This window comes from Mustela nivalis (genome assembly GCF_964662115.1).
Source record: "Mustela nivalis genome assembly, chromosome: 2".
In the NCBI taxonomy this organism is placed as follows: Eukaryota; Metazoa; Chordata; class Mammalia; order Carnivora; family Mustelidae; genus Mustela; species Mustela nivalis.
The window spans coordinates 110,896,111-111,130,807 of NC_139021.1; the positions used below are offsets into that span (position 1 = coordinate 110,896,111).

Genomic DNA, 234,697 nt, shown 5'->3' on the forward strand with positions numbered 1-234,697 from the left:
GCACGGGGCTCCCTGCTGAGCAGAGAGCCTGCTTCTCGCTCTCCCTCTGCCAGCTGTTCTGCCTACTTGTGCTCTCTATCAAATAAATAAATAAATAAAATCTTTTTAAAAAATCCCAGGGGCACCTGGGTGGCTCAGTGGGTTAAAGCCTCTGTCTTCAGCTCAGGTCCTGGGATTGAGCCCTGCATCGGGCTCTCTGCACAGCGGGAAGCCTGCTTCCTCCTCCTCTCTCTGCCTGCCTCTCTACCTACTTGTGATCTCTGTCTGTCAAATAAATAATATATATATATATATATATATATATATATATATATTTTAAATCCCAAAGTTTCTTCCAGGCCAAAAAGACTTCATTTAGAATTTGATTTGGGGAGGTTTATAAAGAATATCAGAAGCTTTGGACACATGGCTAAATAGGATCACAGAAAATTATGAGATGATACTTACTAATTCAACCAAAGTGACAAAAGGATTTCACGGACAATCTTGAAGAAGAAGAAGGAGCAGGGAGGAGGAGGGGGTGTGGGGAGAAGAAAAGGAGGAAGGAGGAGGAGGAGGAAGAGGCGGAGGAGGAGGAAGAGGAGGAGGAGGAGATATAGTTACAAAAGCCTTACTTCTTTTTGAGGAGAGAAGACTTAAGTTTTTCTAAGTAATCAATGAGGTAATAAAGATGAAACCCAGAATCACTGCTTCCCAGGCAGATTATATTAGGGATAAAGAAACCTTTCTTACTAAGAACAGACCTACAGGGGGCGCTTGGGTGGCTCAGTTGGTTAAGTGTCCAATTTTTTATTTCAGCTCAGGTCATGATCTCAGGGTCTGAGATCAAGCCCCACACTGGTTGCTTGTGCTCAGCATGGAATCTGCTAGAGTCTCTCCTTCTTCCTCTCCCCCTCCCACCACTCATGTGTGTATGCATCCTCTCTCTCTCTCAAATAAACAAAGTCTTAAAAAAAAAAAAAAAAGAACAGACCTATAATCTAAGAAAATGTCATTCTTGGTAGTTTTATTTTTACATATATTAATTAGAATTTTTAACTCTTAGAATTCTTATTTCCTAGTGAAAACTAAGAAAGAATAATTCTGGCCTGGAAAATTTATAAACACATTTCATAACTTCTAGAAGTATAGTCCTCCTCATAAAACCTATTTATTGGGGCGCCTGTGGCTCAGGGGGTTAAAGCCTCTGCCTTCGGCTTAGGTCATGATCCCAGGTTCCTGGGGATCGAGCCCCGCATTGGGCTCTCTGCTCAGTGGAGATCCTGCTTCCTCTTTCCCTCTGCCTGCCTCTCTGCCTGCTTGTGATCTCTGTCTGCCAAATAAAAAAAAAAAAAACCCTATTTATTAATAGGCCTAAATATATATAAAGTCTACACACACACACACACACACACACACACACACACACAATCTCTCTGTAAAAATTAAAAACCAAAAGAAAATAAACTTACATAGAGAGATTATATATAAAGCAAAAATTAAAAAGCCAAAAGCAAATACATTTATGCTCAATGTCTTAATGTATTATCCTATTAAGAAATGACTTATGGGCTCTCTGCTCAGCAGGGAACCTCCTCCCCCCCCTTCTCTCTCTGCCTGCCTCTCTGCCTACTGTGATCTCTGTCTGTCAAATCAATAAACAAAATCTTAAAAAAAAAAAAAGAAATGACTTATATATTTAAAGATTACATCACCTAATTTAACTCAGCAAAACTCTAAGGTTTTAAGTTACCAAAAAAGACTTGGGGACACTATTTCTGAAGACATTACTATTGTTGGGAGATTAATTTATAAACTTTATCTTACATCTATTTAATTCACTTGTTCTTAATAATTATGTTTAGATGAGTCATGAACATTTCACAAGACATTAAACAGCTGTTATCTCCAACATATCTTTCTTGCTGACAAATTCTGTAACATAGGTAATATGACCTTGTATGATTAGTAAATCCAGGTAGAAGTTGTTGTTTATCTGTATTACATCTAATGCTGGTAACTCTGAAAACATGCCTCTTTTAATTAAATTCAGTTAGTTTTTATTCATTAAAGATTTACCATAGGGAGACCTGGGCGGCTCAGCCGTTTAAGTGTCTGACTTTGGCCTGGGTTCCCCCATTCTGTGCTCTCTCTCTCTCTTAAAGAAATAAAATCTTAAAAAAAAAAAAAAGATGAACCTTAGGGCACATGAACTTGAGAATTATTTGGATTAATTGCTATTATATTTTTGAGAGTTGTTACGAATACTAAATCTATATAAGCACTTGATATTCTTTTTTTAAAGATTTTATTTTTATTTATTTGACAAACAGAGATCACAAGTAGGCAGAGAGGCAGGCAGCGGGCGGGGGGGTGGGGGGAAGGCTCCCTGCTGAGCAGAGACACCGCCCCCCCCCAATGCAGGGCTCAATTCCAGGACCATGAGATCATGACCTGAACCGAAGGAAGAGGCTTAACTTACTGAGCCACCAAGGCTCCCCTTAAAATTCTTTTTTAAAAAGATTTATTCATTTGTTTGTTTTAGAGAATGAGAGAGCAGGAGCAGGAGGGGCAGAGGAAGGAAAGAGAATCTCAAGCCGACTTGAGATTCGATGCCCATGGAGCCGGATGTGGGGCTCGATCTCATCACTCTGAGATCACAACCTGAGCCCAAACCAAGAGCTGTATGCTTACCCAACTGCACCACCAGGTGTCCTAGCATCTTTTATTGTATAAGCCAATTAATCAGAGCCACAGGCACCTAGAGAACTTGACAGAACTGGACAGGGCTCCTGCCAGCTCTGAGAGTCAGGTCTGAGAAAAAGAACACTTTAGACCACCAACCTGGAGAGCATTAAGGTCTAGTGTGTTCTGTTTGAAGTCTCAAGATGCTAGCACAGACATTCTCCCTGTTCCAATGAACAAGGACACAGGCCCTTACTGTCCCTGGCCATTCTTTGGAAGGGTATGCAAGACAAACGCAGAGTAGAATTAGTGAAACAAAACCTCTTGGATAAGTGCAGCAAGTCTGGGGTGAGACTCCAGTTTGGAGATATATACACAGAATTTTATACTATGAAAGGGACACTTTCTTTCCAGATGAGCCACCAGAGGCACAGATCTGGGGCATGAGAACTTGGCAAGTTTGCAGAAGCTGATGTGCACAGGCATCCCCGGCTCTGGGCTCCGTGGACTCTACATGCCTGACATCACCCCCTGCCCACTCCCCACAAGGCCATGTGGAGCCTGAAAGAGGAATTGGGCTTATCAGTGAAACTGCTTTCACCAGCCTCTTCTCAATCCGGTTTTTCAAACAGAACAAAGAAAGCAATCCTTGTTTCATTTTCCCCAAGCAGGAACTCTGCTAACTAGTTTCAGTTTCCACTTTCGGTTCTTATCTTGGTTTCCAGTTTAATTTGGTAACAACACGCCCACAGGTGACACCATTAACTGTCTATCTGATAGAACCCTGTGTTGGGACTGAGTGCAGAACATCCTCAAGACTCGCCGGAATCTCAGAAGAGCCCATCAGCTCAGCAGAACACTGCAGAACCGTTGTCTGATTCATCACAGCCATGAGGTAAGGATTTCTCTGCTTCCCCACCTTTCAGTCTAAAGTTTTAGAAAAAATTTCATCAAAACCATCTCAAAAGACTTTGTTTCAGTAATGTTAAGTTTCCCCGGTCTTCTATCTGAGCATCTGCTTGTGGACTGAGTGTTCACTAATTCAGGCGAACTCTTTTTTCCTTTGTTCCTTTGTGTTAGCATCAAGCTTACCTCATAATAAAGCCCAAAGAAGCAGAGGGATGCAGGAAAAGAGTTTCTTAGGAAGGGAGAAAATGACCCCCAATCTCCGAAATTCTTTTCCCTAAACTCAGTACCATCTGACCGAGGGAAGGAAAGGACATTTGGTCTGGAAAAAGACAGTGCTTTCTGCTGGCTCATCACTGTGGGGGAAGAGTGGGACCCACACAGCTCTATGAGCCACAGTCCTGGGTTCTCTCAGATTCTTGAGGAAAATGCTGTGGGCATGGGGTCGCAGAAGCTCACAGCCTAGAGAAAAAGATCTTTCTCACTGTACTGCTGGGTTCCCATAGCAGGTCTTCTCATTCTGACTGGATTTAAGATGAGCAGATTACGTCTCCCCTAGGGAAGCCAGTGCTCCTCAGAGCCCTGATATCCTCCGGGCCATGGGGCTTGACCAGAGTTGCATGTTTGGGAACATCCACATCTCCCGTAGCTAAAGGCCCTCATGTGGGAATTGCTATGTTGTCCAAACTGAATCTTGATTTAAATCATCTTTAATATTAACAGACTAAAGAATTTTAAATAATATCGACTTGCAAATTTCCCCTCAGTGCTCTCCGGTGGACAAAATTTGAAGTGACGGAAGTTCCACAAAGTGCATAATTACAAGCCTATGATCAACCCTCCTCCCTGGTCCATAGACGGATAGAGGGGGTTATCACTGATAAAGGAAATAATAATAATGATGATAATATAGAAGTAGCTATCACTTCCTTGATGCTTATTACGTACCAGCCTGGCTTCTGAAAGTATTATGCAAACTATTATATTTAATCCTCAACAGACAGCCATGAGGCAGGTGCTCAGATCATACTGATTTTGCAATAATGAATCTCAGACTTAGAAACATTAAAGATCACACAGATAACAAATGATAGAGCTGAGACAGGAACCAGAATTTCTAGTCAGTGATACCTTATTTAACCTTTAAACCAATGTTTCTTTTTTTTTTTAGATTTGTTTATTTATTTTAGAGAAGTGGGGGAGGGGCAGAGGCAAAGAGAGAATCTCAAGCAGACTCCATGCTGAGTGCAGTGCCCAGCCCGGAGCTCCATCCCAGGACCCTGAGATCATGACCTGAGCTGAAGATGCAGATGCTTAACTAACTGAGCCACGCAGGTGCCCCTAAACCAGTATTTCTTTAAGTGTACCAGTGGGGGAGGTGCATGAGATCATTTCAGACTGCACACTTATCAGTTTTTATGTTTTAGTGCTTTTGTGTTTATTTCAACACATACTAGAGAAAAATATGTATATATCACTTGTAGAATTTCTCTTGGGTGAGTAGCATGATTTTTTTATTGTGATAACATATATGTATGGTAAAATTAGCCACTGTCACTGATTTTCAAGTGTATGATTTTGTGGCATTTAGTACCTTCACGACATTGTCCAACCATCACCAGTATCGCCTTCAAGAATATTTTCATGGCTCTGAGGAGAAACTCCACACCACTTAAGGAGTCGATTTCCACTCATCCTTCGCTCCAGGCTCTTGCAACCATTAATCTGCTTTCACTCTTTGGATTTGTCTACTGTGGATATGTCATATCAATGGACGCATGCAAGAAGTGGCTTTCTGAGGCTGCCTTATTTCACTCAGCATAATGTCTTCAAGGTTCACCCATGTTGTAGCAGGTGTGAGAATGACCTTTTCCATGTTCAGGATGAACAATATTCCACTGTATATAGACTCCATTCATTCCTTGATGGCATTTAGGTTGCTCCCACGTTTTGACTGTTGTGAACAATGCTGCTATGAATGTAAGCATGCCAATACCTGTTCAAGTCTCTGTTTTCACTTGTTTTGGGTATACCCCAAAGTGGCACTGCTGACTCATATGACAAATCTAATTTTTTGAAGAATCATCACCATTTTCCACAGCAACTGCCCCATTTTATATTCCCAGAATTAATGCACAACAGTTCTAATTTTTCCACATCCTCATCAACACTCACTTTTTTCTCTTTTGCTGATAGTAGTCATCCTAATGGATGTGAAGTGGTATCTCATTTTACTTTTTTTTTAAAAAAAGATTTATTTTTTAAAAAGATTTTATTTATTTATTTGATGGCTAGAGATCACAAGTAGGCAGAGAAGCAGGCAGAGAGAGAGGAAGAAGCAGGCTCCCTGCTGATCAGAGAGCCTGATGCGGGGCTCCATCCTAGGACCCTGAGATCATGACCTGAGCAGCAAAGGCTTAACCCACGGAGCCACCCAGGCGCCCCCTCATTTTACTTTTGATTTGCATTTCTTTCATGTGTTTAAGGCAACCTGTTTATCTTCTTTGGAGAAATCTTCATTCCTTTGCCCATTTTTTAGTCAGTTGTTGTTTATTCTTGTTAGAGATTTATTTGAGAGAGAGAGAAAAAGCATGATTAGGGGGAGGGGTAGAAAGAGAGGAAGAGAGAGAATCTCAAGCAGACTCCCCAAAGAGCGGGGAGTCCAATGGGGGATTCAATCCCAGTACCCTGAGATCATGACCTGAGCCAAAATCAGGAGTCAGATGCTTAACCAACTAGGCAACTCAGGCACCCCTGTTGGTTGGTTTTTTTGTCGTTGAGTTACAAGAGTTGTTTATGTAGTCTGGATATTAATCTCTTATCAGATATATGATTTGCAAATAATCTCTCCCATTTTGTGGGTTGTCTTTTCATTCTGTCAGTAGTTCCCTTTGATATACAAACATTTCTAATTTTTTTTATAAAGATTTTTATTTATTTATTTGACAGAGAGAGAAATCACAAGTAGATGGAGAGGCAGGCAGAGAGAGAGAGGGAAGCAGGCTCCCTGCTGAGCAGAGAGCCCGATGCGGGACTCGATCCCAGGACCCTGAGATCACGACCTGAGCCGAAGGCAGCGGCTTAACCCACTGAGCCACCCAGGCGCCCTCTAATTTTTATGAAATCCAATTTATCTCTGTTTCCTTGTGTTGCCTCTGCTTTTGCTGTCCTAACCAAGACAGCCAAATCCAACGTCATGAGGTTTTTTTCCTATTTTCTTCTAAGATTTTTGTAGTTTGGTCCATTTTGAGCTTAATGTTTTGTTTTGTTTTAGTATCTAGTATAAGGGTCCAACTTCATTCTTTTGAATGTGGCTATCCAGGTTTCCTGGCACTATTTGTTTTTTTTGGGGGGGGGTTGTTATTTTTTTTAAGATTTTATTTATTTGAGAGAGCAAACAAGCACAAGTCAGGGGAGGGGCAGGGAAAGGAGGGGAGGAAGAAGACTTCCTGCTGAGCAGGGAGCCGGATGGACCTAGGACCCTGAGATCATGACTTCAGCCAAAGGTAGATGCTTAACTGACTGACCCGCCCAAGTGCCCCCTGCAACCATTCGTTAAAACATCTTTCTCCATTAAATGGTCCTGGCACATGTATTAAAAACCATTTGGCCATTGTTATGGAATGAATTGTGTCCCTCTGGTCATATGTTGAAGGGTGGTTGTCATACGGGTGACCATCATATAGGTGGTCTCACGCCTACTGTGACTGTATTTAGAGATGGGGCCTGTGAGGAAGTACTAAGGGTAAACTGAGGTCATAAGGGCCCACCCTTATGGAAGAAGAGGAAGTGCACTCTCTCTCAATCCATGCACCACAGAGGAAAAGTCATGTGGACACCAGTAAGAGCCCTTATCAGGAAACAAATCAGTAGGCACCTTGATTGGGGCCTCCCAGCCTCCAGAACTATAAGAAAATAAATATCTGTTGTTTAAGCCAGTCAGTCCGTGGTACTTCATTATGGTAGCCCTAGAAGACAAATGCAACCTTATACCCGAGTGTTTATTTCTGGGCTCTCTATCCTGTTTCACTGATCAATATGTCATTCTTTATGCCCATATCCCCGTTTTGATTATTGTAGCTTTGTTGTAAGTTTTGTATGAGACCTCCAACTTTGTTCTTTTTCAAGATCATTTTGGTTCTTTGTGATCCCTTGAGATTCCATCAGAATTTTCAGATGGATTTTTCCATTTCTGCAAAAAACAAAGACAAAAAACCAAAAACAACAAAAAAACCAACACAAAACATTATTAGGATTTTGACGTGGATTGCACTGAGTCTGTGGATTGCTTTGGGTGGTATTGACATCTGAACAGTATTAAAGCTTCCCGGCCATGGACACAGGATGCTTCTTACTTTATTTGTGTCTTCCTTACCTTCTTTCAGCAGTGTTCTGTAGTTTCCAGTGTACAAAACTTCCACCTCTTTGGTTGACTTTATGCCTAAGTATTTAATTCGTTTTGATGTTATTGTAAAAAAAATTGTTTTCTTACTTTGCTTCCTGGCTTGTTTATTGTTAACTCACAGAAACACAACTGATTTTTACATGTTGATCTTGCATGCTGCATTTCTGCCGAAATCATTTCTTAGTTCTAACAGGGTTTGTGTGAAATCATTAGGACGTTCTATGTACAAAATCATGTTATTTGTAAACAGAGATCATTTTACTTCTTCTTTTCCAACTCAGAATGTATTTTATTTCTTCTCTTGATTGACTGCTCTGGCAAGGACTTCCAGAACTACGTTGAAGAGAAGTGGCAAAAGTGAGCACCCTTGCCTTGTTCCTAATCTTAACAGAGAAGCTTTCAGTCTCTCACCATTGAGGGTGATGTTAGCTATGGAATTTCCTTTTTATGTTGAGGAAGTTTCCTTCTATTCTAGTTTGTTGAGTGTTTTTATCATTAAAGGGTGTTGTGATCCTGTTAAATGCCTTTTCTACATCAATTAGATGACCATATGGGTTTTTTTCCTTCATTTTGTTAATGTGGCATATTAAAATGAGTGATTTTCCTACATTGAATTATTCTTGAATTCCAGGAATAAATCCTACTTGGTCATGGTGTATAATCCTTTTCATATCCTGTTAAGTTCTGTATGCTAGTATTTTGTTGAGGGTTTGGCATTAATATTCACAAAGAAAATTGGTCTGTAGTTTAGTTTTGTGTTTTTGTCTTATTTGACCTTGGTATCTCTGTCATATTGGCTTCATAGAATTTATGAATTTGAAAGTGCAGTGTTTTTCCTCTTTCACTTTTTTGGGAGCATTTTAGAAGAATTGGTGTTAGTCTTTTTTTTTTTTTTTTAAAGATTTTATTTATTTATTTGACAGACAGAGATCACAAGTAGGCAGAGAGGCAGGCAGAGAGAGAGAGAGAGAAGGAAGCAGACTCCCTGCTGAGCAGAGAGCCTGATTCGGGGCTCGATTCCAGGACCCTGGGATCATGACCTGAGCGGAAGGCAGAGGCTTTAACCCACTGAGCCACCCAGGAGCCCCGGTGTTAGTCTTTTTTTATGAGTCTTCCAACTCCTGGTTAAATCTCCATATGTGTCCTGCTGGACAAAGGCTTCCCCTGACAGGCCTCGTGAGAGATGGCTGCCTCCCTCACCCCAGACATTGCACAGCCAGTGAAGTGCAGTCTCTGAAGGGAGCTGCAGTCCAAAACGCACGCAGGACCTCTCTGGCTCATCATATCTTCACGTGTTTGCAGTTCCTAAGCTAGGACCCCTCATTCCGTAGTCTCTTTCTCTGAGGCCTTGGGTGGAGGTCCTCCTCCCATACCTCTGCTGAGACAACGTGACAGGAGGGTGGAGAGGGAAAACGGGAAGACACGTGTCCCCACTCTGACTCAGTACCCAAAACATGAGATGATGATCAGATGACAATAGGTATGTGCCTCCATAAAATGTAAAAACTCTGCCAACAAAGAAAAATTCAGGACCAGATGGCTTCACTGGTGAATTCTACCATACTTTTGAAGTGTCAGGAGCAAGGTGGAGATACCAGATGTCAAGGGAGCTAACACGGATGGGCCCACATTTTTACCAAGTAAAAGGCCACTGTTTCGGACTTGAACTTGTTGAGCATCTTCTTCTCAATTCTCTTTCCCTGATGCTGAAGGCTGTTGGGCAGGGCTTGCCTGTGCAAGATGCTCTTGGCTGTCTTGTCCAAACACCAGCAGGATCAGTTCTGTTTCGCGAGTCAGATCAATGCATCCCCACATCCCCCAATCCAACTCTACCATTTGAAACCTTGGTTGGACCTCTCTATTCGGGAAGTCCATGTGTATCCTACAGAGAAAGAGTAAGAGGACGTGTCCTTTCCCTCACCTAACAAAAGAAATTGCCTTACCTACCGACCAAACAGAGAACACAGGGAAAGAACTCATGAACTTGAAGATAGAATGATAGAAATTATTCAATCTCATACTAGCTTTAAGTAGCTGTGCAAACACCAAAAAGGATGAACCAAAAGAAATCCAAGACATAATGCAGTGAAAATTTTGAAAACTAAAGACAAAATAATGGACAGAAATGATACCTTACCTTTGCGGGGGCGGAAATCCATAATTCTCATGCCAGCTAATTTCTCATTAGAAACCATGGAGTCTAGAAAAAAGAGGCACACCATTTTTCCAGTGCTGAAGGAAAGAAACTTCCAGCCCAGACTCCTATATCCAACAAAAATATCCTTCTAGAATGAAGATGAAATCAAGACATTCTCTGATGAGGGGCACCTGGTTGCCTTAGTCAGTGGAATGTGCAACTCTTGATCTCAGGGCTGTGAGTTCGAATCCCACAAATCTCTGTCAGGTGCAGAGATTACTTAAAAATAAAATCTTTAAAAACAAAAAACATTCTCAGATGAAGGAAAACTAAAGGATGTCACCATAAGATTTACCCTAAAGGGATACGTAAAGGAAGTTCTTCTCCAATAAGCAAAAAAGAGGAAGTAAAAGGCATATAGCTCAGAAAGGAAAAATAAAACTGTCACTGTTTACAGATGCCATTATGGTCTACCTAGAAAATCCCATCTATAAAACAACTCCTAGAACTAATGACTGAGCCCATCAGGGTAGCAGAATGTAAGACTGATGTACAAAACCCAATTGTATTTAGGTGTACCAGCAATGAACATGTGGAAATTGAAGTTAAAATAGAACAGAATTTTAGGTTGCTTAAAATAAATATTTAATTATAAATATAACATAAAATATATAGGATTTGAATGCCTAAAACTACAAAATACTTATGAAAGGAATCAAAGAAGGTCTAAATAAACAGAAATACAGCATATAGATGGATTAGAAGACTCAACATACCAAAACTGTCAATTCTCCCTTAATTGATATAAAATTCCTATCAAAATTCCAACAATGGGTTGCCTGGGTATCTCAGTCAGTTAAGTGTCTGCCTTCAGCTCAGGTCATGATCCTGGGGTCCTGGGATCAAGCTGCAGTCAGGCTCCCTGCTCAGCGGGGAATCTGCTTGTCCCTCTCCCTCTGCCCCCGCAGATGTTCTGTTGCGCACACACACACACACACACACACACACAATTTCTCTCTCTTCCCACCAAATAAATAAAGTCTTTTTAAAAAGAAATATTAAAAAATCTCTAGCAAGGTATTTTATAAATATAGACAATATAAATCTAAAATTTATATGGAAAGGCAAAGGAACATGAATAATAGTTTTTAAGAAGAATAAAGTGAGAGAAATCACCCTACACAATTTTAAGACTACAGTAAGTGAAATTATATGGTATTGGTGTAGGGATAAAAACATAGCTCAGGGAAACAGAATAAGGAACCCAGAAATAATCCCACATAATTTTTGCCAACTGACTTTTCACAAAGGTATAAAAGCAATTCAATGAAGAAAGAAGTCTTTTCAACAAATTGTGATTGGAACAACCAGATACCCATAGGCAGAAAATGAGCCATCAAATTAATCTTCATACATTATGCAAAAGTTAACTCAAAATGAATCATAGATACAATGTAAAAAGTGAACCTATAAAATGTGTAGAAGAAATCACAGGCAGGGCACCTGAGTGGCTCAGTCAGTTACATGTCTATCTTCGGCTCTGGTCATGATCTCAGGGTGTTGGGATGGAACCTCCTGTTGGGCTCCCTGCTCAGTGGGGAGTTGGCTGCTCCCACTACCTCTGCCACTCCCCCAACTCATGCTTGCTCATTCTCTCTTGCTACGAAATAAATAAAAATATTTAAAATTTAAAAATTAATAAATTTAAGGGACGCCTAAGTGGCTCCATTAGTAAGCATCTGCCTTCAGCTCTGGTCATGATCCCAGGGCCCTAGGATTCAGTCCTATATAGGGCTCCTTGCTCAGCTGGGAGTCTGCTTCTCCCTCTTCTCTGCCACCCGCCCCTGCTTGTGCTCTCCCCTCTCTGACAAATAAATAAATAATATATTTTTAGAATTAATTTATTAAAAGAATAAGAAATCATAGGAGAGAATCTTCAGGACCCAGTGCTTGCTACAGAACTCCTGGACATGATACCAAGAGCATGATCCATGAGAGACCAAAAAAAAAAAAAAAATCAATAAACTATAATTCATCAAAAGTAAAAACTTGGGTGCCTGGGTGGCTCAGTCATTAAGTGTCTGCCTTTAGCTCAGGTCATGATCCTGGGGTCCTGGGATCGAGCCCTGCATTGGGCTCCCTACTCAGTGGAAAGCCTGCTTCTCCCTCTCCCCCACTGCTTGTGTTCCCTGTCTCACTGTATCTCTGTCGAAAAAATAAAATCTTAAGGAAAAAAAGTAAAAACTATTGCTCTTCAAAAGACCTTATTAAAGGATAAAAAGACAAGCTACACCCCGAGAGAAAATATTTGAAAACCACACACCTCACAAAGGACTCATTCTAGAATCTATAAAGAATTCTTGAAACCTGACAATGAAAAAACAAACAATCCAAATAGAAAACAGGAAGAAGATATGAAGAGATATTTTGCCAAGGAGGATTTGTGGGTGATGAAGGAGCTCAGGAAGAGATTTTCAACAGCATTAGCCCTTAGGGAAGGGAAATTAAGCCCACAATGAGATATCCTATTAAGAGAGCTAAGAAGAAAACATTTTTAAATGAAATTCCAAATGCTGTTAAGAATGCAGAGAACTGGATCCTTCATACATTCTAGTCAGAATGGAAAATGATATGGTCACTGTGGGAAATAGTTGGGCAGTTAAAAACATAAGCACATACTAACCATATAACCTATATGCCACTCCTGGGCATCTATCCCATGGAAATGAAAATGAATGTCCACACAAAAGTCTGTGCACAGCTCTTCACAGCACCTTGATCTGTAATAGGTCCCAAACCGAAAATTCTAGGAATAGATGCATAGGTAAACCAACTGTGGCATGCTCATGCCACGGGATATCATTCCCCAATAAAAAGGAATGAACCATAGATAAGCTGAACAATGGATGGATGTCAGGGCATTATGATGAATGAAAAAAAAAAAAGGCAATCTCAAAATGTCACCTACTGTATCATTCCATGATATGACATTCTTGAAGTGACCAAATCATAAAGAAGAAAACAAGTGACCAGAGGCTAGGGATGTTTGGTGAGGAGAAGGGAGGGGAACAGGTGTGATTCTGAATAGTATAAGGGCAGCATTTGTGATGATAAAGTATTCTGCATCTTGACTGAGGTCGTGGTTCCATGGATTTACTCATGCGGTGAAATGATGCAGAACTGACAGATACTGTCTCACTGTCAGTCATCTTTGCTCTGGTACGATCATTCAGTAAGGTGCAATCTCCGGAAGAAACTGGGGGAAAGGCACGCCCGGACCTCTGTACTCTCTTTGCAAATATCAGCCAATCTATAATTATTTCCAAGTAATAAGTGCAGAGAAAGAGTTGGTTGAACAAATATCATCCCTCCTAGGTGGTCTTCATTTGTTGCAAAATCTACAGACTAAAGTCCTGAAGTGAATAACAGATATTGGGAAGGAAAGAACAGTGGGGGTGGTATTTGACCAAAGTGATGGCTTCGTTTCCATTACACTGAGCGCTCCTAAAGTTGCAAATAATTGTCCTCTATGTTTTCAGTGACAAATCCGAAGGGAATCTCCTTGAAGAGAGCCTGGTTCAGCTGAGATGTCACTTCACGTGGGAGTTGCTAGTGGAAGCCACCGAGCTGCCCGATTTAGAAAACAGGATCTTGGATGAGATTGATTTCCTGGACACCAGATACAACGCGGGGATCCACAACCTGCTGGCCTACGTGAAACACCTCAAGGGCCAGAACCAGGAAGCCCTGGGGAGCCTGCGGGAAGCCGAAGCCTTGATCCAGCAGGAACAGGCTGCCCAGTCAGAGGTGAGAAGCCTGGTCACGTGGGGCAACTACGCCTGGCTGCATCACCACATGGGCAGGCCGCAGGAAGCCCAGGCTTACCTGGACAAGGTGGAGGATGTCTGCAAGAAGCTCGGGGCTTCCTCCCGCTACAGAGTGCAGTGTCCCCAGATGGACTGCGAGGAGGGGTGGGCCTTGCTGAAATGCGGAGGGAAGAAGAATTATGAACGGGCCAATGCCTGCTTTGAGAAGGCTCTGGCAGTGGACCCAGAGAACCCTGAATTCAGCACTGGGTATGCGATCTCCATCTACCGCCTAGACAGCTTTAACAAAGCAACACAGGTTAGCGAGGCATTTTGTCTGCAGCCCCTGAGAGAGGCCATCAGGCTAAACCCAGAAGATGCGTATGTTAAGGCTCTCCTTGCCCTGAAGCTCCAGGACGTAGGCCAAGAAGCCGAAGGAGAAAAGTACATAGAAGAAGCACTTGGCAACACGTCCTCGCAGACCTACGTCTTCCGGTATGCGGCCAAGTTTTACCGAAGAAAAGGCTGTCTGGATAAAGCTCTCCGGCTCTTAAAAATGGCTCTGCGGGCCACCCCGTCCTCTGCCTTCCTGCATCACCAGGTAGGGCTTTGCTACAGGGCACAGATGATCGCAATCAAGAGAGCTGCCAACTGGCAGCCCAGGGGACAGGACAGAGAAAATGTTGACAGAATGGCAAGATTAGCCATATCTCATTTTCAGTTTGCTCTGGAACAAAAGCCCACGTTTGAAATTGCTTACATACACCTGGCGGGCATGTACATAGAAGTTGGCGACTACGGGAGAGCGGAAGACACGTACCAAAAAGTGCTCTGCTTGAAATCACTCGAAGAAGAAAAACTGCAAGAGATCCATTTCCACTATGGTCAGTTTCAGGAATTTCAAAAGAAATGTGAGATCAATGCAATTATCCATTATCTGAAAGCAATAAAAATAGAGAAGGCATCACTGTTGAGGGATAAAAGTATCAATTCTTTGGAGAAATTGGCTTTAAGGAAACTTCGTAGAAATGCATCAGATGTAGAAAGCTTGAGCATTCTCGGGTTCATCTATAAAGTCAAAGGAGAGATAAATAAGGCCCTGGAGTACTATGAGCGCGCCCTGCGGCTGGCGGCTGACTTTGGGAACTCTGAGACAGAACCCCTAGCCGTGGAAATGTGAACCTCGTTCACATTCTGTTTGACTTTTAGGTAACTCTAAACTCAAACTCTAAACTGTAGTCATTTTTTTCTGCTTGCTACTTTCAGAAACATATTAAGTAATTAAGTCATCTGCTATAGTGATAGAAGTTTTTAACATTTATACTCAAACCTTATAAAATATTGTTAGTAGTCAGTAGTGAGGAGTGAAACAGATATACACACATTTCTGTATGTGAGAGTGAGAGGAACCATTTCTCTGTTAATGTTATCTAGCAGAAAAGCAATTTTTTGAGTAGATTTGTAGCAAATATAGCAGTGGATTTATGTAAAATAAAATGTTTAATTCATTCATTTTTATCAACAAATCATTGTCAGTGTTAGATACCAAATATGGTGATGTGGGGAAGGAAAAAAATCTTTTTACTCTACCTATCTTAGGTTCACTGGCCAGGACCCCACAGTGAGACTGGTAAGGACAGATGAACAAGAGAAAAACAGATTTATCAACACATGCATCTCACATATACATGGGAGCACCCAGCAATGAGTAACTCAAAGGGTGGTTTAAACCTGGACTTCCGGGGCACCTGGGTGGCTCAGTGGGTTCAGCCTCTGCCTTTGGCTCTGGTTATGATCTCAGGGTCCTAGGATCCAGCCCCGCATCGGGCTCTCTTCTCAGCAGGGAGCCTGCTTCCCCCGACCCACGCCCCCACCTCTCTGCCTGCTTGTGATCTCTCTCTCTGTTAAATAAATAAAATCTTAAAAACAAAACAAAACAAAAACCTGGACTTCCAGAGCATTCTAAGAAATGAACATTACATTTAGAGAAGGGATAAGGAAAAGAACCTTGAGTTTCTAGTGTGGCAAACTATAGAAAGGTAAATATATGGGGGAAGTTAATGGAAAATAAGAGTTAGTTAATAAGGTCTGTTGTGTAGATTTATCCAGTAGTGACTCTGCACTGATAAAGGCCTAGAGTTGTCTCAGGCAATCAACTTCTCTCTCCAGGTGGAGGGGTCGAGAAGGTAAGAGGACACCTTCACAAAGGCATGTACTGCTTTTAGGCAGATAGGGGATGGCAGAAAGTTTTCCTTACATCTGCTTCTTCTCAGTTGCCTTCAGTTGAAAATAATCCACATACCAAGTGCCTCAGTGGCTTAGTCCCTTAAGCATTTGCCTTGCCTCAGGTCATGGCCTCAGGTCCTGGGATTGGACCCACATCAGGCTCCCTGCTCAGCGGGGAGCCTGCTTCCCCCTCTCCCTCTGCCTCTCCTCCTGCTCATGTGCGTGCGCATTCCCTCTCTCTCTCTCTCAAATAAATAAAGAAAATCTTTAAAAATAGAAACAATAATCCATATGCCGACGGGGCCTATTTTAGGATGGCATATGCTGCTGTCCTTCAGTGAAGAAAGCAGACATTTTCCCAAACCTCCTGGAGTTCACAATCCAGACAGAGAAACAGTAAAACAAGTGCACAGTCAAGTCAAGGTCAATTTTCTCCATGAAGTTAATTTATTGCCAAATTGTTCCAAGCAGCTTCTCTTGTTTTATGCTTTTGTTTTTTTTAAAGATTTTATTTATTTATTTGACAGAGAGAAATCACAAGTAGACTGAGAGGCAGGCAGAGAGAGAGAGAGAGAGAGAGAGAGGGAAGCAGGCTCCCTGCTGAGCAGAGAGCCTGATCCCAAGACCATGATATCATGACCTGAGCTGAAGGCAGCGGCTTAACCCACTGAGCCACTCAGGCGCCCCTGTTTTATGCATTTTGAAGCACTATTTATTCAGTCATTTTCTGGTCTTGATCAAGAAATTGGAAAAGGATACTAAATGATTTGAGAGACCATCAGTAACAATCACCTTTGAGTACGACATTTAATGAAAGCGGTTGCACACCGAGCAGTATTTTTAAGAAGAAAAAAATAAAGAAACCACGTGATTTTTTTCATTCTTGTATTTATTTTGGAGGATATATTAATTTCACACTGCGGCTGTAACAAGTAAATAAAACTTGATGGCTTAAAATGACAGAAATGTATTGTCTTACAGTCCTGGAGGTCAGAAATTTGAAATGGGTTTTGTTGGACTGAAATCAAAAGTGTTGGCATGGCCACGCTGCCTCCTGAGGTTCTCAGGGACAAGTCCTCTTGTACCTTTTCCAACTATGAGAGTCTGCCTGCATTTCTTGCTGGGGACCCTGATCCACAGGAATACAAGTCCTCAAGGAATTCACAAACAGACTGCACAGGCCTTTGGATTTCTACCAGAATTCTATAGGAATTGAAGGGACAGAATTTTTATCATCGAAGGGCAGGCATCAGAGTTACAGAGGTGCAATATTCTCCACTCACTTGTAAGTAAAACCAGAGATTTAGAAGAGCGAAAAAATGGCATCTTGTAGTGCCTATATATTTGGGGTAGGAGCCAGGTGGTGCTAAAAATGAGTTTGACCACTGCCAACTCTCCCAGACTGAGAAATACTCAGTGTAAAGAACTGTTGGATAATTGGCTGATTCTCGACTAGGCAACCCTTCCCAGGTATTGCTATCCATTGTTTGCTGCCCGAAAACAGAGCTCATTCATGCAAAATAAGTGTTTGGATTATGTGATGTGTTTATGTGAAGTGTGCTTGACAGTCTGCAGAGACCACAGTTATTAGAGTGTCTTTTAACCGAATACTATCTCTCTAACCCCTCCCTCCTTACTCTGGAGGAGGTCTCTGAACCCTCAGGGCTCCGTAGCTCTAACACGTGGAAGAGCCTGGATGCTTGTGGAGAAAAACAACAAGCAGCAAATCCAGAAAAACAGATGCTTTTTGGTATTGAAAACGCTATTGCCCAAATTACACATGACCATCTCCAGGCATTACCAAGAAGTCTCTAAATTGACAGCTGACTTCTAGGAGCTGGCTACTCCCACGGAAATGACTGGCAGAACCTCAGCTGCTGTGCTCATTTAGAGTTTCCAAAATTTCTCCAAGTGCCTAGGGAGTATCTTTCACATCCCCTAAATCACACCAAGCCACAGCTCCTGCCATTCACTACTGTGAAGGTGCCCTAGGCCAGATCTTTGCTACTGCTGTCTACACACCACGGCAAGCTTCAGTTCCTTGGGGACCCTCCCAGCCACCGATGTCTCCATTCTCCTGCTGCTGCTCGTGAGGGAACTGCATTGGGAATGGGGACCCCCACCCCGTAGCCTGCCCCAGCTTGAATGTCCCACCCTCACTCTGCATCCACACCTCTGTGGCTTATCCTCAGCCACACCAAATGTGCTAATAGTCACCTTTACTCTGGAGTCCCAACAGGCCTTCTCTGACATTCCCTGGATGTCCACGCTTTCACCCAGGCCTCTTCTTGAACTCCATCCCCAGCGGCTCTTCATCTGTGGTGAGCTCTTCCTCTCCTACCTGAAATCCAGCTCTCTCTCTCTCTCTCAGGCTGTGTTGCGAGGATGAACTCAAATGAAGTCAAACAAACACATGAGGGTGTTATTTATGGGATTGATTCTCAAGGAGGGAGGTGTGAGGGGAGAAGAGAAAGCTGCCTTGGGGGCGGGGCGGGGCCGTTGCTTTTGGCAACTTACGATTTTGACTGTTGCACCTGCAGGGTGCTACTAGCATCTAGTGGGCACCTGGAAGGATGCTGCTTCCGTAGCTCCACGATGCTGGGCAGCTTCCCACAACACAGAATTACCCAGCCCAAGTGGCAGTAGCTCCAACATTGAGAAACCCTCTCCTACCACCTATTTCTTAGAAGAGTTACTACTTAAGTTTCGTTTCCCAAGGAGATTTTAGATCAACTGCCATGCTTCACTTTCTATTTCCCTTTATCACTAGCTATTGTGTTTTACATGTTGATCAGAATGAATTCAAAGACAGGGCACTACTGATTTTCCCAAGAACACACCCAATCCAACAGTCTGTGAAAAAAGATCTATATTCAAATTCCATCTAGTAATTTTGATATGTTCAACATGCGCGGAACAGCCAGGCATGTTTTTTCTGTATCCTGAAAATGTACCTTCCTTTGAAATTTTTACAGATGGCTTTTGTGTTTCTGAATTTGAATTCCTAAACAATATAACTAGAAAAGCAGGATTTTTTTTTTCTGTTCATGTTTACCTCTGATTACTTAGTTGCTCTCCATCTAAATCGTAATAAGCAAAGACAATCTCTCAGCTCAGATACGGTTAAAAGAAAAGAAGGGAAAGAAGTAGGAATGAGCCAGAAAACAATCAATGCACTGAAAAAATTTTCAAGCACAGGAGTGCTATTAAATTTTTCTACATCCTTGGTAAACAGGAAAATATGGGTTTATTTTTCGCCCACAACAAGCTGTTCAGTACCTTTTCTAAAATGTGGCTTCCTGGGTCACCTGGGTGGCTCAAGCATCTGCTTGAGTGGCTTAAGTTGGTTAAACATCTGTTCAGGTCATGATCCCAGGATCCTGGGATCCCAAGATGGAGCCCTGTGTCAGGCTCCCTGTTAAGTGTGCAGTCTTCTTCCTCTCTCTCCCCCGTTCCTGCTCTCTCTTTCTCACTCACTAAAATCTTTACAAAAATTAAATAAATAAATAAATAAATAATAAATAAAACATGACTTCCTGCTTCAGTGAAACAGGCCCATGCCAGTACCTCTCTGACCTCATTTCTTATGACTTTTCCCCTGCTCTTGCTACTCCGACCACACCATCCATGGATGGCAAGTATGCTCCCACCTCCCAGGGTTTGAACTTTCTTCCCTGCCCCAAAACCACAGCACTTTAAACTTTCCCTGCCTGAACCTCCTTCTCTGGCCCCATAACCACAGTGCTCACTCCTGCACCTGCTTCAGCTCTTTACTCAAACGTCACTCAGTGAAACCTCACCTCCCGCACATATTTATAATGGAAATACCCTGCACTGTAACCCTCTCTGTAGTACCATCTGACACACGCTGCTTTTTTGTGCATTATCTACTCCCTCCAGAAATTAACTCCATGAAGGTAGGTCCCTTGTCTGTTTTCTTTGCTTTATTGACCTTGTCTGGCACAATGTCTGGCTCTTAGAAGTTCAATATAATTTGTTGAGTCAATGAACAAATGATTGAAGTCCAAAGGGACAAAAATTTTGTGTATGTATATTTGGCACTTTCTTTTTAGATTCCCAATACCACCCCTATCTTTATTAGAAGTCTACTAAGCAAGCACAGTTTCCAAGGGCACATAAGACAAGCACTGTCACAACTCTGGATAGGGGTGTGGGAATCTCTCGGGAAAGCCATTCGGCAACAGTTACCAAATTTTTTAAATATATATTCATTTTGATTCCAAAGTTTCTCTTAACTTTACCCAATGGGAATAATGGCACAGGTGCGCAGCCGCGCACCTCTATTGTCTGTTGAATCAAGACAGGAAGCAGGGATGTCTCTCCCCTTAGGATGCAGAGACACAGAGCATCACGGCCACCCTCACAACAAAATAACAGGAAACAATCTCCTGTTGTGTGCTTTTAAAAGATTTTATTTATTTATTTATTTATTTGAGAGCGCGCCCGCGCGGAGCGAGGGGGAGGGGCAGAGGGAGAACCAGACTCCCCGCTGAGCAGGGTGCCCAGGGTGGGGCTCCATCCAAGGAGCCCGAGCCAAAGGCAGATGCTCCACCGACTGAGCCACCCAGGCGCCTCTCTCCTGTCATTTTATTTAAAAAAAAAAAAAAAAAAAAGTTACTGGAGTGCACGCAGACTCAGCGAGGCAGGTGAGACCCCAGACCAAGGTCCAGAGGCCCCGCCGCAATTCCCAACTCCGAACCACCCCCAGCTCCTCAAACCTCTTCCCCAGGATCTTGCAGAACCTTGTTTCCTGGATCTGGCCTCCGCCCAACCCGGGAGCAGGGTGACTCCAGGGTTTCATTTTCCCGCGCGGGTGCGGCTTTTATAAAGGCCAAGGCCGGGAACACAGACTCACGCAGCAGACACCTGCGGAAGCGCACTTCCGGCCCCGCCCCCCAACCCTTCTTTGGGGGGCCCCCGCCCGCGCCCCACTAGTACCCCTCGCTCAGCAGCCCGGGCTCCCCATCCTGAGCAGAAAGCCCGAGCAGACGGCCGCCTCCCAGGACCGCGCGCCACCACCATGAAGTGAGGATTTTCTCCGCGGCTGCTCCCAAACTCCGCGTAGGCCTCGGACTCCGTGGCCCGCGCTGCGCGGTGCCCCTTCCAGAGGCTGAGCCCTGGGCGCCCCGCAGAAGGCGTCGGGTTGGGGCGCCCCCGCGAACCCGGGCTCTGCCGGCGCTGGCCTCCCGCTTCCTCCCGGGACTGTCGCTGTGGACTTGTCACGTGGACCTGCTTCTACTGCCTGGTGCCTTTCTGACTTCGGGGTCTCAGCTCATCCCCTGCTGGGAGCTACAGATTCTTGCTGATTCGCCTCGATTTTGTCTCCTTTACGAGCTTAAAGTGTAGGGCTGCTTTTCTCACCCGGTTTGTATGCCCAGGAGCTAGGGCCCTACCCTGCACCTGATTAGTGAACCGTCCGCGTTAAAGAGCTGAGCGATTAGAGGCCAAATTCTTGTTCCGAGTCCTAACTCTGAACACCTACTGGTTGGATAACCTAAAGCAACATTTCTTAAACTCTGCGAATCCGTTTCTTATTCGTAAAAACGAATGGCATCCAGATTTTAGGGCTGTGGAGTTAATCGACTGCTTAGCACGTTAATATTTGCAAATGTTGATTCTATTATGTGAAGTAAAAAATGAAATTAATACGTGCCCCACCTCTAACATCTGTAGGAAGGGAAGGAGGTTTCAGGAAGGAGGAGGACAAAGGGGTGCACTGTATGTGTAAGCAGGGTGGCCTGAAAGCCAGTGGACCCCACTGTGGACTGTCCCCCAAGAACAATGAATGACTGCACCTTCCTGGTCAAAAATCAAAATTGCCTAAAGATGAATGTTGCCTCTTTCAGACACAAGAGCCTCTCTGTGCCAGCTTCCAAGAGACAAACTTTAAAAATTAAGTGGACAAAGTTTAAAAGTAAAACTTACCATGGCATCCAGTTGTGTAAAATTCCAGAGTCTGGGCAAAGCACTTCAGTGGCCAACTGAATGTCCCTTTGAGACTTCACGGCCACATTCATATTCCCTGGGACAGCCCTTCTCTACCTCCTTGGGCTGGGCTGGGGTAGACCTTCAGAACAGAAGCAGAAGGTCACTGTACTGTGTGGATGGGCAGGGGGCTGGGCAGGCTGTTAAGGGGTTGTCTTGCCATGATTCTGGTGCGCTTGCACCAGAGAAAGAAACCACTAACCACCAAGGGACAATCATACCAGGTTTCCCAGTCAGGACCATAGAAGACAATCCAAAACCTATTTTCAGAATCCAAACATAGGGCCAGACAGAGAACATGCCAAAGACATAAAGCCAAGTGGAAAAGGGAAGACTGAAGTGGGAAAAAATTTGGAGCCATCGGCAGGAAGGGAAGAATTAGCAGGAATTCCTCATCTAGAATCCAGGTGCTTTTTATGCTAAGCCTAACCCCAGGGCTAGACGTGCCAGAAGCTGCCAGTATATATCCACATTTTCATTCATTCAACAAATATTTATTTACTGAGCTTCCACTATTTGTCTAGAATAGTAGATGCTATGGACACAGAGGTGAAAAAAAAGAAAATCACGGTAAGGTCTCTATACTCATGGGGCTTATATTTAAATGGGAGGAATAAACAAGGTGTATGAGTAAATAATCAGCATAATTCAGAAAGTGGTAAGGGCTTAAAAGAAAATAAAATAGTGTAATGGGCTAAGAGAGTGATCTAGAATAGAGTGGGCCATTTTAGATAGTTCTGCCCCAGCAGCCTCTTGGGTAGGGTGTGCTTAAGCTGAGTTACAGGAAAGAGCTAGTCGTGCAAACATTTAGAAGCAGAGCATCCCAAGTAGAGTAAAAACAACAGGTATAAAAGTCCATAAACTTGATGTGTTTTAGAGAGGAAGAAAAGTCAGTATATGTCAAATACCATGAATGAGGAGAGTAGGAGGAAAACGGTTTGATGGGTAGGAAAGGCCGGGTCCTTTAGGGACTTGTGGGACGTGGCAAGGGCTAGACTACTATCTAAGGGTGTTGGGTAGCCATTGGGAGATTGTAAGCAGGAGACTGACATGGTCTGGCTTACAGGTTCAAAAGTTTACTAGGAGTGTATGGGGAATTAAGACAGGAAGCAGGGAGACCAGATTTTTGCCCCAGCCCCAAGGAAAGGTGATTGTGGTTCAGACTAGAAAAACAGCAGTGGAAATGCAGAAAAGTGAATGGATTTGAGATATGGTAGAATTAACACTTTGTACTGGATTGGATGAGGGGTTAAGACGAGAGGAATGGAGGGATCAAAGATGACTCCTAGGCTATTTTCCAATCAAGATGGGGAAGACAGGAGGAAAAGGATCAAGGAGTCCGGGTGTCCGTACTGGGTATGTTTATTTCAGATGCCGACTGAACTTCTAATTGAAGATGTGAATGAGAAATTCCTGGAGTCTGGAATTCAGGGGAGAGATCAGAAGTTGAGGAAGTATGTTGGAAGGTCATCAGGGTATATGAGCAAGTCTCTATTGGACTGTAGGAGTAAAGTATTTTAATTCATTTCCTTTAATGATAATTATATCTTTGATAATTAAGATCATTGCCCTTCCTTCAGATCACTTTTTAATAAATATTTTATTTATTTGACAGAGAGAAAGTACAGCAGGGGAGTGGCAGGCAGAGGGAGAAGGAGAAGCAGGCTCCCCCCTGAGTAGGGAGCCCAATGAGGGGCTCAATCCCAGGACCCTGGGACCATGACCTGAGCCGAAAACAGACACTTAACGGACTGAGCCACTCAGGCGCCCCCAGATCACTTTTAATACATATTCACCTAGCTCTTTAATTGTTTGAGAAACCCCAATAATGCTTAAAGAAATAAACACCTCTGCCACTTCTTATCTGAAGCACGTACAGCAAGTCCTGGTGAGAAGTGGCTGCATCTCAAGCAAGCGCAACAATGTAGAATGTTGGGACTTTGCACTGAGGGCTCGTATTTGAAACCATTACTTTTTTTTTTTTTAAGATTTTTTTTTTAAATTTATTTATTTGACAGACACAGATCCCAAGTAGGCAGAGAGGCAGGCAGAGAGAAAGGAGGAAGCAGGCTCCCTGCTGAGCAGAGAGCCCGATGTGGGGCTCGATCCCAGGACCCTGAGATCATGACCTGAGCCGAAGGCAGAGGCTTTAACCCACTGAGCCACCCAGGCACCCCTTACTTTCTTAACCTGAGACCTTTAAGTACCTGGCTTGTCCTTCCCCCCTGGGCAGCCACATAGGAACTGCAACACCAGAAACAGAATTTTCATCCTTAAGAGAACCCTAGGGATGCTGGATCTCTCTCCAGAGTTCCAGAATGGAGACAGTCCCAGAAAGGGATAGAACCTGGCTTGTCCTTCCCCCTTGGGCAGCCACACAGACCTCTTAGTTGTTCTTTCGGCTGCTCTAAAATCCCTTCCAATTGTCTTTTTAGGTCCTCCCCAGGCAAAATGAATTTTCAATATGTTACATATATCCTATATTTTAAAATAAGCTACTCAAAAACCAACTTCCAATTTTTATGTTAAAGAGGTAGTATAACATTATGGTTGGAAGACATTAGCTTAAAAAAAAAAAAAAAAAAGGAAAGAAAGAAAGACATTAGCTTTAAACACCGAGTCAGGCAGAACGAGGTCTGAATCTGTGCTCGGCCACTTTATAGCTGAGTAAACTTGGACGTGCAATTTAAACTCTGTCCCCCAGTCCTCATCCATACAACTGTGAAAATAATAAAATGTTATAAAAATTAAATGTCATTTGGAAGTGCTTGGCACACTGCGTGGCAAGCATTTGAACTAGCAAGGAAAGGCAGCTTCTGGTTTTATTGGGGTTCCTTTTGTTTTGTTTTGCTTTTAGAGTACTCATCTGCTTAATTCTGGATAGAATATTATAAATGGTGCAGCATTTACATTATTGAACCAACTCTGCAGTGAACCCAGGTCATATGTACAAAGTTTTTTAAGAAAAATCTAATCTTGATTTGCCATTTAATTTAGCTCTTCACCTTGAATAAAATAGCAAACAATTTTAAGTTAAAGGAGAGCTCTAACCTGTTATGCTGGAGACCTTTTATTCTATGAAGCCGGACAGGCCCAGTGTCTCCAGTGTCCTGTCTCATACAGGAGCCACAAGTCATATGTGGTTATTTAAATTAATTAAAAGTATGGGCACCTGGATGGCTCAGTGGGTTAAGCCACTGCCTTCGGCTCAGGTCATGATCTCAGGGTCCTAGAATCGAGTCCTGCATCAGGCTCTCTGCTCAGCAGGGAGCCTGCTTCCCTCTCTCTCCCTCTGCCTGCCACTCTGTCTACTTGTGATCTCTCTCTGTCAAATAAATAAATAAAATCTTTAAAAAAATTAATTAAAAGTAAATAAAATTTAAAATTCAGCTCTTCAGCCATCGTACCCAAATTTCTAGCTATAAGTGTTCACTTGTGGCTAGTATCCTTTGTATTGGACAGCACAGATAACATTTCCATCATGACAGGAAGTTTCTGTTGGCAAGACTGGCCTAGAACCTACAGTCACTAAAAGGTGGCACTTGTAGATAAGTGCATATGTATATACACATAGAGAATGAAAATATGAAAATTATAAATTGACATTAATTTACAAATTAACTTAAATGTGTACTAAAGATTAATACTGTCATTAAGGTTGAAATTTAGTTTTTATAGAAGTTGGAAGGCAATTTATGGAGTAATAGATTAGATTATAAGTATGAAGTGGTTTTATTTGTCCAGTTACTACTACTAGTTGTGCAACTAATCCAGTTCTCTAACTCTTGTCACTTTTCGCTATTAAGACAGCCTTTTCTCTGTCCTAAAGACTCAGTCCCAACCAGTTTAAAACCTCAGTCTCACATGTTATTCAAAGCACTCTTCTCCTTCCCAGCTTCCAGCAAAGATTGATGAGTGCTTATGCAGGACAAGAAAATGAGATATACTAGATTTTAGGATGACTGGCAAGGTGGGGGTGAAGCATTAGCTAGAGAGGTCAGGGGTACCCCTCTTTGAAGAGCTGATATTTGAGCCAAGACCAGAATTACAAGAGTAAGTAATCCCTAGAATTCTCATAGGAAGGATACACAGAGTAAGGGTGTGAAAAGCAGGTGCAAATGCCCTGAGGTAGATAGATTTGGTAGAGGAAAAAAACTTTTTTTTTTTTTTTTAAGGCCAGTATGACTGGAGCACAATGAATGAGTGCAGATTGTACAAAATGAGGCTAGAGAAATAGACATGGGCCAGAGATGGAGGGCATGGCAATCACGGTTTGGAATTTGAGGCTGGAATTAAAAGATTTGAATATTTGCAATTTATAGCTTCACTTCTGCTTCAAGTTCCACCTTCCTTGCTGTTATCCTCACCTCTCTCCCATAGACATCACTTCTTCCTTTGATATCGGATCATTCCCACTGGCATATCATTAAGTCATTAAAAATTTAATGATTAAAACTGTTTTTGACAGTTCCCCCGGCCTCCTTCCAGATGGAGCTCTGTCTATTCCCTTAATAGTAAAATTCCTTGAAACCCTCCTACACTGTTGGTGGAAATGCAACTGGTGCACCCACTCTAAAAACAGGATGGAGGTTCCTCAAAAAGTTGAAAATAGAGCTATGACCCAGCAATCGTATTACTGGGTATTTACCCCAAAGATACAAATGTAGTGATCCAAAGGAGCACATGCACCTTAATGTTTATAGCAGCAATGTCCACAATAGCCAAACTATGGAAAGAGCCTAGATGTCCATCAACAGACAAATGAATAAATAAGATGTGGTGTGTGTACACACACACACACACACACACACACACACACACACAATGGAATACTATGCAGCCATCAAAAGAAATGAAATCTTGCCATTTGCAATGATGTGGATGGAACTAGAGGGTATTATGCTGAGCGAAATAAGTCAATTATCATATGATCTCCCTGATATGAGGAATTTGGGAGGGGAAGGAAAGTAGGGAAGGAAAAAATGAAACAAGATAGGATCGGGAGGGAGACAAACCATAGGAGACTCTTAATCTCACAAAACAAACTGTAGGTTGCCAGGGATAGGGAGGGTGGAGAGGGTGGTTGCATTATGGACATTGAAAGGGTATGTGATATGGTGAATGCTGTGAAGTGTGTAAGCCTGATGATTCACTGACCTGTACCACTGGGGCAAATAACACATTATATGTTAATAAAAATAATAATAATAAATTGCAAAAAAAAATAGTAAAGTTCCTTGAAAAGAGTGGCCTGATTTCCCCATATCCACTTTTTTACCTCCCATTGTCCCTCCAGCCAGAATGTTTTCATCCCTCCCTGCCTTTCTAGTAAAACACTCATCAAGGTCCCCCACAGCTTTGCTCCAGCACAAGCGTCAATCTCTTCTCTGTCCTCAATCACTCGACCTCTTAAAGTCATTGTACATATTGATATCCATCTGTCTTTCCTGAAATAAATACTTCTTCCTTAGGCTTTCCTGACATCATGGATTTTTCTTCTTCTTCTTTGTTAATCTACTCCACCCAGTCCCTCATCCACCTCCCCTCTGGCAACCACCAGTTTGTTCTCTGTATTTAAGAGTCTGGGGGTTTTGTTTGTCTCTTTTTCTTTATTCATTTGTTTTGTTTCTTGAATTTCTCCTATGAGTGAAATAATATGGTATTTGTGTTTCTCAAAAGTATTTTACTTAGCATTATAGTCTCTAGCTCCATCCATGTTGCTGCAAATGGCAAGACTGCATTCTTTTTTATGGCTGAGTAATACTCCATTGTGTATCTTGACATCTTCCTGATCCATTCATCTATCGATGCATTCCTGGGCTGCTTCCATAATTTGGCTATTGTAAATGATGTTGTGATAAACATAGGGATGTGTCTATCCCTTTAAATTAGTGTTGTGGGGCACCTGGGTGGCTTAGACAAGTGTCTGCCTTTGGCTCAGGTCATGATCCCAGGGTTCTGGGATCAAGCCCCACGTCAGGCTCTCTGCTCAGCAGAGATCCTGCTCTCCTTCTCCCTCTGCCTACCGCTCCCCTTGCTTGTGCTCTCTGTCAAATAAATAAATAAAATCTTTAAAAATAAGTAAGTGTTCTTATATTTTCTGGGTAAATACCCTGTAGTGGATCATATGTTAATTCTATTTTAAATTTTGTCAGGAAACTCTGCTCTTCTCATTTCCCTGATTAGTGTTATTAAGCATTTTTTCATGTGTCTCCCGATCAACTGTATGCCCTCTTCAGAAAAATGTCTTTATTAGGTCCTCTGCTCATTTTTAATCAGATTATTTGGGTTTTTTGGTATTGAGCTCTATAAGTTCTTTATATATTTTGGATATTAACCCCTTATCAGATATATCATTTGCAAATATCTCTTCCCATTCAGTAGACTGCCTTGTCATTTTGTTGATGGTCTCTTTTGCTGTGCAAAATTTTTTATTTTGGTGTATTTTGCTTTTGTTTCCCTTGCCTGAGGGGACATGTCTAGAAAAATGTTTCTATGGCTGATGAAAATATAGGCAAATATAGAAAATATAGGCAGTAATTTCTATATTTCCTTCTACATGTTTCATGGCTTCAGGTGTTACATTTAGGTTTTTAATCCATTTTGAGTTTATTTTTTAAATTGTTAAAGAGATTTTATTTATTTTTATTTTTTATATTTTATTTATTTTTTAATTTATTTTGATACTGGAGCATTCCCACTGTCATATCCTTAAGTCATTAAAAATTTCATGATTAAAACTTTTAATTTTTATTTATTTAATTCTATTTATTTATTTATATTATTATTTTATTATTTTATATATTTTAAATTTATTTTGATTTATTTCTTTAGAAAGAGAGAGAGCACCCAAGTGTGTGAGAGAGGAGAGGTGCAGAGGGAGAGAGAGAGACTCTCCAGCAGACTCCCTGCTGGGTGCAGAGCCAGACATGGGGCTGGATCCCACGACCCTGAGGTCATGACCTGAGCCAAAACTAAGAGTCAGTCATTCAACGACTGAGCCACCCAGGCACCCCTATTTTGAGTTTTTGTGTATAGTATAAGAAAGTGATCCGGTTTCATTCTTTTCCAAGTAGCTGTCCAGCTTCCCCAGCACCATTTGTTGAAGAGACTGTCTTTCGCCATTTGTATATTCTTGCCTCTTTCATTGAAGATTAATTAACCACGTAAGCACGGGTTTATTTCTGAGCTCTCTAGCCTGCTCCACTGATCTCTGGGTCTGCTTTGTGCCAGTGCCAGACTGTTTTATGACTATGGCTTTGTAGTAAACCTTGAGATCTGGTTTTGTGGATAGCCAAGGTTATTGCTTTGGCTACTCAGGGTCTTTTTTGGTTCCATACAAATTTTATTATTATTTGTTCTAGTTCTGTGAGAACTGTTGGTATTTGGGTAGCGAATGCATTAAATCTGAAGATTGTTTTGGGAAGTGTGGACATTTTAACAATATTGGCTTTTCTCAAGATACCAGTGCTTTCCAGCTCCCACACTCATTGCTCCTGCTTGGCCTCTTTTCCTGCTCTTACTCTGCTTGACCTGGAGTGTAGTACGGTTTCGTTTTGACCTTCCTTCTCTGCCTAGGTGCTCACTCCCAGGGTTATTTCATTCTAGAACTCACGGTTTTAAAGTTGATGTGCACGCCGGCGACTCCCCATTTTATATCCATAATTCTAACTCCCCTCTCTTCATCCCTATTATTTTCTTAATTAATATCCAAGTTCATACATGACCTCTTCCCTTCAAGGTCTAACTGACATGTCAGAATTACCATTTCCAAATAGCCCTCTCCAGTTACCCACTCAGTTTCTAAAGTCAAAGTGTTAAGAGTTACCCTGGATTCCCTCTTCTCCTTCTGTTTTATCCCCCACCCAACCCGTGAGAAAGACCTGTCAGCTCTGTCTCACACACAACCACCCAGACCTCACTAACCCCTCACTGCAGCCCCAGCACTGGCTGGCTTGCTCTCCCCTCGGATCCCCCTCAATAGCTGCTCTCAGGCTTTTCAGGAAGATTGCTCTGGCCATGCTATTTAAATTTTAATGACCTATCTGATCCCCTGCCAGCCTCCCATTTCTCCTTTCCTGCTTTATTTTTCTCCCTTATTACTTCTTACCCATCTCACATACTCTATATTTTCAATTATTTGGGGGTCTTCTTATGGCACACCCTCCGCACCCCTGGCCCCTCATTAGAATGTAAGATATATGAAGTCCGGCCTTTTTTCCCTGTTCTGTTCACCGCTGTATCTCAACTTAGAACAGTGCCCAAATGGGGTGCCTGAGTGGCTCAGTGGGTTAAGCCTCTGCCTTCAGCTCAGGTCATGATATCAGGGTCCTGGGATCGAGCCCTATGTCGGGCTCCCTGCTCAGCGGGGAGCTGGCTTCCCCCTCTCTCTAACTGCCGCTCTGCCTATTTGTGATCTCTGTCAAATAAGTAAATAAAATCTTAAAAAAAGAAAAGAACAGTGCCCTGAATAAATGCTCTGGATAAGTATTTGTTGAATACCTACTTCTCGGTCAGATTCCCAACTTCCTTTCTTGAGCCCCCCCTATGGTCCATTCTCCACAGAGCAACCAAAGGGATTTTTTTAAAGACTGTATCAAACATTCTCGTTTCTCTAGTGGTTTTCCTTTATAGTGAGAGTAAAATTAATATCCCTTATCACGGACTACAAGCCCTGCACCTCTGTCCCCGCTGCCACCGTGCCTCATCTTCCACTCTTCCCCTTCACTGTGCATGCCATGCACTTGCCTTCCTTCGGTCCCCTGAACACACAGCGGCTGTTCCCACCTCAGGGCCCCTGCACCCGCTGGTCCCTCAGCCCAAACCAGGGTTTCTCAACCTCAGTATGACTGATATTTTGGGCTCGATAACTCATGGCGGTTGGGGCCTCCCTGTGTGTGAATAAATTATTTAGTAGCATCCCTGGCCTTGACCCAGTGGGTGTCAGTAATGTTCCTCCAGTGTGATGACCACAGTTGTCTCCAGGCATCAGCAGATGTCTTCAAGCGGGCTAAAGCACCCTGGCTGAGAAAAGTGGCTTAGACCATCCTGCCCTCAGGCTTTAGGACTGAATCTTAAATCTAGTACCTCCCCACTCCCACCATGTTATACCATTACTCTGATTTTTTTTTCTTTTTAACACTCCTCACTATTACACTGTCCATTTGTTTCCATATTGATTTGTTTCCATATTTCTTTTCTTTCAATTCCTTTTGTTTCCTCCTCTCCCAGAATGAAATTACCATCAAGAAAGGGCATTTTTCGAACTTAATTGCTCACTACTTTATCCACTTTAACTAGAACATTGCCTGGCGTGGATGACATGACATGGTCGATAAATGTTTGATGGAAGCAATACTACAGTTCCCATAAGCACTCACATGAATACGTGTCAGTGTGGGGGCTCTGTGTGCAGTGGAAAGGGAAACATGCATGCACATTCTCACACACAGTATATCCTGTTCATCATATAAGCAGGGCACTTCTCTGTTTGAAAGAAGCCTTAAGGGATTTTTTTCCTATATATTTCTTAATTGTGACCAGTGGGAGATTGAGAAAGTCTGCCTCGCCACCACCATCAACAAAACAAACAAGTAAAAGGAGGAGTATTAATCTGGGCTTTGTCCATTGCAGATAATAGACACTTAATTCAAACTAGCTTAAACAAAGAAAGAGCGAGTTATTTCTTCAGGTGAAGCGAAGTTCAGGAGTAGACAGGGTGATCCAGGCAAGGCTGTTAGGTCACTATCTTGGGCATCCTGACCTTCCGCCTGTCGAAGCTCCACTTTCCACTCTGTCAGATTCCTTCTTAGGCAGGCTGTCCTCAAGTTTGGGAAGATGCCCACCAGCAAATCCAAACTGATATTCTACCAGCTTAAAAGTTTTAGAAGGAAGAGACATAGTTCTAGCAAGTCCCATTTCAGCAAAATGATATTTTAATGGAATTATCTCTGAGTAAATCACTGGGACCAGGGAATGGCAGGAAAACCTGGTACCTTCCCAGACTGGAGTGAATGGTAGACAGTCCATCTCAAATCATATGCACTGAGAGTAGAGGGAGAGGATGTTCCAGAAACGAAATTCAAGAGAAGGGATCCTCACCAAATCAAAGCCATTGATGTCCATAGCCCTGGACTATGTACACTTTCTGGGTCACTTCCATGGACCTTGGTTGAAATGCTGAGTTGTCAGTGACTATGTATGTATAAGCTCTGTACAAGCAGGGCTTTGTCTCATTCACGATTCCATCCCCAGTGTTATTTAGAAGACCTTGCACATAGAAGGCCATCCGTAATAAATATTTCCTTTCGCTTCCTTTCCCCTTCATCTTCCTAGCTTCAGAGATCTGGTTTCCAGTAGGCTCTGCAGAAATTATACTGGGTCTCGCACAAAGGGAGCTTGGCAAATATATGTGAAGTGAATATTAAGGGCACTGATAAGATTGTAATAGGTCTTAGCCTTTACTCCTGACCACAACCCCAGAGGACAGAAGGACACGGCACTTATAGCAAAGCCTACAGAGCTGGTGTGCCTGGGTGGCTCAGATGGTTAAGCGTCTGCGTTTGGCCTCAGTTATCGTCTCAGGTTCCTGGGACCATCGACTCCTGGCTCAGTGGGGATCTGCTTCTTCCTCTCCCTCTGGCCCTGCTTGTACTCTATCTCTCTCTCTCAGATGAATAAATAAAATCTTAAAAAAAAAAAAAACCAACCCTACTGAGCTTATTACTCAGCCTCCTTTTGCCTTTTCCTTATCTTCTTTGAAATCTGTTACTCTCCTTTTTATCTACCTCCAACTTCTGCTTTCCCCATCTCTTGGTAAACCTGTTCCTGTTTCTGTGCCTTTTCTCTCTGTGGGGATTCCTTCCTCCCTCAGCAAAAATGATATATTGGTGCAGCTTCCGTATCTCCGTCAGTGTGTTCTTTTTCTTATTTTTCACTGTTCTTCTTTCCCTTCCTACTCAAAATACAGAAATGGAACTTTTATGTTTGTTATTGACTTTTATGTTTGTTTATAGATCTATGATTCTTAATTTTCAAGGCTATTAAACAAAACATTTAAATTTCTTTCCATAAAAATAGGTGGTATTTGGCAGTTAGTGACTGCCAAAAGGAAACTGATACCCTGCCATCTTTCTGGAACTGGCTTTGCAATAAATAATGAGAATTTAATGAAATACTTCTAGGATATAGGTGTACACAGAGGAAACTAATATAAAGTTAGAGGGGCCTACTGCTTCAACTGTAAATTCCAATCGAAAATCAGTTTGGTTGCTGAACAGAGAACAATTGTTTAAGGTTTAAAAATGGACTTGTTTCTTCAAAACTTTAAAAAGGATTTTATCTTCAACAGTGAAATTCCCAAGGATCCCTTGAAGGCCATTCTGTTGGACTTGGAATGTTACTTTACGTGGAATTTACTTAAGACATTCTGTTTGATGTGGATGATACAATTGAGCAGCAGCTTGAATTCGTCACCAGAGAATCCAGACTTATTCTTTATAACCTACTGGCCTACGTGAAACACCTAAAAGGCCAAAATGAAGATGCCCTAGAATGCTTGGAACGAGCAGAAGACATAATGCAGCGAGAGCACTCAGACAGAGAAGTGCGATGGCTGGTCACTTGGGGAAACTATGCCTGGGTGTATTATCACATGGATCAGCTTAAGGAAGCTCGGAAGCATTTAGACAAGCTAGGGACTGTCTGTAGGAAACTGTCCAGTCCTTCTGACTACAAGTTGGAAATGCCTGAGACTGACTGTGAGAAAGGGTGGGTACTCTTGAAATTTGGAGGAAAGTATTACCACAGGGCAAAAGCGGCTTTTGAGAAGGCTCTGGAAGCAGAACCTGACAATCCAGAATTTAACATTGGCTATGCCATCACAGCGTACCGGCTGGACGATACTGACCGACCCGGGTGTATAAAGAGCTTTTCTCTGGGCCCACTGAGGAAGGTTGTCACCCTGAATCCAGGTAATGCCTACATTAAGGTTTTTACTGGCGCTGAAGCTTCAAGATGTACAAGCAGAAGATGAAGGGGAAAAGTATATTGAAGAAATTCTGGACCAGGTATTTTCCCAACCTCAGTCCTTCGTTACACAGCCAAATCTACAGGAGAAAAAATTCCTGGGACAAAGCTCTTGAAGTTTTGAAAAAGGCCTTGAAGGTGACACCAATGTCTTTGTTCCTGCATCTCCAGATGGGACTTTGCTATAGGGCGCAAATGACTGAAATCAAGAAGGCTACAGACAACAGACCTACAGGGGAGGATAAACTGAGAATGGACAGGCTTATTACAACGGCTATATCTCATTTTGAAGTAGCTGTGCAACGAGACTCCAAGTTCCCATTTGTCTACACGGACCTGGCCAGCATGTATGTCGAGGCAGGCCAGTGTAGCAAAGCTGAAGAGGTATTCCAGAAACCCCTTCATCAGAACAGAACAAACATCAGATCCACTATTACTATGGCCGCTTTCAGGAATTTCACTATAAATCAGAAAGTACTGCCATGTGCCATTATTTAGAGGCCTTGAAGATCAGCGACTAGGAGGCTCCTGGGTGGCTCAGTGGGTTAAAGCTTCTGCCTTCGGCTTGGGTCATGATCCCAGGGTCCTGTGATCGAGCCCCACATCGGGCTCTCTGCTTAGCCGGAGGCCTGCTTCCCTTCCTCTCTCTCTGCCTGCCTCTCTGCCTACTTGTGATCTCTGTCTGTCAAATAAATAAATAAATAAATAAATAAAATCTTAAAAAAAAAAAAATCAGGGGCACCTGGGTGGCTCAGTGGGTTAAGCCGCTGCCTTCGGCTCAGGTCATGATCTCAGCGTCCTGGGATCGAGTCCCGCATCAGGCTCTCTGCTCAGCAGGGAGCCTGCTTCCCTCTCTCTCTCTCTGCCTGCCTCTCCATCTACTTGTGATTTCTCTCTGTCAAATAAATAAATAAAATCTTAAAAAAAAATCAGCGACCAGTCATCCCTCCATCCCAAACTGATAAATGTTCTGAAGAAACTGGCTGTAAAGAGACTTGGTCATGATGCTTCAGATGTGCAGAGTTTACGTACACTGGGGTTTGTTTACAAGCTTGAGGGAGCCCCAAGGCAAGCTGTTGAGTACTATGAGTAGGCCCAGAGGCTAGATCCAGAAAATGCAGAGTCCCCTGCTGCTCTCTCTGAGGTTCGACTTTCTACTTAAGTACATGCTCTAGGAAATTGCTTTTAAGCATTTCTTCCCACTTTGGGCTCATATATTTTCATTGTTAATTATGGAGGCAATTTTTGCTGAATGTTTACTGTAGACCAGGCATCATCCCAAATGGGATGAACCTTTGGATTTTTTTAAATTAAAATACTGTAATCCATTTGGAAACAAAAATATACCAGATGTTGTGTCTTTCAAAAATGGTATGGCCATTAGGACTATATCCCCTTTATCTCTGTTATTTATAGTAATTTTCTGATTAGGGGCACTTGGGTGGGTCAGTCAATTAAGTGTTTGGCTCTTGATTTCAGCTCAGGTCAGGATCTCAGGGTTACAGGACTGAGTCCATGTCTGGCTCTGAGTTCAGCTCAGACAGAGTCTGCTTGTCCCTCTCCCTCTCCTCCTGCCCATTCTCTCCACCCCCATAAATAAATAAAATCTTTAAATAATAATAATTTTCTGATTATATTTTGTCAAATTTCCCATATTGCTCACTTGGGCAGTAAGCATAATTTTGCATAAGCCTTTGATCCCTAGGTCAAGAACCCTCTTTCAGGAATGCAAAATTATATTAGTAAAGCTCTTAACTATGTAGCTTGCAAAAGATGGATCCTATGGGTTCCGACTCTGATAAGGATATTTAAGCATTAGCCTGATAGTCACTTAAAGATTCCCTTTTGTTGAAAGAAAAAGTTTGTAACAGTAAAGAATCTGCCATCTATGATGACTTCAATAAATAAATATAGGACTTTAGGGCCCCATGAGAAATCAGAGATGTTATCTCCTCAAAATGTTCACTGCATAACTAGAAGCAGTTTTGAAAAAAAATGAACAATGGAAAATCATTAGTCTCAAGATTTTCTGGTCTTTTAACTAGAAGAATAAATCTAACCTAAATGGAATTCATTTTACTCCAACTAAAATTGCAGAATTTTTAGGTTAAAATTAAGACAGAAAGCAGATTGAGAAATTGCAAAAAATGATTTAAAAAAGTGAGTAAAGTAGATGTCCCCATTCTACATCCATAGATTACCAAGGTTTCAGTGATTTGGTTTTGGGTCTGGGCTGGGTGGTTCTTGTACCCCTAATTTCTGGCCTTTAGTTAACTCCTATAGTATCCCAAACTTACTTCTGTGTAGCTTTTTCTTTTGCCTGAAGGTTTCAGATGAACAAGTTTTCCTGTAGATCTTCCAGGAACAGTTAAGCCCTGCTTTTGGTTTGAATATCCACCTTGGAGGGTCTACTGCTTAAGAGCGCTTATACCTGGGGGGCTTTTTAAATTGAGATCTTACTGAAAGTGGCTTCTCTGCCGTTGTTTCTTTGATCATCATCTACAATTATATTTACCACCACAGTATTAGTGGAAAAGTGTGCCATGTGACTTGATTCTCCACACTGCCACTGCCTTGATGCTATTATGTATGTATACTTTTTACTTATTGTTACTACTTCTATTTTTAAATTTCTATGGTTATATTACAAAAGTGATGAATTCTCATTGTAAAATTTTAAACAAACAGAAGCATATGGATTTAAAAATAAGAGCACTTCTCCTCACCCTAATCCAATTCCACACCCTCATGGCAACCTGTTAACAGTTTAATAGGAATCCCTCCAGGTATGTTTTCTATGCATATTCAAACATACATCCATACTGCAATGTATTTCATGAATTAAAGTTTTTAAATGTTTGATTTACTTAAGTCTCTGCTGTTTTGGTTTATTTTACTAATTTTATTTGTTCATTCAAGAGGGAAGAACAGGAAAGGGAATGGTCTTTACTCAAGTATTTCCGGAATTCAGGACTGAAGTCCTAACCTGTCAGAAGAAGCATCTGTGGGGCACCTGGGTGGCTCAGTGGGTTAAAGCCTCTGCCTTCAGCTCAGGTCATGATCCCAGGATCCTGGGATCAAGCCCTGCATCAGGTTCTCTGCACGCCAGGGAGCCTGCTTCCTCCTCTCTCTCTGCCTGCCTCTCTGCCTGACTGTAATCTCTGTCAAATAAATAAATAAAATCTAAAAAAAAAAAAAAAAAGAAGAAGCAGCATCTGTCACATTTTGCAGCACATATATTATTTTGCAGCAAGTCATTTTCTCCTATTGGGAATAATGTAATTAAGGTTATGTTCCCAAGTAGGGACTTTACACATAATAAAATACAATTATGATATCAAAACAATAATATAGTTATAAGCCTCTATATTTTTAAAGATATTATTTATTTGTCGGGGGCGGGCACAAGCAGGGGAAGCTTCAAGCAGAGGAAGAAGCAGGCTCTCCACTGAGAAAGGAGCCTGATGTGGGACTTGATTCCAAGACCCCAGGATCATTACCTGAGGCAAAGGCAGATGCTGGACTGAGCCATCCAGGCATCCAAGCCTCTATATTTAAATATTAGACTTTATAGTCTATTAAACAACTTTAAAATTCACTAGATATTAAAACACTGAAGAACTGCCTCACACGATATGGAAGCTGAGGCTCATAACTACGGTCCACGGGCCACAAGCTACAGACCCGGGAGAGAGCAGGAGCATGATTCCAGTCAGAGTCCAAAGGCCTGAGGCCTGGAGGGATAAAGCCAGAGGCTCCGGTCCGAGTCTGAACACCTGAGAACCAGGAATACCGATGACATAAGCTCCAGTCCAGGGAGAGGAGAAGGCCAGTGTCCAGCTCACACAAACAGACAGACAGACAGACAGACAGACAGAATTCACACTTCCTCTGCCTCTGGGTTCGACTGGGGCCCTCAGCAGACGCGGGAGGCCCGTCCACACCGGGGGAGGGCGGTCTGCTTTCCCTGCCCACCCAGTCAGCGGCTCATCTCTCCTGGGGACACCGTCACACACACCCAGACCTATTGTTTAACGAGAGCTCGGGCACCTCACAGCCTGGCAAGCTGACACAAGCTGTCACCGCGTTCCAGGTGCCGTGCCTCGCAGGTGCGTGTCCCAGTGACCGTGTTTATTTTCTCCACAGTGAGGTCAATAAGGATTCTCTGGAGAAAACCTTTGCACAGCTGAAATGCCATTTCACGTGGAACTTACCTAAGGAAGATGGTGTGTTAGGCGATCTAGAAGATAGAGTGTGTCACCAGATCGAATCGGTAAACGCTGAGTGCAAAGCTACCATGTACAACTTCTTGGCCTACATAAAACACCTGCGTGGTCACCACGAGGCGGCGCTGGAGAGCCTGCGGCGGGCGGAGGAGCTGATCGGGCGCGAGCACCGGGAGCAAGTGGACACCCGAAGTCTGGTCACCTGGGGCAACTTCGCCTGGGTCCCTACCGCCTGGGCAGACACGCAGACGCGCAGATGTATGTGGACAAAATAGGACAAGTGTGCAAGACGTTTCCACATCACAACTGTACCGAGTGCCCACTGGTTTCTTCTGTGACCAGAGCTGCCTGGGGCCTCTGCAGGGCAGGTCCCTGGGAACTATGGTCGTATTCCTGCTCGTCCTTGTTCCTAGCCATCCGTACATACTTTAGCTTTGCCAGTGTCTGGGTGGAGCAAAACCGAAGGAAGTCCTTTGCCTAGGGACCTGGAAGGCTCAGAAAGCTGGGTGCTCACCTGGCTCTTCCTTTTCCAGAGAGAACCCTTTCTGGCTGGGAGTTCCCTATGGGCACTGAGCAGCACCAGCCAGGGCAGGTGGGATCAGGGGGCAAAATGAAGCTGTCCTCCTCTTTTTGAAAAGTTATTCTCAGGGTTTTTTGGTTTTTGCTTTTGTTTTTTTCCCCCACTGTTGCTGAATTTTGGTAAGTGGACACCTGAGCTTTGCTAGAGCTATTTTTATTCATGAATAAGGTGCCTAACTGTGGATCTCACCTGGGGTAGGTGGGCTCCCCTACTTCACCATCTTGGTCACATCACTCTCCAACAGAATTTTGTGTTTCATTTTCAAATAACTCCTAATCAACTGCAAAACTGTCTGATTCACATCTATTGATTGATAAATGAACTTACGTATTTTATTTTTAAATCTTACAACCACCCCATCAAGTAGTTAGCGCTGTCATTCACTTTTTAGTGAGGGAGAAACCGAGGATTTCGGTGGTTAAGTCACCTGTGTAGACCCACAAATGTGCTGAGTGGTAGAGTCTGGACCTGTATGCAGACCAGACTGACCGAAGTGCACGCTCCTTGACGGTGTCTCACTGTCAAGACCCTGCAGCCCCAGCTCCTATTGGACAGCCTTTAACAGCTCTCCTCAGTCACAGTCACGGGCCTCACTCCCTGGCAGATGCAGCTGAAGAAGAGACCTTCTGAGATGGAGGCCCATACCAGGGAGCTCTCCTCAAAGAAAGTGACAGAGGCAATCACAGCTCATCTCCTGCTGGGTGCCAGTCCTCATCCTCTCCCATGCACCTTTCCCTCCACCTTGAAACAGCAGATGCATGGCACAGCCTATCCTCAACAGCCTTTCTCTGAGGGTAAGTCCTAGGCAGGCTCAAAACTACACATACTCATATGCCTAATTGAGAAGCATTTGGAGATTGTGAACATGGCCCACTGCAATCCAATTACAACTCTTTTTCTTTCTTTCTTTCTTTCTGACTACCAAATTCCATAGAAGCCAAAAGAACACAAACTTTCTAGTTCTCTGTCCAGAACCAGGTGTCCAAATGATAAAGGCCAGAGCCTCTCAGCTTAGGAGGCTGGAGACAACATGGAACCGAACATGTACAGAGCAAAGAGCTGTGCCTTACCTTCCTGGTGTCATCAGAGGTCCCATTCTTTACAGTTCTAGATTCAGTGCCCATTAGCCTCAATGGTCCCTCCTTCTGAGCTGCCCAAAACAATCTCTTCTCCCTGGAGGTGTTGTTTTTACAATCCCTAAGGACAGGGTTTAAAAGTGGGCTTTAATCATAGCCTGTGTCTGTACTGACATAAAACTACCACAAACAAATGTATATCACAGATACATCATTTATGAACATAGGTAAAACATTTAAGAAAAGCTAAAAACAGAGGCTAACAATTTAAAAATGTCATATCCATGATCATCAAGATTTCTCTTGGGCTGCAAAATACGTTTGCTTGGGAAAATTATATAAACATTAAAAATGGAAAAACTCTAAAAATATAATCCAAAAGAAGGCTACCTCCTCTTGGAATTAACTTTAAGTGCAAACTCTGGCATTTTTATAAAGAGCATGATGTTTTGTGACTATCTCTTTACTGAATAGTACATAATGAAAAACTTTATTGGTAAATATATTTTAACAATCTCTAAAATTTCTCCCATATGTTCACGATGATAATATAGTCCGGAGGTTTATGTGTTCAGAGAAAAAAAAAACTAGACATAAACAAGAAATGTATAGTCTGTATGAAGGAAACTTTTGAACTTCGGTGAATAATAATTTAAAAGCTTCAAGTAATAAAGAGGAACAAATCATTTTCCTAAATAAAAAGATGAAGTATATTATGACACAATATTCCAAAGAAAACCTCCATAGACTTTTGTTTTTTCACATTTTTTTTTGTTCTGTTGCTAGGAAAAAAATGTAAATTTTATGTAGAATAATAAGAGGCAAACATTTTGTGAAAGGCAGACTGAAGCTGAACCAAAGTGTCTTTAATAGCTATAATAATCTAAATATTTTAGTTCTGAGTTGTGAAAAAGAAAACATGTAAAGTCCTAATATCATGTAAGAATTTAGTGTATGATAATGGTACAATCTGCAAAAGGTAGAAAGAAATGGGCCTCCAAGGGTAACTGATGGTGTGTCTAGATGGTTAGTAAGGATAGATGTTTACTTCCTATACTGCAATGAATACATAACTGTGTGTAAGTATTCCTAACTGAAATATAAAATTTGAACTATCAAAGTTCAAAAATCATGAGTTTCAAAATTTTAATGCTGAGATGACAGGACACCAACAGCAGACAAAGCTTATTTAAAAGTCTGAATTTATGAAATCTTGACTTCAAAAAGAACCCTTCCATAGACAAATTTGAGGGTGCTTCAAAATAATGAGAAAGGGAATCATATTAATGTGGAATAATACGTTATAAAGTAAAAAAAAAAAACATTGTTTAGTTCTCATTGTTGCTATAAACAGAGATAAACTATATATAGATTCTTATTACCAAGAATACATAAATCAAGAAAATATTGTGTATTTCTATGACCAACTATTATAAAATGAGCACCTCAAATAAAATGAGGCCAAGGAACCAAAGGCACTGCAGTCCTACCACTGCATACACCAGAGCTCTGACACCTGCAACCAGCCTCTCGGGAAGCGGGCGGCGGCAGGCACAGCAAAGGGCCAAGTCATTCTTCCTCTCTTGCTCTCCCTGGGGGGCCTGCCCATGTTGCTAAGAGATCTGGATGAGGCCTTTGCGCTCTGCTCCAGAGGAACCCTGTGCCCTGGTGTCCAAGAGCCCAAGACCATCTGCAGCTTATCTTTTTACAAACCCAGCCTGATGTTAAACAATCAAACTAGACACTTACAAAGTCAATAAATTATAAATAAAAATAAAACGAAGCTGAGGACATGAGCTAACACTAAGCAAGAAACTGAAGATGAGCAGTCAATAGTGTAGAACTGCTCAACATCTCTAGAAAACCAATTCAAGGACTATTAGATAAGGTTGGAAAAGCCTGTAAAAGAATAGGACTCATTATGGAAATATGTTTGGAAAACTTACATTTCCAAACTTTGGATGGATCTGAAATTCACATAGCCTTTCTGGAGTTAATTTCATAAGAAGCAAAAATGAACTTACTTTTTAATCCAGAAATTACAGTTTTAGAAAGAAATCCAAAGAAGAAAACTTGAAGGAGTGCAGAAAGGTATATGCCCAAAGGCACTCCTCCACAATGTTAATTTGTAATAATAAAAATACTGGAAGTCACCTGAGTATCAATAGGTTATAGATAAAATGGTTTTGATCCATAAGAGAGAATCCTAGGCAGTCATTAAAAAATGAGCATATAAGGGCAGAAAAACCAACACAGATTAACAGAAAAAATGTTAATCACATATTGTGAAGCGAAAAGTGGGAGTTTACAGTATATAGTTATCCTAATACTGTGTGCACAGTTGTGTATATCCAAAAAGAACACGGAAACAGAAGAAGCCAAACCAAATGCCGGAGACAAAGCTATAACCCACCTACGGAGAACAACAGGGAGCAGTATTATTATTTCATTAATTTTCCCATAGAAGTAAAATTGAAAAACACATTTCAGAGAATATAAGTCTATGACTCCTGTATAATATTAAAGTCATTTTATTTATATTTTCTACATTATTATTTTCTCATCCTTACCTACCAAATTAACAGCATGCTGTTTCATAGGTAAAAGCTTTTTACAACCTTCAACAGTATCTACTCCTCTAAAGTTACTAAGGTTCAGGTGTGTTTTTCATCACAACCACTAATATTAGCAGTTTTAAAACTTTGGGACACATTTTATATGAATTTTTCAATGTTTCAAACTATAGTAAGGTAGAATATCTACACAAATCACTAAATCATCTGGAAAGAGAAAACTCCAAGAAGCATTAACAATAATAGTTGTTCATCCATAGGCTATTAAAAATTACATGGTTTATTTCTCTTTAGTAGCAATGACAAATACAGCTTGCAAAGCACTGGGCACAATCGCTTTAAAGTTGTCTAATTCCAGGCAACAACATATTATTTGGAAATGGCATGGATACTTTTGATTGCAATATAGAATTTTAATATTCTTTTTTTAGGATTTTATTTATTTGAGAGACAGAGATCACAAGTAGGCAGAGAGGCAGGCAGAGAGAGAGAGAGGAGGAAGCAGGCTCCCTGCAGAGCAGAGAGCCCGACGTGGGGCTCAATCCCAGGACCCTGGGATCATGACCTGAGCCGAAGGCAGGGGCCTCAACGCACTGAGCCACCCAGGCGCCCCAGAATTTTAATATTCTGACAGTATTTCTTATTTGCTAAAGTCAAATGCCCTTAAGCATCCGGTCTATTAAAACTTTTCTGTAGGTGAACAAATATGGATTAAAATGCATGGAAAAAGGCCTAGGATACATGCTGAAGTAAAAACCAACAGTTATTTTAGGAGAGGCAACTGAGAGACAGGGGAGAAGACAATTCCTGTTACATTCTGAAGAATATTTATGCCCTCTCCCCCCAACCTTCACAGCTGGTATGGACCAACAGCACAGGAGCACCCAATCCTAGGAAGGCTAAGGAAGTCCCACTAGCTCCTGGGCACTAGTCACAGTTGCCATGCTTCTCCAAGTTCCTTTTCTAATTTAAAGAATGTGGTTGGACACCCCACAGAGCAGGACTTCACTACTCCCCTGCCTGCTGTCCTCTCAGGATGTGAATGAACTTCTTTGGTGGGGGTGCAGAGGAGGATGGTGGTGGTTAGACAAGAATTTTTGGTCTGTGTGTCACAGCAAGAAAGCTAAAACTAAGGCCTGCTCTTTCAGAGGGGGATAACTATTCCCACTTTGTATATAAGGTAAAGGAACCAGGGAGATCAACCATCCCAAACTATGAATTCCAGATACGGTGGAGCAAGCAAGATAGGAAGCATCACTTTTCCAACTCGCTAAGTATCTGACTGGACCTTGCTCTTGAAAAGTGATGTCTAAGAGCAGATATCAGTTCCTCATTGTCTGAAAGAGAAGCCTGGGGATGTGCAGAGTCTGAAAGGAGGGGCGGGTGGGAAAGAGAAAGGAGATGGAGATTACGTAGTGTCCCATTGCTCGGTGGCCCATGAAGGTTCCATGGAAATAACAGGAATCAGAACAGGCTAAGCCACCCACAGAAACACGGAGGTCAAAGGGGTAGGGCAAGGGCAGCTACAACTGCAGTTCCCTACTGGGGACAACAAGTAGGTTGGTTGAGGACATCCAGGATACCCATGGGTTGAACCTTTCCAGAGGCTATGGCTCTACCTTTCCTTGCCAAGTACAGGCGGGATGTGAAGTGACAGAGCACACCAGGCTAGGCGAGGACACATTACACACAGAAAATGTGGAAAAGACAGGTTCTAGGGGGTTACCAGGAAACACTATCTAGGCACTGGGAATGTACATCACTTAGTCATTTCAGAAAACTATACCTATGACCCAGCCATTCCTTTTCTGATTTTGCACTTGAGCACTGTTGTTTAAGTTCTGGGAGATGACCCATTCATGGGCTGTGCAATCAGTTTAGTGAATGGTAACAAGCATTTCTTTGAACATAATGTGGTACAATACAAAATAAAATATCAAAGTATTTTACAGGTAATTAGGGTGTTGTTTCAGGAAACAAAATCATAGGTATGTAAAATTGTTGGTTATATATATACATGTATTACACACGCGTGTGCACGTGCGTTCATGCACACTCTCCAGATAACCAAATGGCTCACTCCCTCCACTGTAGCCTTCCCAGTAAGGTGGTTCCATCTCCATGCTATGTAGAAGCAAACTTCTGACAACTTTTCCTATTTTCGTTTTACTTTACAGCACTTATCCCTATCATCTTCTCCCTTGCAGACATATTTTCTTGATAGGACTTCTCACAGCAACAAGGACACAAACTATCTGGTCATGGTGACTTGTGAAAAATATTCTAGGGTAAGTTCTCATTGGCCTATTTTGTAACAAATAGCCATCAATACAAATGCAGGTCCAGGAAGAGATGGTATCATCTGGGATAAATGTCAACTCTTATGTTCACAAGGATGGGCTATATCTTACAGGAAGAATGTAGAAAAGTTTCCTCGAGCAGATGAAAAGCAACAGCCACTACTCATAATATTTAAGTACCTGCTAAAAATGCCCTATCAGGTGGACAAGGAAAAGGGTAAATTAATCAAACGATGCAGGGACAACTGGCTATTTATTTGGAAAAATACAGACCCGCTTATCTCACAACACGTGTAACAGGAAACACCAGAGGGATATCTGAATAATGTCACTTAACATAATGTCTGCTTCACGCATGTCAACAAAGACATACCTGGCACAGTGCTCAGTTCCAAAAGGAATTTACTTACGACGCAAAAGCACAATGAAGTAGAAATACTTAACTTCCAACTAGTAGAATGTTTATTTCTAATACTGGGACTTTACATAGGAATTTACAAAAATAAAAAAAAAAAACACTGTGCTGCTTATTATCCATTGGCTCCACCCAGTCCTCCTCTCCACTTTCTCTGCGCCCACCTGGGCTAACCTGCAGATCGTATCTGGTGGCGTTCTCTAAAGGGAGGCACAAGCAATTCGGTGCCACGATTCTTGTAGGGACAATATCTTCCAGGAGGTGGTCTCTCCTCCATGAGAGCAGCTCTTATTGGGCTCTGGTGACACTAGTTTCTATCTTTGCCCCTTTACGACCTAGAATGCTCACAGTTTCTGGGTGATGCTAGTCTCTAGGTGCTTCAGGATCCCTTGTTTCTGACCCACACCACTGTAATACATCTACCATCACAATCCTCTTGGTTGGGGTAGATTTCTGTTTTTCATTAGAAGCGGGGCTGATACAAATAGCTATTCTTATGTTAACTTGTCAAAAGAAATCATTCTTCCCCGAAATCACTATATAGAACATGAACATTTAGAATGAAGTACTTGTCTGTACCAGCTGGAGTGCCTTCAGCTGAAATAACAGACAGCCCTAAGGATAAATAAGCAATCATTATTACCATGGTAATAGAAAGTCCTAGCCGAGTACAGGTCCAGATGGAGTTGTGCAGCTCAACGACGGGTCCCCTCTGAGCCAGGCTTTTTCCATTTTGTCTGGTGGTATCTTCAGACTATTGCCCTTCAGGGCCACAAGCTATAATTTGGTATGATATGCAAACATGAAAAAGTCCAGTGTAAGAGAGACAATCTCTCCTTTTGTCTTCTCGTGTCACAATAGTTTATCACAGAGATCTCTCCCAGAAGTACCACAGAATATTTTCCAAACATCTCAACAAAATCATTAGAACAGCATTTCCATGATTAACTCAGGTTAATCTGGATTTACTCCTAAATCATGTGGGGTAAGAATGGAAAGAGAAACAAAACAGAGCCCAGCAAATAAGCAGCAGGCTGGTGGGTGGGCAGTGTCTCTTGGAACTGATCAGTGTGTTCCAAGGAGGTGTGGGAAAACAGGACAAAGGAGGCAGGGACAGAGCATGGCACCCTATTATTTTAAATACAAATACATAGTTCCTGGGTCACATACAAGAGATCATGCCTAAATAGATACAGTAATGAAACACCAAGAGTAGGAAAGTGGCATTCGAGTACATATTTTTACTTGTGGAGTGAACTGAGTGTTCCTGTTCATAAATGATGTTAACCTTTGCAAAATTCATGTAAATCCCACTGTTACTAACAGTACTTACAACATCATAGACTGACCCAGAGGCAACTGAAAAACCTCAGAAAAATATTATTTGGCTTCTTTGGGAAGTAATATAGTAGTAGATCAGTAACGATGGCCATATACTAACTCTTATTTGCCGGCAACGTCAGATGGATGGTTGGTGATGTTGTAAAATAACATATACTGGCCAAACTATAAAGAGACTTAGGTAGTATTTACAATTAAGACTGATGCAGAGGTAGTTTAAAAACTTCACAAAAACAAATTTGGGGTTCTTTACTGAAGAGGCAGTTCAACAATAATGGCCATAGCCATTTATTTATGTCAGGATATGAGAGAGGGTGTACGTGGTCTGTACTTCAAATTGTTCAGATGTATTTTCATATATACACAGTGGTGTGCTGGTAAATATTTGACAACAGGTTCTCTGAGAAAATAAGAACCCCAGTTTGTACAGTTTGCCAATTTCCAGGGTGTAAACACTCCCACTACAGCAAGCTACCCACAGGACGACACTGAGTGCAGAGGTGGGAAGAGATGGGCAATAGCACATTAGATGGTATTTTTACCATATGACTCAGTAATAAAAGTGACCTAAAGAACAAAGAACAAAATGTTACAAAATGTAACAAAATTAGGAATTGATGAGTGCTGAGAATTTATTACCTTTGTTTTTAATATAATTTAATTTTTAAATAATGACTGTTTAAGTACTGGCTCACAAAATTCCTGAAAATTTAACCATTGGCAGTTTCAAGCCAGTGTGAGCTTACTCTTAACACACCACTACATACGTGTTGAGTATGCGTGTATAAATATATTTACATATACATTATATATACATATATAATTATGGCAACTTATAAAGACACTGGTGGTATTTAGTGTGGAAGATACTAATATAGACTATAATAGTTCTTTAATTAAAAGATATTTTCTCTTCATAAGTATGTTGGACTCCAATATGCAAATCAAGCATACATCTAATTTCTGCTATATTACTATACCCACATCAGGTCTGCAAACATCAGGGACTCTTCATAATTGTTTAATGTTGCTGTGATTCAACTTTTTTTAAACTTCAAATTCCACTTGAATATGGGTATGAATGAATACCATCCACTATATTTACAATAAAATTTGGTATCACATTTGGAACATGACACAACATAAATTCTAGACAGAGTTCTACCACATTTCTTAAGTGAAGAAATTTCCTATCAATATAAATTTTCTGATTAAAAGTTTCAGTTTTTCTTCAGAGCTTTCACATATTCAAAATTTCAGTATGGTTTTATGCTAGTATTATTTGAAGTATGATAAGACATTGCTTTCTAGTAATGTGAGGCATTCTTTGGGCTTCATCTCATTTTTTAAAAATGGTATAATAACTTGAAAGAGCAGGTGAAGGCTTCTGGACATCAGGATGTTGAAAGAGCTTTCACCCTTGTGTGAATTCTCTGATGTTTTGTGAGTACTGACCTCTGACTGAAGGTTTTCCCACATCCATCACACTCATAGGGCTTCTCCCCTGTGTGAGTTCTCTGATGTTTAGTGAGAGCTGATTTTTCACAGAAGGTTTTCCCACACTCATTACATTTATAGGGTTTCTCCCCTGTGTGAGTTCTTTGATGTACAATGAGGTTTGATTTCACACAGAAGGACTTCCCACATTCACTACACATGAAGGGTTTCTCTCCTGTGTGTGTTCTCTGATGGACAGTTAGGGCTGACCTGTGGCAGAAGGATTTCCCACATGTATTACATTCATATGGTTTCTCCCCTGTGTGTGTTCTCTGATGTTCTGTGAGGTTTGACTTCACACAGAATGTTTTTCCACATTGCTTACATTCATAGGGTTTTTCTCCTGTATGTGTTCGCTGATGGTTGGTAAGGTGTGGTTTCTGACAAAAGGATTTCCCACACTCGGTACATTCATAGGGCTTCTCTCCTGTGTGTGTTCTTTGATGTTGAGTGAGGTTTGACTTCTCCCAGAATGTCTTCCCACATTCACCACATTCAAAGGTTTTTTCTCCTGAATGACCTCTTCGAAGTTGGGTGAGATGTGATTTCTTGTTGAAGTTATTTCCATTTTCATTGTGCTCATAAGGTTTTTTGCCCATGTGTACTATTTGATGTTTAAAGAGGGTTGACTTTTCCCAGGTTTTAGGACCTACTTTATATTCATGGGGAATCTTTCTTGCATAGGCTCCCTGATGGATAATGAAAGTTGAGTTATCACAGAAGGTTTGCCCATATTCATTGTATTCATAAGGAGCCTGTCCTGTAAGAGTTCTCTGATGTCCCAGTCTTAAATCTGTATAGAAGGACTTCCCACAAATACTGCATTCATATGGCTCCATCTCCAAATGAGTTCTCTGAGATAAACTGAGCTCTAAACTGTGGATGAAGGTTCTTCCACATGCATTATATTTACAGAGTGTCTCTCCTATCTGTATTTTCTTGTTTGTGAAAAAGGCTGCTTCTTCATGGAAGGCTTGTCCATTTTCATTATACTCAGAAGGCTCGTCAAAAATTGGCTGATTGAGATTGTGGCTATGATTGAGCACATTCCTTTTTTGATTATATCTGTAAGACTTCCCTCCAGGAGGAGTTTTCTCATGCTTAATATCAAGGAGCAATTTCTCATATACATTAAGCTCATCAGGCTTCTTTCCAGAATAGCTCTTTCTACTAATAATTAAGCCTGAAATATTTTTCAAACTCATTTCACATGAGTCACATATCTTATATGGAAAATTTCTTGAAGGAATAGAATCTGTGCCCAGATTGAAAGCTTTTCTTACTCTATCACAACTATCTATATTTAATGTTTTGTTGGTAGTGAAAGCCAGTTGCCAAAAATGATCATCTTCATTGTCCTGGCTGCTCTCTATCAGGTCATCAACTTTCCAGTCTTCTAGAAATGAGAAAAATAACCACATCTTATGAATCGTAGTACACTTCTAATGAGACTGAACTCCCACAAACACCCTTTCATATAGTCGATTCCTTTGTTTTAGGCTCAGTTTCCTGGCATGAACTAAATCCAAGCATGCATTTCCTTTATCCTGCTAGTCTCCGTGGAAAGTAAATACAAGCTGCTGTGGAAACAGGGAATGGAAACTGGCAAGGGCACTTAACATTTTAAATATAAAACTTTCAAAACTGGACAAAAAAGGGTGAAAATTCAAAGCACAGGTTGCTGGGAGTAGCTGATTCAGGGACTCAGAGAATGGGGTGAGCCAGACAGAGACATTGAACACTGAATAAAGTGATGGTAGAGACCGGTGGAATGGCTTTCAGAAGATGAACTATGTTTGGAGGAGAGAGACAGTTCCATCCTAATCCCCTCATGTACAGATTCTTGGGGTAGGATTCCTGCTGGAGCACATGCTTCTACTCTGAGCAACACCAAACATTCTTGGGTTCAACCATGAAGTTCTATAGCCCAGCATATAGTTTTTCTTTTAACTTATTATATAAGAAATAATTATTTTTTTAAAAAGCTGTAAAAAGAGGGCTAGAGAAAGTGAAATAAAATCAAGATGTAGTAAACAAGGATTGGGTATTTTCTGAGAGGTATCCGCTTAGGAAGCAGGAAACTCACAGAGTTGGAAAGTTCAACAAGGGTTTTTTTCCAATAAAAAATAAACTACAAATAGACTGTTTGAGAAACACAGTAGAGGAAGAATTTAGAGATAGCTCACAGTTCCCATCCTTATCCTCTCACATCTTGACCACTATGGTAGATTCTCACTAGTATGCATGTTGCCAGTCCCTTTTTCCCCTTCATTTGATATATCAGCATTAACAAAAATTTCTCAAAGCACCTACTTCCTCATTTTTTAAGGATCACTGCTTTACCCCAGACTCTATCTAGCTGTGATTCACAACAGCACAAATATCAAAAAGGAAATACAAAAATAGATGTGGGGCAGGCTATCTCTGCCAAAGGACAACGTTCACTTTGTTTTCTCATAGCTGCTTATGAATCTCACCATCATGTCATATGCTGATTTACTTCAATCTGCTGGCTTACTTCCCCCAGAACCATTTCATGCCTGAGACAATGTTGATCTTTAAGTCTGCTTTTATACTTAAGTTTATCTTTTATATCAAGGTTTTCTGCTTTTCTCTCTAGCCTCATCTGTATCTTTTACCTACTTGTGAGACCTGTAAGGATCATGTTTCTCTATATGATTCTAAGACCTTTGGTAAACTTTATCATAAAAATTCTTGGCTGTGTTGCCACACAATGCAATAATGTTAATCACTTGTGAAAAAACTTCTATGGCAGTCCAGAGTCCACTGCTCCAAGGGCCAGATAGTAATAATTATTACCCCCCCAAAACAAATCAAAATAAAACAAACTTTCCACCAACTGGATTCACAGTAGGTGAATCCTACAGCTGGGCCACTCCCTGAGACACAATACAAGTTGCACTCCAGCCCTTGTTCTTTCTGGAACCTGGATATCTTTCAGGAAATGCTGCTTTCTTTCGCTGACAACAAACCACAAAAATAATAATAAAAGGGGGCGCCTGGGTGGCTCAGTGGGTTAAGCCGCTGCCTTTGGCTCAGGTCATGATCCCAGGGTCCTGGGATCGAGCCCTGCATGGGCTCTCTGCTCAGCAGGGAGCCTGCTTCCTCCTCTCTCTCTGCCTGCCTCTCTGCCTGCCTGCTTGTCATCTCTCTCTGTCAAATAAATAAATAAATAAATAATCTTAAAAAAATAATAATAAAAGAATGACTGCCAACATCACTGCAACATCCCTCCCACTTTCAGCCTTCACTCACTATCTTTAAAAGAAGTTTACTGCCTGTAAAATTCACCATAATATAAGATTAAGTTCCTTGCTCAATGCTATACCCTTTGTCAAGACCACGGTCTAGCTCTTGGCAGATGTTACTAAAATCCTGCTTCCTCTGACCTCACGAAAGAGACACAACATAAATGATTCATAAACGCAATGTGCGTATGAATTATTTCCAACCTGTACATGATGAGCGGTAATACACAAGGACAAAATGGGAATGCGGATTTTGGAAAAGTACTTCAGAATGCTTTATGAATGGGTGAGAAAAAATGATCTCTTCCAAACTTAGTTGCACAATTCATCAAAAAAGAAATTAGTAAATTATCAGAATTGGGAAAAGGAAGGGCCTTCTTTGTGGGAAAACAAAATCTCATTAAAGAAAGAAACCTTAAGCAGGAGTGATATGATTAGTTCTCAGTTTTGAAGATGTAGCCACTAGTGGGTTAGGGTCACAAAATATGGGTTATTTAAGTTACAGGGGAAACAAAGTGAGCTCTAACTTAAAATAGGTGAAATAAGCCATTACTATGTACCATGTAATGTTTAAACACTTTACACATACAATATTAAGTATCTGAAAAGCAAAGTAAACACGAATGAAAGTTGTAGTAGAAGAGAAAGTATTTATATGTGAAATTTAGGATCTAAGACAGTATGGTGTTTAGTGCAAATTCTAGAGAGCAGCTAGAAAGAGACAGGAAGAATAGGAAGACCACATTATAATAGTCAATGAAAGGAGACTTTAATTTTAATTTCATTTCTTAATAAGTAGCAACTTTGCCAGGCTAGTGAAAGATAAAGCAGATGCTTCAGGTAAGAAAATAAAAATCATTTAGGGATTAGATCCAGCCAGGAATGAGAAAACACAGAGTTCTGCTTCTGAGTGAGATCAGTGAAAAATCAGAAAACAAAGGGACGCAGGGGCTGGTTTTGAAAGGCAAACAACCCCAGGAATATGAGGACACTAGTAATAGGGGATAATGGGTTTAATGCGCTGACCCCGGAGCTGTCATTTAAGATAGTAATAGGACAGTAGCGTGTTCCTTATCGGATTCCCAGGAAACCAGGCTCTCAAGTTTTCCCCCTGGCTCGGACTGTTCCTCCTTAAGCTCCTCTCATGATGAGATTTTATGGATTTTCACACCCTGCAGGAGTGGAATTATTCCAGAACCACTGCTCTCACATGCAAAAACACTCTCTAGAAAAGGAGCCTGCAAACAATAACTACTGAGCAAGGGTCCTTAAGCCGCGAATGTTTTTTTTTTTTACATTTTTAGAGGGAAACGGAAGAAGAGGCAGTAGGGAGGAGTGAGGAGGAAGAGGAAGGAAAAGGAGAACCAGGAAGGGGGGCAGGGGAGCAGCAACAGCAGCAGCCAGCCAGGCCACATGTGACTCACCAAACCCAAAACATGTCCTGCTGTCTTTACATAAAAGCCCACCAACCTCTGATCTAGAAGTTCTCACCCAGCCTCAGGCCTTTACCACCACCCACCGCTGACGCCTCTCACAGGGCACTTCCAGCTCTGGCCTCTGCCATGTGTACCACATTCACACAGAACCAACATCTTATTCAACACAGAGACTGGGTTCTAGCAGTTCTCTCCCAGTGTCTTGTGTCCATGTTTGGGTATGTCTTAACTCCCCTATAATCTAATTTCCTCCCAATAAATGGCACCCAGTTTTTATCCAGTTGCTTGAGACTGATCAGTTGAGTCATGTTGGACTCCTGTCTCTCTTCCACACTATCAATTCAACAGCAAATCTTGTTGGCTTCATCCTCAAGATATATGTACAAACCTTCCACTCCTCAGGACTTCCAACATCACCTAAGTCATTATCCTCTCTCCTCTGGCATATGTAATAGTTTCAATGGTATTCCTTCCTCACTTGTGCCGAAGCACCACCTAACCACCAGACTGTATTTACTGCATAAACTGCTAAGTCAGATCTGATGATTTAATCTGATTTACATTTACTAAAAAAAAAAAAAAAAAAATACAAGTCTTTGTCATATCACCCAAAATAAAATCCATGATCCATGCTACTTCTTATGACATCACCTCCTAACACATACTCACCTCCAGCCGTGATGCCCCCAGCCGTGATGCCCCCTCGCCATTCTTCAAACATTCTAAGAACACAGCTGAGAAGTTTGGCACCTGCCTGTAACAGCTCCCAGTTTCACTGTACTAGGGTCTCAACCCTCCTGCGGACTTCATGAAACAGGTTTTCTCTGACTTCCTTACCCATTAGCACACGTCGCCATTCTCCACCCCCTCTCCACTGCTTTAACTCTCTCCATGGTGTTTACCACCACAAATACTGTATGAACACATTCACATGCATACACATCACACACACAAACACGCTTCTTGTCCCTTACTAGAATACATACTCCACGATAAAAGGGATGTTAATCTTTTAATTACCTAAAAACACAACTGGATCCCAGTGAGTGCCCAACACGTATTTGTTAAATGAGTAGTATCTCAAGTACAGCACGAAAACAAAAGGTGTCCAAAGAGAATAGAGGGAAAGTTAACAATTCTCAAAAATAAACTAACCTAGAAAAATTACTGAAGATAAAGCCAACTGAGTTTGCTTTACAGGTATTAGTAAATCACTCTAAAATATCAAAGAACAAAGGAAAGCATTTATGAGGGAAAGTGACATGTGGAGGAATGTGATTAAGGTAATGGAGGGATGTGGGCCAACTGTCCTTTGTCACTTCCAAAAGTCTAAAATTTAAAAAAGAAATTTCTGAAGAATATTGTACAAGTGATAAACCCTAAACTGATAGCCTAAGATCTCATTCCCTTGTCTTCCATCTACCTGCGAACTCACTAACTCACCTTGGTGGCAGTGGCTTGGGAATCCTGCCTCTAATATCCAGGGCTCTTCTCCTTGCTCTATCTTGAAGACCACTTCTGGCTTAGTAATGCAATATCCTGTGAAGAAAAAAATAATACAAGATGGTGGCTAAATAGCCTGGCTTCAGGGACTCTGAAAAAATGATGGGGAAGAAAGGTACAGCCTCAGGAGCTGCCCAAGGGAGATGCCCAAATGAAGCAAGCCCTGAGGAGGTTACGGACACAGCATTCTTTATGAAGGCCAGAGAGACTGTTCATCTCAGCGCCCTGAATCTCAAGTGTCAAACAAAATTCTAGAAGCAGTACATATGTTTCAACAACCAGAAATGCATGCTACCAATAGTCACAAGGAAAAAAAAAATCTTACCAAAGGAAAAAAAAATCTTACCAACTGAGACAAAATGGCTGTAATTTTCTAGAATCACATCTCTGTATAGTATCTTCTGAGCAGGATCCAGCAGATACCACTCTTCCTGAGTGAAGTCCACACATACATCTTTGAATGACACTTGTTCCTGTAATAGTATATGCCTTTTCTGCATGAAGCCATCAGAACTATATGACATGGAAGAAATTTAAAAAAGCTAACCTCTTTAAAAGTTTGCTAAAAATTGACACATAGGATGCCTTCTTTTGTGTTATTTACTATGTAGGATAAAAGAAATATCTCATACAAACTGAGTTTCCACTAACCCCCTAGAACTGCCCCCCCCGCTGCAAATACTACTGATGAAAACAAACACTGTTCCTGTTCTCAAAGTGATTATGATCTGATGAGATATATACATTAACATTTATTAAATTATACACTGCAGGAGCTAGCAGCATTCACACAGTAGCCTGGAAACGAAACCAGACCAAGAAAGTTAGATCTTTAATATTGTCATTTTTATGATAGAAAAAAAATGGACAATAAAACAGACAAAGCAGACCAAAAGGGGACCCAAATACTAGAAATAATAAACAAGAACTTCAAAATGGATTATGATTAATATATTCAATAAAACAGAGGAATATATGAACAAAATAAGTGGGAGAAGTTCAATGGATGTATGGTAATGTATACTGGTTAGAAAAGAATTACTAGAGCAGGTCTGAGACTGCCATCCTTTCAAAGGTCTGTTGCTATGAGGGTGTCCCTTGGCTGGCTTCTGGGAACTTCAATTCCCTAATAAGAATGGTTCATTGTGCCTAAACTATTTGTGTAAACAATATGGGTTATGCCTCACACATGCATTCCTTCTAAGTCCAGAAGTTTCTGTTTCAAGCAGAGAGTACCAAGGTGATCATCTCCTAACAAAAACCCTGAGCATTGAGTGTCTAGTGAGCTTCCCTGGCAGACATTTCACATTTGTTGTTAATCTCATCGCTAGATTTGGAAGAAGACTCAGGTTTGCTCCTGGCTTCCTCTCAACTATGCTCCATGTACCTTTTCCCTTTGTTGATTCTGCTTTATATCCTTGCACTTTAATAAGTCATAGCCATAAGAAGAACCATCTGCTGAGTCACCCCAATAAGTTACTGAGCCTGGGGATGGTCTTGGGGATCTCTGATAAATGTGTATACAGACACATATATATACATGTAAGTACATAGATAAAATGGGGATTCTAGAGCTGAGAAATACAATGCTGAAATTAAGAACTCATTAAATGAGGATGCCTAGGTGGCTCAGTCAGTTAAGAGTCTGCCTTCAGCTTAGGTTATGATCCCAGGGTCCTGGGATGGAGTGCCACATGGAGCTCCCTGTCAGTGGGGAGTCTGCTTCTCCCTTTCCCTCTGCTTGCTGCTCTACCTACTTGTGTACTCTCTCTGTCAAATAAATAAATTTTAAAGATTTTATTTATTTATTTGACAGACAGAGATCACAAGTAGGCAGAGAGGCAGGCAGAGAGAGAGAGAGAGAGGAGGAAGCAGGCTTCCTGCAGAGCAGAGAGCCCGATGTGGGGCTCGATCCCAGGACCCTGGGATCACGACCTGAGCTGAAGGCAGAGGCTTTAACCACTGAGCCACCCAGGAGCCCCTCAAATAATTTTTTAAAAAAGAACTCATTAGGGACGCCTGGGTGGCTCAGTTGGTTAAGCAGCTGCCTTTGGCTCAGGTCATGATCCCAGAGTCCTGGGATTGAGTCCCACATCAGGCTCCTAGCTCAGCGGGGAGCCTGCTTCTCCCTCTGCCTCTGCCTGCCATTCTGTTTTCCTGTGCTCGCTCTCTCCCCCCCTCTCTCTCTGATAAAAAAAAAAAAAAAGAACTCATTAAATGGGTTCAAAATCCTGTTTGAGAAAACATATAAATCTAACAAAAGTATCAAAATATGTACACATCTAACTAAAGAGTACCAAAATACAAACCCCCAAACTAAGAGAACTTAAAGAAGAAATACATGAATTTATAATCATAGTTGGGAGACTTCAACATCCCTTTGTCGATACTGAGAGATCAAGAAGGAAGAAAATCAGTAAGTATACAGATGTCCTGAAGCACACTATCCATTAACATGCTCTAATCGACTGTTATAAAATACGCCATCCAAAGCAATAAAACATACATTTTACCATACTACTCTAGCTCATATGTAACATTCACCATGATAAACCATAGTCTTGGCCACAAAACACACCTTAACAAATTTAAAACAACAGCTATCATACAAAATACATTCTCTGACTACAATGGAATTAAATAGAAATCAATAAACAAGAGCTAGCTGCAAAATCCCTCAAACACTTGAAAATCAAACAACACACTTATAAATAACCTGTAGTTCAAAATAAAAATACCATTTATCAAAATTTGTGGGATGAATTGAAAGCAGTACATAAAGGGAAATCCATAGCAAGTGTATATATATTAGAAAAGAAAAACTTTTTAAATCATTAACCTATTCCATCTTAGAACACTACAGAAAAAAAGCAAAAAAAGCCAAAAGCAAGCAAATATAAAGGAAATACTAGAATATATCAATGAAATTGAAAACATGGGGGAAAAAAATCAATGAAACTGAGATGCCCGGGTGGCTCAGTGGGTTGAGCCTCTGCCTTTGGCTCAGGTCATGATCCCAGCGTCCTGGGATTGAGTCCGCATCGGGCTCCCTTCTCCCACTCCCACTGCTTGTATTCCCTCTCTTGCTGTGTCTCTCTCGGTGAAATAAATAAATAAAATCTTTAAAAAAATCAGTGAAACCAATAGCTGCTTCTTTGAAAAGATCAATAAATTAATAAGCTTCCAGAAAACCTACCCAAGGGGGAAAAAAAAAAAACAAATTGTGAATCTCAGAAATGATAGGTCAATACCACTGATCCTAAGGATATTAATAATAAAAGAATACTATGAATAATTCTATTCCTGAAAAATTAACTTAGATGAAATGGACAAATTCCTCAAAAGATACAGCTAATAATTCATACAAGGAGAAAGAGATACCTGGAACAGATCTATATCTGTTAAAAAAAAAAAACTGAATTACTAATCAAATCACTCACAAAATAGAAAGTACCAAGCTCAAATGGTGTCACTGGTGAATTCTACTAAACATTTAAGGAAAAAATACCAACTCTCCACAATCTCCTCTAGTAAATAACACTTACAAACTGGTATTATAAGGACAACATTATTACCCTGATACCAAAACTAGGTAAAGACATGAGAAACTAAAGACCAATATAACCCATTAGCATAGACACAAAAATCCTCAAGTATTGGCAAATCAAATCTGACAACATATAAAATGAATTACAAACAGTAACCAAGTGGAATTTACTCCAGGAATGGAAGGCTGGATCAATGTTTAAAAAAAAAAAAAAGAATAAATCAATACAATCCAGAACATCAATTAGCCAAAGAAGAAAAATTACATGATCAAATCAATTGATAAAGAAAAAGCATCTGACAAAATCTACTAGCCATTCATGATCAAAGTTCTCAACAAACTAGAAATAGGGTGAACTTTCTCAGCTTGATAAAGACCATCTACAAAAAACTTACAGCTAACATCATATTTAATGTTAAGACACTGGACACATTTCCCCTAAGGGCAGGGGTAGGACAAGGATGTCTTATCTTATTACTCCTATTCAACTCTGTATGAGAAGTCCAAGCTACTGCAGTATGACCAAAACCAATCCAAACCAAACCAACCCAAAACCAGAAATAAAACATACGTGACTGGCTTTTTATCCTGTTTCATTGGTCTTTGTGTCTATTTTTGTGCCAGTACCATACAGTTTGATTCCTATAGCTTTGTAGTGTATCTTGAAATCTGGGATTGTGATCAATTTGTGAAACAAATTGAGCATTATTCTTCTTTCTTAAGATTGCTCTATCTATTCAAATAGAACAGAACAGAGAGACCAGAAACAAACCCATAATTTGGTCAGCTAATCTTCAACAAAGGAGGCAAGAATATCCAACGGGAAAAAGACAGTCTCTTCAACAAATGGCATTTGGAAAACTGGACAGTTACATGGAAAAGAATGAAACTGGACCACTTTCTTACACCATATGCAAAAAATAAACTCAAAATGGATTAAAGACCTAAATCTGAGACCTGAAACCATAAAAATCCTAGAAAAGAACACAGGTAGTAACTACCTTTACATCAGCCATAGCAACGTATTTCTATATATGTCTCCAAAGACAAGGGAAACAAAAAATCAAACTATAGGGACTAAACCAAAACAAGAAGCTTCTACACAGCAAAGGTAACGATCGAAAACCAAAAAGACAACCTACTAAAGGGAGAAAATATTTCCAAATGATATATAAGTTAAGGATTTGATATCCAAAATATAAAATTTATGCAACTCAACAGCAAAAAACAAAAACAAAAACAAAAAAACAACCCAAATAAGCTGATTAAAAACTGGGCAAAGGACCTGAATAAAGATTTTTCCAAATAAGACATACAGATGACCAAGAAACCCATGAAGAGTTGCTCAACATCACTAATATCAGGGAAACTCAAATCAAAACCACAATGAGGTATCACCTCACACCTGTCAGAATGGTTAGAATTAAAAAAAGAAAGAACAAGAGTTGGTGATAATGTGAAGAAAAAGGAACCTTGTGTACTGATGGTGGGGATGAAAACTGTTTCTTTCAGCCATTATGGAAAACAATGTGGAGGTTCCTCAAAAAATTAAAAATAGAACTGTCATATGTTCCAGTAATTCCATTACTGGGTATTTACCCAAAGAAAATGAAAACATTTGAAAAGATATGTTTATATTGCAGCACTATTTACAGCAGGCAAGATATGGAAGAGACCGTCAATAGATGAATGGATAAAAAAGACATGGAATATATATCTATATATAGATATATAGATATATATATTTATATATCTATATATCTCTAAATAGATTTATCTATCTATATATATCTATATAGAGAGAGATATAGATTTATTTCTATAGATATATAGATTTATAGAGATTTCATTCTTTTCTCTGGCCAAGTACTATTCTATTAGAGATATAGAGATATATCTATATAGAGTACTTGGCCAGAGAAAAGAATGAAATCTTAACATTTGCAACAACGTGGATAAATCTAGAGGGTATAATACTAAATGAAATAAGTGAAAGAAAGACAAATATCCTATGATTTCAATCATGTGAAATTTAAGAAACAAAACAAAGCATAAAAGAGACAAAAAAAGAGACTCACGAATATACAGAACAAACTGGTGATTACTAGAGGGAAGGTGGGTGGAAAGAGGGCATGAGACAACGAGGGTGTATCACTGAAAAGGAAAAACAAAACTCGATCTGAAGTCATTATTATTGTCTATGTAAAAATCTCAAGTAACTTATGAAAAGAAAAAAAAACTATTGGAAGTAATGAGGAAATACCAAAACACCATAGGATACAAGGTCAATATAAAAAAGTCAACTATTTTCCTATATCTGAATAAAGAATTGAATTCCATATTTTCAAATGAAAAAAATACCATTTACAACACACCCCTAGAAAGGGGTACTCAAGTGTAAAATCTAACACAATACATATATACAGGAAGACAAAACTGATGGAAGAAATCAAAGATCTAAATAAATGGAGAGAGAGTTCGTCTTCATCAGTAGCAAGACTCAATATGGCTAAGACATCAATTCTTTCCAACTTAATCTATAAATTCAATGAAATCCAAATAAAACATCCCAGTTATTCTGCAGATATTGACAAGAAGATTCTGAAGTTTACATAGAAAGGCAAAAGATCTAGAAGAGCCAACACACTGGACACCTGGGTGGCTTGGGTAGTTGAGCATTTGCCTTCAGCTCAGGTCATGATCCCAGAGTCCTGGGAAGAAGTCCTGAGTCAGGCTCCTTGCTCAGAGGGGAGCCTGCTTCTCCCTCTGCCCTTTCTGCCTCTGACATCCCGTTTGTGCTCTCTCTCTGACAAATAAATAACATCTTTTAAAAAAGTTTAAAAAAAAATAGAACAGCCAACACAATGTGGAAGAAAAATGAGAATTCACATCACCTGGTCTTGAGAATTACTATAAAGCTACTAGTAACCAAGACAGTGTGTTAGTGCTGAGAGAGACACACAGATCAACAGAACAGATTAGAAGGACCAGGAATAGATCTACCAAAATAAAGTCAAACATTTTTTTGACAAAGGCACAAAGGGAATAAAAGGAGAAAAGATAGTCTTTCAAACAAATGGTGCTTGAACAACTGAACACTCAAGCAAAAGAAATGAAACTAGACACTGACCTCACACAAGTATTAACTAAAAATGAATCAGAGATCTAAATGTAAAAATGCAAGAATAAAGAATACAGGAGAGGGGCGCCTGGGTGGCTCAGTGGGTTAAGCCGCTGCCTTCGGCTCGGGTCATGATCCCAGGGTCCTGGGATCGAGCCCCGCATCAGGCTCTCTGCTCAGCAGGGAGTCTGCTTCCTTCTCTCTCTCTCTGCCTGCCTCTCTGCCTGCTTGTGATCTCTCTCTGTCAAATAAATAAATAAAATCTTAAAAAAAAAAAAGAATACAGGAGAAAAATCTCTATGACACTGGATTTGGTGATGAGTTTTTAGATACAACAGAAAAAGCATACTCCATGGGGAAAAACATGCGTTGGATATTATTAAAAATAAAGTCTTCTGCTCTGTGAAAGACTTTTAAGAAAATGAAAGGATAAGGCACAGACAGGGAGAAAATATTTGGAACACAGATATCTAATAAAGGCTTTGTGTCCAACATCACAAAAGAGGTCTTAAAGCTTTAATAATAAGCAAACAAATGACCAAATGAAAAATATGCAAAATATTTGAACAAGGGAGGACTGGGTGGCTCAGTGCCTTTGGCTCAGGTCACCATCCCAGGGTCTTGGGATTGAGCCCCGCATCAGACTCTCTGCTCAGCAGGGAGCCTGCTTCCTCCTCTCTCTCTCTCTGCCTGCCTCTATACCTCCTTGTGATTTCTGTCTGTCAAATAAATAAATAAAACTTAAAAAAAGAAAAAGATTTGAACAAACATTTAACCAAAGATAAAAGGATAGCAAATAAATACATGAACAGATAGATGCTCAACATCACCTCAGTGGGGATATGCAGACAACATGACAGTTATTGGAATGGTTACATCAAAAATAATGACAGTACCAATTTCAGGTCCAGAATCAGAACAACAAGATTCTGATTCATAGTTGGTAGGAACAAAAACTGATACAGCAACTTTGTAAATATAGTTTGGCAATTTCTTGTGAAGCTACACATACATACATACATACATACATAACCAACACAGCAATTTCACACCCTATGTTTTTGAAAACTTATGTTTTAAAACCTACATGGGAATACTTCTAGCATCTTAATACAAATGGTCTCAAACTGGGAGAATCAAGCATCCATGGTTAATAACTCTGAAATCATGTATATAACTCTGAAATCATTTATGCATATTCTGGAATTGAACTATCAAATAAATGAAATTCAGATATTAGCTAGATTCTCACTGTTAATGCAGGAGATTACAGACAAGCAAGGAGAGAAGGTTAGAATGTTCCATCTGGTAATGATTACAACAGGAGACAACAGTGTGAATACTTAGCTTACTATAGATACAGATGGTTACATACTTAACTATTTATAGACACGTGTATATACATGAGTGAGTATATACAGATTCCCTGTCAGTTAGCTGAGAGGATCTTTGAGCAATGACTTCACAGTCACAACAGACACACCTAGTCCCCCAATCTTGGTTTCTCATACTATGCTCCAATGAAAAGAACCAGAACTAATTAGGGGAAAAAATGGCTAATTCTAGGGCAGGAAAGACAGAAGATGAATCTGGGAAATCTACTGCCACAGAGCAAGGAAGAAATATTGAAACAATAACAGGGAATGAAAATAGACACAGGAACCAACAGAAGGTGCTTTTTAAAAAAATTATTGGTTTTTGAGAAAGTAGGAAAAGGAGAGAAAGCATAAGCAGCAGGAAAGAGCACAGGGAGAGAGAGAGAGAATTTCTATTTATTTATTTATTTACTTACTTATTTATTTATTTGACAGACAGAGATCACAAGTAGGCAGAGAGGCAGGCAGAGAGAGAGGGGGAAGCAGGTTCCCTGCTGAGCAGAGAGGCCAATGTGGGGCTCGATCCCAGGACCCTGGGATCACGACCTGAGCTGAAGGCAGAGGTTTTAACCCACTGAGCCACCCAGGCACCCCGAGAGAGAAAATTTCAAGCAGGCCCCACACTCAGCAAAGAGCCCAACGTGGGGCTGGATCCCAGGACCCTGAGATCATGACCTGAGCCGAAATCAAGAGTCGGACACTCAACCAACTCAGCCACCCAGGCACCCCTAAAAGATGCTTTTACTAACCAACCTGGAACAACTTGAGCAACAAAAGGAACAAGGTATCATTGTACTATAACCAAAATATAAAATAACTAGCCATGAATTCATGCTGATATAAATGGATTAGTAAATTGGAGAGAACAGAAAAATCTCCTATGCAGAATTCCTGATAATTTATGTGCATAATTATGTAGATACTCCAACAGGAAGGAGGTATAGTGTAAGTGGTATAGTGTAATTGCCCACTTCCTTCCAAGGAGTCCAGTATGAGGACAGAGAAAACAAAGTAATAAGTCATGTCCAGAGCACTAACCCTTGATATCATAAGACCAAATCACATTTTATCTCTGTGGTCTTCCTCCAAGAAACCCATAACCTCAGTCTAATCATGAAAACAACAGCAGACAATTCCCAATTGAGGGACATTCTACAAAACACCTAACTGTACTCCTCAAAACTGCCCAGGTTATCAAAAACAAGGGAAGTCTGAAAAATTGTCACAGCCAAGGGGAGCCTAAAGAAACGACTAAGTGAAATGTGGCATTCTGAAACAGAATACCTGCATGGGGAGAAAACACCAGGGTCAACTATCGAAAGACAAATCACATCCCATAAAATAAGAATTTGCAACCCATAAAATGGACAAGCACTAGTATCCCTAATATATAAAGAGCTAGACACTGAAGAAGAAGAAAAACAAAAAAAGCCACAAACCTAAGAGGAAAATGGGCAAAAGATATGAACAGAGGGTTCACAGAAACATAAATACCTCTTTCAGATACATGAAAAAATACTTAACCTCACTCATAGTTAAGAAACTTGCAGATATAAACATCATAAAATACCATGTTTATCTTTCCACTGCCAAAATTCCAGAAGTTGAACCACATGATCTATGGGAGAAGCTGTGGACAAACAAGCATGGATGCGGTGTTGATGGGAGTGACACAAAATGATACCACAATCCCGAATGATCGAGTTATCAATTCTATGCACCCGTTGACCTGGCAGTGCACTTCTAGGAATTTATTGGATAGAAAAAAACCTATATGTACAAGGTCATTCATTAGAACATGGTTTGTAATAGCAAAAGGTTTGAAATAGTGCATAACTAACAATAACCAGTTAACGAACTATGGAATGTCCATGCTTGAATTACTGTGCAGTTACAACAAAGAAACAATCTAAACAATCTGTTAGATACAGATGTCTGGGACAGGCTTTTAAGAAGTGACAAAAAATCAAAGGAAGAACAGAAAATCACATATAGACTCGTTACTCAAAGTGTGGCTCCCTGAGCAGCAGAGTCAGCTTCACCTGGGAGCTTTTTAGAAATGCAAAACCCAGCACCCTCACCAGATCCACTAAATGAACATCTGCATATTAACAGGATGCCAGTGGTGTACAGCTGCATCTAAGTTCGGGAAGCCCTAAAGATGATGGATTCCCTTCTAAATAAAAGTAGGGGGCATACAAGAGTATCTTTTAACTGAAAAAAGCAGCACTGCTAGGACAAACAAGACAGACAGGTATCTACAGCAGGAAGACCATAACTCCAGTTTGTCTGGGACTGTCCCAATATAGCCAGATATCCCATCCTAACTTTACGGAACCTCTTTCATTCTCAGTGGAAGTGTCTCAGTTGAGATGAAAAATGTCACCCTTCCTTAGAGGGAACATCACTTAACCTTTTAACCATGTTATTACTAATTCAAAAGTATTTTATTAAAAAAAGAGAGAGAGAGAGAGAAGACCAGTCAGAAAAAAACACAGACTGAAAAAAAGCAGTGAGCCAAGGATGGTTGAGCAACAAACCCAAGGAGAGGCAATGTCTGGGGCTAAAGGGAAAGACAACTTTGTGAGGAACAGTAAGGGGATGTATCAGAGTTAAGAAAGGAAAGTTAGCAGGCAGGTGTCAGAGACAACAGAGACTGAGGATTATGCTGCAGGATGGTCAAGTAAGACAAAGCCAAAAACTGGATTTGACTACAATTTGGTAGCCCTTTCCTGAGCTGACTCAGGTGAATGTCAAAGAAGCAAGAATGCATTCATGAAGTTGAAATATGAATGAGAAATGCAGAAACCAAAGCCAGAACAGCTAGCTATTCAAGCTAGAGATGTGAACAAGCTTACACAAACCCTTAGGGAGAGTCATCTGGAGGACGCGTGGTCCCTCCATTCCACCAGATCTTCAAAGTCCTATTCCTGCATCAAGCAGGACCATGAGAGAGCTGTCCACTCAGACCTCATAGTTCGGTCCCCTGAAAAGCATCCGAACACTTCTAGCACAATGCTGTGTCTATCAGAAATGATTATAGGCAATTTCAGTGTTGTTATTAGAAAAACCAAAGGAAAATTTTACAACTTGCACAACTCTGTGAAATTAAGAGTCCTGCTTCTCACTCTACTAACTGTTCTTTGAATTTGCTTGATATACTTGATATACTTCCCTTCAAGTAATTCTTGCCTATTTCTATCTTGTTGGTTTTATGTTTAAAATTTCATTTATTCATTTGACAGTCAGAGATCACAAGTAGGCAGAGAGGCAGGCACAGAGAGAGAGGGAAGCAGGCTTCCTGCTGAGCAGAGAGCCCAATGTGGGGCTCGATCCGAGGACCCTGGGATCATGACCTGAGCCAAAGGCAGGGTCATGAGCCACCCACTGAGCCACCCAGGAGCCCCTCTATTTTTTTTTTTTGTTTGTTTTAAAAATATGAAGCCTTTCAAATTTTAGAAAACTCATTTTCAGACAAAGTGGAAATAAACAAACAAAAAGCTCACCTGGGATCTGTTCATTTTCTGCTCTTAGTGGAGGAGAGAGAGCTGAGGAAGAAGGAAGGAAGAAGGAAGTTAGAAGAGACTTGGCCTGCCTTGCAGTTCCTGGATTTACCTGCCTACACAGCTCCACATACAAGATACTTACGTGTCCATGTGTGGCTCCGATATATGTTGAGCTTAGACATGATACTTTTCACTGAGTGAATGTAAACATTTGTTTCTTATTGATTTATTACCAATTTAGGTTCTGTGACACAGAAAAATTAAAAACATGAGAAGATGAGTTTAACATTTAACAGTAACCTAAAGGAGGAAACACTATGGCTTTTTCAGAACTGATGTGGGAAAAATTAAAAATTAAAAATCTCAAGCCACGCTGTTCATCTGTTTTCCTGTGAACACTATTAATCCCCTGAGGTCAGAAAATCCAAGAAGCCTCTGGAAAAAAGAGATCGGGGTATTTAAGGCAAGATAAAAAATAAATGTTTAATGTTTGTTTCTTACAACTTTCAAAAGGTCTTTTAATGAGAAACTATCTTTGACGTAATTAACATGACAAAATGAGCCGTGGCCTGGGAATTTGCAGACCTGACTTTTAACCATGGTTCTGCCACCAACAAACTGCATGATCTTGGTCAGTCACCTTCTCAGGCTCAAGTTTTTTGTATTTCATTTCTCAAATAAGGCCAAAACAGATAACCTCGTGCCTGCACTACCATCCTGTACGTCTATAAGGCCAGGAGAGCAGGAACCTCTGCATCTTTCTAGATGCCATCAACAATGGCAAATGGGGAATGGAAATTGAGGGGAGGAGCGGGTGTTCAGGGAGAGGTGATGACAGAATTTCCTTCGCTATGGCTGCTGAGCCTTTCATCCCGACCATGCCCTCACAAACTCTCCAAAGGGGTGACATTTCCTGTGTAGCCTGCATGCCCACCCTCTCAGCTCCAGCTCACCTCGCTCTTCTTAAATTTGTCCCAGACCTTCCACCGTCACACAGCCTTCGATGCTTTCAGGATACTGTCATGCTTATACGTAACAAATAACAAATGAATACATAATAAATAATAACTGGGGGCCTGGGGAATGTTAGAGCGGGGAAAGGGCCTTGGTGGCTAGCTAGTACAGCCTCTCCCCTCCTCCATTGCACAAGTTAACCGAGCAATGAAAGCCCTAGAGAATTGTCAAAGCATCAGCCGCACGTTATTACATACACAACAAATACAAGAGCAGCTAACAAAATGTGAGTGCTCAGAATAATCACGGCGACTATTTGGCCAGAGCAACTCATTCACATCAGACACCCTGCCTGGTTCTCCTACAACCGCGCCCCTCCTAGAAAGCCCGGCGCACTTAGGACACGCACACACACACACGTCACAACGCCAAGCGTGCACGCAGGTCGCACAAGCACACTCACCCCCACCCACAACCCCACCTCCTCCCAGTGGGCCCAGCGCACTCGTCACGCATGCGCACTCCCCATCGGGGCCCGCACAACGGCGCAGGCAGCTTACCACTGCAGCTGGACACCTGCAGGCCTTGCCAACCCGAGAGCCCACGTTCCCATTCCGGACCCTAGTCCCTCAGGCAGAGACGCCCCCCGCTTGCCATCCCTTCAACTCTGCAGGCGGCACAGACGCCTGGGGTCCCTCCGGTGCCCGCGGGGCTCCGACCCACATCCGGGCACCCCTGCCCTCGCCAGACCCCCCTGGCCGCACAGGGCCCGCTCGGCCCTTGCCCCCATCACCCGGGGCTCACCCTCAGCTCCCTCGCCGCGTGGACCCGGAAGCCAGGGAAGGTTTCCCACGAGGGGCTGGAGGCCAGGGAAGGACGAGCTGGGAGGAGAAGGCGGGGATGCACATGCGCAGAGGGAGGGAGCGGCGCGGTGAGGCAGCAGCGAAGAGCTGGAACTCAGCTCCTGGCAGCTAGTGCTGGGAAAGTGCCACTACCCTTAAGAGGGCTATCTCACCCCTCTAAGTCTTAAAAAGTAACTCATCCTACCAAGCCAGCAGGGGTTTAGTGAAGATTAGAGGCGTTTACCATGTATATCTGGCACATAAATGATTCAGTACCTCTCAAGATTCTCTTCCCCGGTGTACCCCATGCGTATTTCTTGAGAAACCAGCTGGAGAGTTTCTGCCCAGTCGGCTGAGCTGAGAGACTGCTGTCGGGAGCCAGGCTTTTTGTCCTTGTCCTTCGACCAAATTTTAGACGCAAGCCAAGAGAAGGGAAGCTGTGTTTGGATTTCATCTCTGTACCCGCTATCTGTGACCAGCATGGTTATTCTCGAATGAGAAAAGCAGCAAGCTAGCAATTCGGTATTAATACTAAAAACCGTTCATGTGTAAAAAACTGTCCTATACCAAACCTGAAGAAAGCACGCTCTCATCTCCTGCAACCTCCCATATACACTTCACGCAACTTCCCCCAATGTTAACATTTTACAGAGCCATGGTACCGTTATCAAAACTGAGGAAGCAACTCGGGCGCAATTGTATTAATGAAATTACAGAGTTTGTTCAGATTCTGTCAGTTTTTCCACGAATGCCCTTTTACTGATCCAGGATTCTGTCCAGATACCATGATACATTTAATCATTATGTCTGCTCCAACCTGTAAGTTTTTTGGTCGTTCCTTGTCTTTCATGGCATTCACATGATTGAAGAATAGTGGTCAGGTATTGTGAAAAGTGCCTCTGAATTGACGTTTGTCTAATGTTTTCTCCTTATTGGACTGAGGTATATATTTTTAGGAAGAATACCCTTGGAAGGATGTGCCCTACCTGTCTATCAGGTGACACGTGATATCAACATGATTCGTCATACTAACCTTTAGTACTTGGTTAAGGTGGTATCAGCGGGGTTTCTGCACTATATATTTAGGATTTTTCCATATCCAGTCTACACTTAAGAGTGGATTGGCTAAGTCCAGTGCACACCCAGGGACAGAGGAAATTCGCTTAGCTCCTTTTCGAATTTATGGTCATATTTTAAAACCACCAGGCGTATTAGTAAATTTGAGGAGAAACTCTCTGAGGCTACCCAAGTATCCTGTTTATATTTATAGTTTTGGCCACTAATTTTCACTTTCATTGTTGGGTCTTGCCTGCAACCACTTTTACTGTGGTGTTCTAAAAGGAGATTTTTCTGTTTTACTTATATGTTTATTGGGATTCTTCTGTAAAAGAAAGATTTTCATTTTCCTCATTTATTTCATCATTTGTTTATGTCAGTACGGGCTCATGAATAATCTAATTCATTCCCCTGGTCATTACTCAACCCTGCCTTTTTCACCCAACCCTTTGATCTGTTTTATGTTTTACAATTTTACCCTTTTCTGAATGTCAATGGAATTATATAATATGTATCTCCTGAGTTTGGTTTATTTCACTTAGCAAAATTCATTTAAGACTCATTTGTGTTAAAAAAAAAAAAAAAGACTTGGGGCGACTGGGTGGCTCAGTGGGTTAAAGCCTCTGCCTTGGGCTCAGGTCATGATCCCAGGGTCCTGGGATCAAGCCCCGTATTGGGCTCTCTGCTCAGTGGGGAGCCTGCTTCCTCCTCTCTCTCTCTGCCTGCTTCTCTGCCTACTTGTGATCTATCTGTCAAATAAATAAATAAAAATCTTAAAAAAAAAGACTCATTCATGTTCTTGGTCCTTTTCTCAGATCAGCTCCTTTCTCTCCACTCTTTTCATTTCACCCATGCTATTATTATGTACCCTATGTCACAACACTAGCAGATAAACAATCTGAATGATTGAATCTTAACCATGTAGTAGCTCTGTTTATGGGATTTATAATTGTATCCAAGTTAGGTTTGTAACAGTTTTCAGCAATCTTGATTTGAATTTATGGAAGGTCTGACCTGAGAGTCTATGGAATAACAAATACATTGGCACTGTGGGCCTGGGTGACAATTCCAGGTAAAATGAATTTTCCCCTCAGGTGTCTTTCTCATCTATGTTAGAAAAGCACATCTTGTGAAGTAAGAAGGAGGAGTCTCTAAGTATATGCTAGTTGGAGAGAACCCTACAACTATTTGAGGTTCTTTCTTTTTTCTTTTTCTTTCTCTTTTATTTTTTTTTTTTTTAAGTAGGCTCACTGCAGGGCTGAGCTTATGACCCTGAGATCAAGACCTGAGCTGAGATCGAGTCCTTTGCTTAGCCAAACAAACCACCCAGGCACCTCTGGAGTGAGTTTTGAGAAGAGTGTAGTTCCCAGAGAGGAGCAGATCCTAGGTTTTCACAGGAGTGTTCAGAACAAGTGAGATTTGAGAATATTGCCCTATTCAGAAGCTCCCAGGCTGCCTAATGGAGAGAAGCCTGGACCAGGGCAGCTGGGCTGGAAGGAGTAAAGGATGGTTAGATGACCTGGGAAATAGAGCTGCGCTGGAGGCATTCCAGGGATTTGCGGGAAAGGGCCTTAAAACTAGATGTGAGTCTGTTTTGTCTCACCAATCCCAGTTCAACCCCTACTCTTTGTTTTGTGCTCCCTCTTCCCAGATTCTGAGCTCTGCTCACACAATGAATCTGGCATTTAAAGATGTGCTGTTGAGTTCTTTACAAGACAGCAGTACAAGGAGAGTTACCTATTTTTCTTCTTGAAGGTTGAGAAGAAATTGGTGCTGAGAATGTAAGTGAATTTCCCTGTCTTTGTGTTGGGGCAGAACCCAGAGGAGATGCTGAGTTTTCCTACCCCAGTCCTGTACTGACCACATCACCACTGGTTTAAAAAAAGATAGCCATTTGAGAAACTGCAATGCTTTAGAAAAACAAAAGGTACACTCACTTGAAAGTGCCTCCATCTTTTTTTTCTTAGCTTTGGTTGCCTTCTCTAACTTGAGTAAACAAGGAAATACAGATGTAACAACTTTTGTTGTACAACCTTTGCTGAAGGTTTCGTGTTCCTTCATTTAGCGTATTATAATTTGCTTAACCAATTTTTCTCATTTTTAAAATTTCTTTGAAACAGAACAGAGGGGTACAGACATTGTTTTAAAAAAGCTTTGCGCAGTGGCAGTATCGTAGCCAATGAGGTTTATCCGAGGCGCGATTATTGCTAATTGAAAAATAGTGGTGATGCAACATGGAGGCTTAAGTGGGTAGGAGAAGAATCAATGAAACAAGATGGGATTGGGAGGGAGACAAACCATAAGTGACTCTTAATCTCACAAAACAAACTGAGGGTTGCTGGGGGGAGGGGGTTTGGGAGAAGAGGGTGGGATTATGGACATTGGGGAGGCTATGTGCTTTGGTGAGTGCTGTGAAGTGTGTAAACCTGGTGATTCACAGACCTGTACCCCTGGGGATAAAAATATATGGTTATAAAAAATAAAAATTAAAAAAAAATGTCCTAGACAATAGTGTTTTTAAACCATAGAATGGGGCCCGAGAATTTTCGTTTTGAACAAGGTTGCAGGTGATCTTGAGGTCTGTAGACCAGTAGCATCGGATCAGCAGATCAATAGGGCAAAGTTGGCGTGAGCGCACACACACACATCATATAAAGTTAGATAGTTATCAAACTTGCAAATATTTCGGACTTTTAACCATGACTCCACCCACACTCCCTCCCCACCCCCCACCCCCACCCCCAAAAAACATGCATAGAGTATCCCTATTCCTTCCAGAGCCTAAAGACTTTCTGGCATCAAGAGATGAATAAAAAACTTCTGTTTCTCTTTATATAGATGATGAACAACCTTCTTGTGGCAAACCACAAACTAAATGCCTATAATTATTCTTCAGTGGGAGCAAAAGACAGATTACCAAGCAGAACCCAGTTAATGAGGTTTTTTGGGAGAAGGTATTACTAAAGCCCATGTAGAGAGCTTTCCCCTGGTCTTGGTTTGTTTTTGTTTTCCCTTTACAAAGCCTCGAATTTTTATAGAATAAATTGACTGCATGTCCTTAAAATAACTCCAAAATTGTCAGACCCTGGCAACCACTAATCTACATTCTGTCAGTATGGACTTGGATCTTCTGGATCTTTTGTAGGAGTATAGTCATACAAAATGTATATTTTATTTGTGTGTTTCCTTCACCTAGTGTAATGTTTTTAAACTTCATCATATTGGAGCATGTTACAGACTTCATTGTTTTTCTTTTCTGGCTTTATTAAGGTATATTTGACAAAATTAGAAGGTATGTAGTGAACATTGTGATGATTTTGATATTCATATACATTGTGAGAGGATTCCTCCCATCTAATCTAACACATCCATCACCTCACATATTTCTTTCTTTCTTTGTTTTTGGGTTTGGTTTTCTTTTATTTTTGGTGAGAGTATTTAAGCTCTGCAGTCAACAGATTTTAATTGTGATATCAGCTGTAGTCAGTCACCGTGTTATACATGAGATCCTCAGACCTTCGTTTTATAGCTAAGTGTGCCTTTTTACCAAGCCTTCATTTCTTTTTATCATTGAAGAATATTCCACTGTGTAGATGGATCTGAGTTCTGTTCATCCACTTACTGGTTAACGGACATCTGGCTTATTTCTGCTTTACTGTTTTTGTGAATAATGAGCTCTGAACATTCATGTGCAAATTTTGGTAGAATACATGTCTTTGGTTCTTCTGGGTATTTACTGAGAAGTGAAAATGCTGGATCATGCATTAGTTGTAGTTTTAAATTACCGCAGGACCGCCTGTTTTTCACCATGTGCACAATTTTATATTTCCACCAGCAATGCATGAGAGTTCGTTTCCTCTCTTTATTGACAGCACTTGTTGTCTTATTATAGCCATCATAGTGGATATGAAGTAGCATGTCATTGTGGTTTTGATTTGCTTTTCCTTAATGTCTAATGAGTACCTTTTCGTGTGCTTGTTGAATATTTGTATATCTGCTTCGCAGGCATGTCCATTCAAATACTTGGCCTGTTTTTAATTGGATTTATTGAAGAGTATTTTGGGGAATAGATTTTTATCACATATGTGATTTTCAAATATTTCTTCCTGTTCTGTGAGTTGTCTCTTCATTCTCTTGAAAGTATGTCCTTTGATTCACAAAAGGTTTTAATTTGGTAAAGTGTTTTTTATCTCTTTTCCTTTGTTGTTTTTGCCTTTGAGGTCGTATCTAAGAATCTGTTGTCATTCTAAGATCATGAAGATTCACTCCTGTATTTTTCCTTAGAGTGTTATTGTTTCTAGCTCTCACATTTAGGTCTTTGATCTATTTTGAGTTAATTTTTGTATATGATATGAGGAAGGGGTCCATTTTCATTCATTTGCATGTGGATATTCAGTTCCAATACCATTTGTTGAAGAGACTCTTTTTTTCTCCCATTGAATGATCTCGGCACCCTTGTTGAGGGTCAGTTGACCATAGGTGTATGGGTTTGTTTCTGGACTCCCACTTCTGTTCATTTGTGGAAATGATAATATCCTTATATGTATATTATCATGCTTTTCCTTGTGTTTGATACTGTAGCTTTATAGCAAGTTTTTTTTAAGATTTTATTTATTTATTTGACAGAGGGAGAGAGATCACAAGTAGGCAGAGAGGCAGGCATAGAGAGAGGAGGAAGCAGGCTCCCCGCCGAGCAGAGAGCCCGATGTGGGGCTCGATCCCAGGACCCTGGGATCATGACCTGAGCTGAAGGCAGAGGCCTAACCCACTGAGCCACCCAGGTGCCCCTTATAGCAAGTTTGAAGTCAGGAATGTAAGTTCTTCAGTTTGTTCTACTAACAAATATTCTTGACAAACTTGTCAGGATTGTTTTGTCTGCCTTTTTTTTTTTTTTAAGATTTATTTATTTATTTGAGAAAGAGCGAGAGCGAGAGAGAGCACACACAAGCAGGAGGGGCACGGAAAAGAAGAATTTCTAGCAGATCTCTTGCTGACCCCGACATGGGGCTCGATCTGACGACCCCGAAATCGCGACCTGAGCTGAAATCGAGTGCTGAATGCTTAAGCAACTGAGCCACGCAGGTGGCCCTATGTTTAGAATTTAATATTGTGTTTAAGATCTATCCAAATTGGTTACTTCATTCCTTTTAATATTCTGCTATGACAGCATACATTTTAGTTGTCTGTTTCTTAATCATTATTATGAATTATTGTGCAGTGACCATCTTTTACTTTTTCTGTCCCTGTAGAAGAGCAAGCATTTCAAGTATTCTGTAGTGTACACGCATGATACATATTGTTGGGTCAGAGAGACTAAGCATTTCCAGTGTCACTTTATGCTGCCAAATTGGTCTAAGTGACCATACGACTCCCACCAGCTGTTAGGTGACAGGACAGCTTTCTTTGTCTCCTTGTTCACAGTTGATACTGTTATTTCAAAATTATGGCCAGTCTGATGAATGATGAAAAACTTATTGTTTTGATTTGTATTTCTCTGATTTTGGATAAGATTGGGCCTTTCACTTTTCTTCTGTGAAATGTTGATTTACATGTTTTGTATAGTTTTACATACTTTTCTGATAATTTTGTTCTGTATTTCTTACTGATTGATAAATATCCTTTATGAGTGTTGTATAGTAATCTTTGTTCTATTCATTGTAAATATGTTCTCCAGAGTTTGTCTTATTTTTTCACTTTGTGGTATTATTGGTAATATGAAAGTTTTACATGTTGATGTGGTCAGATTTGTGAATCTTTTTTCCACAGTTTTGTTTTGTTTTTTGGTGGTTTTTTTGTTTCATTTTGTTTTGTTTGTTTCAGTTCTCTTATCCTTCAGTGTATTCCCATTGTGGCACATAGTCACATTCCTGTGTCTTAAACTTAGCAGGTATTTCCTCTCTGAGGTATACCATCAAATTGAGACACAATTTGATTGGTTTCTTTCATTTGCTTTTTGTTTTTAGGGTTTTGTTTTCATTTTTATTATTATTTTTGTACAAGCATTAAAAATATTTAAATTTTTCTACAGATGGATTGTGAATATAAATTTAGCAAAGCATCTTCAGAGATCAGTCTGGCTTCTCTCTGTCCCCTTATCTTACTCCTGCCCTTACCCAATGTGGGTAGCCATTTTTAAAAGTTTTTATTTTTTATTTTACTCATTTATTCTTTTAAAATATTTTTATTTATTTATTTGACAGACAGAGATCACAAGTAGGCAGAGAGGCAGACAGAGGGGGGTGGGGGATGCAGGCCCCCTGCTGAGTAGAGAGCCTGATGTGGGGCTCCATCTCGTGACCCCGAGATCATGACCTGAGCTGAAGGCCGAGGCTCAACCCACTGAACCACCTGGCACCCGTAAGTTTTTATTTTAATTCCAGTGAAATCAACATACAATTTCATATTAATTTTAGATATGCAATATAGTGATTCTCATTTTGTTATTTTTAATATAAGAAGGCCCATATGTAGATCTTTGTCATATTGTACTTGATTTTAACTTAAACTTTGTGGGTTTTCTTTTTTTAAAGAGTCTATTTATCTGACAGACAGTGAGAGAGGGAACACAAGTAGGGAGAGTGCAGGAGGGAGAAGCAGGTTTCCTGCAGAGCGGGGAGGGATGCTGGTATGATCCCAGGACCAGGACCCAAGCTAAAGGCAGACATTTAATGACTGAGCCATCTAGGCACCCAGTTCTTTTTTTTATTGTTTTTTTGTGGGTTTTTTTTTTTTGCTGTTTTTGTTTTTTAAGATTTTATTTATTCATTTGAGACAGAGAATACAGAGAGAGAGCCTGAGCAGTTGGGGAGGCACAGGGAGAGGGAGAAGCAGGTGTGCTGGCAGCCAGATGCTGACTCTGGCTGGATCCCAGGACCTGAAGGCAGATGCTTAAGCATTTGAGGCACTAAGGTGCTCCTAACTTAAACTTTGCTTTGTCACTTAATAATGTACTATGGAATTCACTCCATAGTGCCACAAAGAGATATTCCTCAGTTCCTTTTCCAGTTGCTTAGCACTTCATGGTGTGAGTATAACATAACACATTCAACGAGTCCATTAGTAATCAATATCGGGGGTGTTTTTAGTCTTTTGCAAATATAAATAGTGATATACCCTCTTCTTTGATCAGTGTGCCCTTGTCGTTGGTCCCCAGAAGTGGGATTTCTGAGTTAAATGGTAAATTCATGTATAATTTAGCTAACTATTGCCATATTTCACTTAATGGTGGTTAATCTTTTTTGTATTTTGAACAGGATATGAGGATGCTTTTATGCATATAACAAATTAAGTATGTGTGGTTATTCTTTTGGATTTCTGCCAGTCCAATAGGAGGGAAATAGTTCAGTATACGTTTTATTTATATTTTTCTTTTTAAAGGGTAAGCTTGATCTTCTAAGTTTAGTACCATTTGCATTTCTCTTCCTGTGAGTTTTCTCTTCACAGTTCTTGCCCATATTTAGAGGGTTATTGTTTTTTTTTCTTTTTTAGAAATTCTTTATATAGGGACCCTAACCCTTTCTTTGTCATGTAAGTTGCAGACACTTAATTCTGGGTTGTCATTTTTCTTTTGATTTTGGTTTTTCTTTTATTTTGTAGAGGACTAAATTGGTTGGTTTATAATTTTATGTGGTCAGGTCTGTCAGTATTTTATTTTATTGCATCTGGATTTTTACAAGTCTGATGCTCTAGTGACTGAACTATGTGAGCTCTGCATCTGAATTTTTAGTCATGGTTAGGAAAGTTTTATTCTTTCTTAAGTTATGGGGGAACTCACCCATGTTTTCTTCTAGTACTTACATAGCTCTTACTTTTTATTATTATTATTTTTTTACATTTAAACTTGACCAGTCTATTTGCAGTTGTCCTGATGTATAGACGAGAATGAGTTAGGAGTAGGTTAGCTAAGTTTCTTAGGCATTAATGCTGCAATCAAGGTGTTGCTTGGGACTCCTTATCTAAGGCTTGGTTGGGTTCCCATCTGTACATATGTGGCAGAATTTCTTTCTGGACAGCCGTAGGATTCACAGTAGCTTGTTTCTTCTTTGAGGTCAGAAGAAGGGTCTCTGGTATTTTACGTTCTTTAAAAGACTCACATGAGGGATGCCTGGGTGGCTCAGTTGGTTAAGGGTCTGCCTTCGGCTCAGTCCTAATCCCGGGGTCCTGAGATCAAGTCCCATGTCCCATAATCCCGGGGTCCTGAGATCAAGTCCCTTGCACGGCAGGGAGCCTGCTTCTCCCTCTGCCCTCACATGAGCTTGTGTGCTCATGCGCTCTCACTCTCTCTCTCAAATAAATAAATAAAATATTAAAGATAAATAAATAAAAGACTCACATGATTAGGTCAGGCCCACCCAAGTAAATCTTCCCTTTAGGCCAAAGTATACTGATTAAAGGATCTCATTTATACTTGCAAAATCTGTTTTGCCATAGAATGTATCACAATCACAGGGACTTAAGTCTCTTCCATTTAAGAGGAGTTTATGTCACGTTGTTGGATCCATTGGAGGTCGTCATCTTAGATTCTGCCTACCATAATTAGTGTGAGTTTATCCATCCTGTTTCCAAGGTAGCTTTGGTTATTCTTGGCCATTCAAGTTTCTATGTAAGTCTGAGAGTAAGCTTAATCAGTTTCCACAAAAAGATTATCTGCTAAGATTTTAATTCTGATTGTCTTCAATTTATAGGCCAATTTGTGGAGAAATAAGATATTTTTGTAATATTAAATTGTCCAAGCCATGGATATAGTGTATTCATTTACTTAGATATTCTTTGTTTTTGTTTTTTGTTTTTTTTTTCTCAATAATACCTTATACATTTCTGGAAAATAGTCTTGTTTTTCCTATTAACCAATTTTTACTGTTTGACATGAACATTGATTAACTGTTTTGATAACCTGGGAATGATATGCTCTGTTTCTTCATGCTATATTTTTCGCAGTGGTCATTTCATAAATGGGTGGTATAAAACCTATGAACTGTATAAGACAGTCAATTCAGTCATGGGAAGAAAATATTTGAGTATCTCCCTATATTTATTGTAATCCATAAAAAAAAGAATGAAGAAATCCAGTATGCAGTGAAATGGATATACACATTAATGTACTGTAATTATGTAATGTGATAAATACAGCTACATTGGCATCATTACAGTATATAAGCCTATCAGAGTTATACAATGTTACATGCCAAATATATTCATTTGAAAAAATAAAAGTGACTTAGGAAAAATAACAATAATGGAATTTAATAAATATATAAATTGACATTGTAAGTTTACTGTTTATAAAAAAGGGTTTCCTAAAAATAAAAAAGAAAGAAAGAAAGAAAAAGGTTTTCTACATGGAACAGTAACCAAACATTTTGGACACCCCGTCCTACAGGAGTTATGTTCAGAATTATTAAATAGCATTTTCCCTGAAGATGACTGTAGCTCTTTATGTAAACATAGTCCCAGCAGTCCTTTCCTGTGTGTTCACTGACTCCTTTAACTACATTTTTTAAAAAGATTTTTATTCCTTTGACAGAGAGAGAGAACACACACACACAGGAAGAGAGCGAGAAGCAGACACCCCACGGAGCAGGGTGCCTGACATGGGGCTTGATCCCAGGATCCTGAAATCATGACCGGAGCCAAAGGCAAACATTAATCCAACTGGTGCCCCTTAACTCCATATTTTAGAAGTGTACATGGTTATGCTCTTGGCCCAGGTTCATGTTATGTTATCAGTGAAACCCACCCTAATAGCAGGAATAGAACTTTTCTCCCCTCTGTAATCTCACTCTACTTTGCACCTGTTTTACTGTAGTAGGGTTTTATGCTACATGGTAGTTGGATGCTTCATGCTTGTGTTTGTCAGATTATATGCTCCTTGAGAACAGTGACATGGTTTTATTGGTTTTCAGATTCTCAAGGTAGGAGAGTTCTTTATGGCATGTAGGCACATGATGGGAGGCCGGTAACTTATCACACTGGTGAGGAATGTCTGCCATGCTTTCTCCTCCAACCAAGTTCAAAGGTAGGCATGCCAGAACACATTTTCTAATTGTGAATAGTGAACTCCGTTAACAGTTCTTCGACAGCTTTTCCATGTCTTCCCATTGTGATTACTTACATTTGAACACAAATGTGCTGTTTCAGGCATCCTTATCATTTGCGGATGTGACTATGGGCTTTACCCAGGAGGAGTGGCAGCACCTGGACCCTGCTCAGAGGACCCTGTAACAGGGAGGTGATGCTGGAGAACTATAGCCACCTTGTCTCAGTGGGTAAGAATTGTTTCCCGTGTAGACTCCTAGTATGCACTTTCATTCTTGGGCCCAGTTCGGCCTCTGGGCTTGTTTCTGTGAAATGAGCGCAACACTCGGTTTTCCTCAATTTGGAGCTGCAGCAATGCCAGCCCCAGTGAGCTGGCTCTGTGATGACCAAGAGAGCATGCTGTTCTGAAGGCTACTCCAATGAGGAAGGAAGGCACATCCTCTTTGATCTGTAAACCGAGACCAACACATGTGCAGAGCACTTGTTCATAATGAATTACCCCTCTAGCCTAAGGGATGACTCTGTTCCGTCTCCCAAGTAAACCTTTTGCAGTGTGGTCTTCCTTGAAAAGCTCACATCCTTTTAGCCCAAGTAATGGAAAAGGAACCAGCACAAATGCATGCAAAATGATTATAAGAAAAAAGGGGTGAAAAGTATTGGGAAGAAAGGTAGTTGGTGATGGAATTGTCATCTGATCAAATTGGTCATAAAGTAGGTAAATTATGTGACCAAATATTAAATCGTGAGTTTCCAAAGGGTGAACTAATTGAATTAATTATCTCTGTGATACAAGTATTTAAGAAAGATATTAATAAGGGAATAGCAAACACATGGCAGGGTGTCAAACTGAGAAAAGAGAACAGAAAATAAAATTACAGTAAAGAAAGCAAATCGAGGGTGCCTGGGTGGCTCAGTGGGTTAAAGCCTCTGCCTTCGGCTCAGGTCATGATCTCAGCATCCTGGGATAGAGCCCCACATCGGGCTCTCTGCTCAGCAGGGAGCCTGCTTCCTCCTCTCTCTCTGCCTGCCTCTCTGCTTACTTGTGATCTCTGTCAAATAAATAAAATAAACAAAACCTTTAAAAAAAAAAGTATAAACTTCCCAGATGCCTATTTTAGGAAGGCCCTGTGTATGTGTATCTTGCCTCTTCTGATGCTCACAAATATTGTGACAAAGGTCTTATTATCCAAATTTACAATGAGGAAACAAAGGCTCATAGAGATTAAGTGACTCGTCTAAGCCACCCAGGTGCCCCAGTTACCTTTAAATATGGCTGCGTTTCATCTGTATGGCACAGAACTGGTGCTAATCCTTCTTTTTAGGATTACTCACAGATGTGCTTTCCTGCCATATAAGTCTACATTTTATTCCTAACGTACTTGGGGATTTTTGTGAGTTAATACATGAAAAGTACATGGAACAGTGCTTGGACCATGGCAATGGTTAGTTTTCCTGTTAACTTTTCTTGTTGTTAATATCATTATCATTGGTTTTAAGCACATTTTCAAATTTAAGCTCAGCTTTCCACAGCTTTTAAAATGTTTCTTCATTCCTTTAATTTACGTTATCTACTATAGAATCTGATTCCTGGTAGTGTATGCATGTTGAATGAAGAAGCTATTCTCTGAGTTCTAATTTCTTCAAACAGAGCATATCTTACTTTGTTATATAACATATAGTGGCTATCGGATCATTACTTAATTCATTAACTGTGCTTCTTGATGAGTGAGAGAACCTTTATATTCAGAAAATACTATAAGGAATTAATTTCTAAATGGACATGTTGGGTTATAAACCTGTAGGTTCTTGTTCAAAATTACAGATTTGTAGAAAACTTGAACTTTATTTTGAAAAAGCACCCCACTTGTTAAGGACCATTACTTTCATAATCACTCAGGTGTATTCAGAGGAAATCAGATATAAATACTTGCCACACATCATAGATTGTAATTGGAAAAAGAAAAAAGATTACTGAGTATTTCAAATTTTGGCAGTTATCAGGGTATGTTTATGTTTCAAAGGAGTATTAGCCAACATTCTTATAGAATGAGATGTATAGAATGTGATTAGTTTTGAAAATTGATGCATAAGTAGGACTTGAAATGGTGGAGATGTTTGTGAATACTTATTATGAGACAATGTCATTTTCCTAAAGAGCGAAGTTCTGAGCAAGTCCAAAATGGGAATGTAAGCCAGCTGAGTTGAAAAGTCTTGCTTGAAATTGAATGATTTTTGACAAATTAATAGTCTGGCATTTCTGCAAAGAAGATATTTATTATGGACTAGTGAAGCAATCACTTGAATACCCAATATGTATGTAGTTGAGGACAAGTTCCCCCTCCACCCTAGCATTATAACTGCAATATGTTTCCTTTAATGGTGCTTGGAGACAATGGGATTTGAAGAGGTTTTTAAACAGGGTCATCATTGTTACGCTGTATGTACTGAGCAAGAAGGTAATGTGAAGTATAGCTGAGAATTCCTAGGGTGAATAGATAGATCATTGAGTGTTTGGGGTCAGGTCTTCCATGGTTATACATACACATAAAACCAAGAAATGTAGAAATCTGGGTGTAAAAGAAAAATTCTTACTAATAATATGTCAGAGCAAGTTTATAGTGGGGAGAAATTAGCATTTGGTGGTAGGATATCTGACCAAATAAGCTTGAATATACCACAACTAAAAACAACGGAAGGATTTGATTGTCTTTCCATCTTCTTCCTCATCTTTTTAATTTTAATTTTCCTGGTAGACATTTGTATTTCTCTCTCTCTCTCTCTCTCTCTCTCTCTCTTTTTTAAAGATTGTATTTATTTATTTGACAGGCAGAGATCACAAGTAGGCAGGGAGGCAGGCAGAGAGAGAGAGGAGGAAGCAGGCTCCCTGCTTAGCAGAGAGCCCGATACAGGGCTCGATCCGAGGACCGTGGGATCATGACCTGAGCCGAAGGCAGAGGCTTTAAACCACTGAGACACCCAGGCGCCCCGACATTTGTATTTTTTATAAGTAACATGAATAGAAGGTAAATTAGAAACTATATTACAGGACTCTCTTCCTAGGCACAAAGAAATCAGTGCTTTCAGAAATTTAATGTGGTATTAACAGTATACTAAGATAATGTATATATAACAAAACAGAAGTAGTTTTAAAGGGGGGGAGAATGAAACTGGAAACATGTAAAGTTTAGAGAGAATTTAGGTGCACTAATGTAAGTTTGAGAGGAAAATTATGTAAAGTCTGATCCTTCTAAACGATACCAAATCATTCCTCTATTTCTTTAGGGCACTCTTATCTACTAAGTGTCATGGCCTCTCTGGTCTCTGCATTTCCCCTTCCTAGATGAGCCTTTTTTTTTTTTTTAAAGTCTTTTCTTCACCATGCTTTATATTTATATGTAATGTACATATTAAGTCTTGAAGTAAAGACTTAATTGTAAATTGCCAAATGTAGATGTGTGTGTTCTAAGTTTTTAATCCCCTTTTCTACCCTTTCAGGTTTTGTTTTTCTAATCCAAATGGATGGGACAATATGACTGTTTCGACCACTCATTTCACAAAACTAAGTCAGTGCTGTAGAGGAGCATTTGTTTTAAGTGTAATTTCATCATAATTAAGATACATTTCATGGCTTATGGTTTGTTGGTCTTTGTCATCTTTAGAAGTCTACAAAGTTGATAGCCAAGCAGAAGAGACTCAAGAAACCCAGGACAGATGTTTCTGGCAAGCTCCATTTATCAACAACAAAACACTGACTGTGCACAGAGGTAATGTATTAGGAAAGATTTTTAATTTCAGCATAGACACAGTTCCTTCCATAAAAATACCGTGTTGGGGTGCCTGGGTGGCTCAGTGGGTTAAAGCCTCTGCCTTCGGCTCAGGTCATGATCTCAGGGTCCTGAGATTGAGCCCCACATCAGGCTCTCTGCTCGGCAGGGAGCCTGCTTCCTCCTCTCTCTCTCTGCCTACTTGTCATCTCTGTCTGTCAAATAAATAAATAAAATCTTTATTTATTTATTTTTATTTTTTTTTAAATTTTATTTATTTATTTGTCAGAGAGAGAGAGCGAGTGGGAGCGAGCACAGGCAGATAGAGTGGAAGGCAGAGTCAGAAAGAGAAGCAGGCTCCCTGCGGAGCAAGGAGCCCGATGTGGGACTTGATCCCAGGACGCTGGGATCATGACCTGAGCCGAAGGCAGCTGCTTAACCAACTGAGCCACCCAGGCGTCCCAATAAATAAAATCTTTAAAAAAAAAATACTTTGTAGGTGTGACTCCTGTGGTATGAATTTGAAATGTATTTCAGAATTAATTATTAATAAGATAACCTATTTAAGTAAGAAGGCTGTTGGCCTCAATACAATAAGGAACAATTGTTCCTGCAGATTAACCATGAACAAACTCAAATGGGAAAGAAACCTTGTGAATTCATTCAAAATGGAAAACACCTCAGTCATAATGAAGATTTAATCCCGTATCAGAGAACTAAAAATATAGAGCAATGCTTTGTTCAAAGCAATAAGGAATACAAGGAATGTGGGAAAGCTTTCCATGAGACGGCAGTTGTCATCCCATATAACCAAGCTTACATAGGACAGAGTCCTTGTGAACATAATGAATCTGATAAAACATTCTGTAGTAATTCAACCCTCATGGTCAGTAGGATGGCACAAAGAACAGAAAATATGAGTTTAAAGAATATGCTACAACTTTTGAGAAATCATCTCTCTTGGAACAAAGAGTTCATTTAGAGGTGAAAGGTTATGAGTATATTGGAAGAGTGGATAATTTCATGGGAGATCAGGCTTTCTTGGCACAGGAGAGAGAATATTTGAATATAACAACTTGGGAGAACCCTTTTGGGAGAAGTCAGTTCTTAATATAACTCAGAGAACATACTTAGGAGACAAAGTCTATGAATGTAATGAATGTAATGAATGTAATAAATGTGGAAAAACATTCTGCAAAGAGTCAAAACTCACCAAACATCAGAAAACACATACAAGAGAGAAACCCTATGAATGTAAGGAATGTGGGAAATGCTTCTCTCGCAAATCTCTCCTCACTATACATCAGCGAGGCCACACAGAAGAGAAACCTTATGAATGTAAGGAGTGTGGGAAATGCTTCTCTAGAAATTCACACCTCATAATTCATCAGAGAACTCACACAGGAGAGAAACCGTATGAATGTAAGGAATGTAGAAGAAGCTTTTACCATAAGTTATATCTCACAGTACACCAGAGAATTCACACAGGGAAGAAGCCATATGAATGTAATCAATGTGGAAAAACCTTCGTAAGTAACTCAGTCCTCACAGTACATCAGAAAACACACAGACGAGAAACCCTATGAGTGTAATCAGTGTGGGAAATTCTTCTCTAGAAACTCCTACCTCAGAGTACATCTGAGAACTCACACAGGGGAGAAGCCCTATGAATGTAAAGAATGTGGGAAGTTCTTCTCTAGGAATTCATACCTGACAGTACACCAGAGAACTCACACAGGAGACAAACCTTATGTGTGTAAAAAATGTGGGAAGACCTTTTGCCATAAGTCAGACTTTACAATACATAAATTATCACACAGGGGGGAGAAATCATACTACTGTACTCAGTGTGGGAAAGCCTTCACTTGCAGCTCAGTCCTCAGATCACATCAGAGAACTCACACAGGTGAGAAGCCCGATGGATGTAATCAGTGTGGGAAGTCATTTTCTGAGAAATCAGTTCTCACAGTACATCAGAGAATACACACAGGGGAGAAACCTTGTAAGTGTAGTGCATTTGGGAAGTCCTTCTATCATAAGTCAGATCTCACTAAGCATCAGAGAACACATACAAGAGAGAAACCCTGTGAATGTAATCATTGTGGGAAAACCTTTAGTTGCAACTCGAGCCTCAAAGTAAATCAGAGAAGACACAGAGAAACCCTGTATTGAGAGTGAGAAAACCAAGAAATCAGTTATCACAGGACATACAAGGTTACACACAGGGGAAGAAAATTTATAAATACAGCAGTGAGAGAAATATTTCTCTTGTGATCCATACCTCTAAATACCACAGAAAATCCACAAAGGACGTGACCCCTATGAATGTAAAGAATGGCAAATTTTTACCCTAAGTCATCTTCCAAAGTAAACAAGAGAATACTCATAGTGGGAAATCACAATTAGATGGAGAGGCAGGCAGAGAGAGAGAGAGAGGGAAGCACGCTCCTCGCTGAGCAGAGAGCTTGATGCGGGACTCGATCCCAGGACCCTGAGATCGTGACCCGAGCTGAAGGCAGCGGCTTAACCCACTGAGCCACCCAGGCGCCCCATATATTTCTTTTTTAATTTAAAGTGAATTTTTTTTATAGGATAGTGTTACTCTTGCTTTCTTATCCTTTCTGATAATCGCTAGCTTCTATTTTAATGCTTTTATTTGGAGCAACTTCTTAGGTGAACTACCATCTTGCTATTTTTTTTAAATTGAAATACTTCTTTTTATGAGATGACTACAGATTCCAGTGCACTTTTAAGAAACGAAATATGCAAGTCCTGGGAACAGTTCACCCAGTTTTCACTAATGGTAACATTTTGCAAAACTGTTGTATAAATATCATATCCAGAAAAAATATATCATATCCAGGAGATTGACATTGATAAAATTTTGAGGCCTAAGAAAGATCTCTCCAGTTTTTCTTCTCTTCATTTGTTTGTATACATTTAGTACAGTACAACTTTGTCACTTGTGTAGGTTTTGTGTATCTGCCCCTATAGTCAAAATACTCTATAGTTCCATTATCATAAGGACCTCTACTGTTGGCCCTTTTATAACCACAGCCTCTTCACTCCTGTGCGCTCTGCCACTGTCAGTTCAAATGTTACATAGATTTGTATGTATGTCACTTTGGGATTAGTTTCTTTCCCTAGACATAACACCTTGAATATTCATCTAAGTTATTGTATCAATGGTTCATTCCTTTTAGTAGCCCAGTAGTGTTCCATTTTATTTATTTATTTATTTATTTATTTATTTATTTATTTATTACAGTTTGTTTAATCATTTATTGATAGATCTTGGGTTTTGCAGTTTGGGGCTATTACAAATAAGCTGCTATGAATGCACTGTTTTGTCTTCCCAATAATAAATATAAATTCCTTCCCCAAAATAAATATAAATAATAAAAATCATCTAGTTTCTCTGCATCTTCTCCATAATTTGTATTAGGACTATTTTTTTGTTTTAACAGTTCTGATAGGGGTGGCTTAGCTTGTTGAGGGTCTCTCTTCAGCTCAGGTCATGATCCTGGGGTCCTGGAATTGAGCCCCTGAATCGGGTTCCTTGTTCAGTGGGGAGCCTGCTTCTCCCTCTCCCTTTGCCTTTCTACCTGCTTCTTGTGTGTGTGCACATGCTCATTCTTGCTCTCTCTCCCTGTCTGTGTCAAATAAATAAAATCTTGAAAAACCTCTGATAAGTATGTAGTGATAGTTTGTTGTCATTTTATCTTTTTTTTATTATTTTTTAAAGATTTTTATTGTCAGAGAGCACATTAGGGGGAGTGGCAGGCTCCCCGCTGAACAGAAAGCCCAAGGCAGGACTCCATCCCAGAAACCTGGGATCATGACCTGAGCCAAAGGCAGATGGCTTAACCCACTGAGCCGCCCAGGTGTCCTGCTTGCATTCCCTAATGGTGTTTCAGATGTTTTCATTTGTTTATTTGCTGTCTTGTGTTGCTCTTTGTTGAAATACTTCTTCTTGACTTTTGCCCATTTTCTAACTGGCTTGTGGTTTTGCTGATGAGTTTTGAGGTCCTTTGTACATTGTGGATTATAGTTCTTTGTCGGACACACGCATACCTCAGAGATATTGCAGGTTCAGTTCCAGATCATGACAATAAAGTGAATGTCACCGTTAAGCAAGTCAAATGCATTTTTTGTTTCCCAGTATTCATCAAAGTTATGTTTATATCATACCATAGTCTACTAAAGTGCTCAGTAGCATTATATCTAAAGAAAAAAATAGTACACACCTTGATTTTAAAATATTTCATTCCCCAAATATGCTACCCACTGTCCTTCAGTTCTCAGGGAATCATACTCTTTTTGCTGGTTTGGGTCCTCAGTGTTGTTGGCTGCGGACTGGTCGGGGTGGTGGTTGCCAAAGGCTGGGTGGCCGTGGCTGACTCTAATGGCAACAAGGCACACTTTGCTGTATCAGCTGATGCTTCCTTTCACAAATAGTAGCATGTGGTGCTGCTTGATAGCATTTTACCCACAGAACTTCTTTCAAAACTGGAGTCTGTCCTTTCAAACTCACTGCTGCTTAATCAGCCACATTCTGTGATAGTCTAGGTCTGTTCTTGACATTTCAGCCATCTCCACAGCATCTTCAGAAGTAGATTCCCTTTTATCCATAAGAAGCAACTTCTTGTCTGTTCAGGTTTTATCATGAGATTATAGCAGTTCAGTCACATCCTCAGGCTCCACTTCGAATTCTGGTTCTTGTGCTGTTCCCACCACAGCTGCAGTTACTTCCTTCCCTGCGGTCTTGAACCCCTCAGAGTCCTCCCTGAGGCTTGGAATCCGTTTCTTCCAAACCCCTGTTACTGTGGATACATTGACCTCTTGGCGTGAACCACATGGGAATCTGGAATAGGGAATCCTTTTCAGAAGACTTTCAATTATTTTTCCCAGGTCTGTCAGGGAAATCACTTATGGCAGTTATAGCCTTTTATTTTTTTTGAAGATTTTATTTACTTATTTGACAGATAGAGATCACAAGTAGGTAGAGAGGCAGGCAGAGAGATGAGGAAGAAGTAGGTTCCCTGATGAGCAGAGAGCCCGATGTGGGGCTTGATCGCAGGACCCTGGGATCATGACCCAAGCTGAAGGCAGAGGCTTTAACCCACTGAGCCACCCAGATGCCCAGTTATAGCCTTTTAAAATCTATTTCTTTTTTTTTTTCTTTTTTGAGAGACAGAGAGAGAGCGCAAGCAGGGGAAGGCACAGCGGGAGGGGGAGAAAGAGAATCTTTAGCAAGCTCATTCCCAGCTGAGAGCTGATGGGGAGCTTGATCTCATGACCCATGAGATCACGATCTGAGTCAGAATCAAGAGTTGGGTGCTTAACCGACTGAGCCACCCAGACACCCCCAAAATGTATTTCTTAAAGAGTTAGACTTGAAAATCAACATTATTCCTTGATCCTTGGGCTGCAGAATGGATGTTGTGTTAGCGGACATGAAAACAAGATTAATCTCATTGTCCGTCTTCATCAGAGCTCTTGGGTGACTGGACGAATGAGCAGGAATCTTTTTATCTGGGTGATACATGTCAATAATTAATGGACTTAAAATATTCCATATACTGTGATGTCAACAGATGTGCTGTTATGCAGACTTCATTGTCCCATTGATAGGATACAGGCAGAGTAGATTGAGCAGATTTATTAAGGACCCCAAAATTTTTGGAATCATAGAAGAATATTGGTTTCAATTTAAAGTCATCAGCTGCATTAGCCCCTGCTGAGAGTCAGCCCATCTTTAAAAGCTTTGAAGTCAGGCATTGACTTCTCTCCAGCTATGAAAGTCCTAGATGGCATCCCCTTCTAATAGAAGGATGCTTTGTCTACTTGAAAATCTGCTGGTCAGTGTAGCGCCTTCTTGAATGATCTCAGCTCCATCTCCTGGAGAGCTTGCTGCCGCTTCTCCATCAGCACCTGCTGCCTCACCTGGCACTTTGATACTTCGGAGATGGCTCCTTTTCTTAACTGTCATGAACCAACCTCTCTAAGCTTCTAACTTTTTTTTTTTTTTTCAGCTCACTGACCTTTCTCAACCTTCACAAAATTGAAGAGAGGTAGGACCTTGCTCTGGAGTAGTCTTTGGCTTAAGGGAATGTGGCTGGTTTGACCTTCTATCCAGATCACACAGACTTTCTCTGGATCAGCAATAGGGCTGTTTTGCTTGCTTAACATCTGTGTGTCCACTGAAGTAGTACTTCTGATTTCATTCCAGAACTTTCCTTTTGCATTCATGACTTGGCTGAGTGTCAGAGGAGGCCTAACTTTTGGCCTGTTTTGGCCTCTGATGTGCCCTTTTCACTCAATGAATCATTTATAGCTTTTGATTTAATTTAAGAGACATGTTGACTTTTTGTTTAATACCTAGAGGACATTGTAGGGTACAAACTGGCCTAGTTCCAGCATTGTTGTGTCTCAAGGAATAGAGAGGCTCTTGGAGAGAGAGAGATGGGGGAATGGCTGTTTGGTAGAACAGTCATCACACACATTTATGATTAAGGTGATCGTCTTGGCTGGGCACAGTTATGGTGCCCCCAAATAATTAAAATGCTAACATCAGGATGACTGATTACATTGCCATAACAAAAATAATAACAGTGAAAAAGCTTGAAATGTTGTGAGACTTACCAAAGGGTGACAAAGAGATATGAAGTGAACAGATGCTTTGGGAAAAATGGTGCCAACAGATTGGCTGGAACCGAGCATCACCACAAAATTTTAATCTGTAACAAATGCATTATCTGTGAAGTGCAGTAAAACAAAGCACAATAAAAATATGCATGTATTTGAAAATCTTTCAAATTTGGCAGAAAACATAAATACACAGATTGAAGAAGAAAGGTAAACCACCAGAGGATAAATTAAAACAAGTCCATGCAGAGACACATTATAATCAGCCTAAAAACTAATAACAGAAAAAAACCTTGAAAGAAGTGCAAGAAAAATTATTAACTTTTAGGGAGCACCGAAACAAATGGCAAGAGATTTCTCATCTGAAACCTTGGAGGCCAGAAGTATATGGCATAAAATTGTCTAAACCATTAAATAATTGTCTACTGTGTATCTGTATTAAAAATAGCTTTTGGAAATAAAAGTAAAATATTTTCTCAGATAAAGGAATACAGTTTGTTGCTTGGTGACCTATCTTCAAACAGTGGCTAAAGGAGGTTTTTTTTTTTTTTTTTTTTTCTCAAGAAAATGATAACAGAAGGAGTCTGGAAATTCAGAAGAAAAAGAAGGGAATGGGTAAAAATATTGGTAAGTATAAAACTATTTTCATAGGTTTCTTAAATTATTTCATACTGGAAGCATTTGACATGGTACTCGGTATATATAGAGAGAAAATACTAAGGAAAATTATATTTTGAAGTAGGACCTGTAAAGAACATGGGTAGTAATTTTCCATATTTCATGGAGTGATAAAACATCAGTATTAGTGGACTGTGAGCAAACAGTAAAAAAATGGTTCCTCCCCCTCAAAAAATACACTGAATGTTAACTTTCTCCCGGTCATCCCTGAACAGAATCTGTACTGAGGTGTGTCCTTTAGTTTCATTCACATTCCACAGTCACATTAGCCATTGTCCTCTCCAGTAGCACTTTATTACTGTCCCTCCTTAACTGTTCAACTCTGTCCCTCCCCTCTCCGTTTCCCGAGGTGACCTCCAAAATAAACTATCTGTGCCTAATTCTGTCTCTGCTTTGGTGAAAACCCAGTGTAGTTCTAATGGTGCCCACAGTGGTCCCTTCAATGAGAACTTGACTTGGAATTTAAAGCTCCATCGCTTAGTAGTCACATTTCGCTGAAGGGCACCTCGCTGATAGTCTGAGGCTAGCCCTTGTCATCCTGCACGGAGGAGGGTGAGGACGGGTACATTTGTCCTGTGTAGTTGTGGTGGCACGTGGAACAGGATTGGGCAATGACAGGTTTATGAGTGGCGGAGTTCCTGACTTTCTGCCGTAGAGGCCTCGAAGATACAGGTTCAAGTTAGCTGTCAACTCCGGGCACACAGTCAAGGATAGTAGACCTCCATAAAAGCATTCAGAAGACTCTTCTGTCCTGAGAAGTGAGGTTGTGTCCTGTTAAGCCCTGCCCAAGGTTTAACTTCAGGATAGCAGGAGACTGCAGCGGGGCAGGCATTACAGACTTCTTGTGTGAAATTCAGGCATCTCCTAAAGAACGAGTGGAAAATTGGGATCTCAAATGGGGAAATTTGCAGCTGTTTACCCAAGACTCTTGATCCCAGAGGTTCTGTTTAACTCTCCAGGCTGCCAGAAGCAGCGGTTTCTGTTTAATGGAGAGAGTACCCTGCCACTTGCTGGAGACCGTACAGATGCCTGCAAGGAGGCCAGAGCCTTTCAAGACCATACTTGGCCTTCTCGAAAACTCCCATCCCTCTCCTCATTTCCTTCCTTCATATTTAATGTAGCTGTTGATGGATTTAGTTCTGTACTTCCATTATTTATGTTTGATCCCTCTTTTTCTGTTGACTGATCTCTTGCCCTTTTGCTGTTGAATTTGAATATTTTTTGAATCCCACTTTAATTGATCTGTTGGCATTTTAGCAATATCTCTTTGCCTTATATGTGTAGCCGCTGCTAGGGCAACTACTTCAGTATACATCTTCAACTTTTCACCTTCTAGTTGGAGGTAACCAGGTACCATTTCACATAAAATGTCAAAAACCTTGCTCCCATAACTGGTATGCTCCCTCCCACTTTAGTGGCCTCTGGGCCCTACAGAGTTAGCATGGTCACTTTTCAGAGGACCAGCCCTGTGACCCTGCAATCCCATTCCTCTTTGTTAACTCCTGGAGCTTTGGTTTTAAAATTGTAGGATGACATCTGTTAGTAGGCTGTTCTTTCAGTGGATGTGTTCATGGGTTCATATGCAAGCTAAAATAGAAATAAAATAGTGCATTATAAATAGTGAGGGTATCTTTTCAGCGATTTGTTTAGGATATACTTCAATTGTATTTGTATATACTACAAATATTTTTTGTCTTTCTGCCTTAAATGCTTTTACTGTATATAGTGACATGGCTCATCTGATTATATCCTCAGTGTTTTCTCATGTGTAATGTCCTTTGAGGACTTCCTTGACAACCCACACCCCCATCAGTTCTCCAGCTTTCTTTCTTAGGTTTTCATAACAAGTATCTTACTACCTACCCTGCCTTCCCCAGCTAGAAGTAAACCTCGGTGAACACATGGAGTTTTCTTTTGTTCACTGCTGTAAACCCCATGCCAAGAATAGTGCCTGGTACATAATAGGTGTTTAAGCATTGTTGAGTTCTTATTGCTCCTGGAGAATACTGCATTGCTTAAAGAGAACTGAAGTTTAAAAAAAGAAAGAAAGAAAGAAAGAAAGAAAGAAAGAAAGAAAGAAAGAAAGAACTTACTTAGAGAAACTTATTTAGAGTAAGTTTTCTTACTTACTTACTTACTGAGAGTAAGTTTCTTAGAGATACTTTGTAACCTTTTATTTATTAACAGGGGGGTAGGTATTATTCTTTTATTATTCTCCATTCTTTTCTGTTTTATAAAGTATTTTATTTTTAAAATGACCAGGCTTCCAGTACCTTGAAAAGATTATCTGTAGTACAAAACCTTGCACCTCTCCTGGCCCTAGTGCTTCTCTGGGAATTGGACTCATGACATTGAGGGCACATGTCCTGGAGGTTTCCAGAAATGGCAGTTCTTTAGTTTTATGGTATGAACATTTTGCCGCTAGAAGAGGTAGGGGGATGGTCTGAGATACTGAAATCACCCACCACCTCTGCTCTCAGTCTCTTCAGGGGAAGATTTGGTCAATCTTAAAGCTCCCTTAAGGGGGATTCTGGGATGAAATGGATTGGCAGGCACCATGGGGAAAGTTGAGGCCAGTCTTGTCACAGACATGTGAGATGGGATGGTCACAGTCTTGCAAGGACTCCCCCCAGGGTGTGACAAGAGTTTGAGGGGAAAGACAATTTCAAGCCAAGGGAATGATGAGATGAGATAGTGTGAGATGTTGCTCATGCTGTTGGAGCCTCTGAACGGTTATCTGTAATTAGGGAGTCCATATTCCATCAAAACGCTAATTAAGAGATATCCTTTACACAAATTTACTCATACAATAGAGCAATGCTAAAATGCAGGATTCATTTATGAGGATAAATGGGAAATCATGGCTACAATGAGAACAGTGAATCTTAACTATTCTGTTTTTGTAGGTAAACTTAGTATTTTGGCAGCTAACAGAAGCCAGTCTTGGAAGTCTCCCTTTAAGTAGCCTACCCACGACATCCAAGAATATATTAATTTTTATGGATTCTCTGAAAAAAAATTGAGAGTTAAACGGTTAAGTATTACTCAGAGGCTGTCTCTTATAATGTCAGTGTTCTTCTCTTAGCTTCTCCACATTAGTTAGATCTGTATTCTTTTCCTCATTAGAATTTCTCAGTTTCCCTCATTTGGTCAAAACGTTTTTGACCATTGAAGCTTTTAGTCTCTTCAGTGCAGAATCACCATTTATTGTTGGCTGACCGTACTGGTGGCGCGGCAACAGTTAAGCATCTGGGGATCAGACATGGATAAAGATTCTTTCTGTGCAGTGGTCAACGTAAGTGTTATTTCTAGGTATTACTCCAATGAATGGATGTATTAGCCTGTGGGGCCTTTACAACGTAAGCTGTTTTGTCCATTTGTTCCAAAGGTAGAAATAAATAGATCAAATATTCTGGTAATTTGTATCGGTGGTTTTATTCTTGTAGCATTTATTATTAAGTGTATAAATACAGGAGATGATCATTTTCAATATGATTTTAAGACTGACATTGATTGGTACCTCTTTTAACATAAACTCGTTAGAGAACATGTAGAGGTATTTCTGGTGACTTCACTTTTGGAAATGCAGTTCTTACCTTTCAGGCATACATTTTACATGACATTAGATATTTGATAATCCCAGTTTATGAGGGGGAAAATTCAAGTTGTTCCTCAGGTCATTTAGTAACAATTTCATGAGGGTTTATAAGCATTTTAGAAGTATAGATCACATTATCATTATCATGAGGAATAGTCTCTTACCTGAAAGCATTATGTATTGTCATGTTTTTTCTGTATTTTATGTTGCGCAACTTTAAAAAGCTTGCTGGCCAGGGACAGTCTGCCTCTCTTAGAGATGGCCCAGGGCTGGTCCTGGGGTACATCTTTCAAATGCAAACCAACTAGTCCCAGCCCCAACCTCCTCCTCTTAACTCTCTCAGGGCAGCCCAGTACTTGGCTCTGACCTGTATCAACCAGACAACCCAAAATACCCCTTTGGCCCAGAGCTATAATGCGCCATGAGGGAGGGTCCCAAGCCATGTCTGAACTTCAGAGATAAAGCAAGATCTGGTCACCTGTTGAATCTCTTAAATAGAACCCTTACGGTAAAAAACTATCTGAACAATTTCCCTGTCATTGGAGTTTAGTCTTTTTAATTTCCAGCATACAGTTGTAGTTGAGCTGGGATTGCTTCTTTGTCATGGGGGTAGATTGTTGTATGTGGGTAAATCGTTTTTAGACATCAGATTAAACAGTGGTCATTGTAGTGTTATTAATGTGGCAAAACTTCTCAGGGCTTCACATGTTGCATAGCTTTTTGAGATAGAAGAGATTAGCCAGTATCTACACCAAGCTCGATTTATGGCTCTCTTTCTGTTTCAGCTATCTATTACTGCGTAACAAAAACACCCAAAACTTCCTGGCTTAAAATGATTGTTTCTTGTAGGCAGAGTGAGTGGATTCTCTGCTTCCCTTTGGCATTAGCTAAAAAGTCTTGTTTGGCCGGCTAAATTCAGCCAGTGATGGGATAGGCCAGAAGGTCTAAGGAAACTTTGCTCACGTGTCTGGAATTAAATGGGGCTTTCTCCTCATGGCTTGAGTTTCCTCCCAGCTTTGTAATTTCAGATTATTTGAACTTTCTGCGTGATGATTAGCTTCAAGAAGGAAAGTGGAAACTGCCATATTTCCTAAAGGTCTGGGACTTCTGCCATATGCTACTGAGTCAAAGCAAGTCAAGAGGCCAGCGAAGATAGAAGGGGATGAGGAAAAAAAGAAGGAAAGAAAGAAAGAAAGAAAGAAAGAAAGAAAGAAAGAAAGAAAGAAATATAGCTTTTTAGAATGGAATAAGAGAAGGAATTGATATTGTCTGATATTGTCTTTCTTTGACCACCATACTAACCGAAGATGGGCTATACTTCTAAATCAGCACAGGAATGTAAGAAGTGATAGAAGACTTGGGAGATGGATTCAGGGATTGGTGGGCTTTCAAAAAAAGGAATGTTGAAGGACTGACTGGCTGGCTTTCAGTTGTAAAAGTTTGGTCACTGAAGTGAGGATGTAGCTGACTTTCTGACTGTACAGAACATAGTCATAGTGAATGCTACTGCCGATTGCCCTTCAGAATTGTGGAGCTTTTGGGCTGGATGGCCCTCGTAAGCACGTGTGCTGATGAAAAACCCATCAGTTGATCTGGTGATCCATTGTCCCTGATCCACTGACTCTTGTGTTTACTAATTCATGGATTAAAACTGTGGCCAAGAGGTTGGCAGTCTCTCTCCACCCTTCTAGATTTTGAAGGCCAGGAATATTTTATTCTCATCAGAGTATCTTTAAAGTCTTTTCATTAGTACAGATTTTATTTTTTTAATTATTTTTATTAACATAATGTATTATTTGCCCCATGGGTACAGGTCAATAAAGACTTTATTCTTAATGACAAGTTTGACAGAGTTATTAGATTTTCCTCAAAAAGCAGTGATTTTTTAATTAACATATAATGTATTATTTGTTTCAGGGCAAAAAGCAATACTTCTTCATTTTTGATTGAAAAGCCAGGGGAAATTAGGAAACATATTTGCTCTCACAGCAGGTTGAAATAAAGAACTTCTCCAAAGGCATAGCTATAAGCAAGATGGCATGCTCATGTCAGTATTGGGTAGAGTATTGGTAACAGTATTTACTCTACTCTCTTTGAGTATTCAGAAGTTACATAGACGACAAAGCAATTACTGAGTATCACAAGCAGGTGTTCATTAGTGGTCAACAGCAGACAAATCAAGCCATGTTTATGAAGTTGAGCTTCAAGAAAGTCCTCATTTGGAAAGGGCAGAAAAGTGGCAGGATTCAGATCGGAGTGGCATTTAGCAATCAGGTAGTTTAGGCAATAAAATAATTCTGCTAGTACTCTAGTAATACTCGTAATGTATGTTACTAGTAATGGAGCTGGTGGAGTTGGGTACTATAAGGTTTTTGTTACTAGATTATGCTAGTTAAGTATGACAAAGATGCTCATGGGATAGTGAGAAAATTATAAAATGATATAGGGAACACTGGCCGTTGACTTGGAAGAAAATAAGGGAGTGTTTTTTAAGTAAGGACCAATTAACAGTTTGATTTAATTTAGACAATGTTTATTTTATACATGTACTGCTACATTCCATCAGAAAATGTTTCAATTTTATAAGAGTTCAACAAATAAAACACACTTATTTGAAAAAATTCAAATGCTTAGGCGTTTAAAATATAAATACAACGTACAAAATAAATACACTGCACAAAACCACCCAACCACAAATTGCTGTCTGCATCATTTCTGAAACATAACATACAGAAAAGTACATCATATACATTGATTGTGGTGTTTTCAGCTCTAAGTAACAGAAAAACTTAATTTTGTAAAGTGCCAGACAGTAGCTGGGTAGGCTCTGTGAGCCATATGGTCTCTGTCAGAACTACTCAACTCTTCTCTTGTAGTGCTGAAGGCAGCCTCAGGCAAAAGAGACAAATGAGGGGGCACCTGGATGGCTCAGTGGGTTAAGTCACTGCCTTTGGCTCTGGTCGTGATCTCAGGGTCCTGGGATCGAGTCCTGCATCAGGCTCTCTGCTCAGCAGGGAGCATGCTTCCTCCCCTTTCTCTCTCTCTGCCTGCCTCTCTCTCTCTCTGCCTGCCCCTGTGCCTACTTGTGATCTCTCTCTGTCAAATAAATAAATACAATCTTTAAAAAAAAAGAGACAAATGATATTTATTAGTGTTCTAATAGTGTTCTAAAACTTTATTTATGGACACTGAAATTTGAATATAATTTCACATGTCACAAAATATTCTTTATTTGCTTCCACCCACTTAGAAATGCAAAATCACTCTTGGCTTGTAGGCTACAGAAACAGGCTTTGGGTCCCATCTGAATATCTGAGTCACTTGTGGGAAAAGGCACAACCAAGCCAAACCAAGGCACTACAGCAATAATGTGAGTGGTGAATGCTGGTAGCAAACTTTTTTTTCTCCAACATTATTGAAGAAATACAAATTATAATGATAATAGTATCTAACATGTGCTTTTCTTGTGTCTCAGACACTATTCTAAGTGCTCTAAAAATATTAACTCATTTATACCTCAAAGCAATCCTATCATTATCACTTCTCTTTTATAGAAAAGGAAACAGAGGCACAGAGAGGTTACGTGGCATGCCCCATGCTGGAATTTGAGCTGTGGCCAAAAGAGTTTGGAGTTCCCACTCTTAACCACTACAATGTTGCTTCTACTCTGAAGAAAAAGGCAGTGAAGAACATTCTCAAAACATACAAAATTCTAATGCAGATAGCTCTGCACCCCGCTAAAATATCAACAGTAAGATAGATACTACTACTTTACATAGCATTGTTTTTAGCTGTTTTTAAAAATAATTTGTCTTTTATTATAAATAAATGTGCCCCTAATGTAAAATTCACTGACCTTTCTTAACAATTGGTTCAGTAACATCTATATTCATTAAAAAATACAAAAAAAAAGGAGAAAAAGAAACGTTACAATTTTAAAAGAACATTACACTTAAAATACACATTAGAGCAACAGCAGGAGTCACTGCCCAGACATAATGTGAAGTATGTTCACATTCGTGAAAACTATTGAACCAAAGCTACATATTTCCTTATGTACAAATACGGATGGATCCACGTGCACATAAACATCCACAGCCTGTCTTGCAGTGTGCTGACTCACATTAGTTCTACATACTAAAGGATTCTTCACATGTGTGCAAGGATGTCACCTGGTTTTTTCAATGTGTTTGTCCTTTTTAAAAAGCTTAAAATGGGGATGCCTGGGTGGCTCAGTGGGTTAAAGCCTCTGCCTTCGGTTCAGGTCATGGTCCCAGGGTCCTGGGATCGAGCCATACATGGGGCTCTCTGCTCAGTGGGCAACCTGCTTCCTCCTCTCTGTCTGCCTTTCCGCCTACTTGTGATCTCTGTCTGTTAAATAAATAAAATCTTAAAAAAAAAAAGCTTAAAATGTCTGGACATTGGTAGGTTTCTTTAAAAAAAAAACAAAGAAAACTCAAAAAGCAAAGAAAACCCCTCAGAATCTAATTGCTGCAACATGACTTCTGGCGTATCTGTTAACCCCACTCAGTACAGATTCTCCTTGAATTTTTGTCAAGAAACTTGCACATATTTGGAATGCTTGCAAAGGTTCTAGCCTGGCATCATGGATCTGCAGTTCACGGAAGCAGCACTTCTCGATACAGGCGGTCTATGCAGTTACACCTCTGAGTGCTCCAAGTGCACTTGGTGTCAGCGATTTTGGAATGCTCAGGAAGGGGACTGATAGGAGCGTCTCAGGTGAGCTTTGGCATCTACCGATGGCTGCCCTGTCAGAAAACTTCCTGATACTCATTTGTTTTTATAGGATTTCTCTCATGTGATTTCTGTGTTGTGCAATCTACTAGGACTTCTGAATGAATGGTCTCCCTCAGATTTTATAATTTGTCGGTTGTCTGGTACTTAGTTAAGTCTGACATGTTGTCTCATGTATGATAAAATGTGACTTCTGAGAGAAGGATTTCCCACATTCCTTACATTCATAGGGTTTCTCTCCTGTGTGCATCCTTTGATGTAATCTGAGGACTGAATTCACGGAGAAAGATTTACCACATTCATGACATTCGTAGGGCTTCTCCCCTGTGTGTTTTCTCTGATGTTTCGTGAGGTCTGATTTATAGTAACAGCTTTTTCCACATTTATTACATTCAAAGGGTTTCTCCCCTGTGTGAGTTCGCTGATGTACTGAGAGGGCTGACTTCTGGTAGAAGCATTTCCCACATTCCTTACATCCATAGGGTTTCTCTCCTGTGTGAGTTCTCTGATGAGTTTTGAGGTGTGAATTTCTAGAAAAGAATTTCCCAGATTCCTTACATTTGTAAGGTTTCTCCCCCGTATGTGTTCTCTGATGTATTGTGACATGTGATTTCTGGGAAAAGGATTTCCTACATTCCTTACATTCATACGGTTTCTCCCCTGTGTGTGTTTTCTGATGTACCATGAGGTATGCCTTAACATAGAAGAACTTCCCACATTCATTACACTCCAAGGGTTTCTCTCCTGTGTGTGTTTTCTGATGTTCTACAAGGTGTGGCTTCTGGCAGAAGGATTTCTCACACTGATTACATTCGTAGGGTTTCTCCCCTGCATGAGTCCTCAAATGTCTACTAAGAGATGACAGGTGATAGAAAGTTTTTTTACACTCTTTACATTCATAGGTTTCCTCTCTGGTGGGAGTTTTCTGTTGTACTGTGCGGTCTCCATTTCTAGAGCCAGATTCCCCGCATTCCCTGGTTTGTCCTTTGAATGAATATGCTGATGTATTATAAGGATAGACTTCTGGCAGAAGGACTTTCCACATTCATTGCATTTATGGATTTTCTCTCTGGCTTGAGTTTGCTGGTGTTTTGTGAGTTCTCTATTCCTGGGGAGAAATTTCCAAATTCAGTAATGTCTAAGGCACACTCACTGAGAACCAATTTCTAGAGACTTTTATGTCTATAGATACAGAATCTATAAAGTAGATTCACAGTTTCTCCACTATGAATGTTCTCTGACACCCACTGTGGTTTACCATTTGGTAGAAGGAACCTTCCCTTGCATTGTATGCACAGAGTCTCTCAAATGCCTGAGACCTATCTACAATGCCTCCCTTACTGTGTACCTCAGAAGAATTAAAAGGCAACTTCAAAGCTGGAATATCTTGGTCCTACATAAGATCTCCATTATGGAAGAGAACTTTCTCATTTGGGCTATATGCTTCGGAATGCACTCCAGTGTTAGTTTTCTCACATTTAGTGTGAACTAGTGTGGTCCCACTTCCAGTACTCGCGTTCTTATTCCAAGACTTCTAATCTTAAAATCAAAATCTTGGACTTGCCTTGAATTTTCAGCTCGGATTTCCTGGCATTTCACTCCTCTGTCATGAATTTTCCAGAGATCTTCTATAAGGAAATCCAAAATTTAGTACTATATAAATCTCAATGTTATTAGTATGGTTGTAGCGTTAATTCTTAGGCTTCAGGTAAATCTCCCCAAATAAAGGAACTCTCAAATGCAAATTTCTTCTAACCCACTGGTTTAGAAAAAACACATAAACATTAAAAACTATGGTACCAGACCCAGGAAGAAACGTAGTTATAAACCTAAGTACTTCTAGCACTTTACAAAAAATATGACTTTAAAAACTTGGGAGGAAAAAGTTAAGGGGTTGGGGAGAATAGGGAGCAGAGAAGAAAAGATCTTTAGAGTGCTGCTGAAGACGACTTTGGGACTCAGAATGTTGTAAGCCCATGACAGACAAGAAAGAGGAAGTCGGATGAAAAGAAAAATTAGTAGACAGCTATGTCTACTGGAATATCAGGGGAAAGATGAAACTGGATGGAAAGCTAACAGGTCTTTGTCGCTCAAAATTAATTTGCTTTGTTATTTTAGCAGACTGTAAACTTCTGCTTGCTTCCCTCTGTACCCGCACACAACAATCCGGATGCCAACGCTAACGGGATTTTCTGGGCACACCAGTTTCCCCTTGTGTGGAGGAACAGTTTCACACTTAGAGCTCTCACTCTCAGGCTTGGTCTCCTGTTTTCATAGTTTAGTTCCCACCTCTCTGTTTCAATTTACTACATGATCTCTAAAGAATTACTCAACATCATCCTGGAACCCTTACTGACCTTCATATTTATTCATCTTTAAATGCTTGACAGAAACTGAAAGATTATGAGCAGAGGCTTGGGACTGGAATTTTGTAGCATTTGTGAGGAAGACAGAAGATGCTACTTGATGAGAACTGGACAAGGCTAACTGGGACACTCAGGAACCAAGATCCTGTGTGTCTCTGGTCTTAGGAAAGGGGGAACCCTTGCAGGAGTTACTGTGAAGGGCACAGAGAAGACAGTGCCTGCCTCTTACTAAAATTCACATTCAGTCTCTCAAAAGATACCTAGTGAACAACTACTAGAAACCAGACATTGTTCCTGTTCCCGGCAACAGCTAAGTACACAGGTCAGGAGTATAAAAAAAGCATTTACAGAAGCAGAGTGAGATCATCTTAGTAGTCTTTTGGCTTGTTTTTAGCTTTTTAATCTTCGTGTTACAATACTCCCAAGTAAGGTGTGGTAGATTTTAGAAGGGATAATAATTAATACTTTGTGTGAAAGACAAACCACATGTAAAAGGAGGCATCGGCTCTGAAATAATGTAGTTGAGGAAAGGCATAAAGGTTTATAATTTGATATTTCAGAGTTTAAAGAGAAAAAAGGAAGTTAATAAAACTGGTGTTGAAAATAACTGAGGCATCTCATTGTTAGTAAAGGGAGGGAAGGACATTTGGAGAAAAATTTATCATCAGATTTGAGATCACAGTGTTCTAGAATTCCAGAACTGGGAATTCTAGAAAAAAGATAAAAATCTAAGATGGGGTTGGGCAGCAATTCAATTTCATATATAGGAAAGAGAAGTCTATTTTTAAAAGTGTGGCAAAGGAGGAATTTATGTGGAAAAAACGAAAACTGGAGGTGTGATTTATGGTACTTGCATATGCAGATACAAGAATCCTTGGGAGAGAGGAGGAAGCAGGCTCACCTCTGAGCAGAGAGCCCCATGCAGGGCTCGATTCCAGGACCCTGGGATCATGACCTGAGCTGAAGGCAGAGGCTTTAACCCACTTAGCCACCCAGGCACCCCACTATAGGGCATTTTAAAAGATGCCTAAAAATATTTCATAATGCAAAAGGCACCAACCACCTCATTAGCAACAGGTGCCACAGGTCCTCACTCACCTGGGTAATTCCGGTATGGAAATTCCACTTCCAATATCCACGGTTTCTTTTCCTTGTTTCAGCTTGAAGACTGCATTCGACTTATTCACATGGTAACCTATTAATGGGAAATTGTGTAATACAGATTACTTGAAATTTAAGGGATTCTGAAGGATGAGGAAATGCAGCTTTAGCAGAACAATTGAAGGTCCCACTTAAGCTTGGCAGATGTTCATCTAGTTCTGAGTAGCAATGTTAACAGAGATAAGCGTATACTGAGCAATCCTTTATATTATTATCTCCTTAATAACAGGCAATAATTTTACTTAAGACAATTTTTTTTAAAGAGATAGAGCACAAGTGAACGGTGATGGGGGAGAGGTGGGAAGGGCAGAGGGAGAGAGAGAATATTTTTTTTTTTGTTTTAAGATTTTATTTATTTACCTGACAGGGAAACAGGTCACAAGCAGGCAGAGAGGCAGGGAGAGAGAGAGGGAAGCGGGTCCCCCGCTGAGCAGAAAGACCAATGTGGGGCTCAATCCCAGGACTCTGAGATCATGACCCGAGCTGAAGACAGAGGCTCAACGCACTGAGCCACCCAGGCACCCCCAGAAAGGGAGAATCTTAAGCAGCCTCCATGCTCAGCGATGACAGGGCTTGATTTCATGACCCTGAGATCAAGACCTGCGCTGAGATTAAAAGTTGGATACTTAACTGACTGAGCCACTCAGAAAGCCCCAGGATATTTTGTTTTAGGTACTGTTTTAAGGACTTTAAAATCACTAATTCATGTTCTCTTTTGTAACAACTTTATAAGGTAGAAATTATTTTTATCCCCATTTTACAGATGAGAATACTGAGGCCTAAACCCAGGCAGTCTGGCTCCATGGTCTCTGCTTTCAGCCACTCTACTATGCTATTATAGAGGGAAGAGGAGTAATCTCCACAGAGGCCAATCATCACCTAGTGCCTTTTTCAACAGAGAAGACAATGCAAACAAAATGAATGGGCAAACAAATAAACAAGCACACAAATTAAACAAGCACACACAGTTTTGTGTAAAACTGATCAGACTTCTGGAACTACAACATGCATACAACATGTATGCTAAGACATGAGGTCTACAAATACCTCTGCAAGTTAAAAAAGCCTCTTAGGGTTGAGAAGCTACAACAGGCACCCTCCCTAGCTCAATCTTTCCTACAAATTTCCCTTCTTACACACTCACATCTACTGAACGAAAAACTCCCCACCCCCTTCTGCGCTCACTAACAGCAGCAGCATTAAACCTCAGGCCGCTTCTCCTCAAATTCTGCTCTGGGATAATCCAGTTCTCCGTTCCATTTTCCATGGATAACACTCCAAGTGTTGCAATATGCTGCACGTTAATTCGTCCCATAACATGATCTAGTCCACGATTTGTCGTTTACAACAGCCCATTACAACACCCCATGCTTTCTTCCACCTGGAACCAGAACACAGAAATCTTGAGCAAACATGCTCCAGGTATTGCCATGGTTACACAGGCGGCGGGGGGTGGGGTGGTGGTGGTGGTGGTGGTAAGGGGAACGACTGCAGCGGGGACTCTGTGCAGACATCTGCGAAGTTCTAGATACGAGCTAAAATCGAATTGAATTTTCTGTTTAAGAAGAGTTGGGACACTTCTTCGTTCATATTATGAAAGATAATATGTGTTTTTAAGCCTTTTTTTCATAGCAGAATCCTTTTGCATAAGGTTTGAAAGTTGCAAAAATCCATCCCATCTAGGTAGAAATCTTAATTGGTTTCATAGATCGTCCTTCATCTTCTAGAAAGCTGACTGTCTTACACAGTAAAAGGGTACCTGGAGTTTTCCAAATAAGTACTTCTCAGAGACTGATATTTAATTGTGCAAGGCTGAGGTTCAAATATGCTTGGAGAAGTATGTAGGAAAAATTTCAAGCTTGAAACTCCTTCTTGAATAATAAATATAAAAGTGTTACTGGATTATTAATGTGGATGTCAAAGATAAATTTACTGTTTGATATTTTAGCAATTTGCAAAACTGATGTAAATTCTTTTTTAAACTCACCTAGGGATGCTCCCAAATTGGAACACACAAAGGAGGCTGTCAGATAAGGAAGAAATACCAAATAGTAATCATTGCCAAGTTTCAATTCAGTAAAGCTCCAAAAGTACAGAATTCATATGAAGAATACAGGTGAGGTTTTTGGCTTTTACTTTCAGTTGCCCCTCTCCCTTTTTTCTGGCCCCATGAAGCTTGATTCTCTCTCCAATGACAGGAAGGAATCCAGAACTATTGCACACTCAGGTTTAAGGAATACATTTCCCCTTCCCCAAATCCCCCCGTCTCTCCACCCCCGAGCAGCTATCAGGAAATGCCTGAGTGGTAACGCTTTCCTTTTTTTTCTGTGAAGGGAAAGCCTTCCTGATCCTTTTTATCAGTAGGAATATCTGACAAGGCAGGGATCAGATAATTCCCATTTCTAAATCGGCTAAAATTAACAAGTCAGGAAATGATAGATGCTGGTGAGGATCCGGAGAAAGGGGAACCCTCCTACACTGTTGGTGGGAATGCAAGCTAGTGCAACCACTCTGGAAAACAGCATGGAGGTTCCTCAACAAGTTGAAAATAGAACTACCCTATGACCCAGCAATTGCACTTCTGGGTATATACCCTAAAGATACAAACGTAGTGATCCGAAGGGGCATGTGCACCCAAATGTTTATAGCAGCAATGTCTACAATAGCCAAACTATGGAAAGAACTTAGATGTCCATCACAGATGAAAAAATAAAGAAGTTGTGGTGGGGCACCTGGGTGGCTCAGTGGGTTAAAGCCTCTGCCTTCGGCTCAGGTCATGATCCCAACTTCCTGGAATCGAGCCCCGCATCGGACTCGATGCTCAGTGGGGAGCCTGCTTCCTCCTCTCTCTCTATGCCTGCCTCTCTGCCTACTTGTGATCTGTCAAATAAATAAATAAAAATCTTAAAAAAAAAGATGTGGCATATATGTATACAATGGAATACTATGCAGCCATCAAAAGAAATGAAATTTTGCCATTTGTGACGACGTGGATGGAACTAGAGGGTATCATGCTTAGTGAAATAAGTCATTTGGAGAAAGACAACTATCATATGATCTCCCTGATATGAGGAAGTAGAGATGCAACGTGGGGAGCTAGGGGGGGTAGGAGAAGAATAAATGAAACGAGATGGGATTGGGAGGGAGACAAACCCATAAGTGACTCTTAATCTCACAAAACAAACTGAGGGTTGCTGGGGGGAGGGGGGTTGGGAGAAGGGGGGTGGGGTTATGGATATTGGGGAGGGTATGTGCTATGATGAGTGCTGTGAAGTGTGTAAACCTGGCGACTCACAGACCTGTAGCCCTGGGGATAAAAATACATTATATGTTTATTAAAAAAAAAGATGGAAAAAAAAAGTAAGGGAAAGAGTGCTAGTCAAGACTTCTCTTTCAGAATTTGAAGACCAAGAACAGAGGACTTTTGCTCCTATTCTTTCATTTCTGCCTCAAATATGGACGTGATTCTCGGTGGTGCTGAGCAAGCCCACAACGATGAAGCAACAAGAATGGGATGGAAGCCAATGTGCTAAGAAATAGTACATGTAAAGATGAGGGGCGCCTGGGTAGCTGTCGTTAAGTGTCTGCCTTTGGCTCAGGTCATGATCCCAGCGTCCTGGGAATGTGCTCTCCATCGGGCTCTCTGCTCAGTGGGAAGCCTGCTTCTCCCTCTCCTACTCCCCCTGCTTGTGTTCCCCTCTCGCTGTGTCTCTGTCAAATAGATAAATATTTTTTAAAAAGTTTAAAGATGAAAAAGGACATTTGCCCCTGATGCCAGCGTTGAGCTGGTCATTAAAAATTCACACCTGGAGGGGAGGAGTCAAGAAAGCGGAGAAGTAGCAAGCTGAGACTGCTTCAGCTAGCTGGAGATCAGCTAGATAGCTTATCTAAAGATTGCAAACACCTGAAAATCCATCGGCAGATTGAAGAGAAGAAGAACAGCAATTCTGGAAACAGAAAAACAACCACTTTCTGAAAGGTAGGACCGGCGGAGAAGTGAATCCAAAGCAACGAGAAGATAGACCCCGGGGGGAGGGGCCGGCTCCCGGCAAGCAGCGGAGAAACCGCGCACAAAATCAGGACTTTTAAAAGTTTGTTCCGCTGAGGGACATCGCTCCAGAGGCTAAACCGGGGCGAAGCCCACGCGGGGTCAGCGTGGCCTCAGGTCCCGCAGGGTCACAGAAGGATCGGGGGTGTCTGAGTGTCGCAGAGCTTGCGGGTATTGGAACGGGAAAGCCGGCTACAGAGACAGAGCTGACAGTAAGCTCACAGCTCGGGGTTACCTTGAACCGGTCGCAGGCTCGGTGAGCTCGGAGCGCGGCCGGAGGTCAGGCAGATGGGAGTAACTGGGCGCTGTTCTCTGAGGGCGCACTGAGGAGTGGGGCCCTGGGCTCTCGGCTCCTCCGGGCCCCTCCGGGCCGGAGACCAGGAGGCCGCCATTTGTATTCCCGTCCTCCGGAACTCTACGGAAAGCGCTCAGGGAACAAAAGCTCCTGAAAGCAAACCCAAACGGATTACTCACCCCGGCCCCGGGTAAGGGCAGTGTAATTCCGCCTAGGGCAAAGACACTTGAGAATCACTACAACAGGCCCCTCCCACAGAAGATCAACAAGAAATCCAGCTGAGACCAAGTTCACCTACCAAGGAGTGCGGTTTCAATACCAAGGAGAGCAGCAGAATTCCAGAGGAGGAGAAAGCCAAGCACGGAACTCATGGCTTTTTTCCTGTGATTTTTTTTAGTCTTGCAGTTAATTTAATTTTTTCTTTTTCATTTTTTTTTTTTCTTCTCGCCTTCGGGTAAAATTTTTTTTTTAACTGTTACCTTTTTCTTTTTTAACGATTTTTTACTAGTTTATCTAATATATATATTTTTTCTTTTTTACAGTTTTCTCAGGTGTTTTCTTTTTTTAAAAATTTTTTTTTCTTTTCTTTTTTTTTTTCTTTTCTTTTTCTTTCTTTCTTTTAGAACCTCTTTTTATCCCCTTTCTCCCCACTCACGATTTTGGATCTCTTCTAATTTGGTTAAAGCATATTTTCCTGGGGTTGTTGCCACCCTTTTAGTATTTTACTTGCCCCTTCATTTACTCTTATCTGGCCAAAATGACAAGACGTAAAAATTCAACACAAAAAAAAGAACAAGAGGCAGTACCGAAGGCTAGGGACCTAATCAATACAGACATCGATAATATGTCATATCTAGAGTTCAGAATGACAATTCTCAAGGTTCTAGCCGGGCTCGAAAAAGGCATGGAAGATATTAGACAAACCCTCTCGAGAGATATAAAAGCCCTTTCTGGAGAAATAAAAGAACTAAAATCTAACCAAGTTGAAATCAAAAAAGCTATTAATGAGGTGCAATCAAAAATGGAGGCTCTCACTGCTAGGATAAATGAGGCAGAAGAAAGAATTAGCGATATAGAAGACCAAATGACAGAGAATAAAGAAGCTGAGCAAAAGAGGGACAAACAGCTACTGGACCACGAGGGGAGAATTCGAGAGATAAGTGACACCATAAGACAAAACAACATTAGAATAATTGGGATTCCAGAAGAAGAAGAAAGAGAGAGGGGAGCAGAAGGTATACTGGAGAGAATTATTGGGGAGAATTTCCCCAATATGGCAAAGGGAACGAGCATCAAAATTCAGGAGGTTCAGAGAACGCCCCTCAAAATCAATAAGAATAGGCCCACACCCCGTCACCTAATAGTAAAATTTACAAGTCTCAGTGACAAAGAGAAAATCCTGAAAGCAGCCCGGGAAAAGAAGTCTGTAACATACAATGGTAAAAATATTAGATTGGCAGCTGACTTATCCACAGAGACCTGGCAGGCCAGAAAGAGCTGGCATGATATTTTTAGAGCACTAAACGAGAAAAACATGCAGCCCAGAATACTATATCCAGCTAGGCTATCATTGAAAATAGAAGGAGAGATTAAAAGCTTCCAGGACAAACAACAACTGAAAGAATTTGCAAATACCAAACCAGCTCTACAGGAAATATTGAAAGGGGTCCTCTAAGCAAAGAGAGAGCCTACAAGTGGTAGATCAGAAAGGAACAGAGACCATATACAATAACAGTCACCTTACAGGCAATACAATGGCACTAAATTCATATCTCTCAATAGTTACCCTGAATGTGAATGGGCTAAATGCCCCTGTGAAAAGACACAGGGTATCAGAATGGATAAAAAAACAAAACCCATCTATATGTTGCCTCCAAGAAACTCATTTTAAGCCCGAAGACACCTCCAGATTTAAAGTGAGGGGGTGGAAAAGAATTTACCATGCTAATGGACATCAGAAGAAAGCAGGAGTGGCAATCCTTATATCAGATCAATTAGATTTTAAGCCAAAGACTATAATAAGAGATGAGGAAGGACACTATATCATACTCAAAGGTTCTGTCCAACAAGAAGATTTAACAATTTTAAATATCTATGCCCCCAACGTGGGAGCAGCCAACTATATAAACCAATTAATAACAAAATCAAAGAAACACATCAACAACAATACAATAATAGTAGGGGACTTTAACACTCCCCTCACTGAAATGGACAGGTCATCCAAGCAAAAGATCAGCAAGGAGATAAAGGCCTTAAACGACACACTGGACCAGATGGACATCACAGATATATTCAGAACATTTCATCCCAAAGCAACAGAATACACATTCTTCTCTAGTGCACATGGAACATTCTCCAGAATAGATCACATCCTCGGTCCTAAATCAGGACTCAACCGGTATCAAAAGATTGGGATCATTCCCTGCATATTTTCAGACCACAATGCTCTAAAGCTAGAACTCAACCACAAAAGGAAGTTTGGAAAGAACCCAAATACATGGAGACTAAACAGTATCCTTCTAAAGAATGAATGGGTCAACCGGGAAATTAAAGAAGAATTGAAAAAAATCATGGAAACAAATGATAATGAAAATACAACGGTTCAAAATCTGTGGGACACAACAAAGGCAGTCCTGAGAGGAAAATATATAGCGGTACAAGCCTTTCTCAAGAAACAAGAAAGGTCTCAGGTACACAACCTAACCCTACACCTAAAGGAGCTGGAGAAAGAACAAGAAAGAAACCCTAAGCCCAGCAGGAGAAGAGAAATCATAAAGATCAGAGCAGAAATCAATGAAATAGAAACCAAAAAAACAATAGAACAAATCAACGAAACTAGGAGCTGGTTCTTTGAAAGAATTAATAAAATTGATAAACCCCTGGCCCGACTTATCAAAAAGAAAAGAGAAAGGACCCAAATAAATAAAATGATGAATGAAAGAGGAGAGATCACAACTAACACCAAAGAAATACAAACTATTTTAAGAACATACTATGAGCAACTCTACGGCAATAAATTTGACAATCTGGAAGAAATGGATGCATTCCTAGAAACATATAAACTACCACAACTGAACCAGGAAGAAATAGAAAGCCTGAACAGACCCATAACCAGTAAGGAGATTGAAACAGTCATTAAAAATCTCCAAACAAACAAAAGCCCAGGGCCAGATGGCTTCCCCGGGGAATTCTACCAAACATTTAAAGAAGAACTAATTCCTATTCTCCTGAAACTGTTCCAAAAAATAGAAATGGAAGGAAAACTTCCAAACTAATTTTATGAGGCCAGCATCACCTTGATCCCCAAACCAGACAAGGATCCCACCAAAAAAGAGAGCTATAGACCGATATCCTTGATGAACACAGATGCGAAAATACTCAACAAAATACTAGCCAATAGGATTCAACAGTACATTAAAAAGATTATTCACCACGACCAAGTGGGATTTATTCCAGGGCTGCAAGGTTGGTTCAACATCCGCAAATCAGTCAATGTGATACAACACATCAATAAAGAAAGAACAAGAACCATATGATACTTTCAATAGATGCTGAAAAAGCATTTGACAAAGTACAGCATCCCTTCCTGATCAAAACTCTTCAAAGTGTAGGGATAGAGGGCACATACCTCAATATCATCAAAGCCATCTATGAAAAACCCACCGCAAATATCATTCTCAATGGAGAAAAACTGAAAGCTTTTCCACTAAGGTCAGGAACACGGCAGGGATGTCCATTATCACCACTGCTATTCAACATAGTACTAGAGGTCCTAGCCTCAGCAATCAGACAACAAAAGGAAATTAAAGGCATCCAAATCAGCAAAGAAGAAGTCAAATTATCACTCTTCGCAGATGATATGATACTATATGTGGAAAACCCAAAAGACTCCACTCCAAAACTGCTAGAACTTATACAGGAATTCAGTAAAGTGTCAGGATATAAAATCAATGCACAGAAATCAGTTGCACTTCTCTACACCAACAGCAAGACAGAAGAAAGAGATATTAAGGAGTCAATCCCATTTACAATTGCATCCAAAACCATAAGATATCTAGGAATAAACCTAACCAAAGAGACACAGAATCTATACTCATAAAACTATAAAGTACTCATGAAAGAAATTGAGGAAGACACAAAGAAATGGAAAAATGTTCCATGCTCCTGGATTGGAAGAATAAATATTGTGAAAATGTCTATGCTACCTAAAGCAATCTACACATTTAATGCAATTCCTATCAAAGTACCATCCATCTTTTTCAAAGAAATGGAACAAATAATGCTAAAATTTATATGGAACCAGAAAAGACCTCGAATAGCCAAAGGGATATTGAAAAAGAAAGCCAACGTTGGTGGCATCACAATTCCGGACTTCAAGCTCTATTACAAAACTGTCATCATCAAGACAGCATGATACTGGCACAAAAACAGACACATAGATCAATGGAACAGAATAGAGAGCCCAGAAATAGACCCTCAAATCTATGGTCAACTCATCTTCGACAAAGCAGGAAAGAATGTCCAATGGAAAAAAGTCAGCCTCTTCAATAAATGGTGCTGGGAAAATTCGACAGCCACATGCAGAAAAATGAATTTGGACCATTTCCTTACACCACACACAAAAATAGACTCAAAATGGATGAAGGACCTCAATGTGCGAAAGGAATCCATCAAAATCCTTGAGGAGAACACAGGCAGCAACCTCTTCGACCTCTGCCGCATCAACATCTTCCTAGGAACAACGCAAAAGGCAAGGGAAGCAAGGGAAAAAATGAACTATTGGGATTTCATCAAGATCAAAAGCTTTTGCACAGCAAAAGAAACAGTTAACAAAACCAAAAGACAACTGACAGAATGGGAGTGGATATTTGCAAACGACATATCAGATAAAGGACTAGTGTCCAGAATCTATAAAGAACTTAGCAAACTCAACACCCAAAGAACAAATAATCCAATCAAGAAATGGGCAGAGGACATGAACAGACATTTCTGCAAAGAAGACATCCAGATGGCCAACAGACACATGAAAAAGTGCTCCATATCACTCGGCATCAGGGAAATACAAATCAAAACCACAATGAGATATCACCTCACACCAGTCAGAATGGCTAAAATCAACAAGTCAGGAAATGACAGATGCTGGCGAGGATGTGGAGAAAGGGGAACCCTCCTACACTGTTGGGAATGCAAGCTGGTGCAGCCACTCTGGAAAACAGCATGGAGGTTCCTCAGAATGTTGAAAATAGAACTGCCCTATGACCCAGCAATTGCACTATTGGGTATTTACCCTAAAGATACAAATGTAGTGATCCAAAGGGGCACATGCACCCGAATGTTTATAGCAGCAATGTCCACAATAGCCAAACTATGGAAAGAACCTAGATGTCCATCGACAGATGAATGGATCAAGAAGATGTGGTATATATACACAATGGAATACTATGCAGCCATCAAAAGAAATGAAATCTTGCCATTTGCGACAACATGGATGGAACTAGAGCATATCATGCTTAGCGAAATAAGTCAAGCAGAGAAAGACAACTATCATATGATCTCCCTGATATGAGGAAGTGGTGATGCAACATGGAGGCTTAAGTGGGTAGGAGAAGAATAAATGAAACAAGATGGGATTGGGAGGGAGACAAACCATAAGTGACTCTTAATCTCACAAAACAAACTGAGGGTTGCTGGGGGGAGAGGGTTTGGGAGAAGGGGTTGGATTATGGACATTGGGGAGGGTATGTGCTTTGGTGAGTGCTGTGAAGTGTGTAAACCTGGTGATTCACAGACCTGTACCCCTGGGGATAAAAATATATGTTTATAAAAAATAAAAAATTAAAAAAAATCCACACCTGCTTTCCTATAGACTTCATATTTGAGACAAGTAAGCACTCATTATCTAGCCCATTAACAGGGTATTCTATTACTATAGCTGAATACATTCACTGTGAATATAGCTATAAATCAACATCTCAGACTGGGCTATTTGACTTACAATGTTTGTGTTGGCTACTTAGATGATGCTGAAAACACCCAAGTCCACAAACAAGAAAGCATACCCACATGTGCACGCTTCTCCTACAGATCGTTAATGAATCATATGAACAATATGAATAATATGGGGATATTTAAAACATTTTTCCATACGAGTCTCTGTTGTAGACTTCACTGAACATTTTAAAATTTCAGTGTAAAAATCTCCCCATTGTAACCTTAAGATTCTTAAACTATTTCCTTAAATAGAAGTCTCCATGTGTGTAGGTTTAATGAGTCTTTACTTTGTGCTAGGCTCTGTGCTGAGTATGGAGAATCAGAAATGACAAGACAGTAGGCCACCTGATGAAACCCAGGCTAACCAGGGATATGAAAATGGAAAGAATCACATATTAAAATGTTGGGGGCAACTTTTGCCTGTAGGAGACAGGAAAGATGCGAGAGAGGAGAAAAGAAAGGGACGGCTAGCTGGGGTGGTGATGGATAGGAAGAAGAGCACTCACCTGTCTTGTACTAAAAACTGCCCTCCCCTGCCCTCTGAGCAGGAAAGGGGGAGCAGGAGAAGCTAAGAAGGAGCCGACTAGAGAGAAAAGGAAGCATCGTGTGTGCAGAGAGGGAGTCACCAAAAAACGGCCCAGTGTGCTGTGGGGAGTAAGGGGGCTTGCAGAGCAGGCAGGATGATTTGAGAGGAGACCAGAGCAGGTGCCAGGGCAGATCATGGTAAATTGCTTACAGTTTATCTTATAGACAATGCAAAACAACAGGTCTTTTACCAGTGGAGAGAGAGGCTCAGATTTCAGATAACTCATCATTTCAGTATTTTTCTGTAATGTAAATATAATACATAGCCAAGTGGATGTTTAAACAATACACAAGTATATGAAAATGGAGGATTTCCTTGCTTTCCTACCTATCCTCTCTCAGAAGAGCTCCTAGTACTATTTGGTGTATATTCTTCTGGACTTTTTCTTTTTTGTGCATACTGTATCATCTATTTTATCTATTTATTCCTTTGCTTGCATCTGTCTCTGTCTCCCTGTATCTGTTTGTATATGTGTATATATATCTCTCTATATAAATATAGAGAGATATGGATATAGGTATATAGATAAATATACAAAGATAAATATAGACATTTATCTTTTTAACAAAGATAGAAACACCAAGAAAGATAAAATGACAAACATAGGATATACTATTTTGCCCAAGAGTATATTGTTGATATCCTTCCCTGCCAGCACATGCAGATTTATCTCATCAATTTCTTTTTAAAGATTTTATTTATTTATTTGAGAGAGACAGAGAGAGTGTGAGAGAGAGCATGAGATGGGAGAAGGTCAGAGGGAGAAGGGGAGAAGGTCAGAGGGAGAAGCAGACTCCCCATGGAGCTGTGAGCCTGATGTGGGACTCAATCCCAGGACTCCAGGATCATGACATGAGCCAAAGGAAGTTGCTTAACCAACTGGGCCACCCAGGTGCCCCATCTTATTATCCTTAATATACATACTGTAATCTATGCCAGGGATTGGCAACCTTCAGGCCCAGGGGCCAAATCAGCATGTCTCTGTTTTTGCAAATAAAGTGGTTTTTTTATTATTTTTTTATTTTATTTTATTTTATTTTTTTGCAAATAAAGTTTTATTGGAACACAGTCATGCTCATTATTTTATGGATCATCTTTTTGGCCACTTTTTTGTTTTTTTCATTAAGATTTGATTTATTTATTTGTTTTAGAGAAAGAGAGAGAGAGAGAGAGAGAGAATGCATGAGTCCACACAAGGGAGGGGCAGAGTGAGAGAGAGAATCCTAAGCAGACTCCATGCTAATCACAGACCCCGATGTGGGGCTAGATCCCACCATCCCAAGATCATGACCTGAGTTGAAACCAAGAGTCAGAGGCTTAACCAACTGAGCTACCCAAAGGCGCCCATCATTGTGGCTGCTTTCCTGATGTAAGAACAGAGTCAAGTAATCATGGCAGAGATCATATAGCATGAAACCCCTAAAATATGACTATTTAGCTCTTTACAGAAAAAGTTTGCTGATTTCTTGTATATTAGGTAGGCATTAGAAAAAATGTCATTTTTTCCATATGATAGACACTTAAGTCACCCAATTGTTTTGTCACAAATAAAATGGGAACAAATGTTTGGATACATACATCCATACCCTTATGTGTGAGGAGAATCTTCTAGAAGTGGATTTGCTGTATGAAGAGATTATCGTTAAGGTTTGTTTTGTTTTGTTTTGTTTTTGGGAAAGAATCCTGGTAGCAGTGTGTAGGGGAGTCTGAGTAAGGAATCTTAGGACAAATGGATCAATTAGGAGGCTGTTCTTATCATCCAGGCCAGGGATGAGGAAAGCCCGAAGGTGAGAATGGGCAGAAGTGTTAGAACTGAAGCAAGAAATACCAAGAAGGCCACACTGGATAAAGTCAAGGTCGAAGGGGTGTTGTAAGTGTTTCTGGGTTTAAAATGCTCCTGAAATCACAAGGTGCATAACTCACCCCCCAGAAGAAGAATAAACAACAAGAGAAATGTGAATTTAAGGCAACATATTTCCCTGAACATCACTTTTATGACACAGCCATGTGAAACTCACACATGCACTTTCATTTTGTGACAAGCAAGATCGTGAACTAAGATTTCTGATTCTTTGTATTACCAAAGTCAGCTATTTAAACCCAACAGTTCCTTGTGTGGCCATCTAAAGCCTGCAGGATTGCGATCCCTGCAAGTTAACTATTTATCATTTTATGGCGATCAGGGGTGCCTGATGAATGCTACACATATGGAGGGGAGCAGGTGAAGAGGGGGTGCAAGGCGCCAGCTTTTACTTTGTCCTCAGCCAGCCTCCTGCTCCCTCATCAATAGTCACAAAAGCTCTGTATTAAAACATGTTGAACATGCTTGGAGGGTACAGCTTCCTGCCCATTGTGAGCCTTCCCTCAGGTCCCCTAGGCAGCCATCTTCATTACAATGCTTTCCCTCATGCACGGAAAGGTGGGTAACACACTCCTGAGGCTAACATCCCTGAGCCCCTCAAATTGAGATTACTGAGATGTTTATTCAGGTGCCTTTTTCTGCATCACATTTTCATAGGAAATCACGTGTTTCCTGTGTATATCCTCATACCACAAGTTAAACATATTTTCGTATTTTGTTAAAATTATTTCTTTCACTTGATGGCCATTTTTCACAAAGAATTAAATTTTCTATGTCATAGGCATTACTGATTACACTCAGATCACCAGAGGACTACAAAGTCATATGGATACAGAGAGACACTGGTACTGTCTAGGTTCACCCACGGCCTTTGGAACCATTCGGATCTAGGTGCCATGAACTTTCATTGAATCTGAGAGGAACCACATGTGGCCAAAATAAAAATGACTAAATCCGAAAATGCCATGGGGGTCAGCTGTACCCTCCAAGCATGTTCAACATGTTTTAATACAGAGCTTTTGTGACTATTGATGAGGGAGCAGGAGGCTGGCTGAGGACAAAGTAAAAGCTGGCGCCTTGCACCCCCTTTTCACCTGCTCCCCTCCATATGTGTAGCATTCCTCAGGCACCCCTGATCGCCATAAAATGATAAATAGTTAACTTGCAGGGATCGTAATCCTGCAGAACAGGAATCTCCCTTGCTCTACAGATGTCCTAGAGACCTAAACAGGGAGGTTACCTTATCAATAGCACAAATTTCCAGAGGCAAATAACTCTCGGTTACTGAAGCCCTAATGTCTTCCTCCCACCATAAACTGGAGGAGGCTGAGGTAGAAGGGAATGTAAATGATAGCCGGATCATAATACCCCACCAAGAATCTCCCAACTATCTTGACGTTAATGCCTGACCTAAAGACGACACTGATCAAGCCATAAGGGCAAGGACTCCCCCCCGGCACCTTGTAGGCCCTCCCTAACATGTGAGAACTCTGTTGAAGCCTCCCATCCTTTCACCACCTCCCCCCAACTGCAAGGTATATAACATGCCTACCCTCACAACCCGGGCAGCAGCTCTTCCTGCCCACGGGTCCTGTCCCCGTGCTTTAATAAACCACCATTTTGCACCAACGACATCTTAAGAATTCTTTCTTTAGTCGTCGGCTCCGAACCTCCTCACCCCACCGAATCTGACTTAGGTTCAAGAACTTCATCAACTATTAAACCAGAATGCTCTAAAATCCAAAAACCACTTTATTATTTTTTTTTAATTTTTTAATCAAAAAACACTTTAAAAATGAGTTGATACTGGGACGCCTAGGTAGCTCAGTCATTTAGCATATGTCTTTGGCTCAGGTCATGATCCCAGGAACCTGGGATCCAGCCCTGCCTTGGGCTCCCTGCTCGGTGGGAAGCCTGCTTCTCCCTCTACCACTCCCCCTGCTTGTGTTCCCTCTCTCGCTGTGTCTCTCTGTCAAATAAATGAATAAAATCTTAAAAAAAAATGAGGCGATAGATACCACATTTGTGGTTTGTTTGCTGTTTATCATGGCAATTTTTAAGAGAAAAGGACGTGCCATAAGAGACAGAATCTGATCAAAAGAAAGCTAAATGTCCAAAAGAATAGGTAAACTGAAAACAAATGATTCTAGACCCTGAGGAGGAAAAAGTGATCGAATGACAGAGTGATCTAGAAAGAGAAGAGCTACAGCAGCAAAGCTGACAGCAAAATTTCATGATTCCTCTTGGAACATGGGGTTTATACAACTGTTCTACATACTGAATAGGTCAGCAATCATACAACCAGACTTTCCATTTGAAAGCAAAGATCCTGTGGCTGTCTCTGTCTGGAAGAACCAGAGTTCTTAGCTCTGGCTGACAAAAGAGCGACATAGATGCATTTACTTGAGACTTCTGAGATCAGATCCAGGGGAATTAGGGGCTAGGACAAACAAAGCCCCCCCACCCTTTTTAAAAGATTTTATTTATTTATTTGTCAGAGATCACAAGCAGGCAGAGAGGCAGGCAGAGAGAGAGGAGCAGAGAGCCCGATGCGGGGCTCGATCCCAAGGACCCGAAGGCAGAGGCTTTAACCCACTGAGCCACCCAGGTGCCCCAACAAAGCCCTTTCTAATGGCCACCCAAGGGTGCCACATGCAGGTGGTAATGCAGAGTGCCCTTTGCTACCGACTGCCCCAGATCTCCCCCTCTGGAATGATCCAAGTCCTCACCACTCCCCGCCCCCCCCCCCCCCATAAAATAGCTGAATTGAAGAAGAAATTCAGAACACTGATGTGTAAAATCATGCAGGACACGTTCTGGGGAGAAAAAAAAAAATCACTGATGTTCTGGCCTGGCCCCCATGGAGAAGTCGGGAAAGGGCAGAGTTCTAATGCAGGAAAATGTTCAATCTGGAAAATGTTCTGACCCTAAACAAGCAATTTCCACAAGATCTAAGGATTTCACTAAAGGAAGCATCAGCTACAGGAAAAAAACAAGAATTCAATACTACTAACAAAAGCTTAGAACAAACAGTTACCTTCTCTATTTCTCGCTGCATGTTTTTTAATTTTTATTTTATTTATTTTTTCAGATTTTATTTATTTATTTGACAGACAGAGATCACAAGCAGGCAGAGAGGCAGGCGGAGAGAATGAGGAGGAAGCAGGCTTCTTGCTGGGCAGAGAGCCCGATGCGGGGCTCGATCCCAGGTCCCTGAGATCATGACCTGAGCCGAAGGCAGAGGCTTTAACCCACTAAGCCACCCAGTCGCCCCCGTTTTTTTATTTTTAAACTTACATTTAGAATTCATTTCATTTCATCCTGCCCTACAGTGGATTTTTTACGTGTATTTTCACCAGGCTGAGCTCTCCTTGAAGGCACAAGTCCCACTTTATTCATCCTTGTCTCCCCATCATGCCCCTCCATCCTTTCCCAACTCCAGTAACCATGAGGCATCGTAATGGTCATATAATTTTACCCCCTTCTGACTGCTGCCAAGTCTTTGTTTCAGTATTTTCCAGAAAAGGCATTCCCTTGAAACAACCTGATGGAAAGCAATACTTTGAAAGTAAACGCTGAACCTGAGGTATGCTTTATGAGAAAAAAATTTCTGCAGCCAAACAGATTTGAAAGATGGGATATATGCTCTTTTCCTCTCAGTTCCCAATGTACATGAGCAAGTTCAAGGCTCCAAGAAGACCTGTAAGAAGATCAGTTCAGTCCTGCTTAGCCCCGTCTTCCCTGTTTTGCTAAGAGTATGTTTTTTGTTTTAATCATATCTATAGAAATACTCTGGAAATACTGCACTCTAGAACTTTGCTACTTGTGGTGAGTGTGCTAAGTGTGGTCCCCATGGTCACCAGCACGGACATCACCACAGAGCCTGTCAGAAACACCCCCAGTGATTCACACACATTAGTGTTTGTAAACACTACGGAACACACCTAAGGAAGCTCTGGTGTCTTGGAAAGGGCGTTAGCCTGGGAACCAGATAGATCCATCTGATTCCATCAATTACAAATCACATGCTCTCCTCCAAAAAAATACACATCTTGTGTGGTCATGGCAAACGTAATACATAAATCACCTAGCCCATGATAATCAATAAATAATAGGAATTAATAGTATTCCTGCTCAACAAATGTCAAGCAAAACCACAAATAACATTAAGCGTTTACTGTAGCCTAAAGTTGAAGAGGGTAATGTTTGAAACTCCTCTCTTTGCAGTATTGGTAGTCTACATTGACTTATGATGCAGCATTGGTAGTCTACATTGACCTTGGTTATTCATCGTGGGTTTCAGTAACCCTTGGTGAGACCGTGTGCTGTGACACATGTACTTTTTTCCCTCTTGTTTTCTCTGCATTTTATTTTCTCTGTAGGACAACATGACTATTTGGTGATAAGCTCTCAGAATTCCAGTTATTTATACAAGCCTTTTCTTCTTACTTCCTCTCTCCCATTTCTGGCATCGCTTTTTGTTAAGAAAATACTCACTTTATTCAGTTTATTGCATCACTAGTTTGATTCGACCCCTTCCAATTTGACCATATAAATGCATGGCTATACTCCCTGCTTGAGGGTCATTCTACCACGTTTCATATGGCCTTATACCAAATAAAGTGGGTGAAAGTCAGAAGCTGGGCTCTTCCCCACAAAGCCACTTTTGGTAAGAAACCTTCAATTTTTATGACCACCTTGACACCCGTGACACCAAGATTAAACTGCTGGTCTTTTATCCTCAAAATGTGTCTTCCGTTTATTCCTGTCAAATGCCAGATTGTCAAAATAAAGTCTGCATAGGCTTCTACTGTCTGTTGCTATAAACAATTAGCATCACAAACATTATAACTAGAAAATAATAAAGCATTAACCGCACCTGACCCTGAACAGGACCTATTGCCATAGGGATGCCCACTTAAACAAACAGCCAGTGAGGCCCAGGGGCCAGTGGCAAAGGGACCTTTGGGTTTCCTGGGAGGCAATGGAGAGCAATGAGGAGGACAGAGATGGATTCCCAGGCTTCGTGAATAGAGAGAGACCTATAAAGAGGTTTGCTGGCTTCCACTGTGAAAGACCAACATCTCTCCAGAGAAGCCAGGACAGAACAGTGGCGACACTAGTACCTTCCAGAACATTCCGAGTGAGGCACCCTGTGTGTGATACAGTACCCTCATCTCTAGAATGAGGGAATAAAATGATCTCCGTATCTCTTTCATTTCCAGACTGTTATAAGTTTATGTTTCCAGACAGACCTAGGAATTCCCCCCCGCCAACCCCGGAATTTCCCGAGCTGCAGAGCATGGTAAAATGACAGAAAAGGCTTTCTAGGGTCATATAATTTCACACCAGTGGTGGTCAGTCAACTGAATGACCAAATTCCTTCACATGATCGCACTTGTTATCCTACAAAAGGCAATTTTAGGCTCACGGGACAAGACTTTTGAATAGTAACTATGTGGAGTATGTCTTTACCTGTTTGGGATTTGTCAAGCCAGGAGATAAATATGAGAAGTGGCTACAGAACAGCCTCTCTTTGCCAAAAATATTCTATTGAGTTAACGAAGCCTAATTTATCAACCTATTATGCTGTTGTCAGACACTCCCAAGCCAGCAAAATTCTCTTTGGTGAAGAAAAACTGCAGGCACACACAGAAAGGACAGGAAAGGACTCTGAGAAGTGGGGTTCCCACAGCAGCTGCACGAAACCCCTCAGATCCAGAACATATTCCACTGCCCCATCTGTCCCAGACCCAAGTCTCATGTCCGATCCACACCTCGGAGCAGCTGATCTGCTCCGGGGACTCCCAGAGAAAGCATCCACCTTGGGTGGACACTCACTCGCAGTCCATCTACCAAACAGCCTCTGTGCTAATTCCCTCCTCTTTCCCTTCTGTTCTCACGGACAGTCTGCTTACAAAGCATAATTCTTCCAAGTCTACATCAATTTCATTATCCTTTTTTGGGTCCAAATCTTCAACATGAAATTCAAGGGACCTTGTCATTAACTTAACATTCTTTTTGTTTGTTTTGGTTTGTTTGTTTGTTTTTCAAGATTTATTGATTTATTATTTGAGAGAGCATGAGCACATGTGGTGTGGGGAGGAGCAAAGGGTGAGGGAGAGAGAGAATCTCAAAGCAGACTCTGTGCTGAGCGTGGAGCCGACTGTGGGACTTGATCTCACGACCTGAATCGTGACCTGAGCTGAAATCAAGTCAGATGTTTAACGGACTGAGCCACCTGCGTACTCCAACTTATCATTTCTAAAGAGGAATATAAAACAACCTAAAAATAAATAAGTGATTGGAGGTGCACAGTCACTTAAATCACTGACCCATGCACAATAGGGAAGGAGTTGGCAGCACTGTAAGCTTATAATATTAATGCTCAACTTACCCCCAAGAAGAAAACTCATGGAAGACAAACGTTTTGGGTTTCTTAGTGTCACAATCTGGAAAATAACTAATACATTTTCTTTTCCCCTGAATACTGAAGGAATTCATGGGAATTCCTAAGAGTACTTTTTCAGGAGGGTCCAATCTCCAGGCCACAGAAAATAATATTTACCATCTTCCATTTCATAGCACATTGGTGCTTTCAAAATATTACACCATATTTATTTGGGATTACTGTTCATTTGACACAGTATTGTACAGATTACTATTTCTGTCTAGACTATGCTGCTTAGCCACCTGACTTAAAATGGGGTTCATGTCTTCAAAATCACTCAATTTTAGGGAGGCTTGGGTGGCTCAGTCAGTTGAGCATCTGATTCTTGATTTCAGCTCAGGTCATGATCTCAGGGTTGTGAGATCGAGCCCCGCATTGGACTCTACACTCAGTAAGGAGTCTTCTTGAGATTCTTTCCCTCTGCCCTACCCCCAACACTCTCTCTTTCAGATAACTAAATAAATCCTTATAAAAAGTTTTTTAAAAACTACTCAATTTTGTCATCTGTACAATGGAAATAATATTTTACAAATTCACTGTGAGGTTTAGATATTATATTTATGATATACTGAAAAGTTTAAAAAGCTATTTGAATGCTAGACACTCTTTTGCATGCCTGGAAGAGGTCAGTGCAGCCCCCATTTAAATGCTAGTCAATGTTCATAATAGTGTGTCATGTTTCTCACTTACTGTCTCCCAACACTAAGGCTAGTGCTTTGGTTTCAGTTATAGGCAGTGGTTGTTCCTTTTTGTTTGCATGTTTTCTTTGTTACAGGAAGCTAATTTTCTGTACATGCACCTTGTTCTTGCAGAAAAATAAAAGAGCAAAAGGGAAAAAGGGAATAAGTTCTCTTCATGGGTTCCATTTGCAACAATTTAATAGCTTTCATCTTAAAACCCTTTATTTGCTAATGCTATCAAAAACAGACCTCAAAAACTGCCACAGGATTTTATAAGGGTTGTACAATTATGACTGTAAAAGGATAATTATCTTTGCCACTTTTACAAAACATCTTATAACAACAGGAAATTTCATTTTTGACACATTTTCAGCTTGTGATTCACTATAGTTTCTACAATCTTACATGGTTCCAACCATCTCTATCATGGCAGGTGGCTTAATTTCTTTCTAAAATTTAATACCTTGTAGTTTCACTTAATTTTACTTACTTTGTGATTGCTCATCCTACTTGCCAAGGATAGAATTAACCCTAATCTTATATTTTGAGATTACAATTCACTTTGGATTTGGAATCCTCTACAAATTTAATGAATGTGCTTATTATGCCCTCCTTCCTGTCACTCGTGAAATTATGCAGAAAGACTGAGGGGGAGAAAGCTGAGCAAAGGCAACTATTGGAAAATGTATTTCATTTTCCTGCAATGTTAGACAGAGGCCCAAATTCTCCCACATTAATTAATGAGGACATATGACAAATGCCTTTATTCATTCATTCCATTGACCTTTATGATGCACCGTGTGCGCACTACACATTTTGTGATGTGCAGTGGGGACTTTGAAAAGGGTGTGTCATGGATTCTGCTCTCAAGGGGCTTGCAATTTATTGAGAGGTAACTTGTAAGCCTCAAGGAATAATACAAAATAAAACAGAGACATGCCATAATGCTAGGTAAAGTGAAAAGCTGAAAAACTGGAGATGAAGTCATAAACACTTCTCTTGGGGAGAAAAGAAATCCACAGACTCTCATTTGGGATGTGATGGCTGAACTAGTATTTGAGGAGCTGCAAAGAGAGGGAGAGTTCTGGAGTTCTGTTGGGTGTGACTGCCCACTGCGTGGGCAGAAGGAAACGATCCGAGGTTGGGAGATGGACCCGAAGAAAGGAGTATCAAAGCAATCTTCAGAATACACAGGCTGGAGAGAATTTGTATTTCACCCATCTGGAGTGGAAAGGTCTCCTGACACGTGGGACATCTGGCAAAGCACTCCGAAGGCACCACTGCAGGAGTAAGGCCAGAGTAACTTTAGACCAGAGACTTTCTGGGAGTCTCCTAAAAACGTTAAACAGAAGTATCAAAGAGCTTGAAGTGTTTCCAACTTAAATGCATCCCAGAACAAAGATAATACATTTTAGAGGGATACAAAGTAACAGTAACCCATAGAATAAAATTTACAATGTCTGGCATCAAATCTAAAAGTCCTGAGACATGCAAACAAACAGAAATGTGTGATCTCTAATGAAGAGAGAATCAATAGAAATGAGCCTGGATGTGAAACTGATGGCATCATTAGTAGATAAGGACATTGAAGGAGCTTAAACACACACACACAGTGTTGAGAAAGTAAAGTAGGAGGATGGTAACAGGATCATACAAGACGTAAGAAGAACCAAATCAGAGATGCCTGGGTGGTTCATGGACTTGGATCACGATTCCAAAGTCTTGATATCGAATCCTGCATCGGTTTCCTTGGTCCACAGGTGGCCTGCTTCTCCCTCTGTCTGCTGCACTTTCTCTCTCTCAAATGGATAAATAAAATCTTAAAAAAAAAAAAAAAGAATCAAGGGGCATCTGGGTGGCTCAGGGGGTTAAAGCCTCTGCCTTTGGCTCAGGTCATGATCCCAGGGTCTGGGGATCAAGCCCCATGTTAGGATCTCTGCTCAGCAGGGAGCCTGCTTCCTCCCCTCTCTCTCTGCCTGCCTCTGCTTGTGATTTCTGTCAAATAAGTAAGTAAAATCTTAAAAAAAAAAAGTCTATTTTGACAGAATGCCAGAAATCAATCCAATTTTCTCCATTGTCATCTCTAAGATACTTGAAATAGCTAGACTTGTCTTCACACCACCACCACCAAGGAAACCCTCGCCAAGTTGTAAACTCCAATTAATTGTTATCCGACATTTGCCAGAAGGACAGAGGTGACTGGGTATTATTCAAAACTTAACTTCTTAAAAGTACGTATTTTCAGAACACCATTAAGAGAGGTTTCAAAAACTGTGCCAGAAAAATGATCTATTTAGATATCAATTGGGCCAAAGGGTAGAATTGTGTTACCTGAAGCAGCATGACGACTGTATTGTCGTGTGTAAATACATGCTGTTGCTAGTTTGGTTTTATTCCCCTTCCCATCGTATGACGTTGCAGAACTCATAAAATATCTTCATTTACGTATCATTTCTATTAACTTGATTTATATTGTAACGATGTTACTCACTTCTTTGGCAGAGAGAGAGAAAACGCTCCCAAGTAGGCCGAGCAACAGGCCGAGGCAGAGGGAGAAGCAGGTGCCCCTTCCCTGAGCAGGGAGCTTGACTCGGGCTGGATCCCAGGGCCTGGACCTGAGGCGAAGGCAACTTCTTAAGCGACTGAGAAACCCAGGTGCCCCAGGTAGAAACTGTTGTAAAGAAATCACATTATATTTGCTGCCTGTAAATGCCTACTATCCCCTGGGTTGTTGCCAAGGAGGTCTTGATGGTCACTTTCCAAGAGACCACATGGCAGTGGCCAGGCCCGCAGGGACTTAAGATGGATATGGCCCCCTGCATGCCAAGTTCCCAGGAGTGCATGCACAAGGGGTGAAACCAGAAGAGAGGTTTTGGGTTCAAACACTCCAGAGTGCACAGACTGACCTTGGCAGCAGGGTCCTACACAGCTGTCAGCTGCCTCATCCTCTGTGTCCATGCAGGGACACCACATGTGCGTGCCATGTATGCAGGCCCCAGAGGTGCCATCCGGTGCTGGAGATGACCCACTGTTCACAAAGGACGACCATCCCTGCAGACCAGAAATGGAGGATGGGGGGCAGGCAAGAGGGAGGTCCGTGCACTAAGGGCCTATGAAATCGGATGCGCACAGAGAATTCAGGGTTTTCAAAGGTATCTCTCTGTCCCCTGCAGAAAGGGCACCTTGTGATCCACATTAATGCAGCTCACTGAAAAATGACAGACGTATGTTTGCATCCTTGGCTCGTGGCTCAGGCAGTCCGCCCCACAGACAATACTAGGAACCCTTGGCTCCAAGGGGCTCCTGGAAGGCACACAGGGCCTTCCTAGGGAGGGGAGCCCTGCAGGAAGCCCTTTACATATTTTCCTACTTTTTAAATTACTTAGCTATTTTCTATCTTTTCGGCGAAACAGTATTCATTGTTTTTGCACCACACCTGATGCTTGATGCAATACGTGCCCTCCTTAATACCCACCACCTGGCTCCCCCAATCTCCCACCCCCCGCCCCTTCAAAACCCTCAGGTTGTTTTTCAGAGTCCATAGTCTCTCATGGTTCACCTCCCCTTCCAATGTCCCTCAACTCCCTTCTCCTCTCCATCTCCCCATGTCCTCTATGTTATTTGTTATGCTCCACAAAGAAGTGAAACCCTATGGTAATTGACTCTCTCTGCTTGACTTATTTCACTCAGCATAATCTCTTTCAGGACGGTCCATGTTGCTACAGAAGTTGGGTATTCATCCTTTGTGATGGAGGCATCCTACTCCATAGCGTATATGGACCACATCTTCCTTATCCATTCGTCTGTTGAAGGGGGGCATCCTGGTTCTTTCCACAGTTTGGCAACCGTGGCCACTGCTGCTATAAACACTGGGGTAGAGATGGGCCTTCTTTTCACTCCATCTGTATCTGTGGGGTAAATACCCAGTAGTGTAATTGCAGGGTCCTTTATCGACAGAGCAGGCAGGACATGGGGGAGGGGCAGAGGGAGCAGCACTCCCCTGAGCAGGGAGCCTGATGCTAAGATTGATCCCAGACTCCAAGAGCAGGACCTGAGCCAATGGCCAATACTTAAGTCACTGAGCCACCCAAGAACTCTTGGAGAGACTTTGTGAAACAATCTCGTAAAAATAGGAGTTTTCCAGAGTAGCAGATAGGAAAATGAACATTTCAGTCTCCTAGGTGCCCTCAGGAGTCTCCTTTTTTTAATGTCCAAAAATGCAGGTAGTTAACATACAGCGCAGTATTGCACTCTGCAGTACAACTCAGGGACTCATCACTTCTCTGCACTACTCAGAGCTGACCACAACGAGTGCCTTAATTGCCCATCATCCATCGACCCCTCCCCCACCCCCTTCCCTCCATGACCCCGCAGTGTGCAGGGATGCCTTCACCCTCAGAGTTCTGTCATGAGCCATCGCCACGGTGACCTGATGACATGCATCGAACGTTCCATTTCAACTGTCACTCTGTGAGCCGAGCCCCTGGCGGTTGGGTGAACAGGACTAAAGGTCCCCACGATATAGAATCTTAACTGCTGTTGTACAGGTATGTACCTATCGATTTTCTCAATTCTCTTCTCTGGAGCTGGCTGCCTCCCTTTCACAGAGATCGGCTTCTTCTCTTTGGCTTTTCCTCTCCACCCTCTGATTGCCCCTTCCGGTTGGATGCCTGTGTTTGTTCGTTTGTCTGGGTGATTTCATTGGGATTTTGTGGGGAATCTGCCTTCCTTAAAGCGCTCCGACGTTCAAAAAACCATACTCTTTCTGAATGCCCATTTTAGACACAGTCCTACAGGGACAACACACAGGACACACGCCACACTGCTGTCCCTGGATCAGGAGAATCTTGGTGCGACCCAGGCACCACATTTGAGGGGAACGAATTGCCGGTCTCCTCTCCCCAATGGACATGACAAAATCGGAGAGGAAAGGTCAGAGGTCGAAATGCAGCTGTTTTTAGAAGGAGAGACACTGGAGGATAGCGGGGTGGTCTCATGGGTTGATGTGCAGGGTTTCACGGGCCGTCTGCTTGATGCCTGGGAGTGCACGGGAACGGGCTGTGCCACCGGGTGGGTGGACAGAACACACTGCAGCTGCACAGTGGACTGTCTGCTGCTCTCAAAGGTACTGCTGGACTGGGTTCTCCAGGCCCGGCCTAGAGAGGGAGACAGGAGACTGTCCACTAAACCTACAGTCTCCAGAGGGGATCAAGAGACCTGAGGGTAGACAGGGGATGCTGGCGAAGAATGAAAGAGCAGGGAGGGACTCACGCCAGCCAGGGTAGCCTCACTTCCATCCAGCCTCCTCAGAGGAGTCCGCACGGCAAGAGCAGGAAACTCAGCATCATCCGTCACCTTCTTGAAACCAACCACTCCCAGCCCACATGGCCACAAACATGTCCGTATATACCATTGACTGCTCCTCGGGACTGGCGAGCTCAAGGCAAGCGAGTTTACGGCCAGGTCCTATGCGACTGTTGGGAGTTTGAATCAGCTTGAGAGCCAAGCAGAAACCAGGAGCCTGGGATTCAACTGGCCTTCAGGACGGCCTTGGGTGACTGGGCTGACCTTGCAGAGAGGTGAGGGAACATGGCTCATGCTACCCGTTCCTGGTCCTTCACTAGGGCCCCGCTGGGCAGAAACCACCACCTAGTTGATGTCAGGACCACAAACACAGAGGTGAGTGAGGACTGAGGCTGGTCTCGTGGCCCTCGCTCTCCCCTACAGACACAGTGGCACAGAGGGATTGGAGACTGTGAGGGCAGCTCTTGGTTCAGGGATTCAGGACATTTTCTCAGGGGCGGTGGGTTGGTGTCAGGGGCTGGGGGATCTCCGGCCACAGGGAAACGACGACGTTCCTGTCCCAGATCCATCCTTCATCAGGGTGGCAACTCTGGACGGTCCCTTCTGTACCCTACATTTCAGGGCCACTGTCCTGCACTGTGGCTTCACCCACAGCTAGCCATCTAGCTGAGTCCCTAGGCGGTCCGTTCCTCAACACCTGCCGAGCGGCTGGGAAGCATCCAGTCCTCCCATAGGAACCAGGCACTCCTTGGACTCAACCACTTGGAACACTGTGGCGGCACACTAAAGTCCGGAGGATCAGAGGCCAGGGAAACAGGGCACAGAGGGTAGGTGTGGCTGCTCAATGGAAGTGACCGAGGCCATCACGTGGACTCACAGCACTCTGTTGCGTTTCTGTCCTGTCTCTGCTCCATATAAGCTGTTGACCACGGAACCTGTGGGTGTGGGAGGGGGCAGAATTCAGAGCACAGCACACGGTGACCTCTTCCTAAGTCCCACCTGGAGGGAGGAATGCCTTCTGGGTAGCAGGCGAGTAAGGGCAGGAGACGGATGGACTAGAAGGAAAGGACTTCCAATCCCCCATGGGCTCCTGATGACAAGGTACCGACACTGCTCTCTATTTCTGTGCGTCTCCCAGAAATCTGTGGGGAGTGACTCCTCGAGGATGTGGAGACTCACCCACCCACGCCGCCCGTGCCACGAGGACCCAAGAAGAGAGTTCGGTTCTCTTTCCACGATGAGGTCTACACCATGAGGACCTCGAGGAAGGTACCTTGGGGATTGACACATTAGGTTGATTGGAGACGCATTCTTTCCTTCAGTAGTACAGACATAACCGAAGCTTTTAAAACTGCTGAAACATATTGTCCTCTGATTTCACTGGTAGCCATTTCCCTCTATGCCGTCCGTCCATCCCCTTTTAAGTCCAGAACTCACGATGAGATCCTTATTCAAACTGGATCCAAGGGGCACAGGAAAAAAGTGTCTACTAGCTGAAGGGATGGATCTTAGGTCTTTGTGGAACACACGGGTCCCTCCAGGTCTCCCCAGGAAACATGGTTCTTATGTGTAGTAAGGAAGAGACTATGATTTCTGCCAGGAACGCTGAACAGAAAAATGTTGGGAGTTTGAATCAGCTTGGGAGCCAAGCAAAACTCCAGGAGCCTGAGCTGCAACTGGCCTTCAGGACGGCCTTGGGAAATGGCTACCAGTGAAATCAGAGGACAATGGGTCCTTGTGCTGACCTTGCAGAGAGGGGAAAGAACGTAGCTCATGCTACCCATTCCTGGTCCTTCACTAGGGTCCCACTGGGCAGAAACCACCCCCTAGTTGATGTCAGGGCCCCAAATACAGAGATGAGTGAGGACTGATGCTGGTCTCGTGGCCCTCGCTCTCCCCTACAGACACAGTGGCACAGAGGGATTGGAGACTGTGAGGGCAGCTCTTGGTTCAGGGCTTCAGGACCTTTTCTCAGGGGCTGTGGTTTGGTGTCAGGGGCTGGGGGATCTCCGGCCACAGGGAAACAGCGACATTCCTGTCCCAGATCCATCCTTCATCAGGGTGGCAATTCTGGACCCCACATTTCAGGGCCCTCCACTGTCCTGCACTGTGGCTTCACCCACAGCTAGCTGTATAGGTGAGTCCCTAGGCGGTCCATTCCTCAACACCTGCCGAGTGGCTGGGAAGCATCCAGTCCTCCCCTAGGTACCAGGCCCTCCTTGGACTCAACCACTTGGAACACTTTGGCGGCAAACTAATGTCCGAGGGCCGAAGGGCAGGGAAACAGGGCACAGAGGGCAGGTGTGGCTGCACAATGGATGTGACTGAGGCCATCAAGCTTGCTCACAGCACTCTGTTGGGTGTCTGGCCTGTCTCTGCTCCATACAAGCCATTGCCCACGGAACCTGTGGGTGTGGGAGGGGGCGGAATTCAGAGCACAGCACACGGTGACCTCTTCCTAAGTCCCACCTGAAGGGAGGAATGCCTGATGGGCAGCAGGTGAGTAGGGACAGGAGACGGATGGACTAGAAGGAAAGAACTTCCAATCCCCCATGGGCTCCTGATGACAAGGTGCCGAAACTGTTCTCTATTTCTGTGTGTCTCCTTGAAATCTGTGGGGAGTGTCTACTCGAGGATGTGGAGACTCCCCCACCCATGCTGCACGATCCACGAGGACCCAAGAAGAGAGTCCGGATCTCTTTCCACGATGACGTATACACCATCAAGGACCCCGAGGAAGGTACCTTGGGGATTGACTCATTACGGAGATTGGAGACGCATTCTTTCCTTCAGTAGTACAGATATAACCGAAGCTTTTAAAACTGCTGAGACACATTGTCCTCAGATTTCACTGGTAGCTATTTCCCTCTATGCGGTCAGTCCATCCCCTTTTAAGTCCAGAAGTCACGATTGGATCCTCATTCAACTGGAACCAAGGGGCACAGGAAAAAGTGTCTACGGCTGAAGGGATGGATCTTATGTTTTTCTGGAACATACGGGGCCCTACAGGTCTCCCCAGGAAACATGGCCCTGAAATGGGTAGGAACGAAGAGACTATGTTTTCCACCAGGAACGATGAACAGAAAAATGTTGGGAGTTTGAATCAGCTTGGGAGCCAAGCGGAACCCCAGGAGCCTGGGCTGCAACTGGCCTTCAGGACGGCCTTGGGAAATGGCTACCAGTGAAATCAGAGGACAATGGGTCCTTGTGCTGACCTTGCAGAGAGGTGAGGGAACGTGGCTCATGCTACCCGTTCCTGGTCCTTCACTAGGGCCCCACTGGGCAGAAACGACCACCTAGTTGATGTCAGGGCCCCAAACACAGAGGTGAGTGAGGACTGAGGCTGGTCTCGTGGCCCTTGCTCTCCCCTACAGAGACAGTGGCACAGAGGGATTGGAGACTGTGAGGGCAGCTCTTGGTTCAGAGCTTCAGAACTTTTTCTCAGGGGCTGTGGTCAGTGTCAGGGGCTGGGGGATCTCCGGCCACAGGGAAACGACGACGTTCCTGTCCCAGATCCATCCTTCATTAGGGTGGCAACTTGGACGGTCCCTTCTGCACCCTACATTTCAGGGCCCTCCACTGTACTGCACTGTGGCTGCACCCACAGATAGCCATCTAGCTGAGTCCCTAGGCGGTCCGTTCCTCAACACCTGCCGAGCGGCTGGCAGGCATCCAGTCCTCCCCTAGGTACCAGGCCCTCCTTAGACTCAACCACTTGGAACACTTTGGCGGCACACTAACGTATGGAGCCCGGAGGGCAGGGAAACAGGGCACAGAGGGTAGGTGTGGCTGCTCAATGGATGTGACCGAGGCCATCACGCGTGCTCACGGCACTCTGTTGCGTGTCTGTCCTGTGTCTGCTCCATATAAGCTGTTGCCCACGGAACCTATGGGTGTGGGAGGGCCGGAATTCAGTGCACAGCACACGGTGACCCTTTCCTAAGTCCCACCTGGAGGGAGGAATGCCTGCTGGGCAGCAGGCGAGTAGGGGCAGGAGACGGATGGACTAGAAGGAAAGGACTACCAATCCCCCATGGGCTCCTGACGACAAGGTACCGACACTGCTCTCTATTTCTGTGCGTCTCCCAGAAATCCGTGGGGAGTGTCTCCTCGAGGATGTGGAGACTCACCCACCCACGCCGCCCGCTCCACGACCACGACGACGCCACCGCAAGAAGAGAGTCCGATTCTTCCTCTACAATGAGGTCTACACCATTGAGGACACCGAAGAAGGTATCTTGGGGATTGGCTCATTACGGCGATTGGAGACACATTCTGTCGTTCACTAGCACAGACATAACCGAAGCTTTTAAAACTGCTGAGACACATTGTCCTCATTTCACTGGTAGCCATTTCCCTCTATGCGGTCCGTCCATCCCCTTTTAAGTCCACAAGTCACGATGAGATCCTCATTCAAACTGGAACCAAGGGGCACAGTAATAAAGTGTCTACTAGCAGAAGGGATAGATCTTAGGTCTTTCTGGAACACACGGGTCCCTAAGGGTCTCCCCAGGAAACATGGTTCTGAAATGGGTAGGAAGGAAGAGACTATGTATTCTGCCAGGAACGCTAAACAGAAAAATGTTGGGAGTTTGAATCAGCTTGGGAGCCAAGCAGAACCCCAGGAGCCTGGGCTGCAACTGGCCTTCAGGACGGCCTTGGGAAATGGCTACAGTGAAATCAGAGGACAATGGGTCCTTATGCTGACCTTGAAGAGAGGTGAGGGAACGTGGCTCATGCTACCCGTTTTGGTCCTTCACTAGGGCCCCACTGGCAAAAACCACAACCTAGTTGATGCCAGGGCCCCAAACACAGAGGTGAGTGAGGGCTGAGCCTGGTCTCGTTGCTCTCGCTCTCCCCTACAGACACAGTGGCACAGAGGGATTGGAGACTGTGAGGGCAGCTCTTGTTCAGAACTTCAGGACCTTTTCTCAGGGGCCGTGGGTTGGTGTCAGGGGCTGGGGGATATCCGGCCACAGGGAAACGAAGCCTTTCCTGTCCCTGATGCATCCGTCATCAGGGTGGCGACTCTGGACGGTGCCTTCGGCACCCTATATTCAGGGCCCTCCACTGTCCTCCACTATGGCTTCACTGACAGCCAGCTGTCTAGCTGAGTTCCTAGGCAGTCCCTTCCCTAAAACCTGCCGAGCAGCTTGGAAGCATCCAGTCCTCCCCTAGTTACCAGGCACCCTTGGACTCAATCACTTGGGACACCGTGTTGGCACACTAACGTCTAGGCCGGAGGGCAGGGAAAAAGGGCACAGAGGGTTCTGGGGAACACTCTCGGGTAGGTGTGGCTGCTCAATGAATGAGACCGAGGCTATCACTCGTGCTCTCGTCGCTAGGTTGCGTTTCTGTGCTATCTCTGCTCCATACAGGAACCTGTGGGTGTGGGAGGGGGCTGAATTCAGAGCACAGCACATGGTGACACCTTCCTAAGTCCCATGGAGAGAGGAATGTCTGCTGGGCAGCTGGTGAGTAGGGGCAGGAGACGGATGGACTGGAGGAATGCACTTCCAATCCCCCTATGGGCTCCTAACGACAAGGTGCCGACACTGTTCTCTATTTCTGTGCGTCTCCCAGAAATCTGTGGGGAGTGTCTCCTCGAGGATGTGGAGATCCCCCACCCATGGCGCCAGCTCCACGACCACGATGACGCCACCGCAAGAAGAGAGTCCGGTTCTCCCTCAACAATGAGGTCTACACCATTGAGGACACGGAGGAAGGTACCTTGGGGATTGACTCATTACGGCGATTGGAGACGTATTTTGTCGTTCACTAGCACAGACATAACCGAAGCTTTTAAAACTGCTGAGACACATTGTCCTCTGATTTCACTGGTAGCCATTTCCCTATATGTCGTCCGTCGGTCCCCTTTGAAGTCCAGAAGTCACCTTGAGGTCCTCATTCAAACTGGAACCCAGGGGCACAGGAAAAAAGTGTCTACTAGCTGAAGGGATGGATCTTAGGTCTTACTGGAACACACGGGACCCTCCAGGTCTCCCCAGGAAACATGGCTCTGAGATGGGTAGGAAGAAAGAGACTATGTTTTCTACCAGGAACGCTGAACAGAAAAATGTTGGGAGTTTGAATCAGTTTGGGAGCCAAGCGGAACCCCAGAAGCCTGGGCTGCAACTGGCCTTCAGGACGGCCTTGGGAAATGGCTACCAGTGAAATCAGAGGACAATGGGTCCTTGTGCTGACCTTGCAGAGAGGTGAGGGAACGTGGCTCATGCTACCCGTTCCTGGTCCTTCACTAGGGCCCCACTGGGCAGAAACCACCACCTAGTTGATGCCAGGGCCCCAAACACAGAGGTGAGTGAGGACTGAGGCTGGTCTCGTGGCCCTCGCTCTCCCCTACAGAGACAGTGGCACAGAGGGATTGGAGACTGTGAGGGCATCTCTTGGTTCGGAGCTTCAGGACCTTTTCTCAGGGCCTGTGGTCGGTGTCAGGGGTTGGGGGATTTCCAGCCACAGGGAAACGACGACGTTCCTGTCCCAGATCCATCCATTATCAGGGTGGCAATGCTGGACGGTCCCTTCTGCACCCTACATTTCAGGGACCTCCACTGTCCTGCACTGTGGCTGCACCCACAGCTAGCCGTCTAGCTGAGTCCCTAGGCGGTCTGTTCATCAACACCTGCCGAGCGGCTGGCAGGCATCCAGTCCTCCCCTAGGTACCAGGCCTTCCTTGGACTCAACCACTTGGAACACTTTGGCGGCAAACTAATGTCCGAGGGCCGAAGGGCAGGGAAACAGGGCACAGAGGGCAGGTGTGGCTGCACAATGGATGTGACTGAGGCCATCAAGCTTGCTCACAGCACTCTGTTGGGTGTCTGGCCTGTCTCTGCTCCATACAAGCCATTGCCCACGGAACCTGTGGGTGTGGGAGGGGGCGGAATTCAGAGCACAGCACACGGTGACCTCTTCCTAAGTCCCACCTGAAGGGAGGAATGCCTGATGGGCAGCAGGTGAGTAGGGACAGGAGACGGATGGACTAGAAGGAAAGAACTTCCAATCCCCCATGGGCTCCTGATGACAAGGTGCCGAAACTGTTCTCTATTTCTGTGTGTCTCCTTGAAATCTGTGGGGAGTGTCTACTCGAGGATGTGGAGACTCCCCCACCCATGCTGCACGATCCACGAGGACCCAAGAAGAGAGTCCGGATCTCTTTCCACGATGACGTATACACCATCAAGGACCCCGAGGAAGGTACCTTGGGGATTGACTCATTACGGAGATTGGAGACGCATTCTTTCCTTCAGTAGTACAGATATAACCGAAGCTTTTAAAACTGCTGAGACACATTGTCCTCAGATTTCACTGGTAGCTATTTCCCTCTATGCGGTCAGTCCATCCCCTTTTAAGTCCAGAAGTCACGATTGGATCCTCATTCAACTGGAACCAAGGGGCACAGGAAAAAGTGTCTACGGCTGAAGGGATGGATCTTATGTTTTTCTGGAACATACGGGGCCCTACAGGTCTCCCCAGGAAACATGGCCCTGAAATGGGTAGGAACGAAGAGACTATGTTTTCCACCAGGAACGATGAACAGAAAAATGTTGGGAGTTTGAATCAGCTTGGGAGCCAAGCGGAACCCCAGGAGCCTGGGCTGCAACTGGCCTTCAGGACGGCCTTGGGAAATGGCTACCAGTGAAATCAGAGGACAATGGGTCCTTGTGCTGACCTTGCAGAGAGGTGAGGGAACGTGGCTCATGCTACCCGTTCCTGGTCCTTCACTAGGGCCCCACTGGGCAGAAACGACCACCTAGTTGATGTCAGGGCCCCAAACACAGAGGTGAGTGAGGACTGAGGCTGGTCTCGTGGCCCTTGCTCTCCCCTACAGAGACAGTGGCACAGAGGGATTGGAGACTGTGAGGGCAGCTCTTGGTTCAGAGCTTCAGAACTTTTTCTCAGGGGCTGTGGTCAGTGTCAGGGGCTGGGGGATCTCCGGCCACAGGGAAACGACGACGTTCCTGTCCCAGATCCATCCTTCATTAGGGTGGCAACTTGGACGGTCCCTTCTGCACCCTACATTTCAGGGCCCTCCACTGTACTGCACTGTGGCTGCACCCACAGATAGCCATCTAGCTGAGTCCCTAGGCGGTCCGTTCCTCAACACCTGCCGAGCGGCTGGCAGGCATCCAGTCCTCCCCTAGGTACCAGGCCCTCCTTAGACTCAACCACTTGGAACACTTTGGCGGCACACTAACGTATGGAGCCCGGAGGGCAGGGAAACAGGGCACAGAGGGTAGGTGTGGCTGCTCAATGGATGTGACCGAGGCCATCACGCGTGCTCACGGCACTCTGTTGCGTGTCTGTCCTGTGTCTGCTCCATATAAGCTGTTGCCCACGGAACCTATGGGTGTGGGAGGGCCGGAATTCAGTGCACAGCACACGGTGACCCTTTCCTAAGTCCCACCTGGAGGGAGGAATGCCTGCTGGGCAGCAGGCGAGTAGGGGCAGGAGACGGATGGACTAGAAGGAAAGGACTACCAATCCCCCATGGGCTCCTGACGACAAGGTACCGACACTGCTCTCTATTTCTGTGCGTCTCCCAGAAATCCGTGGGGAGTGTCTCCTCGAGGATGTGGAGACTCACCCACCCACGCCGCCCGCTCCACGACCACGACGACGCCACCGCAAGAAGAGAGTCCGATTCTTCCTCTACAATGAGGTCTACACCATTGAGGACACCGAAGAAGGTATCTTGGGGATTGGCTCATTACGGCGATTGGAGACACATTCTGTCGTTCACTAGCACAGACATAACCGAAGCTTTTAAAACTGCTGAGACACATTGTCCTCATTTCACTGGTAGCCATTTCCCTCTATGCGGTCCGTCCATCCCCTTTTAAGTCCACAAGTCACGATGAGATCCTCATTCAAACTGGAACCAAGGGGCACAGTAATAAAGTGTCTACTAGCAGAAGGGATAGATCTTAGGTCTTTCTGGAACACACGGGTCCCTAAGGGTCTCCCCAGGAAACATGGTTCTGAAATGGGTAGGAAGGAAGAGACTATGTATTCTGCCAGGAACGCTAAACAGAAAAATGTTGGGAGTTTGAATCAGCTTGGGAGCCAAGCAGAACCCCAGGAGCCTGGGCTGCAACTGGCCTTCAGGACGGCCTTGGGAAATGGCTACAGTGAAATCAGAGGACAATGGGTCCTTATGCTGACCTTGAAGAGAGGTGAGGGAACGTGGCTCATGCTACCCGTTTTGGTCCTTCACTAGGGCCCCACTGGCAAAAACCACAACCTAGTTGATGCCAGGGCCCCAAACACAGAGGTGAGTGAGGGCTGAGCCTGGTCTCGTTGCTCTCGCTCTCCCCTACAGACACAGTGGCACAGAGGGATTGGAGACTGTGAGGGCAGCTCTTGTTCAGAACTTCAGGACCTTTTCTCAGGGGCCGTGGGTTGGTGTCAGGGGCTGGGGGATATCCGGCCACAGGGAAACGAAGCCTTTCCTGTCCCTGATGCATCCGTCATCAGGGTGGCGACTCTGGACGGTGCCTTCGGCACCCTATATTCAGGGCCCTCCACTGTCCTCCACTATGGCTTCACTGACAGCCAGCTGTCTAGCTGAGTTCCTAGGCAGTCCCTTCCCTAAAACCTGCCGAGCAGCTTGGAAGCATCCAGTCCTCCCCTAGTTACCAGGCACCCTTGGACTCAATCACTTGGGACACCGTGTTGGCACACTAACGTCTAGGCCGGAGGGCAGGGAAAAAGGGCACAGAGGGTTCTGGGGAACACTCTCGGGTAGGTGTGGCTGCTCAATGAATGAGACCGAGGCTATCACTCGTGCTCTCGTCGCTAGGTTGCGTTTCTGTGCTATCTCTGCTCCATACAGGAACCTGTGGGTGTGGGAGGGGGCTGAATTCAGAGCACAGCACATGGTGACACCTTCCTAAGTCCCATGGAGAGAGGAATGTCTGCTGGGCAGCTGGTGAGTAGGGGCAGGAGACGGATGGACTGGAGGAATGCACTTCCAATCCCCCTATGGGCTCCTAACGACAAGGTGCCGACACTGTTCTCTATTTCTGTGCGTCTCCCAGAAATCTGTGGGGAGTGTCTCCTCGAGGATGTGGAGATCCCCCACCCATGGCGCCAGCTCCACGACCACGATGACGCCACCGCAAGAAGAGAGTCCGGTTCTCCCTCAACAATGAGGTCTACACCATTGAGGACACGGAGGAAGGTACCTTGGGGATTGACTCATTACGGCGATTGGAGACGTATTTTGTCGTTCACTAGCACAGACATAACCGAAGCTTTTAAAACTGCTGAGACACATTGTCCTCTGATTTCACTGGTAGCCATTTCCCTATATGTCGTCCGTCGGTCCCCTTTGAAGTCCAGAAGTCACCTTGAGGTCCTCATTCAAACTGGAACCCAGGGGCACAGGAAAAAAGTGTCTACTAGCTGAAGGGATGGATCTTAGGTCTTACTGGAACACACGGGACCCTCCAGGTCTCCCCAGGAAACATGGCTCTGAGATGGGTAGGAAGAAAGAGACTATGTTTTCTACCAGGAACGCTGAACAGAAAAATGTTGGGAGTTTGAATCAGTTTGGGAGCCAAGCGGAACCCCAGAAGCCTGGGCTGCAACTGGCCTTCAGGACGGCCTTGGGAAATGGCTACCAGTGAAATCAGAGGACAATGGGTCCTTGTGCTGACCTTGCAGAGAGGTGAGGGAACGTGGCTCATGCTACCCGTTCCTGGTCCTTCACTAGGGCCCCACTGGGCAGAAACCACCACCTAGTTGATGCCAGGGCCCCAAACACAGAGGTGAGTGAGGACTGAGGCTGGTCTCGTGGCCCTCGCTCTCCCCTACAGAGACAGTGGCACAGAGGGATTGGAGACTGTGAGGGCATCTCTTGGTTCGGAGCTTCAGGACCTTTTCTCAGGGCCTGTGGTCGGTGTCAGGGGTTGGGGGATTTCCAGCCACAGGGAAACGACGACGTTCCTGTCCCAGATCCATCCATTATCAGGGTGGCAATGCTGGACGGTCCCTTCTGCACCCTACATTTCAGGGACCTCCACTGTCCTGCACTGTGGCTGCACCCACAGCTAGCCGTCTAGCTGAGTCCCTAGGCGGTCTGTTCATCAACACCTGCCGAGCGGCTGGCAGGCATCCAGTCCTCCCCTAGGTACCAGGCCTTCCTTGGACTCAACCACTTGGAACACTTTGGCGGCACACTAACGTACGGAGGGCAGGAGGGCAGGGAAACAGGGCACAGAGGGTAGGTGTGGCTGCTCAATGGATGTGACCGAGGCCATCACGCGTGCTCACGGCACTCTGTTGCGTGTCTGTCCTGTGTCTGCTCCATATAAGCTGTTGCCCACGGAACCTATGGGTGTGGGAGGGCCGGAATTCAGTGCACAGCACACGGTGACCCTTTCCTAAGTCCCACCTGGAGGGAGGAATGCCTGCTGGGCAGCAGGCGAGTAGGGGCAGGAGACGGATGGACTAGAAGGAAAGGACTACCAATCCCCCATGGGCTCCTGACGACAAGGTACCGACACTGCTCTCTATTTCTGTGCGTCTCCCAGAAATCCGTGGGGAGTGTCTCCTCGAGGATGTGGAGACTCACCCACCCACGCCGCCCGCTCCACGACCACGACGACGCCACCGCAAGAAGAGAGTCCGATTCTTCCTCCACAATGAGGTCTACACCATTGAGGACACCGAAGAAGGTATCTTGGGGATTGGCTCATTACGGCGATTGGAGACACATTCTGTCGTTCACTAGCACAGACATAACCGAAGCTTTTAAAACTGCTGAGACACATTGTCCTCATTTCACTGGTAGCCATTTCCCTCTATGCGGTCCGTCCATCCCCTTTTAAGTCCACAAGTCACGATGAGATCCTCATTCAAACTGGAACCAAGGGGCACAGTAATAAAGTGTCTACTAGCAGAAGGGATAGATCTTAGGTCTTTCTGGAACACACGGGTCCCTAAGGGTCTCCCCAGGAAACATGGTTCTGAAATGGGTAGGAAGGAAGAGACTATGTATTCTGCCAGGAACGCTAAACAGAAAAATGTTGGGAGTTTGAATCAGCTTGGGAGCCAAGCAGAACCCCAGGAGCCTGGGCTGCAACTGGCCTTCAGGACGGCCTTGGGAAATGGCTACAGTGAAATCAGAGGACAATGGGTCCTTATGCTGACCTTGAAGAGAGGTGAGGGAACGTGGCTCATGCTACCCGTTTTGGTCCTTCACTAGGGCCCCACTGGCAAAAACCACAACCTAGTTGATGCCAGGGCCCCAAACACAGAGGTGAGTGAGGGCTGAGCCTGGTCTCGTTGCTCTCGCTCTCCCCTACAGACACAGTGGCACAGAGGGATTGGAGACTGTGAGGGCAGCTCTTGTTCAGAACTTCAGGACCTTTTCTCAGGGGCCGTGGGTTGGTGTCAGGGGCTGGGGGATATCCGGCCACAGGGAAACGAAGCCTTTCCTGTCCCTGATGCATCCGTCATCAGGGTGGCGACTCTGGACGGTGCCTTCGGCACCCTATATTCAGGGCCCTCCACTGTCCTCCACTATGGCTTCACTGACAGCCAGCTGTCTAGCTGAGTTCCTAGGCAGTCCCTTCCCTAAAACCTGCCGAGCAGCTTGGAAGCATCCAGTCCTCCCCTAGTTACCAGGCACCCTTGGACTCAATCACTTGGGACACCGTGTTGGCACACTAACGTCTAGGCCGGAGGGCAGGGAAAAAGGGCACAGAGGGTTCTGGGGAACACTCTCGGGTAGGTGTGGCTGCTCAATGAATGAGACCGAGGCTATCACTCGTGCTCTCGTCGCTAGGTTGCGTTTCTGTGCTATCTCTGCTCCATACAGGAACCTGTGGGTGTGGGAGGGGGCTGAATTCAGAGCACAGCACATGGTGACACCTTCCTAAGTCCCATGGAGAGAGGAATGTCTGCTGGGCAGCTGGTGAGTAGGGGCAGGAGACGGATGGACTGGAGGAATGCACTTCCAATCCCCCTATGGGCTCCTAACGACAAGGTGCCGACACTGTTCTCTATTTCTATGCGTCTCCCAGAAATCTGTGGGGAGTGTCTCCTCGAGGATGTAGAGATCCCCCACCCATGGCGCCAGCTCCACGACCACGATGACGCCACCGCAAGAAGAGAGTCCGGTTCTCCCTCCACAATGAGGTCTACACCATTGAGGACACCGAGGAAGGTACCTTGGGGATTGACTCATTACGGCGATTGGAGACGTATTTTGTCGTTCACTAGCACAGACATAACCGAAGCTTTTAAAACTGCTGAGACACATTGTCCTCTGATTTCACTGGTAGCCATTTCCCTATATGTCGTCCGTCGGTCCCCTTTGAAGTCCAGAAGTCACCTTGAGGTCCTCATTCAAACTGGAACCAAGGGGCACAGGAAAAAAGTGTCTACTAGCTGAAGGGATGGATCTTAGGTCTTTCTGGAACACACGGGACCCTCCAGGTCTCCCCAGGAAACATGGTCCTGAGATGGGTAGAAGGAAGAGACTATGTTTTCTACCAGGAACGCTGAACAGAAAAATGTTGGGAGTTTGAATCAGTTTGGGAGCCAAGCGGAACCCCAGGAGCCTGGGCTGCAACTGGCCTTCAGGACGGCCTTGGGAAATGGCTACCAGTGAAATCAGAGGACAATGGGTCCTTGTGCTGACCTTGCAGAGAGGTGAGGGAACGTGGCTCATGCTACCCGTTCCTGGTCCTTCACTAGGGCCCCACTGGGCAGAAACCACCACCTAGTTGATGCCAGGGCCCCAAACACAGAGGTGAGTGAGGACTGAGGCTGGTCTCGTGGCCCTCGCTCTCCCCTACAGAGACAGTGGCACAGAGGGATTGGAGACTGTGAGGGCATCTCTTGGTTCGGAGCTTCAGGACCTTTTCTCAGGGCCTGTGGTCGGTGTCAGGGGTTGGGGGATTTCCAGCCACAGGGAAACGACGACGTTCCTGTCCCAGATCCATCCATTATCAGGGTGGCAATGCTGGACGGTCCCTTCTGCACCCTACATTTCAGGGACCTCCACTGTCCTGCACTGTGGCTGCACCCACAGCTAGCCGTCTAGCTGAGTCCCTATGCGGTCCGTTCATCAACACCTGCCGAGCAGCTGGCAGGCATCCAGTCCTCCCCTAGGTACCAGGCCCTCCTTGGACTCAACCACTTGGAACACTTTGGCGGCACACTAACGTACGGAGCCCGGAGGGCAGGGAAACAGGGCACAGAGGGTAGGTGTGGCTGCTCAATGGATGTGACCAAGGCCATCACGCATGCTCACGGCACTCTGTTGGGTGTCTGGCCTGTCTCTGCTCCATTTAAGCTGTTGCCCACGGAACCTATGGGTGTGGGAGGGCCGGAATTCCGAGCACAGCACACGGTGACCCCTTCCTAAGTCCCACCTGGAGGGAGGAATGCCTGCTGGGCAGCAGGCGAGTAGGGGCAGGAGACGGATGGACTAGAAGGAAAGGACTACCAATCCCCCATGGGCTCCTGACGACAAGGTACCGACACTGCTCTCTATTTCTGTGCGTCTCCCAGAAATCTGTGGGGAGTGTCTCCTTGATGATGTGGAGACACCCCCACACACGCTGCCCGATCTACGAGGACCCAAAGAGAGTCCAGATCTCTTTCCACGATGAGGTATACACCATCAAGGACCCAGAGGAAGGTACCTTGGGGATTGACTCAGTAGGTTGATTGGAGACGCATTCTTTCCTTCAGTAGTACAGACATAACCGAAGCTTTTAAAAATGCTGAGACACATTGTCCTCTGATTTCACTGGTAGCCATTTTCCTATGTCGTCCGTCGGTCCCCTTTGAAGTCCAGAAGTCACCTTGAGGTCCTCATTCAAACTGGAACCAAGGGGCACAGGAAAAAAGTGTCTACTAGCTGAAGGGATGGATCTTAGGTCTTTCTGGAACATACGGGTCCCTCCAGGTCTCCCCAGGAAACATGGTCCTGAGATGGGTAGAAGGAAGAGACTATGTTTTCTACCAGGAACGCTGAACAGAAAAATGTTGGGAGTTTGAATCAGCTTGGGAGCCAAGCGGAACCCCAGGAGCCTGGGCTGCAACTGGCCTTCAGGACGGCCTTGGGAAATGGCTACCAGTGAAATCAGAGGACAATGGGTCCTTGTGCTGACCTTGCAGAGAGGTGAGGGAACGTGGCTCATGCTACCCGTTCCTGGTCCTTCACTAGGGCCCCACTGGGCAGAAACCACCACCTAGTTGATGCCAGGGCCCCAAACACAGAGGTGAGTGAGGACTGAGGCTGGTCTCGTGGCCCTCGCTCTCCCCTACAGAGACAGTGGCACAGAGGGATTGGAGACTGTGAGGGCATCTCTTGGTTCGGAGCTTCAGGACCTTTTCTCAGGGCCTGTGGTCGGTGTCAGGGGTTGGGGGATTTCCAGCCACAGGGAAACGACGACGTTCCTGTCCCAGATCCATCCATTATCAGGGTGGCAATGCTGGACGGTCCCTTCTGCACCCTACATTTCAGGGACCTCCACTGTCCCGCACTGTGGCTGCACCCACAGCTAGCCGTCTAGCTGAGTCCCTAGGCGGTCCGTTCATCAACACCTGCCGAGCGGCTGGCAGGCATCCAGTCCTCCCCTAGGTACCAGGCCCTCCTTGGACTCAACCACTTGGAACACTTTGGCGGCACACTAACGTACGGAGCCCGGAGGGCAGGGAAACAGGGCACAGAGGGTAGGTGTGGCTGCTCAATGGATGTGACCAAGGCCATCACGCATGCTCACCGCACTCTGTTGGGTGTCTGGCCTGTCTCTGCTCCATTTAAGCTGTTGCCCACGGAACCTATGGGTGTGGGAGGGCCGGAATTCCGAGCACAGCACACGGTGACCCCTTCCTAAGTCCCACCTGGAGGGAGGAATGCCTGCTGGGCAGCAGGCGAGTAGGGGCAGGAGACGGATGGACTAGAAGGAAAGGACTACCAATCCCCCATGGGCTCCTGACGACAAGGTACCGACACTGCTCTCTATTTCTGTGCGTCTCCCAGAAATCTGTGGGGAGTGTCTCCTTGATGATGTGGAGACACCCCCACACACGCTGCCCGATCTACGAGGACCCAAAGAGAGTCCAGATCTCTTTCCACGATGAGGTATACACCATCAAGGACCCAGAGGAAGGTACCTTGGGGATTGACTCAGTAGGTTGATTGGAGACGCATTCTTTCCTTCAGTAGTACAGACATAACCGAAGCTTTTAAAAATGCTGAGACACATTGTCCTCTGATTTCACTGGTAGCCATTTCCCTATATGTCGTCCGTCGGTCCCCTTTGAAGTCCAGAAGTCACCTTGAGGTCCTCATTCAAACTGGAACCAAGGGGCACAGGAAAAAAGTGTCTACTAGCTGAAGGGATGGATCTTAGGTCTTTCTGGAACATACGGGTCCCTCCAGGTCTCCCCAGGAAACATGGTCCTGAGATGGGTAGAAGGAAGAGACTATGTTTTCCACCAGGAACGCTGAACAGAAAAATGTTGGGAGTTTGAATCAGCTTGGGAGCCAAGTGGAACCCCAGGAGCCTGGGCTGCAACTGGCCTTCAGGATGGCCTTGGGAAATGGCTACCAGTGAAGTCAGAGGACAATGGGTCCTTGTACTGACCTTGCAGAGAGGTGAGGAAACGTGGCTCATGCTACCCGTTCCTGGTCCTTCACTAGGGCCCCACTGGGCAGAAACCACCACCTAGTTGATGCCACGGCCCCAAACACAGAAGTGAGTGAGGACTGAGGCTGGTCTCGTGGCCCTCGCTCTCCCCTACAGACACAGTGGCACAGAGGGATTGGAGACTGTGAGGGCAGCTCTTGGGTCAGGGCTTCAAACCTTTTTTCAAGGGTTGTGGTTTGGTATCAGGGGGTGGGGGATCTCTGGCCACAGGGAAACGACGACGTTCCTGTCCCAGATCCATCCTTCATCAGGGTGGCAACTCTGGACGGTACCTTCTGCACCCTACATTTCAGGGCCCTCCACTGTCCTGCACTGTGGCTGCACCTACAGCTAGCCGTCTAGCTGAGTCCCTAGGCGGTCCGTTCATCAACACCTGCCGAGCGGCTGGCAGGCATCCAGTCCTCCCCTAGGTACCAAGACTTCCGTGGACTCAACCACTTGGAACACTTTGGCGGCACACTAACGTACGGAGGGCAGGAGGGCAGGGAAACAGGGCACAGAGGGTAGGTGTGGCTGCTCAATGGATGTGACCGAGGCCATCTGCGTGCTCATGGCACTCTGTTGCGTGTCTGTCCTGTGTCTGCTCCATATAAGCTGTTGCCCACGGAACCTATGGGTGTGGGAGGGCCGGAATTCAGTGCACAGCACACGGTGACCCTTTCCTAAGTCCCACCTGGAGGGAGGAATGCCTGCTGGGCAGCAGGCGAGTAGGGGCAGGAGACGGATGGACTAGAAGGAAAGGACTACCAATCCCCCATGGGCTCCTGACGACAAGGTACCGACACTGCTCTCTATTTCTGTGCGTCTCCCAGAAATCCCTGGGGAATGTCTCCTCGAGGATGTGGAGACTCACCCACCCACGCCGCCCGCTCCACGACCACGACGACGCCACCGCAAGAAGGGAGTCCGATTCTTCCTCCACAATGAGGTCTACACCATTGAGGACACCGAAGAAGGTATCTTGGGGATTGGCTCATTACGGCGATTGGAGACACATTCTGTCGTTCACTAGCACAGACATAACCGAAGCTTTTAAAACTGCTGAGACACATTGTCCTCATTTCACTGGTAGCCATTTCCCTCTATGCGGTCCGTCCATCCCCTTTTAAGTCCACAAGTCACGATGAGATCCTCATTCAAACTGGAACCAAGGGGCACAGTAATAAAGTGTCTACTAGCAGAAGGGATAGATCTTAGGTCTTTCTGGAACACACGGGTCCCTAAGGGTCTCCCCAGGAGACATGGTTCTGAAATGGGTAGGAAGGAAGAGACTATGTATTCTGCCAGGAACGCTAAACAGAAAAATGTTGGGAGTTTGAATCAGCTTGGGAGCCAAGCAGAACCCCAGGAGCCTGGGCTGCAACTGGCCTTCAGGACGGCCTTGGGAAATGGCTACAGTGAAATCAGAGGACAATGGGTCCTTATGCTGACCTTGAAGAGAGGTGAGGGAACGTGGCTCATGCTACCCGTTTTGGTCCTTCACTAGGGCCCCACTGGGAAAAACCACAACCTAGTTGATGCCAGGGCCCCAAACACAGAGGTGAGTGAGGGCTGAGCCTGGTCTCGTTGCTCTCGCTCTCCCCTACAGACACAGTGGCACAGAGGGATTGGAGACTGTGAGGGCAGCTCTTGTTCAGAACTTCAGGACCTTTTCTCAGGGGCCGTGGGTTGGTGTCAGGGGCTGGGGGATATCCGGCCACAGGGAAACGAAGCCTTTCCTGTCCCTGATGCATCCGTCATCAGGGTGGCGACTCTGGACGGTGCCTTCGGCACCCTATATTCAGGGCCCTCCACTGTCCTCCACTATGGCTTCACTGACAGCCAGCTGTCTAGCTGAGTTCCTAGGCAGTCCCTTCCCTAAAACCTGCCGAGCAGCTTGGAAGCATCCAGTCCTCCCCTAGTTACCAGGCACCCTTGGACTCAATCACTTGGGACACCGTGTTGGCACACTAACGTCTAGGCCGGAGGGCAGGGAAAAAGGGCACAGAGGGTTCTGGGGAACACTCTCGGGTAGGTGTGGCTGCTCAATGAATGAGACCGAGGCTATCACTCGTGCTCTCGTCGCTAGGTTGCGTTTCTGTGCTATCTCTGCTCCATACAGGAACCTGTGGGTGTGGGAGGGGGCTGAATTCAGAGCACAGCACATGGTGACACCTTCCTAAGTCCCATGGAGAGAGGAATGTCTGCTGGGCAGCTGGTGAGTAGGGGCAGGAGACGGATGGACTGGAGGAATGCACTTCCAATCCCCCTATGGGCTCCTAACGACAAGGTGCCGACACTGTTCTCTATTTCTATGCGTCTCCCAGAAATCTGTGGGGAGTGTCTCCTCGAGGATGTGGAGATCCCCCACCCATGGCGCCAGCTCCACGACCACGATGACGCCACCGCAAGAAGAGAGTCCGGTTCTCCCTCCACAATGAGGTCTACACCATTGAGGACACCGAGGAAGGTACCTTGGGGATTGACTCATTACGGCGATTGGAGACGTATTTTGTCGTTCACTAGCACAGACATAACCGAAGCTTTTAAAACTGCTGAGACACATTGTCCTCTGATTTCACTGGTAGCCATTTCCCTATATGTCGTCCGTCGGTCCCCTTTGAAGTCCAGAAGTCACCTTGAGGTCCTCATTCAAACTGGAACCAAGGGGCACAGGAAAAAAGTGTCTACTAGCTGAAGGGATGGATCTTAGGTCTTTCTGGAACACACGGGACCCTCCAGGTCTCCCCAGGAAACATGGTCCTGAGATGGGTAGAAGGAAGAGACTATGTTTTCTACCAGGAACGCTGAACAGAAAAATGTTGGGAGTTTGAATCAGTTTGGGAGCCAAGCGGAACCCCAGGAGCCTGGGCTGCAACTGGCCTTCAGGACGGCCTTGGGAAATGGCTACCAGTGAAATCAGAGGACAATGGGTCCTTGTGCTGACCTTGCAGAGAGGTGAGGGAACGTGGCTCATGCTACCCGTTCCTGGTCCTTCACTAGGGCCCCACTGGGCAGAAACCACCACCTAGTTGATGCCAGGGCCCCAAACACAGAGGTGAGTGAGGACTGAGGCTGGTCTCGTGGCCCTCGCTCTCCCCTACAGAGACAGTGGCACAGAGGGATTGGAGACTGTGAGGGCATCTCTTGGTTCGGAGCTTCAGGACCTTTTCTCAGGGCCTGTGGTCGGTGTCAGGGGTTGGGGGATTTCCAGCCACAGGGAAACGACGACGTTCCTGTCCCAGATCCATCCATTATCAGGGTGGCAATGCTGGACGGTCCCTTCTGCACCCTACATTTCAGGGACCTCCACTGTCCTGCACTGTGGCTGCACCCACAGCTAGCCGTCTAGCTGAGTCCCTAGGCGGTCCGTTCATCAACACCTGCCGAGCGGCTGGCAGGCATCCAGTCCTCCCCTAGGTACCAGGCCCTCCTTGGACTCAACCACTTGGAACACTTTGGCGGCACACTAACGTACGGAGCCCGGAGGGCAGGGAAACAGGGCACAGAGGGTAGGTGTGGCTGCTCAATGGATGTGACCAAGGCCATCACGCATGCTCACGGCACTCTGTTGGGTGTCTGGCCTGTCTCTGCTCCATTTAAGCTGTTGCCCACGGAACCTATGGGTGTGGGAGGGCCGGAATTCCGAGCACAGCACACGGTGACCCCTTCCTAAGTCCCACCTGGAGGGAGGAATGCCTGCTGGGCAGCAGGCGAGTAGGGGCAGGAGACGGATGGACTAGAAGGAAAGGACTACCAATCCCCCATGGGCTCCTGACGACAAGGTACCGACACTGCTCTCTATTTCTGTGCGTCTCCCAGAAATCTGTGGGGAGTGTCTCCTTGATGATGTGGAGACACCCCCACACACGCTGCCCGATCTACGAGGACCCAAAGAGAGTCCAGATCTCTTTCCACGATGAGGTATACACCATCAAGGACCCAGAGGAAGGTACCTTGGGGATTGACTCAGTAGGTTGATTGGAGACGCATTCTTTCCTTCAGTAGTACAGACATAACCGAAGCTTTTAAAAATGCTGAGACACATTGTCCTCTGATTTCACTGGTAGCCATTTCCCTATATGTCGTCCGTCGGTCCCCTTTGAAGTCCAGAAGTCACCTTGAGGTCCTCATTCAAACTGGAGCCAAGGGGCACAGGAAAAAAGTGTCTACTAGCTGAAGGGATGGATCTTAGGTCTTTCTGGAACACACGGGACCCTCCAGGTCTCCCCAGGAAACATGGTCCTGAGATGGGTAGAAGGAAGAGTCTATGTTTTCTACCAGGAACGCTGAACAGAAAAATGTTGGGAGTTTGAATCAGCTTGGGAGCCAAGCGGAACTCCAGGAGCCTGGGCTGCAACTGGCCTTCAGGACGGCCTTGGGAAATGGCTACCAGTGAAATCAGAGGACAATGGGTCCTTGTGCTGACCTTGCAGAGAGGTGAGGAAACGTGGCTCATGCTACCCGTTCCTGGTCCTTCACTAGGGCCCCACTGGGCAGAAACCACCACCTAGTTGATGCCAGGGCCCCAAACACAGAGGTGAGTGAGGACTGAGGCTGGTCTCGTGGCCCTCGCTCTCCCCTACAGAGACAGTGGCACAGAGGGATTGGAGACTGTGAGGGCATCTCTTGGTTCGGAGCTTCAGGACCTTTTCTCAGGGCCTGTGGTCGGTGTCAGGGGTTGGGGGATTTCCAGCCACAGGGAAACGACGACGTTCCTGTCCCAGATCCATCCATTATCAGGGTGGCAATGCTGGACGGTCCCTTCTGCACCCTACATTTCAGGGACCTCCACTGTCCTGCACTGTGGCTGCACCTAAAGCTAGCCGTCTAGCTGAGTCCCTATGCGGTCCGTTCATCAACACCTGCCGAGCGGCTGGCAGGCATCCAGTCCTCCCCTAGGTACCAGGCCCTCCTTGGACTCAACCACTTGGAACACTTTGGCGGCACACTAACGTACGGAGCCCGGAGGGCAGGGAAACAGGGCACAGAGGGTAGGTGTGGCTGCTCAATGGATGTGACCAAGGCCATCACGCATGCTCACGGCACTCTGTTGGGTGTCTGGCCTGTCTCTGCTCCATTTAAGCTGTTGCCCACGGAACCTATGGGTGTGGGAGGGCCGGAATTCCGAGCACAGCACACGGTGACCCCTTCCTAAGTCCCACCTGGAGGGAGGAATGCCTGCTGGGCAGCAGGCGAGTAGGGGCAGGAGACGGATGGACTAGAAGGAAAGGACTACCAATCCCCCATGGGCTCCTGACGACAAGGTACCGACACTGCTCTCTATTTCTGTGCGTCTCCCAGAAATCTGTGGGGAGTGTCTCCTTGATGATGTGGAGACACCCCCACACACGCTGCCCGATCTACGAGGACCCAAAGAGAGTCCAGATCTCTTTCCACGATGAGGTATACACCATCAAGGACCCAGAGGAAGGTACCTTGGGGATTGACTCAGTAGGTTGATTGGAGACGCATTCTTTCCTTCAGTAGTACAGACATAACCGAAGCTTTTAAAAATGCTGAGACACATTATCCTCTGATTTCACTGGTAGCCATTTCCCTATATGTCGTCCGTCGGTCCCCTTTGAAGTCCAGAAGTCACCTTGAGGTCCTCATTCAAAGTGGAACCAAGGGGCACAGGAAAAAAGTGTCTACTAGCTTAAGGGATGGATCTTAGGTCTTTCTGGAACACACGGGACCCTCCAGGTCTCCCCAGGAAACAAGGTCCTGAGATGGGTAGAAGGAAGAGTCTATGTTTTCTACCAGGAACGCTGAACAGAAAAATGTTGGGAGTTTGAATCAGCTTGGGAGCCAAGTGGAACCCCAGGAGCCTGGGCTGCAACTGGCCTTCAGGACGGCCTTGGGAAATGGCTACTAGTGAAATCAGAGGACAATGGGTCCTTGTGCTGACCTTGCAGAGAGGTGAGGGAACGTGGCTCATGCTACCCGTTCCTGGTCCTTCACTAGGGCCCCACTGGGCAGAAACCACCACCTAGTTGATGCCAGGGCCCCAAACACAGAGGTGAGTGAGGACTGAGGCTGGTCTCGTGGCCCTCGCTCTCCCCTACAGAGACAGTGGCACAGAGGGATTGGAGACTGTGAGGGCATCTCTTGGTTCGGAGCTTCAGGACCTTTTCTCAGGGCCTGTGGTCGGTGTCAGGGGTTGGGGGATTTCCAGCCACAGGGAAACGACGACGTTCCTGTCCCAGATCCATCCATTATCAGGGTGGCAATGCTGGACGGTCCCTTCTGCACCCTACATTTCAGGGAACTCCACTGTCCTGCACTGTGGCTGCACCCAAAGCTAGCCGTCTAGCTGAGTCCCTATGCGGTCCGTTCATCAACACCTGCCGAGCGGCTGGCAGGCATCCAGTCCTCCCCTAGGTACCAGGCCCTCCTTGGACTCAACCACTTGGAACACTTTGGCGGCACACTAACGTACGGAGCCCGCAGGGCAGGGAAACAGGGCACAGAGGGTAGGTGTGGCTGCTCAATGGATGTGACCAAGGCCATCACCCATGCTCACGGCACTCTGTTGGGTGTCTGGCCTGTCTCTGCTCCATTTAAGCTGTTGCCCACGGAACCTATGGGTGTGGGAGGGCCGGAATTCAGAGCACAGCACACGGTGACCCCTTCCTAAGTCCCACCTGGAGGGAGGAATGCCTGCTGGGCAGCAGGCGAGTAGGGGCAGGAGACGGATGGACTAGAAGGAAAGGACTACCAATCCCCCATGGGCTCCTGACGACAAGGTACCGACACTGCTCTCTATTTCTGTGCGTCTCCCAGAAATCTGTGGGGAGTGTCTCCTTGATGATGTGGAGACACCCCCACACACGCTGCCCGATCTAAGAGGACCCAAAGAGAGTCCAGATCTCTTTCCACGATGAGGTATACACCATCAAGGACCCAGAGGAAGGTACCTTGGGGATTGACTCAGTAGGTTGATTGGAGACGCATTCTTTCCTTCAGTAGTACAGACATAACCGAAGCTTTTAAAAATGTTGAGACACATTGTCCTCTGATTTCACTGGTAGCCATTTCCCTATATGTCGTCCATCGGTCCCCTTTGAAGTCCAGAAGTCACCTTGAGGTCCTCATTCAAACTGGAACCAAGGGGCACAGGAAAAAAGTGTCTACTAGCTGAAGGGATGGATCTTAGGTCTTTCTGGAACATACGGGTCCCTCCAGGTCTCCCCAGGAAACATGGTCCTGAGATGGGTAGAAGGAAGAGACTATGTTTTCCACCAGGAACGCTGAACAGAAAAATGTTGGGAGTTTGAATCAGCTTGGGAGCCAAGTGGAACCCCAGGAGCCTGGGCTGCAACTGGCCTTCAGGATGGCCTTGGGAAATGGCTACCAGTGAAGTCAGAGGACAATGGGTCCTTGTGCTGACCTTGCAGAGAGGTGAGGGAACGTGGCTCATGCTACCCGTTCCTGGTCCTTCACTAGGGCCCCACTGGGCAGAAACCACTCCCTAGTTGATGCCAGGGCCCCAAACACAGAGGTGAGTGAGGACTGAGGCTGGTCTCGTGGCCCTCGCTCTCCCCTACAGACACAGTGGCACAGAGGGATTGGAGACTGTGAGGGCAGCTCTTGGTTCAGGGCTTCAACCTTTTCTCATGGGCCGTGTGTTGGTGTCAGGGGCTGGGGGATCTCTGGCCACAGGGAAACGAAGCCTTTCCTGTCCTTATTAGATCCGTCATCAGGGTGGCGACTCTGGACGGTGCCTTCGGCACCCTGTATTTCAGGGCCATCCACTGTCCTCCATGTGGCTTCACCGACAGCCAGCTCTCTAGCTGAGTTCCTAGGCAGTCCCTTCCTCAACTCCTGTCGAGCAGCTGGAAGCATCCAGTCCCCCCTAGTTACCAGGCACTCCTTGGACTCAATCACTTGGGACACCGAGTTGGCACACTAACCTCTAGGCCAGAGGGCAGGGAAACAGGGCACAGAGGGTTCTGGGGAACAATCTCGGGTAGGTGTGGCTGCTCAATGAATGTGACCGAGGCTATCACGCGTGCTCACGGCGCTAGGTTGCGTTTCTGTGCTATCTCTGCTCCATACAGGAACCTGTGGGTGTGGGAGGGGGCTGAATTCAGAGCACAGCACATGGTGACTCCTTCCTAAATCCCATGGAGAGAGGAATGCCTGCTGGGCAGCTGGCGAGTAGGGCAGGAGACAGATGGACTAGAAGGAATGGACATCCAATCCCCCTATGGGCTCCTCACGAAAAGGTGCCGACACTGCTCTCTATTTCTGTGCGTCTCTTAGAAATCTGTGGGGAGTGTCTCCTCGAGGATGTGGAGACTCCCCCACCCACGGTGCCCGATCCACGAGGACCCAAGGAGAGAGTCCGGATCTCTTTCCACGATGAGGTATACACCATCAAGGACCCCGAGGAAGGTATCTTGGGGATTGACTCAGTAGGTTGATTGGAGACGCATTCTTTCCTTCAGTAGTACAGACATAACCGAAGCTTTTAAAAATTTTGAGACACATTGTCCTCTGATTTCACTGGTAGCCATTTCCCTATATGTCGTCCGTCGGTCCCCTTTGAAGTCCAGAAGTCACCTTGAGGTCCTCATTCAAACTGGAACCAAGGGGCACAGGAAAAAAGTGTCTACTAGCTGAAGGGATGGATCTTAGGTCTTTCTGGAACATACGGGTCCCTCCAGGTCTCCCCAGGAAACATGGTCCTGAGATGGGTAGAAGGAAGAGACTATGTTTTCCACCAGGAACGCTGAACAGAAAAATGTTGGGAGTTTGAATCAGCTTGGGAGCCAAGTGGAACCCCAGGAGCCTGGGCTGCAACTGGCCTTCAGGATGGCCTTGGGAAATGGCTACCAGTGAAGTCAGAGGACAATGGGTCCTTGTGCTGACCTTGCAGAGAGGTGAGGGAACGTGGCTCATGCTACCCGTTCCTGGTCCTTCACTAGGGCCCCACTGGGCAGAAACCACTCCCTAGTTGATGCCAGGGCCCCAAACACAGAGGTGAGTGAGGACTGAGGCTGGTCTCGTGGCCCTCGCTCTCCCCTACAGACACAGTGGCACAGAGGGATTGGAGACTGTGAGGGCAGCTCTTGGTTCAGGGCTTCAACCTTTTCTCATGGGCCGTGTGTTGGTGTCAGGGGCTGGGGGATCTCTGGCCACAGGGAAACGAAGCCTTTCCTGTCCTTATTAGATCCGTCATCAGGGTGGCGACTCTGGACGGTGCCTTCGGCACCCTGTATTTCAGGGCCATCCACTGTCCTCCATGTGGCTTCACCGATAGCCAGCTCTCTAGCTGAGTTCCTAGGCAGTCCCTTCCTCAACTCCTGTCGAGCAGCTGGAAGCATCCAGTCCCCCCTAGTTACCAGGCACTCCTTGGACTCAATCACTTGGGACACCGAGTTGGCACACTAACCTCTAGGCCAGAGGGCAGGGAAACAGGGCACAGAGGGTTCTGGGGAACAATCTCGGGTAGGTGTGGCTGCTCAATGAATGTGACCGAGGCTATCACGCGTGCTCACGGCGCTAGGTTGCGTTTCTGTGCTATCTCTGCTCCATACAGGAACCTGTGGGTGTGGGAGGGGGCTGAATTCAGAGCACAGCACATGGTGACTCCTTCCTAAATCCCATGGAGAGAGGAATGCCTGCTGGGCAGCTGGCGAGTAGGGCAGGAGACAGATGGACTAGAAGGAATGGACATCCAATCCCCCTATGGGCTCCTCACGGCAAGGTGCCGACACTGCTCTCTATTTCTGTGCGTCTCTTAGAAATCTGTGGGGAGTGTCTCCTCGAGGATGTGGAGACTCCCCCACCCACGGTGCCCGATCCACGAGGACCCAAGGAGAGAGTCCGGATCTCTTTCCACGATGAGGTATACACCATCAAGGACCCCGAGGAAGGTATCTTGGGGATTGACTCAGTAGGTTGATTGGAGACGCATTCTTTCCTTCAGTAGTACAGACATAACCGAAGCTTTTAAAAATTTTGAGACACATTGTCCTCTGATTTCACTGGTAGCCATTTCCCTATATGTCGTCCGTCGGTCCCCTTTGAAGTCCAGAAGTCACCTTGAGGTCCTCATTCAAACTGGAACCAAGGGGCACAGGAAAAAAGTGTCTACTAGCTGAAGGGATGGATCTTAGGTCTTTCTGGAACATACGGGTCCCTCCAGGTCTCCCCAGGAAACATGGTCCTGAGATGGGTAGAAGGAAGAGACTATGTTTTCCACCAGGAACGCTGAACAGAAAAATGTTGGGAGTTTGAATCAGCTTGGGAGCCAAGTGGAACCCCAGGAGCCTGGGCTGCAACTGGCCTTCAGGATGGCCTTGGGAAATGGCTACCAGTGAAGTCAGAGGACAATGGGTCCTTGTGCTGAACTTGCAGAGAGGTGAGGGAACGTGGCTCATGCTACCCGTTCCTGGTCCTTCACTAGGGCCCCACTGGGCAGAAACCACTCCCTAGTTGATGCCAGGGCCCCAAACATAGAGATGAGTGAGGACTGAGGCTGGTCTCGTGGCCCTCGCTCTCCCCTACAGACACAGTGGCACAGAGGGATTGGAGACTGTGAGGGCAGCTCTTGGTTCAGGGCTTCAACCTTTTCTCATGGGCCGTGTGTTGGTGTCAGGGGCTGGGGGATCTCTGGCCACAGGGAAACGAAGCCTTTCCTGTCCTTATTAGATCCGTCATCAGGGTGGCGACTCTGGACGGTGCCTTCGGCACCCTGTATTTCAGGGCCATCCACTGTCCTCCATGTGGCTTCACCGACAGCCAGCTCTCTAGCTGAGTTCCTAGGCAGTCCCTTCCTCAACTCCTGTCGAGCAGCTGGAAGCATCCAGTCCCCCCTAGTTACCAGGCACTCCTTGGACTCAATCACTTGGGACACCGAGTTGGCACACTAACCTCTAGGCCAGAGGGCAGGGAAACAGGGCACAGAGGGTTCTGGGGAACAATCTCGGGTAGGTGTGGCTGCTCAATGAATGTGACCGAGGCTATCACGCGTGCTCACGGCGCTAGGTTGCGTTTCTGTGCTATCTCTGCTCCATACAGGAACTTGTGGGTGTGGGAGGGGGCTGAATTCAGAGCACAGCACATGGTGACTCCTTCCTAAATCCCATGGAGAGAGGAATGCCTGCTGGGCAGCTGGCGAGTAGGGCAGGAGACAGATGGACTAGAAGGAATGGACATCCAATCCCCCTATGGGCTCCTCACGGCAAGGTGCCGACACTGCTCTCTATTTCTGTGCGTCTCTTAGAAATCTGTGGGGAGTGTCTCCTCGAGGATGTGGAGACTCCCCCACCCACGGTGCCCGATCCACGAGGACCCAAGGAGAGAGTCCGGATCTCTTTCCACGATGAGGTATACACCATCAAGGACCCCGAGGAAGGTATCTTGGGGATTGACTCAGTAGGTTGATTGGAGACGCATTCTTTCCTTCAGTAGTACAGACATAACTGAAGCTTTTAAAAATGCTGAGACACATTATCCTCTGATTTCACTGGTAGCCATTTCCCTATATGTCGTCCGTCGGTCCCCTTTGAAGTCCAGAAGTCACCTTGAGGTCCTCATTCAAAGTGGAACCAAGGGGCACAGGAAAAAAGTGTCTACTAGCTGAAGGGATGGATCTTAGGTCTTTCTGGAACATACGGGTCCCTCCAGGACTCCCCAGGAAACATGGTCCTGAGATGGGTAGAAGGAAGAGACTATGTTTTCCACCAGGAACGCTGAACAGAAAAATGTTGGGAGTTTGAATCAGCTTGGGAGCCAAGTGGAACCCCAGGAGCCTGGGCTGCAACCGGCCTACAGGACGGACTTGGGAAATGGCTACCATTGAAATCAGAGGACAATGGGTCCTTGTGCTGACCTTGCAGAGAGGTGAGGGAACGTGGCTCATGCTACCCGTTCCTGGTCCTTCACTAGGGCTCCACTGGGCAGAAACCACTACCTAGTTCATGCCAGGGCCCCAAACACAGAGGTGAGTGAGGACTGAGGCTGGTCTCGTGGCCCTCGCTCTCCCCTACAGACACAGTGGCACAGAGGGATGGGAGACTGTGAGGGCAGCTCTTGGTTCAGAACTTCAAACCTTATTTCAGGGGCTGTGCTTTGTTATCAGGGGGTGGGGGATGTCCGACTACAGGGAAACGACGACATTCCTGTCCCATCCTTCATCAGGGTGGCAACTCTGGACGGTACCTTCTGCACCCTACATTTTAGGGCCCTCCACTGTCCTGCACTGTGGCTGCACCCACAGCTAGCCGTCTAGCTGAGTCCCTAGGCGGTCCGTTCCTCAACACCTGCCGAGCGTCTGGGAGGCATCCAGTCCTCCCCTAGGTACCAGGACCTCCGTGGACTCAACCACTTGGAACACTTTGGTGGCACACTAACGTACGGAGGGCAGGAGGGCAGGGAAACAGGGCACAGAGGGTTGGTGTGCCTGCTCAATGGATGTGATCGAGGCCATCACGCGTGCTCACGGCACTCTGTTGCATGTCTGTCCTGTCTCTGCTCCATTTAAGCTGTTGCCCACGGAACCTATGGGTGTGGGAGGGCCGGAATTCAGAGCACAGCACACCCTTTCCTACGTCCCACCTGGAAGGAGGAATGCCTGCTGGGCAGCAGGCGAGTAGGGGCAGGAGACGGATGGACTAGAAGGAAAGGACTTCCAATCCCCCATGGGCTCCTGACGACAAGGTACCGACACTGCTCTCTATTTCTGTGCGTCTCCCAGAAATCTGTGGGGAGTGTCTCCTCGAGGATGTGGAGACTCCCCCACCCAAGCCGCCCGCTCCACGACCACGACGACGCCACCGCAAGAAGAGAGTCCGGTTCTTCCTCCACAATGAGGTCTACACCATTGAGGAGACCGAGGAAGGTACCTTGGGAATTGGCTCATTACGGCGATTGGAGACACATTCTGTCGTTCACTAGCACAGACATAACCGAAGCTTTGAAAACTGCTGAGACACATTGTCCTCATTTCACTGGTAGCCATTTCCCTCTATGCCGACCGTCCGTCCCCTTTTAAGTCCAGAAGTCACGATGAGATCCTCATTCAAACTGGAACCAAGGGGCACAGTAAAAAAGTGTCTACTAGCTGAAGGGATGGATCTTAGGTCTTTCTGGAACACACAGGTCCCTCCAGGTCTCCCCAGGAAACATGGCTCTGAGATGGGTAGGAACGAAGAGACTATGTTTTCCGCCAGGAACGCTGAACAGAAAAATGTTGGGAGTTTGAATCAGCTTGGGAGCCAAGTTGAACCCCAGGAGCCTGGGCTGCAACTGGCCTTCAGGATGGCCTTGGGAAATGGCTACCAGTGAAATCAGAGGACAATGGGTCCTTGTGCTGACCTTGCAGAGAGGTGAGGGAACGTGGCTCATGCTACCCGTTCTTGGTCCTTCACTAGGGCCCCACTGGGCAGAAACCACCCCCTAGTTGGTGTCAGGGCCCCAAACACAGAGGTGAGTGAGGACTGAGGCTGGTCTCGTGGCCCTCGCTCTCCCCTATAGACACAGTGGCACAGAGGGATTGGAGACTGTGAGGGCAGCTCTTGGTTCACCGCTTCAGGACCTTTTCTCAGGGCTTGTGGGTTGGTGTAATGGGCTGGGGGATCTCGGGCCACAGGGAAACGAAGCCTTTCCAGTCCCTGAAGCATCCGTCATCAGGGTGGCGACTCTGGACGGTGCCTTCGGCACCCTTTATTTCAGGACCCTCCACTGTACTCCACTGTGGCTTCACCGAGAGCCAGCTGTCTAGCTGAGTTCCTAGGCAGTCCCTTCCTCAACACCTGCCGAGCAGCTAGGAAGCTTCCAGTCCTCCCCTAGTTACCAGGCACTCCTTGGACTCAATCACTTGGGACACCGTGTTGGCACACTAACGTCTAGATCGGAGGGCAGGGAAACAAGGCACAGAGGGTTCTGGGGAACACACTCGGGTCGGTGTGGCTGCTCCATGGATGTGACCGAGGCTATCACACGTGCACGCGGCGCTAGGTTGCGTTTCTGTGCTGTCTCTGCTCCATACAGAAACCTGTGGGTGTGGAGGGGGCTGAATTCAGAGCACAGCACATGGTGCCTCCTTCCTAAGTCCCATGGAGGGAGGAATGCCTGCTGGGCAGCTGGCGAGTAGGGGCAGGAGACGGATGGACTAGAAGGAATGCACTTCCAATCCCCCTATGGCCTCTTACAACAAGATGCCGACACTGTTCTCTATTTCTGTGCGTCTCCCAGAAATCTGTGGGGAGTGTCTCCTCGAGGATGTGGAGACTCCCCCACCCATGGCGCACGATCAACGACCACAATGACGCCACCGCAAGAAGAGAGTCCGGTTCTCCATCCACAATGAGGTCTACACCATTGAGGACACGGAGGAAGGTACCTTGGGGATTGACTCATTACGGCGATTGGAGACGCATTCTGTCGTTCACTAGCACAGACATAACCGAAGCATTTAAAACTGCTGAGACACATTGTCCTCTGAATTCACTGGTAGCCAATTCCCTCTATGACGTCCGTCTGTCCCCTTTTAAGTCCATAAGTCACGATGAGGTCCTCATTCAAACTATGAGACTATGTTTCCACCAGGAACGCTGAACAGAAAAATGTTGGGAGTTTGAATCAGCTTGGGATCCAAGCAGAACCCCAGGAGCCTGAGCTGCAACTGGCCTTCAGGACGGCCTTGGGAAATGGCTACCAGTGAAATCAGAGGACAATGGGTCCTTGTGCTGACCTTGCAGAGAGGTGAGGGAACGTGGCTCATGCTACCCGTTCCTGGTCCTTCACTAGGGCCCCACTGGGCAGAAACCACCACCTAGTTGATGCCAGGGTCCCAAACACAGAGGTGAGTGAGGACTGAGGCTGGTCTCGTGGCCCTCGCTCTCCGCTACAGACACAGTGGCACAGAGGGATTGGAGACTGTGAGGGCATCTCTTGGTTTGGAGCTTCAGGACCTTTTCTCAGGGGCTGTGGTCGGTGTCAGGGGTTGGGGGATTTCGAGCCACAGGGAAACGACGACGTTCCTGTCCCAGATCCATCCATCATCAGGGTGGCAATGCTGGACGGTCCCTTCTGCACCCTACATTTCAGGGCCCTCCACTGTCCTGCACTGTGGCTGCACCCACAGCTAGCCGTCTAGCTGAGTCCATAGGCGGTCCGTTCCTCAACACCTGCCGAGCGGCTGGCAGGCATCCAGTCCTCCCCTAGGTACCAGGACCTCCTTGGACTCAACCACTTGGAACACTTTGGCGGCACACTAACGTACGGAGCACGGAGGGCGGGGAAACAGGGCACAGAGGGTAGGTGTGACTGCTCAATGGATGTGACCAAGGCCATCACGCATGCTCACGGCACTCTGTTGGGTGTCTGGCCTGTCTCTGCTCCATATAAGCTGTTGCCCACGGAACCTATGGGTGTGGGAGGGCCGGAATTCCGAGCACAGCACACGGTGACCCCTTCCTAAGTCCCACCTGGAGGGAGGAATGCCTGCTGGGCAGCAGGCGAGTAGGGGCAGGAGACGGATGGACTAGAAGGAAAGGACTTCAAATCCCCCATGGGCCCCTGACGACAAGGTACCGACACTGCTCTCTATTTCTGTGCGTCTCCCAGAAATCTGTGGGGATTGTCTCCTCGAGGATGTGGAGACTCCCCCACCCACGGTGCCCGATCTACGAGGACCCAAAGAGAGTCCAGATCTCTTTCCACGATGAGGTATACACCATCAAGGACCCCGAGGAAGGTACCTTGGGGATTGACTCATTAGGTTGATTGGAGACGCATTCTTTCCTTCAGTAGTACAGACATAACCGAAGCTTTTAAAAATGCTGAGACACATTGTCCTCTGATTACACTGGTAGCCATTTCCCTATATGTCATCCGTCGGTCCCCTTTGAAGTCCAGAAGTCACCTTGAGGTCCTCATTCAAACTGGAACCAAGGGGCACAGGAAAAAAGTGTCTACTAGCTGAAGGGATGGATCTTAGGTCTTTCTGGAACATACGGGTCCCTCCAGGTCTCCCCAGGAAACATGGTTCTGAGATGGGTAGGAAGGAAGAGACTATGTTTTCCACCAGGAACGCTGAACAGAAAAATGTTGGGAGTTTGAATCAGCTTGGGAGCCAAGTGGAACCCCAGGAGCCTGGGCTGCAACTGGCCTTCAGGACTGCCTTGGGAAATGGCTAACAGTGAAATCAGAGGACAATGGGTCCTTGTGCTGACCTTGCAGAGTTGTGAGGGATCGTGGCTCATGCTACCCGTTCTTGGTCCTTCACTAGGGCCCCACTGGGCAGAAACCACCCCCTAGTTGATGCCAGGGCCCCAAACACAGAGGTGAGTGAGGACTGAGGCTGGTCTCGTGGCCCTCGCTCTCCCCTACAGACACAGTGGCACAGAGGGATGGGAGACTGTGAGGGCAGCTCTTGGTTCAGGGCTTCAAACCTTTTTTCAGGGGCTGTGGTTTGTTATCTGGGGGTGGGGGATGTCCGGCCACAGGGAAACGACGACATTCCTGTCCCAGATCCAACCTTCATCAGGGTGGCAACTCTGGACGGTACCTTCTGCACCCTACATTTTAGGGCCCTCCACTGTCCTGCACTGTGGCTGCACCCACAGCTAGCCGTCTAGCTGAGTCCCTAGGCGGTCCGTTCCTCAACACCTGCCGAGCGTCTGGGAGGCATCCAGTCCTCCCCTAGGTACCAGGACCTCCGTGGACTCAACCACTTGGAACACTTTGGCGGCACACTAACGTACGAAGGGCCGGAGGGCAGGGAAATAGGGCACAGAGGGTTGGTGTGGCTGCTCAATGGATGTAACCGAGGCCATCAAGCGTGCTCACGGCACTCTGTTGCGTGTCTGTCCTGTCTCTGCTCCATTTAAGCTGTTGCCCATGGAACCTATGGGTGTGGGAGGGCCAGAATTCAGAGCACAGCACACGGTGACCCCTTCCTAAGTCCCACCTGGAGGGAGGAATGCCTGCTGGGCAGCAGGCGAGTAGGGGCAGGAGACGGATGGACTAGAAGGAAAGGACTTCCAATCCCGCATGGGCTCCTGACGACAAGGTACCGACACTGCTCTCTATTTCTGTGCATCTCCCAGAAATCTGTGGGGAGTGTCTCCTCGAGGATGTGGAGACTCCACCACCCAAGCCGCCCGCTCCACGGCCACGACGACGCCACCACAAGAAGAGAGTCCGGTTCTTCCTCCACAATGAGGTCTACACCATTGAGGACACCGAGGAAGGTACCTTGGGAATAGGCTCATTACAATGATTGGAGACACATTCTGTCGTTCACTAGCACAGACATAACCGAAGCTTTGAAAACTGCTGAGACACATTGTCCTCATTTCACTGGTAGCTATTTCCCTCTATGCCGTCCGTCCATCCCCTTTTAAGTCCGGAAGTCACGATTGGATCCTCATTCAACTGGAACCAAGGGGCACAGGAAAAAAGTGTCTACGGCTGAAGGGATGGATCTTATGTTTTTCTGGAACATACGGGGCCCTACAGGTCTCCCCAGGAAACATGGCCCTGAGATGGGTAGGAACGAAGAGACTATGTTTTCCACCAGGAACTCTGAACAGAAAAATGTTGGGAGTTTGAATCAGCTTGGGAGCCAAGCGGAACCCCAGGAGCCTGGGCTGCAACTGGCCTTCAGGACGGCCTTGGGAAATGGCTACCAGTGAAATCAGAGGACAATGGGTCCTTGTGCTGACCTTGCAGAGAGGTGAGGGAACGTGGCACATGCTACCCGTTCTTGGTCCTTCACCAGGGCCACACTGGGCAGAAACCACCCCCTAGTTGGTGTCAGGGCCCCAAAAACAGAGGTGAGTGAGGACTGAGGCTGGTCTCGTGGCCCTCGCTCTCCCCTACAGAGACAGTGGCACAGAGGGATTGGAGACTGTGAGGGCAGCTCTTGGTTCACCACTACAGGACCTTTTCTCAGGGCTTGTGGGTTGGTGTAAGGGGCTGGGGGATCTCGGGCCACAGGGAAATGAAGCCTTTCCAGTCCCTGATGCATCCGTCATCAGGGTGGCGACTCTGGACGGTGCCTTCGGCACCCTATATTTCAGGGCCCTCCACTGTACTCCACTGTGGCTTCACCGAGAGCCAGCTGTCTAGCTGAGTTCCTAGGCAGTCCCTTCCTCAACACCTGCCGAGCAGCTAGGAAGCTTCCAGTCCTCCCCTAGTTACCAGGAACTCCTTGGACTCAATCACTTGGGACACCGTGTTGGCACACTAACGTCTAGATCGGAGGGCAGGGAAACAAGGCACAGAGGATTCTGGGGAACACACTCGGGTCGGTGTGGCTGCTCAATGGATGTGACCGAGGCTATCACACGTGCACGCGGCGCTAGGTTGCGTTTCTGTGCTGTCTCTGCTCCATACAGAAACCTGTGGGTGTGGAGGGGGCTGAATTCAGAGCACAGCACATGGTGCCTCCTTCCTAAGTCCCATGGAGGGAGGAATGCCTGCTGGGCAGCTGGCGAGTAGGGGCAGGAGACGGATGGACTACAAGGAAAGGACTTCCAATCCCCCATGGGCTCCTGACGACAAGGTACCGACACTGCTCTCTATTTCTGTGCGTCTCCCAGAAATCTGTGGGGAGTGTCTCCTCGAGGATGTGGAGACTCCCCCACCCACGCTGCCCGATCCACGAGGACCCAAGAAGAGAGTCCGGATCTCTTTCCATGATGAGGTATATACCATCAAGTACCCCGAGGAAGGTACCTTGGGTATTGACTCATTAGGTTGATTGGAGACGCATTCTGTCGTTCACTAGCACAGACATAACCGAAGCTTTTAAAAATGCTGAGACACATTGTCCTCTGATTTCACTGGTATCCATTTCCCTTTATATCGTCTGTCCGTCCCCTTTTAAGTCCACAAGTCACGATGAGATCCTCATTCAAACTGGAACCAAGGGGCACAGGCAAAAATGTCTCCTAGCTAAAGGGATGGATCTTAGGTCTTCCTGGAACACAAGGGTCCCTCCAGGTCTCCCCAGGAATCATGGTCCTGAGATGGGCAGGAAGAAAGAGACTATGTTTTCTACCAGGAACGCTGAACAGAAAAATGTTGGAGGTTGAATCAGCTTGGGATCCAAGCAGAACCCTAGGAGCCTGGGCTGCAACTGGCCTTCAGGACGGCCTTGGGAAATGGCTACCAGTGAAATCAGAGGACAATGGGTCCTTGTGCTGACCATGCAGAGAGGTGAGGGAACGTGGCTCATGCTACTCGTTCCTGGTCCTTCACTAGGGCCCCACTGTGGAGAAACCACCCCCTAGTTGATGTCAGGGCCCCAAATACAGAGGTGAGTGAGGACTGAGGCTGGTCTCGTGGCCCTCGCTCTCCCCTACAGACACAGTGGCACAGAGGGATTGGAGACTGTGAGGGCACCTCTTGGTTCAGGGCTTCAGGAGCTTTTCTCAGGGCTCGTGGGTTGGTGTAAGGGGCTGGGGGATCTCCGGCCACAGGGAAACGATGACATTCTTGTCCCAGATCCATCCTTCATCAGGGTGGCAACTCTGGACGGTCTTTTCTGCACCCTACATTTCAGGGCCCTCCACTGTCCTGCACTGTGGCCGCACCCACAGCTAGCCGTCTAGCTGAGTCCCTAGGAGGTCCGTTCCTCAACACCTGCCGAGCGGCTGGGAGGCATCCAGTCCTCCCCTAGGTACCAGGCCCCCCTTGGACTCAACCACTTGGAACACTTTGTCGGCACACTAACGTACGGAGGGCCGGAGGGCAGGGAAACAAGGGACAGAGGGTAGGTGTGGCATCTCAATGGATGTGACCGAGGCCATCACGCGTGCTCACGGCACTCTGTTACGTGTCTGTCTTGTCTCTGCTCCATATAAGCTGTTGCCCACGGAACCTGTGGTGTGGGAGGGCCGGAATTCAGAGCACAGCACACGGTGACCCCTTCCTAAGTCCCACCTGGAGGTAGGAATGCCTGCTGGGCAGCAGGCGAGTAGGGGCAGGAGACGGATGGACTAGAAGGAAAGGACTTCCAATCCCCCATGGGCTCCTGACGACAAGGTACCGACACTGCTCTCTATTTCTGTGCGTCTCCCAGAAATCTGTGGGGAGTGTCTCCTCGAGGATGTGGAGACTCCCCCACCCACGCTGCCCGATCCACGAGGACCCAAGAAGAGAGTCCGGATCTCTTTCCATGATGAGGTATACACCATCAAGTACCCCGAGGAAGGTACCTTGGGTATTGACTCATTAGGTTGATTGGAGACGCATTCTGTCGTTCACTAGCACAGACATAATCGAAGCTTTTAAAAATGCTGAGACACATTGTCCTCTGATTTCACTGGTATCCATTTCCCTTTATGTCGTCCGTCCGTCCCCTTTTAAGTCCACAAGTCACGATGAGATCCTCATTCAAACTGGAACCAAGGGGCACAGTCAAAAAGTGTCTACTAGCTGAAGGGATGGATCTTAGGTCTTCCTGGAACACACGGGTCCCTCCAGGTCTCCCCAGGAAACATGGTCCTGAGATGGGCAGGAAGAAAGAGACTATGTTTTCTACCAGGAACGCTGAACAGAAAAATGTTGGGAGTTTGAATCAGCTTGGGAGCCAAGCAGAAACCTAGGAGCCTGGGCTGCAACTGGCCTTCAGGACGGCCTTGGGAAATGGCTACCAGTGAAATCAGAGAACAATGGGTCCTTGTGCTGACCTTGCAGAAAGGTGAAGGAACGTGGCTCATGCTACCCGTTCCTGGTCCTTCACTAGGGCCCCACTGTGGAGAAACCACCCCCTAGTTGATGTCAGGTCCCCAAACACAGAGTTGAGTGAGGACTGATGCTGATCTCGTGGCCCTACTCTCCCCTACAGACACAGTGGCACAGAGGGATTGGAGACTGTGAGGGCAGCTCTTGGTTCAGGGCTTCAACCTTTTCTCATGGGCCGTGTGTTGGTGTCAGGGGTTGGGGGATCTCTGGCCACAGGGAAACGAAGCCTTTCCTGTCCCTGATGCAACAGTCATCAGGGTAGCGAATCTGGACGGTGCCTTCGGCACCCTCTATATCAGGGCCCTCCACTGTCCTCTACTGTGGCTTCACCGACAGCCAGCTGTCTAGCTGAGTTCCTAGGCAGTCCCTTCCTCAACACCTGCCGAGCAGCTTGGAAGCATCCAGTCCTCCCCTAGTTACCAGGCACTCCTTGGACTCAATCACTTGGGACACCGTGTTGGCACACTAACGTCTAGGCCGGAGGGCAGTGAAACAGGGCACAGAGGGTTCTGGGGAACACTCTTGGGTAGGTGTGGCTGCTCAATGAATGTGACCGAGGCTATCACGCGTGCTCACGGCGCTCTGTTGCGTTTCTGTGTTGTCTCTGCTCCATACAGGAAGCTGTGGGTGTGGGAGGGGGTTGAATTCAGAGCACAGCACATGGTGACTCCTTCCTAAGTCCCATGGAGGGAGGAATGCCTGCTGGGCAGCTGGCGAGTAGGGGCAGGAGACGGATGGACTAGAAGAAATGCACTTCCAATCCCCCTATGGGCTCCTGACGGCAAGGTGCCGACACTTTTCTCTATTTCTGTGCGTCTCCCAGAAATCTGTGGGGAGTGTCTCCTCGAGGATGTGTAGATTCCCCCACCCACGGCGCCCGCTCAACGACCACGATGACGCCACCGCAAGAAGAGAGTCCGGTTCTCCATCCACAATGAGGTCTACACCATGAGGACACCGAGGAGGGTTCCTTGGGGATTGACTCATTACAGCGATTGGAGACGCATTCTGTCGTTCACTAGCACAGACATAACCGAAGCTTTTAAAACTGCTGAGACACATTGTCCTCTGATTTCACTGGTAGCCATTTCCCTCTATGCGGTCCGGCCGTCCCCTTTTAAGTCCACAAGTCACGATGAGATCCTCATTCAAACTGGAACCAAGGGGCACAGGAAAAAAGTGTCTACTAGCTGAAGGGATGGATCTTAGGTCTCTCTGGAACACACGGGTCCCTCCAGGTCTCCCCAGGAAACATGGCTCTGAGATGGGTAGGAAGGAAGAGACTATGTTTTCTACCAGGAACGCTGAACAGAAAAATGTTGGGAGTTTGAATCAGCTTGGGAGCCAAGTTAAACCCCAGGAGCCTGGGCTGCAACTGGCCTTCAGGACGGCCTTGGGAAATGGCTACCAGTGAAATCAGAGGACAATGGGTCCTTGTGCTGACCTTGCAGAGAGGTGAAGGAACGTGGCTCATGCTACCCGTTCCTGGTCCTTCACTAGGGCCCCACTGGGCTGAAACCACCACCTAGTTGATGTCAGGGCCCCAAACACAGAGGTGAGTGAGGACTGAGGCTGGTCTCGTGGCCCTCGCTCTCCCCTACAGACACAGTGGCACAGAGGGATTGGAGACTGTGAGGGCAACTCTTGGTTCAGGGCTTCAACCTTTTCTCATGGGCCGTGTGTTGGTGTCAGGGGCTGGGGGATCTCTGACCACAGGGAAACGAAGCCTTCCGTGTCCCTGATGCATCCGTCATCAGGGTGGCGTCTGGACGGTGCCTTCGGCACCCTCTATTTCAGGGCCCTCCACTGTCCTCCACTGTGGCTTCACCGACAGCCAGCTGTCTAGCCTAGTTCCTAAGCAGTCCCTTCCTCAACACATGCTGAGCATCTGGGAAGCATCCAGTCCTCCCATAGGTCCCAGGCACTCCTTGGACTCAATAACTTAGGACACCATGGTGGCACACTAACTTCTAGGCCCGAGGGCAGGGAAACAGGGCACAGAGGGTTCTGGGGAACACTCTCGCGTAGGTGTGGCTGCTCAATGGACGTGACCGAGGCTATCACGAGTGCTAACGGCGCTCTGTTGCCTTTCTGTCCTGTCTCTCCTCCATACAAGCCGTTGCCCACGGAACCTGTGGGTGTGGGAGGGGGCTGAACTCAGAGCACAGCACATGGTGACTCCTTCCTAAGTCCCATGGAGGGAGGAATGCCTGCTGGGCAGCTTGCGAGTAGGGGCAGGAGACGGATGGACTAGAAGGAATGCACTTCCAATCCCCCTATGGGCTCCTGACAACAAGGTGCCGACACTGTTCTCTATTTCTGTGCGTCTCCCAGAAATCTGTGGGGAGTGTCTCCTCGAGGATGTGGAGACTCCCCCACCCACGGCGCCCGCTCAACGACCAAAATGACGCCACCGCAAGAAGAGAGTCCGGTTCTCCATCCACAATGAGGTCTACACCATTGAGGACACGGAGGAAGGTACCTTGGGGATTGGCTCATTACGGCGATGGAGACACATTCTGTCGTTCACTAGCACAGACATAACCGAAGCATTTAAAACTGCTGAGACACATTGTCCTCTGAATTCACTGGTAGCCAATTCCCTCTATGACGTCCGTCCGTCCCCTTTTAAGTCCATAAGTCACGATGAGATCCTCATTCAAACTATGAGACTATGTTTCCACCAGGAACGCTGAACAGAAAAATGTTGGGAATTTGAATCAGCTTGGGAGCCAAACAGAACCCCAGGAGCCTGGGCTGCAACTGGCCTTCAGGACTGCCTTGGGAAATGGCTACCAGTGAAATGAGAAAACAATGGGTCCTTGTGCTGACCTTGCAGAGAGGTAAGGGAACGTGGCTCATGCTACCCGTTCCTGGTCCTTCACTAGGGCCCCACTGGGCAGAAACCACCACCTAGTTCATGTCAGGACCCCAAACACAGAGGTGAGTTAGGACTGAGTGTGGTCTCATGGGTTCGCTCTCCCCTACAGACACAGTGGCACAGAGGGATTGGAGACTGTGAGGGCAGCTCTTGGTTCAGGGCTTCAGGACTTTTCTCAGGGCTTGTGGGTTGGTGTAATGGGTTGAAGGATCTCTGGCCACAGGGAAACAAAGCCTTTCCTGTCCCAGATGCATCCTTCATCAGGGTGGTAACTCAGGACGGTGCCTTCGGCACCCTATATTTCAGGGCCCTCCACTGTCCTCTACTGTGGCTTCACCGATAGCCAGCTGTCTAGCTGAGTTCCTAGGCAGTCCCTTCCTCAACACCTGCCGAGCAGCTTGGAAGCATCCAGTCCTCCTCTAGTTACCAGGCACTCCTTGGACTCAATCACTTGGGACACCGTGTTGGCACATTAACGTCTAGGCCGGGGGGCAGTGAAACAGGGCACAGAGGGTTCTGGGGAACACTCTTGGGTAGGTGTGGCTGCTCAATGAATGTGACCGAGGCTATCAGCGTGCTCACGGCACTCTGTTTCGTTTCTGTGCTGTCTCTGCTCAATACAGGAACCTGTGGGTGTGCGAAGGGGGCTGAATTCAGAGCACAGCACATGGTGACTCCTTCCTAAGTTCCATGGAGGTAGGAATGCCTGCTGGGCAGCTGGCGAGGAGGGGCAGGAGACAGATGGACTAGAAGGAATGCACTTCCAATCCCCCTATGGGCTCCTGACAACAAGGTGCCGACACTGTTCTCTATTTCTGTGCGTCTCCCAGAAATCTGTGGGGAGTGACTCCTCGAGGATGTGGAGATTCCCCCACCCACGGCGCCCGCTCAACGACCACGATGACGTCACCGCAAGAAGAGAGGCCGGTTCTCCATCCACAATGAGGTTTACACCATTGAGGACACCGAGGTGGGTACCTTGGGGATTGACTCATTACGGCGATTGGAGACGCATTCTGTCGTTCACTAGCACCGACATAACCGAAGCTTTTAAAACTGCTGAGACACATTGTCCTCTGATTTCACTGGTAGCCATTTCCCTCTATGCGGTCCGGCCGTCCCCTTTTAAGTCCACAAGTCACGATGAGATCCTCATTCAAACTGGAACCAAGGGGCACAGGAAAAAAGTGTCTAAGCTGAAGGGATGGATCTTAGGTCTTTCTGGAACACACGGGTCCCTCCAGGTCTCCCCAGGAAACATGGCTTTGAGATGGGTAGGAAGGAAGAGACTATGTTTTCTACCAGGAACGCTGAACAGAAAAATGTTGGGAGTTTGAATCAGCTTGGGAGCCAAGTTGAACCCCAGGAGCCTGGGCTGCAACTGGCCTTCAGGACGGCCTTGGGAAATGGCTACCAGTGAAATCAGAGGACAATGGGTCGTTGTGCTGACCTTGCAGAGAGGTGAAGGAACGTGGCTCATGCTACCCATTCTTGGTCCTTCACCAGGGCCCCACTGGGCAGAAACCACCCCCTTGTTGGTGTCAGGGCCCCAAACACAGAGGTGACTGAGGACTGAGGCTGGTTTCGTGGCCCTCGCTCTCCCCTACAGACAAAGTGGCACAGAGGGATTGGAGACTGTGAGGGCAGCTTGGTTCACGGCTTCAGGACCTTTTCTCAGGGTTCGAGGGTTGGAGTAAGGGGCTGGGGGATCTCTGGTCACAGGGAAACGAAGCCTTTCCAGTCCCTGATGCATCCGTCATAAGGTTAGCGTCTCTGGACGGTGCCTTCGGTACCCTATATTTCAGGGCCCTCCACTGTCCTCCACTGTGGCTTCACCGACAGCCAGCTGTCTAGCTGAGTTCCTAGGCAGTCCCTTCCTCAACACCTGCCGAGCAGCTAGGAAGCTTCCAGTCCTCCCCTAGTTACCAGGCACTCCTTGGACTCAATCACTTGGGACACCATGTTAGCACACTAACGTCTAGGCTGGAGGGCAGGAAAACAGGGCCCAGAGAGTTCTGGGGAACACACTCGGGTAGGTGTGGCTGCTCAATGAATGTGACCGAGGGTATCACGCGTGCTCCCGGCGCTAGGTTGCGTTTCTGTGCTGTCTCTGCTCAATACAGGAATCTGTGGGTGTGGGAAGGGGACTGAATTCAGAGCACAGCACATGGTGACTCCTTCCTAAGTTCCATGGAGGTAGGAATGCCTGCTGGGCAGCTGGCGATTAGGGGCAGGAGACGGATGGACTAGAAGGAATGCACTTCCAATCCCCCTATGGGCTCCTGATGGCAAGGTGCCGACACTGTTCTCTATTTTTGTGCATCACCCAGAAATCGGTGGGGAGTGTCTCCTCGAGGATGTGGAGATTCCCCCACCCACGGCGCCCGCTCAACGACCACGATGACGTCACCGCAAGAAGAGAGGCCGGTTCTCCCTCCACAATTAGGTCTACACCATTGAGTACACCGAGGAAGGTACCTTGGGAATTGACTCATTACGGTTATTGGAGACGCATTGTGTCGTTCACTAGCACAGACATAATCGAAGCTTTTAAAACTGCTGAGACACATTGTCCTCTGATTTCACTGGTAGCCATTTCCCTCTATGCGGTCCGGCCGTCCCCTTTTAAGTCCACAAGTCACGATGAGATCCTCATTCAAACTGGAACCAAGGGGCACAGGAAAAAAGTGTCTACTAGCTGAAGGGATGGATCTTAGGTCTTTCTGGAACACACGGGTCCCTCCAGGTCTCCCCAGGAAACATGGCTCTGAGATGGGTAGGAAGGAAGAGACTATGTTTTCTACCAGGAACGCTGAACAGAAAAATGTTGGGAGTTTGAATCAGCTTGGGAGCCAAGTTGAACCCCAGGAGCCTGGGCTGCAACTGGCCTTCAGGACGGCCTTGGGAAATGGCTACCAGTGAAATCAGAGGACAATGGGTCCTTGTGCTGACCTTGCAGAGAGGTGAAGGAACGTGGCTCATGCTACCCGTTCCTGGTCCTTCACTAGGGCCCCACTGGGCTGAAACCACCACCTAGTTGATGTCAGGGCCCCAAACACAGAGGTGAGTGAGGACTGAGGCTGGTCTCGTGGCCCTCGCTCTCCCCTACAGACACAATGGCACAGAGGGATTGGAGACTGTGAGGGCAGCTCTTGGTTCAGGGCTTCAACCTTTTCTCATGGGCCGTGTGTTGGTGTCAGGGGCTGGGGGATCTCTGGCCACAGGGAAACGAAGCCTTTCCTGTCCCTGATGCATCAGTCATCAGGGTGGCGAATCTGGACGGTGCCTTCGGCACCCTCTATTTCAGGGCCCTCCACTCTCCTCTACTGTGGCTTCACCGACAGCTAGCTGTCTAGCTGAGTTCCTAGGCAGTCCCTTCCTCAACACCTGCCGAGCAGCTTGGAAGCATCCAGTCCTCCCCTAGTTACCAGGCACTCCTTGGACTCAATCACTTGGGACACCGTGTTAGCACACTAACGTCTGGGCCGCAGGGCAGGGAAACAGGGCACAGAGGGTCTGGGGAACACTCTTGGGTAGGTGTGGCTGCTCAATGAATGTGACCGAGGCTATCACGCGTGCTCACGGCGCTCTGCTGCATTTCTGTGCTGTCCTTGCTCCATACAGGAACCTGTGGGTGTGGGAGGGGGCTGAATTCAGAGCACAGCACATGGTGACTCCTTCCTAAGTCGCATGGAGGGTGAATGCCTGCTCGGCAGCTGGCGAGTAGGGGCAGGAGACGGATGGACTAGAAGGAATGCACTTCCAATCCCCCTATGGGCTCCTGACGGCAAGGTGCCGACACTGTTCTCTATTTCTGTGCGTCTCCCAGAAATCTGTGGGGAGTGTCTCCTCGAGGATGTGGAGATTCCCCCACCCACGGCGCCCACTCAACGATCACGATGACGCCACCGCAAGAAGAGAGTCCGTTTCTCCATCCACAATGAGGTCTACACCATTGAGGACACCGAGGTAGGTACTTTGGGGATTGACTCATTACGGCGATTGGAGACGCATTCTGTCGTTCACTAGCACAGACATAACCGAAGCTTTTAAAACTGCTGAGACACATTGTCCTCTGATTTCACTGGTAGCCATTTCCCTCTATGCGGTCCGTCCGTCCCCTTTTAAGTCCACAAGTCACGATGAGATCCTCATTCAAACTGGAACCAAGGGGCACAGGAAAAAAGTGTCTACTAGCTGAAGGGTTGGATCTTAGTTCTTTCTGGAACACACGGGTCCCTCCAGGTCTCCCCAGGAAACATGGCTCTGAGATGGGTAGGAACGAAGAGACTATGTTTTCCGCCAGGAACGCTGAACAGAAAAATGTTGGGAGTTTGAATCAGCTTGGGAGCCAAGCGGAACCCCAGGAGCCTGGGCTGCAACTGGCCTTCAGGACGGCCTTGGGAAATGGCTACCAGTGAAATCAGAGGACAATGGGTCCTTGTGTTGACCTTGCAGAGAGGTGTGGAAACATGGCTCATGCTACCCGTTCCTGGTCCTTCACTAGGGCCCCACTGGGCAGAAACCACCACCTAGTTGATGTCAGGGCCCCAAACACAGAGGTGAGTGAGGACTGAGGCTGATCTCGTGGCCCTCGCTCTCCCCTACAGACACAGTGGCACAGAGGGATTGGAGACTGTGAGGGCAGCTCTTGGTTCAGGGCTTCAACCTTTTCTCATGGGCTGTGTGTTGGTGTCAGGGGCTGGGGGATCTCCGGCCACAGGGAAACGAAGCCTTTCCTGTGCCTGATGCATCCGTCATCAGGGTGGCGACTCTGGACAGTGCCTTCGGCACCCTCTATTTCAGGGCCCTCCACTGTCTTCCACTGTGGCTTCACCGACAGCCAGCTGTCTAGCTGAGTTCCTAAGCAGTCCCTTCGTCAACACATGCTGAGCATCTGGGAAGCATCCAGTCCTCCCCTAGGTCCCAGGCACATCTTGGACTCAATCAGTTAGGACACCGTGGTGGCACACTAACGTCTAGGCCGGAGGCCTGGGAAACAGGGCACAGAGGGTTCTGGGGAACACTCTCAGGTAGGTGTGGCTGCTCATTGGATGTGACCGAGGCTATCACGCGTGCTCACGGTGCTCTGTTGCGTTTCTCTCCTGTCTCTGCTCCATACAATCTGTTGCCCACGGAACCTGTGGGTGTGGGAGGGGGTTGAATTCAGAGCACAGCACATGGTGACTCCTTCCTAATTCCCACCTTGAGGGAGGAATGCCTGTTGGGCAGCTGGCGAGTAGGGGCAGGAGACGGATGAACTATAAGGAATGGACTTACAATCCCCTTATGGGCTCCTGACGACAAGGTGTCGACACTGTTCTCTATTTCTGTGCGTCTCCCAGAAATCTGTGGGGAGTGTCTCCTCGAGGATGTGTATATTCTCCCACCCACGGCGCCCGCTCAATGACCACGACGACGCCACCACAAGAAGAGATTCCGGTTCTCCCTTCACAATGAGGTCTACACCATTGAGGACACCGAGGAAGGTACCTTGGGGATTGACTCATTACGGTGATGGAGACGCATTCTGTCGTTCACTAGCACAGACATAACCAAAGCTTTTAAAAGTGTTGAGACACATTGTCTTCTGATTTCACTGGTAGCCATTTCCCTCTATGCGGTCCGTCCGTCCCCTTTCAAGTCCACAAGTCACGATGAGATCCTCATTCAAACTGGAATGTCCCCCCTTCACATCCACCCATTAGCCACATCTTACATGGGTGTGCTACGTATCCTCAAAGGAACAAAACGACCTCACCACATTTGGCAACTCATGTACCCAGTACATTTCACGTGGTTACCTTTCTACAAATGCGGCCAATGCATTCGGTGACTTCTTCTCATTCTGGAAACAGACAGATATCTGCGCACTAATGTCTCACACAGCTGGCTTCCCAATAGCCCCAGAGAGTCACTGCCCCCATATCCATCACGGGAGGAAAGAACACATTCAGTGGCATCCATACATATCATAGAGTGCAATTTAGGCGTAAGAAGAAACTAAGTTTTCCAATATTTTACGAAACAGATAGAACCTGGAATCTCCACATGCATTTTGAAAGCAAGCACACAAGGAAAGAGGTACATCACACGATCCCAGGCTTTGAGGACACTCCAGTAGGGACATTCGTAGACCCAGAAAGTGGAAGGGACAGTGGAGGGAGGAAACGGGGAGGTCTGGTCATGTCGTCACGGGTACAGAGGTGTCATGAGATAGGATGGCAACATTTTCCCCATAGATGGCAGTGCGGTCTACAAAGTATCATGGATGTCAGCAGTGTCACTGAACGGACACGTACTAACAAATACAACCCGTCCCCAGTACTTAGATTCCATCACCGAAAAACCCACTACTCCAAGGCACGATAGAGGAGCCATAGGGTCACATAGCAGAGGTGCAGGGGAGACAGCTGAACAGGCGCCATGACCAGTTGAAGAAGTGGCAAGCTGGCTTGGCTGCACAGTGGGCAGGAGGGCTCAGGGGACTGCGCCCTGAAAACCAGGGTGCCTTGAGTGTTTCCCAGACAGACGCTGAGAGTTCCCACTGATGAAATCCCCTCTGTTAGAAAGCCAAGGCCCCATTTCCCTTTTCCATCCTGCTGCCCTCCTCTGTGTTTCTGTGTACACCACTGCGTTCTGCGTACACCACTGTGTACTGCGTCCACCACTTTGTCCACCACTGTTGGCCCACTGGCAAGTCAGGCCTTGCTTGGTCACCCTTCACGTCCATTCCCTCTGGCCCCGCATCCACATCCAGCAGACTTAACTCCCCAAGCCATTCCTGAGTAGCGCAGCCAATGTCCTGACTGCTCCTCTCTGTTCTCCTAGACCCTGTGGAGGACCAGTCCAAGGACCTTCCTAGGAGCTGGACAAAGGAAGGTCCCCCAACTCTCCCTGAGGTAAGCTCGCCTCTCTGATTTCTTAGAGACACAAATGGTGCTTCCTTGATTTCTTCCATCAGTGGAGTTTGATGAACATCTGGCACTTTACCTCCCAGGGGAAGGGGGCAGCAGTCTCCCCTCGTGGAGGAATGCTGGGTCTGACCTCTTACACACAGTGGACACAAAAAGGGTGAGGACACAAGACAGCCTCAGTTACAAACTCCACGGGATCAAACACCTTCTTCAGCAGAAAAGGTTTCTCCTTGAAAGAGAATGTTCTGTCTGTTGATCAGAATGGACTTCGGAGATTGAATGATGCTCCAGCATCATTCAAATGGTCCTCTTGAACTCAGGTGGGAGGACATGGACTCAACCATGGGACCTCATCCAATTTACTGCCTGAAGTCATCCCCAAACCAAAGAGCTGGCCCAACAGAGGACAGAATGCTGGGATCCTCACTGTGTTTCCTTTTCCCCAATCGCAGGTAGACGCTGGGAGCAAGGACAGCTGTACGTATTTAAGACCATCATGCTCTGGGAGGAAATCTAGAGTACAAAGAAGCCTGCCCCCTGATTCTGAATTCCAACAAGGAATGGGGGTTGGGGGATACTGACTGTGACTGTCCGGTGAGGCACGGTCACCACGTCGAACAGGGCCTGGAAGAACTCATACATAGGGAAGGGGTGATCTGTGTGCACGTGGGATGAAGGCCATGTGTGCGTGGGTGTGTGCATGGGTGTGTGTGTGTGTGTGTCCCCATGCGTTATGCTTGTGAACATGACCGTGTGCCTTTCCCAGGAGATCTTTCTCACACTTCCATCACAATCACAGTGTCCCCCTTCCAAAACACTCTCATCACCCTGGCACACTTTACATACTCCTTTCCCTACTCCCCACAGCTGTACCTGGAGGACCTTTCCCTCTGATTTCCTGGGACGGGCATGGTGCGGAGATTAAGCATCCAAACTCTTGACCTCCTACTTGGAAAGCCAAGATTGGAGCTCAGGTTCCAATCTGAAAGTTGCTCTGGCCTACCCACCTGTGTTAGTCCCTCAGCCAGGGGGTCATGATGTACCATGGGTGCTAGCTAGCAAAGGGCCATAAGCATCTGTACACACAGCCAAATACCTAGATTCTATGATGGTCCCCGACAGGACCCAACATGACACAGTGGCTTGCATGGACACAGAAGCCAGGGCAAGCTTAGAAGCCCACGTTAAAGATTACAGGCTGGTCCCTGGAGTCAAGTGCACAGAGAAAAGCCACATCCTCATGCTCAAGCCCACATGGCTGGAAAGCGTGTGGACCCGTGGAAGGCAGAACAGGGCAACATCGGTCATAGCCGGTCTCAGTGTGTACACACGACCGGCCAAAGGCAGAAAAGCATCATGGAGGGAACTGACTGTACTTAGTGATTTCCCTAAGCCTCAGGAAGGTTCAAATTCTCTAAGCACACACTCAAACACCACTGGCCAATAGGAAATCAAGGTCAAGCTTGGGTGGAAGCTTTGGACCCAACACCCCCAGAGCAAATCTCCTGCAAAGCAGGCCTACAGCCTATCAGCACACATTCCAAGACTCCTCTGTGTAAGCAACTTCCCACTGGTCAGAACACCTGGGAGGGTTCGGACAGCCACTGTCTTCAGGGGAAACACGCACAAATGCGCGCGTGCGCACGCGCGCGCGCACACACACACGGGACAGCTCAAAAATAGTGGAAGGAATCTATCACACTCATCGAGAGTGCTGGCTGTTTACGGAGGCTAGAAAGAATACTATCAGGATATTGAAGGCTTAGTTACTATCAAGTAAAGACAATTGAGAGTCTCCTGGTGGAATGTTACATTCCTGCTATCAAGCATCCTTGTTAATGAGATTTAGGTTTAGAAGAAATTTAACTTCATTTACTTTTCCTTCTACCTCCGCCTCCTTCGGTTTTTTATGGAGGGGAGGGTGACATTAGGGCTTGAGGAACTGAGTTCTATGTCTTTGGAAATTGGGCTATTGATAAGGTAACTTCTTTGTTGTAATCTCAAGGAAATTTGCAAACCAAGGGAGACTCCTGTCTTGCAGGATTGTGATCTCAGCAAGTTAACTATTTATCGTTTTATGGCAGTCAGGGGTGCCTGAGGAATGCTACACATATGGAGGGGAGTGGGTGGAGGGGGGGGGTGCAAGGCGCCAGCTTTTGCTTTGTCCTCAGCCAGCCTCCTGCTCCCTCATCATTCCCCCCTGAACAATTTTGACCCTTAAATCTTTAAGGTGGTTGAAGGTGGAAGGTCTCATTTTCTGTAACTTCTTCATGCTGAATAGGGGTGTAGAGCTGTCCCTACCTGCTCTGGTCAATATTGATCAGGGTAGGAACATATAAGGGAGTTACGAAAGGTGGAGGCAGCTGAATCCAGCGCTAACAGTGAAGAGGCGTTCTCTTGCACAACAAGGATCATCTGTCATGGTGAAGTCATTGTAGCAAAGGAGTCTCGGCAACAAGTAGAGAAACATGGAACAAAGCAACATATTAAGGTTAATAAGGCGATAAGAATGAGAAGCCCGAAAAGGAGATTTGGCCATAGTCCTCCTTCAAACCAGGAACTTAACCATTCACTGAGAGAGAGAGAAGGATCTTGTAGGGCCTTAATTTGGGTATTAATATATTTTATTAGTCCTGTGACATTTTTGTGATAGTCTGGGATGTACACACAACATTCTGTTTTGATGATTGCACATGTGCCACCCTGGGCTGCTGTCAGGACATCTAAGGCCATCCTATTTTGTAGGACTGCCCTGCATATCTGTGACACTTCGGTATTAAGCAGGGAGATGCTATTTAGTGAATCATTGAGTGCCTTTGTAGTATATTTATTAAGCGCTTCTACATGCCACATGACAACCTCTAGTCCCGCAGATGGAACAAAAATGGATGCTAAGTTATCATACCATTTAAAAACAGATCGCGTCCATCTTTGTTTCAAGTTGGGGAGATTAGCTGGAGTGGTGATGGTTTTAGTAATGCGCCCATGAATCCAGGCAAATCCTAAAGTACAGCGACCTATCCACCCTGGAGGAAGCCAGGCCCACAGGTTAGTTCCACATATCCAGTGGGTTCCATTTGGAGCTGGCCATCTGATGCCAGGTCGCCTGGCCCAGTAGGTAGCAAACCAGTCAGTAGCCTGAAGTACTATTATTTGGGAACACATTTCTAGTGATAGCCATCCCAGATATCGTGCGTTCTTTGCCCAAGTATCACTCGTATGATTTCTTTGTTCCCAGCATAAAACTGCCTTTTGACTGAGCCTTCCAATCGTGGGTGTAAGCCACAGATATGTATCCCAGATTTGATATATGCCATCTTCAGTATAGCGGTAAGGAGGGTTTTGTAACTTGGGTCCATATTTGATTGGGGAGTAATGGCTTGATAGCAATCCCCTTTCCTTCCAAATAGCTCCATGGGCATGTAGTACCAGGAAAGCATATTTCGAGTCAGTATAAATGTTACTCTTAGGCTTTGGCAATTGCAAAGTGCTAGTGAGCACTATGGCATACCTAGCTTATCTTAATTTTTTCTATGAAAACTATTGTCATCAGAAAACCAACTGTCATTCGTATTTTTAACAGGGGCATCTTAAATCTGGACAAATAGAGTAAGCAAGATCAATAAACTTTTTTGCTCTATAGAGAAGTACAGTGGTCAGGTTCAGGCATACAGGTAACTAGGTTTAAAGTTTGACAAGTTTTAAGTATTATTTCTGGCATATCTGTTAGTGTAGCCCAGTATTTAATAAGTTGGCCTCCATCATCCATTGGTGGCCTTTGGCTTCTAAGACAAATCTGGACCTTATGTGACATCATTACAGTCAAGGACTGTCCCATAGTAAGCTTTGAGGCTCCTTTTATTAGGGCTGTTCTATGCTTAGCTAAAGCATCTGTTTGCAATTGCACCTCAACAGAGGTGGCCTCTATGATAAATATGACTTAGGGATGAAACCAAAGTGCTCAGAATAATCACGTCGACTATTTGGCCAGAGCAACTCATTCACATCAGAGACCCTGCCTGGTTCTCCTACAACCGCGCCCCTCCTAGGAAGCCCGGCGCACTTAAGAGGCGCAAACACACACACACACGTGTCACAACGCCAAGCGTGCACGCAGGTCGCAAAAGCGCACTCACCCCTACCCGCAGCCCCACCCCCTCCCGTGGGTCCGGCGCACACGTCACGCATGCAAACTCCCCACCCCTGGCTGCAGGAGGGCGCAGGCAGCTTAGCGCTGCAGCCAGAAACCTGTGGGCCTTGGGAACCCGAGAGCCAACGTTCCCACTCCGGATCCTGGTCCCTCACGTAGAGACGCCCCGGCTCGCTTTCCTTCAACTCTGCAGGCTGATCAAACGCCTGGGGCCTCTGACCCACAACCCGGCACCCCGGCCCCCGCCGGACCTCCGTTCCGCACAGGGCCCGTTAGGCACTCGCCCCCATCCCCCGGGACTCACCCATAACTCCCTCACCTCGTGAACCCGGAAGCCAGGGAAGGTTTCTCACGAGGGGCTGGAGGCCGGGGAAGAACAAGCCAGGAGACGGCGGGGATGCACATACGCAGAGGGAGGGAGCGGTGCGGCGGCGGCGAGGAGCTGGAGGCCGGTAACGGTGAAGCGGGGAGGAGAAGGCGGGAATGCACATGCGCAGAGGGAGGGAGCGGTTGGGCGGCGGCGAGGAGCTGGAGGCGGGTAACGGTGGAGCGGGGAGAAGGCGGGGATGCACATGCGCAGAGGGAGGGAACGGCGGGGCGGCGGCGCGGAGAGGGAGGCCGGGAAAGGTCTAGCGGGGAGGAGAAGGCGGGGACGCACTTGCCTAGAGGGAGGCAGCGGCGAGGAGCTGGAGGCGGGTGAAGGACCAGCCGGGAGGAGAAGGCGGGGACGCACCTCTGCAGAGGAGGGAGCGGTGCGGCGGCGGCGAAGAGCTGGAGGCCGGGAAAGGTCTAGCGGGGAGAAGGCGGGGACGCACATGCCTAGAGGGAGGCAGCGGCGAGGAGCTGGAGGCGGGTGAAGGACCAGCCGGGAGGAGAAGGCGGGGACGCACCTCTGCAGAGGGAGGGAGCGGCGCGGGGCGGCGAGGAGCAGCTGGAGGCCAGGAACGGAGGAGCGAGGAGGTGAAGGCGGGGACGCACTTGCCCAGTGGGAGGGAGCGGCGCTGAGAGGTGGAGGCGAGGAGCTAGAACTCTGCTCCTGGCAGCTAGTGCTGGGAAAGTGCGTCTACCCTTAAGAGGGCTATCTCATCCCTCTAAGTCTTAAAAAGTAACTCATCCTACCGAGCTAGCAGGTGTTTAGTGAAGATTAGAGGCGTTTACCATGTATATCTGGCGCATAAATGATTCAGTACCTCTCTCAAGATTCTCTTCCCCGGTGTACCCCATGAGCTTTTCTTGAGAAACCAGCTGGAGAGTTTCTGCCCAGTCGGCTGAGCTGAGAGACTGCTGTCGGGAGCCAGGCTTTTGTCCTTGTCCTTCGACCAAATTTTAGACGCAAGCCAAGAGAAGGGAAGCTGTGTTTGGATTTCATCTCTGTACCCGCTATCTGTGACCAGCATGGTTATTCTCGAATGAGAAAAGCAGCAAGCTAGCAATTCGGTATTAATACTAAAAACCGTTCATGTGTAAAAAACTGTCCTATACCAAACTTGAAGAAAGCACGCTCTCATCTCCTGCAACCTCCCATATACACTTCACGCAACTTCCCCCAATGTTAACATTTTACAGAGCCATGGTACCGTTATCAAAACTGAGGAAGCAACTCGGGCGCAATTGTATTAACGAAATTACAGAGTTTGTTCAGATTCCGTCAGTTTTTCCACGAATGCCCTTTTACTGATCCAGGATTCTGTCCAGATACCATGATACATTTAATCATCATGTCTGCTCCAACCTGTAAGTTTTTTGGTCGTTCCTTGTCTTTCATGGCATTCACATGATTGAAGAATAGTGGTCAGGTATTGTGAAAAGTGCCTCTGAATTGACGTTTGTCTAATGTTTGCTCCTTATTAGACTGAGGTATATATTTTTAGGAAGAATACCCTTGGAAGGATGTGTCCTACCTGTGTATCAGGTGACACGTGATATCAACGTGATTCGTCTTACTAACCTTTAGTACTTGGTTAAGGTGGTATCAGCGGGGTTTCTGCACTATATATTTAGGATTTTTCCATATCCAGTCTACACTTGAGTGGATTGGCTAAGTCCAGTGCACACCCAGGGACAGAGGAAATTCGCTTAGCTCCTTTTCGAATTTATGGTCATATTTTAAAACCACCAGGTGTATTAGTAAATTTGAGGAAAAATTCTCTGAGGCTACCCAAGTATCCTGTTTATATTTATAGTTTTGGCCACTAATTTTCACTTTCATTGTTGGGTCTTGCCTGCAACCACTTTTACTGTGGTGGTCTAAAAGGAGATTTTTCTGTTTTACTTATATGTTTATTGGGATTCTTCTGTAAAGGAAAGATTTTCATTTTCCTCATTTATTTCATCATTTGTTTATGTCAGTACGGGCTTATGGATAATCTAATTCATTCCCTGTGGTCATTACTCAACCCCGCCTTTTTCACCCAACCCTTTGATCTGTTTTATGTTTTACAATGTCAACTGCATTTTATAATATGTATCTCCTGAGTTTGGCTTTTTTCACTTAGCAAAATTCATTTAAGACTCATTTGTGTAAAAAAAAAAAAAATTCATTCATGTTCTTGGTCCTTTTCTCAGATCAGCTCCTTTCTCTCCACTCTTTTCATTTCACCCATGCTATTATTATGTTGCTCAAATTGTCCCAGCTTGGGCATTGAGAGCTATCATAGATTAGCTTTTAGGTCCTTTTAACAAATCCTTATCATAGTTTCTAAAGGACTTCCTTACTTTTGACACACAAGGTGCTCCAGGCTCCTTGTATTTTCTGTGTCTAAGCCCTGGAATCAGACATCTTTCCAAGGAGCCCTAGTTCCTTCTATTGGAGAAACCAAGATCTGAGCTCTAGGTATGCTGATTGGTACTGGGTGAAACTTTTTAGATGCTGTATGCCTACATATCTAAGAAATAGATGTATGTGTACCAGTCCATGCTAGTCATCTGCCTCACAGTATCCATATTTCTATATCGATATGTATACATATAAATCTGTATACAGATGTGTTACATACACATGACTACATATTTGAAAATGAATGAGCTAACATTGATATCTTTCCCATCCACCCACCCCTTCCTTATTTTTATACACTGAAATACCTGGTTATCATTATCTATGACATGTGTATTCTTTTTGACCTTGTGTACATGGAAAGTAGTTTCAGAATTGCTAACCACTGTGAGAATTTACCAGCCAGAGTGTTTATGTACAGTTCTTTTTGTTTTCAGTCTTAATGTATCCAGTCAAAATGTAGTTCTACGGAATTATTTAGGTCAGCTCATTTCCCCCCATTTTTTAAAGCCTCTGCATTTGGCTTGGTCATGATCCCAGTGTCCTGGGATCAAGCCCCACATTGGGCTTTCTGCTCCACGGGGAGCCTGCTTCCTCCTCCCTCTCTCTGCCTGCCTCCCTCTCTGCTTACTTGTGATCTCTGTCAAATAAATAAATAAAATCTTTAAAAATAAATATAAATAAAAATTTTAAAAAATATTTTTCCTATGGTAGTGTGAGACATTAATTCATTCCTTTTTTAAAATTACTGAATAGTGGGGCGCCTGGGTGGCTCAGTGGGTTAAGCAGCTGCCTTCAGCTCAGGTCATGATCTCAGGGCCTGGGATCCAGTCCCACAATGGGCTTTCTGCTCAGCAGGGGGCCAGCTTCCCTTCCTCTCTCTCTGCCTGCCTCTCTGCCTGCTGTGATCTCTCTCTGTCAAATAAATAAATAAAATCTTTAAAAATATATAAAAATAAAATAAAATTACTGAATAGTATTCCACTTATAGATGTCCCACAGTTTATTCACCTATTAAAGGATATTTGAGTTTTTACCTGTTCTGGTGATTATTAATAGGTACTAAACGTTTGTGTTGGGCGCCAGGGTGGCTCAGTCAGTTAAGTGTTTACTTTTGGCTCAGGTCATGATCCCAGGGTCCTGGAATGGAGTCCTACATGGAGCCTGCTCCTCCCTCTAACTTTGCCCGGACTTCTCTTGGCCCGGAGCCCTGTTTGCTCTCGCTCACTCACTCTTTCTCAAATAAGTAAATAAACCTTTAAAAAAGGAAAAAAAAAAAACAATTTGTGTTAAGGCTTTTGTGTTGACTTAGTTTTCGATTTACTTAGGTAAATACATAGGAGTAGGATCACTAGGTTGCGTGGTAAGTACATGTTTACATTTATAAGAAATTGTAAAACTGTTTTCCAAAATGTTTGTATTATTTTGCATTCACACCAGTAATGAATAAGAGGGGTTTGTTTGTTTGTTTAGATTATTTGAGAGAGAGAGCCTGTATATCAGCTCGAGTAGTGGGGAGGCAGAGGGAGAAGCAGACTCCCTGTTAACCAGGGAGCCTGACATGGGGTTCGATCCCAGGACTCTGAGATCCGTACCTGAGCCAAAGGCAGGTGTTTGACCAATTGAGCCACCCAGGTGTCCCGATGAACGAGAGTTCTTGTTTCTCCAATCCACAGTGGTATTTTGTATTTCTAGAATGTAAGCGAGCCTTTCTACCTAGATTTTACATTTTTGCCTCCTTTGGTCGCTTGTCGTTCAGAAAGCAACGTGTCTGTGAGACTATTTCTTTGAGGTACTGAAAAAAACCGGTGCTGCATACAGAAGCAACAACCCCCCTGCCACTGTCTCCGAATAGCTGAAGAGAACGTTTCCGAAATTCTCCAGTCCCGGGCAAGCAGTTACGGGAATGAAGTCCTGAAGTTTGTGAGCCCCGCAGCCCGCGGTTATGGGAGTTAGTAGCCTGCGGCTCTTTCTGCGCATGCGCAATACCTCGCAGGTGCTTCCCAATGTTCCGGCTTTCTGTGGGAGACGATCCGGAACCTCCAGGCTTCTGGCGGTCTGCTTGCCGTTCTCGGAGCTAGTGCAGCCGGAGCGGGAGGGTGTGGGAGGCGAAAAGGATGGGGAGATCCGAGGGGGTCTCTGCGTGGCGCCAAGACGCTGTTGTGGGCGACGGTGCCGGGCTGTAGGGAAGAGGCCCGCGGACCCCGGCGGGACCCTTGGCTGTTCTTCCGGAGAGCTGGGTATGAGGAGGCCTTGGTCGGATGGAGGGATCACGAGTCGGGAGACTCTTTACTACGGGAAAGGTCGGCTTGGAAGGCAGGGAGGTGGGGATTGGGTGCCCGGGGGAAGTTGCAGACTCTGCGCGGATCTGCCCGCGTGGTCTGTGCGGCAGCGGGGGGCCTGGAGTGGGGTGAGGAGGGAGGCAGGGGGAGGGTGGTGGGGAGTGACCGGTGCACATGCGCGGTGGGTGCGCTTGGTCGTAGAGCGGCGGGAGTTGAGCAGATAGATGGCTTTGATTCGTGCGGGGCTGAACTATCAAAGTATCATCTGAGAACGGCAAACCTGCGTGAGACTTCACGTCTGTAATACTGAGGATATTAATAACACCTGTGGGTGGGGTTGTTCAGAGGATTAAATAACATAGCTCAGTGCCTCGCAGTAAATATTAGCTGCTGTTGTTAATACAATTATTCTTATCACTCGTTGCATTATGCTTTCAACCTCTCACTTAGATAGATAGAGCTCTCTCTGCCATAACATTATAAAACCGAGGTGGAGAGGAATGTTATATACCCTATGTCACAACACTAGCAGATAAACTAGAAGGCAATTTTACTATTTTATTTTTTAAAGATTTTATTTGAGAGAGGAGGAGAAAGGGGGCATGATCAGGGTGAGGGACAGGAAGAAGGAGAATCAGACTCCCTGCTGAGCAGGGACCCCCCCCCCACCCCGTCCCCGCCCTCAACCAGAGGACTCAATCCCAGGACCCCAAGATCATGATCTGAGCTGAAGGCACTTCTTAGCCAACTGAGCCAGCCATACGCTCCACTAGAAGATGTTTTTTAAAAAAATTCATTCATGCATTCATTCAAGATTTTATTTGATAGAGTGATACAGCCAGAGAGCCCAAGCTGAGGGAGGAGCAGAAGGAGAAGGAGGCTCTCCACCCAGTGGGGAGCCGGATGCAGGGGCTGGATTCCAGGCCTCTGTGATTAGGACTTGAGCAGAACGCAGATGCTTAACCCTCTGAGCCACCCAGCCGCCCCAGAAGACAATTTTAGGTGTTTCTCCAAATGTCATGGTCTTTGCAGCTTCCCTCTTGGTTATAAAAGCCAGCATGTCATCCTGCAGGGCACTTAGCAGAAATAATTAGGCGTGTGAAGAAATGATCTGAATGACTGAATCTTAACCGTGTAGTAGCTCTGTGTATGGGATTTCTAGATGTCTTCAAAGCCTCTAATAGAGACGGTATAATTGTATCCAAGTTAGGTTTGTAACAGTTCTTAGCAGCCTTGATTTAAATTTATGGAAGGTCTGACCTGAGAGTCTATGGAATAACAAATACATTGGCACTGTGAGCCTGGGTGACAATTCCAGTTAAAATGAATTTGCCCCTCAGGTGTCTTTCTCATCTACGTTAGAAAAGCACATCTTGTGACGTAAGAAGGAGGAGTCTCTAAGTATATGTTAGTTGGAGAGAACCCTACAACTATTCGAGTTTCTTTCTTTTTTCTTTTCTTTCTCTTTTCTTTTCTTTTTTCTTTCTTTCTTTCTTTTTTTTTTTTTTTAAGTAGGCTCACTGCAGGGCTGAGCTCATGACCCTGAGATCAAGACCTGAGCTGAGATGGAGTCATTTGCTTAACCGACCAAACCACCCAGGCACCTCTTGAGTGAGTTTTCAGCAGAGTATAGTTCCCAGAGAGGAGCAGATCCTAGGTTTTCACAGGCGTGTTCAGAACAAGTGAGATTTGAGAATATTGCCCTATTCAGAAGCTCCCAGGCTGCCTAATGGAGAGAAGCCTGGACCAGGGCAGCTGGGCTGGAAGGAGTGAAGGATGGTTAGATGACCTGGGAAATAGAGCTGCGCTGGAGGCATTCCAGGGATTTGTGGGAAAGGGCCTTAAAACTAGATGTGAGTCAGTTTTGTCTCACCAATCCCAGTTCAACCCCTACTCTTTTGTTTTGTGCTCCCTCTTCCCAGATTCTGAGCTCTGCGCACACAATGAATCTGGCATTTAAATATGTGCTGTTGAGTTCTTTACAAGACAGCAGTACAAGGAGAGTTACCTATTTTTCTTCTTGAAGGTTGAGAAGAAATTGGTGCTGAGAATGTAAGTGAATTTCCCTGTCGTTGTGTTGGGGCAGAACCCAGAGGAAACGTTGAGTTTTCCTACCCCAGTCCTGTACTGACCACATCACCACTGGTTTAAAAAAAGATAGCCATTTGAGAAACTGCAATGCTTTAGAAAAACAAAAGGTACACTCACTTGAAAGTGCCTCCATCCTTTTTTTCTTAGCTTTGGTTACCTTCTCTAACTTGAGTAAACAAGGAAATACAGATGTAACAACATTTGTTGTACAACCTTTGCTGAAGGTTTCGTGTTCCTTCATTTAGCGTATTATAATTTGCTTAACTAATTTTTCTCATTTTTAAAATTTCTTTGAAACAGAACAGAGGGGTACAGACATTGTTTAAAAATGTCCTAGACAATAGTTCTATTCAAGCTCAAGCTTGAATAGAACTCAAGCTCTTCATGGCCAAATCACAGTCATACGTAGTCATGTGGGTGATTTATCATATGTCCTTTCCTGCCCCTTCGGTGAGGTGAAAAGGATATTCTCCCACAGAGGGGCATTTCACCCAGGTGATGTTTGCAACTTTTTAAGCAGGCCGGTCCGGGAACTGCAAGGCAGTCTGTACCTTTAATGACTTCATTCCTCTTTCTCTATCCCAGCTCTGCCTTCAGAGATTTCTGCATTTTTCCAAGGGAAACCACCAAAATATGAAGAAGTCCTGTGTGAGTTATTGAAGTCATTTTCTGCTTTGTTTTATAATGGAACTTATGAGGATAATGACTCGTGTTTAAAGTAGAAAAGTAGAAATAGATAAAATGAACTGGGGGAACCAGCCTGACACAGTGGTTCTCAGACTTCAGTGTGCATGAGATCAAAACTGGGAAGTGTTTTAAACCATAGAATGGGGCCCGAGAATTTTCGTTTTGAACAAGGTTGCAGGTGATCTTGAGGTCTGTAGACCAATAGCATCGGATCAGCAGATCAATAGGGCAAAGATGGCGTGAGCGCACACACACACATCATATAAAGTTAGATAGTTATCAAACTTGCAAATATTTCGGACTTTTAACCATGACTCCCCACACACTCCCTCCCCACACCCCACCCCCACCCCCAAAAAACATGCATAGAGCATCCCTATTCCTTCCGGAGCCTAAAAACTTTCTGGCATCAAGAGCTGAATAAAAAACTTCTGTATCTCTTTATATAAATGATGAACAACCTTCTTGTGGCAAACCACAAACTAAATGCCTATAATTATTCTTCAGTGGGAGCAAAAGACAGATTACCAAGCAGAACCCAGTTAATGAGGTTTTTTAGGAGAAGGTATTACTAAAGCCCATGTAGAGAGCTTTCCTCTGGTCTTGGTTTGTTTTTGTTTTCCCTTTACAAAGCCTCGAATTTTTATAGAATAAATTGACTGCATGTCCTTAAAATAACCAAAATTGTCAGACCCTGGCAACCACTAATCTACATTCTGTCAGTATGGACTTGGATCTTCTGGATCTTTTGTAGGAGTATAGTCATACAAAATGTATATTTTATTTGTGTGTTTCCTTCACCTAGTGTAATGTTTTTAAACTTCATCATATTGGAGCACGTTACAGACTTCATTGTTTTTCTTTTCTAGCTTTATTAAGGTATAATTGACAGAACTATAAGGTATGTAGTGAACATTGTGATGATTTTGATATTCATATACATTGTGAGAGGATTCCTCCCATCTAATCTAACACATCCATCACCTCACATATTTCTTTCTTTCTTTGTTTTTGGGTTTGGTTTTCTTTTTTTTGGTGAGAGTATTTAAGCTCTGCAGTCAACAGATTTTAATTGTGATATCAGCTGTAGTCACCGTGTTATACATGAGATCCTCAGACCTTCGTTTTATAGCTAAGTGTACCTTTTTACCAAGCCTTCATTTCTTTTTATCATTGAAGAATATTCCACTGTGTAGATGGATCCGAGTTCTGATCATCCACTTACTGGTTAATGGACATCTGGCTTGTTTCTGCTTTACTGCTGTTGTGAATAATGAGCTCTGAACATTCATGTGCAAATTTTGGTAGAATACATGTCTTTGGTTCTTCTGGGTATTTACTGAGAAGTGAAAATGCTGGATCATGCATTAGTTGTAGTTTTAAATTACCGCAGGACCGCCTGTTTTTCACCATGTGCACAATTTTATATTTCCACCAGCAATGCATGAGAGTTCATTTCCTCTCTTTATTGACAGCACTTGTTGTCTTATTATAGCCATCATAGTGGATATGAAGTAGCATGTCATTGTGGTTTTGATTTGCTTTTCCTTAATGTCTAATGAGTACCTTTTCGTGTGCTTGTTGGATATTTGTATATCTGCTTCGCAGGCATGTCCATTCAAATCCTTGGCCTGTTTTTAATTGGATTTATTGAAGAGTATTTTGGGGAATAGATTTTTATCACATATGTGATTTTCAAATATTTCTTCCTGTTCTGTGAGTTGTCTCTTCATTCTCTTGAAAGTATATCCTTTGATTCACAAAAGGTTTTAATTTGGTAAAGTCTTTTTTATCTCTTTTCCTTTGTTGTGTTTGCCTTTGAGGTCATATCTAAGAATCTGTTGTCATTCTAAGATCATGAAGATTCACTCCTGTATTTTCCTAAGAGTGTTATTGTTTCTAGCTCTCACATTTAGGTCTTTGATCTATTTTGAGTTAATTTTTGTATATGATATGAGGAAGGGGTCCATTTCCATTCATTTGCATGTGGATATTCAGTTCCAATACCATTTGTTGAAGAGACTCTTTTTTTCTCCAATTGAATGCTTAATGCTCACCCTTGTTGAGTATCAGTTGACCATAGGTGTATGGGTTTGTTTCTGGACTCCCACTTCTGTTCATTTGTGGATATGATAATATCCTTATGTGGATATTATCATGCTGGTTCCTTGTGTTTGATACTGTAGCTTTATAGAAGGTTGAAATCAGGAATGTAAGTTCTCCAGTTTGTTCTACTGAACAAATTTTCTTGACAAACTTGTCAGTATTGTTTTGGCTGCCTTTTTTTTTTTTTTTAAGATTTATTTATTTATTTGAGAAAGAGCGAGAGAGAGCACACACAAGCAGGAGGGGCAGGGAAAAGAAGAATTTCTAGCAGATCTCTTGCTGACCCCGACATGGGGCTCGATCTGACGACCCCGAAATCGCGACCTGAGCTGAAATCGAGTGCTGGATGCTTAAGCAACTGAGCCACGCAGGTGGCCCTGTGTTTAGAATTTAATATTGTGTTTAAGATCTATCCAAATTGGTTACTTCATTCCTTTTAATATTCTGTTATGACAGCTTACATTTAGTTGTCTTTTTCTTGTGTCATTTCTGTTTATCATTATTATGAATTATTGTGCAGTGACCATCTTTTACATTTTCTGTCCCTGTAGAAGAGCAAGCTTTTCAAGTATTCTGTAGTGTACACACATAATACATATTGTTGGGTCAGAGGGACTAAGCATTTCCAGTGTCAATTTATGCTGCCAAATTGGTCTAAGTGACCATACGACTCCCACCAGTTGTTAGGTGACAGGACAGCTTTCTTTGTCTCCTTGTTCATAGTTGATACCGCTATTTCAAAATTATGGCCAGTCTGATGAATGATGAAAACCTTATTGCTTTGATTTGTATTTCTCTGATTTTGGATAAGATTGGGCCTTTCACTTTTCTTCTGTGAAATGTTGATTTACATGTTTTGTATAGTTTTACATACTTTTCCGTTAATTTTGTTCTGTATTTCTTACTGATTGATAAATATCCTTTATGAGTGTTGTATAGTAATCTTTGTTCTATTCATTGTAAATATGTTCTCCAGAGTTTGTCTTATTTTTTCACTTTGTGGTATCATCGGTAATATGAAAGTTTTACATGTTGATGTGGTCAGATTTGTGAATCTTTTTTCCACAGTTTTGTTTTGTTTTTTGGTTGGTTTTTTGGTTTCGTTTTGTTTTGTTTGTTTTAGTTCTCTTATCCTTCAGTGTATTCCCATTGTGGCACATAGTCACATTCCTGTGTCTTAAACTTAGCAGGTATTTCCTCTTTGAGGTATACCATCAAATTGAGACACAATTTGATTGGTTTCTTTCTATGCTCTTTGTTTTTAGGGTTTTGTTTTCATTTTGATTATTGTTTTTGTATAAGTATTAAAAATATTTAAATTTTTCTAAAGATGGATTGTGAATATAAATTTAGCAAAGCATATTCAGAGATTAGTCTGGCTTCTCTCTGTCCCATTATCCTACGCCTGCCCTTATCCAATGTGGGTAGCCATTTCTTTAAGTTTTTATTTTTTATTTTACTCATTTATTCTTTTTAAATATTTTCATTTCTTTATTTGATAGACAGAGATCACAAGTAGGCAGAGAGTCAGACAGAGGGGGGTGGGGGGGATGCAGGCCCCCTGCTGAGTAGAGAGCCTGATGCTGGGCTCCACCTCATTACCCAGAGATCATGACCTGAGCTGAAGGCAGAGGCTCAACCCACTGAACCACCTGGCACCCCTAAGTTTTTATTTTAATTCCAGTGAAATCAACATACAATTTCATATTAATTTTAGATATGCAATATAGTGATTCTCATTTTGTTATTTTTAATATAAGAAGGCCCATATATAGATCTTTGTCATATTGTACTTGATTTTAACTTAAACTTTGTGGGTTTTCTTTTTTTAAAGAGTCTATTTATTTGACAGACAGTGAGAGAGGGAACACAAGTAGGGAGAGTGCAGGAGGGAGAAGCAGGTTTCCTGCAGAGCGGGGAGGGATGCTGGTATGATCCCAGGACCAGGACCCAAGCTAAAGGCAGACATTTAATGACTGAGCCATCTAGGCACCCAGTTCTTTTTTTTATTGTTTTTTTGTGGGTTTTTTTTTTTTGCTGTTTTTGTTTTTTAAGATTTTATTTATTCATTTGAGACAGAGAATACAGAGAGAGAGCCTGAGCAGTTGGGGAGGCACAGGGAGAGGGAGAAGCAGGTGTGCTGGCAGTCAGATGCTGACTCTGGCTGGATCCCAGGACCTGAAGGCAGATGCTTAAGCATTTGAGGCACTAAGGTGCCCCTAACTTAAACTTTGCTTTGTCACTTAATAATGTACTATGGAATTCACTCCATAGTGCCACAAAGAGATATTCCTCAGTTCCTTTTCCAGTTGCTTAGCACTTCATGGTGTGAGTATAACATAGCATATTCAACGAGTTCATTAGTAATCAATATTGGGGGTGTTTTTAGTCTTTTGCAAATATAAATAGTGATATGACCTCTTCTTTCATTGATCAGTGTGCCCTTGTGTTTGGTCCCCAGAGGTGGGATTTCTGGGTTAAATGGTAAATTCATGTATAATTTAGCTAACTATTGCCATATTTCACTTAATGGTGGTTAATCTTTTTTGTATTTTGAACAGGATATGAGGATGCTTTTATGCATATAACAAATTAAGTATGTGTGGCTATTCTTTTGGATTTCTGCCAGTCCAATAGGAGGGAAATAGTTCAGTATACGTTTTATTCATATTTTTCTTTTTAAAGGGTAAGCTTGATCTTCTAAGTTTAGTACCATTTGCATTTCTCTTCCTGTGAGTATTCTCTTCACAGTTCTTGCCCATATTTAGAGGGTTATTGTTTTTTTTTTTCCTTTTTAGAAATTCTTTATATAGGGACCCTAACCCTTTCTTTGTCATGTAAGTTGCAGACACTTAATTCTGGGTTGTCATTTTTCTTTTGATTTTGGTTTTTCTTTTATTTTGTAGAGGACTAAATTGGTTGGTTGTTTATAATTTTATGTGGTCAGGTCTGTCAGTATTTTATTTTATTGCATCTGGATTTTTACAAGTCTGATGCTCTAGTGACTGAACTATGTGAGCTCTGCATCTGAATTTTTAGTCATGGTTAGGAAAGTTTTATTCTTTCTTAAGTTATGGAAGAACTCACCCATGTTTTCTTCTAGTACTTACATAGCTCTTACTTTTTATTATTATTATTTTTTTACATTTAAGCTTGACCGGTCCATTTGCAGTTGTCCTGATGTATAGACGAGAATGAGTTAGGAGTAGGTTAGCTAAGTTTCTTAGGCATTAATGCTGCAATCAAGGTGTTGCTTGGGACTCCTTATCTAAGGCTTGGTTGGGTTCCCATCTGTACATATGTGGCAGAATTTCTTTCTGGACAGCCGTAGGATTCACAGTAGCTTGTTTCTTCTTTGAGGTCAGAAGAAGGGTCTCTGGTATTTTACGTTCTTTAAAAGACTCACATGAGGGATGCCTGGGTGGCTCAGTTGGTTAAGGGTCTGCCTTCGGCTCAGTCCTAATCCCGGGGTCCTGAGATCAAGTCCCATGTCCCATAATCCCGGGGTCCTGAGATCAAGTCCCTTGCACGGCAGGGAGCCTGCTTCTCCCTCTGCCCCTCACATGAGCTTGTGTGCTCATGCGCTCTCACTCTCTCTCTCAAATAAATAAATAAAATATTAAAGATAAATAAATAAAAGACTCACATGATTAGGTCAGGCCCACCCAAGTAAATCTTCCCTTTAGGCCAAAGTATACTGATTAAAGGATCTCATTTATACTTGCAAAATCTGTTTTGCCATAGAATGTATCACAATCACAGGGACTTAAGTCTCTTCCATTTAAGAGGAGTTTATGTCACGTTGTTGGATCCATTGGAGGTCGTCATCTTAGATTCTGCCTACCATAATTAGTGTGAGTTTATCCATCCTGTTTCCAAGGTAGCTTTGGTTATTCTTGGCCATTCAAGTTTCTATGTAAGTCTGAGAGTAAGCTTAATCAGTTTCCACAAAAAGATTATCTGCTAAGATTTTAATTCTGATTGTCTTCAATTTATAGGCCAATTTGTGGAGAAATAAGATATTTTTGTAATATTAAATTGTCCAAGCCATGGATATAGTGTATTCATTTACTTAGATATTCTTTGTTTTTGTTTTTTGTTTTTTTTTTTTCTCAATAATACCTTATACATTTCTGGAAAATAGTCTTGTTTTTCCTATTAACCAATTTTTACTGTTTGACATGAACATTGATTAACTGTTTTGATAACCTGGGAATGATATGCTCTGTTTCTTCATGCTATATTTTTCGCAGTGGTCATTTCATAAATGGGTGGTATAAAACCTATGAACTGTATAAGACAGTCAATTCAGTCATGGGAAGAAAATATTTGAGTATCTCCCTATATTTATTGTAATCCATAAAAAAAGAATGAAGAAATCCAGTATGCAGTGAAATGGATATACACATTAATGTACTGTAATTATGTAATGTGATAAATACAGCTACATTGGCATCATTACAGTATATAAGCCTATCAGAGTTATACAATGTTACATGCCAAATATATTCATTTGAAAAAATAAAAGTGACTTAGGAAAAATAACAATAATGGAATTTAATAAATATATAAATTGACATTGTAAGTTTACTGTTTATAAAAAAGGGTTTCCTAAAAATAAAAGAGAAAGAAAGAAAGAAAAAGGTTTTCTACATGGAACAGTAACCAAACATTTTGGACACCCCGTCCTACAGGAGTTATGTTCAGAATTATTAAATAGCATTTTCCCTGAAGACGACTGTAGCTCTTTATGTGAACACAGTCCTAGCAGTCCTTTCCTGTGTGTTCACTGACTCCTTTAACTACATTTTTAAAAAAGATTTTTATTCCTTTGACAGAGAGAGAGAACACACACACACAGGAGGAGAGCGAGAAGCAGACACCCCACGGAGCAGGGTGCCTGACATGGGGCTTGATCCCAGGATCCTGAAATCATGACCGGAGCCAAAGGCAAACATTAATCCAACTGGTGCCCCTTAACTCCATATTTTAGAAGTGTACATGGTTATGCTCTTGGCCCAGGTTCATGTTATGTTATCAGTGAAACCCACCCTTATAGCAGGAATAGAACTTTTCTCCCCTCTGTAATCTCACTCTATTTTGCACCTGTTTTACTGTAGTAGGGTTTTATGCTACATGGTAGTTGGATGCTTCATGCTTGTGTCTGTCAGATTATATGCTCCTTGAGAACAGTGACATGGTTTTATTGGTTTTCAGATTCTCAAGGTAGGAGAGTTCTTTATGGCATGTGGCACCTGATGGGAGGCCAGTAACTTATCACACTGGTGAGGAATGTCTGTCATGCTTTCTCCTCCAACCAAGTACAAAGGTAGGCACGCCAGAACATATTTTCTAATTGTGAATAGTGAACTCCGTAACAGTTCTTCGACAGCTTTTCCATGTCTTCCCATTGTGATTACTTACATTTGAACACAAATGTGCTGTTTCAGGCATCCTTATCATTTGCGGATGTGACTGTGGGCTTCACCCAGGAGGAGTGGCAGCACCTGGACCCTGCTCAGAGGACCCTGTAACAGGGAGGTGATGCTGGAGAACTATAGCCACCTTGTCTCAGTGGGTAAGAATTGTTTCCCATGTAGACTCCTAGTATGCACTTTCATTCTTGGGCCCAGTTCGGCCTCTGGGCTTGTTTCTGTGAAATGAGCGCAACACTCGGTTTTCCTCAATTTGGAGCTGCAGCAATGCCAGCCCCAGTGAGCTGGCTCTGTGATGACCAAGAGAGCATGCTGTTCTGAAGGCTACTCCAATGAGGAAGGAAGGCACATCCTCTTTGATCTGTAAACCGAGACCAACACATGTGCAGAGCACTTGTTCATAATGAATTACCCCTCTAGCCTAAGGGATGACTCTGTTCCGTCTCCCAAGTAAACCTTTTGCAGTGTGGTCTTCCTTGAAAAGCTCACATCCTTTTAGCCCAAGTAATGGAAAAGGAACCAGCACAAATGCATGCAAAATGATTATAAGAAAAAAGGGGTGAAAAGTATTGGGAAGAAAGGTAGTTGGTGATGGAATTGTCATCTGATCAAAGTGGTCATAAAGTAGGTAAATTATGTGACCAAATATTAAATCGTGAGTTTCCAAAGGGTGAACTAATTGAATTAATTATCTCTGTGATACAAGTATTTAAGAAAGATATTAATAAGGGAATAGCAAACACATGGCAGGGTGTCAAACTGAGAAAAGAGAACAGAAAATAAAATTATAGTAAAGAAAGCAAATCGGGGGCACCTGGGTGGCTCAGTGGGATACAGCCTCTGCCTTCGGCTCAGGTCATGATCTCAGCATCCTGGGATAGAGCCCAGCATTGGGCTCTCTGCTCAGCAGGGAGCCTGCTTTCTACTCTCTCTCTCTGCCTGCCTCTCTGCCTACTTGTGATCTCTGTCTGTCAAATAAATGAATAAAATCTTTAAAAAAAAAAAAGAAAAAGAAAAAAAGAAAGCAAACTTGAAGAATCCCTAGGATGAATACATACTGTCAAAAATATGTTCAGGGCCTGCCTGGGTAGCTCAGTCAATATGCATCTGCCTTCAGCTCAAGTCATGATACCAGGGTCCTGGGATTGAGGGCTGCATTGGGCTCCCTGCTTGGCGGAAGGCCTGCTTCTCCCTCTCCCACTCCCCCTGCTTATGTTCCCTCTCTCACTGTGTCTCTCTCTCTCTCAAATGAAGAAATAAAATATTTTTTTAAAAAATTTGTTCAGAAAGAAAGGATAGATGTAAGCAAGAAGAAAATGAAATAAAATTAGAAGATTACATTAAAAAGAGAGTTCACATACATACCATACATAGAATTCATTCCCTAAACTAGAAAGGAAAAGAAATAGAACAAATGTTTAAAATATTTTGAGAATACATTTTGTGGGGGAAGAGATTTGTGATTGAATCTGTGTAAACGAGCCAGTCCTTAGCAACATTAGGATATATTCTGATCAAGGGATTAGATTTCAAAAACAGTTATTTTGACAACTGGCCAATATAAGAGAAAGTCGAAATAGCCTCAGAATTTTCCATAGTAAAATCTGTAGCTCAGAGTCAGCAAGAGCAGTTTCTACAAAATCCTCAAGGTGTCACATTGAGAGTATTACACCCAGTTAAGAAGATACTCTTCAACAAAGACAGCAAGTCTTTTCTGAAGGGAAAAGAACTCTAGGATTTTTGTTCCTAGAAGCCTCTGTTAGAGAAGGAGTATCAGGTAACCCGGGAGTGACATAAAGAAGCATGGTAAAAAAGGCTGGTAGTAGACTCTGACTTTAACTGAAGAACTAATTTTATTTTATTTTAATTTATTTTATTTTATTTTCCAAAGTCTTACTTGTTTGAGAAAGAGAGAGAGTGAACATGGTAGGGAGACAGAGAGAGAAACAAGCAGACTCTGTGTTGATCATGGATCCCGATGAGGGACTCTACCCCAACCCCGAGATCACGACCAGAGCTGAATCCAAGAGTCAGACAGTCAGCCAACGGTGCCACGCTGACAACCCCCCACAAAGAACTGATGTTAAAACAGATGTGGGACCTAGGTGACAGATTGTATGAGTTGCAAATCTAGGCACCACAGAAAGGGTATGTATCTATATAGATAAGAGGAGGCTAAAAACAAATGGAGAGGAGAGAAGGTATACAAATATGGTGAGTTCTTTTATAATGTGATGTGTGTTTTCCTAAAAAAGAATCACTGTTCCATATAAAATAGTGTACTGAAAATCATAGGGCTAACGGAAAAATGGGTTTGGGGATAAAATTCCTAAGAGCTTTGTCAGTGACACAGTGAGAAGCAGTGTTGAACTCTGTAGCTATAATTTTGTGTTTACTTCTTTCAGTTCTATTGGTTTTTGTGTTACCAATTTTAAGAATTAGTAAGCTTATAAATACTAGGATCTTTATGTCCTCTTGAACCTTTGACCCCTTTATGATGATGTCTCTATTTCTGGTAGAACCTTTTTGTTCTGAAGCCTACTTTAATATTACTACTGCCAGCCCACAAATCCTAGCTAAGCCACTTACTGGCTTAGATGAGTCACTTAATCTCTATAAGCCTTTGTTTCCTCATTGTAAATTTGGATAATAAGACCTTTGTCACAGTATTTGTGAGCATCAGAAGAGGCAAGATACACATACACAGGGCCTTCCTAAAATAGGCATCTGGGAAGTTTATACTTTTTTTTTTTAAAGATTTTGTTTATTTTATTTATTTGACAGAGATCACAAGTAGGCAGAGAGGCAGGCAGAGAGAGAGGAGGAAGCAGGCTCCCTGCTGAGCAGAGAGCTCAATGGGGGTTTGATCCCAGGACCCTGGGATTGGGTTCAATCCCAGGACCCTGGGATTATGACCTGAGCTGAAAGCAGAGGCTTTAACCCACTGAGCCACCCAGGCACCCCTGGGAAATTTTTACTTTTAACCAGCATTTAACTAATGTTCTTCTAAAAGCTCAGGATATACATCAATAAACAAGAAAGTCAAGGACTCTCCCTTTGCTGGGCTTACATTCAGGAGGAAGGTGTAGAGATAAGGACCACAGAGGAAGAAAGGATGCAAATAAATTAATCCTATAATTTCAAGTCATGCTAAATGCTATGAAGGGTTTTAAAGACCAGAAGATGAGACCATAATGATAGAGGGTATTGGGGATAAGTAGACTGTTTTCAGCCAAGTGGCCAGGGGTAGTCTCTTCAAGATTGTATCTGGAAAGGACCTAAATTATATGAAAAATCTTGACAACAAAGATCTGTGAGGAGAGCATTGCTGAGAGAGGCAGGAACATCCTGGTCAGGAGTACCCTGGACTCATTCAGTCGATTGCAAGATGGCTAGTGTGTTTCTGTCACGACAAGCACAGTGAGCAATGGCATGAAATAAAGTTGGAGACACCAGCATAAACTTGATCTTGAAGTTCTAGGCCATGCTGCAAAATTTGAATGTCCTTAAAAAAAAATGGGGGTCCATTGCAGTTTTTACTGTGAGAGAGACTATGATATAACCAAAGGGGGGAAAAAAAGTTTTTGGCTCTTTCCACATGGTTACTGGCACATAGCTCCTAAAACCCTTGGAATCTCTGGCACGAAAAGAGTGTATACTGAAGTATACTTGTATACTGAAGTAACTGGTGGCTGGGGGCCACTAGATCACTTCAGGTGTGTTGGGGGGGGGGGTGACAATCACCAGTGGCCAGTGACTTAATCACTCAAGCCTAGGTAATGAAACCTCTCTAGGAGCCTCTGAACAACAGAGTTCAGGAAGCTTCAAGTGGTGTGCCCCAGAGAGGGTGTGGGAGTTCCACATACCACACACATCCCCATCCCTTGCCTATATATATGTTTTCTTTGGCTACTCCAGATTTGAAACCTTTATAATAAATTGGTAATATAGGGGGCTCCCGGGTGGCTCAGTTTTTAAGCGTCTGCCTTTGGCCCAAGTCATGGTCTAGCTCTGCATCAGGCTCTCTGCTGGGAGGGAAGCCTGCTTCTCTCTCTCCCGATCCCACTGCTTGTTTCCCTCTCTCACTTTGTCTTGCTCTCAGAAAAATAAATAAAATCTTTAAAAATAAAATAAAACCAATTAGCAATATATAAGTAAATAGTTTTGGTGGTTTTTGAGGTGTTCTAGTGAATTACTAGTCTGAGGTGAGATGGCTAGTCATGGGAACCCACGGTTTATAGTCAGAAGCCCTGGAGGTAAAAAAAAGAAAAAAACATAACTAGTCCCTTCAGCTTTCTTGTAATGTCTGTGTGGTGTATCTTTTTCCATCTTCTTACTTTTAATCTATTTATATTTAGAGTGGGTTTCCTATAGGTAATACATGGCTGGGTCTTTTTTAACTAATGTGAAAATCTCTCATTTTTTAATGGGAATATTTTCACCACTTAAGTGGATACCCTGTGGAATACGATATCTTCAGACTGTCACAGAGTGATTTCAAATGACATCATGCTATTTTATAAGAGGCTTGCAATAATATGCTTCTGTTTCTCCTCCCGTTCTGTGTGATATTTTACTTCAAACCCCACAAGGCAGCAAGCAGCTCTTTCTGCCTACAAGCCTTCCTGGTGCAGGATGTTTTCTGTCGGTACGGAAATCTGGATCGACACTTTTCTGCTCATACTTGATTCACTTCACTGTCTTCTGGGTTACATACTACCTTCTCTGATTTTTAAATCTCTGTTTTTCCGTGTTTAATATTCTGTTTTCTCTTGTTGCCGTCAAGATTTCCTTTTCATCTTTGGTTTTTAGCTGTTCAACTCTGTTGTTTCCAGACTTACCTTTGTTTTTTTTTAGTGTGTGAGGGGGTGGTGGGTTTCCTGGTTATTTTTCTTGTTGCCTTCTCGGTTTCCTAAATAAGTGGTTTGATGTATTTCATTCTTAATTTTTTCCTGGCACTTCATTTCCTTATATGTGGCTGTATTTGATACTGTTCCCTAGTTCTTGGATCTGTCATGTCAGAATTTCCTCAGTGTCTGTGCTCCATTTTCAGCTTTAGGCTGCCCATCCAAGCCTGTGTCACAAAGGGTTTATTTCTTTACTCCTGTTTCTCTTCCACCAGTCAGCTGGGCTCATGCTGCTTCAATGAGAAATAAAGCCAGCCCCCATTAACAGTGAAGATACAGATTTTATTCAGTAACTGTTGGATTAGAGGGTGAGAAGTTTCAGTAAAACCGAGCTCAACTCCACATACTGCTAAGACAGCGAGGGAGTTACAGCCAACAGGCAGAGTGGGGGGAAATCACTGGATAGAAGATTAGTAAGAGAAACACCAACAGTAGGGGGATTCTTGCTGAATGCAGATCAGGCACTAACACATCAGGGACAGGGTTTAAGGAACTTGATCAGATATCAAGGGTGAAGGGACTGTCACTAGACTGACTTCAAAGGGTTCTTATGGAAACTGAGCTCAGCCTGGATAGACCTGGAAGACCTAGTCAAGGCCTAGTTGAGAACAGGGCTCAGAGGACACTAACTGAGGTTTAGTCAACAGGAGAGTTCATCTCAGAGTATCATTAAATTTGTGTTGGTAATGAAATAAATTATAGCAGCTGTACCTTTAATTGTGTAGTTTCATTGTAAAATTCTAACGGACATACTACAGGAATAGAATATGAAACCCAAAAGAATGCTTGAGAGGAGTGGCAAGTGATAAGTCATGACAAGACACAGAGGTGAATCTGAACAAATGGGTGTGTAAAGCAGTTATGATACTAATATGTAGGGCTAAAAAACATACACAAAGCGTTAACTGTATATAAATGAGGTGAGAGGTGATCAAATTGAGTTTGATGGTTCTGTTCTTCAGAAAGGGAGATCTAAGATATTGAATTAGTCTAGATTTTAAGTTAAATATTCATGGTATGATGTGATGGATAGCCCCTTAAAGCTGAGAAACAGATGTGTATAACTTCTAAAGTTGTAAGGGAGAAAAAATGGAAAAGATAAATTATTTCACAAAGGAGGAAGAAAAGTACAATAGAATTGGTAGTAAGATTGTGACAGATATAAAGTACCAAGTAAAATGTGAGAGATGACTTGATATATTTCAGGAATTACCATATAGCAACAGACTACATTTACCTGTTAAAGTACAAATTCTCAAATTGGATATTTGAAATAAAATAATACCTTCCTATAGCTAAGATAAGAGGTTTTCACTTATTCTGCTATCTGCATATTTATATTTTTAGCATCTTTTGCCCACCCTACATTCAGTGTTATACCTGTGTGTATACAGAAGATACAGGATATCCTGATCCCTTCAGTGTGGGAAGGAGTAATATCACAGTCAGCATTTACAAATCATAAATTTTCCCCACTTCATTTGTTACCTCCTGTGAATCTGCTCTTGTAACTGTGTCCTTGTGTCATTTTACTTTTCTGTCTTCCTTTCTTATTAATGTTAGATCACTATTGTTATATTTTTGTAAACTTTAAAAAAATTCTTTTTATATTCTCAGTTTGCGCTGATACCACCCAGAACACTGGGGCATACTGCTTTCCTTTGTTCTGAATCCTAAATGCAGTTAGACTTTGCCCACCAAAGCATCTAATTTATCATGTTAATATCTTGAGTTGTCTTTTGCCCAATACATAATATAGCAAATTTATGTTTTTCTCATTTAGTGACCCTTAATCTTTTTTACCCTTTGAAAAAAAATATTTTATTTATTTTTTTTAGAGCAAGCACACATGAGTTGGGGGAGGACCAGCAGAAGAGGGAAAGAAAGTATCTCAAGCAGATTCTGCTGAGGGTTGCCTGGGTGACTCAGTCATTGAGCATCTGCCTTCAGCTCAGGTCATGACCCAGTGTTTTGGGATTGAGCCCTGAGTTGGGCTTCCTGCTCAGCAGGGAGCCTCCTTCTCCCTCCCCCTCTTCCCCTGCTTGTGTTCCCTCTCTCTTTCTCTGTCAAATAAATACATAAAATCTTTAAAAAACAAACAAACAAAAAAAAAAAAACCTCTGTGCTAAGCGTGGAGCCCTACACAGGGCTTGATCTCAGAACCCTGAGATCACAATCTGAGCTGAAATCCAGGAGTCAGACACGTAACCACTCAAGCCACCCAGGTGCCCCAGTTACCCTTAAATATGGCTTCATTTCCTCTGTATGGCACAGAAAAGGTGCTAATCCTTCTTTTTAGGATGACCCACAGATGCGCTTTCCTGCCATATAACTCTACATTTCATTCCTAACATACTTGGGGATTTTTGTGAGTTAATACATGAAAAGTACCTGGAACAGTGCTTAGCTGATGGTAATGGTTAGTTTTCCTGTTAACTTTTCTTGTTGTTAATATCATCATTGGTTTTAGGCACATTTTCAAATTTAAGCTCAGCTTTCCACAGCTTTTAAAATGTTCCTTCGTTCCTTTAATTTACGTTATCTACTATAGAATCTGATTCCTGGTAGTGTTATGGATGTTGAATGAAGAAGCTATTCTCTGGATTATAATTTCTTCAAAGAGAGCAACATATCTTACTTTGTTATATAACATATAGTGGCTATTCAATCATTACTTAATTCATTAACTGTGCCTCTTGATGAATGAGAGAGCCTTTATATTCATTAAATACTATAAGGAATTAATTTCTAAATGGACCTGTTGGGTTATAAACCTGTAGGTTCTTGTTCAAAATTACAGATTTGTAGAAAACTTGAATTTTATTTTGAAAAAGCACACCATTTGTTAAGGACCATTACTTTCATAATCACTCAGGTGTATTCAGAGGAAATCATATATAAATACTTGCCACACACCATAGATTGTAGTTGGAAAAAGAAAAAAGATTACTGAGTATTTCAAATTTTGGCAGTTAATAGGGTATGTTTATGTTTCAAGGGAGTATTAGCCAACATTTTTTTCACCTTTTTACATTTTTATTTATATATTTATTTTAAATTTTTTATTTCTTTTCAGTGTATCAGTATTCATTGTTTTTGCACCGCACCCAGTGCTCCATGCAATCCATGCCCTCTCTAATACCCACCACAAAGTTTCCCCAACCTCCCACCCTGGGCCTCTTCAAAACCCTCAGATTGTTTTTTGTTTTTCTTTTTAATTTATTTTTTATTTTCAGCATACCAGTATTCATTATTTTTGCACCACACAACATAGAATGATATGTATAGAATGCAATTAATTTTTTTAAATTGATGTATAAGTAGGACTTGAAATGGTGGAGATGTTTGTGAAGACTTATTATGAGACAGTGTTATTTTCCTAAAGAGTGAAGTTCTGAGCAAGTCCAAAATGGGAATGTAAGCCAGCTGAGTTGAAAAGACTTGCTTGAACGTGAATGATTTTTGACAAATTAATAGTCTGGCATTTCTACAAAGAGGACATTTATTATGGACTAGTGAAGTGATCACTTGAATACCCAATATGTATGTAGTTGAGGACACATTCCCCCTCCAGCCAAGCATTATAACTGCAATACGTTTCCTTTAATGGTGCTTGGAGACAATGTGCTTTGAAGAGGTTTCTAAACAGGGTCATCATTGTTACATTGTATGTACTGAGCAAGAAGGTAATGTGAAGTATAGCTGAGAATTCTTAGGGTTAATAGATAGATCATTGAGTTGGGTCAGGTCTTCCATGTTTATAAATACACATAAAACCAAGAAATGTAGAAATCCAGGTGTAAAAGAAAAATTCTTACTAATAATATGTCAGAGCAAGTTTATAGTGGGGAGAAATTAGCATTTGGTGGTAGGATATCTGACCAAATAAGCTTGAATATACCACAACTAAAAACAACGGAAGGATTTGATTGTCTTTCTGTCTTCTTCCTCATCTTTTTAATTTTACTTTTCCTGGTAGACATTTGTATTTTTTTTTAAGATTTTATTTATTTATTTTTCAGAGGGAGAGCGAGCACAGGCAGAGTGGAAGGCAGAGTCAGAGGGAGAAGCAGACTCCCCGTGGAGCAAGGAGCCCGATGTGGGACTCGATCCCAGGATGCTGGGATCATGACCTGAGCCGAAGGCAGCTGCCCAACCTACTGAGCCACCCAGGCGTCCCGACATTTGTATTTTTTATAAATAACATGAATAGATGGAAAATTAGAAACTACATTACAGGACTCTCTTCCTAGGCACAAAGAAATCAGTGTTTCCAGAAATTTAATGTGGTATTAACAGTATACTAAGTTAATGTATATATAACAAAACAGAAGTAGTTTTAAAGGGGGGAGAATGAAACTGGAAACTTGTAAAGTTTAGAGAGAATTTAGGTGTACTAATGTAAGTATGAGAGGAAAATTATGTAAAGTCTGATCCTTCTAAATAATACCAAATTGTTCCTCTATTTCTTTAGGGCAGTCTTGTCTATTAAGTTTCATGGCTTCTCTGGTCTCTGCATTTCCCCTTCCTAGATGAGCCTTTTATTTTTTTTAAAGTCTTTTCTTCACCACGCTTTATATTTATTTGTAACGTACATATTAAGTCTTGAGGTATGTTTTGTAAATTGCCAAATGTAGATGTGTGTGTTTTAAGTTTTTAATCCCCTTTTCTACCCTTTCAGGTTTTGTTTTTTAATCCAAACAGATGGGGCAATATGACTGTTTGGATCACTCTTATTTCACAAAACTAAGTCAGTGACGTAGAAGGGCATTTGTTTTAAGTGTAATTTCATCATACTTAAGACACGATTCATGGCTTATGGTTTGTTGGTCTTTGTCATCTTTAGAAGTCTGCAAAGTTGATAGCCAAGCAGAAGAGACTCAAGAAACCCAAGACAGACGTTTCTGGCAAGCTCCAGTTATCAACAACAAAACACTGACTGTGCACAGAGTTAATTTATTAGGAAAGATTTTTAATTTCAGCATAGACACAGTTCCTTCTTTAAAAATACCATGTAGGTGTGACTCCTGTGGTATGAATTTGAAATGTATTTCAAAATTAATTATTAATATGAAAACCTATTTAAGTAAGAAGGCTGTTGGCCTCAATACAATAAGGAACAATTGTTCCTGCAGATTAACCATGAACAAACTCAAATGGGAAAGAAACCTTGTGAATTCATTCAAAATGGAAAACACCTCAGTCATAATGAAGATTTAATCCCATATCAGAGAACTAAAAATATAGAGCAATGCTTTGTTCAAAGCAATAAGGAATACAAGTAATGTGGGAAAGCTTTTCATGAGACGGCAGTTGTCATTCCCATATAACCAAGCTTACATAGGACAGAGTCCTTGTGAACATAATGAATCTGATAAAACATTCTGTAGTAATTCAACCCTCATGGTCAGTAGGATGGCACAAAGAACAGAAAATCTTTATGAGTTTCAAGAATATGCTACAACTTTTGAGAAATCATCTCTCTTGGAACACAAGAGTTCATTTAGAGGTGAAAGGTTATGAGTATATTGGAAGAGTGAATAATTTAAATGGGAGATCAGACTTTCTTGGCACAGAAGAGAGAATATTTGAATATAACAACTTGGGAGAACCCTTTTGGGAGAAGTCAGTTCTTAATATAACTCAGAGAACACACATAGGAGGCAAAGTCTATGAATGTACTGAATGTGGAAAAACATTCTGCAAAGAGTCAAAACTCACCAAACATCAGAAAACACATACAAGAGAGAAACCCTATGAATGTAAGGAATGTGGGAAATGCTTCTCTCGCAAATCTCTCCTCACTATACATCAGCGAGGCTACACAGGAGAGAAACCTTATGAATGTAAGGAGTGTGGGAAATGCTTCTCTAGAAATCACACCTCATAATTCATCAGAGAACTCACACAGGAGAGAAACCCTATGAATGTAAGGAATGTAGAAGAATCTTCTACCATAAGTCATATCTCACAGTACACCAGAGAATTCACACAGGGGAGAAGCCATATGAATGTAATCAATGTGGAAAGACCTTTGTAAGTAACTCAGTCCTCACAGTACATCAGAAAACACACAGGCGAGAAACCCTATGAGTGTAATCAGTGTGGGAAATTCTTCTCTAGAAACTCCTACCTAAGATACATCTGAGAACTCACACAGGGGAGAAGCCCTATGAATGTAACGAACGTGGGAAGTTCTCTAGGAATTCATACCTGAACAGTACACCAGAGAACTCACACAGGAGAGAAACCCTATGTGTGTAAAAACGTGGGAAGACCTTTTGCCATAAGTCAGACATTACAATACACAAATGAACACACAGAGGAGAGAAATCATACCACTGTACTCAGTGTGGGAAAGCCTTCACTTGCAGCTCAGTCCTCAGATCACCTCAGAGAACTCACACAGGTGAGAAGCCCGATGGATGTAATCAGTGTGGGAAGTAATTTTCTGAGAAATCAGTTCTCACAGTACATCAGAGAATACACACATGGGAGAAACCTTGTAAGTGTAGTGTAATCATTGTGGGAAAACCTTCAGTTGCAACTCAGGCCTCAAAGTACATCAGAGAAGACACATAAGAGAGAAACCCTGTGAATGTATTGAGAGTGAGAAAACCTCCAAGAAATCAGTTATCACAGTACATCAGAGAATACACACAGGGGAAGAAAATTTATAAATACAGCAGTGAGAGAAATCTTTCTCTTGTGATTCATACCTCAAAATACCACAGAAAATTCACAAAGGACGTGACCCCTATGAATGTAAAGAATGGCAAATTTTTACCCTAAGTTATCTTCCAAAGTAAACAAGACAATACTCGTAGTGGGAAATACTCTGAATTTGTCGAATGTCTGAAAACCTGTTGAAGTAAGACAAATAAAATGACTGTAGAAGAAACCCTATTAATTCATGTAGGAAATATGGGGGATTATTATGAAATAGAACATATTAAATAAGGAACTTACGTAGGAGATAATCCTGTCAATCAAACAGATGTGTGAAAATATTCTTCCAGAATTTGGCCTTAAATAACAATCATAACACACTTGGGAGAAATGTGTCAACATTTTGAATACTTTTGAGAGCTTTATTCACAAGTTGTACTCAATGTATGTCAGGGAAATAATAGGGAAGATACCCAAAGAATGCACAAATGTTGTTCAGCCTTTATCGAGAAATGCCATTTTGTTGAGCAAGACAGTTGATATCAGAAGACATGGTAAAGATGTTTTGAGCGTGCACGCTTAAACAAAATTTGGACTTTCTTATATCTGAAGATTGTATTGAAGGAAGTATGTCTTTAGGAAATATGGACAGAAATTTTCCTTTAGCTATATTATCTCTGATCTCAAAATTTTTAATAGAAATAAAACTGAAAATAGACATGTATAAAAACATTAACTGTGGAATGTGAAGCTTTTTGAAAAGAACAGATAAACGGAATATTCTTCTCAGACCCCGATTTCACTTTTGGAGAGACATATGTCACTCCATCCCCCGTCAGAGGGTTTTTGATTAGTCTGTCCCCAACCTATGCTGATACTTCTGCAAATAATGCTTGATGGTCTGGTTCATCCTGTAATCTACTCTGGGGGTTCTCCTCGTGGACTAGAGCCAAATCAGAATGTACACTGCATCAGCCAGGGACAGTTGAGGATGTGTCTGCTTCTTCTTCTTGGGTTCAGGAACCAGAAGTAACATTGAGTGTGTTAATGAAAGTAGAGGACTGCCTAGAGTGCCGGGACTTTTGTGTCCCACCTGAAATTTACAGGAAGCTCCTCATGGCTTAGCTTTGTTGAATTCAGGCCTGTTGACCCAGGGATAGCCCGCCTTTCCAGGGAGAGAAACTTGGTGGTGTTTTAGTGTAATATTTCATATATCTATCTAATTATGAGGCATATCTTAACCATTGGTGTGTCTGCCGCAGGTTGGAAGTAATGTAGTACAAGAATAGTTGAAGTATCTGCATACCATCCTCAAATCCATTCCATACCCTATGACTCCTACCACCTTCCGCACTTTTCTGAATTTGGTTAGTATTGATCTCAGGTCTTACTAGTTTTTACAGTAATATTTCACATATATTTCTCTGTGTGTGTTTCTGTGTGTGTGTGTGTATGTAACATTGTTTTGCTAGTATATCAGTGGGAACTCATGTTTTGCAAATTATTTTTGTCTTGAAATGCATGGTTTTGATATTTATACATACTGATCTATTTAGCTTTAGTTGATTCACTTTAATAAAGCTTAATATATGACCATAATGATATTGTCTCTTTTCCTGTTAATGATTTTCAGAATTTTAAGATCTTTGTTATTAAAATAATAGTGCTTCCAAATTTTTAAAAATGAACTCTGGGCAGTAATTGAAATATGGCTAAATAGACCTTATTTAAGTCACCAACTTGAGTTTTAAAAATAAGAGTATACTCATATGTATGACTCCTACAGTTAAGAGGACACACCCATTACCCAGAAAGGTTTCTCATTCCTGGGACTTCCCCCTCCTTCCCTCCTGACCTCTGACAACCAGTGATTTGCCTTCTGTAGCTAGGTTAGACTGATTTTTTTAAAATACCATTTCACATAAATGGAGATGCACAATATGTCCTCTTCCTTGTCTGTCTTTCATTCAGCCTGATTTTGAGATGCATCCGTGTTTTAGTATCTGTCAGTAACACCTTCATTTTTTGATTAAGTCATATTTTATTGTATGTTTAGTACTACAGTTCTGTTTACCCATTCCCTTTCCAGTTTTTGATTATTACGAGCATAGCTGCAGTGAACTTCATGTGCATTTTAATATAGGCCTATTGTTATGTCCCTTGGCTGAATACTTAGAAGTAAAGTTTCTCGGATTGTAAAGAAACCCGGTCCAGGCCCTGGGTTTCAGTTCTGTTTGTTGTGAACATTTCCTCTGGGGTTTCCAGCTTTTGGCCCGTTTGACCTATCAAACTATTGATGGTATTGATAATTCTAATACTTTTGACATTGTGAGAGATTACCTCTTCACTTTGTGCTAGAAATGTTTCTTGCTGTATTTTCCTTTTAATTAAAAAAAAAAAAGTCAAAGTCCCACGTTTCTGCCCATTTGAATCTCCCTGAGTCTCTCTGTTGTGAAGTGGTTGGGTTTGGGGATTTCTAGGGCAGGGGCCCTGACATAGTTGGTGGTGGCTTTGCCTGGAGGAGCTCATGGCTCAGGACTTAGAGTGGGGACTGGAGCAGTGTGAACTGTGGCCTGAAAATGTGTTCGTGTGTGCTGAGGTGGTGCCCAGATTCTTTTGGAGGATAAACTGAGGCTTTGATCAGTAGGTTAGAGAAACACTTGATGGAATAACACTGATAATTTTGTTTTTGTTTTCAATCCTAATTTTGTGTTTTTGTTTTGGTGTAGTACAGTGTGCTCTATGTTCTAAGAAAAAATTGGCAATCAGTTCATACAGTATCATGATTTAATAATCCTTCATCTCTCACCAGGTCATATTTCAGGTTTTTATATGTAGTTTTTATATCTGTAGTTCTGTTTCTGAATTCTCCATTTTGATTCATTCCTTCATTTTTAAATTTCTTATTTTAAAGATTTTATTTATTTGAGAGAGAGAGAGAGAGAATGAGCTAGGAACAGGGGCAGAGGGAGAAGGAAAGGGAGATTCCTCACTGAGCAGGGAGCCTGATGTGGGTCTCAGATCCCAGGTCTCTGAGATCAGGACCTGACCCAAAGGCAGATGTTTAACAGACTGAGCTACCCAGGTGCCCCCACATTCCTTCATATTTTTATTTTTACTCCAGTGCTACACTGTTTGGCTGGTTGCTTCAGTTTCTGGGAGGGAGGGAGATGACCCCCTCCACTGTTCTTCTAACAAGTTTGCTTTTGCTGCGTTGACTGGAGAAGGGCCAGGCTTCCTGAAAATGAATAGGATGATTCAGTGACACCCAAAAGGCAGTGGCTATCATTGTTCCCACTGTGCTTCAACACCTTCACCCACTGACTCTTTGATGATGGCAGCCACCAGCAAATCTCCTGCAGAGGACTGCTGCCTTGGGATGCTTTACTTGTGGTGCTGGACTTCATTCCCCCTGGCAGCCAGTACAACTAGGATTAGAACCTAGGAAAAGTCCCATTAGAACCCAAGAAAGTGGGGTGACTGGGTGGCTTAATTGATTGTCTGCCTTTGGCTCAGTTCATGGTCTTAGGGTCCTGAGATCAAACCCTGCACTAGTGTCCATGCTGGCTGTGGAGCCTACTTAAAATCAAACAAACAGAAATCAGCCCAAGAAAGTACCATCCTTTGTATTGTTCTATACTGTGGATCAGATTTTATTATTTTTTCTTTTTTTCTTTCTTCTTTCTTTTTAAAGATTATTTATTTGTCAGTGAGAGAGCACAAGGCAGAGGGAGAGGCAGGCTCCTGGTTGGGTAAGGAGTCTGATGCCGGACTTGATCCCAGGACCCTGTGATCATGACCTGAGTCATGTTAGGCTGCTGCCTAACAGACTGAGCCAACCAGGCATCCCCCTGGATCAGACTTCAATAACCCTACCAGATTTCTTTAGTTTTGACATTTTAAAGGACAATGAAAGGTAGCTAAACCTACACCAGGTTTCTCCATCTGCTGGGGCTGTGCTGTCCGGGCCTATGTGCCTCCTGGTCTTCTAACCCCATCAATTCCACCCATGTTTTAGCCAGAGAACTGTAGGCAGGTGTGTGTGTGTGTCACTGAAAACTTTGACTCATCATTCATATCTTTATTGTAAGCTTATAATCTTTATTTTTCCTTTTTTGGGGGGTAAGATTTTATTGATTTGTTTATGAGAATGAATGGGGAGCAGAGGCAGAGGGAGAAGCAGACTCTCTGCTGAGCAGGAAGCCTGACATAGGGCAAGATCCCAGGACCCAAGATCCCAGGATTATGACCTGAGCCCAATGCAGATGCTTAACTGACTGAGCCACTCAGGTGCCTCTTTATTTTTTCTTTATTGATTATCTGCCTTTCTGAGGCAGCATTCTACCTGGGTTTTCATAGCTCCACACTAAGGTATTCTTCACTAGTGTTCCCTGTTTTGAGGTAATTTCTATACATTCTGGCTGTGCTGCTAAATGATGCTATGATCTTGGACTCTTTTTTTTAACCTCTCTGAGCTTTGGTTTCCTCTGTGCTAATGGGGATAATATACCCTCTCTTGCAGATGTGTGGAGGGCCATGGCTGACTTGGATGCAGTTGGGGTCATCTCACAGCACATGGAATACACAATTTATCTTGCTTCCTGTCTTGATAATGACATCTTGGTTTTCATGCTGTCTTAGAACAAGTAGAATTTGACTTACATGTAAGTTGTGAATTCACATACTTTTGACAGAGGTGTTATTTTATTTTATTTTATTTTACTTTAGTTTAGTTTAGTTTTAAGCAGGCTCCACACTCAGTGCAGAGCCCAGTGTGGAACTCAAACTCACCACCGTGAGATCAAGACCCGAGCTGAGATCAAGAGTTGGCCGCTCAACCAGCCTAGTCACCCAGGCATCCCTTCTGTTTATCATTTTTCAAAAAATGTGACAAGTAACACTTTCTCTGCCTGGACCTGTCCTCACACCTGCTATTCTGGCCTGGGAGTCAGACGTGTAACTGGTGTGGTGCTGGTGATGATGAGCAAGACAATTGTTAAGTCTTTTTACCCTAGCTACTGTTGTCCTATTATTTCCTTTTTTCTTTAAAGATTTTATCTTATATCGTGGTCGTATATGCTAAAACTGTTAATTATGGTCCTACATTAAAACTTGAATATGTAGGGCATTTTTCAAGGATTCATTCCTGGAGATACAGTATTTGATTTTCTCTCTCTGACTTGTTTTGCTTAGCACAATACCCTCTACGTACATCCATACTGTTGTAAATATCAGGATCTCGTCCTTTTTGATGGCTGAGTAATATACCATTGTGTGTATGTACCACTTTGTCTTCTGTTGTTGGACACTTGGGCTGCTTCCATATCTCGGCTATGGGAAAAAAAATGCTGCAGTAGGCTTAGGGGTGCCTCTGTGCTTTCAGAATGTTGAGTCTGATGTGTCAACTGCCACAACAGTCGTGGCAACTCAGGAAGGGAGCCAGGTGCAGGAGGTAAGAGGAGGAGTGCAGCTTTAGGCAATCTGAGTTGAGGTGTCTGTGGGACCCGCAGGTGTAGGTTCTGGTTGGACAGTCAAAATGTAGGGATGGGTGCTTGGGGGAAGAGAGATGCAGTCATGCTGTTGCCAAGGGATATATTCCTTGTAGAGAGAGTGACAGTTAAGGATTTAGGGTAATTCCTTCTTTTCTTGGGCAGATAAAGAGGAAGAATAAAGGAGTAGTGGATGGAAGGGGAGGGACGTGGCTTTGATGCCAGGAAGGCATTTTTGCACAGATGTCTAGAGAAGAGAGATTTTAAGGAATGAAATGTCAGCAATGTACAATGATGTGTAAAGTTGCAAAGCAGCTTGATTAGGGGGTGGGGGTAGATCGAGGAGGTTGTCACTGAGTACTGAAAGAAAATGGGAGGTGAGTAGTGGAGTCCTAAGCCAGACAGAGAGATAGAGTGACTGGGCGTGAGACCATGGAGGCCACACACAAGAATAGCCTTTTAGAAAGTTTGATGGTAAAGACAGACGATCATAACTCCAGACATAGCTTGGACGAGGGTGGGTTTTCCAGGCTGTGTTTACCTATTTGCAGGTTGACTGAAGGGAGATGACAGATGGTGCATGGTGCTGGGTGTTGTGGGTTGAGATGGCATCAGGTATACAGAAAAGCACACAGAGAAGAGTGTATGGATGCCCTGACTGCTTCTGTAGAACGCGAGGCCAACATTAGGCATGGAAGGAATGGAACGTGGCTCGAGAAGATGTGCAGTCTCAGATACAGACCACATGGCTCAGAGTCTTACAGGGCTCTCCTTGCCTCTGCGTGGCCCTTCTCACAGGGTTTAAGTTTTGAACAGTCCTTTTGTTGCTCTGGGTTTGGGGTGTGACTGGAGAGACAGAGCAGAGACCAAGGGCTGAGGAAAGACCAAGAGGGCAGGAACTCACAGAGGGGCGTCTACTACCCTCTCTGCCTGCCCTGGTATGGGCTCTCTCCCGATCTGGATGGATGGATGACCTGCCATTACATCTTTTAAAAATACATTTGGCTTTATCCTGCCAGAAAGCAACACATGTTTATTGAAGAATAGTGGGAAACCCCAGAGAAACTGAAGGAAGAAAATAAGCATTAAGCTGAAGACAACCATTCAAAAGTTCTGGCACCTTTTCCTCCCAACTTTCACTAAAGTTGAACAGATAAATGTATATATATATGAAGTGATTTCTGGGGAAGACCAAAAAAACAAAAAGATACCAACAACAAAAAGACAAAAAAGAGAACAAAGCAGAAGAAAACGGTGTTCATTTTCTTCCTGAGGCTGCCCTTCCTCCGTACTGCTACTTGGTTTTACTACCTGCTTTTCTCCCTGGGCTTTCTTGACAAAACATGGTTCCACCACTTTTACCTTCTTCAAAATGTTTGACAGAGTCGTTTGCTTTCAACATGGAGTTTGAGCAAAATGGACTATTGTTTTAAAATATTCTGTCATGTGTGCTGTAATATCTCATACAAATGCTATGATAAAAAGAAGAGATGCTTTGAAAGTGATCACCAGAGTTGTGAAATTCATTGGCATGATCCTTCTTTTTTTTTTTTTAAAGATTTTATTTATTTATTTATTTGACAGAGAGAAATCACAAGTAGTCAGAGAGGCAGGCAGAGAGAGAGAGAGAGGGAAGCAGGCTCCCCGCTGAGCAGAGAGCCCGATGCGGGACTCGATCCCAGGACCCTGAGATCACGACCTGAGCCGAAGGCAGCGGCTTAACCCACTGAGCCACCCAGGCGCCCTGGCATGATCCTTCTTTTGAGGGTCATAATTTGTTTAATTTTTTCTGCTCCAGCTTAACCTTCACAGTCTTCAGTTGTTATGTGCATTAGACACAGTATTAACAGTAGTGGCAGTAAAAATACTCCTGTCACGCTTTACAGGTACCATTTTATTAGCATCTCATTACCACTGTAGCAGCTTTAAACCCTGTTCATTCCTTTAAATGCCTTTTCTCGGGGCGCCTGGGTGGCTCAGTGGGTTAAGCCGCTGCCTTCGGCTCAGGTCATGATCTCAGGGTCCTGGGATCGAGTCCCACATCGGGCTCTCTGCTCAGCAGGGAGCCTGCTTCCTCCTCTCTCTCTTTCTGCCTGCCTCTCTGCCTACTTGTGATCTCTCTCTGTCAAATAAATAAATAAATCTTTAAAAAAAATAAATAAATGCCTTTTCTCTCTGGCTTTCCTTAAAACCTTTTTCTTAGTTTTTGGTATTCTATAGCCTTTACCACAAAATGTCTAATTGAAGATTTCTTGTCTTGTTTGATATCTGTGCATTTCCTGTATTTCTGGATTTATCATTTCTGTAATATGCTCAGCTGTTGTCTTCTGAAATGTTGACTCTGTCCTTCTGCTGTACTTCCCGGGATTCTTATTTAAACCTCCCATCTGTTGTCCATGTCTCTCAAGCTGGCGTTCATCCTCTTTTCCTGCCTCCTTGTGTTGCATTCTGGGGAATGTCTTCACTTCTTGTGTGCAGTGTGTGAAGTCCTTCATTTGGGGCTCATCTACTGCCCCACCATTCTGGTGTGTTTTCTGTTGTGTTTTACGTCTCAGTGATTTTTGGTCCCTGTTTAACTTCCTTCAGTTCCATGTTCACACTTTGGTTCCATTTGAGGGTCCTGGTTTATTAAGGAAAGCTCAGGTTCAGTTCCCCCAACTTACCATGTGGTAGGAACAGGGTCTGGAGGGCACAGGCCTGTAGAGATCCTGCAGTGAAAATGCCATTTGTTTTCTGGCACCCTGATTTGTTTCTCTTGAGCTTGTTGCTTACAGATCAGGTTTTGGCTCACTTGTTTCTGCCACCTCTCTTCTTCCTGCCTTTTTTCCTACCATTTTCTAAGTCCTTTGTTAGTTTTCTGATGTCCTCTAAAGCCCAGAAATGTTTTGTGAATTCCATTTGCCATCACTAATTGCAAGTCTCATCCTGCAGCAGGAAGGCCAGAGCCAGACACTGTAATGCTCTATCTCCCACAGAGGAGATTTTAATACCCTCTCCTTCTTGTGTTCAGAAATTCTAGATTGGAGATGGAGTTATGGATACATTACCATCTACAGAGGATTAGTTGCCTATATAATAGAACAAGTATGCATTATTCTAATCTTCCTAAAACTTCCACTTTGCACAATAAATATGAATGAATAAGGAACCCGCATTACTTTTGTTTATGCAGATGTTCTCTTTCTGTCTCTGGCTTTAGATGGTAGGTTGTAATTTGTATGGTTCATTCTGAAAATTGGGTAACTTCATTCTTATTTTCTACATGTTGGTGCCATATAAAGTGATGATTTATGGAGATTCAGAGGTAAATATTTATCAACATATAAATAATTGGGGAAGGCTTCCTTTACAAAAGGTAGAATTATTAAGACCTGTTTAATCACAGAAGGGATATCCTGTAAAGCTAGCCCATAAATAAAAAGTGGATCAGAAGAAAACAGAGAGAGGAGAGAGTTTGGAAGGAGCATGTGTAGGAACACCTACTGCCTATCCCTGTAAGTCAGGGGCAATCCGGAAGGGAAACCTTGTTAAAGGAGGCAGTAGTGTTTAGATGTAATGAGCTACTGGAAACCTCACAGTGTTCTGGTGAAGCAAGTGGTGTGCAATCAAGTCCACCAGCCCAGTTGAAGTTGTGGCTTCAGGCAGCAAGTGAGCAGGCCTTTCTGTCTGCATTTATCTCCAGTGGGATCAACTTGTCCTCCTTGAAGTCCGCCTCCAGACATCTTTACCTGTTGCTACACATCCGTGCATCACTGAGAATTTCTGCGGTTGCTGCTTCATGGAGATGTTTGTCAGTTTAGGGTTTTGTTTGTTTTATTTTGTTTTTTACCGAGGTTCACTTGCTAACTTTTCTCTTCTCTTAAAAATATATTTAATCTAGGGGTGCCTGGTGGCTCAGTGGGTTAAAGCATCTGCCTTCGGCTTGGGTCATGATCCCAGGGTCCTGGGATTGAGCCCCACATCAGGCTCTCTGCTCAGCAGGGAGTCTGCTTCCCTTCCTCTCTCTCTGCCTGCCTCTCTGCCAAATAAATAAATAAAATCTTTAAAAAATATATGTGTTTAATCTAGGGGCACCTGGGTGGCTAAGTGGGTGGGTTAAGCCTGTCTCTTCAGCTCAGGTTATGATCTCAGGGTCCTGGGATTGAGTCCTGCATTGGCAGGGAGCCCTCTTCCTCCTCTCTCTCTCTCTCTCTCTCTCTCTGCCTCCTTGTGATCTCTCTCTGTCAAATAAATAAGTAAGTAAATAAATCTTTAAAAAAAAAAAATATATATATATATATATATATATATATATATATATGTATATATATATATATATATATATATAATATCTTCCAGGAAGAGATTATGCTGAGTGAAATAAGTCAAGCAGAGAGAGCCAATTATCATATGGTTTCACTTATTTGTGGAGCATAGCAAATAGCATGGCGGACAAGGGGAGATGGAGAGAAGGGAGTTGAGGGAAACTGGAAGGGGAGGTGAACCATGATAGACTATGGACTCTGAAAAATAATCTGAGGGTTTTGAAGGGGTGGGGGTGGGAGGTTGGGGGAACCAGGTGGTAGGTATTAGAGAGGGCATGGATTGCATGGAGCACTGGGTGTGGTGCAAAAACAACGAATACTGTTACACTGAAAAAAATATATATATATATACATATTTCATCTATCATTGCCAAGTATTTCAAATGGTAGTGGGGGTTGATGGTGTGGGACCCCATGAAGTGAATTTACACTGCCATCTTGACCACAATGTAAGTGTCGTACACAGCCATCCTGTGTCCCCTTTCCTTCTGAAATGGATTCTCTCTTCCCAGCTGTTATCAATAGAAGACAGGGGTCTTTGTTCTTGTAGGTGACTTGTCCGAGGTCGCACAGCGTTTGAGGTTTAACCTTTGGTCTGATTGTAGGACCCATTTTCTTTAACTCAGTGCCATGCAACCTACCATGTAGGAGTCTCAATACTCTCCTGCTTTTGAAGCTGTACTCCACAGGCCACGTCTACCAGTGCATATCTATTCTTGTCTAGTTCACTCATTTATTGCATACATTTACTGGATGCCAGCTATGTTTCAGGCACCTTTCTAGGTGCTGGAGATATGGCAGTGGGCAAGTCAGACACAACCCCCTGCCCTCATTGAGCATGTTCCATTTCCTACTACTGGTAGCATCCATCAGGAACAATGGACTTATGCCAGAAGTCCAGCAATGATATGAGTTCTAGAAATTTCTGAATGGTTCTTTGTGGAAGTGATGCTTTGGCAGCAGCCCTCGAGGTAGATACCTGCACAGGCAAAAAGGAGGGCTGGTGTAGAAATGCCTGATGAATGGGCTTCAAGGTCAAATAACTGAGCCAGGTCTTTAAGGTCTTATTTATCTCTGAGATTTTTGAAGAACTTTCCATGATACATATGCATATTATAGAAAAAAACCCTATTCAAAACACACTGTAAATTTGGAGGACGATTGTCTTTGCATTATTTTTGTGATTAACTGACAGTTGATGATACAGGCATTGTTGTAAGTCACTTATCCCTGTGCCAGGACTTTGTAGTAAATTCTTTTATCATCCTTATTTTTCAGAGGTAGAGACTGATGCAAAGGAGAAGTTTGGTGGTTCTCCACTGGCCACAGCTAAGCTAGCAAAAAGCAAAAAGCAGAGCCTGCATTGGAACCAGGCACTGTGGCTCCAGACCCCAACTCTTCACCTTTGGGCTTCTTGCAGCATGCCTGCTTCCCTGTCACTAAGAACTTGGTGCAGAAGTTTAACAGTACCTTTAACTTCTAGTTTTTATTTCTCAGAACTGAATATGCATTGCAGTGCATCTCTGCATAAACATGTGTTTAATTTTATCACCTTTAATTTTGTTTTTAGGTAAGATCTGAAGGAGTCAATCTGTTTCTTCGGTGGCTTCAAGCACTTCAGACAAACTTTGCAGAAGAGCAGGTGCTGATTTTTGCTTGCCTTGTGCCTGATTTCCCAGCGATCATGTCATCCAGAGGGACCTGCATGGTGGAGACACTCATCAGTCCTAGCCCTGGTGTGGCGGATGGTGAGGAACATTTTAGCCAGCTTTACAGGTTGAAATGACTCTGGAAATTCTCTTGAGGGATTCCTCAGCTTGTCATAATCCTGAATAGAACCCTTTATTTCGTAGATGGGTTTGGAGGAGGAATTATCCCCTGCTCTTGTTCACAGTAATGTCTTACAGACATTAGAAAGAATCAGAGCCTTTTTTATATGCAATGAGGACAGGAGACATTTAGTGAAGTGGTGGAAACAGGAATGGAAGGGAGGACTCAGATGTTGGAAACAGCAGGAAGTGGAGACACATCATGTATCTGGAGTGTTTTCTTGGCTGTGAATGAAATTTAAATCTGCCATCCAAAACTACTGTTTATTGTCCTCAGCATGATTGTTTCATGAGTGGACATTCATCTGCTCACCCAGCTGTGTATTTTCATGCTGCATTCATGGAAAGACAGTAGCTGCTTCCTGGGAAAGTCATGGCAACCATCTGTGTCCCATGAGTTTTTAAGGAACTTGCCAGTTAGGGCCATTGATTGATTAATGCACATCACTTTATTGCCCAAAGACAGGTATTTGATCCTTAGGCTGACCAAAGCAGAATTTGGCAGAAGAATAGTTTAGAGGGAGAGGTGGCTTCATGGGACTTTGTACCATATTTCCAACCCTTTAATGCTCGCTGGCCTGGAGTGTAGTGTGAGCAGGTTCCAAAGGAGGGGCAGATGTATTTTAATGAAGGCCATTTTTTAAAAACCCTTTGAACGTTGGTGAAAGAACTCCTTTTTTCCCCACTCTGGAGCAAAGATATATCCACAAGAATCACTCCACTCTTGCCGGCCATATCAGGGGAAAGGATCACTGAGGACCAAACATGCTTTTTCCTTCAAGTACTATTGAACTGTATGGTATTCAGGTAAAAGCAAAATCTTGGATAATTCAGGAATGGTCTTCCTCTTGATGGGAAAGAGGAAACATTGCTTATTTTCTCCCAGCTCATCCATATTTTGTATGTTTGTTTGTTTTTTGAGTTGACTCTTTATGATATTTCACTAGAACTTGAATATGTGCTATATCACATCAGCAAAGACCTGGCATACATAATATTTTGTGTGAGAGTGTATGTCAAGGAAACATTTCAGTTCTCCCATCTTGCTTTCATATTACCATATTCACACAGAGCACTTCACTTCTAACACTGTGGCTGAGGCTGTGGAGTTTTCCCTCACCAGGCAACTCTGCAACACCAGCTGGGTGTCCTGTAGTTTCACTCAGCTTTGATATTGTCTGCCTTGATCCCACAGGTTAAGGGCTCAGTCCCATCAGTCTGTTCCATCACATTTAGGTGCCAGTCACAAGTAGGAGGGTCCCATGTTACTCACAACTTCTCTACAACTTGACTACAAATCAGAGGTTCCTTCAACTCCTCCTCCGGTTCAACTGAGTGGCTCACAGAACTCTGGGAAACATTTGTTTTCATTTACAATTTATGAAAGGTATGATAAAGGATACAGATGAACAGTCAGATGCAGAGACACAAAGGGTACAGTCTGGGAGGGTCCCAAGCACAGGAATGTCTATTCCTGTGGAGCTGGGTTTCATCTCCCTCCTGGTACCTGGATATGTTTACTTACCTGGAAGTTCCCTGAAACCCCTGCTATGAGGATTTTTATGGAGGCTTCCTTACATAGATGTGCTCTGCTTTCAGCCCCCTCCCCTCTCTGGGGGAATGTAGGGGTTGGGGTGGGGGTGCCGAAGTTTCTAAATTCTAATCATGGTGTGGTCTTCCTGGTGATGTGTCCTCACTGAGGAGCCATCTGGGAGCCCACCCAGAGTTGTGTTATTAGAACAAAATATTAAACTCAAAATGGATGAAAGACCTCAATGTGAGATAGGAATTCTTGCCAGTTTTCTTAAGGGGATTATTTCTCTCTGCTATCCCTCAAGATTCTGTCCTTGCCTCCCTTCCTGACTGCACTGTCCTATTGGGCAGGTGGAATGGACCAGTAGGGTCAAAATGCACAGCTTCTAGAAGACAAAGGGATACTCCAGTCTGCTCTCAGGACTTTGGAGTCTTTGTGTTTTTGGTGCTGGCGAAAGGAAATGAGAGAGGAGAGCAGACAAGAAAGAATGCTAAGTCATTAGAGAGAACTGGTGGGATAAAATACAGGCATGATGAGTAGAATGAGTTTAAAAACATGATATCATTGGGTGATTTTTTTTTAAATACTCAGTAAGAATATTTTTAACAAAGTGAACCATTTAGTTTTGAAATATTCATTCTTAGCATCATTTGAGGTTTTTTTTATTAATTTTTTATTTTTTATAAACATATATTTTTATCCCCAGGGGTACAGGTCTAAGAAGACATCCAGATGGCCAACAGACACATGAAAAAGTGCTCCATATCACTCGGCATCAGGGAAATACAAATCAAAACCACAATGAGATATCGCATCATTTGAGTTTTAAGATAGGATTACATTACATGATTGTCAACATTATTTGCCACCATGACTTTTTTTTTTTTAATTTTGGATAGGAATTTTAATAAGATAGCATTTTATTTCAGTAGACATTTAAGTTAAAATTTAAATGTACATGTGTTCTTTCCCACATATTATCCAAAGGCTACAAATTAGAGTGGAAGAATAAGGAGAATCAAGATACTTGTTTTAAAGTTCTTTTTACATTGTTTTGAAAATATTGTCTTCCTCATTTATTTCCATCATTTACCATGTTAGCAAAATCTACAAACTTGTACTTGGTAAGTACTGATTGGGCTGGGTATAGAGGATGTTCACAGGGAAGCTGCCATTCTCTTTCAAAGTGACCTTTGTTTATTTTTAAGCAAAATATTCACTTTATTCTTATATTTAATGGTAACTTTATTGTAAGAGGTTTAAAGTTTCCTAATAAATGATTTTACCTATTTGTACAAACTATTTATTTGTACCTCAGGAAGACTGTGGCTCCTAAAATAATTCAACATGTGTCATGATTCTTCTTGGTATAATTATTTTTAAAATTATGTTTTAAAATTTTAATTTTTAATTGAAAGTGTTTATTGAAGGCAGTGTTTATTTTCTCATGCAAAGATGTTGAAATAAACATTCTTGTTGAAGTCTTCTCTTAAAGGTGTTGAGGTATGGTGACCCCAGACCCCAGACCTTGCCCAGTGGTGAGGCAGGCCATCCCAGGCCATGCAACTGCTCAGAGTAGCCCTTCCTTATATCCTGGATCTTTCATCCACTAGGTGCTACTTACAGCTTCTTATGGGGGGGGGCAATATTTGGGCAACTGTGCAACCTAAGGGCAGTAAGGTCCAGAAAGGAAGGAAACATGAGGGAATTTCTAGTTTCACTACTCAGGGTTTTTTGGGTTTTTGTTTGTTTGTTTGTTTGTTTGTTTTCCCCTATGAAAAATGAAGGCTCACAGGACAGAAGTATCCCTTTGATTGGTGATGGGGTGTGGAAGCAAATTTTCTTCTCCCTATTATTGGAAAGCAGGAAAAATTAGTTAAAGTAAATAATCAGAAACAATTTGGGAGGGAAAAAGATCACAACAGGCATTAATCCATGTGGTGAATGTGGACTACTAATTCAGTTGTCTTTGGGTGTTTACTTACATACACACAAATGTGCATGCTTGGATCAGGGGAAAACAGCAGAAACTTGATGCATTTTGAAAGATGTAGAAGTACTAACCTTTAGAGGTACCGGGCTGTGTATTTGTTAGCTATCTGTATATGGGTATTTTTTTCAGAACTTGTTTCTGATTTGATAAATAGTCTATAGTCTAGATTCACTGTGGAAAACAGTATGCTTTACTATATTGAAATTAAAGTTCTTTGTTGAGAACTTGTCTGCCTCATGCAAGTGCCTCCAGGTATATAAAAGGTGGGAGGTCGGGGTACCAGGTGGTGGGTATTATAGAGGGCATGGATTGCATGGAGCGCTGGGTGTGGTACAAAAACAATGAATACTGTTATGCTGAAAATTTAAAAAAAAAGAAAGTAAGAGAGCTGGGCTTACAGCAAGTAGTAGGTCAAGTCCAATACCATATAATTTTTTTGTATTGATTATGAAATTTAAAGAAGGAGAAAGGGACTTCTTTTTTTTATTCTATTTCTTTTCAGTGTTCCAGAATTCATTGTTTATGCACCACACCCAGTGCTTCATGCAATACGTGCCCTCCATAATACCCAGCACCAGGCTCACCCAACCCTCTACCTACCTCCCTTCTAAAGCCCTCAGTTTGCTTCTCAGAGTCCACAGTCTCTCATGGTTTGTCTCCCCCACCAATTTCCCTCAACTCACTTCTCCCCTCCATCTCCCAATGTCCTCTGTGTTATTCCTTATGCTCCAGAAGTAAGAAACCATATGATAATTGACTCTGCTTGACTTATTTCACTCAGCATAATCTCTTCCAGTCCAGTCCATGTTGATACAAAAGTTGGGTATTCATTCTTTCTGATGGAGGCATAATGATCCATATTGTATATGGACCTCATCTCTATCCATTCATTCATTGAAGGGCATCTTGGTTCTTTCCACACTTTAGTGACTTTGGCCATTGCTGCTATGAACATTGGAGTACAGATGGCCCTTCTTTTCACTACATCTCTATCTTCTTGGTATATACCGAGTGCAGTTGCAGGGTCATAGGGCAGCTCCATTTTAATTTTTTTGAGGAATTTCCACACTGTTTCCCAATGTGGCTGCACCAAGAAAGGGACTTGTTATTAATTCTGTGGATCTGGTAAAGTCTGATACTCAAAGATGAATTCTTTCAGACATAAAGTAGTTTATACTGATTCTATTCTTCAGATTCATCTACAAGGAAAAGGCTATAAAACTAAAGTCCCATGGATTTGATTAGGGTAGTATTGGATGTTAAAGTACCTAAAATGATGAAGAATGTCTGTACATTCTTCTAGATTTGTTTCAGTCCTAAAATATTAAATTAGTTATAATATATGTGAAAATATCCTTACTATTAGAATTGCTTATCCTTTCTCAAAATTTTTAGTGGCTTAGTACTTAGTACTTTCACCGCTGTATGCCATAGCTGTAATAAGCAAGCAGTAACAGGAGCCACCATCCCACCTTTGTCAGGTCACAAGGCAGAATCAGAAACAAGTCTATCAAAAAATGTCATACCTAATAATTTCTGGTACTTTAATTTTAAAGTTTTAGTTGATATTCATCCAATCAAATATATAGCTGAGGTAAATGTTTGTGAGAAATTGAACTGTTTAGGGTGGTAGGTTACACTCACTCCCCTAATCATGTATTCTGTTTTCTTCCAGACATCTCCCATTTGAGACCAGCGCCAGTGTATGCACATTACTACAACTCAAGACAATGAAAACATTTATAGTATAAAAATTCCATACATGGCAGTTCACATTGTTTTTATTAAATGGATTATAAATTTCTTTTTGGAAAAAAAGTATCTAGCTATAATCCAAAACACTCAAAATCGAGTTGCTGTACTGCCCCAAATCATACAGGTATGTCATTCCTCTTTTTCTTATATTTTACATAGGTAAAAATACACTAACACATACCAAAGTAATTGACTCATAGGGGTTTTGGTTCCTAAAGGATGCTGGTTCTAGGGATTGTGTTTATGGGTGGGCTCTCTCTCTGTTGCTGAGGTGTCAGAGGGACTTCTGAGGTATCACTTGCCATGCTCTGCTGACATTGCCATGACAAGGTGATCTTGGGGGCCAGGGAGATGTTCTGAGAACATGGTGTTGTGTGCAGTCTCCTGGACCCTCTCATTTTCCTTCCTTTGCTCAAGAACCAGTGACATCAGAGCATAAGACCAGGGGCCTGTGTTGCCTTCACCCATCCCCAGCACCAGGCAGGCCCTCAAGAATCATGTAGGTGGGCTGTGGGAAGGACCTATTCGACTGCCAAGTGCCTTTTGGCATCTCAGGGGGATGAGTGGAAGAGCATCTCAGAATTTTGAGGTGCCATGATGGAATGCCTGGAAGAAAAGGCCGTCTCTTTCGAAGGCTTTCAGAGAAGACCTCTTTCTGTGTGGGGCCCATCATATACCTTCCCTCTCTTGTGGTCCTTGGTCATAGAGAAATGGGCTTTCCTAGCAGGTTGAGTTGCTTAGAGACTTTGTGCGTGTACACAAGGACAACTTGGGGAGGTTTGAGAGCAGCTGCTTCATGGCAGGGGCCTGCTTTTATGCACAAAGCATGGTCCCCTTAGAGCGGTTCTCCGATGCCCCGGAGTTCCCAAAAGTGTGACTAGGCCTGAGCTGGAAGAGTTCCCACACCTGAGTGGCAGGTAGCATCTTGGTGGAGGAACACCAAACTGAGGTCCAGAGCACGTGTCCTCATTGATTAAGAACTGACTACAGAGCTAGAGAAACTTATTGTCAAGAAGTCTGAGGGGGATACAGTTACAGTAAAGAGCAGCAAAATACTTTTTGATTTTGAAAGGGAGCTTTAGGGTGCATGGGTGGCTCAGTTGGTTAAATGTCTGCCAGAGATCAAACCCTGTGTTGGGGGGCGGGGAGTCCCTGCTCAGTGGGGAGTCTGCTTCTCCCTCCCCCTTTCCCTCTGCCACTCCCCCTGTATGTGCTCACTTTCTCCCTGTCTCTCTGTGTCAAATAAATTTTATAAATCTTTTAAAACATAAAAATACAAGAAAGATTGAAACTTAAATTTACTAGTTGTAACATGTAATAGGAACACTGTAAACAGTAATGATCACTGCTGAGAACAAAATTGATTTTTTTAAAGATTTTATTTATTTGACAGAGAGAGATCCCAAGTAGGCAGAAAGGCAAGCAGAGAGAGAGAGAGAGAGAGAGAGAGAGAGGAGGAAGCAGGCTCCCCACCGAGCAGTGAGCCCAATGCAGGACTCGATCCTAGGACCCTGAGATCATGACCTGAGCTGAAGGCAGTGGCTTAACCCACTGAGCCACCCAGGTGCCCCACAAAATTGATTTTCCAAAGGAATATCCCAGAACACTGAGGAAAATTTCAAAGAGATGGAAATGAGAAACGAATAAGTAAGATCTGAGGTCAGGTCCAAATCTACCTTGCAAGTATCCTGAGGACAAAAGGAGAAAATAACAGAAGTTATAACTGAACTAATGCAGCATTTACTTGAGCTGAAAAACAGTCATGCCTTCAGTTCATAAAGCCTTCAAGTCCTAGGGAGAATTAGTTGAACAGACTCAAACCAAAACAGACATAAACCTATTTGACTTTCAGGGACTAAGAAAAAATTGTCAGAGTTCCAAACAGAAACCACCAGTTCCTTCTAGAAAATGAGACAGAGTATCATTGAATATTGACTTTAAGCTCTATCCCTCAGAGCTGAAAGAACTCTCTTTCTTAGAACTCTTGCTTCCTATCACATATGTAAGCAGATGTCAGATTGATTAACATTGTAAATTGGTTTAAGCTCTAACTCTACAAACAAAATGATAAAGAATTTGGAGACAATCTAGGGGCATGTAAATATTTGGGAAGTGGTAGACTACCTTAGGTAGAGATAAGACCCACAGACCATAGAAGAAATGACATGCCACTTTATTTTAAAAAATTAAAAAAGATTTGTATATCAAAAAGAGTAAAGCTGCATGTGGGCAACAGGCTGTGAAAAGCATCTGTAACATCAGCTGTTCAAAGAGTTCATGTCTCTGAAGTGCCTACAAATTGAGAAGAAGACAAACAGTCCAATTGAAAAACAGACCAAATGAGAGGAAGGAGAAGTTCATGGAAAAGGAAACAGAAATGACCCTGGATTTCATATTGAGCCAGGGAACACCATTAGTTCTGGACCATGTTGAGACACCTTTATTCACTCACCCTGTAGACGAAAACTAAAAATCATCAGGTAGTCAAAAATTTGCATGAAATTATATATAAGAAACACAGTCACACTCTTTGATAAATTTTACAGTCTATCTTGTGTGATTGTTAAGTCAATTCAAAACAATCTGTTTCGAGACTCTGACTGTTCCCTACTTGGTTACAAATTTTCAGGGAACCATCACTGTATTTATTGAGAATAAGTTCCTCATTCTTGAAAAATACATTTGAGTGATGAAAAATAGCAAGAATAGCGGAATAATCACAAATTCAAGGTTCTAGTTTTCCCCCGACCCTTAGTTGGAAAGGAAACTTTTCACACATGTGAGTCATCTACTTTTATTATCTGGCTTTCTTAGTTTCCATAAAGTCTGACCTCATGAATCAGTTTGGATGGTTGTCTCATCCTAACTCAAACTGTCTGAAAGATTAAAAAACAAAACAAACAAACAAAAAAAAAAACCCTTCAATCTCATGAAGAAGCAGCTCATGGCAGGGCTTGCAGAGAATGTGTTTTATTCACACTGTCTCCATGATTCTCTCCATTTTTCCTACTCTGCCCTTTCCCTCTGGCCAGTTTGTCTTCCACCCCCTGATGACTGTGTGATGGCTGCCCGCAGTGGGGGCACTGCTTTCCTTGTTCACATTCAGAGACAACCCAGATATTTCTGTAAAGCCCTTCCCATTTGTGTGCATGGGACAACCTAGGTTACTGTCTCTCGTAGAACAGTAACAAGGCACTGATTGTCGTGCAGCTGGCTGTGTGAATGGCCCAGGAGGAATATGACTGGCTTCCATGACAGAACCCTTCCCTGTAGTGTGGATGGGGCCAGCTTCCTGTGAGTCACCTGGGCTGCAGTGGAGGAGGCACACAGTGCACTGGGGTTCAGGGAGGGGGAGGGAGGAAGGATGCTGGCAGTCAACTCTCCAGGCCCAGTACTACCACACCCTGAAGATAGTCCTACCTAGAAATGGTCCCTGCCATTGTGCAGACTCAATATGTCTCACAGTGAGTTCTTCTAGTAGTTTTTTAGTGCCACTGTAGCAAATGACAAATTCTCAGTGGCTTGAAACAACACAAATTGATCATCTTGCAGTTCTGGAGGTCAGAAGTTCAAAAGGGTGTTAACAGCCTGTGTTCCTTCTGGAGGCTCTAGAGGAGAATCCATTTTCTTGCCTTGTCCTGCTTCTAAAGCTGCCTGCATTCCCTGGCTTGTGGCCCTTCATTGCACCACCTTTTATCCCTCTGTTTCCAACTTCACATTGCCTTCTGATTCTGATCCTCCTGTCTCCTTATGGATCCTCATGATTACATTGGGACCACCGAGGTGATCCGGGATAATCTCTCCCCCCTCACACCTTAATTTAATCATGCTTGCTAAATCCCATTTGCCAGGTAAGGTAAAGTACTCAGAGCTTCTTGGGCTCAGGGTATGGTCATCCTTGGGGCAGTCGCTATTCAGCTGATCAGTTGCCTCCTGTACTCCCTTTTATGCCTCACACCTCATCTCACATGTGTCTGCTGTGTTCCTCTCTTCATCTGCATTGCAAATGAGAAATGCAGCAATTTAAACCATTGAATATTAGATTTTGGAGATACTTGCAGGAATAAAAGCACATATAATTTTGTCTCCTAAAAGTTTTTGTTTGGAATTTTAAATTTTACCTAATTGTCCCTAGGTAAATTAAATATGATTCAATCCGTTGATCTGAAAAATCTTTTCAAAGAGTATACCACTGTTGTAAAGGCCCTTCAAAACAGTATTTTGAGTGCTGTTTCCAAATGAAGTTTACACTTTCACCCTTATCACTGTATTAAAGGTCATGTTTGAGGGTTTTTTGTGTGTGTGCTTTTTTCCAAAGTGAACTTGCTTCTCTATCTAAAACTAATACCTCTAACAGTATTTTTCACCAGGGAGGAGAGGAATTAGTGTATCTTCTAGACTAAGTTTTCTTTCCATGTGAAGAATCTGTTAGGACTAATATTCATGGGAGAAGGAAAAGACAGTAGCTCTTACACCCCATATACTATGTTGACAACAACAGCATAAGCCTGACCAAAGCTGTACATCTTGGTGCATCATTTCAGCTGAAATGTGTTCAGTGAAATATGATTTATTCCTTAGTAATTCATTTTTGTGTGAGATAAAAGTACATCAACAGAAATTAGGGAAAGCAGAGTGGTAATTTTAAAATTTCAACAGTGACTGTTTTTTTTTACCAGTTCTATAAGCACATTAATTGATATTAAAACTCATAAAAGCTCATTTGGGAATGAAAAAGAAAGTTTGAGGTGGTATTGATTTTTTCAATGATATTTGTATTTATGTGTATGATTACGCTTAGTTACACTTTGATTGAGTCCGAATGTGCCCTTCAACAATAATCCATGGGCTCTGGGTTTCCTGAAGTTGTATGTCGTGGGGTGAACAGTTAGAAAAAGTGAATCCCACAAATTGACAACTCTATGGGGGTTTATGTATTACACAAACACATTTGTTTGTTGCCTGCCACTCCAGTACTTTCTGTGTCCTAGAGCTCTACCCACGTGGTGCAGGCTGCCCCCATCTGTGCTGGAGAATCAGGATGGGGCATTCAGTGGCCCTAGGCATCCCCACAGAGCTGCAGTTGCATCCTCTCATTTCCCACCTAGTTTGTGGGCATCCCCCTTTAGCTTGACCCTGACGGTGGACAGGTCTCAGTATGAGCTGTCTGTGGGAAGAAACAAGATGTTGGGGGGCAGCGGTAGTTGTTGATGGGAAGTTTTAAGTGTCAGGTTGTATCTTGCAATTTCCTGAACCCAGGCAGTGCAGGCCTGGGCCAACATGGTATGTCTGTTTCACCGACCAAATCTTTCTCATGTGCCCAAGAAGTGAAACCATATTGGCATTTGCCACCAGAATCAACTAATACAAAATAATAGTTGAGAATTCCAGCTTGGTTATAGTGAGTGGAAAATGGACCTCTCTCTGTTGTTAATTCTTACATATGATTTTACTGTTCATCTTCATAAAAGGGATAAGAAATGAGGAAACTTGGATTATCAGTTTGTTTTCACTCTCATCACTCACTACAGTTATAATTGTCAAAATACCAAGAAGTTTTTGGAAAGTTTTTTTTTTCTTTTTTTTATTTTTTTGTGGAGGGAGTAGGGCTAAGACTCTCTATCAAGAGAAGTTGTTTTCAATTTATGGTATGATGGGAAATCCATCTCGTATGTCCTATTTGGATAACAGAGCTCACTTTTAATTTTTTTAAACTTCCTTTGATTTTTTTTAAAGATTGTATTTATTTATCAGAGAGAGAGGTGGGGGAGAGAGCAAGCACAGGCAGACAGAATGGCAGGCAGAGGCAGAGGGAGAAGCAGGCTCCCTGCCGAGCAAGGAGCCTAATGTGGGACTCGATCCCAGGATGCTGGGATCATGACCTGAGCCGAAGGCAGCTGCCCAACCAACTGAGCCACCCAGGCGTCCTTTGATTTTTTAATTGAAGAATAGCTGACCCACAATGTTGCATTAGTTTCAGATATAAAACATAAGATTTGACAAGTGTGTATGTTATGCTACGCTCGCCGTACTGTACCACCAACCATATTCCCTATGCTGTGCCTTTCATCCTGCAACTTATTAATTTTGTAACTGGAAGCCTGTTATCTCCCACTATACTTCACGCATTTTGCCTGTCCACCCACTGCTTCCTCTTTGGAAACGATCAATTTTTTCTCTGTAGTTATGGGTCTCTTTCTGTTTTTCTGTGTGTTCAGAGAACTTTTTAAGATAACTTGGTGCCTTGGGACGCCTGGGTGGCTCAGTTGGTTAAGCAGCTGCCTTCGGCTCAGGTCATGATCCCAGTGTCCTGGGATCGAGTCCCACATCAGGCTCCTTGCTCCGTGGGGAGCCTGCTTCTCCCTCTGACTCTGCCTTCCACTCTGTCTGCCTGTGCTCGCTCTCGCTCACTCTGTCTCTGACAAAGAAATAAATAAAAAATCTTATAAATAAAAAATAAAAAATTATATAAAAAAAGATAACTTGGTGCCTTTAAACATATTCTTTGATTTACATTATTTTGGATACGATTTGCCATGTTACCCAATTATTTATGTAATGACTTCAAAATTTGGGGGCTTAAAACAACCCTTTTGTCATATTACATATGTTTTGGGGGTCAGAAATTAGGGCAGGATCTCATGGGGCAATTTTTATGCTTAATACGGCATTAACTGAGGTCAGTGGGTGGTGGCCTTCAGCAGGTGGCTGCTTGGTCTAGAGGATTCAGGATGACTTTATGCACATGCCTGTTACTTTGATGGGTACAGTTGGGAGATGAGGCTCAGCTGGCCCTCCACTTCCATGCTATCTTTGTAACAAGGTTGTTGGACTTCTTTCCTGTCCACTCAGAGCTCCAATAGCAAATGTTCCAAGAGAGGGGTTCCTTTTGGACTTGGGCCTGAAACTGACACAAGTTTCTTCCACTCTCTTCCACTGTTTAACACAGTCACAGAGCCCATGTGAATCAAAGGGAATGGGGAGTCATAGGATTTGTGATCATTTTTTAACGTGCTACATATGTTCATATGTGCATTTTTTCCCGTTTCTCTGACCTGTGGGAAAATGGAAGTTATTGATCAAAGAGTAACAGGTTATCAAGCTGTATGAGAGACATTAGACTTAATCCAACCTCCATACTTTATAAAGAATATATATGTAGGTGCACATGTACATCTCCATATCAGTTATTATATATACACTTGTATATCACTAAAAATGGTGTCCGTGGATCAGCCAGTTCTTCTGTTTTCATAGGAATGAAAAGGACTTGTCATTCCCTGGCAAATCTGAAGAAAGAAGTGAGAGCAAGAGTAAGGGAGAAAGAGAGTGAGAGGAGCATCTGATGGGATAGGATTTCTTACAAAAGGAGTCTTGAAATGACCAGAGAAAACAGACCAACAGAAAAGGGCAGACTTTGACCAAGCGGTGCTCAACGACATGAATATCCACATGGAACATAAGAGGTTTTAACGCTATTCCCTACTGATGGAGCCTACATACTAAAGAGGACATCAGAAGTTTTCTGGAAGATAGAATAGAAAACCATTTTGAGGAACTGGGGGAGGTGGCAGAGATGAGTGGAACAGAATACCAAAAACAGGAAGCCCAAGGAACTTGGGTGCCGCTTCCAGTCGGCGACGAGAGAAGAATTAGGCACGAACCAGTCATCTGCAAAAGACGGGGAGCAGGGGACGACAGTCCACAAGGACAGCTGCCAGGAACACTCCACAGTCTCACTTTTATTGGATAGAAAACAATAGCCAATAGAAGGATTGAGGAAGGTCAAATGTTAATCCCGTCTTGCTGAGAAGCAAGAAGGAGGATAAAGTTTATAGTTAAACAAGCACATTGAAAGAACTCTTCTAACTAACAACGGGCACTTCTGGGAAGAGAAAGGCTGGATAACGGATAAGGGAGGCAGGTGGTTTTCATTCCACCCTGAGTTGACCTGGTGTTCCCGGGTGCTCCGCTTTCCTGAAGCAGGTGGCATTCTGCCCTGGGCCGGCTGGGCTTCCAGCCAGCGCAGCTTCTGTGAAGGGGGCGGCGTTCCGCCCTGAGCAAGCTGGGCATCCCCAGCTACCCAGCTTCACAGTCATATATCCTCCTTTTCCCCAAAGACCTGTTGCCAGTATATGTATTTCTAGAGGTCATATGTAAATGTGCTTGGTAACTAGTAAAATCCTCCAGGGGTTACAGTTTAAGTAACAAATTGTTCCGAGGGGCAGCAGCAGTTGGGAAGTTGGACTCTACTCATTCCAAGGTTCCAAACAAAAAATCTTGCCCAACAAATGACAAGACTAAAAGTATGAAAGGCTCTATGGAGATACCAGATAAGGAACTGTATACAACTCTAGATAGGAGAACCTAGGAAACAAGAAGGATAGATAGGTAACTTCAAAACAATGAAAATCCTAGAGCAGAAATATCCCAAGGAGAAAACCATCGGCCAAGAAACATGAAAAGATTCCTGAAATCCTCAGTGATCACAAAAGAACAAAGGAAAACACAATGTGTTAGTGTTAATCCAAGGAGGCAGACCCCAAAGAGTGTTGCTTAATCCAATGGATTGAATCATGAAAAACGGATTTAATCATGGAGTGGGGCACCTGGGTGGCTGCTTTCTGCTGGGATCCTGATGCCAGGGTCTTGGGCTCCAGACCTTCCTGGGGCTCTGTGCTCAGCAGGAAGCCTGCTTCTCCCTCTCCCACTTCCATGGCTTCTACTCCTTCTCAAATTGGGCTCCCTCTCTCACTGTCTCTGTCTTTCTGTCCAATTCATCAATCAATCAAACAATTCCTTCAGTTCAAGAAGTAAAAATCAAATGTTGACGCATGGGGCCCTAAAGAACGACAAGAATATGGAGGGTTGTTTGATGATTTTTTTAAAGATTTTCTTTCTTCCTTTGACAGACAGAGAGGAGAAGGAGGGAGAGAGACAGGCAGAGAGAGAGGTGTAAACGGGCTTCCTGCTAAGGAAAGAGCCAGATGCAGGGCAGGGTGCGCAGGCTGCTGCCTCGCCAAGTCCACCGTGAAGCCCTGCAGCAGCTCCAGCAGTCCCAAGCGGATCTCAGGAGCGCGCTCAGAGGGTGCTGGAGGCGTTCAAGGAGGCTTGCCCCAAGGCTCCCTGGGCTCAGCTGCTCCCTGCTGCTCCCTGCCATGGCAGCACCCAGGGCGGCGGGGGCAAAGGCGGCATCCACGGAGGGAGCCCGGCCCTGGGAGGGCGGGCAGCACCTCGGGCACCTCCCGCTCGCCCTGGGGCCTGTCACTTCTCTCCCCACCCCTGCCACTCTCAACCATTGTTCCCTTCTGTGAAGGGTTTTCATACTTGGTTTTAGGGCAAGAGCACAATTGAGTGTGATGGGGGAAGGGCAGGACCAAAAGAGAGAACCAGTGGACTCAGCCCTGAGCCCAGAGCTTGCCTCAGGGCTCAATCTCAAGAACCTGAGATCACCACCTGAGCCAGAACCAAGAGTTGGGCACTTTACTGAGGGTGCCACCCAGGTGCCCCTCAGCTGTTGTGGACCAATTTCTGGAGAGGGGTGCCTGCGTGGATCTGTTAGTTCAGCAACTGCCTTGGGCTCAGGTCATGACCCCGGTCTTGCAGGATCTCCTCCTGCCTCGGGCTCCCAGCTCCTTGGGGAGTTGGCTTCTCCCACTGACCTTCTCTTCTCTCATGCTCTCTCACTCATTCTCTCACAAAGAAAGAAAGAAAAGCTTTCCAAAAAATGTCTTTAGCCTTTTTTTATGGGCTTCAATATGGTTGATCTCAATGAGTTTTCTCATCGGATGCAGACAACTTGAGGATAGCCATGTCTTTCTAAAAGGGTCCTTTTGTGTTCTGAAATGTCTTCTTTCTCTGTTCATTTATCAGGTGTCTTTTTATTGTCTCTTCTCAAGACCTAGGAAAAGCAGCCTTTGAGGATTCGTTTGGGTAAGCTCTAGTCCTTTTCATCCTTTTTCTTTCCACAAAATCTATAGTAGCCTCTGCATCCTTCTAAGTAGAGTTTATTTTTCACTGACCTATTGAGGTCTTTTCTTTCAATAGAATTTGAGTCTTTCACTCTGAAGGTCATTGTTGAAATGTTGAATTTGAAGTCTACTACCTCGCTAGGTGTATTTTCTTTTTCCTGTCTATTCCTTCTTCCCTTTCCCTTTAGAACTGCCTTCCTTTTTATAACCTGAGTCCTTTGGAGGCTACTGTCTGCCTTCTTTTCTTGGCTGTCACATGGGCAGTGAGAGATTAGTAGGTAATTCTGACCCTTTTTACAACTAACTAACTCAGGCTCCTTACCGGGTCTCTACAGAATATTCTGACTTAGCCAAAGGAACTCTTCCCTCTGGCTGGTTGTTACTCCAATGACCTCTAGCCTTGTGGGAGTTTTGGCAACCATCTGGTTCCATTGCCTTGACTCTTTGTTAGTACCTGAAGTATTTTCTTAGACACACACTGCTTCCTATGGAGCAAGGACTGAAGAGGACACCAGTGTGTATTTCCAAGAGTTTGATTTCTACTTGACTTATTTCTCTCTTGAACCCATGGCCTTTTCATCACTCCAGCCTTCCTGAATCCCAATCTCTCTTTCCTCACCATTGGGAGACTTCCATCTTTTCCTTGGAATCTCCTCCCTATGTGCACCATCCAGAACTATTCCAGGTGAAAATTCGAGTGAATCCTGGGGCTCAGTTTTTGTTTGTTTGCTTGCTTGCTTTCCTTTTCACACGGTTTTCAAATGTCCATTCATTTTCAATGTTATAAAGAGTTATTTATATAGATATAGACATATCTATATATATAGATAGATTTTTTTTCTCTTTTCCAATTCCTCGTGGGCTTCTGATTGGTTAGAGGAACAGTCTATATGTTCCTCTAACAGGGTTGTATTAGTTTTCTAGGGGTGCTATTACAAGATACCACAAGCCTAGAGGCTGAAACAACAGAAGTGGACAGTATCACAGTTCTAGAGGCTACAGTGCTCGTAGACCATGCTCCTTTTGGAGGTATTATGGGAGGATCTGTTCCAGGCCCCTTTTCCAGCTTGATGTCTTTGGACTTTGGACTTCTTCACATGGCCCTCTCCCTCAGTGCATATCTGTGTATCCACAGTCTCCCTTAGAAGGACACAAGTCCTCCTGAATTAGGGGCCCAGGCTATTCAAATATGATCTCATCCACGCTAGTTACATCTCCAGGGACCCTATTTCCAAATAAGGTCACAAACCCAGGTGCTGGGGTTTAGGACTGGGATAGTATATATGCATACACACACAAACACACACACACGTATGTGTGTATGTCTATATGTATTTATATTTGCATTTATATTTATATTTATATATATACTTTTTGATTTTTTTTCCTAATAAAACATTTTTGTTCAGAATCTCAGTCTTCCTTCCTTTCAATAGAATATGATTCGCATGCTTTTGGTACCTCCTGAACAATTCGAACACCTCTACCTCCTCAATTTCCATGAAAGTTATTCTTACCTAAAGTCGTCTGCCATTTATTTTTAAAAACAGTTCGCATCTTTTTGCAGTTTACAGTGTTTTTGGTTTGAGTATATGTTTATAGGCTGATGAAGGTGACTTTCGTCCTACTCTTTCCTTCTGAATTTGATCCTTTTTGAAAAAGTAAATTTTCTACTCTTTAAAAACAAGGACTTAGAAAAGCGAAATGGTTCTTTTTTGTGAGTCTGCATTCCATTTTCTCATTTTGCATGTGCTTTATGTGACCACAGTTTTGGGGGCTGACAGCATTTATCATCATTTAAAAGAAAAAAATTAAATTTAATTGAAATTAATTTAAATTAAATATATTTAATTAAAATTAAAATTGAAAAAACAAATTAAATTTAAAATTTAAAATGTAAATTAAATTCATTGGAAGGGGACGTGAAACTTGAGAGACTAAGGACTCTGAAAATCAATCTGAGGGATTTGTAGGGGTGAGGGGTGGGAGGTTGGGGGAACCACGTGGTGAGTATTAGAGAGGCCACAGATTGCATGGAGCACTGGGTGAGGTGTAAAAACAAGTAATACTGTTATGCTGAAAATAAAAATTAAAACAGAAAAATTGAAAAAAACTTAAATAAATACTTTTAAAGAAAAAAATGTATTTTATAAAAGGGATCTATGACTTTCTTTTTTTTTTTCTTGTTACTGTCAATGACATGAAGACAAAGTCAGCCTAACCTAGCCCTGTCAGCTATTAGCATGATCACTTATTTCAATGTGGAGTTAATTTAAAATGAACACTCTGGGAGAAATAAACTATATAAATCAAATATATAAGCATTATTCTAAAGTTTTGGACTTTGCTTCAAGAGAGTTGGCATATCTTTAGTTTCACTGTGAGAGCAATAACCAGTCACTGGGGTATCTAGTAGGATATGTAAGCTGGTAGCAAACTGAAATGAATGCTAATATATACATCCATGTACATGTATGCATTGTTTATATGGTATAATCATATATTAAATCCCATGGCTTTGGA

At 43.9% G+C, this 234,697-nt stretch overlaps 4 protein-coding genes, 2 long non-coding RNA genes and 1 pseudogene across 34 annotated transcripts; 5 read left to right on the top strand and 2 right to left on the bottom strand.

Moving 5' to 3' along the window:
• The first annotated feature begins 3,320 nt into the window (after positions 1-3,320).
• Positions 3,321-15,430, top strand: LOC309859835 (interferon-induced protein with tetratricopeptide repeats 1-like). The gene is made up of 2 exons (XM_082720953.1): positions 3,321-3,559; positions 13,652-15,430. Exons 1-2 carry the CDS (start codon positions 3,555-3,557, stop codon positions 15,096-15,098), a joined length of 1,452 nt encoding a protein of 483 aa, XP_082577079.1. The 5' UTR covers positions 3,321-3,554; the 3' UTR covers positions 15,099-15,430.
• An 18,023-nt stretch (positions 15,431-33,453) lies between these two features.
• LOC309859340 (interferon-induced protein with tetratricopeptide repeats 5 pseudogene) lies at positions 33,454-35,106 on the top strand (annotated as a pseudogene). Its single transcript has one exon. The product of its transcript is annotated as an interferon-induced protein with tetratricopeptide repeats 5 pseudogene (transcript).
• Positions 35,107-42,878: 7,772 nt separating this feature from the next.
• ZNF248 (zinc finger protein 248) lies at positions 42,879-67,823 on the bottom strand. Of its 10 annotated transcripts, none has more exons than XM_082720948.1 (7): positions 67,702-67,823; positions 66,897-66,968; positions 66,086-66,187; positions 65,944-65,985; positions 54,740-54,866; positions 54,334-54,429; positions 42,879-49,581 (listed from the first exon to the last, which is right to left on the bottom strand). In XM_082720948.1, exons 4-7 carry the CDS (start codon positions 65,956-65,958, stop codon positions 48,083-48,085), a joined length of 1,737 nt encoding a protein of 578 aa, XP_082577074.1. In that variant the 5' UTR covers positions 65,959-65,985; positions 66,086-66,187; positions 66,897-66,968; positions 67,702-67,823; the 3' UTR covers positions 42,879-48,082. The 10 variants fall into 10 exon arrangements, with proteins under 10 accessions (XP_082577074.1, XP_082577069.1, XP_082577070.1 ...); XM_082720943.1 differs by having other exon boundaries at positions 54,740-54,906; XM_082720944.1 differs by lacking the exon at positions 67,702-67,823 and adding an exon at positions 67,458-67,692 and having other exon boundaries at positions 54,740-54,906.
• A 7,200-nt stretch (positions 67,824-75,023) lies between these two features.
• On the top strand, positions 75,024-103,887 carry LOC309859866. 3 transcript variants are annotated; one of them, XR_014308976.1, is made up of 4 exons: positions 75,024-79,060; positions 82,326-82,594; positions 89,807-89,869; positions 103,792-103,887. It is a non-coding gene; the product is annotated as an uncharacterized lncRNA (long non-coding RNA). The 3 variants fall into 3 exon arrangements; XR_014308977.1 differs by lacking the exon at positions 103,792-103,887 and adding an exon at positions 90,576-91,130 and having other exon boundaries at positions 82,490-82,594; XR_014308978.1 differs by lacking the exons at positions 89,807-89,869; positions 103,792-103,887 and adding an exon at positions 88,630-89,091.
• LOC309859856 (uncharacterized protein) lies at positions 98,632-180,077 on the bottom strand (the record flags this gene model as incomplete). 17 transcript variants are annotated; one of them, XR_014308969.1, is made up of 7 exons in its annotated part: positions 98,632-99,381; positions 99,838-99,901; positions 101,738-101,834; positions 118,526-118,614; positions 123,367-123,531; positions 124,204-124,383; positions 178,666-178,763. XR_014308969.1 is itself a non-coding variant. In XM_082721072.1 (5 exons), 4 exons carry the CDS (start codon positions 178,835-178,837, stop codon positions 99,880-99,882), a joined length of 327 nt encoding a protein of 108 aa, XP_082577198.1. In that variant the 3' UTR covers positions 98,632-99,381; positions 99,838-99,879. The 17 variants fall into 17 exon arrangements, 6 of the variants coding, with proteins under 6 accessions (XP_082577198.1, XP_082577197.1, XP_082577194.1 ...); XR_014308968.1 differs by lacking the exon at positions 123,367-123,531; XR_014308970.1 differs by lacking the exon at positions 124,204-124,383 and having other exon boundaries at positions 178,651-178,731.
• On the top strand, positions 112,225-113,788 carry LOC309859879. Its single transcript, XR_014309013.1, has 2 exons — positions 112,225-112,350; positions 112,703-113,788. It is a non-coding gene; the product is annotated as an uncharacterized lncRNA (long non-coding RNA).
• Positions 180,078-183,067: 2,990 nt separating the features above from the next.
• Positions 183,068-233,585, top strand: LOC309859341 (uncharacterized protein; the record flags this gene model as incomplete). Its single annotated transcript, XM_082719988.1, has 8 exons — positions 183,068-183,425; positions 186,081-186,143; positions 193,506-193,617; positions 193,739-193,866; positions 209,822-209,963; positions 216,663-216,840; positions 222,124-222,327; positions 229,461-233,585. 3 exons carry the CDS (start codon positions 183,068-183,070, stop codon positions 193,559-193,561), a joined length of 477 nt encoding a protein of 158 aa, XP_082576114.1. The 3' UTR covers positions 193,562-193,617; positions 193,739-193,866; positions 209,822-209,963; positions 216,663-216,840; positions 222,124-222,327; positions 229,461-233,585.
• Positions 233,586-234,697: the final 1,112 nt, after the last annotated feature.

What these genes read in the sequence shown, in the direction of transcription:
- ZNF248 (XM_082720945.1), bottom strand. Translation starts at nt 54,893, where the DNA reads ATGCAGAAAAGGCATATACTATTACAGGAACAAGTGTCATTCAAAGAT. An exon ending in CAGCCATTTTGTCTCAGTTG is followed by an intron (nt 54,430 to 54,739) that starts GTAAGATTTTTT and finishes TTTTCTTCACAG; the next exon opens with GATATTGCATTACTAAGCCA. An exon ending in CCCAAGCCACTGCCACCAAG is followed by an intron (nt 49,582 to 54,333) that starts GTGAGTTAGTGA and finishes TCTCATTTCTAG; the next exon opens with AAGACTGGAAAGTTGATGAC.